This window comes from Talpa occidentalis, unplaced genomic scaffold (genome assembly GCF_014898055.3).
Source record: "Talpa occidentalis isolate TD23 unplaced genomic scaffold, MPIMG_talOcc4v2.1 talOcc4.8, whole genome shotgun sequence".
Classification (NCBI taxonomy): Eukaryota; Metazoa; Chordata; class Mammalia; order Eulipotyphla; family Talpidae; genus Talpa; species Talpa occidentalis.
The window spans coordinates 97,792,054-98,080,411 of NW_023605194.1; the positions used below are offsets into that span (position 1 = coordinate 97,792,054).

Below are 288,358 nucleotides of genomic sequence, written 5' to 3' on the forward strand. Positions count from 1 at the left end.
GGCGTCACAGGGACGCCAGCAGCAGCAGAGGTCGAAGTCGAAGCAGCAGCAGAAGCCGAAGTCAAAAGAGAAGCCGAGAAGCAGCAGAACAAACTCCAGAGAGCTCAGATTTGCTGGGGGCTGGGAGGCCTGCCAGCCTTCCAGCCCCCCCCCCCAGCACCCCTGCCTGCCATACGCCTGGTGAACCCAAATAAAAAACCTGCAAAACCACTGAGGACTCTGACTCCTCCTTTACCCGGTCTGCATGGGATCAGAAAACCTGCACTGTGTCCATTCCTGCCCTTACAGACTCACAGGCAGGAGAGCACGGGGCTGGATCTCAGGCCTAGGGGGCAGTAGAGAGACATGTGGGTAGAGAAAACCGCAGAACCTACTGTGAACCTGGGTTTTACCCTGAAGGCAGGAGAGCTAGCTTAGAGGCAAGCAGGGGATGGTCGCTGTGCACTTTAGAAAATGCTCTGCCTCTTCTCTCCACTGCTCCCAAGGAGCTGGGGAGGAGGGAGAGCGCAGGGGATCCCAGTGTAAAGTAAGAGGGGTGAGGACTGAAGTGGTGGGGAATGGCTGGAATCAAGAGCTGGTGGGATTTGCCTCTTCATCTTTTCAGCACCTGTAGAGGCAGGAATGACACAGGGCAGGTTTTCTAGGATCCCATGCAGATCGGGTGAAGGAAGAGTCCTGGAGCCCTCAGTGGCTTTTGCAGGTTTTTTATTTAGATTTACCAGGCACATGGCAGGCAGGGGTGCTGGGGGGCCGGGAGGCTGGCAGGCCTCCCAGCCCCCAGCAAGTCTTCACTCTATCTGGGTTCTCCGGTGTCCTCTGCTTCTCTCTCAGCTTCTGCTGCTGCTGGCATCCCCGTGATGCCGCCCTTAAAAGTCCAGTCTCTCAGCCCAGGTGTACCCACTCCAGGTGCCCGCCATCAGGCATGCATTCAGGACCACAGCGTTCCCTCATCTATCCTAATGGCGGGAGGGCAGAAAAACCTGATACTTTTACCTTACCCTACACCACCCTAGAGAGTTAGGCAATTTTATCCCAGCTTTATGCAAGAGGAAATGTGAGAGACTCAGAACAGTTAAGCAACTAGCTCATGACCACACAGCTCGCAAGCAGTAGTGACGGGGCTTTTAGTTCACTAGGCCAACAGGACTGTCTCATTTACGTCAAAAGCATCTGGAATCCCCTCACCCTTCAGCTGCCTGATTTTATCACCAGCACTGTGGTTTGTTTTGTGACTGTCTGTCCTTGGACAAGGAGGGATGTGAGTGTGTATTGGGATGGGAATCATCTGGGCTGTTAGGGAACATCCCTTCCCAGAGGAAGAGACATTTCAGCTAAACACTAAAGAATTCAAAGGAGCAAGAAGAACTAGGGAAGGAATAGGAGGAGAAATGGAGGGTCATGAAAAGAGGGAGAAAATGTTCTAGAGGGGTGAGAAGAGCATGTTGCCTGGCTGGGAATAAGCATTTTAAGAACTGGGCCACAGGCTGGCTGGGTGGTGGCGTGAGATGGCAGAGGCACACGATTCAGTGGTGAGTTCTAGCTCTCTGTGTGGCAGCTTAGAGGCAGGAGTGGATAGGAGAGAGACCAGTGGGGGAACCGTATTGATTGGATCGTGAAATCCTGCCCGCCAGGCCTCTGCTTGTTGTTACCATGGCAACATTAGACTGCAGCCCGGAAGCATCTTATTAAAGATGATGATATTAAGGACAAGACCAGGGAAACAATTTGCTGACAACCCACCAGCAGCATGAAAACCTTTGTTTAAAAAAAAAAAATACAGTAATGCTAGAACATTCCTAACATAAACTTTACCATTTTAACTAGTTTGGGAGTAGTGTGGTATTAGCACATTCACACCACCATGTATTCCCAAATTGAATCTGTCCCCATCACAATGTCTCTCGCTGCCACTCCTGCAGCTCCTGGGAGACGCTCTTCCACTTTTTGTCTCTGTGAATTTGACTGTATTTGGTCCCTCCTCTAAGTGGAGTCCTACAGAATTTTATGACTGGCTTATTTCACTTAATATCAAGTCTCCATCACATCTGAGCATGCGTTAGAAGTTTCTCCCTTTTTAAGGAAGAAGACTATTTCATTGTATGTATGAACCACATTTTGCTTAACCACTGGACATCTGGTCTGCTTCCACTTTTCGGCTATTCTGAATACTGCTGCAGTAAACATGGGGGTACCAGAAGTTCTTTGTAGACGTGGGCTATTGGCTATTTGTCAAGGAGACAAACTGTGCTAAGCAAAAGGAAAGGAGAGGAGTGAAAAAAGAATAATACATTGTCCCTAAAAGTCAACCAAAGTATCCTTTGTGCTAATGCTTTAAGGACTCATTCTGAGCAATGCTCCCCTTTGCTGAATGTGGTCCCTTAAGAGTGCGTATGTGTCCAACTTGAACTTGCATGACAGACGAAGCAGAGCATTTCCATCTATGAGGCACAGATTCACTTCAGAACACTTCTGGAGAATTCTCTAGGCTTCTAGGAAAACTGCCCAGAGGCCACCCAGTCTGTTCTATTATCTGCAAGACTGGAGCACCCATGGCGGTGGGATCATAGCTCTTCTATTCATTTAATGAACTAGTGAGTTCCCAGCATCTAGAATGCTGCCTGACACTGAAAAATATTCATTGAATGTGGGCCTCCATGGTGGGCTAGGGGTTAAGTCTCATTACTATCACCTGCCCGAGAGCCCACCGTGACTTGCAGCCTGAGTTTGATCCCCAGCCTGGGAGCTGACCCACATGGCACAGCAGGCGTTTCCTGTCTCTCCCACTGCTCTCCTCAGCAGTGTATTTCAGTCAATCCACCTGCTCTGTTCCCCACTCTGTCTCTGGTGAATCCTCTCACCGCCCCATCCCCCGCACCTCTGGCCTACACCCCATTTCTTCTACACAAAAATAAAGTCTTTTAAAAAAATTTGTTGAATGACTGAATGAATCTTCCACCGACTGGGCTCTTGTGCACTTCTAGACAAGTCTTACCTCAGGATAAAAAAAGGCTGCTGGACAGAAACCATATTTGGGGGTGTAACCGGGGGCAGATTCTGATGTGTAGCCATGGCTTATGATTTGTACCTCCTGTTTCTCATCCCTTAGCTGGAGGAAATGACACCTGCTTGGACTGACCCCATCAGGTGTCAAGAGCATAGAGGAGATCATCTAAATAAAAGTGCTGATAAATGGATGTGATTCTTTTTGGGGTACCAGCCCTGCATCGACAAGGAAGCGTCCACCTACAGCACCTGTCAGGTCTCAGTACCTCCCTTCAGTACCTCCCTCAGTACCTCCCCTTCCTCCAGGCTTCCTATTTTTTGTCATATTTCCATTTTCTCAGTGTTCATGCTTGAAACTTGGGTCATGTCTAACTCATCCCTCTCCCTTGTTTCCCCTTTCTTTTTTAAATATTATTTATTTATTTATTTATTTATATTTATACAAGCACTGGGTACAGTCAGAAGCGCGGGAGGGTGAGAGAATTCACCAGAGCGGGGAGCAGAGCAGGCAGAAGGACCGAGTACACTGCTGAGGGGAGCAGCGGGCGGCAGGAGAGGTCTGCGCGCCATGTGGGACCCTCCTCTGGTGGCCGGGGAGCAGCCGGGGATCGAACCGGCGCTGCAGAGGCTGTGGGCAGCTTCGCAACCCAGCGCTCAACCGCTGCGCGACCGGGGAGGCCCTGTTTCCCCTTTCTTGACTCCCTCCATATCCCCAGTGAGGAGTCCCATCTTTCCCCTCTGACTATTGCCAAAGCTTGACTTTTCTGATTCATCTCACCAGTGCCACCAGAGGTCCCCAGAGCGCAGCTCTGACGTGGCCATATCCTTACTCAAGAATGAACGATGGACACTCACACCCACTAGGACAGCTACTAACAAAACCAGAAAACCACACGAGGATGTGGAGCAATTGGAACGCTTGTTCACTGCTGGTGGGAATGTAAAATGGTGCATCCATTGTGGAAAACAGAAGATGGTGTCCTCAAAAATTAAAAATAGAATTAGCAATTTCACTTTGGGGTTTGTATCCAAAGGCATTGAAAGTAGGGTCTCAATGCAACATTATTCACAAAACTGGAAGCAACCAGTGCTCAGCAGATGAAGAGATAAACCACACGTGTTTTCTGCACACAAGGGTAAATACTACTCAGCCCTAAAAAGGAAGGGAATCCTGTCATATGATACAGCAGGTTATGAAGACCTTCTGCTTAGTAAAATAAGCCAGTCACAGAAAGACAATTACTGTGTGATTTAATGAGGGCCTAGTGTGGTCAAATTCAAAGACAAATAGTAGAATAATCATACTTGAAATTATAGCAAGTGGGAAAAGGGGAGCTATTGTTTAATGGATACAGGTTATCAGTTTTGCAAGATGAAAAGACCCTGGAGATCTGATCACACCAGTGTAAACTGTACACCTAAAAATGATTAAGATGGTAAATTTTGTTACCCACTTTTTTTTTTATATTTTTTTTCTAAAAGATTTATTTATTATTTATACAAGCACTGGGTACAGTCAGAAGCGCAGGAGGGTGAAAGAATTTACCAGAGTCAAAGCAGGGAGCAGAGCAGGCAGAAGGACTGAAGTACACTGCTGAGGGGAGCAGCGGGTGGCAGGAAAGGTCTGCGCGCCATGTGGGACCCTCCTCTGGTGGCCGGGGAGCAGCCGGGGATGGAACCGGCGCTGCAGAGGCTGCAGGCAGCTTTGCAACCCAGCGCTCAATGGCTTGCGCCACCGGGGAGCCCCTTGTTACCCACTTTTTACCGTGATTTACACAAAATGACTGATGGATGAATCAACTTAATCTAACCTTTGCACTCTGCTTTCTAGGCACTACCACACCTGCTTGCTTAACATGGAGAAGCCTTGACTATCCCTGCTTCTTTGCCTTGGCAAACATTGCTCCCTCTGGCTAGAATTCTGACCCTTCTTCCTCTCTGCTCTTTTGAAATCTGCCTGTGCTTGAAAGTCCAGCTCGGCTCACGTGCTCCGCCGTGCTCCTTCTGTGCTCAGTGCACACTCCCGCCACTGTGCACACAGCATCAGCTTCAGGGTGTTTGCATTCCTTTCCCCTCCCCCCACTAGACACAGCTTCCAAGGATGGAGAGATTGTGTTCTTGCTTCCAGCACATTCTGGTCCACCACATTCTGGTCCACCCAGAAGTTGGAGTGCTGGTTTGGGGGGACTGCTTGCTCCCCCAGGAGGCTGTTGTGGACTGTTCCTGTCTGTCTGGGTCTCGTGTGCTGAGCTTAGCTCCTTTCTGGCCCCCTAGCCTGCAGGGCACCATCTCGGTTTAATTCTTGTCACTGACAGCATCTTGCCCCATGCCTGGTTCAGAAGGCTGCACAAATGTCCAGATTAACAAAAGTGGGTGAGAATCTACGCCCCTGGCTTTGTTGCCTCTTCCCCGGATGGGAAGCTGAGAGGCACGACTAGTGCTCTTTTCTCTCCTGTCCACTAGGAATTATAAACCCTGGGTCACAGTGGACCTGCTGCTTCAGCATTTCTGGAACAAGTGTAGCTGCCAGGAATGCAGAGGAAGAGGGTGAGGGGTTACGTCAGTCATCTGAGAGGATTCAACTTGTTGCCATTGGCACCACCAGCCAAAGGCCTTTTCATGCAGCTCATGCCTCTGCCCAGGCTTCCTGTCACCAATGGACTCTGCTTAACAGCCCAGCTGGCTCTAGCTGAGACGGAGTTCCCAGAAAATAAGGCTGGCCCACTGTGTGCATTTGCACATGGCCACATGGGCATCCTGTGTTTGTGCCCATCTGCTGGGCTGGCAGCCTTGTTCCCTTCATGGAAGCTCATAGGCACAGGAAGCTGGATCTGTCCACTCCCAGGGGACACCAGATGTCTGTGCATGTAGTAGAGCAGGCGAACTTAGGCCTGGCTTCTTCTGGAATATTTCATATTATTGTTATTTTATTCTTTGGAATAAAGACGAAGTACTAAATGTCACAGTTAAATGTGATGTAAACTTGAATATTTTGAACATTTTTTGGGTAAATTCACTATTTTAAAAATTCTTGGTAAAACCACTTGTCCTTATTTTTGTGTGACATGAGCTATGAGGAAACTAAGAGGCAGGTGTTCCAGGGGGAAACACAGTTTTTTTGTTTCTGAAACATCGGGCATCTAATGAGCTATGAAGCATAAGGTATTAGGGCTGGAGTTAGCCCACTGGTGGCAGCCTCTTGAAAGCATCCCTAAGGACTTTGGAGAACTAGTAGGTTCTCCAAATAATAGTTTCTTATCTTCTAACTTGCCAGCACCTTGGCCTTGTTCCTTATCTTCAATTCCCATTTTGAGCTGAGACATATATTAATCAGACATTTTCTGATGATTTGACATCTGGGGTCTTACTGATCGGGAGACAGTGATCCTTCTAGAGCTAACCAATTGCTAGAAACAGTAATGACTAGCCTGCAAGTGTGCTTTTCATATGCAAACCAGCCAGTCCCAAATCCATAGGCCCCCAACTCCCCTAGGCCCAGAGCCAGCTACAGTGATCCAAATCAGCCAATCTTAAGCCTGTTTCTCTTGCTTGCCTTGCTTTCCTCCCCACCTCCCCACCGCTCACACACCCTCCCTCAAAGCCACAATAAAGGCCCCCACCACTCCTGTGTTCCCCAGGCTGCTTCTGATTCCTGACTGACCTCGTGCTTCCCCATGTGGCCCTGTGTGGGGTCCGTGGGGTACCATGCCACACATTTTTAGGGATGAATGAGTATAAAAAATTTCATGACAGTCCTTCATGACAGTCGTTTTCATGTCTGTACTTCTTACACCTGATTGAAACTGGTACAGTTTACAACTTCCAGACTCCCTTTGGCTGAAATCTTGGTGATGCTGGTAACATTTGGAATGGAACTTGGATCGTTGCCCAGGGCCTCGATTATTTAGAAACAAATTAGACCTGGCATCCTACTCTTCCAGCTATCTGTTTTTATTTCCCTCAGGCCAAAGTCAAACCAGACACAGTAAGCAGACATGAACTTAGGCTTGGAAGAACTTTACCTTCACAGGGTGATTTGCATTGCCATGGAAAGGCTCTAAGCTCCCCAAAATGGGTTTAAATATTCTAAATTTCTCAGATTGAGTTAAGGAAAAAAAACCACAACCTCAAATCCAGGAACTAGAGTTTATAGGAGACCGTCTGAAAACAAAATGTTTTAAGAGAGTTAAAAATAAAACATGACAAAAAGATATTTTAAACAAATGTTAATAATAAGAATGTATCAGATAAAAATAGAATTCATTGTGAAAATTATTAGAAGTGTTTATTGGCTTATAATCAACATATAACAATTATGTTTGTTTTAGGTGTACAACATGATGATTCAATATTTGCATGTATTGAGACGTGATCACCATAATGAGTCCACTTAACATCTAACCCAGTACATAGTTACAATATAAGAATTTTATTTTATCTATAAAAGTTGGAGTTAACCAGCTAGTTATAATGGCTATAAATGTTTATACACCTAGCAACACAGCTTTCAAACATAAAATAATAGAATGTAAGGAAAAATGGATGAATCCATAATCATAATGTAGGATTTAAAAAACTCATGTCTCTCAGATGTTGAAAATGGAGTACACAAAAATTAAGTGAGGGTAGAGAGGGGTTGGAAAAATAAACATATTTTATTAATAACCTCATATAGGGGCCTCCCTGGTGGCACAATGGGTTAAGATGCAGCACTAAGAAGCTACCTGCAGCCATTGCAACACAAGTTTGATCCCTGGCCAGGGAGGTGACCCACATGGTGCAGCAGACCTCTCCTGACTCGCCCGCTGCTCCCCTCAGCAGTGTATTTCAGTCAATCTGCCTGTTCTGTTCCCCACTCTGTCTCTGGTGAATCTCCTCATCCCCCCAAATCTCTGGCCTGTACTCCAGTTCTTGTATGCATAAATAAATAAATCTTACTAAAAATATAAATAAATAACCGCATATATAAATAATCTCATAAATAACCTCAAAATATAAATATAAACCTCATATATAAAGTATATGAATTATAACCTCATATATATAACCTCATATATATAAAGTATATGAATTTTTTATTAAGTATAATTTGAAGTATATAAAGTAACAAGTATATAAAGTAACATATGAATAATATATATAATAAGCACAATATCACACAAAAGTTTCTCTGCCCTAAAAGTTCCCTGTGTCTCACCTATTCATTACTCTCCTCCCCACCCCAGAAACCACGGATTTATTTATTTATTTTTTACTTTCTTCATAGTTTTTTCTTTTCCAGAATGTTACAGATACTGCAGTATATAACCTGTTCAGCACGCCCTCTTTCAACTAGCTATATGCATTTGTTTCCTCTTTTCATCATTTGACAACTCCTTTATTTTTAATACTGGGTAACATTCCATTGTTAGGATATAGCACAATAATTCAACTACTTGTCTGGGGTGCTTCTAGAAAATGAATAAACAGACACCTCGTTAACTGAAGTCAGGAGACGAGCAGAGGGTTCTCATGCATGCACACTCAGCACACACACACGCATGCACACACACACAGAAGCCAAATGGAAGAGACATGCCTTGCAGCCCAGACAGGAAGTCACGAGGCTCTGCTGCCGCAGAGGGAGGAAGGAGGGCTTCTCCTTGCCCAGTAACAGCTCAGCCAATGGGAGAATCCTTAACCCAGCGAATGAGATGCCACTGTGCTTCCAACTCCCAGTTTCCTCCAACTCACTGTTTATAACAGCCCCTCTTAAGTTTAAAAGAGTGTAAGATTTTTGGGGTGAATACCAAAGCACACTTTTGCTGGTTGGTATGATAAGAGTGTGTTTAGATTTATAAGAAACTATCAAACTGTTTCAAAAGGCTGTACCACTTTGCGTTTCCACCAGCAATGAATAGGAATTCCTGTTGCTCTGTCAACATTAGGTATTGTCAGATTTTTGGATGTTAGCCATTCTAATTGGTGTATAGTGGTATCTTATTGTGGGTTTAATTTGCATTTCTTTAATGATATACCATGCTGTGCATCTGCTCATATATGTATTTGCCATCTGTTGCTCTCACTTCATTAGATATGTAACCCAAGAGCCAGGTCGGGTCTTGAAGTCTGATAATATTTATTAACCTCCTTATTCCAAGCACTGAGGAAGTGCTAATCCTTCTTTGGGACAAATCTTGACTAGATAAGGAAGACAAAGTGGAGGAATTTATAATGGTTACCATTCTTTGTGCATGTACTAGGTGAGTGGTTTACAAATGCTCTTCATGCTATCTTATTTGAGCTTTGCAACAACCCTGACTCAGGAAAGCTGGGCAGGTATCATCTCCATTTATTTATTTATTAAAGATATATTTATTATACATATAAGAACTGGGGTACAGGCCAGAGTTGTGTGTGTGTGTGGTGGGGAATAAGAGGATTCACCAGAGACAGAGTGGGGAACAGAACAGGCAGAGCAACTGAAATACACTGCTGAGGGGAGCAGTGGGCGAGTCAGGAGAGGTTGGCTGTGCCAGGTGGGTAGCTCCCTGGCCGGGGATCAAACTTGTGCTGCAGTGGCTGCAGGGAGCTTCATAGGTTGCATCTTAACCCCTTGCACCACCAAGAAGGCCCCTCATCTCCATTTAAAAAACGAGGGTGGTCGAGTGAATTGTCCCAATTCACCAAACTCTAAGGTGCTACAGGTAGGACCTGAAAGCAGCCTTCCTTTACTTTAAGGCCAGAGCTCTTTCTGACATGGCCTGAGGCTTTAAAGGGGAGGAAATCACCTGTTCTTCCAGTGAGTCAGCAAGGTTGGTGAGTATTATCTCATGCCTCTTTGATATTTCACTAAAATCTCCACTCCCATGGCAGCTGGAAAGTGGTGGAAGCCTGCAGTCTGTGCACATGCACCCAGGATCTTGATTTGAGGTAAAGGTCCTCCTAATCCTTCCTGGACGGGTTCAGATCTCACCCAGCTTCCTATCAGTTCAGGAAGGTAGGGCGTTGGGGATGTAGTGCTGCAGGAAGGACCTTAGCTGGTAAGTGAGTGAATGGGCTAAGCATATTTTTTATTCTGCTTTGTCATCTGAGGCCTTGCTGACACTGGAAGTACCACCTCTCCAAGGCCTGAGTCCTAGAAACTATAGAGGGCGCCCTTACCACCCCCTTTATGGGCCTTGCACTCTGGCCCACTAGAATAAATCTTTTCCCCCTGGAGAAAGGGAGAGGCTTGAAGAAAAGAACTCTAAAAGCTGCCATTGACTGGGTTTCCTGTGTGTCTCAGGAGGTGAAGACCATCAATCAACACGTCTTGTCTACACACCCAGAGCTGTCAGATGGCATTTTTGTGCCTTACTAATAAAGTACAGACAGCCAAGATTTCCAGACATTTGTGGAATGCTACTGGAATAAAAGACAGAGGCCAAGGCAAACATAGAAAAGGAACACAGAGGAAAAAAGAAACAGTATTAGGGGCAAAACACAAACAAAAATGTGACCAAAGTCGTCAGATAAATCAAAGAAATGGTTGACCTCTTGGGACAAAAACAGGATGGCTGAAGTGAATATTTGTAGAATAAGAAAAGGTTTTAGAAATTAGAATGTAATAATAGGAATAAAAATTAAATACAAATGAAACATAAAGTTAAGGAAAATTCTAGAAGGCATAACCAAAGGGCTAGAAAATGGGAGGGAAAGTCTAAGAAAATGAGAGTGCTGGTCTAGGAGAGTAAATTTATGTCTAGTGGGAACTCCAGGAAGAGAGAACAAGGAAAAAAAACAAGAAGAAATTATCAAAAAAACAGCACAAAACAAACAATCTAGAGCTGAAGGTCCTGTGTCCACATAAAAAGGGCCACCCTAAAAACAACAATGAATGAAGAGATCCAAACCAAAGCATATCTTTATGAAACCCCAGAACATTAGGACTATAAATAAAAAGACTCAAAAATTTACTTGAAAAAATACAAGGTCACATAGCAAAATGTTGAATATGTGAACAGTGATAGAGTTTTCAGTTAAACAACAGTAAGCACTGATGCCTTCATATCTCAAGGGAAAACGATCTTACACCCAGAATCCTGTATCATACAAACTATCAATCAAGCGCGAGGGGAAATGAAGGCGCTGTGACACATGCTCAGTAAAAAATAAAATAAAGAACTTCCCATACCCTTATCTCTGGAAGTTATCGAAGGACTTACTCAACTCATATGAGAGTGTCAGAAGGAGAAGAAATTTCCCCTCCCTCCTCTCTGGGCTCTTCTCAGGCTAATAAACATTAGACAGATTAGGACAAGAACAAAATCTGATTACAGACATATGGGGAATCTATTTAGACATGGACTCCAAAGACAGTGAGGCAGAATGGGGGTCCTATCCTGAGCTGAGGAAAGGGATAGGGACCCAGGGCTACAAGGAACCAGGATGGGGAGTCACAGGAGAGGTTGACTCATATGACGAAGACCAGAGAGATATTCAATGATTAGATATTTGTTCTGCCTTGAAGCTAAGTCTCTCTTAGAAAGTTTACTTTTGGGGCCTCCCTGGTGGCTCAGGGGTTAAAGACACAGCACTATCAAGCTATTGCCAACCACTGCAGCATGCGTTCGATCCCCGGCTGGCCAGTGAGTAACCCACATGGCGCAGCAGACCTCTCCTGTCTCTCCTGCTGCTCCCCTCAGCAGTGTATTTCAGTGGATCTGTCTGTTCTGATCCCCACTCTGTCTCTGGTGAATCCTCTCACCCTCCACACCTCTGGTCTATACCCCAGTTCTTGTATGCATAAATAAATAAATCTTAAAAAAAAATCCTTTCTCAGTATCCATAACTCAGGTCAAGCATCACTTGGCCAGGAATCTTGTTCCCTGGCTGGGACTCTAAAACCCGCCTCTCTTGGTACAGGTGCTCCCCCTGAGGAAGGTGAGCCCCACGTCAGTCTTAAGCAGTGTGACATCTGTGCAGTGCCCGTGTCACTGTGGACCCCAGGCTCCATTCTTTCCCCAGTGTCTAACGCACTGTCACTCTCAGAGCAGGTGCTCAATAAATGTTGAATGAGTGAATGACAAGAGGAATCACTTCCCCATAGTCTTCTCAACGCAGGACTTATCCTCTCGGCTGTCTTCTGAGGGTGACCAAATAATACTGACAAAAAATTGCCCCTAAACGTGAGTTTTATTAAACTCAGCTAGGCTGGTTGACTTCTGGCTTTCTGGGAAAAGATTTAGTACAGTGGAATGTTTCTCTCTCCCAGCTTTTCATAATTGGAATCTAGTTCCGATTTCACATCATCCCCATTCCTATAGAACCCTGGGTATTCCAGATGCCAAAATCTACACGCACTTGTAAGAGCTGAATTTCCACACCCGACCATCTGACTCCAGGAAGGAAGTTGCTGAGTTTGGCTCACTCCATCTCCTTTTGCTTATGGATGAAGTCAACGTCTGATGGGCACAGATGGGGACCCGTTTCTCCCGGGAACTCGTCTGTCTTATCAAGGGCAGGGCCCGTGTTCTGAGAAAGTCTGGGCCAGACCTTCTGCTGAGTCTCTTATCCAAAGGCTGAAACAAATCCACTAAAGGGGGCTTGGGGGAGCCAGAGGATGCTTTTGAGTGTCCGTTTATTCCATGCCCCCTTGTCTGAGAATTCTCCTCGAGGAAGGGGCGAGTCTAACGCTTGGCACTGTCTCTGGGCAGAGTTGATTGGATGCAGGGTGGCTCCTGACTGCATGTGGGTGGATGAGAGGATCTTCTTGGAACTGGTGGCTGGCGCAGACCCTCCTCCAGCTCCTACTAAACTGTACGAGTTAGAAGACCACGTGACGCCAAGGTGGGCCTGGCTCTTCCTGCCACTGCAAGGGAGGGTGGGGCTGACATGCTAAGGGACAGAGAGGCTAGTGTACAAGGAGACAGAGGCCATTTCTCCCAGTCCTGGTTCCAGTCCCTGAAGAGGACAGGCTGTGTTTTCCATCCTGATATCCCTCCAGAGACCCCTGTGTTCTTCCAGTAGATTCTGATCTCTGCTGGAGCACATAAACAGATCATAGATGGGTGGGGCAGAGGGGCATGCTGAGAGATATTTCAAAAGAGGAAATGCCAATTCTCTCCACAGCGTGGTGTGTGAAGAGGGAGTGCCTTTTCATGCTGGTGCTGTGCTGGGAGGCTCCCATACAACGCCTCAGCTTTGAACTGCAAGAACCTCATCTGACATAGAAGGTCATACAGACTCAAGGTCACATAGCTAGTGGGTGGCAGATGAAGTTAGCATTAGAAGCAAAGATGGCAACTCCATGGCTCCTACCTAAAAGTCTGACTGGATGACCAGAAGTTGGGGGGGGGGGTTAGCTAGGGTGGCCCTCATTTCCCTGTCCAGGAAAGCAGCAGCCTTTGTCTTTCTTCTCCTGGTTATGCCTGATTGTCATCAGTCTACACTATAGAATGCATCAAAGACATTGTTGAATGCAAAATTCCTTCTCTGCCCCTCAGCCCCAACTCATTTCCTCCTGACACGACAGAGTGCAATTAACATTCTAACCTTCCTAGCAGATGCCTGTCTGATCCATCACTCAGGCCAGGGGAGGTCTGTGCTCCAGGTGATTGGGGGCCTGGCAAATCTCCCACCAGGGTGACTGAGAGGACAGGGGGAGAGCAGGGAGGAGCAAGGTGTATGTCCTGGAAATGGAGAAGCAATTTTTCTGCTTTTCCTTCTGATACCTTATTTGCAGTTTGAGAACTCAGACACTCTATTCTGCAGGAGCCAGGACCGATAGTGCTAGGAGTTGCCCTTCTGTATGCAGAGCACAGCGTGGTTTCCATGGGAACATCTCAGAGCGAGAATGCAAGGCTTCCAGACTCGCTGTGGCCTTGGAGAGAAACAATGTGGTGGATGCTCCTGAGAAGCCCAGAATCTTCCCTCTACCAGCTTTCACGGTTTACAGCCTCTCCCACCATACACACAAAAGGCAGCCGAAATGAAACATGAAATCAGTTCAGTTTTCAGTACTTAGAAACAGAGATGTTGTGTTTTCTTATAAAACCAAGTGTGTGTGGGCTTAAAGCTCATATCCTTCCAACCCACTTAGAATTACAGAGACTCCTGGGAGGAAATTCTAAAAAGGCACCAACGAATGAATATCCACAGGGTTTTGGGAAGTTCCAGCTTTTTTTGAGAACTTCATTTCTTAGTTACTACCTGACTTGCAGTAGTGTCAGCAGTGCTGCGCCTCAGTGAAGGATCCATCCATCCATCCATCCATCCATCCATACATCCATCCATACATACATACATACATACATACATACATCCACACTTCCCACCATCATATATGGGGAGCCTTAGCCAATGCCAGGTATTGTACCGGCAGCTGGAGACACAAGGAATATTTAAGAAACTCACAGCCCAGTAAGGAAGACATATAGTGGGAAAATGATCAATTACAAGTGAGTCAGGCCCTAGGCAGGAGGAAGTCAAGTGGCTCCAGCTGTTATGGTGGAACTCAGCCTTCAAGATGCCGGATTAATGGAAGCCCTTTTCTTCCTCCCTGGTGACTCTTGAGTACGTTGGTCCTATCATTAGAGGACAATACCATTTCTCTTTCTAGCCCACATCCTAAGGATTGGAACTGCAGTTGAGGCCCTATGACCCAGGGTTCTGCTTTGAATTGACATCTCAGATGCCTTAGTATCGTTCCGTTCTGAGTTAAAGATCTAAGGTCAATTTCCATCCCTGTGACTTGTCAGTTGGGTGACTGCTGATCCTTAGTTTCCTCCATGTGAAATAGAACTATCTCTTAGAGATGGTTGTAGGAATAAATGAAATACATCTGTAAAGTTCCTGGCACAGTGTTCTGCATATGGGGAGTTAAGTATTCGTCTCTTCCTTTCTAATTCTTCTCGGATCCTCTTCCCCTTATTGCCACCTGTTTGTCTGGCCTGTGATCCGGAACAGTTGTTATTTAGGACTCAAAAATTGCTTGTCAAATTGTGTCTTCCTTCTATGGTCCCTGAAGCTGAATGACATTCTCAGCACCTGGCTAATCCCTTGGGCATAACAGTTTCTGCATCTTAGAACTCATCCACCTGCATCCTGTTTCCTCTGCTCTGTTTTGCCATAAGAGGATGGACAAAAACATGAAATTCTCTGAGGATCTTGAAGAAAAAGTATATTGAGCGAGGTGTGATGCAAAGACAGAACTAGCCAGCAAAAGTAAATTGAAGGTCCCCTTTGTGCATTTAATTGCATTTATAGTTGATGTTTCTGATATTCCCGGAACAATCTCATCACTCTCCTTTTCTTTGTATATTTAGCTCAACTTTTACAGAGTCATTCATTTTAAGAAAGTGAAGTTGGGCCTCCCTGGTGGTGCAGGGGGTTAAGTCTCCACACAGTGAAGCTATTGGCAGCCACCGCAGCATGAGTTCAATCCCCTGCCAGGGAGCTATCCACATGGCGTAGCAGACCTTTCATGCCTCGCCTGCTGCTCCCCTCAGCAGTGTATTTCAGTGGATCCGCCTGTTCAGCTCCCCACTCTGTCTCTGGTGAATCCTCTTACCCTCACCAACCCCCCAACCTCTGGCCTGTACTCTAGTTCTTGTATGCATAAGTAACTAAATCTATAAAAAAAAAAAAAAAAAAGTGAAGTTGCTCTGCAGATCCCTTCTGGTCTCTGAAAGGGTGTGGTATTCAGATCAGGGCTGATGGCTGATGAAGCAGCACAGGCAGGCTTCTGTGAGGTGCGATTTTAGCGACATCTTCTACCCCCAAATATCTCTCTCACCAGCTGTCATTGTGCCTGGAGTTCCAAAATCAGACGGTTGCTCTTTTGTCCTCCTTATTAAAATATCTCTATTCCTAGCAAATGCAACTGGATGAAGTTGTCATGGGATGACCCACAGCCAGCCCAGGGCCCCTGGGAACACGGAGCTGGCACAGATCTGCTGAGGCTTCTTTCTTTGGTACCATTCTAGGCTGCTGGCCTCAGGCAACCAGTCCGGGGCATGGGCCTGAGGAACCAGAGGATGCAGCAGTGAGGCGGAGGCCTACACAGGACAGGATTGTTTCCTGATGAGGGAAAACTGTCCCAAGTGACTGAGGTCATGTTTGACCATTCAGGGACAGAAGCCAGGGAGTGGCCTGAAACCTGAAGAGGTGGTTTATGGGTGCCTTCAGGACAGGAAGAGTCAGCGGACTGATCACAAGAGTCAGTGTGAGAGCAGTAGTTCTGGATGGACGGGACAAAGGGACATGCTGTACCGAGGGCCCCAAAGCCTAGGTGAGCCCCTGGGTTGGGGCGAGGTGTGTGGCTGAACAAGGCAGGCTGTTGGATGATAAAGAACTGAGATTAGCTTTCGTGTGGGGATGGCAGTAAGCTCTCCTCGTGCTGCTGCATCCTCTGGTTCCCCAGGCCCACGCTCTGAGCTGGCTGCTTGAGGCCAGCTCCACTTTGGGGTGTGGGGCCCTGGTGTATCTGCTGGGGTGGAAATGGCCTCACTGGTGTCCCTAGTTCCTGGTGCAGAGCTGCAAAACCCATGTCATTTCTTGAGCCAAAGGAACACCTTTGGTTACTTACAGTTATTTAAAACCCCTTGTGACCACACCTGAGTTTAGGTTAACACGGTGCCTTATGGAGGTTCCCCTGGATAGCTTCAGGACAGGTCTGGTGTCAGAAAAACCAGCCCCATCTTTGGAGGGTTGGAACTTGTAGTCTTCCTTCCCCTCACTCTTAGGGAAGGAAGAGGGACTGGGAGTTGAACTCAATGATGTGGCCAATGGTTTAACCTATCATGTCTCCGTAATAAAACCTTGCTAACAGCTCTGAACAAGTAGGCTCATGGACCTTCCAGTTGGTAGCTTATCAGTCCGGGATCCAGGTGTCAGCAGGGATGATTTTTTCCAGCGGCTGTCAGCAGTATCGGTTCCCTGCCTCTCCCCTGCTTCTGGTGGTTTGCTGACAAGTTTTGACTTGCAGGTAGGTGCTTCACCCTGCTCTCTGCTTCATTATCGCATAGCATTCTCCCTGTGTGCTTCTCTTTCCAAATTTCCCCTTTTTGTAAGGATGTTACACGGGGGCAGCGACCCATCCTACTCCGATATGACCTCATCTTAACTAATCACATCCCCAATGACCTTATTTCCCAAGAAAGTCACTGCCTGAGATACTGGGGTTGGGACTTTGATATACACGTTTGTGGTGCTTGCAGTGGGGAGACATAATTCAATCCGTAGCTCCCACTTTTCCCTTCCTTGCTCACGGGGATCTCACTAAAGCAAGCAGGTGCCCAGGAGCAGGCAAGCAAGGTGGGCCGGGACTCCGAGGAAGCTGGGTCCATAAGGGCAGAGAGCTGCGTGCGCATCCCTGGTTACCCAGACGCATCCTTCCTCAGAGAAGTTCAGCAGGAATTGGCTTTGAATATTTGAATGATTACAGTTCCTTTTAATTAATATTTATCATTTATATGATTAATATTACATTTTTAACAGTTCTCTTTGGGACTTGCCTCATTTCTATGGTGTTTCAGATTCAAAATTTCCCATCTCCTCATGAATGAAAGTCATGTCCTGTCATCCAGTGTCACCTCATTCCCAAATCTCAACAGGTTCTTTTTTTTTTTTTTTTTTTTTTTTTTATATAGAGGCATGTTTTCTTTCTTTCTTTCTTTATTTGTTTGTTTTTGTTTATACATGCACTGGGTACAGTCAGAAGCGCGGGAGGGTGAGAGAATTCACCAGAGCCAGAGCGGAGAGCAGAGCAGGCAGAAGGACCGAAGTACACTGCTGAGGGGAGCAGCGGGCGGCAGGAGAGATCTGCGCGCCATGTGGGACCCTCCTCCGGTGGCCGGGGAGCAGCCGGGGATCGAACTGGCGCCGCAGAGGCTGCGGGCAGCTTGGCAACCCAGCGCTCAACCGCTGCGCCACCGGGGAGGCCCTCAACAGGTTCTTAATGATGAAAAACAGAAGAAAGGGGCTAGAGAAAGAGATACTGGGCAGCTCTTAGGTTCTCCAGAAAGGATGAGGAGCCAGGCTCGAGGTTTTGTGCCCAGAAACAAATCACACCACGGTCAGAAGGAACCCGGCACTGCCCCTGGGTGCTGGGTGCCACTGGGCTCAGGCGCCCTTGGTGGGTGGCAACGCCTGCACACCAGGCATTGGCTCTGTTGCCTCTGGAAACTGGATCTAGAGGTCACTGATGCTTGCATCCATTGCCAGCATTAAGAATAACAACAAACAAACAGCTTTTATTTTCTAGATTCTGAGGTGTCCTGAAGGTCAAAAAGATAAGCACATCTGCACTAACCTCTCTAAGGCGACTTCACTGCCCTATTTGATAAGCTGTAGACCCCCAATAGTCATAACTGGTAAACAATTAGCTCTGCTAGTTTAGTCCCCAGGGAAACAGACATAGGAAGAAAGGCAGGAAGCTAGATGGAGCAGGCTGGTGCACTCAGAACTCTGTTTGAATCTTGCCAGCCCACTGGGACTTGTGGAGCAAATAACCACTGGAGGGGGGTGGAGAGAATGACCAGGAATTCGTGCTGTGCCATGCTCCGTCTCTGCCCCAACCACTCCAGAAGGAAAGCGACTTTGACTCCAAAACTGAGGTGGACCTGAAGGAATGAATGGCCAGAGGCTGTCACCAACCACGGGCTGGTGGTTGGGCCAGAGCTTGCTTGAAGGACCCTGTGAGCAGTGCCCCACCATGCCTGCCATGGGAGCAGAGATCCCAAACAAAGGGAACAGCTCTTGAAGACTGAAGTCATGCACAGCCACCCAGTGCTCCGAGTAGGCACCCATCTAGGCAGTATTGCCAGCGCAGACAGGGCCATCACTCTAGCAGCAGTGCCTGCCACCAGCATGCATTCGACTGTGTCCCTCCTCTCATTCTGTGGGTCTTGTTTCCCTTTCCCCAATGAGACTGAGCTCTGCAAAGCTACAGGCCGGGTCTGACTTCCTCTGCATCCCGGCCAGCCTCGCAGAGGCTGAGGGCACCGTAGAAGCCCTGGGAACATTTTCTGATCTTTCTGAGGTGGCTTCTCACTGCTTCCTCATCCGTCTCTAGCACGTCCCCTGCCCTCGTCCCATGGGCTGCAATTTGAAGGCTCCATTAGAACAGGCCATACCTTAAGCCCCTGGCTCACGCTTAGGGTACATTCTGACAGATGAGTGCTTTCTCCCCACCCCCACTGCAATCATTCATTGTTCTTGTTGCAAATTAAAGAGAAAGGCAGCCAGTGCTTAGGAAAAGCTGTGGCCCCTCTCTTGACACCTCCCGCGCAGAAAAGCATTTGACAACCAGTTCCCATGGCAACAGGCTTTCTTTGAAATAATTTCTTGTTCGGTGTGCCAGACCCCCGCCTTTCTCTTCTTGGGAGTAATGGCCAGCATTGACAATGAGATCAGAAAAGACAGGCGAGAAGACCCAGACGAGTGAGCCGATAGGCTGGAAGGGGGCTCTCGCTGTCCAGAAGGGCAAAACTCAAAGTCCCTCTACCCAGGCCCTGCTGGTGCGCCCTAAAGGGTTAAAAGATGCCAAGGAAGAGGTCTGAAAAGAGCTGACAGCAGCATCAACAGGCGCTATTTAGAGCAACACAGAAGCTGAGAGTGCTCTAATTTTGGAAAAGGGCCATGTTCGCACATTCTGAGCAACAGTGCCTGCTCGGGAAGCGCTGGCTTCCTTTTTTGTGTCTCTGGCAGCTTTGGCAGCGCTTTTCCCTCGGAGGATCGAGGTTCGCTGACCCTGCCCTTCATTGCTGTCCCCACTGTGCCAAGCAGGGAGAAACCCAGGTTTGACTTCTGCTTTAGGTTGAATCAAATCTCCCTGTATTCACCCATGGAAGCCCTAACCCCAGGAACTCAGAATGTGACTATTTTTTGGAGCTCGAGCATTAAAAGGTGATTGAGTTAAAATGAAGCCATTAGAGGACAATCTGACTGGCGTCCTTCTAAGAAGGGATTTGTGTACTCAGAGACAGCGGATGTGTGCATGCAGAGAAAGGGCCATGTGAGGACATAGTCGTAGACAGTGTGTACAGTTCCAGGAGAAAGGCCTCAAGAGAAACGAGGCCTGATGATACCTTCATCTTCTGGCCTCCAGAACGGTGAGACAATGCATTTCTATTGCTTAAACCCCCCAGTCTGTGCCATTTTGTTTCGGCAGCCCGAGCACACTAATAGGACTTCCATTGGGCTGCAGAGTCTTCACTTGTCAGACTGGAGCTCTGGAAAGTCCATCTCAATTAATTATACTTCACAGTCTGTGCAGAGAAGGACAGGCTTCAGCAAGCAAGTTGGCAAGCTCACTGCCCTCACTGGACAGTGTCAGACACGTGCCTCGGGGAGTTTGAAAGTCTCTTCTCTTCCTGGACACAGTATTCTGTGTCCATCTTCCTGGACACAGTCCCAGCCATCCACTGTTTGCGGCAACAGTTCCCAGAGATAGGTGGGAGAGTTTAGTTTAGGGTGCTTTGGGTCACCCGTGGTTGTGTCCTTGCTTCTTCCTCCCATCTACCTTTTCCACATTTTACTGTATATGAGGCCCCTACCAGGATTCCTTGAGGTTGGGAGACTGTCTTCTTCCACTTTGTGTCCTGGCCATTGGGACTGTACTAAGCATGAAGTCACTTCATAAATGTCTCAATAAATTATTGAATCTTAATTCTGGCCAAGAAAAGGAAACCTCAGGCATCTGGGATGGAGGGTGCATTGCTGGAAAGCTGCAGAGGTGGGCACACAGAGCGAGGCCTCCTGGCTTGAGTCTGAGGCTCATAGAAAAGATGAAGCCAGAATGGGGTCAGAGCCCCAGGAATTCCCTAGAGAAATGTCTACATGCTCCACTCTGCCCCTAGGTGCCAGCAACCCATGCAAGACATCAGGGGGTGGAGCTGCCAGATCCACTGTTTTGCTGAGAGTAGATTGGAATTGTTTCTCTCTCTCTCTCTCTCTCTCTCTCTCTCTCTCTCTCTCTCTCTCACACACACACACACACACACACACACACACACACAAGAAATTCTAACTAGATGAGGTGATAGCTATGTTAACGATTTTGATTGCGGAGCTCATTTCACAATGCACACAAGTATCAAAGCATCATGTTGTCCTTAAATACGTACAACGTTTGTCATTGAGGCTGGGAAAAAAAAAAAGTTGTGATAGTTCTGTGTTGTTTCAATGAAGCTTTATTTAAATAATTGAGCTCATTGGGAAAGCCGTTGGGTGGAACCACTGAAAAGGCCTCCAGTGGGGCTGTCTTGGGAGAGCAGAGCAGGGCCGGTCTGAGACAGTCAGAGTGGGGTGAGCCTCCTTGCCTGCCCTGGGGGCCTCCATGGCACCTCCCTCTGGTAACTTCCCCTCACAGGGGCTTGGAGGAGGGGCACACTGGGGAAAAAGTCTCAGCTGCTGCTTAAGGCAGCCCAGACAATTAAAGGGCGGCTCCAGCTGGTGTCCTAAGAGTTTGAAATCCTATACCTTTTTCTCTTATGCTAGAATTGATTTTGGCACTGCCTTCTGAAATTACTCTAGTTTTTAAGAAAATTTCCTTCTGGGATGTCAGAGGCCACTTGGGCACAACAGTGAATAATAATGCCAGTCTGGACAAGTCATGGTCTGCCACCATGGGAAGGCTAGCTGGGAGGACCCGACTATGGGCACAGAACCCCTCCGAGAGAATCTCTCAGAAAGTGAAGTTCTTTCCCAGTCAAATCCAAAGTGTTCCTGACCCATGTGATAAGACTTGCCTCAGATACTCTGAGGGCCTCCCTGGTGGTGCAAGGTGGTAAGTCCCAGGACTATCAAGCAACCGCCACCTACTGCAGCACGAGTTCAATCCCAGGCCAGGGAGCTGACCCACATGACTCAGTAGACCTCTCCTGTGTTGCCTGCTGCTCCCAGCAGTGTACTTCAGTCAACCTGCCTGTTCTATTCCCCACTCTGTCTCTGGTGAATCCTCTCACCCCCACCCCCCGCACCTCTGGCTTGCACCCCAGCTCTTGTATGCATAAATAAATAAATCTTTTAAAAAAAGATACTCTGACTTCACTGCTGTGTTTAATTTCAGGCTCCACTCCTTCAAAATTCTAGCTTCTAACCTTCTTTGCTTTCCTAGACTTGACTTTTAGGACCTTGGACATGGCTTAGAACAATTAACTTTTTCCTCCTCTTGTTAGCTAAGAGAACACCCAGCCAGATTCAATCTCAAGTGGGCTCCTCTCTACATATGACTGTTTGCCAGTATCCTGTCAAGGCTTGTCAGGACTACTCCACAGTGGGTGTGGGGCATACTGGGTGTGGGGCATAGTGGGTGAGCACATCCCAGGAAGGCGAAAATGCATTTGCAAGTGAAGTGATGATGGTGAGCCCAAAGAAATGCCAACACCAGTCCCCAATCTCCTGAGAGCTCCCACACAAGGGACTCCGAGAGCAGTAGACTGCCAGTGTGCATCTAAGCACAGGGTATCCTGCAAAGATGGATGATGTAGGCCAGACTTTTAAGGCATCATGGAATATTCATTAAGTGTGTTGCAAGGGCTCAAAGACCAGCACAGTGTAGCACGGAAATGAGAGCAAAGAAACAGCTGATGATCAGAGAGTACTGCACTGAGGATGGATGTGGGAGAAGTCATCTTCAGTAAGGGCGTATGTAGCCTTGGAGGCTATAAGGTGAGACTGATCTCCTGGGCTGTTTTTGCTTAAGGGACTGGGAGAGAGTGTTAGGAGTCCCTCAGGACACTATCTTGTGCTGGGTCTATGGGTACTGTGAACAGTCCAGTGAAGAATGCTCCCCACTGCACTGTAGAAAAGAAAAAGAGAAATAATTTTAAGAGGACCAAAGGCAAGAGGAATTTCCCCTCTAGACAGTAAAAAATGACTTCATCCAAGAGATGCAACATTTTACCTTTAGTGCATTTTGCCCTGTTCAGAACACAGGCTGGTGAATTTATCTGTAGTTACTTGCTTAAGTGAGTTGGAGGTCTCTGAGGGAATTGCCTTCCATCTGTCATTTCCATGTATTTTAAAAGGAAATCAATGATGGACGGACTGAGCTCTCTCTCCTCCCCGGAGACAAAGTCTTAGTTCTTTTTCTAGCATTTTGCTCTCAGGTTTTCTTGTCCAGAAGAGTTCGAGATCTTTTGGTTTTCGCTTGATTTTATAAATTTATTTCTCAAAGTTTTTTTTCTTGTTTGTTTTTAGCAATGAGATTCAAGTAGTAGCTGATACAGAACCACAATACATGAAGCAGAAGAAACTCAGAATTTTAATGGCATGTATTTATTTTATAACTTTACATTTACAACATTTTACTTTGCATACTGTTGATAAATGAATATGAGACCATTTCCATGAATTCAAAAATACTTGAAATTAGGGCGTATTGGACAATTGTATCACTTTGGCTGAAGAGTACCGAAAAGATAACTTGAATAACTGATCACAAATGTTACTTTTTGTTACAAAATGCTTTTCTTACAATCTCAGTATATTCTTCAGTTAAAATTTATCTGTGATCAGAAAGAATAACTTATAGTTTCAAATTACTAACAACAGTCAACAGTTGCTGGAATATTTATCACAAAGATAATAGACAATAAGCACTTAGCTTACAATAAGAACTATGAGTTTCTAATGCAATGTTGTCACAACTTGACTAACAGACTACATATTTACTTGTTACTGTACAATTGTAAAAACAATAGAGCACATGCATTGAGCAGAAAATAAGCATCATGTATGAAGGGCTTTCTATGTTCTAGACATCATGCTAAGTGCTTAAAAGGCATTAAGTCATTTAATCCTGCAACAACATTATTCTATTCCTTTCCATTTTTCTGATGAGGAAAGTGACTTTTAGAGAAGTTAAGCAACGTGCTTTTGTAAACACAAAGCTACAAATATATGTCAACTGTGTGAGAGACTTGTCCAACTTTTAATTGAATCAGGCTCATTTATGTTCTACTACCCACTTGACATCACAGGACACACACCGGCCAGACTTAAATGCCCAAGGGTGCTATAGCTTCCTTAATCTATGAACAGTTGAAAGGAGTTCAGATATATGCTCACATATGGCAAGAGAACCTTTCTTCCAAGGTCTGCACAAAACAAATCCATCTGGAAACAAAAGCGAACCTGTTGTGAATGCCAATGTGTTAAAATTTGGACATCAACACATTTGAGTCTACCTGCCATTTTTCAGAGTTTTTAAAAGTTCAAAATTCATTTTAAAGATGGGACTGCTGGAAAATCTCTGCAGAACTGCAGAGCACACTTTGAAAACCAGTTTCGTGGCATGGAGTGGATTAGCTTGAGTCAAAATGATGGTTGGTGTTTTGATACGGAGGAGACAGATCACTGAACTCTTCTGAGCTACAGCTTCTTTCTTTTTCAATAAGAGCAAAGCTGTACTCCTTCCGGGTTGCTGGACATGTTAAATGAGATATACATAGAACACTTGGCACACTGGAATCCCTCAATTAATTGTGGCTTCCTGTCCTCTCCTTTTTGCCTGTTGTCACCACTAAACATCTTTTCTCATCTGTTTACTAAACCTACGAACAGCCTGCACATGCCCACTCTCCACCTTGTCTGCAGACATCTGTCCTTCCTGAGGATGTCCCCCACACCATGCACCTCTTGAAGCAGGGATTAGGTTGAGTCGTCTGTGGTTTGGGGCCAGAACATAGTGCCTGAAACTGTCTATCTGTAAAGGGATGGACAAGTGTTTCCCAAGTAAGGAAAGAAAGAAATCTCCAGGCAGAGATGGTTGGACTCAGCTGGCAATGACATGTCTCCTGGCACTGGGGACGTATTTATACATAAAGTTATTTAGCTTTTCACATGTCAAGGCCAGGTCCTCAATGAGACTCTGAGGCCCCTGAGAGCATGGCTCATGCTTATAGGTTTCCGAATGTTGTACTTGAACAGTCCTCACACTGCTAGAGACTCAAAATTTGCTGATTTGAGTGAGAAAAACACCTGATGAGTCAAACCACTTTAGTTTTAAATAGATACCAAGAGTTTTTTCTTACATCAGTTTTTTTTTTAAAGATTTATTTATTTATGCATACAAGAACTGGGGTACAGGCCAGAGGTACAGGAGGCTGAGAGGATTCACCAGAGGAAGAGCGGGGAGCAGAACAGGCAGACTGACTGAAAACACTGCTGAGGGGAGCAGCGGGCGAGTCAGTTCTAGGTCTGCTGCGCCATGTGGGTAGCTCCCCGGCTGGCCAGGGATCGAACTCGTGCTGCAGAGGCTGCGGACAGCTTCATAGTGTGGTGCTTAACCCCTTGCGCCACCAGGAAGGCCCCTCACATCAGTTCTTTCTTCTACGGTATGGGTAAGCTTTGGTCTATTTGGGGGAGCTTAAGGAACTCTTTAGTATGGGTGGTTTAGATTCCCTTAGACTATTTCATATTTGGAACTTCATCTTTGTTTATGAATAAACTGTGTAGGGTCCAAGATGCTGTTTCTTAGACAGGTGAATCAAGGCCTGGAGTAAATACCTTGGTTTTCATCGTGTACATAAAAGACACAAATACTGACAAAGCCAGAGCCTGGCAAACTGGACATTCCAGGCCCACGGGCTGTGGGTTCTGCCCTGCATTGGGCTTTAGTCATCTGCCTCATTATCCCAGTGGCTGTAGCCTTCTCCCTCATCCGGTTCTTCCAGATTCTCATTTTCAAAAGAGGCCTCTTCCTCCTCCTCTTCCCGGATAACCTTCATTAACTCAAGGAAGGTGGGAGGCGGTCCCTGGTCCTTCAGCTCCCTAAGTCTGCACCAGAGGATTTCGCTAAGGCTAGCCCCAGCCATGACTTGCTCCAGGCGGACCTGATCTGCGATATTCCTAGGGATGGCCCGTTTCTCCACGGCTCTCCGCAGCAGGGTCTCTAACCGTAACACATAGGCTGAGACTTTCTCTCCTTCCTCCTGATAGGTCTTCAAGTATCTCACCTGGGAGGTCCTCCGGCTCTCCAGGCTTCCAAACACTTGCTTAAATGCCTCCAAACACTCCTCCACACTGATGGCTGGATTGTCTGCCTGCACTATATGCATAAGGTCCAGGGCAGGGCCGCGCAGGCTCTCCATCAACCACCTCTTCTTTTCTGCCTCTGCTACTGGCCACTCTTTGACTATCTCAACGGCCTGTTCCAGCCAGATTTCAAAGGGCTCCTCCTCGGGGGCGGGCACAGTGCTCCCTGAGAAAACCCTCAGTTTCCGATATCTCATGGGTAGCAGAGGCTGCGGGGCATGTGCTATTGCCTGTCCCACCAAATGGGCCAATAGCTCTGGTGACATGCAGGGCACAGTGGCTGGAGACACACCCTCATGCCCAAGGGCCCGGAACATGCTTGAAACTGTCTGACCTTCTTTTTCTAGAAAAAGATTGAGTCTTTCCAGAAATTCAGTGTCCTGATTTGGGGTCTTAAAGATCACTTTCCAGATGCCTCCCTTCCCCTGAACCTCACTGGGGATCACTGAGACATCCATTTCCTCCACCAGCTCCAATAAGACAGCATTGGCATTCTCCTGCTTCCTGAATATTTTGCCAAGCAGTCTATACCTGCCCAGAGGCTTTAAAGTCTCCTGGAGGACCTCCTGAATTTCAGCCTCATCACAGTCCACTGGGATCCCCATAACCATCAGGGATTTATGATCATCCACACTCATGACCCTGCACCAGTCCTCCAAGAGTGCCAGTGCCATTGCACGAATATTTTTACTCTTTCTAACTCTACAGGAGCCAACTAGTGTGGTGCAGATAGGCAGAGCCTTGGGGCTTAGAATATCTTGGATGAGCTTCTAATCCTGTAACCCCCCAGTGAACAGCTAGTCTTAGGTCCGGTTACTCCAAAAGCAGTCTTCTGGACCAACAACCCTTTCTTGTCCAAGGGCACAGTCAGGACTTCCTGTGTCCGCTCTAGACCTGACCCAAAGTGGGTGATTAGTGTCTCAGGTGAGGCAGCGTCACTGCCCAAGGCACTGTAGTCCAAAGGCTGCTGTTTCTCCTGCAGATGCCAGCAGCCCCAGGGCGGTGCTGACACTTCTTTCACCACCAGAGCTACTTTCACCACTGTCTGGTCACAGCTGCTTCACCTCTTTCTAGTCAGTGGGGAAACACCTTCTACTCGGGCACCCAGCACTCCTGGAGAGAAGTCTCACAGCAGAGCGGCTTTGACTCCTAGTGAAACAACCGTTAGTTTTGCCACACAGCCCTCTCCTCCCCAGGAAGCATTTGCACTCTTATTTAGGATGGAAGGGGGAGCTGCTGCCTCACATTGTATTTGTATTTGCTTTGTTTACAGTGACTTTAACTTCTCTTGGGAACCCTCCTGCAATCTGGTTCTCCCAGCCCCATATCTCATCATACCTGGTGATTAATGCTGAGCCCCAGTTGTGAGCTAGACTCAACATCTTTCCCACAAGAAGAATGAAATCAGGAGATGTGGCTAGATACCTGTTTATGTGATCCAGAATGACCCTTGAGAGTTAAGGAGTTTACTTATTCAGCTTCTAACAAGGAAGATGTCACCCAACTCCATACAATGGCGTGCCGGGGTCTCAGGTCCAGCCAAGCCAAGTTGCCCTGTTACACATAAATAATGACAGTGTATTCTTATGGCTCGGTAACACCCAAGGATGAAGCTAGTCAATGCACTCACTAAAAATAGTAAGTGCAATCTTTTAAAATTTAATCTATTAAATAATATTATCATTTCATTTCCTTGTTTTAAAAATCCAGTTAGAAATTAATCAAACATGTAGAAATAACATGAGCATAACAATACAATTTTATAAGATACTTTAATGTGACATAATAATAGAGGTACAAATAACAACATAGGTATAAATAGTTTTAAAATTTAAGAGCCAAATAAGTTAAACTTGAAATTATAAATTAATTCTCTTGTGTGACTCTGGTTGGGCTTTGCAAAAGTACAACAGGTGTTTCTTTTGCTATGAATGGTAAGCTACTAACATGAAGCTTCACAGCATTTGAACATGAATGGATCATGTGAGGGGCAAAAAAAGAGAGGAAGACTATCCGTGGAGAGCTTGTGAAAAGCTCCCAAGGTGTCCAGGAACTGTTGAGGATTGTGTGTTAAGGGGCTGTGACCATTATTCCCTAGGCCTGGACATCACTAACCAGAATGGGGTACATATGCTCCAGATGCCACACTGCAGCTGGAGCTGCAGGCGTATTTACCAAGTCTTTCTGGAATGTGCTAACGTCATGGCATGCTCCAAAGGCCCAGGAGGGCAAAATTCTGGATCATACTCTGGCCCAACAGCCCCGGGGTTCCAAGTCCAGTGATTTACTCACACCTCATTTTCCCTTCCTAAGAAATGGTGGTTCCTCCCTCTTTCCCCAATTTAATATTTTGAGGAAAAGTGAGATGTAGAAAGGCATCAACAGTCCAGAAAGAAACATGGTACTTCCTCCAAATGTAATCCCCACCTGCAATGCAGCCTTCAAATAAAAAAGATGGCAAGTGAAATGTGCTTGACACACAGTGGGCCATAATGGAAATATTTGGAATACGGAAAAAAGGTGGAAATCTTACATTTTTTTAAATCAAATAAAGATAGCTAGGTTGGAACGGAACCAGACTTTCAGTGGAAGCCTCACCCTGCCCTCACTGGTTGTTGGATCATTTTACTAGATAGTGACCTTGGGCAAAGGGCCTCCATCTCCCCAATTCTCCTTTCCTACCCTGAAAAGCGCTTCCTTCCCAGGGCTACAGTGAGTAGGATAAAGCAATCCTGGAAGCACATCGTGGGCTAAGTTTGAGTGCCTGCTTGGGTTCTGTCAACGCTTTCACTGGTTTATTTCATTCTTTATCCCTCCCACCCTCCTGTCCTGGTGTCTTCATCTTCAAACTGTGGTTGTCCACCAAATTTAAGTCCACTCATCAAACTATTTATCACAATTGGGTGCATGGGTATCTGGTATCCACATTTAATGCTTCCAGATGCAAGGGGTGACAATGGGATGGAATCCTTGGCCACACTGCACAGCATGACAGTCCTGCAGTAGAGAGCTTTTTAGCCTAAACCCACCCTGGTTACTGAGCATGCCCAGACCTCCTTCTTGAACCATCAAAAGAGGGGCATCATTTCTGCAGGATTTTGTCACTGTAGAGAGGGGCGGGGCTGTAAGCCACCGACGTGGGGATTGATACTTGGAGACTATGTGGGGAATAGGAATGAACAACGAAGGAGTATGAGAGACCATGTTACTGGCACAATAAAAATGCTCCCCTGGATGCCCACCAAGCTGGTGGCCACAACTGGACTACACGTACTTACAAACCGACCCTCACACCCCTTTCCCCTGCTTGGCCTCATACAATTCAAAGCGCTCAAACAAAGCCTCCAACCCCCCCCCCCCCCCCCCCCGCCACTATAGAAACAGCAGCATTTAGGCCACACGCATGCAGCGTCTGGCAACCTGGGAAACCCCGCGACCGTGGCGCACTGCGCCACAGGGGGCGCGGGGGTGGGGTGGGGGAGAGATGAAGCAGGGCGCATGGGGTGCGGGAAAGAGCTGGAGATACGGGGAGTGTGTGTGTGAAAGGTAACAAATCAGGACATTCCCTGGGCCCTTCTCTTTTCGGCACAGTGGCGCAGTTGCGGTGCGCGCTGCCTTCGGGCAATATAGCAGCCCCCACCTTCTCTCACTTTGTAAGTTGCAGCGCCGGGCTGGAATGTGCAGACCGCACACACTGAATGGCTCACACTCTCGCCGACCGTGGCAGACCTGCTGCGCTCTCTACACTTACCCATCCCCATTTGCTCTGCCCCTCTGCATTTCGCCCCACCCTAGTGTGCTTCCCCACAACTGTGCATGAATAAGAGCCTTCTCCTGGGAGCAGAAGGTTCCCAGCAGCCCACCAAAGGCCGTGGGTAGACTGAGGCTTTGGGGTCCCGCGCTTAGTATGGCTCCCACCTGGACTGAGCCACCCCATCCCCATCTTCAATGCCGCCCCTGCCCTCCCTCCTCCCACGAGTGTCCTGGAGCCTTCAGCGAGCTCCCCTCTCCCAATCCAACCACTCAACCTTTGAGCAGGGGGTGGGGGTGGGGAGAGAGAGGGAGCCCAAATCGCCGGAGGCCATGCCCAGGCCCACCTCCGCAATGCGGTGATGGAGCGGCGCGGGGGCCGGGCAGGTGGCGCAGAGGGGCGCCAGGGTCGAGGGCTGAGCTCTCGGCTGTCCGCGACCGCGTGCCCTGGCCCGTACTCACCCCGGCGCCGGGAGCGGTCAGCGGGCCCCGCGCTGCGCATCCATTAGCCGGTGGTCTGGCCGCTTCACTTCCGGAGCGCGCGGCTCTGGGCGGCGCGGCCCCCCCTCGCTCCCCTGCGCGGGGTTCCCCTCCCGCCGCCGCGCCCCGCCCCCGCCCCGCCCGCGCCTCCCTCCCGGCGCGGGGCCTCTGGCAGCCTCTCGCTTTGCGCTGCGGCAGCGGCCGCCCTTCCAGACCCAACTTTGCCGCTCGCCCGGGCTCGCGCGGCGGCGCCGGGGGGCGTGGGCAGGGAGGGGAGAAAGCGGGGTCAGGGGGAGGGACTGGGAGGGTGGGGAGCGCGCTCGCCAGCGCTCCTTCCTTTCTGTACACCTTGCGGTCGGCAGAGAGCGGCAGCTCGCGCTGGGCGCAGAGAGAGGGCTCCTTAGGGACTCGGAGACGGACGGACGGACCGACAGCGAGGACCCTCCCCGAGCCCCCGCGCCATGGCTGAGAGGAAGCAATCCGGGAAGGCTGCAGAGGACGAAGAGGTCCCTGCCTTTTTTAAAAACCTGGGCTCAGGCAGCCCCAAGCCCCGGCAGAAATTCTGTGGCATGTTCTGCCCGGTGGAAGGGTCCTCGGAGAATAAGACCATCGACTTCGACTCGTTGTCGGTGGGCCGGGGCTCCGGGCAGGTGGTGGCTCAGCAGCGGGACGTCGCCCACTTGGGCCCCGACCCGCAGGCGCCGTACTCCCGGCAGGGCCGGCGTGCTGGTGGGGAGCCATCTGTTGAATCGGGCCGAAAGGTGGAGATCCGGCGGGCCTCAGGCAAGGAAGCCCTGCAGAACATCTACGACCAGGTTGGTATGGGGACAGTGGTGGCTGAGACCTAGGACCCGGCTCCGGGGTCGCTCCTCCCCTCGCTGCCTTTCCAGATCGAGGATCCCAGCGTGTCCACCGTCCTGCCCCCCCTCGAATATTGCCTCTCCTCGTCTGCACCCGCACCCCGCCCTACCCACCCCTTCTCCGTGTAGGGTGCGGAGAGGCTCGGGCTGGGCGGTGGGCGGTGGGCGGCTCTGCACCCACAAAGACTGCCCGCGTCTCCTGGGCCTGGGAGGTGGGGGCTGAGGAGAAAGGATGGGCCGATGTCCGGCTGGGGGGCGCACGGTGGGTGGCGGTGGGCCGCAGATCCATTCTTCTCAAAGCCTCCCGGGCGGTTTCCGATTGCAGCTGTGCCTGGTGCCCCACCCTTTTTTGATGCAGCTCGGAGCGCTCGGTGGAGGCTTCGCATGGAAGCCCGCGGGCTCCCCGGGGCTCGGGAGGGGCTGGGGTTCCGACGGCAGCTGCCGGCCGCGCCCTGCGCGCTCGTGGACCTCACCTCTAGCGCGCTTCGCGCTCGGGCCCCAAGCTCAGAGGCCAGCACCATGGTCAGCGCCTCCCGGACTGCCGGGGAGAGTCTTCCCGACCTGGACTCCTGTTCGCAGCTTGAGAAGAACCGGGGAGGCGGTGGAGTCACCGGAGGAACCCAGAAGCTTCTAAATAGCCCATGTGGAGAACAAAGTTCCGCTAAGTATCTCAGCAAGGGCTGCCCAGAGCGCTCCCCCCCGCCGCAATTTGGGAAGTGGATTATATTCAAAGGATTAAAAAATGAAAGAAAAGGGGGAAAACCCTCACGTTTTGAATAGGTTGTCAAAGATAGAGTAGACCTCCTCCTTATACTGCTTTCAGGTGGAAGCAAAAAGGCCAATTTAGTAAACCTTGATTTTAGACAATGTCATCCTTGGCAAATATGAACAGCATGCATTTTCAGTGTAATAGTTTCCTCACACCACGTTTTTTCTTTATCAGGGTGACCTTCATTTCTGGGCAATTCCCCCCCCCCCACAAGCTTAATTTCTCAACTGATAATTACAATGTGAAATGTTTTAAGAAGTGTTTGCTCTTTCTCTCCCAAACCCATTCATGAAGATGGGAAATCAATGACTGATTATTTATTGAATTTCTTTTGTGTGCTTGCCTTGTGAGGGAGAGGGGAGGGGAGCTAGACAAAGTTCAAGGTGATTTCTTTTAAAGAGGCTTCTAGAGTAGTTGACTGTGGTCTGCACATCTCCACTGAGTGATTCCAGTGGCATTTATTTGGCATTCAGGTTGTGTGCATACAGTGAAAGCATCACCCAAACATGTACCTCTTTCCTGACATAGCTTAGTTTCTAGCCTTTGACTTTTATATGACCAGTGCTAGGAAAGATAATCCATGGCCATAAATTCCCAAAGCTGGGGCAACTGATCACTTAATTCACTTCTCTTTCTCCACCCCACTTTTTTTTTTTTTCAATAGGGGAATAGTGTTTAATAACTATATTACACTATGAGTTAACCAGATGTACCTCACCCACACAACTCACTTTTATTCCAGGTGATCAGACAATTGAAGTAAAAATTTCTAATCATCTAATCATGTAATTTATAGTGAAAACTGAGTGAGTGTGAATACTTCCTTATGGCAGCACATTGGGTGGCAACCAAAACCCAATAGCATCTTTGCTGTGTGGATTGTGCAGGTAACCTCATCTTCAGCAAGTTGTGCAGGTAATTCTGCTGTTCTAAAGGGAGCAGAAAAATTCCTCGAGAGTGAGAAAGAGATCATTTTAAGAAATGGCAGGTCAGGGGCCAGAAATTGGAGTGGCCACCCCTAAAATGATAGTAGTGAGTCAAAACTCATGTTTGAAAAACAAAGTTTCACTGGGTTGAACTCTTTTTTTTTTTTTTTGGTCCAATTAGTAACTTAGATGTTTGATCATCATACTTAATTTTTTGAACACTTCCCAAGTTTAATAGAGATTCTAAATTGTAAAACTAAGGCTCATGGAAGGAAAAATTTCACGAGACAATACCCATCAAAGTTCCAGGCAGTTTTTGTTCCTGCTAACCCATATTTACTTCAGTTGTCTGGTTATTAGTAATTAAGAGTGATTCTGGCTTGGCCTTTCTGCAGCCCTTCCTTAATTTTCATTTTAATCTTGCTTTATCACATGAGGGTTGTTCCTCTTGGACTTTTTTTTTTCATTAATAAGAACATTTACCAGGATTAGTGCATATAGTGTTTGAGTATTTCATGTCTCACAGAAGACAGAAAAGGCATTTTGGGTGTGCATGAGTGTTTATGTGTATCAATGGCAATTTCCAAAAGCACAGTTGAGCCCACCATTTTGACTGAATTGAGTAACCATTGCTTAATTTTTAGCTAATGAGTGGAAGATTGCCAGCATCTCAATGCTTCCTGTTGAAAGTCCTGTCACATTGGGTGGTGGGAGAGTAGAAGGGAGTGTGTCTAGGGGCCCTTGACCTATGCCCTGCCTCTTCCCCTGAATCTGTATTTATAGGTATAGCTCTCTCTTGGTATCTGAGAGGGATTGCCTAGAGGACCCTTCAGATACCAAAATACTGAAGAGCGGCACTGGTGGTCTGATTCTTACTAGTACCCAGGGGTGCCTTATCCTCCTCCACTCTTCCTAGGAATTTCTTCCATTGCACCCCAAATGTGGTATAGCCAGAGCCAGCTGTTCCACCAGGGAAACTGGATCATGAGCATCCCTTCCAAAAGGGCTTCCAGGTCCTTCTCCCAGCAGCAAACAACCAGGTGGCAGGAGAGTGCTAGAATAGCAGGGGAGTGACTGTCCACTTCTCCAGGGTAGGTGCCAGTGAATGCTGTTCAACTTGACAAAACCACCATATCTGTAATATGCTTTCTGATAACCTTTTCTGTCCTGTGTCCCCATCCCCTATCCCCATGTTGCTTTTCCCCCAGCCTTGGGTGCCCGCTGCCTCTGCTGTTCGCTTACTGTTGTTCCCTATCCTTACCCCATCCTGATGGTGATGGCCCTTATAGATTTCTCCCTCCAAAGGCAATGGGTTCTGAAGTTAATTTCTTCCCCTTTGTCCTCCCTGTGCCCATTCAAAACCTCTTCCTTGGGTTAATCTCAGATACAGAGGAACCCCCAATGGTTGAAGTCATTTATCCCTTATATGAATGACTGATACACAAATTGTCCCTAGAGATATTTGTTTTATAATAGACTAGACTGTTCAACAAAATGAATGTCCAGTTAGCAGGATATGTGGTAGAGATTTGGCTGGAAGCCTAGAATAAGGGTATTAATTTAACTTTAGAGGCCACATTGTTTCAAAAGAGGAGACTTAGGGCCTCCCTGGTGGTGCAGCGGTTGAGCGCTGGGTTGCGAAGCTGCCTGCAGCCTCTGCAGCACCGGTTCGATCCCCGGCTGCTCCCCGGCCACTGGAGGAGGGTCCCACATGGCGCGCAGACCTCTCCTGCCGCCCGCTGCTCCCCTCAGCAGTGTACTTCGGTCCTTCTGCCTGCTCTGCTCCCCGCTCTGGCTCTGGTGAATTCTCTCACCCTCCCGCGCTTCTGACTGTACCCAGTGCTTGTATAAATAAATAAATAAATCTTAAAAAAAAAAAGGAGACATAAATATGAACACTTGTGTGTTCAGGATTCCAAAGTCCCTATGACCCATCTGAGTTCAAAGGGCAGGGGAGGGAAACTATAGTCATCATAATTATTAGTTGTTATTAATTTCCTAAATGTATATTAAACTAATTATATAATTAGTTAAATTTTAAAAATTTAAATTGTGATAAAATACACATAACATGAAATTAACCACTTCAAACATTTAAAAACATATGGTTTAGTAGTGTAAATGTATTTATGCTGTCATCAACCAATTTCCAGAACGTTTTCTTCTTGCAAAACTGAAACTCTCACTTCACTGAACAATTCTACATCCCTTTTGCCCTCCGGCCTCCGCCCTCCCCTTCCTGGCAACCACCATTCTCCTTTCTATCTCTGACTTTGACTACTTACACGATACCTCTTAAGTAGAATTGTGCATTGTTTGTGTCTTTGTGACTGATTTATTTCATTTGGCATAGATTCATCCACGTCATAACGTGTCAGAAGCTCCTTCCTTTTTAAGGCTGAATATTATTCCTAAAATTAGTTAAATTATTTATTTATTTATTTATTTATCTATTTGTTTGTTTGTTTGTTTGTTTTGTTTATACATGCACTGGGTACAGTCAGAAGCGTGGGAGGGTGAGAGAATTCACCAGAGCCAGAGCGGGGAGCAGAGCAGGCAGAAGGACCGAAGTACACTGCTGAGGGGAGCAGCGGGCGGCAGGAGAGGTCTGCGCGCCATGTGGGACCCTCCTCTGGTGGCCGGGGAGCAGCCGGGGATCGAACCAGTGCTGCAGAGGCTGCGGGCAGCTTCACAACCCAGCGCTCAACCGCTGCGCCACCGGGGAGGCCCTTAACAAATTATTGATGATTGAAAAAATTACTATACAATTTATAGATCTGCAATGAATTAATTGTGGGGGGAAGCAAGAAAGTTTGCATTTGGGATGGAATTGACTCCCTGAGCCTGGGGCTGAAGGCGTGAGGAGAAGAAAACTCCCCACTCGCTACAAAATTTCTACAACATTTTGCCTTGCAGCTCAGGATAGAGAGGATAACTTCTGTCATCGAACCTCCAGTGACATCTGGCCATGACCTCTTGAATGTTGCTTAGTCTACAAAGTGGGCAACTTGGCTCTGCTCTCAGGCCAGGTACTCTTACAGGTCTGGGGCCAGAATCTCTCTCTACTTTCTTGAGAAAGAGATGTGATGTCAGAATTTTCATGGATTCAAATGTATAATACCATGGAATTTCAGAGCTTGATTTCTGATCTAGGCATTATTTCTTTTTTATTCCATAAGGGCACTGAGACTTAATGATATTTACTGACCTATCCCAAGTTCTTGCTATTAAGTATGTAAACTGATTCAGTCCCATATTTTCCAGTACACCATTCTGTTACTCACTTCCACTATCAGAGATATTTAGTGAAATTAAATGCACAATTTAGTTTTTCAGGCAAAAAATTTCACACATCATTAAAAATTAGATACTCTGCAGAATACACCCTGTGCTAAATGCTTTATATATGTGCTCAGGTAACTATTGAGTAGGTACTACTGCTATCCTTATTTTTCAAAAGATATATTGGAAAGTAAAAGAAACTTGCAAAGCAACTTGCTAATTAAAAGTCAGAAGCTGGATTTGAAATCAGGTTTATGAGACCAAATAGTCTGTTAATTGCTATGATGAACTGGATTATTTTCCCTATTTAATTACTCTTTTCTCATTTTAACTCCAAAGAATTTCTGGAATTTAATTCCAAAAAAGTTCTGGGTGCCTACCTTTTTTTTTTTTGTAAACTTCGAACCCCATTTTTAAAAGGGACTCTTGGTCTGTCTTTATCAATGTGCCCAAAACTGTTGATATTCAAATTGTCCATCTTGGGTTTTTTTTTGCAAACACAAGAACTGTCTTCAAATATCACTGGGACAGAGGCCAAATCTGACAATATGAATGACAAGCTTTTCTAAGATTAGAGCAATGTGATGACAATATGATTTTTCCACTTGATGTAAATCATGAACTACAATCAAACTAATGAGGCAGCTGTCAACAAAAGCCTCTGCCTGCGGGCTCCTGAGTTTGCTTAGTGGCAGCTCATGGTCAGAGCTGGGAGCATGGCCCAGGAGCTGCACACAAATATAGCCTTGAAGGGGAAGCATTTGAAGGTGGTTTGGAGTTTGTTTCTGAGATATTGGACAGTGTGTCTGGGCTGGTCCCAGCAGCTCTCTGGTGGAAAGAGCTCTGCGCCAGGAGGCATTGGAAGCCCAGTGGCATCCAGGCTCTGTCCTCTGGCTGTGCTGCCTGCTCAGAACTTACCCTGGGGTTGTCCTCCGGCTGGGCTAGGAATTGCTAAGGCTTTTTCTCCCATTTGCACTAAAGACTCAGAAGGAAAACTCTGCTGCCCCTGAATGTTCTTTTCTTTTTAATTGAGGTAAAAGTCACATAACAGAACATTGCCATTTGAAAGTATACGGTGCAGTGGCTTTTAGTGCACCCACAGTAATCTGCAGCTACCCCAATTGTCTAATTCCAGAACGTTTACATCACTCACAAAAGAAACCTGAATCTATTAAGCAGTCACTTCCCATGAATCTACTTTCTGTCTCCTTGCACTTGCTTATTCTGGACATTTCACATAAAAGGAATCACACAATACGTGGCCTTTGGTGTCTGTCTCCTTTCACTTAGCATGGCACGTGCCACGCCCATCACTTTGTAGCACAAGTCAGTCCTTCATCCTTTTTAGCACTGTAGGTAATTGTCTATTGCTTGTAAACGTATTTTTTTCCCCACTCATCCATCGATGGAAATTTGGGTTGTTTTCACTTTTGGCTACTGTAATAATGCTATTCATATTCTTTTGTAAGGTTTTTTTTTTTAAAAAAATATATGTCCCCGGGCCTCCCTGGTGGCGCAGTGGTTGAGCGCTGGGTTGCGAAGCTGCCCGCGGCCTCTGCAGCGCCGGTTCGATCCCCGGCTGCTCCCCGGCCACCGGAGGAGGGTCCCACATGGCGCGCAGACCTCTCCTGCCGCCCGCTGCTCCCCTCAGCAGTGTACTTTCTCAGCAGTGTACTTTGGTCCTTCTGCCTGCTCTGCTCCCCGCTCTGGCTCTGGTGAATTCTCTCACCCTCCCGCGCTTCTGACTATACCCAGTGCTTATATAAATAAATAAATAAATCTTAAAAAAAAAAAATATATGTCCTGGTACTCTTGAATATATGCTGATGAATGGATTTGCATGGTCATATTGTGATTCTATGGTTGGCTTTTCCAGGAACTGCTAAACTGTTTCCCACAATAACTGCACCTTTATGCGTTCCCTGCCTCCAGCAACATGCAGGCTTCCAGTTCGTGCACATCTCTGCCCCTCCCCTTTTTTGTTATTGCCATTCTAATGTCAAGTGGCATCTCATTGTGATTTTGATTGGCATTTCCCTAATAGCTAGTGATGTTGACCATCTTTTCTTGTGCTTTTTGGTCATTTGTATAGTGAAGAAATGTCTGTTTAAATCCTTTGCCCACTTTAAAAAATTGAGTTTGTCTTTTTGCTGTTAAGTTGTAGGAACTTTTTATATGCTCTGTATACAAGCCCCTTATTGGATATAAGATTTGTATTTCTCCCATTTTGGGGGGTTGTCTTCATTTTCTTGACAGTGTCCTTTGATGCACAAAAGTTTTTCTTTTTGATGAGGTATAATTTATCTAAGTTTTCCTTTGTTGCTTGTAACTTTAATGTTTTATCATCTTTGGATAGTCTCAAAACTGCTGGATCAACTGAAACCTAGCAAGGAAGTTGCAGGGTCTCATTTTCTAGTATCTTATTCATGTAACTGAATTCTGTTTTATGGGAGCTTTGAAATTAATTTAGAATAGCATTTGCAATTGCTTAGTGTCCTTGAGTGTTTTGTGTACACTTGAGATCTTTCTCATGATCCTATTTATATAAAGAAATTGTGTGTGTGTGTGTGTGTGTGTGTGAAGTTGAGAATTTGTCATACAAAACAGTGATTTAGTGATTTGAGAGTGACAGGGAGGGTGTTGGAGAGCACAGTGACTAAAAATTTAGTTCGGAAAAATAAAATTTGAGAAACTAATTTAATTCCATTTTTGTACCATTTTTTAGAACTACCATGACATAAGTACCATGTTTGTTATAGATAACACTGATAAACTAGTATTTTTTTTTTTTTTTTTTTTTTGGGACCCTCGCCAGCGGCCAGGGAACAAGCCGGTGCTGCAGAGACCCGGGGCAGCTTCGCAACGCAGCGCTCAACCGCTGCGCCACCGGGGAGGCCCTAAACTAGTATTTTTAAAGAAAGAAATCACTGATAATGTTATTATCTAGAAATTACCGCTGAAAGCAGTAATTTCTCTGTCTCACCAGAGACAGAGTGGGGAACAGAACAGGCAGATCTACTGAAATACACTGCTGAGCGGAGCAGCAGGTGAGACAGAAGAGGTCTGCTGCGCCATGTGGGTCAACTCCCTGGCTGGGGCACTGAACTCATGTTGCAGTAGCTGCTGATAGCTTTGTAGTGCTAAAGCTTAACCCCTTGCACCACCAGGGAGGCCCTGGTAGATCTATTTTTAATGTTTTGGGAAACCTTCAGACTGTCTGCCATAGAGGCCTGACTAGTCTGCATTTTCACCAACAGTGTAGGAGGGTTCCTTTTTCTCCACACACTCGCCAACACCTGTTGTTTTGGTCTTTTTGATACTTGCCATTGCCACTAGTGGGAGACGGTATCTCATTGTGGTTTTGATTTACATTTCCCTGATAATAAGTGATGAGTATTTTTTTTTACAGTGCCTGCTGGCCATGTGTATGTATTCTTTGGATTAGTCCCCATTTAGCTCTTCTGCCCATTTTTTGATTGGGTTGTTTTCTTGTTGAGTTGTACAAATTCTTTGTAGATTTTGAATATCAGCCCTTTTTCAGGTGTTTAGTATGCAGATATCTTGTCCTTTTTGGTAAGGTGTCATTTTGTTTTAATGGCAGTTTCTTTCACTGTATAGAAGCCTTTTTATACAGTCCCATTTACTTATTTTTGGTTTTGTTTCCCTTCCCTCTGAAGATGTCACTGAAGTCAATGTTGTGGAGAGTTTTGCCTGTGTTTTCATCTATGTAATACATGATTTCAAGCCTTACATCCATGTCTTGGAGCCTTTTTCAATTAATTTTTGTGTACGGTGTGAAATAGTGTCTAGTTTCATTCATTGTTTTGCATATGGCTGTCCAACACCATTTATTGAACAGAATTTCCTTTCTCCATCATACATTTTTTTACTTCTTTGCCATAAATTAACTTTCCTGTGGAGTATTAGTTTATTTCCAGGCTCAAATTTTATTCCATTGATCTGTGTATCTATTATTATTCCTAAACCATATTCTTTTGATTACTGTTGCTTTGGAGGATACTTTGAAGCCTAGGAGACTAATCCTGTTCTTTTTTTAAATCACAATTACTTTGGCTCATAGGGGTCTTTTGTGGCTCAATACAAATTTCAATAATGTTCTATTTCCTTGAGAAAATCTATTGAATCTCTGATAGGGATTGCGTTCAATCTGTATATTGCATTGGGTAAGATGGTCATTGTTAACAATGTTAATTCTTCTAATCCATGAACATGAGCAATGTCTTTTCATTTCCTGTGTCTTAGTTCTTTCAACATTGTCTTATAGTCTTCATTGTATAGTTTTCAGTTCCTTTATTAATTCCCAGATTTTTAATTTTTTTATGCAATTGTAAATGGGATTATTTTAATGATTTTCTTCTCTTCTAGTTCGTTGTTTGCCTATAGAACAACAGACTTTTTTTTTTTAAGATTTATTTATTTATTTATTTATGCAAGCACTGGGTACAGTTAGAAGTGCGGGAAGGTGAGAGAATTCACCAGAGCCAGAGTGGAGAGCAGAGCAGGCAGAAGGACCGAGGTACACTGCTGAGGGGAGCAGTGGGCACTGCAGGAGAGGTCTGCGCGCCATGTGGGACCCTCGTCAGGCAGCCGGGGATCGAACCAGCGCTGCAGAGGCTGCAGGCAGCTTCACAGTCCAGCGCTCAACCACTGCGCCACCGGGGAGGCCCGAACAACAGACCTTTTGTGTATTGATTTTTTAAAGGAATTATTCCTTTCTTGTAAGATTGTTATTTATTTTATTTTGAATAGAAGAACTGAGGTAGAGGCCAGAGGTGCAGGGGGTGAGAAGATTCATCAGAGAGAGAATGGGGAGCACAACAGGCAGACTGACTGAAATACACTGCTGAGGGGAGCAGCGGGAGAGACAGGAGAGGTCTGCTGCACCATGTGTGTTAGCTCCCTGGCCAGGAATTGAACTCAGGCCATTCTGGTGGATGGTAGCTGTAGTAGCGCTGAGACTTAACCCCTAGGCCACCAAGGAGGGCCTGTAAATTGATTTTGTAGCCTGTCACCTCTCTGTACAGAATTACTGTTCCAAATAATTTTTAATGGAATGTTTAGGGTTAATATTATATATAATCATATATATATATTATCATGTTGTCATGTTTACTTCTTCCTTTACCGTTGGCTTCCTTTTATATATTTCTCTTGCTGAATTGCTGTAGCATAGACTTCCAGTACTATGCTGAATAGTTGAATAGTAATAGTGAGCATGGCCGTCCTTGTCTTAAACTTGACCTTGACGAAAAGCTTTCAGTTTTTCTGATACTTTCAACTTGGGTGACAAAGTGGAGTGGGTAGAGCATCTTTTCAAATATTTATATTTATAGTGTTTCTTTTGTGAACTTTCTGTTTATAACCTTTACCCATAGTGGTATTTCTTTTTCTCTTTGGTTTGTAAAAGTTGTTTATGTATTTTGGACTCTACAGCTCACTCATCACCCTACTCCAATGTGGCTTCCATCTCTAAACAAAACTTGTCAAGGTCATGGTACATTCTCTATAGTTGAATTCAATGGGTCCTTTCCGGTCATTACTTTACTCCATAATCCATTAGATTATGACCAGGTGTGCTGTGGTGGATTTTGGGGATCCTGGAACTGATAAAGGAAAAATATGTCCACTAGATGGCAGTAATACACAGTTGGCATTCTTTGGGCAATCCTTTGACAGGTTGTCTGAGAGGGGAAGTCCTCAGCAGGAGACCTTTCCCAGCAGAGGTGTGAGCTTCCACCCCAAGGGCAGGAGGTCAGAGCTGGAGAGTAGAGTCCCCTGGGTGGTGTTTGAAGCTTATTTGTGTAGGTGGTGTTGCACACAGTGGGGTGTCGCCAGGTCAGAAAGCTCCAAAGGGCGGTAGCAGCTTGGCATCTTTTTTAACCACAAGTTTTGTTTTATTTATGGTTAGCAGATGTTGGGAACAGTTTTGTGGAATATGCAAAGCAGGCAGACTCTACTTGGCTAAAAACATGCTTATTTGGACTATATTTAAAACAATAGGATGTGTAAAGTTTGAGTTGGTGCTTAGATGATGTCATCCAATCCATGGTTTTAAATACTTACACTGACTTCAACTATGTATCTCCAACTCAGACTTATCCACTTGCCTACTCTACATTTTCACTTTTATGTGTAGCAGGCACCTTCAAATGAACATATCCAAACACAACTTTTGATTTTCCCTAAATATGTTCATCTCCAGACCTCCCCTGATCATTATCCCACTTATAAGATTGTGTGAGTTAAAAATCACAGGACACATCCATGGTGTCTCCCCGCCCCTCACCCTTTATATCCGCCCGATCAGTAATTCTATAGATTCATCTCTGCAATGCACCTCAAACCCATGGATTCCGCTCCGCTCATTTCTACTCTTACAAGCAGTCCCAGCCATCATCGTTTTCACCTGCATCACAGTCATCACCTCCTAATTGGCACCACTGAACAACTCTTGTACAACTCTAACCCAATTATCCCACATCAACTAAGAGATGCTTTAAACATGCAAATTAGATTGTGTCACTGTTTTACCTAAACCAGGTCAGACTTTGAAGTTTTAGTTTCCCAAAGACTGTCAGTGGTTCAACTCTTGTCAGTCTCTCCAGCTCCATCATGCTCTAGTCACCCAAGGTCTTTTCCTTAAACTTGGCAATCTCTTTCTCATCGTTGAGTCTTTGTAATTTTTTTTAAGATTTCATTTATTTTTTAGTAAACAACTGGGGTGCAGGCCAGAGGTGTGTGTGTGTCGGGGGTGAGAGGATTCACCAGAGACAGAATGGGGAGCAGAACAGGCAGATCTACTGAAATACACTGCTATGGGGAGCAGCAGACAGACAGCTCCCTGGCTGGGCATCAGGGATTGAACTCAGGCCACAGTGGCTGGCGATAGCTTGATAGCGCTGAGACTTTAACTCCTGCGCCACCAGGGATGCCCTCCGTTGCATATTCTTGACTCTCTTGTAAAATATGAGTTGGTCTTGTATTTCTGGGCTCTAGATTTGTTCCATAGGTCAATGTGCTTGCTTTCATGTCCATATCTTACCGTGCCGATTACTATGATTTGAAATGCAGCTTGAAATCAGGAAGTGTAATGGCCCCTGTTTGTTTTCTTTCTCAAAATTGCTTTGACTTTTTGGAGTTCATTGTCTATTCTTACAAAATTTAAGATTGTTTTTCTATTTCTGTGAAAAATGCATTTGAATTTTCGTCAGCTATATTGAATCTGTAGATTGCTTTCTTAGTATGGACATTTTAACAAGATTAAGTCTTCTGATCCATGCGTGAGTTTTCTTCAGTGTCTTTCATTAAAGTCTCAGAGAGTTAAAAAATAATTGAGCTATAATTGACATATAGCATTATATCAGTTTCATGTATACAGAATGATATGATATTTCTATATATTGTGAAATGATCACCACAATAAATCTAGTTAATATCTATCCCTACACACAGATACAGCATTTTTTCCTTGTGATGAGTGAGGACTTTTAAGTTTACTCTCTTAGGTACTTTCAAATACACAATGCAATACTTATCATGCTGTACATTACATCCCACAACTTATTTATTTTATAGCAGGAAGTTGTACTTTTTTTTTAATATATATATATTTATTTATTTATACAAGCACTGGGTACAGTCAGAAGCGCGGGAGGGTGAGAGAATTCACCAGAGCCAGAGCGGGGAGCAGAGCAGGCAGAAGGACCGAAGTACACTGCTGAGGGGAGCAGTGGGCGCCAGGAGAGGTCTGCGCGCCATGTGGGACCCTCCTCTGGTGGCCGGGGAGCGGCCGGGGATCGAACCGGCCCCGCAGAGGCTGCGGGCAGCTTTGCAAGCCAGCGCTCAACCGCTGCGCCACCGGGAGGCCCGGGAAGTTGTATTTTTGATCCCTTTCACCCATTTTGCCCACCTTCCAACCCCCACCTCTAGCAAACAATAGTATGTTCACTTTATCTATGAGTTCAGACTTTTTGTTTTCTCATGTTTTAGATTTCACATATAAGTGACTTATTTCATTTGGTCAAATGCCTTTAATTCATGTTGTCACACATGGCAAGATTTCCTTCTGTTTCACAACTAATATTATGTGTGTGTCTGTGTCACATTTTCTGTAATTGTCTACCCACTGACAAACACTTACATGCCTTCCATGACTTGGCTATTGTAAATAATTTTTGCAGTGAACACAGAGGTGCAAGTATATTTTCAAGTGAGTGTTTTCATTTCCTTTGGATAAATACCCAGGAGCGGAATGACTTGATCACATGATTGATCTATCTTTAATATTCTGAGGAACCTCCATACTGTTTTCCATGTGGCTGCGCCAATTTACATTCTGCCAACAGGGCACAATGTCTTCCTTTCTTCTGCAACATGTGCTATTTCTCGTCGTTTCGGTAGTAGTCATTCTAACAGGTCATAGTCATGGTGAAATCTACAATGTATTTTATTTACACTTATAACACCTCTCAGGTTCACAAGCCACATTTCTAGTGACCAGTATCCACATGAGGTCGGTGGAATCTGCGCTGGAGGACACAGCCTTAGAGTGCCTCCCTCTTGCTTCTGCATCCCCTCTATCACAAGGTGGTGTCAGAGGAGTTAGCTACACCTTCAGAACTAAGCAACATCATTCAAATCCTGGCCCATCCATTTCCCTTTGCATGATTTATGCAGTTACTTAACATTTCCACTTCCTGTCTTAGTTTTCTTATCTACTAACATGTGGATAGTCCCTATCTTAGAGTGTTGAAATGCAGAAGTAGTGCCTCTATAGGATATCTACATCAAGGTTAACTATTAGTCTTTATTTGATGATGTTGGTTTTCTTCCCCTAGATTATAAACCTCTTGGTGGTAAAAGGCCTGTCTCCTTCAATGTGTGCCGGGTGCCTGGGACACAGATGTGCTCGGTATTGTTGGATGAATTGAGTGGATATTTGGGCACTGGGGCCAGGTTCCCCATACAGAAGATGCAATTTTTTAAAAAGATTTATTTATTTATGTACACAAGAACTGGGGTACAGGGCAGAGGTTTGGAGGGGTGAGAGGATTCACCAGAGAGAGAGCGGGAAACAGAACAGGCAGACTGACTGAAACACACTGCTGAGGGAAGCAGTGGGTGAGTCAGGAGACGTTTGCTGCGCCATGTGGGTTGCTCCCTGGTCGGCCAGGGATCGAACTCGTGCTGCAGAGGCTGTGGATTGCTTCATAGTGCGGTGCTTAAACCCTTGCGCCACCAGGGAGGCCCTAGGAGGTGATTTTCAAGGTTAGCCTTCAAGAAGGAGTAAAGCCTTTGCTTATCAAGATAAGGGAATCAGTTTTTGAGCAAGCAGAAAGAAAGGAATAAACAATGGTGTGGAGATGGGGAAACATGTGGTCAGGAATAAGGTGGTAATTTTGAGAGGAGGGAGAAAAAACAGCGCCACTAGGAAACGAAGCTGCAGAGTACACAGGAGTCAGGCTGTGGCGGGCCTGGGGAAGCCTGCTAGATATTTCAGTTTTATTATATAGTTTGTGAGGGGAAGGTGCTAAGGGTACCAATCCCTTCCCCACCTTATACCCTCCCTCCCCATCCTGATTATTTAAATGGCATGGCTTTGGGGGGGGGGGGTTTGTTTTTTTTTTTTTTTTTTCTTATGTGGGCTTTCCCCAACTTTTACTATTAGAATTTTTTGCTGACTTTGTGGAATTTAGAAGCTTTTCTTCTTCTGTTCTGGAATGGTTTAAATAACATTTGGTTTGCCTGTTCTTTGAAGTTATATGGTGGAACTCTCCCGAAGGATTGTCAACAGGAATGTCACAATTAGATGCCTGGTTTTAAAAAGACTATGCTGGCAGCAGGATGAAGCATTTTTTTTTTTAATAGAGGCATGTTTTATTTATTTATTTATTTATTTGTTTTGTTTATACAAGCACTGGGTACAGTCAGAAGCGCAGGAGGGTGAGAGAATTCACCAGAGCCAGAGCGGGGAGCAGAACAGGCAGAAGGACTGAAGTACACTGCTGAGGGGAGCAGTGGGTGGCAGGAGAGGTCTGCGTGCCATGTGGGACCCTCCTCCGGTGGCCGGGGAGCAGCCGGGGATCGAACCGGCGCCGCAGAGGCCGCGGGCAGCCTAGCAACCCAGCGCTCAACCGCTGCGCCACCGGGGAGGCCCAGGATGAAGCATTTTTTACATATAGGTAGAGTCTGGTGGCAAAATGGCCCAAATAGACTCCAAAGCAGTTGCCAGAGGAGCAGGCCCAGTAGCTGTGAGAGTGGTCATGAGGTAGAGAGGCTCTGGGTGTGGGGCTGGCGGAGCTGGGGATGAATTAATTGTTCATTCTGGGCCTCAGTGTAATGAATCTACCAGATCTGGAACGTATAAGAAACACAGAGATAATCTCTATTCCATAGCTTTCCTCAGAGTAACCCGGAGGATGAGTGAACGTACACTGCCTTTCTTTTTAAGCAGTTGCTAATAAATGAATGTTTTATATTAATTCAACTCAAAAAAGTCACCATAGTGGGGAGGGGGCAGAAGGTGCAGGAGGTCAACAGTGGCAAAGGCAGAATGAAAGGAAGCCTGAACAGAGGCCAGTGATCAGCTGTTAGGTGGTGGGTCTCTGTCATCAGTCCTGGTGGAGGGTGGTGGCAGCAGTTATGTGTGGTGGGTGTGGGGAGTTTTGGAGGGGAATGATGGCATGGGGGGGGCCTCATTTTAGGGAAGGTGGGTGGTTTTCTGGGGGAGGCAGACACAGCCAGGCCCCTTGTGCATTGTTAGTTCATTTGTTTTTGGTAAGATGGGAGCCCTGATCACATTTCTAGACAGAGAGGATAGCCCTTGTGGGAGCGAGGGCTGATGGCGAGGGGGACTGTGTTTCCCTCAGCCCCCTTGCTGAGGGAAGGAGGGTTGGCTCCATGCAGAGGGTGTGTGGTTGTTTGAGGGTGAACAGAGCTTTCTCTTGCTGCTAGGAGGAGTGTGAACCCAGCTGGGGTTGAAGGTGAAGAGAGTGTGCTTGAGTGAGTTTCTATTTAGTGAGCTCATTTTTTAAGAGGAAGGGAGGGTGTCTTCCAAGTGGAGCCAGTGTGGGCTTCAGAAGAGGGGCGAGTTTTGGTGAAAGCATTTTCCTATTGAGATATAGAACAGAGACCATAAATTCTACCCCTCTGATGTGTACAACTCAGTGGTTTTATATATTATTTATTTATTTATTTTATTTATTTAATAGAGGCATGCTTTATTATTTATTTATTTATTTGTTTTTTTGTTTATACATGCACTGGGTACAGTCAGAAGCGCGGGAGGGTGAGAGAATTCACCAGAGCCAGAGCGGGGAGCAGAGCAGGCAGAAGGACCGAAGTACACTGCTGAGGGGAGCAGCGGGCGGCAGGAGAGGTCTGCGCGCCATGCGGGACCCTCCTCTGGTGGCCGGGGAGCAGCCGGGGATCGAACCAGTGCTGCAGAGGCTGCGGGCAGCTTCGCAACCCAGCGCTCAACCGCTGCGCCACCGGGGAGGCCCTCAGTGGTTTTATATTGATGGCTGTGCAACCATCACCAATATTGGTAATGACGCCCATGAGCATGGTTGTAAAATGTTTTCAGAATGTGTGGTTAGAAAAAGTCCTAAGTTGCAGATGGAGAAAGGCTGGTACAAGAACAGAGGCTGAAAAAGGGAGGTGCTGCCCCACAGGGCTGGGAGTGACTGAGGGAGGGACTCACAATGGTATGAAAAAACAAGGACTTAATTAAGATGAATGAAAAGCAAGTTCAGCGAGAATGAGTAGGAGAGAGAAATGGAGTTAGAAGAAGTTGGGCGGAAGGGGAAGTCCATGTTTTCCAAATATTCAGGGAATGTAATGGGAATGGGCTGTTAGGGAGATTGGCATTGATCTTAGGACTGGCAGCAACAATACTGATGATTAGTATTAGTAACAACTAGGTGTTGGTTAGCATGCTGTGCCATTTATGTGGACTATTTCATTTAATCTTTACAAAAATCCAAAAATAAAAGGGGACTCTAGAGTCAGCTCCCTGGTGTTGGCGGTTGTCACTGCTTGCTTACCAGCTGCCTGACCTTGGACAAAGGTACCCATTCTGTGTGGGGTGGCCAGTTTTAGCAAATAAAAATATTTTTTTTTATTTTAATTTTTATATCTTTAATCTTGAAGGGAATGTTTTTGTTTGTTTTTTACTTTGTTTAGAGTAAATAAAAATGACCAAAATGGGTCTTTCTCTGGCACCCAGAAAGCCATATTCTGAATCATGAAAATTGTCTTTACCTGAGGAATTTTATTCAAGATGGCCTTCAAGGGAGTCAGAGGTATAGTCAGCTTCCTGAATGGCAGTAGTGCAGGACTTTATAAAGGGCTAAGGATTGAGAGGGAAGTGCAGGGTTTCGAATTTCCAGGTGGGAGGAGGCCTCTGGCGGTATAGGTGACAGGAGTTAAGTTGTGTGACTTTCCCAGCAAGGTGTTTCCTCAGTAATTAGCAGATGTTTGTTTCTGATGCCACTGTGGATTCAGAAAGACACAGAGGAATTTTATTAGGGATGTAACACAATCAAATGTCTAAGTTTCCAGGAATGTAGGTGAAGCCAGATGATGGTTAAATGAGGAAGGAAAGGGGGTGCAATTCAGTGAGGTAACAGTCCTAGAGAGGGAATGCAATTTAGCAAGTAAATGGTTAGTCCTCAAGAGGGAATTCAATTCAGTGGTTAGAGTTTAATCCCACTTATTTCTAATTTTTAGTTTAGGAGTGATTTCTGTTGCAAAATGGAGGTGATCTGGCTGCATAAGTGTATCCCATGCAATATTTAAGGCATACTTATACAAGAAAATAATTATTTATCTGAAATTCAGATTTAACTGGGCATTCCAGTTTTATCTGTCATTTCTGTGACTGTTTCCTCATTGCTTAAACTTCGATAACAATAGTGTCTAAGTCTTTGGGTATCTCAACAAATTACCATAAAATTGGTGGCTTAAACAAGCATTTATTTCTCATAGTTCTAGAAGCTGGAAGTCTAAGATCAGGATGGCAGCAGAGTCAGGTTCTGGCAAGAGCCCTCTTTCAAGTTGCAGACAGCTGACTTTCTATGTATCCTCTCATGCAGAAAGTTTGTAGCCTAGACTTTCCCATTTGGTACAGCCTGGTTTGGGCCTGTTGCCCCAGCTTTGCCAAGTCAAGGCAGATTCGAGAACTGCAGGACATTCAGCCCCGGGTTCCTAACTCTAGTCTTGTTAGTTTTTTCCATATCTGCACAGTCTATGCTATCAAGTATTTAATATTTCATAAAAATAGACTTGTTTTTAAAGCTTATTTTTAACTTTATCTTGAAATAATGGAAAATTTAGAGAAACATTGCAAAAATAATAGAGTTTCTGTACACCTGTTACTCAATTTCTCTAATGATTGACATTTTACTGTGTCTGCCTTATGCTCTTCTCTCTAAATGCACACACACCCATACACACACCCACACACTCACACACACTGCATGTATTCTTTTTGAGTCACTTGAGAGTAAGTTGCTGATTTGATGCTCCATTACCCCTTAATACTTCAGAGTTTATTTCCTAAAAGACAAGGACACTCTTCTTTATAACCAAAGAGTAACAGTCAAAATTGGAAAATTGACATTGATATAATACTATCATCTAACCCTCAGATTCCATGCAGATTTTGCCAGTTCAATAAAGTTCACATGTTCTCTATAGGTAGGTCCAACAAGTAAGTCAGGATTTACATTTAATTTTCTTGTTGCATTACTATCCTTCAATCTGGAACAGTTCATCTTTCCTTGACTTTTATAATCTTAACATTTAATGAATGTTACAGACCGGTAATTTTTTAGAGTGCCTCTCAATTTGGATTTGTCTGGTGTTTCTTCATAATTTATGTATGTTTGCCTTGACTATCGTTCTTAATCATTGGGCATTAGATTTCAGCGTGTGTATCATCTGATAAAGGTAATATCTGCTAGAATTATCCACTGCAATGATATTTAATAGGCATTTTAATTTTTTAGTGATTAATTAATAAGACATCAGTGAGGGGATAATTTGAGATCCATCTTTGATATAACAGCTTCAACATCCATTGATAATGCTTGCCTGGATGAAATGTTACTATGATGGCTGCCTAAAGGTTACACTTAAAAATTCTGTTAATGCGTCTATATTTATTAGTCATACTTTAAGGTAGAGTCTTTCCTTCTTTCCTGCTTATTTATTCGTGTTAGTGGACTTACGGATTTCTGTTCAACTCAATGCATTGTAATTTATTGTGTGCGTTATTTATTTTGATGTTTAAATTGTCCCAGATTTGGCCATTGGGAACCTCTACAGGGTGACTCCTCTGTCTTGTCCTCATGTCTCATCATTTTTGGAGTATTGGCTTACTCTCTAGTGTGTGATGGCCTTACTTTCCAGTGTGTGATAAAATGTTTCAGAATCATCTTGTGCTTTCTCTCTACCAATGTTGGAATCATTCATTTCTCTAAGGAGTCCTATTTCCTTTTAGTAAAGAACAGTAATAAGAAACCCAGATGTGGCCACTCAATGTGCTTCTTACTACTGAGTTGTCATTGCTTCTAGGCCTTTAGTGGACGGAGCTAGGAAACATCTGTATGTATATAAATATCAGCCAACATATAGCTACATACACATCAATAGCTACCTATGTATCTATCTTTCTATGTATTAAAAATTGACTATTCCAATTCCAGTTCAACACTAGAGGATTTACTCTAGTATTTTCTTTTTTCCCTTTTTGACAATAAGAAATGCGACACCCATAATCCTCAGTCTGTTTACTCATTTTGCTCAACACGCTGTATGCAGTTGACATTCTGGGCATGTAAACCATTTCCTCAGCCCTCTAGATATAACATATGGAACATGGCCCTTTATGGAGATAAGCAGTGATGTGACCTCAGCAGTGGATGATACAAGAGCAATTTAGATTTGACTTTGAAATGTTTCCTGTGACTTCCTCCTCCAGCTGCTTTGCATCCTTTCTTGTTATTTTTCAGGGAATATCCCTAACTAATGCATTAAAAAAATAATATATGCTCATTGTGAAAAAATAAGAGAATAAAGACAGGTATGAAGAAGTGACTCTCACCTCTAATCCCAGCCCTTGGAAACCACTGTTACAATTGTATTAAATGTTTGGAAGCTGCAGAGAGATGATACTATCTAGTGATGTTACAAAGATAACATTATATTGCATTATTCTATCTGATGATATAAAAGAAAATTCTGGAAAACAAAAATTTTATAACAGAAATGGAGACTGCCTTTGATGGACTTATCAATAGACCAAACAGACACAGCCAAAAAAAGATTTAGTTAGCAAAAAAAAAAAAAAAAAAAGCCAAAAGAACCTTGTAAAGCTGAAATGGAGAGAGGAAAACGGGAATGAAAATGGTACAACCATATTTAAGAACTGGAAAACGTGCCTATAAATAGGTGTAACTCATGCATGATGGCAATACCAGAAGAAAGAATAACAAAAACAGAAGACGTCTTTGAAGTAATAATGACTGATACTATCTCAGAAGTAATGGTAGACAGCACACCTCAGATCCAGGAAGACTACAGCACAGCAGGCAGGATGAATATCAAAAGTCTAACTCTGTGTCTAACAGCAGAAAATTGAAGAGTAAGAAAAATCTCGAAAGATGTCAAAGGACAACAGCACCTTTTATACAGAGAAAAACAAGAGTAAGGAACATCAGACTTCTCTTCAGACCTGTGCAAACAAGCAGAGAATGGAGAGAAATATCTAAAGTGGTAAAAGACAAAAAAGTAGCCACCCAGAATTCTATATTAGTGAAATAATCTTCCAAAACTGAAGGTGAAAGAAAACAATTTCTTTTTTTTTTTAAGATTTATTTTATTTACTCATACAAGCAGTGGGCATGGGAGGGTGAGAGAATTCACCAGAGCCAGAGCAGGGAGCAGAGCAGGCAGAAGGACTGAAGTACACTGCTGAGGGGAGCAGCGGGCGGCAGGCAAGGTCTGCGCACCATGTGGGACCCTCGCCAGGCGGCAGGGATGGAACCAGTGTTGCAGAGGCTGCGGGCAGCCTTGCAGCCCAGCGCTCAACTGCTGCGCCACTGGGGAGGCCCAGAAACAATTTCTTAATTAAGTCAAATTGAGGGAATTTGTTGCCAATATACCAGCTTTGCAAAACAATGTTAAATTCCTCAGAGAGAAGGAAAATTATATAGTCAGAATATGAATCTGCATAAATAAATAAATGTTAAGAATGGAATAAATGAAAGGGAAATAAAGTCTTTTATTTTCCCTGTTCCTTATTGATTTAACAGGTAACAAAATAATAATAAGGGTTATTGTTGGTGTTATTGGCAACAGATAGTAATTATAATGTATGTATAAGTGAAATGAGTGAAAACAATGATAGAAGAGCCAGGGGGGAGAAATCGAAAATAGTCTATTTTAAGGTACATGTATCACCTCTGAAACAGCATGTTATTTCAAAGTGTACTTGGAATAGTTCTACTTATATATTGCAAATTCTAGGGCAACCATTAAAATAGTTAAAAAGAAGTATAATTGATATGCTAAAAGAAGAGAGAACGTGGAATTCTATGAAATGTTCCTTTCCAACCAGAGGAGGGGGAAAAAAGAGTAGACTGGAAAGAAGAAACAGAACGAGGTCAGTGGCTAGAAAATGGTAACAAATATGAAAGATATTAATCCAGCTATACTAATAATCACTTTAAGCACCAGTGGCCTAAATACACTAAGTAAAAGACAGAAACTATATCGTTCGTTTCCTCCACCAATGGGCTGTGTGCACCTCGCTCTTCCTTGCCATGTCGTCTCACAAAATTTTCAGCATCACACCAAGAAGCAAATCCAGAACTGTCCCATTCCCCATATGTACTTGGATGAAAGCTTGTAATAAAATTAGGTACAATTCCAAGAGGAAACACTGGAAACAAGCTGTGTCTGTAAAGAATCACAAAATTAGGGCTTCCCTCGTGGCGCAGGCGGTTGAGCGCAGCGCTGTGAAGCTGTCCACAGCCTCTGCAGTGCATGTTCGATCCCCTGCAGTGCCTGTTGGATCCCCACCAGCCTTGGAACAACCCACATGGTGAGCAGACCTCTCCTGACTCGCCCGCTGTTTCCCTCAGTGGTGTATTTCAGTCAGTCTGCCTGTTCTGCTCCCCACTCTGTCTCTAGTGAATCCTCTCACCCCCACACCTCTGGCCTGTACCCCAGTTCTTATATGCATAAATAAATAAATCTTTAAAGAAAAAAAAGAATCACAAAATGAGGTGGAACACATGCTATATTAAATCAGTAACATCTTACTATATCACACTGAAACCATCACTGTTTTGTGGACATGCTTTTTCTTGGTACCCTTCTGTGCCTGGCTCAGTAATAAATATGGGAACTCTTTGAAAACAAGTACAGACTATCAAAGTGTGTTAAAAGAAAACCCAGCTATGCATTGTCTACAAGAAAGCCACTTTATTTTTTTTTTAAAGATTTATTTATTCATGCATACAAGAGCTCGGGTACAGGCCAGAGATGTGGGGGGTGAGAGGATTCACTAGAGACAGAATGGGGAACAGAACAGGCAGATTGATATACACTGCTGAGGGGAGCAGTGGGCGCTTCAGGAGAGGTCTGCTGTGCCATGTGGGTTTCTCCTGGAGGGCCGGGGATTGAACTCATGCTGCAGAGGCTGCGGATTGCTTCATAGTGCGGTGTTAACCCCTTGCCCCACCAGCGAGGCCCAAGAAAGCCACTTTAAATATAAAAATATAGTTAGAATAAAAGCAGAAGGATGGAGAAAGATATGCATTTTAATGCTAATCGAAAGAAAGTTGGAGTAGCTATAATAATAATCAAGATAATGCAGTAAGGATGAAAGAATAGTCAAAGAGATTTAGAAACAGAATGAAAAGCCCAGAAGTAGACCTATTTCTATTAACTAATCTTTGACAAAGGTGTACAAGGCAATTCAATGGAGAAAGTACATTCCTTTCAAGAAATGATACCTGAACAACTGATATCCATATGCAAAAAATGAATCTTGACACAAACACTATATATTTCATAAATATTAACTCAAAATTGATTTTACACTTGAATGTAAAATGCAATACTGTTAAGCCTCCTAGAAGAAAACATAGAAGTTCACAGTGACCTTTGGCTTGGAGATGATGTTTTAGATACAGTATCAAAAGCACTATCCATGAAAGAACAGGAAAGAAAAGTACTTCATTACAACTAAAACTTCTGCTCTTTGGGCCTCCCTGGTGGCGCAAGGGGTTAAGTGTCAGCTATGAAGCAATCTGCATCTACTGCAGCAGGAGTTCGATCCCCAGCTGAGGAAGTGACCTACATGGTGCAGCAGACCTCTCCTGTCTTGCCCACTGCTCCCCTCAGCAATGTATTTCAGTCAATCTGCATGTTCTGCTCCCCACTTTGTCTCTGGTGAATCCTTTCACTCTACCCCACCCCCGCCCCGCACCTCTGACCTGTACCCCACTTCTTGTATGCATAAATAAATAAATCTTTAAAATAAAATAAAACTTCTGTTCTTGGGAAGGCGCTGTGTAAGAAAATGAAAAAAAAAAGACACAGACTGGGAGAAAAATATTTGCAAAACACCTACCTGATAAAGGATTGGCATCCAAAATACACACAAAAAAAAAACATTTAAGTTTCAACAGTAAGAGAACAAATAGCACAATTAAAAAATAGGCAAAGTATCTGAAGATACACCTCACAAAGAAGATATATAAGGGAAAAAAAAGACACTGCATCATATATCACTAGGGGATTGCGAATGGAAACAATGAATACCATTATACTGCTATTCTAATAGCAGAATAGCTAAAATCCAAAACACTGACAAAACTATGCTGGTGAGGATGTCAAATAGGCGCTCTCATTCATTGTTGTTGGGAATGCAACACGTACTGCCATTTAAAAAATCTATTTGGCGGGCCTCCCCGGTGGCGCAGCGGTTGAGCGCTGGGTTGCGAAGCTGCCCGCGGCCTCTGCGGTGCCGGTTCGATCCCCGGCTGCTCCCCTGCCACCGGAGGAGGGTCCCACATGGCGCGCAGACCTCTCCTGCCGCCCGCTGCTCCCCTCAGCAGTGTACTTCGGTCCTTCTGCCTGCTCTGCTCCCCGCTCTGGCTCTGGTGAATTCTCTCACCCTCCCACGCTTCTGACTGTACCCAGTGCATGTATAAACAAAACAAACAAACAAACCAGCAAACAAATAAATAAAGCATGCCTCTATCAAAAAAATAATAATAATAAAAAAAAAAATCTATTTGGCATGTTATGCTGGTGAGGATGTCGAACAATAGGCGCTCTCATTTGTTGTTGGTGGCAATGCAACATGTACTGCCATTTTGAAAATCTATTTGGCATGTTGTTTACAAAACTAGACATACTAGTGTCGTAAGAATCAGAAATTGCGCCCTTGGTATGTACCCAAATGATCTGAATATTTATGTCCCTACAAAAACCCGCACAGTATTATTTATAACAGCTTTATTTGTCATTGCTAAAACTTGAAACCTACCTGTGATATCCTTGCATAAGTGAATGAGTAAATAAGCCATGTTACAGCCAAACAATGAAATATTATTCAGTGATAAATGAACTCTCAAGCTATGAAAAGATACGGATGAACCTTTAATGTTACTACTAGGTGAAAGAAGTCAATCTAATAAGGCAGCATACTGTATAATTCCAACTATATGATGTTCTTGGAAGGCAAAACTGTGCACACAGCAAAAAGAACAGTGACTTGCAGGGTAAGGTTTTTGGAAGGATGGAGGGAGTGAGGAATTGGTGGAACACAGGGCATTCTTAGGTCAGTGAAACTATTCTGTATGACACTATAGTGGTGGATGCATGTCATTATACATTGCACAAAATGTGCAACCTAAAGAATAAACCCATATAAACTATGAACTTTAGTTAAAATAGCAATATTGACTCATCAGGTGTAACACATCAAACGTACTAATAATGAAAGATGTTAATTGTTAATAATAGGGGGAAATGTTTATGGGTGGGAGAGGTGTATAAGGGAGCTCTCTGTACTTCCTGCTTATTTTTTCTGTAAATCTAAAGCTACTCTAAAAAATAAAGTATATTAATTAAAAATCAGGATCATGTTATATACAATGTTTTGCTACTACTTTATCCATTTAATAATACTGTATGTACATGAAAAAGATTAATAATTTCATGTGTGAATGTATCATGAATCAAATAATTCTTTGTTTCTAGTTTTTTATTATTTCTAGTAGCACTGTCAAAGTCATCCATAAACATTCATATTTGTCCATTATTTTCTTAGGAAAGATATCTAGGAAGTGAATTGTTGTACCAAGGTGTATGTACATCAAAAATATCAATTGTGTTTCCCTCTACAAAGATCACACTAATTTGAATTCCTGTGTAAGACATGAGAGGGCTCATTTCCTCAAACTTTGGTCAAAACTGGGTAGTCTCAACCTTTTCAAACTCTGTTTATTTGACAGCTAAAATATTGCATGTCACTTTAAAAATTGCCATACATTTTTCAATTTTATGTCCTCATTTATGAAATCCCTATTCATGTCATTGTCTTAGTTCTTTCTTTTAAATATATTAGAGTGTTCATCTTTCTCTTATGGATTTGTAAAGATTTAATTAAGGATATTGCTCTTTACTATCATAGATTCAAAATATTTATTTCCTAGTTTGTTACTTGCCTTTTAATTTTATGTATAATATTAAGCTATTTGAATCGTCTAACTCACCAGCTCTATGAATCTTTTCCTTTATGGTTTCTAGCTTAGTGGTTTGCTTCACAAATTCCCCTTTACCTACCTCAAGTTCTTTTCTACTCACTTCATATTAAATCTAGCACGTCCCAACAGGTCAGAAACTCAGGGCCTCCCTGGTGGCGCAGGGGGTTGAAGGTAGCGCTGTGAAGCTGTCCGCAGCCTCTGCAGCTGGGATTGGATCCCTGCTGGCCTCGGAGCAACCCACATGGCGAGCAGACCTCTCCTGTCCCCTCCGCTGCTCCCCTTAGCAGTGTGTTTCAGTCAGTCTGCCTGTTCTGTTCCCCACTCTGTCTCTAGTGAATCTGCTCCCTACACCTCTGGCCTACATTCCAGTTCTTCTACGCAAAAAAGATTAAAAAAATAATAATTTAGTTATGCCTAACCAGAGTTCACCCAGCTAAGGACAGGGTGTAATTATTCATTAGGAGCAGATGTCACCATGCTTGACACTCTCGGCTGGTAATTCTGACTGATCTGGAGGTATGGTTTAGACCTATCACAAAACTGGGTATATTTCTATTGTCTATGTCGGGCTTCACTGATTAGTTATGAATGAGCAGTAAGGCAAATCTTAGGACATCTAATGGCAGGGCCTGGACAAAGGATTTGGTTGCTTCCCTATATGTGGGATAGCATTCTGATGTTATTCACAGTGATTACAACCTTCTGCTTGTGAGAGGAACTTCTGGCTGGAAGTCTGAGAAGTTCTGGAGAACTATTTTCTTGCTCTTAAAGATGGACATAAATGAGTGTCTAAGCTCTGTGGACTGGACCCAGCAAGAATTCATTAGGGAAAGATATTAATTTAGGAGCTATCAGCTCATGGAGACTATATTCCCCTGATAATGCTCCTTCCTTGGAGCAGAAATAATGGGTCTTGGTGACACCCCATAATGTTGACTGAGGCAGGTGCATCTCTTTTCTTTAATAGAAACATTCAAAAAATAAGCAACCATATTTTGTGGAAGTTCCTATAGGGATTTCCCCAGCATTACATGTTGTTCTGCAATGTGTAATTTATCCTTTCTGTAAAGGCATATGTCAACCTCAGTTTGATCTATGTGAGTATATTGTCAGGAATTACAATCTGTGGAGACCACTTGTTTCCCACCGAAGAAGAAACATCTTTAATTATATGATGATGTTTGTGGGGCCTTCAGATCTAAAGAGGAAGTGGAGTGACAACAGGTCAGCTGTCCACGGGGCCTAATGGCCCCTGGTAGCTGCTGTGCTGAGACACCTGCTGTCTCACCCTCTGCCTGCCCATGGCCACCTTCAAGGAAGCCTCCAGGCAAACAGGATGTGAAAGGTTGTGTTACAAGGTTGCCATTGAGTGGTTCTGGGGTGATGAGCCCGCAGGCCCCCTGAGGCTCTGGCATCCTGAGCCCACCATTCCTGCTTTCTGCAAACACTTTATTTTCTTTGTGTCCATTACCCAACCCCTCCAACCTGCCTCTGTCTCTGGCCACATCTATTTAGTCTTTGGAGGCAGTATTTCTCTAACTGAGTAAGAACTATCTGAAGTAGGGTTCTTGTCTTCACCATCCTTTCCTTCTCCCTAGGTGGTTTATAGGGTTCTTCGGCTTTAATGATTGACTCAGGCAACTTAGACCATAGATAACAGGATATAGATGGGGTAACTGATAAATAACAGAAGGCCAGCCTCAGACCTGGCTGTCATCTTATGGTGTGTTCCCGTCATGGGAGCAGGAAGGAGTCCTCTGAGGTCCCATTTTTTAATTAAAACTTTTTCTTATTGTTGTTGTTCGTTCCAAGAACCTATATTCCTCTTAGTAGTTTTTTCCCAGTTTTTTTTTTTTTTTGAGAAATAATTGACATGCATTACTGTGCTTAGTATGTTCAACATGATGGTTTGACTTACAGGTACTGTGTCTGGGGGTCCTTATTTTTTTTCCTAAAGATTTATTTATTTATTTATACAAGCACTGGGTACAGTCAGAAGCTTGGGAGGGTGAGAGAATTCACCAGAGCCAAAGCGGGGAACAGAACAGGCAGACTGACGAAATACACTGCTGAGGGGAGCAGCGGGCGGCAGGAGAGGTCTACGCACCATGTGGGACCCTTGCTGGTGGCTGGGGACTGAACAGGTGCTGCAGAGGCTGCAGGCAGCTTTGCAGCTCAGCTCTCAACTGTCCTGGGGTCCTTATTTTTAAAGGACTAATCCCTTTCGTGAGAGCTCCACCCGCATGACATAATCATCTGCCCAAGGCTCCACCTTCTACCCATCACAGTGGGAAGATAGGGCATTTGGTCTATAGCAACTATATGAGCTGATGGCTCCTAAATTAATATCCTAAGCCCCAACTTCTCATTTGAATGTCCATTTTTCCCACTTGGATATCTTAAAAGCAAATGGAACTCTTACCTCCCCTGATAATGGAAATCTTTTTCTTTAAAAAAGATTTATTTATTTATGCATACAAGAACAGGGGTATAGGCCAGGGGTGTGTGGGGGAGACAGAGTGGGGAGCAGAACAGGCAGATCAACTGAAATACACTGCTAAGGGGAGCAGCGGGTGAAACGGGGGGGGGGTGTCTGCTGTGCCAGGTGGGTTAGCTCCCTGGCTGGGGATTGAACTCGTGCTGCAGCGGCTGTGATAGCTTTACAGTGCTACATCTTAACCCCTTGTGCCACCAAGGAGGCCCCTGATAATGGAAATATTCACCAGCCCCCATGTCCCTACACCTCATGTCACCCTACTCTGTCCGGGTTGTTCTGTCCTGCTAGCACCACCATTCGCCTAGATTTCACCTAGATCCAGCTCTCAAACCTGGGATTCACACTTGGTATTTTTCTTCACTTACCCATATCCAGTGTGGTTCTTGTCGATAGTAGCAATAAGTGTGGGTAGGAAAAGAGACACAGACACCCATCAGACTGGAGGCCCTTCTTTCCTAGCTCTGCCATTTACTAGTGTCCTGGAGTAAGTTCCTTAACTTCTCCGGTTCTATGCTAACTCTCAGGGCTTTTGTAAGGCTTAAATGTATTTTTTATGAAGATTAACCTGAGTCGATACATATAAAGTATCTACACAATGTCTGGCAGAGTAACCACAGAGGAAGTGTAACTTATTATTACATCCAAGATAAATGAAGTGTGTCTGTTGCTCCCAGCCCCACCTGCCCCCTCACCTTCTTACTGGACAGCCTCCCAGCAAGGCTTTTAGCACACGGAAGCCAGCATGATGTGCAGAGAGTATGAATCAGATTTTGTCGCTCCCTTAAATGGTTTCCTTTTAAGCAGAATAAAGCCTAAATTCACCCTGCTGGCTCACTGCATCCCCGAGGCTGGAGGGAAGGGGGAGAGCTGAGCATGCAGGGTACACTCATTCCACGGCCACATCTGCCTTGCTGGTCAGACCGACTGCTGTGAGGGCAGGGCTGGTCTGCTTAAGGCCTAGATACATTGGCAGCCAGGAGGCACGCGAGGGGCCGGGCAGGTCAAGGGCAAGAGGAAGTGGTAGGCTGTCCTGGGATTATCATCCTCATCTTTAAGGCAGTAGGACTTTCTCTGGTTTTTCTCTCCAGCTCTAGTGAAGGAATATTGACTTTTAGGGTTATTCCACAATTGGAGTAACCTCCTCCTGAACTCTTCTCCTGAGAGTTCAGGTGCTGGACCAGACTCCAGCTGGGAGTGAAGACTGATTCAGCTAGCATTGATACCATGAGGGGTGAGGGCCCCCTTGTAGCCCTGAGATGGAATGGCTGAACATAAGGGCAAGCCAAGGTCACTGGGGCTTAGAAGGAGGGGCCTCCCTGGTGGCACAGGGGTTAAAGTCTCGGTGCTATCAAGCTATCACCAGCCACTGCAACAAGAGTTTGATCCCTGGCCAGGGAGCAACCCACATGGTTCAGCAGACCTCTCCTGTCTCCCCCACTGCTCCCCTCAGCCCCTCAGCAGTGTATTTCAGTCATTCTGCCTGTTCTGCTCCCCACTCTGTCTTTGGTGAATCCTCACCCCTCCCCGCCCCCACCTCTGGCCTGTTCCCTAGTTCTTGTATGCATAAATAAAATAAATGTTAAAAAAAAAGAAAGTGAAGGAAATGAGATGTGTGCACGTGGGTGAGTGTTTTCATCAGTTCTAGATCCTGGAGGGGGAGATGAGGGCACTCCGAGAGGCACTGGCTAGTGGGCAGGCAGCAGGCCACTCCTCAGGAGACCGTACTGTGCATCTTGGATCCCAGTCCTAGGAGTGCACCAGGCTGGGGTCAGGGCAGAATTTCCATCCCCAAGAAGATGATGCAGGAGCAGGCAGGACCCAGGCCTTGCCAGGGGAAGAATGGAGTGGGTATCCCTGGTTGATGGCAGGAGCCTCCCTCCTTCAAGGTCTCTCAGGGAGAAGGGGTGGGGACAACGGAAACTTGGGACAGTGGAACAGGAGCCCACCATTAGCTGTAACGTGCTGAATCCCCTCTCAGAGGAACTACTTCATAGGAAACCTCTGGCTTTGGGGTCCTGTGATACTCACGCCTCTTTTGGGTTTGTCTGCAAAGTATAGTGTTTGAAAGAGTGAAGGTGTCTAAGGACACAAACAATGGCTTTGAGGAAAACCTCTCACAAGCTTGACAAAGAGGAGAAAGGAGTAAAAGACAACATTGGGAATAGAAAGGAAGTCGCCATGATCCATCAGCAAGCTCTTTTGTCCTGTTACCTGAGGGAAATTGAGGCAAGAGGCTAACAACAAGACAGAGGAAACGAAGGCCCAAATCATGTTTTAAAGATGATGCAGAGGCCATTAGGGAAGATTTTTCCATTTGGCCACCCTGTCTCGGTGGCTTCAGCAGTGAGAACATGACGTCCCTAGGGGCTTCTATATTCTTCATGCTTTGACGAGAGTCACAGCATGGAATGTTCCGAATGGCATCGTCTGTCTCAGTGATGTGTGAGCTTTCTGGACTCAGGCTGGGGTAGCGGACACAGTTGCCACAGGAGAGCACACTCAACAGGCCTGGAGGGCACTGCCGGGTGGCCCCTGCCAAGGGCAAGGGTGGGACCATCCACATGGGACTGGGTGTTGCTGCTTGGGTTGTTGACGATCTGAGGCACAGAGGAAAAGCCACTTTCCTGTGGTCCTGGAAAGGTTTATGGTGACTCAGGGGAGCATCTGAGGATCAAGGTGACCTTTAAGCAAGAAGGAGAGACTTCTCGAGTTGTCTGTTAGAACTGCTGCTGAGATCTGACCTAGGTAGGCTGAAACAGCAAGCTGTGCTTCTGGCTGCATGGCTGGGAGGATGGCTAAGCCAGGCATGGCCACGTGTCTCCAGACCGCACGCTGTGTTTTTCAATATTACTTTGTGTCCTGTAACATTTTGCTGCATACTTGCTAGTGGAAATGACAATGGCCTTGATAGACTCTTCCCCACTATTCATATCAATGCCTCAGCAGATGAGGACTCAGGAAATGATTTGCCTGAGGCTCATACTGTCTCTTGGCCCTGACACTGACCTCAAAGCAGGCTCTGAAGTCAGTTGGTGCTCAGTCGCTGTGCTCACTGGGGGCACAGAGCCCCCAGCCCATCCTAGGCACAGCATTCCTGAGTCCAGTGAACCCATCATGCATAAAACACTCTCACTAGCTTGAAAACAAATGGAGGCTGCGGAGGGAGAGGGGAGACACAGACCAATTCCATTAGGGGAAAACCCAGTTTTTCTTTAAGTTTCTGCAATATCCAAACAGATCACTTCCAAGAATTCGTAACTAGACTAATAAATCACCCCAAAGAGGTCTCCAGGGGACCCAACTGAATGAATGGTCAAGAGGCATGGAGTGTTTTTAAGTAAGTGAGTGGTTCTCAGTATTTGAATATGGTTGATTTTTCTAAGAGTCTTAAATTCCTGATATATTATTTGCACTTTCTGGGCACAGAGTTCACACTTTCCCTCCACCCGTTGTGGAACTGTCTCAGCTTCTGAATCCTGGAGTGTCCAGATAGGCTCGGACCTGCTGTATTTCCCAGTTGTGGTGGAGCCCTTAACCTGCAGGGTGGGCCTGGACCGAGGGACCCTTGCAGTTGCCACCACTGGACCTGCAGGCAGAGTTGAACTTGAAGACCAGGCCAGAGCGCTGGTGGGCCATCCCAAGGGGAGGGATCTGTAATACTTCCGTGGAGAACTGGACTTAGGCCAGTGCACAGTCCAGCGAGGCGAATTCTCACTGTCTGGCCTTTCAAAAGCTTGAGCTGAACCAGGACTTGAGAGGTGTTAGGTGCACACCTGGGAGGCAGAGGTGGAAGGCGAGAGGGGTCACCTAGGCTGGCTCAGTGGGCAAAACTGCAGGAAGAAACCCGCAGGGAGAGAAGCTCTATCCTTTGTTAGCCTGAGCTTGCGAAGTCCTTGCTAAGGCCGGAGAACAGGTGTTTTAGGGACTTTGCAGTTGAGAGGCAGAGACTGAAAGTATCCACGTCAGGAAATACACAAAGGCACCCTGAATGTTGGTCACTGCTGTGAGGAGACCGGCAGAGAGAGAGAGAACACAGTGCATAGGTGGGTATGTGGGCTGACTTCAGACAGGGCCATCAGGGAGGCTCTCCTCAGTGAGGGCACAGAAGGGTGGGAAGGAGTCTGGCACTTAGTAACAGGAGGGGGGAGCTGCAGCCGCAGAGAGGAAATGAAGGGAAACCAGGGTCAAGGATGAGGCTAGGAGGAAAGGTGGTCTTGAACAGTTTGCATTTTATTTTTACAAGCAGTTTGCCTGGTCTGAAAATCTGCCAATTAAGATCATTGGCTTTAGTTGAGGGGCAACAGCACGTGAAGGTTTCACTGCTCACCTGTCATGCTCTGACCGACAAGGGAAGCATCTAAGCAACGCAGGTCCCAGGACTGCTGGAACTTCCTGGGACCGTGAGCAGCAGCCAGGGACTGTGAAATGAGCACAGAGGCAGCAGGCCACTGAGGCTCTCTTTTTCACAGGCAGCAGTTTCTGCCCAGAAAGTTCTTTATTATTTAAAGAACTAGCCCCAAGGGCATGGGTCACACACACCTGGATGAGAATCCTGCTCTTCCTTTTGTGTGAACCTGAATCTGGGGCAACAGTTTTACTCTCTTGTCTACAAAATAAGGAAATGGAGACTTGCTTAGTGAGATTGGGGAAGGATTAAGTAAGATGGATTTAAAGCCCAGAGCCGTCTCAGACTATAGTAGGAGCTCAAGGAATGTCATTGCCTGCCTCACTGACTGCATAACAATGTCTTAGTAGCTTGTACTGTTACAAGAAGGCAGACAGTGGAATGATAGGGAAAACTTGGTTACTCTGTGTACCACCCTCATAAGACGTTCCCACTGGGTAAAGAGCAGGGCCATTGATGAATTTGGGGGGAGTCCTGGGAATGGGGTGAGGCCTGTGTTCTAGTGTACTTTCTAGCCTCCTCTTCTGTAAATGCAGGGCCAGTGGGCGCTGTCGGTGGCTAGGTATCCAGAGATAGACTGTAAAAACATTCCTGGGCCTTGTCTCTGGAGATCTAATTAGGAGAAGTGAGTGGGGGCTCCGGGTGATTTTGACAGAGAGGCAAAATCATTGCAAGTGTCTGGGGTCCTGGAACGGGGCCCTTCACAAGCCCCACTGAGTCACCAGGCTGGGCTGGAGCCTGGAGGGCACCAGAATGCACACTCATCATTCACCACCAGAGGGCGGGCCTGAGGCTTGACAGCCCGAGCAAGATTTTCCCTGGCTCAGGTTTTGACAGAAGGACCCCAGGGAAAATCCGTAGTCACACAGAGGGTAGTGTGTAAGGTAGGTAATGCAGGGGTGATCAAGAGCATTGTGTGCTAACTGGAGATAGGAGGAGAGAGCCAAAGCTACTAGATTCTCTCAAGTGTCTGGCAGGATTGGGGCACATAAGCCTTGTGTCTTCACGCACAGCCCCAACTTGCTCAGGCCCAGCTGAGCTGGCCAATAGACTTTCCAGTTGCAGAAAAGACAGCCTTTGGCTCAGGAGACCAGTCACTTGCGACCCTCATGGGTCCCCTGGTAAAGGAAGCTTCCTCTGGGGAAGCAGTGGGCAGACTTGAGCTGTAGGTGCGTGGCTGTCCCTCTGCAGTCTCCGCCTCTTTGGGGTAACATAGACAAAGAAAACATCCTCATGGCAGGGCTCCATCTGCGGCAGCGAAGGCATCACTTCCAGCTCAAGTGTCCTAATCGGTGCCCTTAGGTTTTGGCAAAAAATTCCGGTGCCTTTTCTTCATCACCGCATTAATTTTAGCCTTCTCTGCAGACCGCTGAGGCCACAGCCCTCGACATGAATACTGCGGCAAAGGGGGATTTAGGGTTTTCTCTTCTTTGCCACATCTAGGCTCCGTTCTTCCTGTCAGCAATTGATGTGATGGACTTTCTCTGTGACATCCCGAAGATCACACTTTCGCAGACACCCAGGGAACCACAGAAGCAGAAATGATTACTCCAGCTTCCCAAAAGGGAAGATGAAACCAAGAGCAGTGGTGGGCTTGGCCGGGCAAAGGATGCCTACTCTGCAGGCTGCTGAGGGGAATTGAAAGCAGCACAGTCACCCAGAGTGCCAGAGTAATGAGGGTGGAGAAAAGAGCAATTTCAGAACTGGGTGCTGAGAAAGATGAGATGCCTTGTACAGGAGATGCCTTGTGCAATTCTGGAGTTCACTTTAGGATAGGGTGCTCTGTCCCTCTGGTTTATCAGGCTTGAAGTATGTGGTAATTTTGTGTAGGGGAGGTGTTGCTTAAAATGCAGGTACAATACAAGGTTCTTTTGTAGTTTCAGAGATTTGGAGGAGACAGGCTGGGTTGCCAAGAAGGGGCACGTGGGAAACTTAGGCAGTCGCACTAGGAGGAAGACCTAAAGTGGGGATTTTGTTGACAGCAAAACTCCCATGTGGTGCGGTATGGAAGAACTTCTTTTCTTGCAATGGCTATGGCAGCACTTTTCAAACACCAGATGTTGAGGTGCATGCCATCAAGAGTGCTGGGTGCCAGAGAAAGAGGAAAGTGACATGCTGGGTGCCAGAGAAAGAGGAAAGTGAGGCCCCCAGGTCCAGGAGTCATGCTCTGGTGGACAAACACTACAATATGACACACTGCAGGTTATAGTAGGATTGAATTCAAGGGGTACGCTTAACGCTTTAGAGGGCAGGGTGGACTTCATGGAAGAGGTGACATTTAAATTCATTTTTAGAGGAAATGTTGAGGGAAAACAGAAGGAGGCAGCGGGAACTGCATGGGGCAGAGTACAGATTTGAGAGGGCACACGCCTCAGGGGCTTGTGTGTGTACTGGTGTCCGTGTACACTCATTGATGGGGGTATTTGGAGGTAGGGATGTGGGGGTGTCCAGGGATGGCAGGTGAAGCTGCAGAGGAGGCTGTGGTCAGATTCTGACATAGCTCCTGGGTAGAATTCACTCCTCCTGTTCACAGTTCTGCTAGGGCAGCTTCTCCCTGCCTCTAGGTTACCATAATGGCACAGATACAGATATTTCATGAAAGAACTATCTCATTTACTTACATCTTGCTCTTTCCTTATGCTTGGGGAGGAGTACGGAGTTGAGGAAGAGGTCATGAATCTGGAACGGGCCATTTTATAATTCTTTTTGAGGTCTGATATGCATTCAATTTTTTTAAACAATTCAGAAAAATCACGCCCAAGGATGGGTTCAAATTTTTGGTCAGGGGTAATGATTTGTAGCTTTACAGGAAAATTTCATTGAGTATTTAAAGACAGTGTCAAAAAAAGAGTGTATTAACTTGTCTATCAGTGCAGAATGGGTGAAAAATCTGCCCCCATCCCCTTTACTTTTCTGCACTGCATTGAGCAGTAAGTATGGTAAGAAAGGCAGATTGCAGACAATTCTTTCCTTTAGTCAATTACAAAATATTTGATATTTGTATGTGCCAAATATTCTTAGGCTGTAGTCAGAACAGACCAATCAACTTAAACTTTACATTTTTGGTTGTTTATGTCAATGAACGAATAATCAATGGTTATAGAAACAAGATGGACGCAAAAGCTCTTGGGAGCTTTTAGTACAGGGGAAAGCATTTAATGGCAAATTGGTAAATAGTAAGATATAGTTAAATCCATGAAGATAAAAAAATCTAGAGCAGGAAAATATCACAAGACAAACTATATGGAGGTCACTTTGTTTTAAATAATTTTCATCTCTTCACTTGCTTGCCAAGTGGTATTTTTCTTATGCTTTAATAGGACTGTCTTCTTTAACTGACTTCCAGAGCCAGCCTGCCCCCCACTCTTCGTTGGAACCTACTGTTGGTTTTCACAGGTAGGAGGGCACATTTTATGCATTTTAAGACGTGTGACTTTAACCCTCACAGGCTGACACCAATACTTGCTGACATCAACTCACTTTGCTCTTAGCACATCACATAGTTGGAGGGGCAAGCGCAGAGCTAATTGGAACTTGTATGAATTAACCAGTCACGTAGCTCCCCGCATGCCCACAGCCCCTTTCTTGGGACTTTACAATTTACAGGAATAGGAGTGAGAGTTTACATTTTGTACCCAGATGCAGAGACACTGCTTCAGGGGCGCAAGTAGCCACAGGATGACTTTCTGTTTATCTGGCTCATCTTTTCTGAGCAGGTCTGAGCCAATTAAATAGATTCATTTTTTTTTTTTCATGGCTGCCTGCTGGTCTAGATTATGTGGGGGATCTATCCGTTGCTTGGTCCCAAACAACAGAAATCCTGCTTTAGTCATAGGCTTGTCTGGGCAACCCCCCAAAGAGATGAGCCCTGGTAGACGCCTGTGGTTCAGCTCCTCCAGCTTTTTTCCTCCACCCGGATTCCGAAGTCAGAGCATCCGGGCTGATGTGGGGAGCGCAAAGTCAAGAGGCCCCAGGCCGCTTCCCTTTTTCCGAGACATGCCTAGAATGTCGTTTTACGTGTGCCTTGGACTGGGGATTCCCTTGACTCAGTTTTGCTTCGCTCTTAACTCGGTTTCTCCTCCTTTGGGGGTGAGAAGTCGCCTTTCTCACTACGAGCCTGCTTTTCCACACTTTACCTCGTTTTCCCTCATGAAGTGATGTGGCAGCCGGGCCCCCGCACTGCTAAGTCCTGTGCGGCCCTCGAGTGGCAGTGACCCCAACAGCGTCTGCTCTGCAGACACAGGGGGGGGGAATGCAGCCCCCCAGGCCGCCGAGGGGTCAGGGTGGGCGTGACTGTGACTGTTTATAAGAGAAGTGGCCCCTAGACTGGCCCACTTTTGCCTCCACAGGCGGCGGGCGGGGCGCCCCCCCTCCCCCGACCCCAAGGTCCTTGTAGCCCCAAGGCACAAAAGGACGTTTCAGGGCGCAGTTCCCATCCCCGGGCGCGGACGCCAGCCTCCCCCCGGCTGCCCGCCTTTCCCTTCAGGCGTCCATTTCCAGCCTCCAGCCCCCGGCCGCCGCCGCCCGGCCGGATTCCTCCGCGGCAGCCTCCCCCGCGCCCCTCCCGCCCCGGGGAGCCCCCAGCCCCGCAGGCAGGCGCCCCTGTCCCGGGCCGGGCGTGGCCGGCGCGGCGCCCCGCGCGCCCTCCCCGCGTCCGTCCAGCTCCAGGGGGGCCCTCTGGGCGGAGGCCGGGGCGGCGGGAGGAGGGCTCGGGCGCCCCTCCCGGGCGGCGCGGCGGCGGCCGGCGGTGCGGTCGCGCGCTCGCCGCCAGCGAAGCCATTGGCTCGGCGCAGTCACCCCACGCGGGGCTGCAGCGGCGGCCTCCGCGGATTGGCGCGCGGGCGGCAGCCATCGGGGCGCGCGCGGGAGGGCGATGCCGCACGCCGCACCGAGGCTCCGCCGCGGGGGACGGGGCCGCCCCGAGCGTCAGGACCCCCCCACCCCGGTCCCCTCCTCTCCCCGGGGCGGCGGGGGCGGCCCCGGGGGCTGCGGCCGCCCCCCGCCCGCCGAGGCCGCGGGCCTCAGAAAAGGGCGCGAAAGGCGCGCTCCCCGCTCGGGCGCACGCCCCGACCGCCGCCCTCGACGCACACTGCAGCATTTCGCGCGCTCGCGGCGCGCCCCTCCCCGTCCGCGCTCATTTACATATCCCGCGACGGGGGCCAATCAGGGCTCGTCTCTCTCGAAGCGGATGGCTTTTGCCTGAGAGGAAAGGGCGTGGCTGGCGGCGCATGCGCCGCGCTGGCCGACTTGAACCGAGGCTTTTATTGCTGTAGTTTATTTCCACCCCCTTTTCTCCTGTTCTCTCTTTTTTTTCCGCCCTAGCTGGGGCTGTGTTGGAGGGGAGGAAGAAAGAGAGACTGAGGATTGCATTTATCCTTTACGTTCCTGAAATTTGCTATCTGCAAGAACCAGCTGAGCGGTTGCACCGTTTCTAATCCTGCAAAAAAAAAAAAAAATAATAATACAAAGTCTCTTTCCTGGCAATTTTTGCGTTAAAACTGCCCTCGTGAAATTATCCTCTTCCAGGGAGAGAGATGTCTTATCAGGGGAAGAAAAATATTCCACGCATCACGGTGAGTGTGGCACTTGGGGAATGTCCGGTGGGTCAGCAACCTTTTGTGGCACAGAACATCGAAGAATTTTTAACGAGGAGGGGGCGAAGGAGGGACCCTACTCTCCCCCCACCCCCACCCCAATTGCTGGAGAAGGCGATCGTGGTGGTGGGAGACGCAGTGATAGAGAATTGTGAATCCCATAATTTGCAAGAATTAAAATAACGTGCGTGCATTGAGGTCGGCTTGGGTTGCGCGCCGGATCCGCTGGATCCTTTTATTGTGGCGCGGGGCTGCAGTGCCGGGCTGCCGGTGCGAGCAAATGGATGCCAGATTGAATATGCATGGTCGGAGCTCGGATATTGTTCTCCCGGCTGCGTGCTGCGAGGCTGGGCTCCAGAGCTGCGGCGGGGAGATGGGCACTGGATTCCCCTAAGTCTCCCGCCCCCACTAGAAAGGGCTTTCTGGATCCTTCCTGCAGCCGATTAGAAAAAGGAGCGGATTTCAGCTCGCAGGCGTAATGACAGTCGAGGGATGCTCTAAAGGGCAGAATGGACCGGAATGATGTGGAAGCGGAAAGGAAAAACAGGGACGTGGTGATGAGCAGGGCAGAGGTGGGGGGGCCGAGGCGGGGGCCTTTGTGGACCAGGGCGGGATGTTGGGGAGTTCCTCTCCCCTTGTTCGCTCTCTGGTTTGGGGCTGGGCCCTGGAAGGGCTCGAGGCTCGCTTTCTTGAGTCTGTCTAATAAGCTTTTGCCCCCAAGGAGGTGTCCGTCTCGGCGCGTCCAGAGCGGACCGAGAGGGGTGGGCGCTGGGGACCGCGCGCCCCGGGCGCGGGGAGGTAATGGCGATGCGCGACGCGCGGAGCAGCTGGCCCGGCCCGGCCTGGGCGAGACAATGATCTTAGCGGCCGCCGGCGTCCGCGCAGTTCTGGGGCCCGAGGTGGACAGTTTGTAAATCTCGAGAAAAACATCTATAAGCAGTGAATTAGCGACGCTGCAGCCAGGACCACGGGTTCTGATTCTCCCTGCTTCTCCCCCACTCCCGCCCCCATTCTCGCCCCATCTTTTCCTGGAAAAATCTCTCCAGCCCCGGTTCTTTACATCCCCCGAATGAAATCCTGGGAAGGGAGGCTCGCGAGGGAAATGCGTTGTTATATAATGGTGTGCAGTTGTAATTGGCTGGCTGATTCCTGGGTATACCCTGGGCTGAGGCAGACGGAAAGCTGTTGAGATGGGTTTAGGGCTAGATTTGAGGGCGCTTTTCGCTCTGCTTTTCGCTCTGGGCACCCCGACTTCCTCTGGATGCACAGGGGCACACCCATCCGCTGGAGAGAGATGTAGGAACAAATGCACAGGGGAGGGGGCGTGTGCTCGCAGGATTTTGTTGGACGTCTGGGGCTGTTCCACAGTGAGGGTGGAACAGCTAGGGTACTAGCTTTTCTTAAAGGCCAAACACCCAAGAACCCCAACAGCTGGGCAAAGGAGTCCCAAAATTGTATGTGTTCCCTGCAGGGAAGAAAGTCTGGGGAGTGGGGGTGGGGAGCAGATTCACTGCAAGCCTCAAATAATGTCTTCATGAATGAAAAAGGTAGTTTCGTTTGGACAGAAGGGGAAGAGGAGAAAAAAAATTAAAAAGCAAACAACCAACACTACCAATTTTTAAAAGAGCGCTCCCCTCTACCCTTAAAATATTTTGGTTGCGTCTCTCCCAGGACCTGTGTAATGTGGTTGCGTTGCCTCCTTCATCAGGGCCAGCCTCTTATGTAAGAAGCCTTCTGGAAGGCACTAGAGTGGACCGGTCTGTGATTTTTTTTGTTTGTTTTTTCCTCCTTGGCTTGATGTATGTTTGGGGATTCACAGTGATGCCTGGGGCAGGTACCCAGTGACTGAGGGAGCTGGTGCTGAAGGGCAGGGCTTCTTACCCCTCCAGTCACCTTTGTCCTGTCAAAGCAGGCATCTGGGGAGAGCAGGGAAGTTGGAGGAGGAGGAAAGTATAGCAAATCAGGTTACCTTGGACAAGTGGCTTAAACTCCCTACCCGGCTCTTCTCTTATGAGAATAAGGATCTGGTCCTTCTACCGGGAGGATTTGCTTTGAGTCTTCGGTGGCACTGTGCACAGTAGGATTGCTCAGAGGCTTTACATTTATCTTGTGCAAGTGCTGGTGGTGTGGACTCCAGTCCCATTTGACTTTCCAAAGTCTACATACAGCAGAACTACGGCCGCTACAGTGCACATAATTAAAATGATCTTCCTGTTTTTCATTACAAACAGTCTATAAGCCCAGGCACCTGTGCATTTTTGGGTTTCTCTTTTCCCGGACCTCTAGTAGCTTAGATATTTTTGAAAGGTTTGCTTTAATTTTCTTGCTAAGCACAACATGCAAGTAGCACTTGCTGAGAATGTTGTTTTGTAACTGATTTTTGAGTTGTTCAAATGAATTCCATCTTTGGAAATGTTTTGCATAATAAAAGGGCAACATATGGTTCAACTTGTAACTTTCAAGCAGGCTGGGATAATACAGGTACCTGTACGTGAAACACAGGATTTTGACATTCCATTCCATCAACAGCCTTTGGAATAGAGATGAGTCATAATGTAACATTTCTGTTGCATTCCTGGCATTCATGGGCTACTTGTCTATATACTTTTTTGCACCAAATAAATGTTAAGTGTATCACCAATCCATAGTGGTGTTCGATTTTAAAATTTGCACTCACAAAATTTAACCTTGTTCTTAACAACTTAATAGTTAAAGTGGTACAAATTTGAAGTGTTTCCCTTTCCCTTGCTACACTTGCTGTGGTTTGCATTAAAGATAAATGCACATATAAAGACCATTCTGAATTGGAACCTTGCTACGGTAGAACCGAGTGTGTTTGTGTAGAACACCCCATGACAACCGACTTTTGGCTAAATTTCCCGACACAAACCTTGCCAAGAACTGGCTTCCCTGCAAGTGCGTGTAAGGAAGTTTAGCCTAAAGCAATTGAAAAGTATTGTCTTCTTTATCTGAAATGTTTCCAGTGTGTTTATAGGGAGATGATTAGACATTTGTTTGTTTATTTATTTATTTATTTTTGCTTGCAGGTTTAATGGAAAGATAGTTCTTTCATGTAGCATAAACTTTGAACTTTGCCAGTGTGTTCTGATGCATCAGGTGATGAATAGATGGCCACACGCAGGTTTACCTTTGCCCTTGAACCTTTCCAAAACGGGTTCATTTGGACCATCACTTTTGAACAGTGAAATGTAACCTTAGTTGATTTGTCTTAGTGCCAGTGTTTCTCATAGATCAGGAATGCATGGTGACCTTACTCCTTCTTCGTTTCAGAGTGATCGTCTTCTGATCAAAGGAGGTAAAATTGTTAATGATGACCAGTCATTCTATGCAGACATATACATGGAAGATGGGTTGATCAAGTAAGTATTACTCATTTTGTAGAAGTATTTGTGTACCTTCCATTTTCTTAAACAATTCATAGGCAGTAGTACCAAGCTTTAGAGACTTCAAAGAATAATTCATTATCAGTTTTAGCCCATTTTGATTGGTGGCAGTTAGAAAACTTGGGAGCTCAGATTTAGGAATTCAAGGCCACAATTAAGCACACACCCATTTCCTTATGTGTTATGTAACTTGCTATTTTTAACCGAGGTCATGCAATGTCTTCTTGTTGCCAGCTCAAGTACTTGGTATATGATATATTGACTTAGTAAGGAATTTCCTAGAATGCAGTTGTTTGAGATGGATCATCCCATCTAAGGACACAAGACATCACATCTTCTTTCTTTTTTTTTTTTTTCTTTAAGATTTATTTATTTATTTATTTATACAAGCACTGGGTACAGTCAGAAGTGCGGGAGGGTGAGAGAATTCACCAGAGCCAGAGTGGGGAGCAGAGCAGGCAGAAGGACCGAAGTACACTGCTGAGGGGAGCAGCGGGCGGCAGGAGAGGTCTGCGCGCCATGTGGGACCCTCCTCTGGTGGCCAGGGAGCAGCCAGGGATCGAACCGGCACCGCAGAGGCTGCGGGCAGCTTCGCAACCCAGCGCTCAACCGCTGCGCCACCGGGGAGGCCCACATATCTTCTTTCTTAATCAAGAATTCAAGTTGGGGCCTCCCCATTGGTGCAAGGGGTTGAGCACCACACTATGGAGCAGTCCGCAGCTTCTGAAGCATGAGTTTGATCCCCGGCCGGCCAGGGAGCAACCCACATGGTGAAGCAGACCTCTCCTGTCTCGCCCGCTGCTCCCCTCAGCAGTGTGTTTCCCTCAGTCTGCCTGTTCCTTTTCCCGCTCTGTCTGTGGTGGATCCTCTCACCCCCGGCATCTCTGGCTTGTACCCCAGCTCTTGTATGCATGAATAAATGGATCTTTAAAAAAAAAGAATTCAAGTTGGGGGGGCCGCAGGACGCCAAATGAAAGCCAAATAACACACATTACTGCTTTATTGTGAGGAGACTTTAGGTTTCATTAAGTGACAACTAGCACAAATAAGACTACCCTTGTTTATTGTATATTGTATCACAATGAAGAAGCCATACAGCAGTTACTAAATTACAGTATTTTGGACTTTAGAGGGTTAAGTAAGCTGAGTACATACCAGTGTCCTCGTGCCCTCCCCACTGGGACGACTGACAGGGCTCTGGAGAAACAGCACATCTGTTTAAAGACAAACATGGCAGCCAGTGACATCCTTTAAGTAAGCAGTATTCATCAAGTGCTAGCAGCGAACCTGTCCAGAGGAGTGGAAAACTGGAGTGGATGTGTCTGTTGCCTGGAAACGCACACCCTGATTTATGAACCTAAAATAGGTTTTACCATTTCCACATGTAATGTTTTCTCCATGTGTGCTTGCTTGTGACAGTCTCAGCTCCAAGCTCTCAAATACTGTGACTTCCGTGTTCCAGTTCCCCCAGTTAGAAGGCAGCGTGATGTGGCTTAGCGGAAAGACACTGGCCAAGAAGAAAGCAACCCTGTGTGCTATTTTCAGTCCTTACTAACTTGTTCTAGAACTTTATCGACCCTTCTTTGATTGCTTTTTCTTTTTAAAAAATGGGTTGAAAGATGTAGCAAAGATTTTTTAAACATGGAAATGAACTAATGTCCCACAGTGTAATAAATTTTAATAGCCCAATTTATGATTTGAGTCATTTATCATGCCTCTAAATTTTTAAATAGTTTCAATTATAGTGTTCCTTTTTATATTTTTGGCTGTGTTTTGTTCTCCCTGCCGACTACCCCTATTTCCTCTGTTGAAAAAGCATATGGTGAAAATAAGTGTGAAGTGCAGCCAGGTCTGGGGAAAGTTATAAGAGAATCAGCTCCGCTATATATTATAGAAAAAATTTGGTGGCATTTTATGTAAATACCTTGGGAGCTTGTTATCCTTTCATCTTAGGGGTTTTCTGGTCACTAAATCTCCTTGGTTGGGGATTTTGATGCCTGATTTAACTTTTGTTTTTCAGTTTACTCGGCATTGCCCTTAGCTGGGGGAGGAAATGGGGAGCATACCCATTCATCGAAAATATCAGTAATCCCCAAAATCTGTGGAGCACAGGGGAAGAATTTTTGTGAGTTGGTGGGAATGTCTGTCAGATCCCATTTGACTCAAGGAGGGTTGGTTTATAACTGTGTCACCTCTCCTGTTTGTTTAGGCAAATAGGAGAAAACCTGATTGTGCCAGGAGGGGTGAAGACCATTGAAGCCCATTCCCGGATGGTGATCCCTGGAGGGATCGATGTCCATACCCGCTTCCAGATGCCTGAGCAGGGGATGACCTCTGCTGATGACTTCTTTCAAGGCACCAAGGCAGCCCTGGCTGGGGGAACCACCATGATCAGTAAGACTTTAAAAATAATAATCTTAGTGCTTGGGAACAGGATCACTTGAAGATGAGACTGTCGTTTGATTCTTCTAAATGAGTCTGCTGAACTGAACAGTGGTTTGGTACCACATGCAGGAGTGAGGGTGGGCCAGCCATCTGTCTTGTTACTTTGCTCTCATTTTCTGTCCAGTTCTGAGCTCCCCAATTGAACTTGAGAATATAGTTCTCGAGAATTTTGGTAGGACTAAAGGGATGACTTCTGCCTTCTCTGCTTGAGAACTTTGGTCTTCCTTAACCTGAAAATATGATACGATGTGATTACTATGAATACAGCACTTGGAGTCATTGTCAAAACTATCAGTTTTGAGCATTTAGTTAAAAGCATTTGATTTTGATTTTTAAAAAAATTCCTGAATCTGTATCTTCTCCAAATGAGGGCAGGGTGCAGTGAATGAACCAGGAACAACCTTTATTCCATTGATAAGAAAACCCAGTGAGGGGAATACTTACTGGCCTAGATTTGATACAAATGGAATCATGCAGTCCTGCTTGCAGGAGGAGCCACAGATGTTATAAACTGTCTTAGATATGAGTACTGTCAGTGCCAACAGCCGGGTGCCCTTCATGCATCACTGGAAGGATTTGTGCTTTTCCTTCTGTCAAATCTCAAGTATATTACCTGGAGTCATAGACACCTGCTAAGAGTTTGCTTGAGAACTGTCAGCTTGCAATGTGTCAGCTGATTTTCCCTTGGCAAATGTCGTTTTGTTTTTGAGGAGGTAGGCAAGCTGCCCAGTGGCCCATCAGACACTTATTTAAGAATAAAAAAGATTTTATCCAAGAGTGAAAGTTAACATACAGTCTGCCTTAAAAGCTAGCAGATAGTTCAAAAAGGGTTAAAGTAGAAAGAACTAAACTCTCTATGTTCTGGAAAAATCTACTGTACTGGTTGTTTTTTGGAATGAGGTTCTTTTTACCTGTGACTTCAGGTCAATCTCTCAGCTTCCCCCTTCCTATCTTACCACCTGGAAGAATATTACCTTGACATCCCCTCCTGGTCTGCACTTCCCTACCTTTTAAACATACACTCACCTCCCCGTGTTCTCTCAGTCCTGCTCTGAGGATCAGGGATTGCTTTCCTGTTTAAGCTTTCTTATTCTGGCTCAGTAAAAACCTCCAAGTTCAAGCCTCGCTGCTTTTTTTCTTACTGTGCTTATGTCACCCTCTAACTGTAGTGGGTGCCCTTCTCATGGCTAGTCCCTCCACACACACTGGGGGCTCTCTGCCTCGCGGAGCAGCCTGCCATTTAGTTAGGGGTGTCTGTCACGACTCACTGGGCACCAGTGGGCATTTCCATCCCTCCTTTAGGGCCAACCGTGGAGCAACTCTGGAGGTAGGAAGGCAGAGACTGCTTGGATGTCGGCCCAGAAGGTCAAGTGAAGGTTATAAAATGCTTCACTTTGGAGTCATACGCCTTGGTCAGAGAGTGCCAGTAATCCACAAATGACACTTCTGGAGGGTGTGGCCCATGGCCTTTGAGGGATGGCTGAGTTGGAGATCTGCAGTAGAATTGCCCCCACCAGGACCCTGGAGGACTGCTCTCACTCAGGCACTAACTTGCTGTGTGACCTTGGGCAAGTCATCTCTCTTCTCTGGGCTGCTCGTTTGCACAATGAAGGATTTATACTAGATAACCCTGGATGTTCTTTCCAGCTCCCACTGTTGCTGCGTCACTGAGCTCAGAGATAGTTTGCTTCTAGTCAAAGCACTTTGCTCAGCAGATATATAAAGGCCTATTTTCTCTCAGACGTACTTGACAGACCCCATCAGCCTGTTTTCTTGTCTCCTGCATTCCCGGATGTGTCTCTTCACTCTTCACACAGGACTCATTCTTTGGCCCCTCTCTTGCTTCTTGGTGTTCTTCTGCCCCCTGTCCTCACCCCTTCACCACATGGGCAAGCCCTCCTCTCCCACGCCCTGCCTTTCTCTCTGACTTTCTTCTCCGTGACAGTGGGCTTCTTTCTTTTTACCCCAAGTGGATTCCTTCTGTGCAGGGATGAGGGATGTCCCCACAAGTCCCGACCCTGACCTGGGGAGCCTGGAATAGTCAGCAAGTGGCCTCATGGCAGGTGGTAATGAAGGAGAAGTGCCAAGGCAGAGACCCGCCCGCTTGGTTAGACAGGATATAATTGCATTTTAACGTGGAGTCTGTCTGCTGTCAGCTCCTCTGCTAAAGAGCAGAGAGATTCAGTGAGCAAAACCCAAATAAATGTGATCAGAGATGACTGTGATGTGGTTAAGAGTTGCCACACCCCAAATTCCACTTCTTTTATAGCCTGAGAAAAATATTAACTGCTCTTACGAATGACCACCGTGGTTACTGACCTCTACAGAATCCCCACTAGCCTGCCCTTCCCTTAGGAGATAGGCGGTACTAAAATTGTGAGGAAATCTGCAAGTTCTTTTGTTTCCATGAGAGAGCAGCAGGGCATGCTTTCTGGAGAGGGAGCCTTACAAGAGGCTTAATGTGATTTCCTTGGTACCTACAACCTGACCTGACTCCTTCTTTTTTTTTTTTTTGAATATCCAAAAGGGCAGGGAGATTATAACTTCTTTAATGACTGTTGGGACCAGAGGGCTCTTTAAAGCAATTCAGTCAAAAATTTTCAGAAATGAGTCATTGAAGTAAATTGGGATGAAAGCTCTCGCACCCCCTTCCTCCCATCTTTCTGCCTTTCTCCAAGTCCTGTGACCTGCACCTGCCGCTGAGTTTTCACCTGTCCCTGGCCATGTGTTTCCAAGGTCTCAGCACCCGGGGGGCTTCATTTCAGTCTGAAATGGCATGACCCATGGTGGAAAATGAAGCCAAATGTTTCTTGTTTAAAAATGGAAATGACACGTCAGCAGCAGAAAATAATATTATTGCCGTTGAACAGAGCCTCCTCTTGAGAATTGTACAATGAGATCTTTGTCGGGGAACTCAGCTCAGGGCAGAGGGAATGCCCTTTGCCCTTTCTATCCTGTGGCGGGTGGGTAGAGGCTGCAGGTGTCATCCAGGCTGGCAGAGTGCTCATGGGGGTGATAGGGGTGCTGTTTGGGGAACACACTGCTGGCTTCAGGGTTGGCAAGACCCCAGAGGCTCCAGGAAGCTGCCGGTACTGCCACTGCCATTTTATAGTGGGAAAGACAGAGGCTGGAGAGAAGGGCATCACTGCTACAACTTTACCCTGTGCCTCAGTGGGGTGAGGGGTATATGTGGATCCCCGACATGAAGCTTGGCTCCATCACCCACCAGCTGTGTGACCTTGACTTGAAGCCTCAGTTGCCTCCTCTGAAAAATGGAAATGTTACAGAGATTGGCTGTGGAGACATGGGAATAGAGCCCGGCCTGTAGGAAGTACTCAAACGCTGTAGTTACTATTATTCCACCCCACACTAGGTGCCGGCAACCTCTTGTCTCTGCAGAGATCTCTTTTTTCTCAATGGAGTCAAAGAGGTGCCTGCTGCAGCAGCATCTATCCAGGATATTTGCTCAGAGCAGGGGTTCTCCCAAGTCTGGTCAGCACCCCTTGAAACATTCCACTTTCTAGACCCCACCCAATCCATTTGAGTGGAATCTGGTAGGACCTGTGGGTCTGTATTTGAATTTGGTGATTGGCAAACAAACTTGTAAAGCCCTTTGAAAACGTGGATTGTAGGAAGGGGGCAGCTTGGGGCACCCATGCCAGTTCTATGCACTCTAGGATTCCAAAGTCTGAGAGCTGCAGCTCAGAGAAGGAGACCAACTGTCATTTCTGCTAACCTGAATTTAGGGATTTCCTAGGGGGTGTGGAACCCCAGGCAAACCCAAGGGGGCTTCTCTCATCCCTGAGGCGCTGCCATGCAGCAGAAATTAGGATCTGATCTGAGCACAGAGCTGCTGCTGCGGAGCTGGCCAGGACGGAGCTGCTGCAGCTGCTGCTGCTGCTGCGCTGGCCAGAACCATCCCCCTGCTCACTTACCTTCTAGATGTGGCTCCTTGATGTGCCTCAGATTTGCCTTCCCGCTGTCTCCAGGCACACGACCCGCTTCTCCAGCACTCCTGCTTCTCTGCCGGAACCTGTCACAGAGAGGGTGGCTGCCAGCCCTCACGGTCACACTGCCTCGAACCCACCGTTTCAATCACCAAGTTGATCTTGCCCCTCTGCTTTGTCTCTTGCACCCTTTCTTTACTGCCACTGATTCAGATGCTTGCCGAGGATGCTGCAGGCTTCCTGGAGTCACAGTGCCCCCAGATCTGGCCTCTGTAGCCCACAGGCACTGGCTCTGGCACAGCTTCCATCACTATTTCCTCTGCAGCCCTCAGCGGCTCCTTTGCCCTGGGAATACTGCCCAGTGGCAGAGCCTCCCAGTGGCCTGGCCCAGACGCCCCAGCCCAGACGCAGTGGTCACCTCAGCCTTCTCAGTCCTGCTCTTAGCTGCTAGGCATCTTCATTTTCTTTGAGACCCAGCTCCCTCCATCCCAAGTCCCCTGCTCCACTCTCCACTAAAATCTGTTCCTTCTTTGCACCTTGGCAAACATTGGGTCTCTATCCTACAGCCCTTCTGGCATTCAGCCGCGCTATAGTTTGATCAGGGCCCCTCTGCCTCTTTGCTCCAGTATTCCCTGCGCGCCCGCCCACCCACGCAGCTCACTCCTTGGCTCTCCCGTCGTGCCTGCCATGGCGTGAACGAAGAAACGAACGAACAAATGGACATGACACTGGGACTTGAGTTCCTCTTTGGCTGAGCGATACCATCCTGGCATGGGGAGGAGGGGTCATTTCTGATGTTAACTGTGTTCACTGTCTCTTCAGCAGGGCCCCTGTTTCTGCTGCTTAGACACCCCAGTCTTTGCAGCTTTTCCTTGCAGCAGTTGGGAGAGGGAGAGCAAAGCCCAGAGCCCAAACATCGGCCTGTGGTCATGAGCAAGGACAGCCCCTCTGAGTTGTCCTTTAGGGGTTGTGGAGCAGCTCGTGCTGGTCCTCTGGAAAGACAGCCTCCTCTCAGTGTGCACAGGGGCGGGTGTGTTTGAGAAGTGGCCCTGGGCACCGTGAGACTCAGCATCGTTCCCGAGTCCACGCGAGCTTGTACTAGCTCTAGATAGCCTCAGGGGTGGTGGCTGGAGGCCTGAGATGAAGGCGAGGTGGCTTTCCATGGCCCTGCCGGCCTGGCTTTCCTGAGGAGACCTGGCTCCAGAGGCCGCTACGATCCATCTGCTGCCTGTCATTTTTCATTCATGTGGCGTTTGGATTCGTTCCTTGCTGACACGTATGCGTGTGTGAAAACACACACACATACACACACTATAATATGAATGTGTCTATAATTGATACTCGGATCATACCCTTTGCAGCATGCATTTCACTCGGGTTAGAAAATGTTTACAAGAAAGCCCGACCACATCAGATAACATTTCAAAGTCCAGGACCCAAGTTGTCGCCACAGAATCTGCCTGTGGCCTGGCGATTAGAAAGCCACGTTTTCCGAAGGGCTGTCTGTCGGTGTGAGTGCTTCTGACTGGCCTCCTCGAGTCTCCCAGGCGCCATATGGGTGAGGTCACACATCTCGCCAAAGGGCTTCAAGCTGGCACCGTGGCACGGTGGCCCTGGACATCTGCACTGGGAGAATCCATCCAGTCTGGGGCTGATCTGATACCTGGTGGTGAGCAGAATGGAGGAAGAGGGAGAAACAGATGAAGCATCCCATAAAATAACTGCTTTTCCCAGAGGGCCAGACACTCCTTTTAGTCAGTTCTTCTGTGAAGGAGGCTGTTGGGCTGGACTCCATCAACTGGCGAACTAGCCTAGTGGACTTAGGGTCTGCCAGGCCTTACCAGAAGCAGTGCGTTCTTGTTGGAGTGCCTGGGCCCTATTCCATAGACATTGTGGCAATTTTTCTAGTCCAACCAGGAGTTTTTTGCCTGGCCCTGGCCTTGATTGTTAGCAGTTAAATATGTCACCCCAGCCCATGAAGGAAGTGGGCCTGCACCTCTTACATAGGTGTCTGCATCCTCTCTGATCCAGTTCTGACCCTGCCTGAAGTTCCCAGTGTGCAGTCTCTGGCTGTCCATGGATCTAGGAACTCAGACTCGAGGGGATTTCCTGCCAGTCCCTTTACCCGAATGAGAGTGGAAATGCCTGGCTCCAGCAGGACTTTCTTCACCTTTGGGTGCGAGGACTTCAGGGTTTCCTATGACTCACTGCACACACACTCACATGTCATGAGTGCCCTTATTCAGTGTCCAGGCTGAGTGAGCTGGGCAAAGACTTCTGAGCACACGGGTTGTGCTCTCCACTTTTGATGGTGCCGGCAGAAGTGGAAGCTGCCCAGTAAGCAGCTGAATGTGTCTGGACAAAGGCTTGGTCCTGTTACTTCTTTTTTTTTAAAAAGATTTATTTATGCATACAAGAACTGGGGTGTAAGACAGGTGCAGGGGGTGGGGTGTGTGTGTGAGAGGATTCACCAGAGAGATTGGGAAGCAGAACAGGCAGATCTACTGAAATACACTGCTGAGGGGAGCAGCAGGCGAGGCAGGAGAGGTCTGCTGCGCCATGTGGGTAGCTCCCTGGCTGACGGGGGATCGAACTCGTGCTGCAGTGACTGGTGACAGCTTGATAATTCTGCGTTTAACCCCTGCGCCACCAGGGAGGCCCTGGCCCTGTTACTTTTGCTCTTGAAAGTTTTAACTCTGTTCTCCCCAGCTGCCCTTTTCTGGTGAAATCTTACATGGACACCCCCCCCCTCGACCCCACCCTCCCCCACCCTCCCTGGCCTGGCAGATAGGACCCATGAAAGCAGAGCTGCTTTGACTGGAATGGCGGCATGTGTGGGTGGTGGGAGCGCCCAGACACTTGCCCAATTCTCGCCATCTCCCCCTCTGCCTCTGGGGAATCCTAGGGTTGGGGAAGCACACTTTGGAAACCACCCATTCTGTCACTGCCTTCCCCGTTGCTCATCTTCCCTCCAGTGCATGGCAACATAGCTGCAGCTTCTGTGGCGAGTGTTGGGGAAGGAGAAGGCACACGCAATCATTTAAGAAGACTCCCAACCACAGAGTTTTCAGTGGCTTTGATTAATATATTTCCTCTCTTCAGACAGGAACTAGAATAGAGCTCGTGTTTCATTTCCCTGCTGAAGTTTGGTTGGTTTGCTTTGCTTCCCATACGAGATCCCATAACAGGTGAACACTCTGTCCTCTTTTGAAAAATTAATGGTACTCAGTGCCTTGAGGAGGAAAACAAATGACTTCAGGAGTGGTTGTTTAAGGAGTTTCTATTTTCCCACTTATTGTCCATAATTCTGGCCCCAAATCACTCTAGTTGGGGTCCTTTCTCCTTTTCCTCTTTAAGAAGGCCTTTCTATTTCTTTCTTTTTTTTAAAGATTTATTTATTTACAGGGGCCTCCCTGGTGGTGCAAGGGGTTAAGATGCAACCTATGAAGCTGTCTGTAGCCTCTGCAGCACAAGTTTGATTCCCCGTTCAGGGAGCTACCCACATGGTAGCTCCTCTCCTGACTCACCTGCTGCTCCCCTCAGCAGTGTATTTCAGTCAATCTGCCTGTTCTGCTCCCCACTTTGTCACTGGTGAATCCTCTCACCTCCCGTACCTCTGGCTTATACCCCAATTCTTCACACATAAATAAATAAATCTTTTTTTTTTAAAGATTTATTTATGCATACAAGAGCTGGGGTACAGGCCAGAGGTGTCGGGTGGGGGGATGAGAGTATTCACCAGAGAAAGAGTCCGGGACAGAACAGGCAGACTGACTGAAATACACTGCTGAAGGGAGCAGCGGGCAAGGCAGGAGAGGTCTGCTGCGCCATGTGGGTAGCTCCCTGGCTGGCTGGGGATCGAACTCGTGCTGCAGAGGCTATGGATAGCTTCACAGTGCTGTGCTTAACCCCTTGTGCCACCAGGGAGGCCCAAGACCTTTCTATTTCTTTTTGGGAAGTGATTATTTATTTATTTGGGTTTTGAGGGCTCTGCCTCCAGCTTGCTGCTATTGTTGGGTGAAGCCATTTACCCCCAAATTCCTGGCTTTTACTCCATCTAAACTGCCACGATAATGATAAAGGGGAGTTACACTGAATAGAAATTACAGTTCTTTTTGGTTAACCCATTTGGGAGGCATTTTTCTTTGAATGTGACTAAATGTTCCCCTAATGACAGAGAGGATGCAGCCAGGGGTTGGATGTCTGTGACCGAGGTCGACTGTCCAGTCAAAGGAATTCTGCAGTGAGCCAGGGTAGTACTTGTAAATCTCCATGGCACACTAGAATCCCCTGGGGAGTTTTCACAAAATACAGAGACCAGAACTTCTGACTTAATTATTTTAGATGGGTCTGGGCATTGGTAGTTTTTAAAACTTGAAGATAATGGCCAGGTTTGAGTCTATGACTCTTATGGGTCTAGGAGTTTTTGTCCTAATAGACTTCTTTTGAAATCAAATGATTATCTGCTAAGGTTTTCTAAAACCTTGAAGTGTCTTCTGCCCTCTGTCCCCTGTAGTGCCCTGTCCTGTAGTGCCCTGTCCTGTTTGTCAAGGAAAGGAAATGACTGTCGTGGCCTGGGTTGGGTGAGTTCTGTGGCCAGGTGCCCTCTACAAGCTTATGAAACAAGTGGCTGAGCTAATAATACCAAAAAGGGCTTCCTCCTTCGGTTGCTGTCCTTGGTGGAAGGTTTTACAAAGGTTTGGCAAATTCTGTAATAGGTGGTTAGGACTTGGAGTAAGTGTGATGAGAGGTGATGAATAGGAATAGGTGGTGGGATGGGGGGTTGCTGAGGGCAGAGGGGAGCAGGTGTGTTGACTAAGCCACCTGCTGTGCTGGCTTCCCTGAGAAAAGCCTGCTGTCTTTACGTTGAGTCAGTAGTGGTATGACCTAATCTCCATCTAATGATAGGTCATAACTGGAATCCTTCCTCTGGGCAGCTATGATGAAAAAATCAAACAAGGCTGGTAATAACAGAATTGTAGACTCTTAAGGCAGCCTTCTGATCTTCTGTCCCAACTCTGTTGCAGCTGGGTGAAATTTATTAACCCATTATATGGGCCTCATTCGTAGGATAAGGTTGCAGGTAACACAGCAGGACCCTAATGGGAAAGCTCCAAGAATCAAAAGATCTAATTTTATTTTTCCCTTTCTAGTACTTCGTGTTTGAATGTGATCTTCTAATATATTTCTGGATAGCAATTCCATGTCTATAAAATGAAGACAATTGATAACTCTTTCTCTGGGTGAGTGAAATGTAAGTGAGGTTGCTATAACATAGTATTTAAAACTGTGACATTTTTGTACTTGTGTGAATAGATCTGTCTGCCCATCTGTCCATCTATTCATCCATCTACCCACCGACTCACCTGTTAACTGTGGTGACTCCACATGGCTTATCTCTCTTCTCTGCCCCTTGGTGAGATCAGGAAGAGAGTTCTAGCTCATGTAATGGAGTTTGTGTTTTGAACATAGTGGGAAAAACTGCTATATGGAGGAAATCTTTTAAAATGAATTCTTAAACCAAAAAATAAAAACTTTACATTTCACCTTTTTCCCTCCAAATAATTACTGGAGAAGTCAGGGCCTCAATTTCTTGACAACATACCCGGCCTCACAGATGCAAAGTGATGTCACCAGGAAATAGCTCATCAAGTCAATAATTCTTGCTAGATTTGCATTTTCAGCCAAAAAAGGAATTTAAATGAGGCCAACTTTATAATTGGTTGTTACTGTGCTGTTGAACGCCTCCTTCCTCCATTTCTCAAGATGGATTCATTAATCTCTACAAGGAGGTCTGGTTCCTCACTCGACACTTCTGCACCCCCTTAGCTCTCTGAGCTTCCAGTGTACAGCCAGAGTTGTTCCACCCAATTGGTGACAAAGTCCCCAGGGGGGATGGATGCAGTTAGTCACAGAGGGCTCTCTCTTCTCCGGCAGGCATGGTGAGTGACTTGTTCCTATTTCATGACATCAAATGAAGGGATTTCGTGGAAAACCCCTCAGAGATCAAAGCTCTGGTCTCATTGTCAGCCAATTCAGACAGGCAAACAGCTCCTTTTTCTTCAACATGCAGTCCCATGCTTCTTTCATTTGGCTGGGTGTCTCTATTATTAGTGTTTAATTTTTTGCCTCGTTTATTTATGACACAAATCATAGGAGATTAAAAATAGCAGGGAGAACAGAGCCACCTTTTAGGCAGGAAGAGAGTATAGTTAGAAAAGTATGCCCTGAGGGGTTCACATATTTTGGGGCCACTCTCAGTCCAGTGGAGGAAGGTGGACTTAATATTTTGGAGGAAATAAAGGATTTATTTCATTTTTAAAAGTAAACCCAAGAAATTGTCTCAGGGCTGTGCTGGTGGCATGTTTAAAATATCATTTTATATAATTAAGTGGGGACTTTAGCCCTATAAGGAAGAGAAGTATTTAAGTTATTGTTTGAATGGATGCACTTTAAGGACAAAACGGGGTGTTAGTAGTTACTGCTGCAGACAACAGTGGCAAGCAACCAAGGCCTTCTTAGGTAAAGAGAGCTTGCTCTTTCTGTAAGGGGCTGATATTGAACTCTCCTGTCCTCTGATGAGTCCTGAAAGGCAATGCCCTGGTGGCTGCTGTCTGCAACCCTCCACCAACGCGCAAGGAATCTCAGGGAGTTACTGCGTGACTCCCACCTAAGATGGTTAGAAGAAAGTGAGGCAATTTGGGGGAACAGATAATCAATACTGTTCATTGGGAGCCTATGTGAGCCCTGTATGCACCATTTCTTTTTCTTTTTTTTTTTTTTTTTTTTTGTGGGACCCTCACCGGTGGGTGGGGAATAGCCTCTGCAGCCCAGCACTCAACCGCTGCGCCACCAGGGGAGGCCCTGTATGCACCATTTCTAATCAAAACCACAGGGTAGAGGCTTGTCCTCCTGCCATAAATGAAGACAGGGGAAGCCAGGTGACCTGCCTCAGTGCTGGCAGATGTTAGTGCTGGGTTCTCACCCATGCTCTGGGCTAATGGCACCTGCAGATAACAGAGTCCTGTTTGATTTTAAAAAACTGAAAGGTGCGGGTCCTCCTTGGTGGCACAGGGGTTAAAGTCTCGGGGCTTCAAGCTATCACCAGCCACTGTGGCATGAGTTCAATCCCCAGCCAGGGAGCTACTACCCACATGGCACAGCAGACCTCTTCTGTCTCGTCTGCTGCTCCCCTCAGCAGTGTATTTCAGTCAGTGTGCCTGTTCTGTTCCCCACTCCATCTCTGGTGAATCCTCTCACCCCCCACATCTCTGGCCTATACCCCAATTCTTGTATGCATAAAAAAAAATCTTAAAAAAACAACAACACTAGGGCCTCCCCGGTGGCTCAGCGGTTGAGCGCTGGGTTGCGAAGCTGCCCGCGGCCTCTGCGGCGCCGGTTCAATCCCCGGCTGCTCCCCGGCCACCGGAGGAGGATCCCATATGGCGCGCAGACCTCTCCTGCCGCCCGCTGCTCCCCTCAGCAGTGTACTTCGGTCCTTCTGCCTGCTCTGCTCCCCGCTCTGGCTCTGGTGAATTCTCTCGCCCTCCCGCACTTCTGACTGTACCCAGTGCATGTATAAACAAAAACAAACAAATAAATAAATAAAACATGCCTCTATAAAAAAAAAAAAAAAAAAGAAATATGAAAAAAAAAAAAAAAAAAAAAAAAAAAAACAACAACACTAAAAGTTATGCTCCTGAATGCTGCCTGTGCCCAGCATGGTGCCAGGTGCTCCAGAAACTTCCCGGATGTAGGCCCCACCTGGAGCACGCAGTCAGAGTTTGGCTAATATCCATACCAAGGAGCAGAAAGGTTTTGGTGTTCCATCTTGACCCTGCCCTCCAATCCAACTTTTATTTAAAAGTATATTTTTCCTGTAATAGAAAGGGAGGTAGGGATCAGATAGTGAACATCTCTCAGGAGTAGGAGACTGTGCCCAGGGGAGAGGAAGCGCACAAGGCTGTGGTGAGTTCAGTTCTGGCCTCCCAAAGCATTGAATTTTTGGCCAAGGTGTCCCCCTGCATCCTGGGGTTGGGGGCAGTTTGGAGAGCTTTCTCAAGGAGTATCTGATGGCCTGCATTCATCTGCCAGACTGCGTTTTCTTCTGGGAGGCACGGGAGCCCCTTTTTCCATGCGGGGCGAGACTGTGCCAAGCCCTTCAAGCAAGTGGCTTCACAGGTCTCCGTGCCCTTGCCTGGATCTTGTCTTTCCGTATTTCTATGAATCACTTTGGCACAACCCCTGGGAGCTTTGTCAGGCTCAGCTTTTCCCAAGTCTGCCTGGGAACCACCTCAGGCAGATGGCATTGTTTTCTGAGGAGGAGCAGGGATGGGGAGCAATATCCAACAGTTTCTCCAAGTTGGGATTGCTGTTCTGGGCATTGTTTTTTCCTTGATGGAGATATTCCAAGGGGAAGCATGAGGTGTAATGGAAAGAATTTGAGGCCCAAACTTCTTGACAACAAAAAGTCACAGATCTGGGAATCCAGAGGCCTTCCTTCTGGTTCTGACCCTGCTGCTTGTGAGCGGGTAGTTATTCCCTGTCTGACTCGACTTTGTCCATAGCCAGAAAGGTTGGGATCAGCTCTTGTCTAATAGGGTTTCTGAGAGGGTTCAGTGAGATGGTGGACGTGACAAGTTACCCGTGTGGGACGGACCCTTCAGCTGAGTTTCGCTCTGTTCATCAAATTTTCCATCTTGACACCTGGATACTGGCATTTGAGGGGCCAGGTTTGTTTTGGGGTGACTGACATCAGTCATCACCTCTCATGTCATCACACACTTCTTATTGTTACTGAGAATCAAAGTGGTCAGCATAGCTCTGAAACAGTATTTCTTTTTTATGCTACAGAGGTGCAGTCCTTCTATCATTTGAATTTTTTTCCCTGCCGACACAGTCAGCCACTTATCGGTGTGGGCTCCCTAACACTGCCACAACAATGGTTTTTCCAACCAATGCCCGAAAGGGATTCGCTTTGTTGAATTTTCAGTTCTGCTTAGTGGGAGTCAAGATATCTCATCGCCCCTCCCTCGTCCTTCCCCATGATTTATAGGAAAAGATACTTTTCAGGATGGTTGGTTTGAAAGGCAGGTAAGGCTTCAGCACCATGATCTTGTTCCTGGGGTGGAGAGTAGGCTGGCACCTGATTGCATATTCCAGGAAGGGTTGCATCTGGGACCAGGAGGTTGTTTCTTCTAAGCCCCTCATTTTGGGGGGTGAGGAGGTAACCTGACCTTGGGGCAGGTCTGAGGCTGCTTCTGTGCTTTTTCCCTCTGTGGTGCATGTTTCTGTCCTTGCTGCCTCCTTACCCCCCACAGTGAGTGCCGGTGGGGGTGGGGGTGCGCAGACAAACCTGGCCACAGTGTGAAGCCATCCCCAACATAGAGCTGACTTTCCAGAGAAAAGCTGAAGAAGGTATTATCATCCTTCTTTGTGGTGAAATGTGGGTTTTCATTAAATGGCAAGGACTCTTTTTTTTTTTTTTTTAAAGATTTATTTATTTATTTATACATGCACTGGGTATAGTCAGAAGCAGTGGGAGGGTGAGAGAATTCACCAGAGCCAGAGCGGGGAGCAGAGCAGGCAAGGACCGAAATACACTGCTGAGGGGAGCAGCGGGCGGCAGGAGAGGTCTGCGCGCCATGTGGGACCCTCCTCCGGTGGCCGGGGAGCAGCCGGGGATCGAACTGGCGCTGCAGAGGCTGCGGGCAGCTTCGTAACCCAGCGCTCAACCGTTGTGCCACAGGGGAGGCCCCTATGGCAAGGACTCTTAATGAAAGCCAGACAGGAAAAGCTGATCAGCATAAAATAAATAGATTTTCTTCTATAGGGGGGTGAAGAGTTCTCACCGAGCTGTGTTTTCTGGGTCATTTGCCTGCGTGAATGAGCATGGGAACGTCTGTGTTTCAGTTCTGAGAGTCAGATGATCCAGAAGCCCTGTTCTGCATGACGTTTTTGCTTTCTGACATAAATCCCCTATTTCCATTCTCTCTTTGCCAGTGAGAGGTGACCTCTAGCGACTGATAGATTTTCCACCCATGATTGTGTCAGAAAATAGTTTCCTCGTTTCACATCTGCGTGTGTTATTTAGGCCTTTTCCTCGTTCTCTTGGTCCATCAGGCACTTTGCAAGAGACAGCCTCGTCTATGCGGAGTCACATACTTACCAGCTTAAGTTTGCGTCACTCATTTATTATGTAGGTATGTGTCTAAGTGTAGGCTTATGCAAACTGTAACGACGTTTAAAAATTTTTTGAAAATTAAATGTTATTTATATACCATAAAATTCACTTTTTCAAAGTATACCATTCACTGGTTTTTAGTGTATTCACAGAATTGTGCAATTATCACTAATATTTCATTTCAGAACATTCAAACCCCATACCAGTTAGCACCTACTCCCCACTCTAAGCTCGTGGCAACCACTAAGCTACTTTCTGTCTCTATGAATGTGCCTATTCTGGACTTTTATGTAAATGGACTCCTTCACATGGCCTTATTGTGTCTGGCTTCTTTTTCGAGGATCATGCAAGTTGTAGTGTGAATCAGCACTTCATTCCTTTTTACAGCAAAGTAATTACTGAGTTGTAGGCATCTACTTACATTATGCTTATCCATTCATCAGTGATGGCGTTTGGGTCGCTTCCACTTTGTGGCTATTGTGAATGAATAATTTTCATCCAGGGACAAATTTTTATCTGTCCAGATGTTTTCATTTCTCTTGGGTATATGTCCAGAATAGAATTCTTGGATCATATGGTAATTCTGTCTTTAACTTTTTGAGGAACTGCCAAACTATTTCCCAAAGTGGTTGCACCATTTTACGTTCCCTGCAACCATATAGGAGGGCTCCAGCTTCTCCACATCCATGCCAACACTTGTTATTGTTTGTTGTGCTGATCACAGCCATTCCTGGGAGTGTGAGATGGTAATTCATGGTGGTTTGGACTTTTTATTTTAAGGCAAGTTCACTCCCTTACTGACTTCAGTTATATTCATCTTTTTTTTTTTTTTTTAATAGAGGCATGTTTTATTTATTTATTTATTTGTTTGCTTGTTTGTTTATACATGCACTGGGTACAGTCAGAAGCACGGGAGGGTGAGAGAATTCACCAGAGCCAGAGCAGGGAGCAGAGCAGGCAGAAGGACCGAAGTACACTGCTGAGGGGAGCAGCGGGCGGCAGGAGAGGTCTGCGCGCCATGTGGGACCCTCCTCCGGTGGCCGGGGAACAGCCGGGGATCGAACCGGCGCTGCAGAGGCTGTGGGCAGCTTCGCAACCCAGCGTTCAACTGCTGTGCCACCGGGGAGGCCCATATTCATCTTGATCTATGATGCGAGCACTTGCTTTGGAGTATGTTTCCTAACCAGGTGGGACATCTGACGTGAAAAGTACAAGGGTGTTCACAGATAAGGGACAGAATAACTGAAATCAGGGACACCTGCGCCAAGTGCTCCTGGAGCCCTTCCTCAGGGGCTCTCAATCCTGACTGATTGGAATGGTCACCTCTTTCCCGCCACCTGCCTCTGCCTCCTTTGGATATGCTCCCTGTCACCATGGGACCCCTGGTCAGAGGATTAAGACTAATTACACTCTGTATTTATGTACATGTCCAATTACTCACAGCTGTTCTCTCCAGGGACCCTCCATCTTACTCTGTAAGATAGATGGAGTGAGAGATAACCCCCACTTCCTGGGAGGGGGTTGCAGAATGGAGAGGTTAAGTGACTCTTCCACAGCTCTGCAGCTCAGTCCGAGGAGGACCTGTGTCCTGGTCACTTGGCGGCGTGCCGCTGGCTGTCTTCAGGACATTGGGAGTGAGGTTGGGCTCTATACATGCGCTGGGTTTGGATGACTCCATCCTTGCTTTGTGGCTGCTTCTAGCATGAGGTTGTTTTGCTACACGCCTGAGTCTGCTTTCATGTGGGCTGGTGGAGGGTGATGAGAGGATGCGGTCACTTTCTCAACCATCACGGCTGTTGGTTTTGTTTGAATCAAGTGAATTAGCACCGTGGTGTCTGCTGCTAAGAAAGCCCTGTTTATTCATCTACTCAGCTATTCATGAGGCCACGTGGTAGGTACGTTGACATTAGAACTGCAGCTCTAGTCTGTTTTCTCGAAGAACTTATAGGCTACTGGGAGACCTATGAGTTCAAGATTGCAACAATTCCTATACCAAGATTCAGGAGAAAGAAAGAAGAAATCTTTAAAATCAAGCTTAATACAAGGGACTATGGTGATGATGCATGGGTGAATTGGTGGTGGTAATTTGACAGGGACTACACCTGAGAGGAGAAAGCATACATTGTACAAAATGAACAAAGATGTTAAAAAAAAAATCCAAGGCCTCCCTGGTGGCGCAGCGGTTGAGCGCTGGGCTGTGAAGCTGCCCACAGCCTCTGCAGCACCAGTTCGATCCCCGGCCACCGGGCGAGGGTCCCACATGGCGCGCAGACCTCTCCTGCCGCCCGCTGCTCCCCTCAGCAGTGTACTTCGGTCCTTCTGCCTGCTCTGCTCTCCCCTCTGGCTCTGGTGAATTCTCTCACCCTCCCGCGCTTCTGACTGTACCCAGTGCTTGTATAGATAAATAAATCTTAAAAAAAAAATCCAATAAATAAATAAGTAAATAAATAAAATCAAGCTTAGATACCAATCCTTGAAAACTGACTATAAAACTGAAGCATCCAGGGGTGGGGGGGGATGGCTTAAATTTGATGAACTATAAAAAGTAACTGAGCAGGACCTCCCTGGTGGCAGAAGGGGTTAAGACTCAATGCTATCAAGCTATCGCCAGCTGCATGGCCTGAGTTCGATCCCTGGCCAGGGAGCTAACCCACATGGCACAGCAGACTTCTCCTGTCTTGACTGCTGCTCCCCTCAGCAGTGTATTTCAGTAGATCCGCCTGTTCTGCTCCCCACTCTGTCTTTGGTGAATCCTCTCACCCCCTGCACCTCTGGCCTGGACCCCAGTTCTTGTATGCATAAATAAATAAAATAAATCTTTAAAAAAAAAAAAGCGAGCAATTCCTGCTACGTAATAAATGTTAAGTCTCTTCCTTCCTGAAAGGCCCCTTCCACCCTCTCCTGAAAAGTTTACCCTTTATAACAAAATCACTTTCAATGATTTTGATGAAAAATACCTCCTTATAAGTGAAGGGAATGGGAAAAAATTAAGCTTTTCTTGATAACTCAGCCTCATTATTTCGCATCTGTGTTATAGTGCTAAACTTACCTTTTTGTTTTGCTTGAGCTTTTAACAATTCCCACAAATGGTGTGCAGGTGTTGGGAATATTTGTCTCCATTTCATTATTTTTCTGTCTCCCTCCTCCCTTCCTGTTCTCTCTGTTTTTAGTGACTGTGGTTGCCTCCCAGTGATTTAAGTATACATTTTAGGTCTTACTTTTGCCTGGGGACCAGATGACTGAGATCCTTACATTGCGTGAAAGTAGGAAGATACCAGCTGTGCCTGAGGATGCATCACCACCCTCCCCAAGAGCACTTTGTTTTGACTGAGTGGAAGTCATCTTTTCTGGCATTTTGTGGAGTTGAATGAAGAATCAGATAGTTAAATTTAGATAGTGAGGTGTCATTGGGTCCTGGAAAGTCAAGCGAGGGAGGAGGGGAAAGCCAGATGCTTTCTCAGCCAGCTTCTATTGGGATGGTCTTGGAAGGCTTCCTGGAAGAGGGGGAAATGGTCCCAGATGGGGAAGAGGAGGTAAGGGATTAAGTGAAAGAATCCTGTCTTGAGAGAGTCAGGAGAAGCACAGAGCTGGGAAATCAGCCACTGTCTCCTTTCAGATGCCACAGCTGCCATGCTTGCAATACTCTTTTGCTGCAGGACTAACAGAGCATCGGACACGACCATGTCCACCCCAGTCCTCTTCCTACAAAGTCTTGCATTTACCATAGGAAGTATTAGCATTACCATCACTTGGTCTGGTTTAACATCTAATATCTTCTTTGTTTCAAAAGCATTTTGTTCACTTATGGGAAATGTGTAGAAATAGCTCTCTTTTGATTAAAGTGAGGATCTTATCTGTTAATTTATTGCCACCATCCTTTGTGCCCCTGTTCTTTTCCCTTCCCCCCCTTAACTGCTGTCTTTTTTTTTTTTTTGCCATGAATTTCTGTTTTTCCATTATGTTCCTGGGTCTTGGAACTTCGGCAGGAACACTAGGGCTGGCCCAGCAAATAACTCCTCCCTGATGAGTAAGGGACCAGAATGCCAATTATTGCTGTTATAGGGCAACCTGACATGAAACGGGTTGCCTGACTGCGGGTCCTCACCTGCACGCTTAAAAGGGACTTAAACTGCAGGCACACACACAAAAGGTTAACAAAAGGATTATTTACAAGGGAAGGGGAAATAAGGAAATGTAAAACTCAGGGAGAAAAGAGGGAGATAAATTCTTAAATGTGTCCTACCCATTCCGCTGACCTGGAATCCCAAATGATCCCCCCCCACCCCTCCAGACCAAATGCTGCCTGGCCAAGAGCATGAGCCAAGAGAGGGAGGCCCCACTAACATGGCTGGTTATAAACACAAGCGCCAGAAAATGGCTGCTTAACTCCGCCCTTAGGTCCTCACAACCTCCCTTTGGGGATCATGGTATTTGTAGTTCCCAGTGTCTTGATGGAGTGGGGGTAGCATTCACAAAGCCTGTATGGAGTTTGCTCAGCACATCCTTTCCCCCTAACATTACCACTATTAATTAATTTTGTTCTGGAAACTCTAACCACTGTAATAAGGCAAGAAAAATAAGTAAAACTATTAGAAAGACAGAACAAAGTTATTGCTATTTATTAGATGGTTTATCTTAATCATTCAAAGAAACTGCTGAATATTGGATCTAAGAAGACAATTTGAGATGACCAGTTTAAAAATATATATTCAAAATTAATCATTGTCCTATGTTGCACTTGGAAAATATAATCTAAAATAGCAACACAAAATATAAAATTAGGAATCACAAAAATGCATACTTATATATGGCACCCAAGAGAACATTAATAATCGTTTTTAAAAATGCTGTTTTAATAGGAAGACCTAATACTGCAAAAAAGCAAATTCTTTAGAGATTAACTTAGAGTTAGTGTGATTCCTTCCAAGCCTCCAAAAGTGTTTTATTTATTGATTCTTTTTTTTTTACAATTTATTTATTTATGCATTCAAGAACTGGGGTACAGGCCAGAGGTGCAGGGGGTGAGGGAATTCACCAGAGACAGAGCAGGGAACAGAACAGGCAGACTGACTGAAATAAACTACTGGGAGGAGCAGAGGACGAATTAGGAGAGGTCTGCCACGCCATGTGGGTAGCTCCTTGGCTGGCTGGGGATTGAACTCGTGCTACAGAGGCTACGGACAGCTTCATATTTTGCATCTTAACCCATTGCGCCACCAGGGAGGCCCTATTTATTGATTCTTAACCAAATGACTCAGGTGTTCAGATGGAAGAACCAACAGGTGATAAGAGCCAAGATAATGCTAAAAAAGACCTGTGAAGAGGGGCAGGAAATGACTGATCATTAAAATTATAAACAGAATAGTAAGAGTAGGATGGTACTAATTCCAAGGGAGACATCTGCATGAAAAGGATAAAGTAGAAAATCTGTTGGCGGAACGAAATGTGTTTTTGTGTCTAGTGTTGTTAGAAAAAATTACATTTCAAACTCATGATAAATTGAATAGTCAAAGCATCATGTTGGGATAGTTAACTATCTGAAAAAAAGTGGAAAAATAAACTTCTTACCTCACATTATATGCCAAAATACTTTTCAGACAGGTTTGAGTTAAATTTAAATAAAATGAAAGGTGAACAAGAAGAAAATATAGTCATGTAATTTAGATACTTCTTCAAAGGTAGAAATCAGAATAGGAGACACGTAACGATGGGTGTAAAAACTAAAAACATCATCATAGAAAAATAATTAAAAGAAGAACAAGTAGTAGGAAATTAGATTTGTAATATATGAAAAGGGTTGCTGCATTTAAAATAGGAAATTTGAACATTTATTGAAAGGATGAATGCTTTAATAGAAAAGTCACTTCTATGGACAAGATATTCACAAGAGACGCGATGATTCTGCTATTAAACTTGTGAAGAAATATTTACCCAGATAAGTAATAAAGGGAAATACAAATTAAAATAACATTGAGCTAAGTGTTTAGTTACTGAATTTTTAACTATGGGAAGGGGTTATAACTGTGCTGGCTGGTATTCGGTATTCACATGAGTCTGGCCTTTCTGGATCTTAGTAAGATAATATCTAATGAGTTTTGAAGTTTTATTAATAAAAACTATTTATCCCCCGACCCAGAATAATCCATGAAGAAACATTTAGTTCTAAGAATGTTCATTGTAACATTACTTGTGAGGAGAAAAAAATAGAAACAACCTAAATGACTAAAATAGGTGATAGGTTAAGTAAATTATGGCCATCTTTAGGAAAAAATTGTATGTAGTCATTTAAAATCATTGTGGAAAATATTACTGGAAACATTGTCACAAAATATTGATGGAAAAAAAAACAGGCCATGATCACTATGTCCCATTTGATAGTGCTTTTTTTAAAAGTGATTTAATAAAGAAGCATAATTTCCATACTAAAAAAAAGTATAGTTAATTTTGTAAAGAATACATATGTGAGTATAAAAGAGGGCTAGGAAAAAAGGTTGGATGGGCATATATATCAGCATATTAATAGCGATTTTCTTTGGATGCTGAAATAATTGAAAATTTTATTTTTTCTCATCTCTTTCTGATTTTCCAGATTTGGGGCATGTAAGTATCTTTGTGCTTAAAGGAATTTTATAAAAAGTTCTCTTGGAGTTATCCTTTGCATCTTGGTTATCTTCTCTTGCCCTGTAGTTCCTGGGCAGGAAGGGAACATAATGTGAGGAAGTGTTTGAATGGATGTACAGAGGTGCGGGCTGCTGTTTGTATGGAGCCTGAACTCTCAACTACCCACACAGTTGTCAAGTGTAATTAAAGCTCTTTGAACAAGTAGATCCCTTATCAGACTTAAATTTTATTGTCCAGATACATTGGCTTTATTTCAGCCTTACTAATCTGCTGCAGGGAATGAGACCATTGAACTGAGTCACCCTTCAGCCCGAGATGGGGAGCGCATGAGGGTACAATGGCTGTGCTTCAGCCTCCAGAGATGTTATGCGATGTTTCTGGATTCATTCCAGGTTCCTAGGAGGAAAACACCCTTCAGTTATGTTGGCTCTAGATGGACCCAGTCAACACATGACATCACCAGCTCTTCCTTCCCTGCCCGCCTTTATTTGGAGGGGATGCAAAGAGAATTGTGCAACAACATTGAAATAAACAGAATACAGACCATGCTTTGGTTTCTGGGTTGAGCTCCAGTCCAGTTGCCAAGTGTCTTCATCATACACAGTGACATTGTCACTGCAGCTTTGAATGAATGTGGAAGAGCAGCTCACTTGCTAGTTAGAGCTCTGTGTACATGTCAGTTATTATTTAAACTAGGTGCTCTTCCTTTTATTAGAATCGGTGCATGTCCATAAATGATGGTCCTTTAGTAGGTGTGAACATCACATCTTTTATTTCAGTCCATATAGTCATAGTAAGATGACTGTAATCAGAGTATAGGGTTTGTTTGATTATCTCCTTCGAGAGGAATGTAAACATGGCCTTGTGTCATTAATTTGCTGGTTGTTCTTTCCTGTTATTTTCAATGACCTTGGAGCTTTCTCTGCAGCATTTTGACACAGCCCTACACATTTTGTTTGTAAGTGCTTGTGTTTCGGTGCATCTGGCTAATGGAGGAAGCTGCGAGTCCTTGAGTTTATAGTTGGATTCCCTTCCCAACTAGGAACCAGCAGGAAGGAAAACAGGGACAAACTCAGTCTTAGCACGTGAAGGCACTGTGGCATGACTTGTATTTTTTTGTAATCTACACAGCTCTGTAATCTCTTATTTTTGGCAGGCCAGCACCAAATCTGTGGTTTGGTAGCCCTGGGCAACCAAAAACTGAGACAAACAGAGGAAGCGTCATTACTCACATGCTTCCCCAGCCGCCTCATCTTGGCTCCACACAGCCAGCTGCCGCCCCTCTTTTGAGGTGGAGTGCTCAGAGCTGAGTCTGACCTGGCTCTCCATGGAGTCCTTTAGGTTGTCTACACCCCTGGTCCCTAGGGTCCCTGCCACTCACTGCTTTCCTGCATTCTTCCTGTAATTTGTTTGTAGTCTGGAATTTATTTATGGTGGAGTTTGTGGTGAAAACTGGGAAGTCTCATTTCCGTAAAGCAGGCTGAAGTTCACGGGGAGTAGTATACTGAGCTCGGGCTCTGTTGAGAGGAACACACATGCACACGCACACATTCACATATTGTGCACACACTTACGCACATATGCACATACAGGCACATTTGTAGGGGAGCACCTGCACACACATGTACACCCATGCGTATTTGCATGCATGTAGTCTCCAGTCATTATCCTGGTACCCAGGGCCTCGTCTAGTAAGCTGTGCTCATGGAAGGGGTCTGCTCAGGAAATCTGCACAGGCTGCCAGTGCTAGCAAATCTTTGGAAACTCAGCACTTGCCAATTTGTCTCCTCCCCACATGCACTTGAAAAGGGAAAAAGGAGAACCAGGTCATCGATCCCAGTGTGAGGTTCCTATATCCCTAAGGGTTTTCAAAAAATGGAAATAGTTTCAGTATTGCAAAAGCCTGCTGGACATTTAACTGGAATTCAAGGGTAACTGTGAATCTTCGCTTCTGATTGGATTGAGATGAACTCTGTTAACCGTGTTTAATTTGTGTTATCTGCTCAGATGGGTAGTTTTACTTGTATTTTGAGTCACCACAAAAATGGGGCATGAATTTATTTGTACCTACTACATTGCATTTGCTAGGAAGATTGTATCCATCATGGTGTCCAAGGCCAGGAGGAACTTGAGAAGGGAGGTCCTGGGGGTGGGGGTAGAAAGTCTAAGTTTCTGCCTGTTCACAGAGGGTCTCTGTGATTTGTCTGCTCTAGCATTTGCTATCTTATTTTATGACAGTGTCCACTTGCTGTGTGTACAGGGCAGATTTATTTGCTCAGTTTGGGTCTTACTCAGTTTTATGCAGAAAACTGCTCTGCTAGAGAATAACTTGAAGTTCCATGCCTGTCTTCTGGCACTGGGGGCCTTGGACTGCCTCCTCCACCTCCCAGTACTGCCTGTATCTGCCCCCACACTCCCCACTTGGCCCACAAGTAATGAATGCCCTGACTTCCTGGATTCTGTGCCCCCAAGTTTCCCCAAGCCCTGATCTGTTCCCTTTATACTTCAAAGTAAACTTGAGCACTGGGAGATTTGACTACATGCCAGGAATTGGATCAGGCAACCCAAGCTAAGCTTGTGTTACTTTTTATTTATTGAAGAGGTGATCATTAAGACCTACTGTTGCAGGACTGTTGTAAACTCTTTATAAATGCCATTTCATGGCGACCTGTGGGTAGGTACTATTATCTCAGTGTAACAGATAAGAAAACTGAGATCCAGAGAGGCAGGAACACACTCAGGCTATAGAGCTGATGGGTGATGGAATTGGGGTTCTTACTCAGAGTCTGATGCCAGTGCTTGTGCTTTTAACCCTTAAATTCTGAAGAAGTCATTGTTGCTCTTCTGCCTTTGCAGATGTGGAAACTGAGGCACTGGTGGGTTGAGTACTTTTTCCAAGGTTCTAGAGTGAGTCAGTTCTAGGCAGAGCCAGGGTTCCAGGACAGGCAGCTCTGCCATGCGCTCCCGTGGGCTTTGATCATGCAGACTCTGCTTCTAGCACAATTGGTGGGGACTGTTATAGCACCAGAGGCCATTCTCACAGTTGTTTTTACTGGTTCTCTAACATTTCTTTCATGAATAAGAGTGTATTTAAGCTCAGCCTTTCAGATGGTGGAGCTTAGGCCCAGATGTCTGAGCAGGGCATTTGGGGACCAGCAAGCTGGAGGCCCTGTGAGGTCTCGGTACTTGGAGCAGTCACTCCCCAGGGCTGCAGAGTGCTCAGAGGAATTCCAGGATTGAAAGGCTAACCTGAAGCAACTCCGTGTCTGTCCCAGCTGTGCATGGATATGAAATGCCATAAACTTGGCTCTATTTCCAATTCTGAATGCCTGTCTAATTACAGGAAACAGAACCCTCTCCCACATTAGCCAGCGATTTCAACATCTCTTGGAGAAATTCTTCATGGACCTGAAGTTTGAAGCTTTGCATTCTAATGAGTTTGGCTGGGATTTCTATCTTTGGTTCTCTCTGCCTGTTCCCCCAGCCACAATTGCATCATCCTGCTTTGGGGCTGGCACTTCCTATTAAGTGTCCTGCTGTCTGTGAATGTCCATGGAGCTGAGACAAACCTCAGCTTCTTTCTGGACTCCTGGGCTCTCTCCAGGCCTGCTGCCGCCTTGCCCATCTCTTGTATGCCTGATAGGGTGGCTCTAGTGGGACTTGTCTTAGGGCTGTGGTTGACAAAGCTGGTAGGAGAGGGGTGAGAAGGTTCTGGAATTAAGAAGGTGGACATAGCCATTTTATGGCTGTTAAATTTTCAGTAACTTCTTTGTGTAGCTTGTTGATCTGGTCTCTCATATATTAATCAGTCCCCTCTTTGGGTCTTGGAAGGTGGCCATTTATCTGAAACAGACAGCCTGGTGAAAAGAGCTTTGTTTTTATACCCCCTTAAATAACAAACAGCTAAAATAAAAATACTAACATTGGCGGGGGTGGCTCCTGATGCCGTTGGTTCACAGCGGGATGACACTTTGGGATACATCTGTCCCAAAGTGGTGTAGTCATCTGTCCTGGGCATACCCAGTATTCCCAACTCTCGGCCCTCTCCAGAGAAAGCCTTTAAAATGATGAGGAAAAAAAAAAAGAAAAAAAAAAGAAAAGAAAATGATGATGAAATTTATTGGCATAAATATGTTCATAAGAACATTTTGTGTAATAGGGAAAAGCTGGAAACAATCTATAGGTTCACACAGGGGAATGTAAAGAAAGTTATACTAGATTTCCCCAACAATAACTCTCACTAAAAACTGAATTATGGGGCCTCCCCGGTGGCGCAGCGGTTGAGCGCTGGGTTGCGAAGCTGCCCGTGACCTCTGCGGCGCCGGTTCGATCCCCGGCTGCTCCCCGGCCACCGGAGGAGGGTCCCACATGGCGCGCAGACCTCTCCTGCCGCCCGCTGCTCCCCTCAGCAGTGTACTTCGGTCCTTCTGCCTGCTCTGCACCCCGCTCTGGCTCTGGTGAATTCTCTCACCCTCCCGCACTTCTGACTGTACCCAGTGCATGTATAAACAAAACAAACAAACAAGTAAAATAAATAAATAAAGCATGCCTCTATTAAAAAAAAAAAAAAAAAAAAAAAAAACTGAATTATGGAGGGCCTCCCCTTGTGGCGCAGGCGCTTGAGTGCTGCACTGTGAAGCTGTCTGCGGCCTTTGCAGCGCCAGTTTGATCCTGGCCTGCCGGTGAGGGTCCCACATGGTGAGCAGACCTCTCCTGTCTTGCCTGCTGCTCCCCTCAGCAGTGTATTTCGTCAGTCTGCCTGTTCTGTTCCCTGCTCTGTCTCTGGTGAATCCTCTCACCCTCCCACGCATCTGGCTTGTACCCTGGTTATTGTGTAAATAAATAAATAAATAAATCTTAAAAAACAAACAAACAAACAAACAAAAAAAAAACAAACCAAAACTGAATTATGGAGACTTGAAGACAACAAGGTATTAAGAAAAAAATCACAACTAAACGTGAGCATGCTCTGTGATCACACCCACGTAGAATATATATACATGGGGCCTCGCCTGGTAGCGCAGCGGTTGAGCGCTGGGCTGCGAGGCTGCCCGCAGCCTCTGCAGCGCCGGTCTGTTCCCCGGCAGCTGGTGAAGGTCCCACAAAAAAAAAAAAAAAAAGAATATATATACATGGCAGCTGGAAGATTATATAGAAAAAGATTAATTGCTATTATTAGGATGACAGAACTATAGATATTTTTGCCTATTATAAAAAAATAATGGAAACCATACAGATTTGGATTCAGACTTGGCATTAGTTCTGGGCATCCTTATATCTCATGTGTCGTCAGCAACTCTTGGAACTTCTTGGGACTCATATTTCTTATTGGTAAAATGATAGAAAAATCTCTGATGGTCCTTGGATCTGAACCTGGTTCTAGCCACTAACAGTCTCTTCTAGCAGAGTCAGCCAATCTTGCTTAGATCAGCAAGGAGGACTCGCGCGCAATTAGCAGCCATGTTGTGCACAAGCAATCGAAGGGCTGGTGGCGGTTCAGTAGTGCCCCTACAGATTTGTTCTCACAGTCAGCATTGGGGGAAACCTTCCCTGTGGGCCCGCCAGCCCACGCACAGCCATTCTGCGTGAGTGGAGAGCAGACCACCGAGTCTTGCCATGGACACTTGTCTTCAAGAGCATTCGGATCTGGCAAAGTGGTTGCTTTGAGCCCTCCCTCCCCATACCCACCGGTGACTTGGGGGTGGCCCTCCCTGAGAATGCTGGGCCCATGCTGCCTGCAAATGGGCTTCTGGCTCCCCCATCCTCTCTATTGCTTTTGATGAATCAAGAGGAGGGTTTCTGCTCATTGTTTGGTTGGTCACTCTTAAAGGATTTGCACACTTTATAATGATTTAATTTTATAAATGATCTTTCATCGCCACACACAGATTTCATTAGCCTGGGCTTTGATCTTGCAAACAAGGAGGCCACCTGCAGGCTGCACCAAGCCTCAAAGAAAAGCATTTTATGAGGTGCTGACATTTTGACAAGTGCTTTACCTGACACCCCAAATTGACTTTCACTGTCCCACATTGGCTATTTGCCTCTCCCCTCCACCTACTGGATTAAGGTTATTCTTTGCCCACTTAAATGAACCTGCATGCTTTAGATGACAGAAGAGGGTTTAGGTGGAAAGTTGAGAGGTGAGTGGTATTTGTAGAAATGCCAAAAGCAGTGCTTATTAAAGTCTGTAAAACAAGGAGGCCTTGGATTCCAGCTCTACGAGTTTGGGTGTGCATGACTGCAGGCAGGTCCCGTGACTGCCAGTTTCCTCCTCTGTGACCTCAGCCGCCTAGGCACCCTGCCCTGCCTGCCTATTGTGAACATCAGATGAGATAAGGTTGTGATGGCACTTTGGGGAGCACTTTGGGAACTGCTGAGAACCTATCCCATTGTGAGGTTGGTGTCAAATCAGTGCAATCAGTGGTATAAGAAATTATAACGAGGCTCAATCATCCCATTCCCGTTTAAAAAATTTCTGGAGAGGTGGATCTATTTCCCTAAAGTGGGGAATCTGGCTAGGCTGTGTTCATTTGTGAAAATGGAGAGAAGAGCCAAAGATGACTTTCCGAGATGGTCTTTGAATTGAAAGAACTCCAGATTTGGCATCTGGGCCTGCTCACTGCCCCGTTCCTCACCATTCTGCCTCCACTCTCAGTCTCCAGTTCGACTTCCAGAGTCAAACTCTCAGCACCCTGAGAGGAACAAGCAGCCTCATTCCAGTTGGCCTGCACCTGGGAAGGGCAATCAGGTGGGAGGAGTGTGGGTTGCAGGTGTGGGCAGCCCCAGGGGGCACTCAGGTTGTGGGTGGGCAGCTCCTGTGATGCAGCAGGAGCCAAATCTGACAAGCTCTGGGACCTGGGGCTTCCAGCTGCTTATAACACGTATTTGACTGGTACTGACTCAAGCTCCATAACCAAATCCACCAACTGATGACTGCTGAACCCCAGACGCACTGAGGAAGACTGTGTAAGATAAAGAAATGGGGAGATAGAAAAGAGGGAAAGGGGCTAGGGGCAACAAGAGAGGAAAAGACAGGCAAGAGCAAGAAATAAGGACCCCCACGCAGCCCAGCTGGAGAGGGACCTGCTATTCAACTGTTCAGATCCCCAGCTCAAGGCCTTATGAATAAATGTCAGAAATGTGAGTGGAATCCAATGAAGTAGGACAGAACTCCTGGGGAAACAAGCATTGAAAATGTGGGGGAGTAAGAGGAGCCAGAGGGAAATTATCCAAAGAAGCAGGAGGCAAGCTTGCAGAGTGCGGCCTGGAAGCCGGGGTGCCCTTGGGGTGGGGATGCTGTGAATGGAGGCGAGGCACAGAGGCAGAGGTGGAGGGCAGACAGGGTGGGATGATTCTGGAGTACTCTGGGGTGCCCGCAGGGTGAAGACAAGGCTGCAGTGGGCCAGGAATGAAAGGAGGCAAGCAAGTGTGGCGTCAGCAGCGAGCAACACTCCCAGAGCTAGGGAGGGTGGGGTGGGAATGGCTCTGGGGGCCTCCTTCCTAGGTGTACCTTTTAAAGTGTTGCTTTTTCCCAATTAGATTTTAAACTTCTGAAGGGCACAGTTTCTATCTTCTACCTTTCTGTTTCCTCCAAAACTGGCTGATCATCAGATCTCTTAATGAGGTTGTTTGTTTTATCAGTGCATTTTACTGGATCTTGTCCCAGTCCACATTCCCACTAGATTCTGGCTTAATACTTCTAGCAGTGCTTGCTGAATGCTGAACATTTGCTGACGTCCCCATGAGTTATGTGATTGATTTTAAAAGCAAGATCAGAGAACTTACAGAGAACTTAGGAAATGAGAAATAAGGAAATGAGAAATAAGAGAAATAAGGAAATGCCCCACGTCGTTCAAGGTTTGAGCAGTTAGGAGTGTGTATTCACATGCCTACGACGTAGGCTAATCGCACAGTTTCCTCTCTCTACTGAATTGGGTCGCTTGCTGTAGTTATAAAATATAAAGGGATAGGTCTGCATTTTGCTTCTCAATTAACCACTTCTCCCTGCTCTCTTTTGAGCTGGGGTTAAGAAGTAGAGCTGTGGGGTTACCCGTCCTGGGGTCAGGGGCCAAAACTGACTCCAACTTCAGGGGGCTGTTGGGTTAAAGGAAGTAACCCATGGAAGAGGCACGGATTAGAACCAGACAGAGATGTGGCCAGGAGAGAGGAATTATTTTTTTCATTTCTCCCATCTTCTGAAGTTTACAGGTTACTCTTATGTCAAAGTTAGTCACCCTTTCTTTGGCCAATGGGGACCTAGGGCATCAGGGCCCCAGCATTCAGCACCTGGCAAGCCTGTATGGGGCATGACAGGAGAGTTGGGGACTCCGAGGACTGTGGTGGAGCACACCGTGGGCCCCTGGGAGGAAGATGCCCCCCAGTGCACCGGTACTAGAGCCAGCTGAGGCCTGCTTGACCGAGGCCTGTGTGACGTCGGTCTGTGCTTGTCTCACTGAGTGCCTTCTGAGCGCCAGTCCTTGCCCCGCTTTGGGGGACACAGAGAAGAGAATTTGAATGATGATTGATCATATTTGTACTTTATAAACTCACAAAAATGCTGTGAGGTTTGTTGCCAGTTTCTAGGGGAGAAAATCAGGTACAAGCATTCTAGATAGTTCTAGCTCTTAGAAGATGCTTCTTTGCATTGAGGGAGACTCAGGATGTGTGAGCAGGCAAGTGGTTAGCCCGGTTAGGCAGTAGTGCTTTAGGTTGTGTAGTATGTGATTGTCTAATATGGCTACTTCCTAGAGGGCTCGTGTGCCAGCTTTCCTTATAAAAGAATGCAGCGGCCTTCCTGTGGGTGTTTATTGAGCAGGTCTATGCAGCTGGTACTCTCTGAACTGGTTTCCATAGCAACTCATTTACACCTTTGGGTTAGGTATGAAGATCAGCCCCATTTTACAGGTGAGGAATCAGAGGAGGTTGAATATCTTGCCCAAAGTCTCATGATGAGTGGGTGGTGAGTTGGCCGGGGACTCAGGCGTCTGACCCTGGCCATTGTTCCCCTCTGCTCTCCTGTGGTCTGTCCCTGCTCTTCCCTTGGGACAGGTGCTTTCTCATCCTCAGCTCCTTTTTTTTTTTAATTCAGAACAAAATCATGTTGTCCTAACATGCAGGCTGGGGTCCCAAAGGCTCTTATCTCTCTACCAACAAAGCCATTCCCTGTTGAATAAGTCACCTGGCATGTTGCTGAGTCGATACAGCTCCGGAAGCCACGTGGATAAGCCAGCCCTGGTTTGTGTTCTCATCTCCCTGATGGTTTGCTTTTGATTCCAGTTCATTAATTTGTCTAAGATGAAAAAGGGGGAGGTCAGAGACACAAAGCTAAGTGCAGGAAGTAGAGATTAGGGCAGTGATGACTCTGGAACAGGGTACAGGAGATGGGCAGTTCTGATTGAGTATGAATCCTGGGGGAGTACAGGGGGTGTGTGTGTGTGTGTGTGTGTGTGTTTTGAGTGTAGGAGTTTTAAGAACTGCCCCTATAGGAGACTGTGTGTGAGGCCGTTCTGACTGAGTATGAATCCTGGGGGAGTACAGGGTGTGTGTGTGTGTGTGTGTGTGTGTGTGTGTGTGTGTGTGTGTGTGTGTTTTGAGGGCAGGAGTTTTAAGAACTGCCCCTGTGTGTGAGACAGGAGACTGTGTGTAAGGCTGGGTGACTGGAAGGGGGACCTGCCCACGCTGTCTGCTCCCCTCTTTCTTATTCTCTTTCTGCTAGTCTGCCCAGCAGGCTGGAATGTGGTTCCTCAACCACTTCAGATCTAGAACACGGACTACGTGATGGCTTTATTTGGCATTTCTGTGTTTTGAATATGAAGGGCCCTTGAGAACTGATCAGGAATACCACTCCTGACCTTTTAAAAACTTGGGGTTTTGGATTATGTCAGTATCGACTTCCTGCTTGTGATCTTGTACTAAAGTTACCAGATGTTACCTCTGGGGGACATGGGGTGAAGGGTCTCTCTGTGTCATTTCTTAATAACTGCATGTGAATCTACAATTATCTCAAAGTAAAAAGCTAAGACATATTAAGCCTTTTAAATACTACTAACTCCAAAGGAGTCCTGTTTTTGAATGTTCAAGGAGCTGCTTGCCTGCTGTATCTAATACTTTGCCAATATCCAGTAAACCCAGAAAAGCCTAGCAAAACCTCTCATGGCCACAGAGGAAAGAAGAGCTGATACACGCTTACAACGTGGATGGATCTTGAAACTTGATGCCAAGTGAAGAAGCACAGAAGACCATTCCATTTAATATGAAATGTCCAGAATAGGCACATCTATAGAGACAGAAAGTAAATTAGTGGTTGCCTCGGGCTGGGAGTAGCAGGGCAGGAGGGGCTTGGGGAGGGACCACTAACAGGCATGGGCTTTCTTTTGGGCAATGTTCTAAAATTAGATTGTGGTTGTGGTTTTACAGCTCTGAATAGACTTCAAACCATTGAATTGTCAGTTTAAATGGGTGGATTGTATAGTATGTGAGTTATATTTCAATGAAGCTGTTAAAAAATACAAGATCCTTTGACAGTTTTAAGAGAAATAATAATAGTCCTTTGGAAATGGCTGGTGTCTTCTAGATGGAAACACTTTGGACATTGGTTGTGACTCCTAAATGCAGACACTGTCCTGGGGCATGTTCTTGGCTCTCTTGTGAACCAGATTCCCAGCTTGCCCCTGGAACCACCGTGGTGCTGCTTCCGGTTGCTCATGCTGAGGACTGTGAATTCGGTGTGTGCCAGGTGTCATGCACACCTCGTATTGAAACTCCTTGCAGCCTCGTACAGTAGGTAATTTCAGGCCCATGTTTCTAGAGGAGGAAAAGGACAGTTCAAAGCACATCCCTAGCCAAGGGCAATTTGCTGCAAGAACTAGGAGCACCCGAAACCCATTCCTCTTCTCCCTGCCTGGTAGAAGGCTGGGTTGATGAACATCCTCATGTCTTACATGGATAGAGAAGTGCTGTTGGCGAAAGCCAGCTCCTGCATGGACAGATGACATAGGAACATCAGCAGAGAAAGGCCTGAGTTCAGTGTAAATTGTTTTTAGGCTTGTGTCCTTAATGGGGGCTCTGTGGCCCCCGGAAGCGAGTATGACATTCTGCCCCATTCCTGCAGCAGCTCTTCCCAGGAGAGAGAACTGTGGGAAAACATGTGGAGGCTTTTCAGGGACACGTTTCTCAGTGTCATTAGCTCTTGGGGAAAACATGTTTATTTCGCCAAAACCCTCAGTTTTGTCTGTGTCCTGTGTCAAGAGTTCATAACTCTAGTAGCTGTTTTCGGATATGGCAGGAAACCACTGTGTTGTACATGTCGGGAGCCATGTGTTTCTGTAAGTGATGATGCTGTTGTGTGTTGAATAAGACCCTCTTGTTAAAATGGGCACCAGTGAATGGCACTGGCAGAAGTAGTGGGAAAAGATTTACACCCAATTAATGATGTTCAGACTGGTCCAGGCAGACCCATTAGCTCTCAGGGCGATTATTCAAGATGCAAATCCTCAGATCCCAGCCCAGACCTGCAAGGCCTGCACTCTGGCAGTCATGTGTGGTAGTATGCTCTGGGGACCATTCTTAGGAGCAGAAGGCCAGATGATTTTACATATTCTTGGGGGTAAGCAGGAAAATCTGGTTGCATTCCCAGATCACTGCCTCCTGTCTTGACCTGATCTTGCAGGGTGGAATGTGAACCGGAGGGTACATTGATTCATTGATTGAAAATACTTACTGAGCTCTTCCTAGGTCTGTGTGCTCACTCCCTGCTTCGAGGGAGCATATATCCTCACGAGGGAGGCAGATAACAAACTAGGGAAGTTAATATAGGCCCAGTGAACTTGAGGAGGTGATGCCCAAGCAGAGAGTGAGGCCTGGCGCTGGGGAGGTGTTGGGCAGGTCAAACTGTAAACATCTGCAGTGGCCTGATACTGGGGAGCAGTGGGTAGGAGCAGAGTATGGGGTGGGAGGAGGAGCCAGGGGCAAGGGAAGGAATTTGAGTTAATTTTGCTCTAGAAGTGGTGGACAGCGAAGAGGATTTAATCAGAGAGTGACAGGATCTGATGAAAGGTTTAGGATCCTTTTGATTACTTATGAAAGGTGGCTTGGAGGAGGCAAATGAAGCCTGGGGAGTGGCCAGGGAGATTCTGTCCAAACTGATGCCTACAAAGTAATGTTTTCATTTTTTCCCCTTTTTTGTAGAAGTGGGACACACTTTTAAGAAGGGAAATTGGAATTGTTTTGTCACTGTTTCTGTGTTAACATTTTACAGATGGCATGAGCTTGCATTAGAAGTATACATACTTATTACTTTTCCTTAGGCAACATTATATGTATTACAGGATCATATATGTATATACCCATTTCATTAATATGCTATTACTTATAAAAATTAATTTTTTTCAAGAAAGATTCAGTTTATGTGTTTATATTTTTGAGATCAACAAAGTCAAGTCTTTATAGACAATTTAGCAGAATCTGCAAGAGTTGGTCATTTTCAGAAATTTGAGCCCAATAGCATTGCCTGGGCTACCTCAGTTGAGTACTTCTTGCCTGAGTGTAGACAATTTAATATTTTATTTAGAAAAAAAAGATTCATGGCACGTTAGGTCTCAAGAGTCCTAGATTTTATTTTCTTTGTTTCACAAGTTTGATTTGACCCTGGGCAAGTAATTTCAGTTTGTATTTTAGTGTCTTTGTGCAGAAGATGTGTAATAATACTTCTGGCAAACCTCCTGTCCTGATGGTAACTGTGTGAAGGGTCTTCATAACCAAGGTGGATTGATAGCATATGCAAAGGTCCTGTGGCAGAAGGCTGATATTGTGGGAACTGAAAGGCCTATATGGTTAGAGAGAAGACTATGAGGGAATCGGTTCAAGGGTAATGTGGAAATAGACAAGAGACAAGCTGGGAAGGATCTCGTAGACCTTATCAGGGACTTTAATCTCTATATGAAGACTAAGGAAGCCATTGCAAAATTTAAACAGGGACATGGCATGGGTTGATAGATATGCTGTTTCATTTAGTCCTCATAACAAATGTTTGTGGCAGGTAATTCCTCGTTTTAAGCCAACATGAAAATTTAGGGTAGTAGAAATCAAGGAGCCCACTCAAGGGCACCTTAATGGTAGGTAGCAGAGCTATCCCAGGTCAGTGTGATTCTAGAGTCCTCTGTCCTCCATATCAGTGTCCGGGCTCAATCATAATAAAACAATAGCCACCATTTTAAAACACTTTGAACTCTTAAGATGAAAGATGACCCTTAAATTACCAAGTGGCATTATGCTGCAGAAATCTGAGCAGTGATAAAGTGTGGATATACTGGGGAACTTTAAAAGGCCCAGTCTGCATGGCTCCAGTCCAGCGCCTTCAGGTTCCTTGCCGTCTAGTGGGGGGCGTCTCACAAGCAGCTATCAACAGAAGGAAGGGTTTGGCTGCTCTGGCCAGCCATTTGACACTGCCATTGTCCATAAGGACTCATTGTCCATGAAATGTGCCCGAGGTGTATGCTTTCAGGGGTTTTGAGCTGGGAAATCAGATCTGGGCATTTCATGTGCGGTTTCACCAGAGCACTCATCCATGCCAAGTTTCTGCTTTCTCCCTTTTGGGTGTTCAGCTGGCTTAGGTGGATCTTAAAAGAGGTTGCAGAAATCACCATCTCTTTTGAACCCAAAGAAGCCTTATTCAGGCTTGTAGTGGGAAAAGTAGCCCCTGGTCCACAGCCCTCGACGCCCCTCCTGATGATGATGTCAATGTCTGTTCCCTTCTAGTTGATCATGTCATTCCTGAGCCTGGGACAAGCCTGCTGGCTGCCTTTGACCAGTGGAGGGAATGGGCCGACAGCAAGTCCTGCTGCGACTACTCTCTGCATGTGGACATCACCGAGTGGCATAAAGGCATCCAGGAGGAGATGGAGGCCCTGGTGAAGGACCACGGTAGGTTGCCCTGGACCCACTCCCTCCAGGGACAGTTCCCTCTCAGTGTGTGAGCTGGAACAGCTCTGTAAAGAAAGCTCTATGAATAGTGCTGCTAGGCCCCAATGTCCCTACCTCTGCAATGAGAGGACTTGGGCTATAGCTTATGCCGATTGGAGGTGGCCAGACCCAATAAAAAGCAGCAGAAGCTTTGATTGATAAGAGAACCCGAGTCTTATTACATAATGGGAATATTGTTATGGAACAACTGCTCCCAAAGTAGTTGTTTGAGGAAACTGACTTGCCAGCTTGGGGACTGAGTGCAGGAGTAACTGCTCAGCAGGTAACAGTGCATCTCCCAGTATAAATCCAGGGCAGTCTAAGGAGCCTGGCGTGGAGAACATGTGTGACCTTTACTTGCAAAGTTGGAGGAACCAAGATAAATTGGAGGGTGATGAGACTTTAGGTCAAACTGGAGGGTCTTTTTAGTCCCACAGGACTATTTTTGGTAGACGATATCACATATTGGGTTCTGAAAGATTCCCAAGGAGACTGGAAAAATTTTGACGACTTCAGGTGTCTCTTGGACTCTTGTCCGCAGGACCCCGGGCCATTCAGGCAGTGTCCCTGAAACACACCGTGTCCGGGCTGCCCTTGAGCTTCGCTGTAGACAAGGTTCCTGGGGTCACTCGTTGACCTCATAGATCTTAACTGGGAAATACCTGCTGCCTGCAGGTTCAGGGACTTCTAGACTCATGAGTTGCTAGTAAAATAGCAAGAGGGAAAATTCTTGCCATGGATAAGATAGATATCTATTGATATGGTAGAAAGGCCCAGAGTGAAAATCTGGAGTCTTGTGCTTATTTTTCTGCTTCTCCTCGGAGCAGCTATGTGGACAAATCACTTAAATTTTGAGTCTCAGTTAAAAAACAAATCTCACAGGTAGGCGGTGGACCAGCTGTTCCGAGGCTCATCCTGGCACAAATGTTTTACATAAAAAAACTGTTGACCCAAGCAACTATAAACCAGAGACACACTATGGCGGTGGTGTGGGAGGAGGGGCAGGGAGAGGAAGGATTAGGGTCAAAATAAGGGGGGTGCAATTGTATGGGGAATATAACCAAAATGAAAATATATACATTGTGCAAAAATGAAAAATGATGTAAGAATTATATAAATTAAAATATTAAAAGTAAATAAATAAATAAATGTATCACTATTCAAAGGGAAACTAATGTCCATTAATGCCTGTTTCATCAGGTTATTCCCACTTAAAAAAAAATCATTAACTCTATTTTCCATTTAATCAAATCAAATGTCTCCTATGACTCTCTTTGACCAAATTCTAGCCATGATCCTCCAAGCCCTTTCCTTGTGCTATAAAGATTTGAACAAACACTTACATGGTGTTTAAGAGCTCAAGGCTGCTTCCCTAGGACAACTAACTCCCTTTCAAGTGCCCGCCTGAAAAATATCAAGGCTGCCAAAGGACTTACTATTAAAAAACAAACAAAAAAAAAAACCCTAAAAAACCATTGACCATTCTCACTTTCTAAAATCAAATGGGTTTTACTTCTCATACTTACCGGAGCAACTTTAGCCTGGCTCTGAGTGAGGGAGAGGCCCTCACTCTCTGAGGCCCTGAACGCAGAGAGCCCCTGGCCCCAGGTGGCTTGCATTAGCTCCCAGGCTAGGCGGCTGTCAGTGTGCTTGTTTACTGTGGTGATGGATGTTGGGCAGAGATGTTTGGTGCCTCTGAGGCAAAAACTAAAATGCCACCATGAGAATTGCAACATCTGCTGGCTTCTTAAATGGACCTTTTCTTATTTAAAATTGTTTCTTAAAAATATGCATTGGCGGGCATTGTGTTTATCAAAGAAAATACACTTTATTATAGATCTCATTGGCAGAATTTTCAATTTCATTTTCTTGTTAAGGTCACAGCAGTTGGGGACAACTTTGATTTTTAGTTTTTAACTTACAGTTGGGTAAAATATAACATAACATAAATTTTGCCATTGTAATCATTTTTCAGTGTACAGTTCAGTGACACTAGCCTCATTCACACTGTTGTGTAGCCATCACTGCTGTTCATCTCCAGAATTTCTCATTTTTCTGAACTGAAATGGTGTTCTTTAAACAATAACTTTCCATTCTCCTGGCAACTCTTGGCAATCCTCTTGTCTTCTTTATGTCTCTGTGACCTATAAGTGGGATCCTATAGTATTTGTCATTTTGTGACTGGCATATTTCTTTGAGCATAATATCCTCAGGGTTTGTCCATGTTATAATGTGTTTCCGACTTTCCTTCCATCTTAAAGGCTGCATAATATTCCATTGTCAACATATATCACGTTTTGTTTATCCATTCCTTTGCCAGTGGACACTTGCATTTCTTTTACCCCTTGACATTGTAAATAACACTGTTATATATTCGTATGGGTGTACAGATACATTAAGGCAACTTAATTTTGATATTGTTTTAAACTTAGCAGAAAATTATAAGAGTCCTAAAAAGATTCCTATTGCCAGATTTATATTTTATTCCATTTGCTTTATCATTGTGTCTCCATCTTTGTCTCTTTCACTCTGTGTGTCTCTCTCTGCACACATAGGCATAGTACTTGAACTTTCTTATTCCCTTCCTCATTATTTGATTTTGGCTTATCTGCTAAAGTCACATCTCCATGTCTATTTTATCCATTAGGGGTGAATTCCTTCCTTGTGTACATGGCTTTCAAAGATCGCTTCCAGCTAACAGATTCCCAGGTAAGAACAGGTTCTTTGGTATTTGGTACATTCAGGCCATTGCCTTGAAAGCTGTCTCCAGTGTATGTACATCCTTCGGCTTCATGGGAAGGCGTTGGTGGATGATGTGACTTCATGTTCGGGGATGTATGAACCCTGTACCCTGGTCCCAAGCACGGGGGTTTCCCTAGGAACATGGGACAGCATGACTGAGAGCCCCACTCAACCCCCAGCACCCTCTGCAGATCCAGGTGACACCCTTGCACTTCTTGCTCCCAGTCCACATCCTTGTAGGTTAGACTGTCCCTGTTGATTGCTACATGGTCCTGCTCTGCTAGTGGGGCCAAAATTCTTGCCCTTCGGGCCTGTCAAGACAGTGGAGCTTAATAGAAGCAGGCACAGAACACAGGAGTACTTGTGGACAAGAAGATGGCAGCCCCTGTCTCTGATCTTACCCTCTCTCTCAGATCTATGAAGTACTGAGCGTGATCCGGGATATCGGCGCAATTGCCCAAGTCCATGCAGAAAATGGCGACATCATTGCAGAGGTAGGTGGTTGTCAGGACCTTCGGGCAAGAGGTGGGCTCCAGAAAGGGAAGTAACTGGTAGCTCAGCTGCTTGGTGGAAAGGTGGGGTGACCTGGTGGGCCAGTCCTTGGGCGCTGGGCTCATGGCCTCACCAGCAGCACAAATCTTGGTGGCACACGTGCCACTTACTATGCTCTGCAGACGTGCAGCCCACCCCCTTTCCACAGGGACGTCATTTCTCAGATCTGTGGTGCAGGTGCCTCTAGGGGCTTCCTGGTCACACAGACGTGTTACATTCCCGGGGCTGGAAATGCATTCAGCATCCCGGGGAAGCAGGAACTCTTTGGGAGGCTGTAACTGATCTGCCACCCCTTAGCCAGGAGTGAAAACAGGGCAGCTCATGCTTCTCTGCATGGGGTCTTGTGTTGAGGGCCAAGGGGTCAGCAGTGACATTTTTTAGGTCTTGTCTGTATAAGTTATTACCACCAGGTCTCAGGCAGTCAAAGCCATCTCAAGTCTAGCCCATCTCTGAAAAACTTCACTTTCTTTAAACGTTGCAGGAACAGCAGAGAATTCTGGACCTGGGCATCACGGGCCCCGAGGGACATGTGCTGAGCCGGCCTGAGGAGGTGAACACTCTCTGAATGCAGCGTGTGAATCGGTGTCCCTTGGGGCATTGCCAGACCCTCCTAGAATCCACTTCTGGCCTGTTGAGAATGGGGCTTCTCAGATGCAGATTCTGCTTCTCTGAGAAGTGCCAGGCTTTGGTGTAGCCCACACTGGCTCAGTCCTGGCTGAGACTGAGCCCTGGGGCACGCGGTGTGGCTGGCGCAGCTGAAGTCTGCTCTTCTTGTCTCCAATTCCCCACGGCCCTTTCTGGGGCAACACAAACAGCGTGGTCTCAGCATCCCATAGTCGGGGTTTTGTAGTTCATCACTTGGGAACTCCAAAGTCTTCCCAGTCACCAAAACATAGTCACGGGGATTCAAAAGCTTTTCTAATTATCTGAAAAGCGTAAGTTAAGTGATTGTCCAGTAGCGAAGGTCTAGAAAGTGCAGGGCCTCGCCTGCTTCCCTGACATCCTCCTGTTTTACACACACACACACACACACATACACACACACACACACACACTCTCTCTCTCTCTCTCCCCCCGCCCCCTTCTCTCTGTCTCTCTTTCACACACACAACCCCTCCCCCCACCGTCCCGGTGCACGCTCAGCAGAAAGCCAGTGGGCCTATGTAACCAGGTGCTGACCCGGGCTGGCCTCATCTCTGGCTGGCTGGGGGGGCCGCAGCGCCTCTTCCAGCAGAGAAGGTGTTGCCTCTGGGAGAAGCCAGTGCGGCTTTCCTGGTTATGTGGGGCCACTTCTGGGAGCCACGCTCTTGTTGGATTTCAAGAGCCTTCCTGGGGGTGACTCTTCTTTCTCCTGCTGTCTGCTCTGCACCCCCAGGTCCTGAGACTCTGAAAACAAAGCAGATCTGCCCTGAGTTCACCAAACAGGCAGAAACTACCAGCAGAGTCTTCTGGTTGCTATTTTGACCATGGAAAACAAACCTGTTTTTCATGATTAGACCCAGGAGATGTCTCTGCATCAGAGGTTACACTGAGCACATCTGCCCCCAGCAGTGGGTAATAAAGTCTCCTTTGGGGATTGCAGATCCAGAAATATCCCCAGATTGGGGGCTCTTAGCTCCTTGGAAGGGTCTCATGTCTCATGAGATGCTGCTTTTGGGGCTCTTTTATCCGCTTTCCAATGTCGCCTGCTTCTCAGCCGATTCAGAGGCGTGTACTCTATGCCAACCATGGAACTTGGGCTTCCCCTGAGCAGGGACACCCCAGTGACAGCCCCGTGACACTCCAGGCACCAGCTGGCGCCATCTCCCTCGGCTGCTGGTCGATTCTTTAGTTTGTGGACAGGATCTGTTGTGTATTTAGCCCTGTGTGGGCCATAAAAAGAATACAGCGTGGACGCACTCTGAGGCAACGCGAACATTTTGGTCCAACTGGGGCTCCACATATTGCAAATGGTTGTGCAGTAACAGCAAGGCCTCACTGTGGGAACCGTGCAGGCGATTTCCTGCCCCTGAGCTGTTCTTCCAACCTGCCAGTGAGACGCTCTCGTAGGCTTTTCCTTGGTCTTCCACTGATAAGGTTGAAAGGAGTCTGGAGAATGCAGAAATCTAGAAACCATGTGTCCATTGGGGATGCCCTAGCACCCAGCGGTGCTGGGCCCTTGGGTGGTGAGGTGAGTGACCCTTTGGAAAGGGGCTCTAAGCGAGTTGGGGAGAAAGAGGGTGAAGGAGAGGAAGCAAGTGGGATAGAACTTGAGGGGGTAAAGCGAGTTATAGTCGCAAGACTCTGGTGTCTGGGAAGAGAGTGGTGGCTCGGGGTGAGGGTGGCAAAGCTGTCACAGGGACGTGGTGTGACTGGGAGGTCCAGATGTGGGGGGGGGGACTGGGCCGTAAAGGGTGCATTGAGCAGACACGGTTGCGTGTGTTCACGTCGTGCATGTTGACTCTTGTGTATTCTCAGGCAGGTCATTTCCTGCTGCATCTTGGGTGCTTCCTCTTTAAAACCAGAAAGCAGGGCTAGGCGACCCTCGCCTGCTGCAGTCCTTGATAGCTCTATAATGATTCGTAATTTTTAGACTATAATACTGTTTTCAGAGTGTTTTAAAACATCTTGTTTAAAGGAGGACTCCCTGAGTACAAGCTTGTCCTCTGTGAGAGGCGACGTGCACACCCGCAGAGAAAAATGTGGACCCATCCATGATTCTGGGTAGAATGAAAAAGCAGGCTTAAGGGCGTGTGACCTTTGCTTTAGTTGGGGTGACCTTGTAGCTCCGCCTCTGCCCTCACTCCAGGCCTCTCCCTGGGCCGGTGCAGGGGAGGGGTTAGAAACTACCTCAGAGCAGAGGAGCGACTCCAGACAAGACTCTGCTCCCCAGATTCTTGCCACTAAATCAGTGTTACTGGAAGCCTGGCTGCCAGGATTAGGATCGGCACAGAACTGGCACTTGGCCCCATTTACCCTCTAATTAGTGTGATTATGCTGCGTGGTCACTCGAGGCTGGCCCCACGCCTCGCCTTTGCTCCTGGGCATTTTCAAATGGTGCTTCTGCTCACTTTGAAAAGTCTGGCTTGGGATGTCACCTGCACCTCTGGGGACTGTGAGGTTCTAGCAGATTCCACTTGGCTGTTCACTCTGTGGACTTTTGGGGAGACTGCCGAGACGCAGGGTAGCTCTCCTCTGTTCTGCTGAGGCCAGAGGCGCCTCTGCTGCGATGGGGACAGAGGAGAGAAGGGCCGGCCTTTGAGCTATTCCGGGAATTAAAAACATGTAACTTTCTAATGGGCTTCTTCAAGAGCCATTGGGTTTGCCTTTGGATTTCTAGACATCCCTCTCCACATAGCTGATCCTGCAAGGCCAAATGTGAATGGGGTTGTCTTAGTTTATTTAATTAGATTACCAGTTAATGCAATTATAGAACTTCAGCTCCAGCCAAGCTCCTGCGGAGACTTGCTTAGCTAGGAACTAGTTGTTTCTTGTGAAAAATAACAGCTGTTTATGGAATAGCCTCACTTTAAGCGGTAACATTAAGCGAAATCATTTATTTGTTATGTAAACATTTTTGAGCACCTGTTGGGGAGTGTTTGGGGTGAGACATATACAGGATGCAAAAAACCAAGTAGGCCCAGCCCCTGGCCTCAGGAGTTGAAGCCACAGTCTTTTGCCAGGATTGGAGAGGGAATAGATGTTTTGAGACTGGTTCTTTACAGTTTCACCTTCTGTGGTTGCCTGTTCTAAACGCACAGAGCTGATTCCGCTTAAGGTCTAACTTGATCTCACTTGTCTTTGCTGCCCCTTATCCAGGTACTTAGCAGTAGTGTAAAATGCCATTCAAGCAGCAGGTTTAAAGAATGGGATTATTAGCTAGAACAGCTTTCCCGTCTCCTGCCAGAGGCCGTACCAGTCTGTGGTGGCCATGGTGGTGTTCACACAGAGGGCCTTTGGTCTGCACAGATGTGCCTGCTGCCTACTCTGAGGTCGTATTGTTCCTTGGGCTGTGCTGGCTTCATTGGTGGCATCTGCCAGGAGTCCAGCACAAAACCCGCATCACTCAGTATCTCTGGGCAAGTGGGACAAAGGCCCGGATTGGAGAGCAGTGGTTGTCCTTGTGTGGTGGGTCTCAGCTGTTAGCAGCGCAGACTCTCCTTGCATTGTTAAAACTCCAGTCTCTGGGCCCCACCCCAGAGCGACTGATCAGTCCTGTGCGTCGTGGGCAGGGACCGAGAAGCTGCATTTCTCTTGGACCCCAGGCCGATGCTGATGTTGCAGGCCTGCTGACCGCACACAGAGCACATCCAAGGAGCAGGGATGCACCCCCACCATTGTAGCTAATCAATATTGGGTGACACTGGGCCAGTCACCCGCTCATGCAGGGCTGTGTGGGGTCTGGGTGGAGGCTAAAGACAGGGACAGGTGGGGTGGGCACCAAATGGGCACAGTTCTCACATTCAGTCGCTCTTCTGTAGGTTGAGGCCGAAGCTGTGAATCGTTCTATCACCATTGCCAACCAGACCAACTGTCCCCTGTACATCACCAAGGTGATGAGCAAGAGCGCAGCCGAAGTCATCGCCCAGGCCCGGAAAAAGGGTGAGCACCAGTGGCGGGCAGGTCTGGGGGGTGGGGGGGGTCCTCACCGGGCGGCTCCTTTTCCAGACCCTCATGCCAAGTTGCCGCTTTCATCACCTTCCAGCATTAACCTAATTACAGCTGAGCAAGGAGGGGAGCTCCAGTTTCTCCCTCTGTTCCGCCGCTGCGGGCTGGTTAGTGTCTATTTAAAGGCACACACGGCAGAGAGCCGGTGGGCAGGCACGATTCCCTCCTGCCCCCCCCCCCCATAGAAAAGTTGGGTTTAATTTGATGCAGTCTAAATAAACTGGGCGCATACACAGATGATGTCAGTTCCCATCTGCCACAGGATCCTTCTGGGGAACGTTATATTGCAAAATACATTTCCCCTCCGTGGCTGGTGATCAAATCACCACCAGTTTGACCATGTGAGGGTTTTGCCTGGACCCCTCACCCCCAGTTCTCCTGATGCTCAAGTCACTCCCGAGAAATAAACTATGACTGTGTATTGTGGGCGGAGGCTGGCTCCCTGTTATTACGAGGAAGGCTGTTGAGAAGGTTCTTGGAAACTAATTTACTAAGTGCAGCTTCGAGTGCTTCTTCTTCCAGAACACGCTCCTGGGGCACCTCATGGGTTATGAATGCAGTGCGCCTTCTTGTAAGCTGCTGGGGCTGACTTTGGATCATCACACGCTCCTGGGGAGCACTCAGCCCTGTGCAACTCCAAGTCCAAGGGGGTGTGTGGGCTTTAAGGGTGGGTCTTGGTGTCCCTTCCTCCTGTTTCCCCCCACCCTCTGCCTCCTTATCTCTCTCCGTCTCTGAGTCTCCATTGCTCTTGATTTCTGTCTAGCTCTCTCCTGGCCACTGTATCTCTTTCTTGATCTCTCTTGTTCTTTTTTTATCCCTTTATCTCTGTCTTTCTTGTCGGTAACGTGCTATTTGACCTCCACGGTTGGGTCTAGTTCTCTGTGGGATGTGATCCACGTGGATAAGGACTGTAGGATTTTTTTTACTCCTGAAATTTGGTGCGAGACCTGGAACAAATTGCTCAATGACAAGTGAGTCAGCGTGTCCCGAGAGCTGATGGCTTCCAGACAGACCCGGCGATTCCTTGTCCTTGTTCCCTGGAGCCGCGCTGGGGCCTCAATCCTTGGGCTTTGCCCAGATGGTTGCTGCTTTGCCATCTCCTTGGAAACCTGCCCTCTGCTGGCAGCTGGGAGGAATTGCTTTTTTGAAATAAGGACCAGTCTTCAAAATAACATCATCTATTCAGAATCAGTTTTGCGCTGTGTTTTTAGGAGATACTCTACATGATTCTGTTGGAAGCCCTCCTTCTCCTGGGCCCTCTGTTACCCAGGCACACATTTCATGACGGGGATCAACGTTGGCACCCAACACCAGTCACTGCTGTCATGGAATGTAGCACGGTGTCTGAAAAGGGGAAAATAGGGGTTTGCTTACTTGATTTACTTTACAATTATAGTGTAACTAGATGATAATAAACCAAAAGTTAAGGATGCATTTCTAACAATTTTAATATTATTAAACATTCAGCGTAGCATACTTTAAAAACAGAGGTTTGTTTTCCAAATTCAAGCTTCCTAAGTGGGGGTTGAGGAGAACACTTGGTGCAAAGTCACATGGGAAATCGGCAGTTACCACAGTGCTACAAGCCAACCGCGGCAGAACAGAGGAGAGAGCCCCTGTTCACATATACGCTGCCTGTCTCAGGGCATCAGGCTGTGGAGGAGTCAGCATTCCTCTACCCTTGTGCTGCTAGAAAATCAGCATCTTGTGTCTTCTTCCCTTGTGCATCCCCATATGCTCCCCACCCAGATACCCCTCTTGTGGTCCTGAGTCTAAGACAGCAGGTGCTAGGCAAGTGAGCATGTGAGATAATCACTTTCATTAAATGAGGAAGATTGCACGAGCCCCAGCAGCTGGCCTTCCCCGAGAACATGCTACCGCCCTGTTCTGTGCCTTCAGCGGGACAGCTGCTCGCCAGCCCACCCTGCGGACGAGCAGATGAAAAAACTGCCAGGACCAGAATTCCTTGGATGGTTTTTCTCTTTGAGAGAACTTAGACATTGATCAGTTTAATAGGTTCATATGTTGGAAGAGACTCTGAAACGTGGAAATTGAATAGCTTACCCCAGATAATTCAGCTGTGGGAAAGAGAGCCCTTGGGTCCTGATTCCTGGCCCCTGCTCTGAGCACTTTGGGTCCAATGTGGAGATTTCTGTGGTGTGGAAGCAGGAGGAGGAGGAGAAGGAGGAGGAAACCCACCTCCACCGTAACACAGAGGTGGAAACACTCAGAACAGATGAGGCTGCTGAGAGACATAAAATCCTGGGAACCCAAACTTGAGACAAGACTTCCTGTGCTCTGGCGTTCAATAGAAATGGTTTGGGCATAAAGCAAAGTGCAAGGTCTTGGGCCCTGAAGACCACCCCACCTTGGGGATGAGGGCTTTGCGTTAAGCTAACAAACAGCCGGGTGATCTTGAATCAGAGTGGTATAAGGATTGGCTTATGAGTCATAAGATTTCAACAAAATCTGTGTTAGGGCGCTCCAGAGAAGGAGAAGCAAAAAAGAACCAATATCACATAATTTTCTCACTCGTTACTTGCCTAACTTCTTGCCTACCTTTCTGCCCACCTGTCAGTCAATCAAGATCTTAGGGGATTGGCTCATGCACTATGGCCATTGGAGTCAAATCTGTGGGGAGGCCAGCTGGCTGCAGCCTCTGGGCTGAGTGGATGTTGCTGCTCCGGTCGACAGGGACAGGCTGTCTGGAGGTAGAATTCCTTTCCTGATCGATGCCTGCCCTTGAAGGGCAGGCACTCTCTGAAGTTGGAATTCAGTTTGTGCTGTAATGCAGCCCTTACAGGAAGAGATGCGGCGCTGGGCTTTGCGCCATCTCCACTTGGAGGCTATTGGAGATGAGTATTTCTCTCAGGGAGACAGAAACTTTGGGTCATCGCTGTGATGCCCAAGGTGGTAATTTGAATCTCTGCACTCATTTCCCTTGCCCGGCATCATTGGGAACATCCAGTCAACCTCATTACACTCACTTAAAATAAGAATATTCCAGAGCTGTGCCTCTTAAAAATATTTGAGTAGGGGTGTCCTGGGGTATGTTTAGTGCCTCTCTGGTGGCGTACTGCAAGTGCTTTGTCATTGCTGCTCTTGGAATCATTGGTGCCTCTTAGATTAGAGAATCGATTCTGAAACTGTTCAGATTATGTTTTTGTAGAATCTACAAAATATCAAGATCTGACAGGGCTCTCCATGGACAGGCCCAGGCAGTTATTTCTGGCCTGGGCTCTCTGAGAAAAGGGAGTATGTGTGTGTGTGTGTGTGTGTATGCCTGCGTGCACCCTGATATGTTTTTCACTGTTTTTGTGGTTGTTTCAGAATATACATGTATGATTTTCCATTGTTTCTCCTCAAGATTTGTCCTCCTGCCTCTCATTCATGGTGAATGACTAACTCAGCGCCGGGAGCTGTCAAACATTTCTACACCCCTGCCTTTAATTTATTTGTCCTGAATGTACTTGGGCCCCAGCCCCTTGTGAATAAACACCACCTCAGGCCCCTACACTTCCGGCCTTCCTAGTGAGTCTGCCAAAGGCTGCCTTGGGGTCACCTCCTTCAGTTTAGACTTTCCCTGGAGAAAAAAATCGCAAAGGTCTCACTGCCGCCAAGAAAGCATCAGCAGTGTTTACAGAAGTGCAGAAAGGCTGATTAAGCCTATTCCGTGGTTTATTATTATTAGTGGTAATTATTTCTGGTGCTCAGTTCAGTGGTGTCTGTGGCTGACTGAGCTCCAGAAAGAAGCTGGTCAAGAAAGGTTCCTCAGGTGCAGTGTTGATAAGATGCGGAAAGGTATCCCGGGGAGAGTCCAGGCCGAGGGTGCCAGGAAGCAGTAACCCCCCCTAGCCCCCCGCCCCGTGGACCCACATTCCCTCTTAATGATGGTTCAACTCCATTCAGTCTCTGCCTTTGGGGACTGAAGAAAAAGAAACCAGAAAGACAAGGATGTCTGAATCCCTTGGAGTTTGAACAAAGCAAAGCAGAAACGAGACGCAAGATGCTCCCTGCCTCTCCCAGAGGACCCACCTTTGCTTGATCCTGGCCCAGGAGTCCTGTTCTAAGGTGGGCTTGGTCTGACTTGGGCTAAGGCAGCAGGTCTGCTCAGCAGTGGCCTCAGACACTGATCCGACTCTGGGTTCTCCGGAGGCTGAGGGCCAAGTTCATCCCTGGGGGTGTGATCTGTGGCCCTGTGCAAGGAGAAGACCTTGGCCCCTCTCTGGGGGTCCAGCTCCCCACCCTAGCCTGAGTTGTGTTTCTCAGAGGGAAATGAAAACCAGTCAGTAACATTCAGGACTTGTCCCAAGTTCAGGTTGGTCCCTGCTGAAGTTTCCAAAGGCAGGACTGAAGAACAGATTCAGGGAGAGGGTAGGGGCAACTTATATGAAAGTGAGGAGATTTTCTATTTGTCCAAGAGTTTTCCACACTGGCCAAGCCATTCTTTTTCTCCAAGCAGTCTGCTGCTAGAGCATTTCATGTTGACAAAACCAGGGAATCCTTAGGGCTTACAGATCCTTTGCTTTTGTAATGGTGTGCACAGACCTCATTATTGTGCTTGGATGTAGCCTGCAGGACCCCCAGGCCCCACCCAACCAGAAGAGTTTGCTCTCAGCTCAGCCAGTTCAGGCTGGTGCTGAAACTACGGCTGGGAGCAGAGGTCCCCTGAGAGCCGAGCGCTGCCCAGCCTGGACGTGCCTAGCATTTGTGTTTCATAAACATAGTTGGCAGCACCCAGGCCTTCTCATTATGCAGTATTTTTCCACTTTGGGAAGAGTGGGAGCGGTTAGTGCAGCCTGGAAGCTTTGAATAGGTCTGGGACTCAGGGGACCTTCTAGATGCTTCTAAACACTGGCCCTTCATCCTGGGGGCTTCCTTCTGGGTGTGGCTTCCCCTGGGTCTTGGGATTGTTAGTGATTTCCCCAAGGGAGTGGCCTGCTGTGCTTTAAGCTCCCTTTTGCTGACAGCGACTCCTTTGTGAAATTCCTGAGCTGAGGGGGCAGCTCCTTGGAGCCAGTCCTAGCAGCCGGAGCCAGTCCTCCTAGCAGCCAGAGCCAGTCCTCCTAGCAGCCGCTGCAGCAGAGAGGGTGATGCGGTGTATTATCAACAGATAAGGCCCTGGAGAAGGCAATAGAGAGGAAAGGAGACATTCCTGCCTGGGAAGTGTTTGGCCTTGAGTGCCCTGTATTTGGAGAAATGCAGACTGCTTGGCTGGCCCACTGTGGGGGTGGGCCCCCCTTCTCTGTGATGGGAAGGTGAGCGGAGGTGAGTGCCTGCCGTGGTAAGGCTGCCCTGAGGTCAAACTGCAGCTCCGATGCCCTTAATAAGATACTAGACTCCTCAATTGAACCCATTTATTGAGTCCCTACTATGTGCAGGCAGGGTGTCTTCATCTATGGTGTATCTCCATCTAGTGGGCAATCAAAGATTGCAGAACTGGGTGATGATCTCAGCCCAGGTTGGGATTCTCACATGGATGGTGTGTGTTCTGCCTGGGTTGAGTTTTAACCCATGTTTTTTTTTTAAAGATTTATTTATTTACACAAGAACCGGGGTACAGGCCAGATGCTCAGGAGGGTGAGAGGATTCACCAGAGACAGAGCAGAGAACAGAACAGGCAGGCTGACGAAATACACTGCTGAGTGGAACAGCGGGCGCGACAGGAGAGGTCTGCCGCGCCATGTGGGACCCTCGCTGGCGGCCGGGAATCGAACCGGCGCTGCAGAGGCTGTGGGCGCCTTCACAGCGCTGCGCTCAAATGCCTGTGCCACCAGGGGAGGCCCGAGTTTTAACCCATGTTAAAGAAAGATCAGATTTGAGGGTGAATAGCGAAGGCATTTGATGCTTCAGTGAGGAGTTTGTTTCCATTTCTGAAGATCAGTGAGCTCCTTAGGATTTTAGGCAAGAGGACAGCATGGGATGATTATGTTTTAGGAAGCTCGCTCTGAAAGTCATGGAGGATGAATACAGAGGGAGGGAAGACGTTTGGGAAAGCAGAAAAAAATCTAAACTCTATTTGGGAGGTGCTGTTGGAATGAGCTGGGGAGAAAGGGTGAAGGTTTGATAAAAGGGAAAGGCATATGGAATGGAAAGAAAAGGATGAATTTAAGGCAGCAAATTCAATGCATATCAATGATCCCCAGCTTTCTGGCTTGCACCTGAATAGATAGAAAGGAGGACATGCTTTGAGTATCAGGGAATTGAAATTCTTGGACAAAGTATTAATTGAATTAGACTAAGCCTCTGGGAGCTCTGAAGTCTCAGTGTAACCATTGCAACCCTTTATTTCTTATTCTGACAAAGTCAGCTGCGAATCAGGCTCCTCTCAAGGGCCAGTCCTTTTCCGTGGTGACTGGTGACCCAGGCTATTGTTTGGGCTGCTCTGGAGGGCAGTGAATTAGCTGCAAACACTTTAAGCCACTTATGTAGACACTGGGAGGGGAAAAGTGGTGGTGGTGGTGGGAGAAATGGGGGGCACAAGTTTGAGGCATCATGGGTCACCCCAAAATAAGAGTCTAGACAGCACAGTGACTGGGAGCTTCAAAGTTACCTGAGGTGCAGATTGTTCACATTGTGGAAATCCTTGCAGATTCTTGAAATCACCTTGTGAGAGAGCTTATTGAGCAAGAAGAGCAGGGTCAAAGCTGAGATCCTAGGGCGCATGTGTTGGATGGGTGACTTTGGCTGGCTGAGTTATCGGACCTTCCCAAGTGTGAGTTCCTCACCTGTGACATGACTCTGGCACTTTCTTTGGAGAACCCCGGGTGTGCTGCCTGGCAAGCAGTGACCCCAGTGGATGGTCTTCGTCCTGTGCTTGCACCATGCTCAGCCTTGTTGTCCTGTTTGTCAGGAACTGTGGTGTACGGCGAGCCCATCACCGCCAGCTTGGGAACGGATGGCTCTCACTACTGGAGCAAGAACTGGGCCAAGGCTGCAGCTTTTGTCACCTCCCCACCCCTGAGCCCCGACCCGACTACTCCGGACTTCCTGAACTCCTTGCTGTCCTGGTGAGTCCTGGGGACTGGTTCACGTGTTCTGTTTTTAGCCTTTCCTCAGACCAAGCTGACCTGGCAAATTACAACATGGTAACTGAGCAGGTCTGCAGATAGTTGTTCTCTAAGCTCAGACTGGTGAATAGTCTGGGATTGTCACTCTGGTGCCGGTGTGAGCAGGATTTCCAAATACAAGCCAGCATCCAAATACAAGCCAGCGCCGTCTTGAAAGTTAACCAAAGAGGATGAACGATCAGTAGGATTCTGCTGTGGTGCCCTGCTGTCACCCATAAGACACCTCACCAAATTATAATAATAATAACAGTTATAATGAAACTTCCGTATCTTGCAATACTTTTCCCAATTTTTGCCATCTCCTGTGGGAAAGATGGGCTGCTTCAAAAGCTTCCAATAACTAGGCACATTAAGAGTGTATGTTCAGGGATGACTGACGTCAAAGATGAGTTAAAAGTCAGTTGTGTTTTCCTTCCAGCGGAGATCTCCAGGTCACTGGCAGTGCCCATTGTACTTTCAACACTGCCCAGAAAGCTGTAGGAAAGGACAACTTCACCCTGATCCCTGAAGGCACCAATGGCACCGAGGAGAGGATGTCCATCATCTGGGACAAGGCTGTGGTGAGGAGTCGGGGGCTTACTCATGGGTGGGTCTCAGAGTTCCCATTTCCTCATCTGAGGACCACGAGTCTCATGAAGACCTTGAGATGGCAATTGAGAGCACGCTAGAAACTGGCTCTTGGTTGACCACTCTTATAGATCATTTCCTTTTATTTCCTCCCTAACTATGTAGGTCATATTTCTTCTTATTACCATGTACGGATTAGCAGATCCATAGATAAAACATAGTCTTGGGCTTTTCATTTTTGACATTTTAAAACACAACAGATTTTCTGTTTCTTTTTTTTTTTTTAAAGATTTATTTATATTTATTTATTTATACAAGCACTGGGTACAGTCAGAAGCACGGGAGGGTGAGAGAATGCACCAGAGCCAGAGCGGGGAGCAGAGCAGGCAGAAGGACCGAAGTACACTGCTGAGGGGAGCAGCGGGCGGCAGGAGAGGTCTACGCGCCATGCGGGACCCTCCTCCAGTGGCCGGGGAGTAGCCGGGGATCGAACTGGCGCTGCAGAGGCTGTGGGCAGCTTCGCAACCCAGCGCTCAACCGCTGCGCCACCGGGGAGGCCGATTTTCTGTTTCTTAATGAAATTTTTAGATCATATAAACAATATGTCCTTATTCCAAAAAGAATGAGGAAGTAAACAGTCACTCATAACACCATCTTTTTGATAGAATTACAGTTAACATTTTGGCCACTGCCTTTCCATTTTTTACTAGTGCAAGAGTACCTGTGTGTGCAAATGATGCGTGAGTGTAAATAACATCAGCACTATGCACACTGTTTGAGTTTGTGGCCTGTTTTTTTTTTTTAAACAATGTATCAAAAAAGTCTCTACATCTTTCAATATATTTTAAAAGCATAGTTTTTAATAGCAGACTATTCCATCTTAATGTTGAACCATAATCCATGAGTAATTCTTTGGATGGATATTTGTATTGTTTCTGATTTTTTATATTGGGAGCATCCTTGTAGAGTCTTCCTTGGACCCATCTTTAATTATTGTAGAAAGATATCTCTAAGGTGGCATTACTGGGTCAAATGATATAGGTATCATTAAGACTTTCGACATGTAAGTTCCCCCAGCAAGAGTCTAGCAGTTATCCAGCAGCATAGGGCATTGCCCAGCTTTTCTACCAGGTTCAAATTGATGTGATCAGCACAAAGCAAAAGTCTTGCTCGTTTGTTGAATTCAGTGGCTCATTGTTTTACATTTAATCCCTTCAATTACTCAGATTTAGAGTGAATTTTTTTTTCAGATGCTTTATGCCATTTGCCTGTTCTCATTCTCCATACCATGGCTCATTTTTCTACTGCATTTTGAGTGGGTTTAAGTCATCTATACAGTCATTTCCTCAAATTCTGCATTTAAGGGAAGTGAAACACTAGTGACAGAGATGGAAGCTGCAGGGAAGGGTGCCAGGTGCTGTGATTGGCCCCTGGGGCGTATTGTGGAAAGCCAGGTGCAGGACTGAGCCTTTTCGGTGGGCTCGGGTAGGAGCCTGGATCTGTGCCTGTGATTTTGAAAAGAACAGCCATCAAACCAGATGATGCTTTCTGAAGAGGCATTACATTCTCTTCCACTTTATTTTTTAAATCTTCATTTTGAAATAGAGGTTCCAAGGAAATTTCAATGTAGGATTTAAAGATCCTGTGTGCCCTTCATCCAGTTCTCCCATTGTTACATCTTCCATAATCAAGCATGAGAGCAAAGCTGGGAGGTTGAAGATGGCACATTGTGTATCTCTTATTCTTTGTCACTTTGTTACATGTAGATTCATGTAAATACCACCATAAGCAAGATGCAGATCTCCTTTCTCACCATGAAGGCCCTCCAATGCTTCCTCTTTATAGACACACCTACCTCCTAGCCCCTGGTAGGGTCGCTACCTCGCTGCTAGTCTGTTATCTATCTCTGTCACTGTTATTTTGGAAGCTTATATAAATGAATGCTACACGATGCAAATGAAACTTATACACTGTTCCATAAATGAATCACCCAATATGGGGCCTTTTGAGATTGTTCTTTCTCACTCAGTATAACACCCTCGACACCCGTCTAAGTTATGTGTAGCAAACATTTGTTCCTTTTCATTGCTAAATAGTGTTCTATCCTTCAATCTACTGTTGTGTGTTAACTCCTAGGTCACTGGGAAGATGGATGAGAACCAGTTTGTGGCAGTGACCAGCACCAATGCGGCTAAAGTCTTTAACCTTTACCCCCGGAAAGGCCGCATTGCTGTGGGCTCCGATGCTGACCTGGTCATCTGGGACCCTGACAGTGTTAAAACCATCTCTGCCAAGACCCACAACAGTGTAAGTTCTGGTGACCGTGCAGACCCAATTAAAATGAATTACAGCCACAGAAAGAGATGCAGGTGGGGGAGAATCCCCAGGGTTTATGAAGAGAACTCGGTATGATAGCCATCACCTTTCCTCCAGGATATAACTTGCAATTTACTGAGAAAAATAACTATTTCTTTTTCTTTAGTGAGATCAGTAAGACTGTTGCTTTTATTATCATTATTGGGTGCCATGGCCTCTGTATAAGATCTTAGTCTATAGACCTTCAGAGCCTTCTAGAAGCCAGGCACCATTTCATTTCAGTAGTACAGTACAACACTACTCTTGGCAGTGTTTAGTGTAAGAACATACAGTAGAACCTGCAAATGCCCCCTCCTGTGATGCCTGCTGGGTACTTGAAGCCACTGTTTGTTTTCTCCTGTTCAGTGTGGCTGTGCAGATACCTGCATGACATGGTCCTACTGTCCGAAAGGGATGAATTGACTTTGACTGTTTCCCAAATAGAAATCATATGCCCAGCAGCTGTTCTGTTCATGGCTTTAGGATCTGCAGGTTTGGACTCTCTCTTCCTTCTTGGCCTAGACTCCAGAACTTAGGGGTGCTCTGTCCTGGTAACGGGACCCTGGGCAAGTGACTTTGTGCTGTGTCTCATGAGCTGAGGATCTAGACGAGGTCAGTCTCTGAGTGTCTTGTGATTCTCTGAGGTCAGTAGACATTTTGCAGATGTATTAGACACCATCGATTCATCATAGAAAAAGTGGTCTGTGTATTTATAGATAGGAAATATTGAAAGAACATGGACAAAGGGAGAGCTTTGAAAAGGAAATGGTAAGTTTAGGACAGATGAATTTTATGTCAGAAACTCAGGAATCTTGAAATGCAATTTTGAGGATTTTTCAATGAAGTTCTACATGGAAGCCTGGCTTAGTATGGTCTCTGATTCCAGGCTACCCACCCTGATAGCCAGGGCCCCAAGTACTGATGTCTCCCCCATGAATGGTGTCAGGGCAGGACTTCTGGCATTTCTCAAGGATCGCCCTGGACCTTTTGCTGCTTCCCAGTCTTTCTCCTATTTGGGCTCACCTCTAGCTTGGCCGGTGCCTACGTGTGCTGGGAGGACGAGTATCTTCTGCGAAGGCTGCTCAAATCTCAGTACTTGTAGCTGGCTTCTTCCCTCCTTCCTCCCTGGCTGGCTTAGCCATCTGTCACACTGACTTGTAACTTGGAACGCAACCTCCAGGGGTTCAGAACGGCTTCTGTCCAGGCAGGAGTCCTAGGGTCCTGCTCAGTGAACCTACCTAGTCATATGCATGTACATCACATTTCCATTTACTCTTTCATTTGGTCTTCTCAATAAAGGAATGGTATCATTATATCCCTCTTGGGAAGATAAATAAATGGAGGCTTAGCGAGCTTAAGTGACCAGTCTAACGTTACATAGCTATTTTGCGGCAGAGCCAGAATTAGAATCCAAAATTGTCTGGGGTTCTTCCCTGCCAGGCTGCGTATGCATCCTCTTGGTCAGAGTCAGATGGGGAGTGTGCTCCCCTCCCGTGCAGAGTCCCTTCCCCAGATAATATAAAGGAGGAACTGGGCTCATTACTTAAGCTGCTTATGACCTAGCTGGGGAAGTTGGTTTGGGAGCTCTGAAAGAAGAGAAGATGAGGAGTGAAGATTTGAGAAGACAAAGCCTGCCCTCCAGAGCCTGTCCTACCGCCCAAATCTTTCCAGAACAGTAGCCTGCCCAACCTTTGCCTCTAGACAGCCCTGTGTGTGTGAGAGGAATGCTGACCCCCAAAGTGACTCTTTTCTGTCCTTATCCGTTTTAAGAAGCACACCTATGCCGCATTAATCATCCAAGAGGATACAAATAAGAGGCTTTCCCACATAATACAGTGTTTCCTGCCATGGGCTAATTAGCTTTAATTTGGAACATTTAGCTAACTATTACTGACAACCCTGTCGCTCGGCCTCTGCTTGGATTTTCCAGGCATCCAGCCAGACGAGTAATTTTAGGGAGCGCATGTGGAAGTAGGTGAACAGCGTCTACACCTGGTGGGTGACGGGGGCTCCCTTCCTCAAGGGAGGCTTGCAGGGAGGCACTGAACACCCTGACCTCCTATCTGACCACTGGACTTGTTCATTTTAAGTCACATGGAGTCATGGCCCAGCTTCCTTCATCTTTTAAAAATAGGACCTGCCCAAAGCTCTTCTTGGCACGTAGGGCCAGTCATTTGTAGGAGCGAACGTTGCGTAGTATCTTCAGTTCATATGTTTCTTACGATGTCTTTGATACTAAAGGACTTGCCGTCCTATTGGGGCAAATGCCATGGGAAACCAGATGGTGAATAAATGAATGTTTCCTCAGTGTCTGTCCTGTGCTGAGTAGTTCGTCCAGGCCCTTTCGTTTTGTTTCCTTTGATCCTGGCTTGACTTCCGCAGCCTGGGCTGTTCCCCCTGAAAGATGGACGAAGCTGAGATTCAGAGGCATGTAAGGGGCATCTCTCTGTCACACAGCTGATGGGTGGCGGGCCTGGTTCGTGACCTGTACAGGCCTGTCCCCATTATTCCAATAGGACACACGAGGACTTGGTCAGAGGAGTCACATGGAAGAGGTGGAGCTTGATCCAGCCCTTAAGGGATGAGACAGGCCCTTTCATAGGTTGTTTCAGAGCTGACAGATCAATTCTCTTTCCTGGTAATCTATACACAGATGATGTTTTTTGTGTTGGCCTCTTAAGCATTGAGAGGGAGGCAGATGGAGACAGGATTTAAGTTCTGAGACAGGATTAAAGTGATCTGTTGAGATACACACACACATAAGCCAACTAGAGTTTGTCATAGCTCATTGTCATCCATATTAAGACCTTCCTTTAGTCTGTGTACCACTATGATAGAAAACACATCCAAGATGGCATCTACTAGGAGACTCTATAAAAACATTATGTGCCGCCAGAGCTCGTGCTTGGTATGGGATAAATCAGGTGTGTATCTGCCATGTAGGCAGGTCTCTGCCTCAACTTTGAGTGCAGAGAGGACAAAAGCATCTGCTTTGGTAAGAACTCACACAAGTTTGTAGTCTGGATTCCTCCTCCAGTGTGGTCCAGAAATCCACAGGCTGAGAACTGAATGTATGATGATTTTGTGTGATAATCCTTCAGGCCACAGGGGATAGCAAGCCCAGATCCCCCGGAAGATGTGGGTTCACAGCGCCACCTGCTCTGAGACACACTGTGTTTTCAGGGATGTGTCTTGACTGGATGAATGATGTGGGAACACCATGTGAGCCCCAGAAACCCATGTGTGGAGTCCCCTTCCCTCTCGAGGTGCCTCTCTAGCCCATTCCTATAGTAGCTTCCACGTTACTCCTTTGAGTCTCAGAGCCACGCTGACAGCCCCTCATTGCTGTTTTCAGTCAACAGCGGCTGCATTTTGACACCAACTGAGCTGATGAGCCAGCCAGGGCTTTTCTGTACTTAGCAGTTAATGTCAGATGTTATCCTGAGCTGTAGTGCGCTATTAACAGCTCTCTGCTCACAGACTCGCTCTATTAGTGCTGATCACCTGGTGTGAAGTTCCCCAGAAGCCGAGATGCTTTCTATGCTTTGAGCCACTTCTTCACACCCAGCCCCCCTATCTTGGCTCTAGTCATTTGTGCCTGTGCAGGGGTTGACAGGAGGAGGCTCTTTGAGTGTGTTGCGGGGGTGGAGGGGGCACGCAGGGTGTAGAACATTCTGGAATCTGGAGAAGTGGTCCTGGGTGAGCCAAAGCTATGGAATGGGAATGGGTCCCGTGGCATTTTTATTGCCGACTGCAGCACTCTTCCTTTTAGCCTTGATCTTCAACAGCAAACTCTCATGCATAGAGAGACCCACCCATATTTTGCAAGAGGGCACACAGATATGTCACTCTCACCCGAAAATCTTGAAACCAAAAAAGATAGCTGTGTTGTTTGGGAAATTAAACCTCAAGCATTTTATCGAGGGCACGTCTCTTAAGTTACCGCAGTCCTTTCATTTGGGGACTGCACTTAACCACATCACTCACAGATTGGAAAACTAATCTCGAGCCACTGGGCACTGCTCATGGAAGGCCCATTTCAAGACTAAATTTAGAACTTGGTCAGAGAAGGTCTTTGAATTTTAACCTGATTAGAGCTTGGGTTATTGAGAATAAAGTCACTGTTAATACAGCAGAATCATTTTCCTTGTGTAGCAGCTACAAACCCAGAAGAACTTTAACATACCATTTTTTTGTTTAATGTTCTTTTTTTTCCCTCCAAATTTTGAAAGGTAAGAAATGATTATTCTGTATTCTTGACAGGGACATGAAGCAGGTTGAGTGTCTGCTGGGTGGCCAGTGGGCACAGGGATTTCTCCTGCCCCCCCTTTTCCATCCACATGCTGTCAGGCCACGGGCACTGCCAGGTAGACAGGGTCTCGCCTGGGTGGCAGGGCTTGGCCTCAACTGTGCTCCCTCCTCCAGGCACTCGAGTACAACATCTTCGAAGGCATGGAGTGCCGTGGCTCTCCACTGGTGGTCATCAGCCAGGGGAAGATTGTCCTGGAGGATGGCACTCTTCATGTCACCGAGGGCTCGGGGCGCTACATCCCTCGGAAGCCTTTCCCTGATTTCGTTTACAAGCGTATCAAAGCAAGGAGCAGGGTGAGTAGGTCTGACTTTACCACAATCTGAATTGTTTGTAAGTTTGCTTCTGTAAACACTTATTAAGTACTTTGGGTCAGAATATTGAGATGAATATGGGGGATTCGGAGATAAAGGAAACATGGTCTTTTCATTCCCAGGTTTCAGAATTCTAGCAAAGGAGTTGGGTGTGTGTCCACAGCCACCCAGAATGAAGCAAGGTCCTAGTATGTGCTGTGAAGCATGTGGTGTGGTCTAAAGGATGGAACCACTGCTTCAGAGTGATGGGGAAGAGTGTTATGGTGAGAGGGCATTTTGAGTAGTGTTTTGAAGTTTAAGTAGGAGTTTGATAAGTTGAAGGGAGGCAAAGGAATTAGGTAGAGAGAATGTCATGAGTGTGAAAGTGTAGAGTGTATGCAGGGCATGGTAAACAGTCCACAGCACTGGTGCTTGGGGACTGTGAGGTAGGGAAGGATGGAGCTGGGAGGGAATTAAAGGGAGAGGGGAATTAGAAATAAAGTTTGGGGGCAAATTTTGAACGTGATACCCGTTCTTCCTCACAACGCCTTTGGAGATTCCTACAGGTTGAAGTGCCTTGAGGGAAAAATCAGTGAGAAATGTTAGTTTTTACAGAGTGACCAGTTACCCATGGCTTACCTGGGAGGCGCTTTGGCCTGGCCTCCTGGGAACTGGCCCTGTGCCGTTGTCTGTCCTTATGAAGAGCTCTCCATCTCCAGATCTCCTTGGCCTGTCCCGGCTTCTGTTCCTTCCCCTTCGAAGGGTTACCAGGGTCTCCTGTCAAGAGGGGCTGAGTCAAGGGACTTTTGTGTTTTGCAGCTGGCGGAGCTGAGAGGGGTTCCTCGAGGCCTGTACGATGGACCTGTGTGTGAGGTGTCTGTGACACCCAAGACAGTCACTCCAGCATCCTCGGCTAAGACATCTCCTGCCAAGCAGCAGGCCCCACCTGTCCGGAACCTGCACCAATCTGGATTCAGCTTGTCTGGTACGGTTTGGTGAGGGTCCATTTCTGCAGGACCATACTCAGCAGAGCTGGCAAGTCTGGAACAGCTTTTGCTAAAAGGGCAGAAACAGAAAGGAATGATATTCCTCTTCTTCCCCAAGTGGGAAATATTAATATCACCAAAGATCTGTTTCTCAGCAAATGGCCAGTTGGGTTTAGAATCTCGACATCAGTTTCTGTCATATATAAAGCTGTGATGCATATGTTACGTGTCACACTCAGCTTATCCAGAAGATATTTTTTCAGAGCATTATGTCCCTCAGAAGGAAGACTGTTGTATTATATCAGGACTTTTCTCCCTGCATATACAGTCTGGACTGTAGTAGTTCAGCTTGTGGGGCCTGGATATTCAACAGTTAAACTTTGTGGCCTGGAGATTAGTGCTACCTCAGTTTCTTCATCTATAAAATGGGCTTAAAGATCTTATCCACACATGGGGTCCTTGTGGGGGTTAAACGAGTTAATATGCATGTAAAGTGCTTAGAACAGAGCTATCTGATAATTGCTAGTTAATTTACTTGCTTGGATAAAATAGGTAGATGGGGAGGGTGAGAGGAAAGAGTCCAGATTTTAGAGCTTTCTTTACTTAAATTTTTCAGTCTTTCCTTTGGGCCATAACTAGAAGTCTTTTTTCCTTGGGCTATAGATAGGTTTCCAAATTTCTGGGACATGTTAAGGGAAGTTATCAGGTAGATTTTGTCCTCTTGTCTGGTGTACTAGCTTTTAGAAAGTAACCATATGTTCCATATACAGATGACCAGTTTTCAGAAAGCTTAGAAGCTATGAACCTTGAAATGAAGTGGGCATAGCAGTTTCTTTGCTGTCTGATATCATCAGGCCGATCGCGTCAGAGGGACAGTCCCTACTCATACTGTTGGTTATCCGGGGATGTGAAGGGTTAGAAGGGAAGCCAGAGAGAGGCGGCTATGTCTTCAGCGAAGCTCCCCCTAGCTTAACTGAATAGGGCAGGGTACGGTCTTAAGTCAGAGGCCTAACCAGTGGCCTTATTTTACGTATAGTTTGACTTTGTCAAGAAATGTATCCAACTAGTGTCTGCGAGGACTGTTTTATACTGTCTGTGATTCTTTGACTGTCGGAGGCCCTTCCCTTTTGTGTCACTTAACCTTTCATGGAGGGTGTGTGGGAGGACAAAGCATGGGCCTGGCCTGGCGCTCTGAGCTGTGTTATTTCAGTTTCAACAGGAGCTCTTGTCCACACTCATGACTGATGTTTACCCTCCTACTCTGCCCTCTGCAGGTGCCCAGATAGACGACAACATTCCCCGCCGCACCACCCAGCGCATCGTGGCGCCCCCTGGTGGCCGTGCCAACATCACCAGCCTGGGCTAGAGCTCTGGGGTGCAGTCCGTTGGGAATGGGGAACGGGACACCTGAGGACATTCTGAGACTTTCTTCCTTCCTTTTTTTTTTTTTTTTAAAGAGCCTGTGATAGTTACTGTGGGGCAGCCAGTTCATGGGGCTCCCTCTTGGGTCCCCATACTCCATCCCTCACCTGGAGTCACTGATTTTGCTCACCCACTTCCCTATACATTTAGGAATATCACACCCAAGTCTATCCACCAACCCCATACATGGAACCGCATCCAACACTCAGACATGTGAAACAAAGCAAATCACAAGGAAGGTGTTTCTCATCTCCAGCCTCTGTTGTGCTTACCATCTTCCTTTTCATGGGGGAGGGGGAGATAAAGTGAATTGTCCGGAGCTGCCTTTTTTTTTTTTTTTTTTTTTTTTTTTAATTTTTAAAAAAATTTTCTTTGTGGGATTGGGAGGGGTGGGTGGGAGGGGAGAGTTTTTTTTTCCTAATACTAAATTGGAAAGCCTAATTCAATATTAATACAAGGGTTTGAACTGGACATCCTAATGATGCAATTACGTCACCATCAAGCTGATTCAGGGTGGTTGGCAAACTTACCATAGCCCTCCCGAGAGGCTCCAAAATGTCCACATGCCATTCCACTGTCTTCTGGGCCAACTGTTGAGAAAGGGCAGTTTTCTTTTTGGCCTAGATTTTGCTACAGATTACATCTTCGGAGGAGTCTCTTTTTCTCTCTCTGCCTCTGTTCTGCTCTCTTGCTCTTGCTTTCTCATTCATGAATATTTTCACGACTTTTTCTCTGTGGCATCCACCCCTTGTCTCCAAGATGCTGTTTTCCTCTCCTTCCCTGTCTTTTTTTTTTCAAACCATCAGGTCTACCATTTTACTGTGGTCATAGGAACCTGCCTGGAAGGATTCGAGTTTGTCACGGCAACCATGGTAATACTCTGTCCTAGTCCCTGCAGGACTGGTGCTACTTGCATTATGAAGATAGGCGTTTGAGTTGGTGACGCCTCCCGAGTACCAGGAAGGGCCGAGTCCCCTACCACATGTGGGCCCAGATTTGGACCTCCAGTAGTGCTGAGAAATTGGGAGCCTGAGGCGACAGCATGTGAAGGTTTTTTCTCCGTGCAGTGCTAACTGGCTAAAAACCCTGTCACTCCTCAGGGAGCCAGTCAGCCTTAGCCAGCCACAGCTCAGAAGCATTGAGCTAGTGGGAGTCTGTCCCCCAAGGCCTGTTGTTTTCTGCTAAGTACCTTTGGGATTCCAGATCACACAGGGGCTTCTCACCTTGAGGGAAAATCCACTTTTTTCTGGTCCACATATTTCAGAAGACATAATGCAATATATGGGGAGCCCTTCTCAACTCCGAAAATCCTTTGGAAGTGAAAGTCCATTTTACTCTGCCAGAGGAAAAACCCTTTCTATGAGTGATCCATCACGTCGGGGCTGTTGTGGGGAGAAAAGCTTACAAAGGAAATGTGTGGTCCTTGGCGACCACAGCCGATCTGTCTGCTTCCCTCCCCTCTCTCGGCGACCCTTTCCACGAGCTGCCTCTGTGCTTGTGCCTCTGCTTGCTAGTCTGTGTTGCATTTCCTTCCAAACGTGTTTACAGGTTCTGCTAAGCAACGTTATGTTTGCAGGCTTTTAAAAACCAAATCTGCTTTTGTAAAGCATAACACACAAAAGATCATTATTCATCACACTTGTCTCTCCACACGTTTTGCCTTTGGGGTTATGATCGGGGTGTATTTTTTGTTGTTGTTGTTGTTTATTTGTTATTTTAAAAGTAAATTGCACTTTTAAAGAATAATTGGTTAACTTAATATATTTGCTTTTTTCTCACCTGCACTTAGAGGAAATTTGAACAAGTTGGAAAAAAAACCTTTTTGTTTCAATTCTAAGAAACACTTGCAGCTCTTCAGTATTCACTTGAGTCTTCCTGTTTTTCCTGTACCAGGTCATGGTGATTTTGGTTATTTTGATTGTTTTCTCAAAACAACTTCAAACCTGAAGGTTACCGCAGGCTGTGTCAGCATGTTTACCTGTTGGCTTGCTTTGTGTGTCTGTTAAATGAATGTCATATGTAAATGCTAAAATAAATGGGCAGCGTCTCAGAACTGAATAACTGCAGTGACTTGATGCTCTAAAACAGCGTAGGATTTAACAATAGATGGTTTTTAATCCTTGGAATTGTGATTGTGACCCATGAGTGGAGGAACTTTCAGTGCTAAAGCTGATAATGTGTGTAGCCAGAAGAGTACCTTTTTTTTCTGTAACCACTGTCTTAATGGCAAAATAATTATGGTTAAAAAAAAAATAAGTCTCGTGTTTATTATTCCTTCAGAACTCTGTGTTATATTACCATGGAACACCTAATAAAGCAAAATGTGGTTGTTTCAGGGGTGTGTCTGTGTTGAGTTGTTCAAGGAACAACTGATTGGGCCGGCTCTCCAGCTAAGCTCAAGTGTTGGTGGCGCCGGGCCTCGTTTTGCTGACTGTACCTATTCAGGAGCTTTCATCGCGTGTCACAGGTTTTGTTCAGGCCACTGAGGCCTAACTCTAAGCAGAGCTCTGCGTGGCAGAGTTACGTGTCAGAAATTTGTAGACTCCATCCACAGTCGAGTTGTAAATTTCAGCTTGCACCTGGGAACAGGTGGGACCCTTAGGCTGTGTGGTGTCCACCCTGCACGCCGTGTCCTTACAGTTCTCCCTGGAAGCTCCTCAGGCAACTTGAGGGCACAGGAGGTAGAGACTAAGGTGCTCTGAGCTGCATCCAGAGCCCAGGTAGGAGCTTCCAGAAACCTAGGACCTAACACTTGTGCTTCCACCCACAACCAGGTGCCAAGAATGCACATCAGGGAGAGCCAGCCCCAGCGGACTGACGCCAGGCTCCCACGTCATCCTGCGAATGGTCCCTGGCATTAGTGCTCTGAAAACGATGACGGGAGAGTGTGTGCTGGGCGCCTGGGTCCTGTCACGTGGGAAGTGTGGCCCTTTTCTTTCCCTGTCTCTTGTTTTCTGTCCCATCTTGTCCAAACAGGATATGAGGTGGTTTAAAAAAATATACTGTACCAATATGCTCTGTTTCATAAACAGAGTGTTTGAGTGGAGGGAAAATAAAAGTAGGAAAAATAAGATAAGGCCTGAGTGGGGCTGGTACAACATGCCCGCCTTGGGCTTGTCAGCTTGTGAGCCTCAACTAATGGTTCCGGCAAGAAATACAAAAAAGGAAATGTGGCGGCTTAAAACATTTAGAGTGACCAGAAGTTAAGCAAGTTAGTTGGTTCCTCAGAAAGAACAGAGATTTCCTGGTCCCCCCGTAGCAGGAACATTGAATTTCTAGAACTGGCCGGTATCCAGCCCTTATCTGTATGGGCACTGGATCCAGGGACGTGCAGTCTGACCAAAGAGGGTGCAAATTGTTGCAGCCTGACATTGGGGGGACTTATGAATTAAAACAACACCCTAGGCCACAGCCCGTCCTGCTCTTACCCTGGCTTCATCCCACACCAAGTTGGCCCTGATGCCCCCGCTGTGGATATTGCAGTCCGTTGTACAAGTTCCGCCCAGCCCCTAGCTGGCAGCCAACGGGTGTCCACATCGGCTATGAGTCTGCACAGAGCTGGGTCTGGGAGGAAGCTCAGGTCCATTTAAGTAGGGAATTGCAGGGACCCGGGTTCCTAAGGTGGCCTGGAAGGGGCAGCGCAGGTTCGGGTTGGGGACAGGTCATCTAATAAACGTGCTGTGGAGGGGCATGGCTGGAAGATGGCCAGAGAGTGGCCTCTAAAGAGGGTCCCCATGGGAGCCATGTGGCTCAACAATGAGCCAGATACATAGATGAGTTACAAGTCACATTTCCTGGCCACTTTCTGATGCACTCATTCCATTTCCCATCAGCTGAGTTGGGGCTAAGCGTTGACAGTGCTGCTGGTGAAGTACATAACATTGGGAATGTACTGTTTCATTCCTGTGGACTTTCATGACCCCCCGTGCAAGATAAAGATGATGTCATCTACTTGACGTCTGTGGCAGCTTATGACCAAATCGGAAAGGACAAGCCATCAGTCAGTCTGATGGGGGGCAGAGTTGAGGACCCAAAGGGAGTCTAGGAAGCTGTTGAAAACAGTGTTCTCAGTGTTTCTCCTAAAATAGAAATAAATCATCAGATGAAGACAGAGGCTGAGAAGGTCTTTAGTTGACTACAGAGACCCCAGCTCTCGCCACCAGCAATGGCATCCATTGTTTTAATCACACTGTTGAGAAGGTCACGATGATGGTAGGATGATAGTAGTGTTTATGAAGAGCCAGGCCTTACGCCGAGGCATTACACGGATTAACTCAGTTCATCTTTGTTTTTTTTATTTAAAGATTTATTTATGCATGCAAGAGCTGGGGTACAGGCCAAAGATGCAGGGGTTGAGAGGATTCACCAGAGAGAGTGGGGAACAGAAAAGGCAGACTGACTGAAATACACTGCTGAGCAGAGCAGTGGGCGAGACAGGAGAGGTCTGCTGCACCATGTGGGTTGTTCCCTAGCCCACTGGTAATCGAACTCATGCTGCAGTGGCTGTCCATAGATTGATAGTGCTGTCTTTAACCCCTGTGCCACTACTGAGTCCCCTCAATTATTTTTTTTTAAGATTTATTTATTTATGCATACAAGAGCTGGGGTACAGGCCAGAGATGCAGGGGGTGAGAGGATTCACCAGAGACAGTGGGGAACAGAACAGGCAGACTGACGAAATACACTGCTGAGGGGAGCAGCAGGCGAGACAGGAGAGGTCTGCTTTGCCATGTGGGTTGCTCCCTGGCTGGCCGGGGATCGAACTCATACTACAGAGGCTGTGGATTGCTTCATAGTGCGGTGCTTAACCCCTTGTGCCACCAGGGAGGCCCATCTTCGTAGCAACCCAGAAGAAGGCACTGTAATGTCTGCTCTCTGGGTGAGAGAAAAGCACAGTTAAGCAACGTGCTTGGGACCAGGACCAGTCCGGGCCCAGGGGCCATGTTTTTAATCACTATTATTCTGCTGTCTCTTGTAAGAAAGCTTACAAAAGTGTCGGGGGAAAGAGAGATGGTAGATCTGTGGAGGAAAATAAGAATTTTGCAGAAAAGTGTACAAAGGCCTCATGGAACCAACATGTGCCTGGAGATGTCAGGGCTCCAGGTAAGAATGAGAGGTCTAGAATTTGCTGAGAGCCAGGGGAAAAGTTGTTTAGGAAGACAATAAAAAAGTTGTCTAGGAAGACAGTAACTATTTGAAAATGACAAGTGTGTGTTTACAGACAAAATGTACACATGTATGTAATTAATTTTCATGAGGCTATTAAAAGAGTGAATAAAGTGATGTTGTGGAAAATACTCTGAAAAGAAGCAAAGGACCTAGACACGGAGTGAATGGTCACTTGGAGGTTTATGCAGGGGGGCTGGTGCCGCCAGGCAGGGGTGAGGCAGGGGCTGCTCCGAGCAGTGAGGAATGTGGCCCGCACTCAAGCCAGGACATGTGGAACATGAGGGGCTCTCAGAAGGAACACTCTTTGAAAACCTAACACTATGGTATATAAAGTTTTATGGTCCAATTAGTTTGTTCTGCTGAGATTGCTCTTGGGATTAGATTTGGCAGCTGAGCCTCATCGCTGCTCTAGTCGCACACACTGTCCTCGCGCTGACTTCACCCACGGCAGCACCCAGTCACGTGTGTGCTGGAACGGAGTGAAGGTCAGAGAGGTGGACTGGACTCCTCCGGCGATGACCTCGTCCAGGGCCACTGTTCTCAGTATTATCTCCAGCTCTGGGGACATCGGGGACCGTTGATAGGGCACTAGTGTGGGCCTTTTAAGGGAGAAGGGGCAGGTGGGGAGAGCTTATTGCTTTGCTGTCCAGAGTCCTGCAGAATCAGCTCCTCCAGAGAGGAGACTGGAGGCAGTGGACTATAGATTGAGGCTTTCCATTTCTGATGGTTATTTCACTTGATTTTTGCTCTCACTCTGATGTTTGCCACCTTAACCCTGGGGCTCATTAAGAGGACGGAGTACGCAGGGAAGCCAGTTCTAAGAGGGGAACTTAATTTTGGGGTTGTGCTCCCTCTGCTGGAGACATGTCCTCTTTCTCTTTCTTACTCGTCAAGAAAGCCCAAAACGTAGGCAGGGAGTGCGTTGTCTTAAGAGAACCAGGAAGGGGACTAGCCCACTGCTCTGTCGGGAAGATTGTGCCCAGATGCAGAGAGAGGAGGTCCCAGCTCTATTTCCCACTCTGTGCCTTATGCACCCACATCCATGACACCCACATTTTGAAGCCCACACCTTCAGTCTCATGACTTCATTGTCATCTATTAGAATTGCCTTAGTTCCCCACTAGGACTCCACAGCAGATACTTTAACTTTCCAGTTCCCTCAATTTCCTTGCACCTATGTCCTCAGCTGTTTTGATCTCGGGCCCAGTTTTTCTCCAAGGGCATTAGCTGATACTTCAACTTAAAACTTTTATGTAAACTGTTTTAGGACCAAGGTGACCAGATAGCCTTTATAGCTATCTCTCTCTCTCTCTATATATATATATCTATATATATATACACACATAATATAGCAATATTAATACAATATTATTAATAACATGTATAATATATACAACATATATTTTATTATTAATATATATTAATATATCACTAAATATATATACAATAATATAATAATATATTATAATATACAATATATTATTTATATATAAATATATTTAATATATTAGTATTTATATATAATTATATAATATAATATATTATAAATATAATATATAATATATCAATATATAATAATATATTATAATATATATATTTAATTTTGGTTCTGCTATTCATTTCCCAAGAAGTTTATATCAGTTCCTTGTGACTCATTTGCAAATTTGATACGGGGCCACTTGATGAAATGCTATAATGTTCACAGGGGAGACTCCACTGGAATGATCACTGCTTTTCCTCTCTCATTTACAGTCTCCATTTTCTTCTCCACTCAGCTTCCTCCCATTACAGAGTGGACATCCTGTCTTTCAGGTTCCTAGAAGAACGATCCTTCACTTGCTTGCTTCTCAGAGTTTAATTCCACTTTAAAAGAGCCTCCTGTTTGCTCTAGCCATGCCCTTATCTGCCCGAATGTCAAACCAGGTAGTTCTGGTCGACACAGTTGTTGAGCGATTTGGAATCATGCCTATAAAAATGTAGCTCTAAATAAAATTGCAGCTCGAGCAGGTTGCACAGCATTTCCACTAGGTGGCAGCAGTGTACGAACTGTGCAAGAAGACGTTCCGGAGTATTTGAAAAGGCTGGAAAAATGAGCAGAACGCAGTGCTCAAGTCTGTGTGCTCACCCAGTCCTGAGCAGCCGCGAGCCAGCTTTGTGTGGATATGGGTCTGTACCTGTCTGTGTGGAGACCAGTGGGTGACTCCTGGTTTAAAGAGTTACTTATTTACACAAAGGGGGAGCTGGGTCTAGCCACTAAAAAATTTGATTAGTAGGGGTCAGTCTCAGGTCCTTCCATCAAGTAAGGCTTCTTCCTGCTACAGTCGACCTGTTTTCTAAGAGTTTACAGCTGTGTGGTCAATTCGCCAACCAAACAATAGGATTTAGGCTTTTCATTTCCTCTGGTAGCTCTTTTGAGTTAGAGTCTTTCTCCTCCACTTCTCTTCTTCCTTTCCCCTGTCCTGCTCTCTTTCTGCATGGGCACACCTGACTGGCCAAACTGGTTCTCAAACTGCATCTCATTCCCGCATGTACTTTCATAAAAATAACATTTTTATACTTTATAATAGCTTTAGAGTTACATAAAAATTGTGGTGATAGTATAGAGATTTCCCATACACCCCAAACCAGTTTTCCCTGTCTTGACCATCTTATATAAGTACGGCACATTTGTCATTTAATGAACTGGTATCGACCCATTATTCATAGCTAAAGTCCATACTTCACTCCTATTTCTCTAGTTTTTAACCTAGAGCCCTTCTGATAGAGGATCCCAATTAGGATGCCAATTTACATTTAGTTGTCATGTCTCCTTCGGCTCTGCTTGGATGTAACTTGGATTTCTCAATTTTCCCTCGTTTTTGATGCTCTGAAGGCTCTGAGAGGTATTGGTCAGGTGTTTTGAAGAGCAACCCCACATAGGGATTTGTTTGTGTTTTTCTCTTGATTAGACTGGGATTACTGGTTCAGGGAAGAAGGCCTCAGAGGTCAAGGGTGATTCTCATTGTATCACATCTATCACATCACCTCAAGGGGATGTCCTGTCAGCATGAGTTATTACTGTTGATGCGAATCTTGATTGCCTTCTTGAGGCAGAGATTTTTAGGCGTCTCCTTGAGCTACTTTTTTGTCCCTTCTTACATACTGTGTGCTCTGTGGAAGGAAGTCTCTCTATATATTTTCACAGTTAAGTCGTGGGGAGTTCTGTTCCACCTCTTTGAGGGCAGAGCATGTAGGTTTTTGGAGTACAGATCTTTCACTTTTGTCTCTTTTATCCCTAAGCACTTCACATTTTTAATGTTATTTTCAATGATATTTTTAATGTTATTTTCAATGCTATAGCTTTATACATTTTAACTTCCAAACACTTGATCTTTGTATATTGATCTCGCAATCCTTCCTCCTCCTGTCTTTTTCTTTGTCCTTTGTTTCATCTTACAATTTTTCCCATTTTAAGCACACAGTTTAGTGGCATTAAGTACATTTGCCCTGATGCGCAACCATCATACCCACATCTCCAAAACTTTTTTCATCTTCCACAACTGAAAATCTGTACCCATTAAACAGTAACTGCCAATCCCTTCCTTCTTCCTGCCCTTTTTATTTCCTGTGTCTATTCATCTCCTTCCAGTAGACGCCTCCTAGAAGGGAAATTCTGCTTATTTCACTTAACACAATATTTTCAAGCTTCCTCAGAATTCCCTTCCTTTTTAAGACTAACACTCACTGTAGGTATCTGAACAGGGTCTGTTCATGTGATCCGAGCTGAGTCACACGCACCCAAGGGAACGATCAGGTCACTCTTGCTCTGTGTGCTCCCAAGTTTACATTCCCTAAGCTTTGGCTCCTTAGTTTTAATTTTTATTCTAGAAATATTTAATGTTTCCAATAAAAATCCCCACCTCCCCGCCCCCTTAAAAAGTGAACTGGGGGCTTCCCTTGGTGGTGCAGGCGGTTGAGCGCAGTGCTGTGAGAGTGTCTGCAGCCTCTGCAGCGTGGGTTCAATTCCCTGCCGGCCAGGGAGAAACCCACATTGCACGGCAGACCTCTCCTGTCTCACCTGCTGCTCCCCTCAGCAGTGTTTTCAGTCATCTGCCTGTTCTGCTCCCCGCTCTGTCTCTGGTGAATCCTCTCACCCTCCCACACATCTGGCCTGTACCCCAGGTCTTGTATGCATAAATAAAAAAATCTAAAAAAAAATCTAAAAAAAAGTAAACTGGAATATGTTGATTGAAATAGAAGAGCCTGAACTGATGTAGCCTGGAGTATATTTCATCCAGGGACCATCACTGAGATGGATCACCTGTGAGCCATGAGTTTTCACAGCTGAGAATACTGCTTCCAGACTCCTACAGATGATTCATACCTGAAGTGGCTCTGTAAATTGAATTCATGGTTCAATAAACCAGGACCGTGAAGAACATGTTAAAGTTGCTCCAATAAGAAGTTACTCATGAAAAATATGTTGAGATGTGAAGTTCCTTTTACTCCATGATGGGCGAACACTAAAAATTCAGAAAGGACATAAAAACACTCATCTCTTAGGAGCTGTGATTTTTTTTTTCAGATTTATTTTATCTATGCATACAAGAACTGGGGTACAGGCCAGAGATACAGGGGGAGGTGAGAGGATGCACCAGAGACAGAGTGGGGAACAGAACAGGCGGACTGACTGAAATACACTGCTGAGGGGAGCAGCAGGTGAGTCAAGAGAGGTCTGCTGCACCATGTGGATTAGCTCCCTGGCTGGGGATCTAACTTGTGCTGCAGTGGCTGTGGATAGCTTCATAAGTGGCATCGTAACCCCTTGTGCCACCAGGGAGGCCCAGGAGTTGTGATCTTTTAACGAAATTTTTCTCCTTTAAAAAATTCTGAAAATCAGAAAAATTAAGCAAAAAGATTTTTGAAAAACGTGATTATGGAAGAAAGACTCAGAAGAGAGAAGGGGTCGGAAAGACAGTGACTTGCGCTATGTGTGATGATCTAGGAGCAGACTGAGCTCTGGGGGGCACCTGTATGCACTGCATTGAACACGCCTCTAAAAGTCCAATTCTCTCCTTTACCATGTACCTGACTCTTTACCCGATTTACCCATCCTGCTGCCCTTTGGAAACCACTATTTTTTTTATAGTTTAAAAATTTATTGTTTCACTTAGTCCATCTGTTTGTCTTAGCATCCCTTACCATGAACACTTAGCATTTATGTAGTGTTAGGCACTGTTCTAAGCACTTTGCATATATTTCACCCACTTAATTATCATAACAATGTATGAGATACTTTACAGTGCAGGAAATGGATGCATAAAGACTTTAAATATTTGCCTAAGTATATACAGCTATAAAGTAGCTTTACTGGGAGTCAAGCCCAGGCTGTCTTTAAATCCCGCACTCCTAGGCACTATGCTACTTCAGTAACATTAAGTACAGTTACCAATAACTATTAGAAAATACACTTGCCTTTATTCAAGTTATCAAATAGATTTGATTATAGTTCAATAGAATTTCGTTCTTTTTTATTTTTTAATATTCTATTTTATCTAATTCTTACATCATTTTTCATTTTTGCACAATGTATGCATTTTCATTTTGGTTATATTCCCCATACAATTGCACCCCCTTATTTTGACCCTAATCCTTCCTTTCCCCGCCCCTCCCTTCCCCCCTACCTCGTGTGTCTCTGGTTTATAGTTGCTTGTTGATTTTGAGTTTTACTTTGTATTAATTAGCCTTTTTCCTGGTCCCTTATTTAGGTTTTCTAATTTCCTGCTATGAGTGAGATCATCCGGTATTTTTCTTTTTCTGTCTGACTTATTTCGCTGAGCATGATCCTTGCTAGCTCAATAGAATTTCTTAAGCAGTTTTGCAGAGGCCAAGAGGCAGAATACTCTTTATCCACCAGAGGGCGCCCGCAGCACAGTCCCAAGTTCTGGTTCTCAGCCCCTTGGTTCTGACTCGTTGGGTCCATGCAAATACCTACTGATGTCATCGCCGGGCTCACACAGTGGTCCACCTTTGACAAAGGTCGAAGATGCAAAAGGCACACAAAAGAATATTACTTCTAGATGAGTTACGGATAGACAGGAGAGGCAATGAAGCCAAAGGAGTTCTGCGCACTCTGGCGTTCTTTCTGTGGGTTTTCACAAGAAGAGGAAACTGGGTGGAGACGGACAGGTAAGTCTGACCCATGGTGATAATGGGGGATCCTAGAGTGAGAGCTTAAGTCAGATGTTTTACAGGCACACAGGGGCTGGGATAATGGGTCCCCAAAACAGTTTCCTGTGATAAGCCAAAAGGGAGGATTTTGTTAGTGTTGTCTTGATGTGCTGGAGGTGGATCAGGAACCAGCAATTAGTCTATAACACTGGAGTAAATACTGATATCCTCACTTTATAGAGAAGGAATCATGAAGGAATTGGCTTCCTTTCTCAGGCAGTGAGTGCTGAAATTGGGACTGAAATAAGATCAGCCTCCAAAGCTGGTGTCAATCCATTGCTCCATAGCCTCACGGTCCTTGTGCTTGGACTTGAGGCCACCTGATGCCAGGCCCCTGCATTTCATTGTCCACCTCAGTTCTCCACAACAGGAGCCTCCATGCTTGAGGCCATAGTCCTGTCTAGTCACAGAACAGGCATTTTCCTGGAGTGGGCCCAGAGCAGGAGGGGCTGTGGCCAAGGAGATGGGGGGCTTGGTATATAAGTTTATTGTGTTGGTAAACTTGCTGGGGTTGCCTTTAAAAACAGCACAGGCTGGAGGCTTAACAACAGACATATACCCCCCCCACTCACACACACACCCCTCTCCCCAGCCTCCCAACACACATGCGCGCGCGCACACACACACACACACACACACACACACACAAACACAGAGTTCTGGAGGCGAGGAGTCTGATATTAAAGTATCGAAATTTTTTCTGGGGCCTGGCCCCCTGGCTTGCTGTTGGCTCTCTCCTCTCTCCAAATGCCAGCCTGCCCACCTGTGTCCTCACGTGACTTGCCCTCTGTGAGTGTGTCCTAATTTCTTCTTATAAAGACACATGGTATATTGAGTTAGGGTCTGCCTTAATGACCTCATTTTTACCCTAAAGTGTTCTATGACAAATCCAGTCATATTCTGAAGTACTAGGGTTTAAACTTCAACGTATGACTTTGGGAGAAGGAGGGACAATTCAGCCCAGACTCGGGGTGCTGTTCATTTCATTCTGACCGACAGAGGGTGCTAGTGCCTGCAGAAACGACCCATCTGACCACCCTTCTTCCCTAAAGAAGTTCCTGAAACACAGCTGGGAGTACCCCACTTTACTTGTGAACCTCAACCATTTCCAAATGGCAGGGAAAGAAAGTCAGAACTTTTAATGTAATAAACGCGGTGCTCTTTTTGAACTCTGAGATTGTTTTTCAGTTACCAGAAAATATTTTTTTTCTCCATTAGATCGTATCTCTTTGAGTATTTTATTTACTTTTTCTCCTAGCATTTGCCTCTATTCCCTCCCATCTGGCAGTTACCAATGAGTTACATAAATTGGTCACCTATCATTACACACAGGAGTAGCTTGCCTTGGTACACAGGGTACATGCTGTTCTTCGAAAAGGGCATGGAATTATGAAATCAAATCATACCAGGACTTTAGAAATATTTGCAGAAAGATCTGGAAGCACCCATGGGCACACCACACCACAACAACAGTTTTCACCTTGTGTGTTGCCTGTGGTTTTTTAGATGCATGCTTATATATTCTATTCTGGAAGTTTGGAAAGGAGCAGGATGCTAAGCAATGGCCGCCTTTGCTGTCTCTCCACTGTCCCCTATTGGTAAAACCTCACAGAAAGCCATTTTGTAGAACTCCAAGGCTAACCTCACAGAGCAGAGCATGGAAGTGTGGATTTGGAGCCGATGTATAAGAGCATAACAGTACAGTCCACCTCGTTGGATACTCAGCAGCCAAATACATAGCTTTCTACACATACTTGAACTTCCAACTGACAACAATAACAACTTTATGCTTCTGCCTACTCTGATACAACTTTCATATAAATGTTGACACTGTGGCTTTCTTCTCTGAGAGGGGGAGGAGTAGCTGTCTGTGTGTCAGTCATGGCATCCATCTCTGGGTGATCTTTATTACTCCCCATCTTTATTACTCCAGGTAAGTGTCCTCATGGAATATTCCTAAATAATAAATTGACAATTAACCACTACCAACAATCCTTATATTAAATAAAAGGGGAAAATAAGAGAGAGGGGAAAAATTAGTCCCTATGTAACAAGCTCTCCAGTAATGTTGTTTAAGTCAAGGTCATTCTTATTAAGTTGATGAGAAAAAACCCAGCTGCTGTTGAAGGAAAGGACATTGCGGAAGGAGGACCTGAATCTGTTATATGTGGTTTTATTTAGAGTAGCAGTTTCCAAGTGCCTGTCAGTTTTGTTAAGTGAGAACTTACTGTACTATAAACAGTGCAAGAAAGGGGAAAATGAGCATAATCTGTTAGAGTGCTTGTTTTTTAATTTATTTATAAAGTTATGGTTAATATTCAGAACTTCCTTTTTGCAAAGTTGCAGATAAGCAAGCGGGGAAGGACAGGGTGAATTCTGTGATATGGGGTTAGGTCAGAGTCAGAGGCATTGGCAGGAACTCATATTAACTTAAATTTGTGTACAGATGGATAAATACAGAAAGCTTTGTAGATCACACACCTGTAATATACACAGCTGATGGATATTTCTAAACATTATTCTTCTGTAATAAGAATCAGAGTTCTTGGAGAAAGCTGATTGTAGGACTGGGACAGAACAATACAAGATGAGCCTGGAGCATTGTGTTGTGCAAGAAAGCAAGAAAATACTTGAAAAACAAAAAGGTATGTCAAGGGGACATAAGAGTCAACCCAAAGGGACACTCTAAGGCCAAAATGAAGTTCCAAAGTACAAAACAGTATTGGGTTATAACCCAAAGTGTACATGAGTCCATCCTCAGAGAATTAAATGATTGAATAAACAAATGGGGGAGAGGAGACAACTCTTCTTTAGAGATGCCTTCCTTTTTGCAGGAAGGGGTGCTTAATTCTCCCCCAGCTTGGGGTGGCACCTAAAGTCTCATATTTAGTGCATCGAGTATGGAAAGGGGAAATAGCAACTTGACCATGATGAAACCTGCCAAGCACAACTCTAAGGAAGACATGACGTCAAGTAGCCATCATGTACCCTCTGATATGATGTGACAAGAAGACACTTCATCTCACTGATAGTCCCTCATCCTATGACCCCATCTTATAATGACAGAAATGTCAGACAAACTGAAATTGGTGGGAATTTTTCAAAACATATGAGCAGTGCTCCTCAAAATTGTCAAGGTCATGAAAACAAGGAAACCGCCTCACTATTTCACATGTTGATCTCCTATACAATCCAGTTCATTTCTCTTTAGGCAATGTATATATATGTGTGTGTGTGTATATATATATATATATATATATATATTATGGTGTATACACACACACACACATATATAAATAATTCTGTTTGTACATAGTGGAAACTAGTAGAGATTCATGGAACTTTTGAGACTACTGGGGTAGCAGAAACAACTGAGGTTATAACCTGTTTCTTGATGGAGACAGCAATACCGAGGTGACCTAGTTAATGTCCATTAGATTGATGACTAATCAAGTAGCTTCTTTAAGATTATTGTCACAAACATATAGTGTTTCTACTCATACAATTTCCACAAGTAGCCCTTTAGGGGTGGCTTGAGTCAATTTCTTGGTGATTCTCCATGAATCCCTTGCACCCATGTCTTCCACCTGGCCAGTGAGAACAACGTCTAGAAGCTTTCTTTAAAGATCACCATATTTAGGACCATTTGCCAAGGCAAATATGCCATTGCCTTTATTTGAGAAGCTACAAAGTGTTGAAAACTATTTTTTTGAAAGAGGCTTGAATGAGGCAGCAGGTGTATGGTTTTCAAAGCTTGGGAGACACTCCAGAGCTTTGAAGTTGGTTCCAAATAATCCAAGACCAACATGTGGAAACTTTTTTTCAATATTGGTATCCAGGGTTGTTAATGTCTTCCTTGTACCTTCCATGAGGCTCAAAAAAATAATATCCTTTTGCTTATGGGAAGCAAAATAGTGGTCAACTGGTGTAGATCTTTCAAAGATTAATAAAAAATTTAATTTTTTGGCATGTGATATAGACTTTGCTTTTAATTTTTTAAAAATAATCTGAAAGACCCACACAGATACATGTACTAGGCATTTACATAGTTGTAAAAAGCAATGTAAACTTTCATCATCATTTATTTAAAAAGATTTTTTTACAACTTAAGGAAGATCTGATAAATCAGTGTTTTCCATTCTTGGTGAGTCTAGTTATAACTGACATGCAATGGAATAGTTTATTAACTGCTCATTGACTTTTATACCTCCAATAGCACTTATTTTGTAATAATTGGACCTGAAGGGTCATTTAGAAATGTTATCTGTGAAGCAAGAAGCTCTGGTTTCCCTCTGTGCCCTCTCCAACTTCTTAAGAGTTGATCAGAGTCAAGGAGGCAGATTGGGCCACTCTGGTTCTTGGACAGGATTCCTTAGACATCCCTGTGTGTTAAAGGATGTCTGGCATGAATCACATGAGTTTTCAGTGAGAACTAGTTGAAAGCACATGAGATTCTGGTTCCAGATATTGATAACAAGGTCAATTGCATCCTCTGTCAATACCGTAAGGCTGGAACTGAAATTCAGCCAAGTTTTCGACTCACTATTCATGCCCCTCACCTCTCACTACACTTTATTTCCTAAAAACATGATAACCATACTCCTGTAGTCTTTGAGCAGTTGCAAGGAAGGCGTTACTAATGAACGGCATTAATACCTGGCCTCAGATTGCATGAAGCCTGCAAATGGTGCTTTTGCTTTCTAAGATTAGAATCGAGACACTGGAGACTGTCATTTTTTTTCTGAGAACTCATTCAAATTGCTACAATTTCGCTTCTTGTAAACAAATTAGTATTCTGAGTGAAGTTTTCACTAATCGAAATATTCATCTTTCCATTAAAAGAATTTGAAACAGCTGTATTGAGCACTGACAAAACGTCCACTAAGGACTCACAAACACAAAGTCTATGACAGTTCTTTATATTATGTCAAGAAGCACCTGACTTACTTGCTTCAAATTCTATTTTTGAAAGCAAAATAGAGTCACACCATCCATCCCTGAATTGGAGAAAGGAAAAGGATTAGAAAGAGTCAATAGAATTATTTCCTGACTTCTCTCAAAAATAATGGACTTTGTAGGCATGTCCAAACATCAGTTTCAATGCCTACGACAAAAATTTAATCTCAGGAGTGTGATGGCTTAGTTCTCTGAAATTTGAAGGAACTCTCACCAGTGTCTCCATCCAAGCTTGTTTCCTGTGATTACGATGGTAGCTGCACGCCGGTCTTCAGGCGAGGGAATGGAGGGCCTACCACATGGCAGCTTCAGTCCCAATGACAGCAAGTATTGACACAGGCAGATCTACTGAAATACACTGCTAAGGGGAGCGGCGGGCAAGACAGGAGACAAACCTGGGACTTTACCCTGCACCCAGGGACGTGTGAGCACAAGACTTTTGACTGACAGTGTAGAACATGGTTTTCCAGAACAAATGTTAATTCCATTAAAGTCTATCAGAAAATTGCTCAAGTATTTGATTGCAAACACCAGTTTCTTTTCAGAATGAGCTGTGTGTCACATGCTAAATGGTACTGTCCCTGACTGGGCTTAGGATAATTTTTCTTTCACATTGCTTTTCCTTGTGGAGTCAGTACCCTTCTCTCTGATTTCTCTTTCTCGTCTCTCCTCTTTGTCCCCAAATTTTCCTCTGTCTCTCTTACCTCCTCCCCAAGTGCCAGCTCCAGGACAGGGTGCTTCAACTGAAAAGTACACAGTAGTACCAAGAACAACAGCTGTGAGTTCTTGTTAAGTGGTTACCATGTAGCAGATATTGTTCTAAATACTACACTTACACATTTACTAGTTTAATCCCTAAAGAATCCCTTTGAAGTAGGTACTGAAGTAGGTGAAGTGTCCTGTTTCAGTAGAGGAAACTGGGGCACTAAGAGCTTAATTAACTTGCCTAATGCCATACATAGCTGATAAGTGGTATTTAATATCTTACAACTCTAGGGAGGGGCAGTGTCAGACAAACCTGTCTCACTCTCTAGCGCATTTCTCACATGGGCAAAGTGAAAAAAATAAAGTATATAAGTAAAAAAGGAAGACGGGAGTGAGAGAGAGAGAGAGAAAATTACACCTATCTTAGTCAATTTGGGCTCTAAGAACATCCCATAAATTGAGTGACTTAAATAACAGAAACTTATTTCTCATAATTCTGGCAGCTGGAAGTAAAAGATTAAGGTTTTGATTGATTCAGTTCCCAGGGAGACCTGTTTTTGGGCTTGTAGATAGCTGCCTTCTTGCTGTGTTCTCATATGACCTTGTCTTTGTACACATATACACACACACACACATACAGAAAGAGAGAAAGAGAAATCTAGTCTTATGTGGGTACTAATCCCACCAGGGGGTACCATCTTCATGACTGCATCTAATCTCAATTACTGCCCAATGGTCTTATTTCCTAATATGTTGAGGATTAGGGCTTCAACATATTCATCTGAGGAGATACAAACATTCAATGCATAATAGCACCCCCATCTATAATGTATTGGAAAAATATATATGAAGGGAACAGAGGTTTATCTGTATAGGAGGATGAAAGGTAATATAAAAGACATTTTACTTTAATACAAGGGAATACATAGTATTAACAATAACTTACTGTTGAATAATGACCTCTGAATGTATTTCTCCCTCAGTTTCACATTGAAGTATGACCTATGAATTCCAGCACAAAGAATTAACAATAAACACCATTCTTTAAAATAGGTGAAGTTGACACTGTGGCAATTAATCCTCAGAGGTTGTTGGCTCCGGCCTTTATGGGAATAACAGACCAACGGAGCTAAGCTTTCAGCCTGTCAGGGGAAGCTTCCTTGACATGCACAGGGGTTATTGGGAATGCCCATGTCATCGATCATTTCAGGTTCACTCTGGGTCAAAACATAGATCATCCTCTTTCCTATTAAAGAACAAATGGAAGAGGCTCTTGGGAACTGGCAATTAAGAGCGGCATAAATCAAGCTGAAAATGGCCCACAATTTTAAGTATTTGAATTCAGACACTTCTATTTTCCATTTCCTCTGCTTTTTCTTAATTTCATTTTTTGTTAAAGTAGGAGTCAATTATGGAGGGCTGATTTATATTTCTTTTATGAATTTAACAAGCAATAAGAAAAAAGTGCTAGAGTTAAAGTTGCATTAGAAGTCCACGTACGTCTCAAGAAAAAGAAAAGCAATGAGGAAGATTTCATAGAGAATAATGGCCAGAGGTGGCTGAAATTATGGGTTAACGTGTTCTCTAAATGATGGCGATCTCTCCATAGTGTTATTAGCATGATCAGAAAGGCTATCAGTTTTTCTAGACACTAAACACATGACCTCAAAACACAAAAATTGGAAGTCTAATTTGTTAGTGTTTAAGTCTACTTGATGTCCAATAACCATTTAAATAATTGAAAAATATAACTCAGCTCTATGGACAAAACTCAATCTAACCAATTTTGAGATCTTAACCTTTTGTATCCTGTATCCAATAATTCAATGTAAGAACTTAGGCCCATGCTTGAAGAAGGAAACAAAATGCCATTACTCCAAGAGGATCATTTCTGTTTCAAAGTACTCTGTTTATAATTACATTTCTCCTGAGATGAAAACCAAACCAAACAAGGAAACCTAAGTGTTTTAGCAGCTTTGGTCAGTAGCTTAGACCTGCATTGACATAGAATTCAGATTTTTTAGTAATGACCATCCACATGGATGACTAGTTTGCAGGTTTCTTTTTCCCCCGAGAGGTCTTCCTGTAATGTGAACAGGAAAAGAAAATAGTAATTGGCTTCTGTTTCCTAGATACCAGACTTGGTTTCTCCAGTCGGCTTCATGTATTTGACTGGCTTTGCCTTACTCAGTTTCCACACCCTGCCCCATTCTGCATGTTTCCCAGGTTCATCTCTGTCTTTACAAATCCTCTAAGCTCTGAGAAGAATGCCTTTTCTCTAGGTTTTCCTACTTAAATTCTATACTGCAGAATCTAGCATCAGATCAATGTTGTCCATGATTTTTGGGGGTCACTTTATTCAGCAAATCATATGTAGGAGTTCATTATTCAGATTTTAGGGTCTGTTATCTATTAATTAACCAAATTGTTCATTAATTCATCTGGGAGATCTTATTATATGCTGAGCTGCAAACTGCAAAAATTGAAGATATAGAAATCTTTCCCTTATGGGGTATTATTGAGGAGAACTGAAAAGATAGGAAGAGGTAGAGTTAAATATTGTGGAGTTCATGTGGAGGAGAACGGAGTTTTTATTTTTATTTTATTTTTTTAAAGATTTATTTATTTATTTATACAAGCACTGGGTACAGTCAGAAGCGCGGGAGGGTGAGAGAATTCACCAGAGCCAGAGCGGGGAGCAGAGCAGGCAGAAGGACCGAAGTACACTGCTGAGGGGAGCAGCGGGCGGCAGGAGAGGTGTGCGTGCCATGTGGGACCCTTGCCCGGTGGCCGGGGATCGAACCGGCACTGCAGAGGCTGTGGGCAGCTTCGCAGCCCAGCGCTCAACCACTGCGCCATGAAGGGAGGCCCGAGAACTGAGTTTTTAGAGAATGAGAAGAGTCAAAGATAAATTATTAGAAGAAAATATGACATAGTGACGTTTGGATATATTCGTAGCATCAGTTTTTGATGCTACACAGAGTAGCTTGTTTTCTTCGGGAACTTCTCAATGCTACCTAGAAATTAGTACATTTATAATATTTTTTAGTATTTTCTATGAATTTCAGATATAATATAATACATATACAGTGCCTGTAACACATACGAATGTTTATATATCTTAACAAACATCCCAAACACACTTCCTCAAACAAAAGCTAGGATTTTGAAAATAACTACATCCAGATGTGAGGCTTCTACTTCTGTCTTGCTGATTCCTCTCAACTACGGGTAATCATCATGCTGCAGCCTGGGGTCATTATTTTGTTATGTTCCTTTTAATATCATTTTATTGCATCTGTAAATATCTCCATACTCATTTTAACTTTATAAAAAGTTTGCAAAGTGGCTTGTATCTTTCAAAACCTACCTAACTTGCTAAGATTTATCAATATTTGAATCAATATTTATCAATACATTTCATTACTTTATTTGCTGTATTCTATTTCACTGTGTGAAAACACCCCAGTTTGCCCACGCTCCAGCTGATGGGCACTTACATTGTTTTCAGGATTTCACTTTTGTGACTGGTATTGCCATGAGCATTCTTAACTCTGCCTTCCCTTCTGTGGTCTATGGGTCGACTTTTCTCTTGTATATATTTCTCGAAGAAGAACTGCTGAGTCATGGAGTATATAATTTTCAGCTCTAGCAGTTCACACTAAACTGTTTTTCAATAGAGTTGCACTAACTTTTAACATTTACCTTTTAAATTGAGATAATCTTGGCTTATATTATGGTTAGAATTTGGGAGGATAGGAGTCCCAGCCCTCAGTTCTCACCACCAAATCACTTTTTATGCCTATGAGTAATTTATAAGAAATTTGGTGGTTCCACAAGCTTCCTAGCACTGCATGTGTATGTTGTCAGATTTTTATATTTTCTCACAAAATTGGTATAAAGTGGCATCTCATTGGAAGCTCGATGTACATTTCTGTAACATGGTGATGTTGAACTTTACTGGCCGTGTTTATTTTCTTTTACGTGAAGTGATTCTTTACTCCCATTTTACAGGTGAGAAAACTTGTGTTCAAAGAGGTTAAGTATCTTGCCTCGGGTTACATAAGTATCATGTGGTAGGTCTGGGCTGCAAACTATTCTGTCTGAATCGAAAACATTTGTTTTTCACACCATCTGATGCTGTTTCCTGAAGCAATGAGACTAGTTTTTTAATAAATTTGGCAGAAATCATTCATTCAAAAAGAACTTTCTTTTACAGGACTCGCTTGAGAGTCTATGTCGTTATTCCAATAATGATGCCATTGTTTGAACAATTTGTAGATCATTTGCATAATTGCTATTTTTTGAAACTCAGTTTATATGTCTTGTAAAAAATAAACTTAATTCAATTTTACTCATTTTTTTGGAGACCCAAGTTATAGACTCTAGAATTTTCATTCATTTTAGGAACCACATCCACTCTGAATGACTCAGTTGTTTCAAAAATCAAAAATACTGTATCACTAAAAATACTGAAAAAAAGTGCTTTTTGGATTGATTTCAGTGATTTTCCAGCTGTGTCCCTTGAAACTCCTGGGTCTGTCCCTGAGAGATTTGGTATAATCTATTTTGGAGGGAAAATGAACTATGGAAATCAGATTATGAGATGCTGTAGGGTAAGGAAAAATGTCAGGCTTTTCTGCCCTCCCGCCATCAGGATAGATGATGGATCCTTGCGGTCCTGAATGCATGCCTGATGGCGGGCACCTGGAGTAGGGTGTGGGCATAGGTAGATGGGATTCACCTGGGCTGAGACTGGGCTTTTAAGGGCGGCATCAAGGGGACACCAACAGAAGATGAGAGAGAAGCAAGAGAAGCTGAAGCTGATAGAAGGCCGGAGAGCCCAGATAGAATGAAGGCTTGCTGGGGGCTGGGAGGGCTGCCAGCCTCCTGGCCCCCCAGCACACTTACCTGCTGTGTACCGGGTAAATCCCAACAAAAAGACCTGCAAAAAGCCACTAAGGACTCTGATTCCTCCTTTACCCGGTCTGCTGGATCAGAAAACCTGCACTGTGACGATGTCCTGTCCTTACAGATGCCTTTCCTAAATCCGTAAGCCCCTCCACTGTTTTCTACCCCTTGCTCTGCTTAATGCTCTTCACAGCTTTTCCACTGTAGGTTTCTTTGGCCAGACATCTACCTTAGATCTATTAGACTGTGATTTCCACGAGGGGGCCACCTTATTTGGGTAGTGCACCCTTACCACCTGTGAGAGTGCCAGGGCACAGAGAGTATATTTAATAACTATCCAATGAGAAAATGAAAAATGTTAGACAGAGTGGTTATTGGTTTTTGAGGCACCCACATCCATTTTCAGCTGTTGTTCTCCTTCTACTCACGATTGCCTAAAGAAGGGAGGGATGGCACATGTACACTAAGTCTAGCCCTCACCCCCATATTAAGCATTCTGTGGGAGTCAGAGACTAAAAGAATTTGATCACAGTTTTATATGTGCTTCATCTTTTCATAGTATCAGCGTGTCAGGTACTGGACATAAAATTTGATGACATTCAACACTAACAGATTCACATCAGATCAAAGTTTTCTAGACATGAAAATTGATCCAGAGGTTGTATCAACTCCTCTCCAGCTGCATATTTGAGAATAAAATTCATCCAGGACCTTAGTGGAGAGGGTCAAGGGCAGTTATATACCTTGAATTTTAGTAAACATTGAGGCAGATGGATATCTTTTCTTTATTGAATAAGTCAATAGAAGATATTTAATCTAATTCATGGGGTTTATGAAATCCTCCTTCAAAAGAAAGGAGGGGGAACATCTTGACTATTCAGATGGAGCATAAAGCCTGAAATAATGTATTGCAGAATTAGAATAATTTAGGGAGTCTTTTGCATAACAGGATGTAGAAAGACATGAGGTCAATGACAAAGGGGCAGAAATTTATAATGGGAGAGTGTGTTGCAAAAAAATATAAGAAGACGAGGCAGAAAGGGAGATAGGTAAAATAAAGGACCACTGCAAAGCAATAAAAATGCAACAGCTGAATTGCTATCCTCACTGAAGGCAGCTAGCTGCAGGGTGGACGTGAAAACAATAGAACCACTGAAGTGGAGTACATCGGTTATAATCCCTTCTGGAATGCAGAGGAAAAGTACAAGGACTTGTAACCAAGATGATGTGGGAGTGGATAATAGCTTTTAAGGACAGCAAAGAAAGAGCCAACTTCAGAATTTCAGATATTTGCAAGTAGGAAGCAAAATAGCTGAAATGGATGCAATAATTCATGGTCTGCTTGAATCAACCTTTCCTGGTTTGTTCCAAAGAGGACATACTCACCATGTGCTAGGATAAAGCAATGAAATATCTCCCTCTCTTTCTTTCCTGCTCTTTAATTTGGAGTAAGGGACATGTGAGGCAGTTCTAGGAAGGGAGGTGCCTGTTCTGGGGATGTGACATGCCTGAAGTGCATAATTGACAAGGGCTGATAAATCTTCAGTAGTTTTTCTAGTGACTTCTTACCTTTAAACCGGCACCTCTTAGATCTGCCCAATCAGTGGCTGTGAATTTTAAGAAATCTATGTAGTCAGGGTTCTCTAGAGAAAAAGAAACCATAGGATAGGATGTACACATATGTCTACCTACACACGCACACACACATAGACACATATATGCATATGCATATATATATAGCCACATAAGAGTGTACATTATTTAGCTAATTAATCGATTAATTAACTGTAAGGGATTGGCTCACATGATAATGAGGTTCACAATCCCAAGATCTGCAGAGTGAGTTGGCAAGATGGATCCCTAGGATCACTGATGTGTAATTCCAGTCCAAGTCAGAAACCTGCAAATCCAGAGAACTAGTGGTGTAGTTTTAGTCTGACAGGCCAACAGACTTCAGTTCCAGCAAGAGCTGATGTTTGTGTCTGAAGGCAGGAAAAAGCTGACGTTTCACTTTGAAGACACAGTTAGGTATGACAAATTCTCTCTCTTTCTGGATACAAAACAATCTCAGTAACTGCTAAATTTCTCTGGCATGTCACTTGAGGTCAGGCTTCTATCTCTACTCCTAACCTTGAGTTGGTCTTTTTATTTAAAGCAGGCCTTCAACTGATTGGGTGAGGCCCACCTTCATTAGGAAAGAAATATGTTTTACTCAATCTACTGATTTAAATGTTAATCTCATCCAAAAGCACCCTCGAAGAAACAACCGGAATAGTGTTTGGGCACCCCATAGCCCACAAATTGGCACATGCAATTAACCATCACAGAACCCTTTCCTGTCTGATCATACATGCCATTTCTAATATTTTACTTTCTATGGTTGGGGGAGGGGGAACCAGAGGGAATTTGGAACGCAGACACAAAGGACCCCTGTCTCATGGGATTACTTCTGAGCGTTGGGCAGGGGGCTTCAGAGAGGCAGAAATCTGCATTATCCATAAGGAAAGGCTTATTTTTGAAAATCAAATCCCCAAAACCTACCTCTTACTTAAACCTGTGGCAGGTGGGTCCTGACTGACAGTTTACTTCTGGGAAGTAGGGAATGAACTTTGGACAATACAGTAATTGCTTATGTCAGACAAACACTTCCCACATAGATCAGTGTTTCTTAACCTGGAAGGCACACAGGTAGCCCCCAAGGAAATTTAAAAAACATAAATGCTCAGATTCCACCAGAAATTCTAAATTAATTAGTCTGGCTATAGCCTGAGAATTAAGATTTAAAATAAAATATACACAGTACTACTCACTTATTTTGTGATATACATTTCTATGTGTTGTAATACATGCTTAGAGTCTTTAAACATCCATAACATTCAGGGTACATTGTATAGAGTAATTCCAAGATACTGAAATTTCCCTGATACATCTTTTGAAATCAGACCTCCCACCTCTTCCACCAGTCCCCAAACCTGGAAAATAGCAATCTGGTCTGGGTCCTGAAAGTATAAGAATGTCATGTAAATGGAATCATATGTATGTCATCTTTGGGGCATTGGGATTTAAAAAACTTTTCCAGTTATTCTAATTTGCTGCCAGTTGAGAATCATTGACTTTGTAGCTTGTTCCTTTGTTAAGTGTGAGGGCTCCTTTCTTCTTAACTGAATGAGCAGGAACATTGGATAGTGACCCAAGAACATTCCAACAGAAGATCCAGAAAGGCAACCCAATGTGGAAGGAAGATAAATCATGTTTAAAGGAAAACAGGTGATGCCAATTATTGAAAAGCTAGTCCAGATAAAAAATATCCTAAAATGGGATTGTTCTAAGAACTTAAAAATAGGGAACAAGATTTTCTTGGCAACGAGCAGCATCAGATGACACGAGGCGAGAGCTCTGCCTCCTCTAATGGCCATACTTGAAGGTTTGCAGAGAGAGAAGGAAATAAGACACCATTCATTCAGTCCAAATGAGTAAATGATTGCTGCCAGATGTCCCAGGGCGAAAACTGGATTTCAAGCAAGTGATAAAGCCTGTTTCTCTTTGTGGCACTTCTTTGTAAAACTGTCACTGGACTAGGACTAGCAAGATTCTCGTCCAGTTGTGGTCTACAATGAGCCAAGTCCCATGGGGGAATGCTCAGTGCTCGGTGAGGATTAAAGTCAGGGTCTTTATGTGCTCTTCTGTTTCAGAGGCTCAGTGAGGGAGGCGTTCCCCTGGGGAAATGGCAGCCTTGTTTATGAGCTTGCTGTGAAGGTAGGACTGCCTTCCTCCTTGACCACGTCCCCTTCCTACCATCCCTAGTGGACATTCCCCTCTCGCTCTCAAGCCCCATCTTTAAGCAGCACTAGGAAGAGCATTGAAATCCAGATATGAGTGGAGGGTAAATTTCAAGAAGCCCTGGGCTCTGTCAGTGTCCACAGAGCAGCTTGCAAATGTGTTTTAGGGTGAGATTTACAGTTGTTTATTTCCTTTTTTTAAAGATTTATTTTAGTTATTTACGCATCGAAGACCTGGGGTATAGGCCAGAGGTACAGGGGATGAGAGGACCACCACAGACCGAGTGGGGAGCAGAACACACTGCTGAGGGGAGCAATGGACAAGACAGGAGAGGTCTGCTGCACCATGTGGGTATCTCCCTGCCCGTGGATCAAACTCCTGCTGCAGTGGCTGGCTTGATAGTGCTGAGGCTTGAACCCCTGTGCCACCAGGGAGGCCCTATAGTTGTGTATTTTTTAATGGAAGTAGAGGGCCTTCTGGGTAATGGTAGGACAGGACTAAGAAAATTAAGTTTCAGAATTTAATAACTGCCTCTTTTGGTGTTGTGGCATGCATCAGGGGAGTCATTGATAATATAGTTTTGGGTTCGCTTGAAAACTGCCAGACAGCAAAGCTGACAAGACTGTGGAAGATGTCCTGCTGGCCACAGGAATAGTCTGTTGATAGACTGTGTCCACATGTAGTTTATATTGAAAACTTGGGATACTGGTTGTGGTTTTCACAAAGAAGTTTTAGGGTTGGGAGCTTATTCCCTCTCTTTAGATCTTGACTTCCTTTCCTGAGACTATATTTGAAGTCAAAAGACTCTTTTAATTTTTACTCCATTAAGAAATATGTGAAATTTCTTCTTTTCTTGGTGTAACTCCTTCACTGGACTGAAGTCCGTTAAAGTTTCTTTTATTCATTAACTTTTCACTCATACATGTCCTGATTCACACAGAGATAGTATTCATCCCAGATATATTACTAAATTTTAAAAAATGTAGATAATTTTGAATAGCAGGATTCCTTTTTCTCTTAAAAATTTTTGTAGATGTGTGTGTGTGTGTGTGTATTGGTATATACTTTGGATTCAGGAAAGGGATCTAGTAAATGTGAATTTTGGGGGGTTGGGGTTGGGTGGGAAAAGGAAGTAGAGGCAGAAAGATTTCTGTTCTGATATAATTTTTTAAAGTGGTAGAATTATTGATGACTTAGTTTTTATTTAAAGTATTTTTTCTGTTAAATTAATTTGATCCTTTCAAATTATATAATAGCCCAAGAAGATGAATTTGTTACAAAATTGAATGTCAGTAATTAACATAGTAGATAGTGACATTTAGCAAGTAAACTGGAAACAGCAAAAATCAAGCTGCATTTTACCCAGGGTTCTTAAAAAAGCAATTAAAAAAAAATGAACTGTTTATTTTGAGTTAATTGCAGATTCACAGTCAGAAAACAGCCCAAGTATTCTTCATCCCATTTCCCCTGATGGTAACATCTTGCGAGACTAGCAGGGTAATATCACACTTATCTTTTCAGAATTTTCCACTTTTACTTGAACTCATTTATATGCATATTTATTTAATGTATGCATAGATTCCTGCTTCCATTATTAAGGTCAAGAGGCTGAGAAGTTCCATGACCACAAGATTCCCTTGTTGTCCTTTTATAGCCACAGAGATGTTCACAGCCGGCTTATTCATAGTAGTGCTAAACTGGGAAGAACCCAGAGGTGGTAACTTCAGGCAGTGGAATATTAGTCAGCAATAAAAATGGGGAACTGTTGATACATGCAACAGCTTGATGAGACTCAAGGGGATTATCCTGAGTAAATAAAAGTCAATTCAAAAAATTATATGCTGTGTGGTTCCATTTATATAACTTTTTTTTGAAGTGATGAAATGATCTGTTGTCAAGAGTTGAGGATGAGAAGGACAAAATGAGGGGTTGTTGAGATATGGAACTCTTAAATATTCTTAAAACAAGAATTTATAATATATCCTTTGTTATATAAATTGGATCATATTACCTGTACTCTCATATAGTTTATTTTTTCCACTAAATATGTTTGGTTATCCTTTCACCATTTAAGGATATCTCATTTAAAGAAAGAGTTACATATCATCTTATAAAATGGGTGCATCATAGTCATTTAATTACCCCCCTGCTGATGGCTTAGGAGGCTGTTCCTGTCTCAAGTAGTCATGCCTCTGGCAGGCGCCGCTGTGACTAGAGCAAATCAGCACCTTGTGTGGAGTGGAGATTTTCAGGCCTGTTCTCTGATAGGTTAAAATTCTCTTTTTCCTTTTTCCTATCCTCATTCGCATCTTATTCTTTTTGTTCTTCCAGTCATTATGACACACTGAAAACAAATTACTTGCATTATATTCCTCTTTGGATTATTTAGAATGATGCCTATTTTCCTAGCTGGACATTGGCAGATGAAGTTTGCGTGGCATATTTTTTACGTACAAGACTTTGAGCATAACTAGTATTGAGCATACATTGAATAAGAAATGCCTATGTAAAATGAATTAAATTACTGATGGAGATTCATAGGTGCAGATATGGGATAATATTATCCTAAAATAAATGGGAATCAAAGACACTGGGGGAGGTCACAGGGATGTCACAGGAAAACTTTTCAAGCCAAGTGCTGCTAAACCATGATGTACACTTCAGAAGTGTGGACAGTGGAAGGTAGATTACTGAACTGAAAGATAGATTTAATGGACTGAAAATAAAATTTATTTTATTTTCACTACACTTTCATAGTATTAATCACAGCATCAAAGTATTATTCTCTTCCATAAATCTCCACAAATGTAGAAATGAAATATAATATCACTTTCATAGGAGAAAGGTATTTTAGCAGTGTGAGCATAAAAGTACAATTGGATATTTTGCAGTCATTGATTTCTCATTTTCTTATCTGTTATGTGCAAAGCACAGGGTTTTGGGTATGTACTACTAGTGTTTAAGTGACCTTTAAGTTATATTACATCAACATAAATACAATTATCAAGGGAATCTTAAAATATTCCTCTTGGAACCTGTGAGCTTGAGTCTTCATTTTCTCTCAAGCATAAATTGTCAGAATTGATGGAATGTGGGACATGGGTTGGGAAGATAAGAGGCCCACTGATATTTATATCGTTATTTGGTTTGCTAATAAATATTCCTTTATTTTATTGCTCTTATTTCAGAAGTCACTAGAGGGAGAACAATCACCTATTGCCTCTATTACAAAAGGAAGATACTAAAAAAACTTATCACTCAAATTATAGCTAGAGAAACCCTGAAGGAAGAGTTATTAGTTTCAAGTTGCCAAGTAACTGATTTGAGGGGTCTGGGGTGCATTACTCAGAGTTGGGGCCAGTTGCTCCTGCTGTATCTTTCTCTATGATGCTTAATTTTATGTGTCAACTTGACAGGTGCCCAGACAGTAAGTCAAATATTACTGTTGGTGGGCCTAGGAGGGTATTTCTGGATGAAAGTAATGTTTGAATTAGTAGACTGAGTAAAAGCAGATTGCCTTTCCTAATGGGGGTGAGCCTTATACAATCAGTTGAAGAACTGAGTGGAACAAAATGCTAACTAAGTGAGAACACCTCCTGCCTGAGTGCTTGAGCTGGGACTTGGTTCTTTTCCAGCCTTTGGCATCAGCCTGAAACAATAACTCTCCTGCGTCTCTAGCTTGCCTGCTTCAGATCGTAGGACTTCTCAGCTTCTATAATCATATGAGCTACTTCCTTGTAATAAATTCTTTGCTTTCTCTTGTCTGTCTCTGAACACACACACACACACACACACACACACACACACACACACACACCCTATTGATTCTGTTTCCTAGGAGAACTCTAGCTAACACGTTCTCTAAAACCAAGAACAAAGGTCCTTGGGGACTAGAAACTGTTCTAAACATGCATGGGCACCATTTCACCAATGACTTGGGAGGTATGTTACTATTTTCCTATTATGGATGAAGACACCTAAGTGTTGAGATCAGGTAAGTGGTCAAGGTTACACAGCTGATGAAGGACTACAGAATTAGAAGGTAAATTTTACAACCCTAAGGCTTGTAACTCTTAACCATTTCCCCTATGAGTAATCAAATAATCATGAAATTGCAGAGCATTTAATGTTGGATATGCTGTCAGAGTTCATTCAGTTTGCAGGGGAGGTTTGCTTATATACACAGTGTGGTTTTACCCTATTCAAGACTGATTCAGGACTTATCCAAATGAAGACCTCTTCTCCAGTGTTTTAGTTTTGCAATGGCAAAGATGGTATGGCATGCAAAGGATTTAATGGCATTCATTTTTCTTTTAAGAGCTTTCTAGGAAAAACAGCAATAATTCAAAGGTCAAAGCTGATGCCTTGTGGGAAGAGCAGCAGGACAGATTGATTTATGGGGATTGGAACAGAAGACATGGTTTAAGAATGGTAATGAGGAATAAAATAACATGACTTTGCTGACTGTGTTCTAATACATATTTGTGTGAGCCTGGGTTAGGAAGAACTTAAGAGAATGCTCATCATTTAGGGGGACTGAGAAAGTCATTTACAAGAAGGATGGAACATTTTAAATCCAGAATGGCAAAGAGATTAGGAACTCTTTTGCTAGTATCACAACTGGAACCTACTGATTTACTCACGGAGACAATCCATATATTTAAGTTCTATCTACGAGGCAGGCCTTGTATTAAACACAAAGATACAAGCGGAATTCTGGCGCCATGGTCTCCACCTGCATGGGTCTCGCAGTCTAGTTAGGGACACAGATGATGGCTGAATAATTACAAATTAATTACATTACTATAATAAGTGCTACCAAGAAGTTTAGGATGACATAAGAATGTTCACCAAGAGGATGTGACCTAGTCTTGGGCTCAGGTTAGGAGCTTGTGATGCTTAATGAGATGGGAAGGATGGACTGAAAGAGGCTGAATGGAGAGGATGGGAATTTTCCAGATGAAAGTGGGGTGGGCAGGTGATCAGGACCTGTAAGGCAAAGTGAAGAGAGAGCAGAGAGAAAGGGCGAGCGAAGCCTATTAACCGGACTTGTTAAAGATTTTGGATCATATCCTAAGACTAATGAGAAGTCATTGGAAGCTTTTAAGCAAGAGTGACATGATTGATTTGGCAGGACATCAGGGAGGGATTTGGGCCAAATCCTCATTAGTAATGATTAGTTGTCGCTTGCCTGGCCTTGTCCTTTTTACCTAAATGACTTGGAAACCCAGCACTATAGCTGTGTACAAAATAGGACACAAGGTTTCTAGATCCTCAATACCCCTTCATCAGAACCATAAACCAGCCCAACACTGCTGGGTGACTGGAGGCCTGCCTAGAGACCTGTGATTTGCTTAGCATTGTTCCTCCATATCCTGCCAGTGTGTGATCAGCAGCTCTTGTCTTTGATGAATTCCATTAGAAGACAGCAGGCACTTGTGATAGGACATGTTCTCTAAGGAAGAATGGGTATTGCTGGAGATGAGCAATCAATTCTGGGCAATCACTTTTTGTAGGCAACTTTGCCAGTGAAGCAAGTGAGATCTGGCTCTGGTGAAAACAGAGATCCAATTCAAAGACTACCATGGTCTCAGCTCAAATAGACCTTCAGGGTACAGACTTCAAAGTTTGGAGATGACTTGGTATTTATCACTCTCTTACTTTATTCCTTTTTCATGTTGCTCCTTAACCCAGCTGATAGTTCCTTGATTTGGCACTCCAAAAGAAAGAGATTTGGTGGAAAACTATTGCAGCATAGAAATTAAAAAAGAATAGATGTTTAGGCTTTCTTTAAGCTAGCAATGTCAACCTCTCTCCTACTCAGGGTGTGGCATAGCTTCCGGAGAGGCATGATGCAGTGGATGCCCAGAACCATAACAGCAGGGACAGCTGACATTCACATGGTGCTTCTGAGGTGTCGGGCCTCTGATGTGTGTAAATTCTTCACTTATATTAATTCATTTAATTCCCACAACAACTTTCTAAGTAGATACTATTTTTATCATACTCGTTCTACAGATGAGGAAGTGAAGGCACAGAGTGGATACTTGAGAGCTAGGAAGAGGCAAAGTTGGGATTTGAACCCAAGCAGTCTGTTATCCAAGACCATGAAATCAAACAACTTACTACATGTCTCTCTACAATGAAGAACAGGGAACCGGACTGTGCCTGTCCATTTTAGACAGCGCAGACGCCTTTAAATGGTGATGTCCTGTGTCTTCATCTGTTTGTGCCGTTGTGACAAAATACCAGACTGGGTAGCTTGTAAACAGAAGAAATATATTCCTTACAGTTCTGGAGGCTGGAAGTCTGAGATCAGGGTGCCAGAGGGGCTGGGTTCCAGTGAAGATGCCCTCTTCTGTGTTGTGAGACCGTCAGTGTTGCCTTCTCGCATGGTGAAAGGATGGAGCACTGCAGTCGCCTTTATAAGGGCACTAACTCTACCCCTGAAAACACCAGCCCCATCCACAAGGGGTGACTCTCAAAGGCCCTTACCTCTTCATAGCATGACCTTGGCGTTAGGTTTTTCAATTGATGGCTTTTGAGGGGGCATAAGCATTCACACCACAGCACCCTGTTTGTCAGAGTGGAGCTTGTCATTGGACAGAACATACATGGAACTTAGCTTTGAGGTTACAGAGGAAGGTGGTAAGAATTTGGAAATATTGGAAATGGAATTTAAAAGTTGTTTTCATGTTTGGAAGTGGCATTAAAATGAATAAGGGGTTCTAAGAAATGTCTGGGTATCTAGAAGAGTCACAATACACATTACAAAAAATGTTTAAATAATCAGAACTGTTTTAAATTTCCCCTTTGTGAGGTAAGAGTTAGTTTCTCTAGTTAATGGATTCCCCCCTTCCTGCCCCAAAAAATGTTTCTACATCTTCTGTTTACTTCTTCCTCTGAGAAACACCAAGAGTCAATTATGATCTATAGCTGTTCTTAGAAATGTGTAGCCTGTAACCTCAGTTAAGTGTGGGATATCCAAGCAAACAGAACGAGTGCTTGTTTTGGAAGCTGCTGCAAGAAGACATATCTAGTTCTGAAATTGCTTCTGTTTTCCAGATTCCAAGACTGGCAGAAAGTGCAGAACATTGGAAAAGTGTGACTTGTGGGTAGTTAGGGTGGTCTACTCCGATTTTGGAGGTACTGATGGGGCATGGCCACAAGGCTCTGGCTGTTGAGGGGCAGACTCAAGACCCTGACACTTGGATAACATCCTTCTGTAGGGGCCAGGGAGCAGAAGTTGTAGCTGGAAGCTGTTCTGACTCAGATTTTTCAACATATGCAAGAAACATAGAGGGAGTTGCTGCATGGGGCCATGTCTTCTCTCTGGGAATTGGATATTGAATTAATAGAAAAAGTATTGTGAAAATGTGAAATTTTTATATGGTGATGAGGTATTTTAAACATCTGGAGCACATTGACTGATCTATTGAGTTTGGATGGATAAAACAACTGTGCATAATTGGAAATGGAAAATAAAAGAAGTGGTTTCTTGAGTCCGTGTTTATTGTGATAAATTGAGTTAGAAGATTTCTGTGCATAATAGAAAAAGACTCATCTGTCAAGGTAAGGGATTGAATAGCTACCATGTGAGTTTATAGAAGCAGTTGCAAAACTGAAAGTCTGTCACTGGAATTTGCTGGAATAATTAGAAAACTATTTATAAAAAACTAAATTTGGGGCCTGACCTTATATCAAAATAAATTCCATATTGAAGGAAAGAATTAAATATAACTCATAAATACTTAGAGAAAGAGGAGAAAATGCACTTGAAAATCATGTAGTGGTAAAAGCCTCTAAACATAACCAAAATCATAAATAATAGAGGAAAATATTAACAGACTTGACTCATTTTTTTTTTTAATGGAAGCAAAATTAAAGCACATTCTGTGCAAAGATTTAGACTTGAGATAGTTTATGGAAGACAAACATTGGAAATAACTTAAACATCCAGCAGTGGCCAATGAGTGGGGAGTTCATGTTATGAATGTAGAGCAGGAAACTGGCGTTCTAAGAGCATGAAGACTGGGAGGCTTACAGAGAAAACTACCTGTTAGATAAACTCCCTTCAGGCATGAGTTAATGTGCATTTGACCATGAGTTCAATGTTCATGAATCAGCATTTTATGTTAAGTAAGATGGCTTCAAACAGAAACACACCTAGAACAAGACAATGTATCCATCAATTGATGAAAAGTTGTTACTAGCAGCTTGCAGGAACCTAGCCTTGTATTTCTCTTAGGGACTGTGGTTCAGGATTCTCTAATTTGGTGTTTGTGGCCACTGTATGAAACATCGCTACCGTGGATAACAACTGTGTGCCTCTCTTAGCCTGACGACTGACATTCAGAAGGAATGTCATTCTGACCACTGAACAGAGGTTCAAATTACAAGGCCTGGGTCTGCAGCCCTTCCTCCCACTCCTGCACAAGCTTTATGGTGTCCTTTGCCTGCACTTCCTGGGCCACAGGTTTGCCCTCAGCCCTGTAAATTGCCCCAGGCCACTGCCTGGGCCTCTGTGGGCACATAGTGTCAGTGATCAAACTGGGATAGGGTAGCTCAGGTGTGGATTCAACTTTGGGTGGGGGCTCACCCCAGCTGCATGTCGTCGTATTTCTTGGTGTATGCAAAGTGAGGCCTGTGAAGGTCAGGCCCCCCCGAGAAGTGTGTCCTCTTGCCCAGGCTGAGGACTCTATTCCTGCCTGGGCAGCTTTTAACCCAAAGCAAGCCGGAAAGGGACATTTGCCTATAAGTGTATTTTTTTTTTTCATTTTCTACTGGTTATTTCTTTTTTTTTTTTAATTAATTTTTTTTATTTGCTTCCCTCCACCCCCTCAGGTGTAGTCCCCATAGGGTTTCCTTCACCAATGCACCCGTGCACCATCAGCACAGTCCCCTGTGCTCCTCCCTCCCTCCCTCTGATCCCTCTCCCTCCTCCTCCACTGCACGATGTCTGATTTATAATTGTCTGTTTTTGCTATTATTATTTTTTTTACACGGATACACAATGGAATATTATTCAGCAATCAAAAAGATAAACTCATGCCATTTTCAGCAATGTGGATGGAGCTAGAAGGAATTATGCTCAGTGAAATAAGCCAGAAGGAAAAAGAAAAATATCAGATGGCTTCACTTATAGCAGGAATATAGGGGAACCAAATAAGACATCTACTGGTTATTTCTCACATCACTCTCTGCACAGGGACCTTGTGCCTGAGACATGTGATTCTTGTGTCTCCTGCTTTGTTATTGTATATTCTTCTTTAGGTTTATACCTGCAGGCACAACTTGAAGATGTCTCTTCTAAATGTGGACGTGAGTCTTTGTCACACCTTGATTTTCCCAACTATCTACTGAGCCCAGAGCCTGGAGAGGCTTCTCCATGTTTCCCTACCAGATACTTACCACACTGTGAGGGACCTCCCTACGCTCCATGGGTAGCAAGCAGTGAGCAAATCTGCGACCTTCCACTACCAGTTAACTGCGGGCAAGGGTAGTCACTCTGGTGTTGTTTTGTGTGATTAAAAAAGTGTTACAAAGATGAATTCTGGGAGGATATTTTTCTGGAAGCAATATTTACTATCTGGAGAATTTCAAAATCTAAGTCTGAAAGGAAGCTTCCAGATGAGAGGCTGCTGGTAGTAGCTGCAAAAGAAATGATAATTTTTAGTGCCTCCATGCTGGGGTCAAATTTTATTGGTGTGGGGTCTCTCACTGGCTTCTTCATCAGAAAGTTAGGAAATCTCACTGTGTTATCTCACTCCTGGGATCTGAAATTAAGTTAGGGCCTGCTTAGTGTAACTGAGCACAAGAAAGTGTTAAAATGACCATGTCTTTTTGGGAACTAGGAGCTAGTGTAGTTAAGCAGTTGTGTGTCCAGGGAAGAGCCATGTCTAAATATTCTGTTTTGTTTTGAAAATCGCAGGTCTTAATTTTGCAATGAGAGAATATTGTGAGCTGTGGGTCATGAATATGCTCTTGTAGAGAGGCCACATGAAACATTTTATTAAATGGATTTTTGTACGCCCTAGAGAATTTTAAAAACAAATGTTCTAATTTAGGGTAGTGTTGGAATATCTTGCTTTGCAGCAAGTTTCTCTTTCTTCTTTGCCAGAGTGAGGTGATTAGAAGCAAGAGGAGCATGACTTTGGCACTGGGCACCTGGGAATGGTGAGCAGGTGCTTCATTACACATGCCTCAGTTTCCTCATCTGTTAAGGGAACTTATTACGTGTTTTAAAAGCTAGTTGTGAAGAGCGGGCTGTACGGTGTGTGTGAGGTGCCTGTCCCAAAGTTGTCTGAAGCCACACAGTGAATGTGCTGCTGACTCACTGCCTGGCCTTCAGGCTGATTTCTGGGAGTTTCTTTAGTGCTGAGGTAGCTCTGGGTCTTCGACCCTTTGTAGGTGCTCAGTCCCTCCACTTGATTTATCACGGGGTCTTTGGACTGGCTTGAATTTTGCTTCTTACTTTGGGGCCCACTGCTGCCCCCACCTCTCTGAGCTGCCTTGTGCTTCATGTCAGTGTGTGACTCTCTCCCACTCTTTGTCTCTCCTTCTGTCTGTCTCATGGAGAAGTGTAGGGTAAGGTAAAAGTATCAGGCTTTTCTGCCCTCCCGCCATCAGGATAGATGACGGAACCCTGTGGTCCCGAATGCATGCCTGATGGCGGGCACCTGGAGTAGGGTGTGGGCATAGGTAGATGGGATTCACCTGGGCTAAGTAAGACTGTGCTATTAAGGGCGGTGTCTTCCGCCAGTAGAAGCGGAAGCTGAGAGAGAAGCAGAGAAGCAGAAGCAGAACTACGAGACATGTAAGTTTTGTTACAGTACGTTATAATTGTGCTATATTATCATTAGTATTGTTGTTAATATCTTACTGTGCCTAATTTATAAATTTAACTTATAAGTGTGTATATTTAGGAAACAACACAGTTTGTGGAGGTCAGAACTGTCCTCATTCCAGGCATGCACTGGGACTGTAATGATCCCCAGTGACTAAAGAGTAGGGTGCTATTGAATGCCCTCTGTTTTCATAAACTGCTTGTCTGGATTTCAACCTTCAAGGATAATGTTCTTGCAGATACAAGCCTCTTGCTGGTAATTCTCCTTGGTTACCAGCCCTCCTTCAATCTTCAGCTGGCTTCTTTAGCATCTCAGATACTCCCAAAGGTCTTTTACTGACTCCCCGCTCCTTTGGGAAACCTGACTACAACAAGCCAGGTCTGTGAAGGCAGGATCCCACTGCCTGGGGAAAGAAGTACATATTCTGTGTTAAGTGCTGAAACTTTGCTCCAGGAAGCTCTAAGTGTCCTTTGGTGTCACCAGGGAGAGGGTGTGTGCGTGTAGGAGGGGCTGTAGGTATATGAGTGACTGGGACTTTCTGATTCCCTGCTCCATTCCACAATGCTCTCATTATTTTTTTTTTTTTTGGATGTTGGGATTCTTCATAAGACTATTCAAAGAAAGGATTGAACTATTGAAGAAAAGGTTGAATACCATTGACCTAATTTTTTCCACTGAATTATTCAGAATGGCTTTTTATAGTGGGTTGGCCCTTCCAGATAGTGTTTGGGCAACAGGGTGACAGAGCAATCTGGCCAAGACATTGGCACTAGTTGTCCCCTCCATTGAAAGTCTTACCTCTGTGTTCAAGAAAGGCCTTTCTTGGTTGAGACTAGTGCTATTTTTGGTAATAAGTAAACAACACAGGGCTTTTGGTGGTGGTGGGGGGGAGGCACCACACATAAAATGACTCCAAAGGAGTTCCAAAAATATTTTAAGCCACAACAACACTGTTGAAATAAGTTTATGGTCTCTACACCTACTAAAAAATCTAAAATAAGCTCTTAAAGCTTTGTTGTAGGATGCATAATAGCAAAAAAACTTTCCAAGGGGTGGTTTTACTAACTTTGTGTGTGTTCATTAAAGCAAACTCTCAGCGATCTAAGATAATAAGTGTTTAACCAATAATTGTTCAACCACTAACCTATAAAAGTGCATCTAATATTATCAATCAGAATTTCTGTTTTGATTTGTAGATATTGAAAAGATCCATGTATTTAAATGAATTTAGAACATTCTGAAAGATACTCTAGAATAGAAGCTTCATGGGGCAAGCTTCCCCCCCTTTTCTGTTAATTAATGTATCCCAAGATGCTGCCTGTCATATAATAGATGTTCAATAGACATCTCAGGAATAAATGAATTCACAAGAAAATTGTAATGGGGCCTCCCAAGTGGCACAGGGAGTTGAGCACAGTGCTGTGAAGCTGTCTGCAGCCTCTGCAGTGCTGGTTCGATACCTGCTGGCCTTGGAGCAACCCACATGGTGCGGCAGACCTCTCCTGTCTAGCCTGCTGCTCCCCTCAGCAGTGTACTTCAGTCGATCTGCCTGTTCTGTTCCCCACTCTGGCTCTGGTGAATCCTCTCACCCCCTACACCTCTGACCTGTACCCCAGTTCTTGTATGCATAAATAAATACATCTTTAAAAAAAAAAAAAACGAAAGAAAATTGTAATGGTGGTTACCTCAAAGTATTAGAACTCCAGGTTGGTAGAACTATTATTTTCAACTTATACTTACATATGGTATTTGGAGGGGGCAGGCAAAAAGACATCATCTTCTCTCCTTGTACCTCTACCAGCCAACTTGAGGAGAAATGTTTATTCTGGTTAGTTGTTCTTGGAGTTTATAATCTCAGTAAGCAGGATTCTGCTCATGCATTTTCCATCCCCATTGCTTTATGGCTGGACTTTTATCTAAAAGTAATTCTGGTCATGGTTATGCTGTTAACTTCAGCAAACCTGTGCTTTGCTCATTGGGCTGGACAGAAGTAGACATTGACCTTTTTCACTGTAATCTGGACATTTTAGATTCAAGCGTGTCAGAGTAGGAAACCTTGAAGTGAACAGAGCTCTTGTGAGGGTTAATGGCTCTTGTCCCTGTACATATTGGTTCTAAAGAAGAGAGAAGGAGGGCAGTGTGATTGCATTCAATATTCCATAACTCATTCCAATACCATGATACTGTAGTGCTTTTATTTATTTAACTTATTATATGCATATATTATCTTTGAAAAGAGGGTATGGATCAGAACATCAAATGAGGAGTGAGCAGGGGATAGTGGTTTTCTGCCTACCTACAACCACAGAAAAATCATTTTTCATAAACTGTATTGGAGGCAATTTGTTCTTATAAATAGGAGGGATAATAATTGACTAGCAGAATGATTTGGCATTAAGAAGCTCTTTGAGAATAGAATCAATAGTCTCATAGAATTATTAAAGATTTTGGTTAAATTTAAAATACAAAGGAGCAGAATTATTACCAAAAAACTCTGGAATCTGAAACAGAGTTACAGACTCAGTGTGGATAGCGGTGCATAGTCAGTGCTATAGAATATCTGGGGAAGGACTGAAATGTTGGCACACATATTTGAGAAGAGGTGCACCACCAGGACTGAGTAACGATGAACACTTCTTATTCTGAAATGGTTTCTGCTTCCTGCCTATATGAAGTTGTGCTGTATTAGCAAGAAAAATGATAGCTGACATCCACTGAATACCTACTATGAATTAAGCCCTGAAATTCTTTACCTTCATGAATCCAATTAAGAGGGTATTATTAATACACAGTTAGGGAGCAGGGGTGGGATTCATGGGATGCTGAAGTTGGTTTATACAGTCTCCATAGAGATGGTTGTGGGCCTCTCTTCCCAACAGCATGCTCAATGATGTCACCTTGGCACTTTAATATGGATCTCTGTCAGAGAATTCTCCCCACAGAAATTGGCAAATGCTGCAAATTCTGTTTTTCTCTTGTTAATTCCCTCCTCCCACCCCAATCCTGAGTGCTGTTTGCTAAATATTTACTGATACAATACTGGATAAGATTCAAACCCTGGCAGTTTAACCCCAGAGCATTTTTGCAAAGGTGAATGTTTTCATGCCAAAGGACTGATGATAATTTTATATATTTACTTATGGCGTGAGCCTCTTTTATTAGGGTATTCTGTTACTTGTAGGTAAATGCACCCTAATTGATTCCTAGCACTTACTTAAAGGGTTGTTATGAGGAATAAATGAGATAATGTATTTAAATCAGAAACAGACCAGAGCTAACATAGTAAATGTTAGCAATTATTATTGCCATGGAAGAATGAACTGCAGAGATATGGCTCTCGTGGTACCACGGCCATCTGTTTCAACTGATTTCTCTACTTTCATAGGAACTAATAAGTGGCAGAACTGACCACATCTCCACTTTCTGCTCTCTTATAGTCTATGTCCTGGGGCAAAATGTGAAATGAGTTAAAAAGAGAAGTCATCCAAATAATCTAGTAATGTTAGTCTACCAACCAGTCATGCTACTTTCAAGTTCCATGAAAACAAGGTCTCAACAATTGCAAACATTTGTGTCCTCTAGGATGCCCTCCAACCGCATCTGCCCTGACTCTCCACTCTCTGTGGGGTTCCAGGGAGAGAGGCCATGGCCAAGGCTGGGTCCTGAGGAGCAGAGCATCTATCTATGTGACATGACACCATTTGGCTAAACTCAGACTCTCTGGGACATGTAGGACTGGCACTTGATTTCACTAAGGGCTTTGGGTAAAAAAAGAAAGATGATTCCTCATTGTCCAAAAGGCAACGCTCATTTCTGTGGGTAGCCAAAATGACAGCCACACGAAAACAGCCAGATCAGTAACAAAAACAACAACCTGTAAATACTCAATGCAAACTAGATGTTGGGCACGTTTCTAAGCATTCAACATCTGTTGTTTTATTCTATGATCCCAAAAGTCTTCTGATATACAACAACTGTCCCCATTTTTTGAGAAGCAGCAGCTAAGATTTAGAGATGTTAGAAAATTGGCTTGAGGTCATATAGGTGGCCAGTGGTGGGAGGAATTTGGAGCAGGGGACAATTTGACTCCATTGATTTTTCCCAGTGATGACATCACACTGCCCAGGATCCCCATTGAAGAAATGGGACCTACAAGGTATCCTGGTGCTCCCAGGTTAGAAGAGCATTTTCAGATCAGAATCTTCACTGAAGAATTCTCTTTGAACCGTGTTACCCATGACCTTCTCCAACCGCCAACCTATAACCTTGTTTTGGATAATAGATCCAGCCTTGAACACATTCAGCTCACGTGTCTGACTTCCACCACTATTTTATCCAACTCTAAAACTGATGATGCTACCATATATGGCTCTTACCTGCTCCTTGAGTCCTGACAGCCAGCATATATTATATACGCTACCTTATTTAGGGGTCAAAGACACCAGCTCTCCTTCACTGAGCTACACACTCTGCTTCTCCACAGACATATTACCAACACACCATGACTGAAGAATGAGAAAATTATGTGTCTAAAGAAAGAGGCTTAAAATATTTTATTAGAGAACATACAGCAGTATTGAACAACACTTAAATATTATGGCATCCAGATTTAGAAGGACAATATAAATGCTTATCATTTGAACAATCACTTTATTAGACAAATAAAACAAATTCATTTTTAATAGGGGTTGCATGATCCATCAAGTATATTTTTTCAATAATTTATCTGCTTAATAATATGTACATGTTTTCCTAAAAAAAAAACACCATGATTATTCACCATCACATCACATCATAAACAAATGGGACTGTAAAAATGGTGTAGAAAATCCAGAAATACTTAAACAGCACATTCCAAGAGAGTCCACTGAAAAGGAAATAATGCTTTAGAAGCCATTGCAGTTAGATTGAATGTCATACATATGCAACCAAGGAAAATGCTACAGCAAGTTCAAGTATAACAATTCACACACATAAGCATATTTATCTGCCTTAGGTGGGAATTCCCCTTCACATAGCATAGAGCACATACCAGATTCTCAGTATGATTTGGATTGTTTCTGTTTGTTTCTTTGTAATGTGGTGGGATGATGTAAAATCAATGCAACGGACCAAATACCCAAACCTGAAGAAGGTGGGTGTGGTTCACAAATACTGCAGAGTTAGAAACTGTACCTTACAGGTTGCATTTGCCACAACCATCTAAGGCTTCCAGGAAAAACGAACCCTCTGGAATGAGCCAATTCACTGGCATTTGCTTCTCTGGCAATGTGGAAATGCTGTGTTTGTATCTTGAGCAGATATAATGAGGAGACAAGCAGGGAATCTGCAGTAGCCAAGAAATGTCACGGGTTTTGTGTTTAAATGCTATCAGCTTTATTTGCTAAAATACAGTTTTAATTTCATAGACAAAAGGAATCTCCAAATTTGTTTTCTTTGGGCCCCAAACGCAAATCCTTCCTAATGGCAAGTGATGGTAAATGCAAATGCAAAAGTGCAGCTTGTGTTTCAGCTGCCTGCCCCCACCTCTGCTGCATTTGGTCTGTAATAAACTGCCAGGCCCTCCTTGATAAGAATGTGCCCTGATACAGCACGAGACACCCAGCCCTCGGTGATGGATAATGTGAAGCCAGCCTCGGGGGCACTGATCCAATTATTTCTTGCATTTATATTGTTGGAAAAATGCTTTCTCTTAAAACTTACTGTGCATTTTCTTACTAAAGATAATTCCTCAATTTTACAAAGCATTCAATTGCTTCAGATAGGATTTGCTTGTTAAGACTTCCTCCAAAGCATTCACTTATTCTTATGGATTAGCTGCTTCATGTTTGAGCAAATGTTTATTTGCACAATGGGAAAAAAAATTGGCATTTCTTCCCTGTTTAGCCATCCTGCTCGAAAGCAGTGCTAAGCCCTGAGCACAAAGAGAAGCAGGCAACTGAAACCAAGGCCTGTCAGTCTTCAGCCAAGCCAAACACAGCAGTGCTGTCAGGGAAGCCCCCGATTGATCATTTGCTGAATGCCTTGGTTCTTCCATGTTTTAAAAAAAGTGGAAAAAAAACAAAAGCAGGGGACTTGAGGGTGGGGATTTGCAGAGCCACACGGTCACCATGACAAGCAAGACCGACTTCCATGCACCCTGGCAGGCATTGACTCACCCAGTGCACACCCGGGCTCACAACCTCTGGGCCTTTGCACAGACTCATTCAGTCTTGCTTGGAACAACTCCCTCTGTCCTCCATGTCATTTGTCCTTCAGGATCCAACTTAGAAGTCACCAGTTTCAGGAAGCTTAACTCTGAGGCTGACTCGGGTACTTTCCAACAGAGTCCCAGGGACTGCAGGGAAACTTGTGCCAAGGTGCTTACCGAGCTCTACTACTGCACTTACTAGCCTGGACTCTGCACAGACCTTAGGTGCCTGGAGGGAAAGACCCTGAGTCCTTGAGGGTTTTTCTCCAACCTCTGAATCTGTGCCCGGAGGCTTGCTCAATGTTAGGGAATGGATGCAGGAGTGAAAGCTGTTGTTTTGCAGGGCAGCTTCCCTTGGAAGAAGGTGCTTTTGTTCAGTGTGGCTCTTCTGCTTCTATGGATGTGAGGGACATGAGGTGGGTTCAGAAGACAGTGGGTAGCTGCACGCCCCTTCATTGGCTGGTAAGGACAGCATTCGTGGGTATGAAGCTGGCTCCATGTCGTTGGTCTGTGTCCTCTTAAGAAATCAGGCAGATTGACCTGTATGAATTACGTTATGCTTTCCATATACATGTCTCAACATGATCAAAATTTTATCTTTCGGTAAACTAAGAATTCTTACTCCAAATATAGTGCATCGATTTGAACAAGTTCAGACTTTGATGGCGCTGGTTCTTTGTAAGCTGAGGCCAGTGCTTACTTCCCTTCATCCACTCATGTCACATTCTACTTCCTACCCGGTGATGTTCTCCACTTTCCTTCTCCCAGCACTGAAAGAATGGAAGCTCTTCTTTTGGGGACAACACCAACTCTTCGCTCTTGCCACAACTCAGCAATCGCTTCTCAAAAACCAGAAGCCCGAAATAGCCAGAGCCTGTGTTTACACAAAGCAGAGCTGGGCCAAGAACCTCATCCCTGAAAGTGACTTTTCCCTCCATTTAAAACAAGTATGAGACTCCGAGTCACGAGAGACTGTTTGGCAGGACGAGGATGGCAGGTCCCTGCCAAGCACTGCCTTGGAGTAGGGATGCCTGCCCTGGGCAGATGGAATTGTGGGGAGCTGTGCCTGCAGTGCAGTGCTCCTGTCAAGCCCGGGGGGTCCTGGGATCACTTAAAGAGGGGTCACAGAAACACAAGCTTTCTAGGTGTGTAGATTCTCCACACATAATTTTTACTATTTAATCGTTATCTCTGCCTATTTTATCACTAATGCATTTTACGGGGCAAACTCACTTTGTTGTCCGTAGTGCTGGGTTGAATACATGTGGTGGCACTGAAGGTGGGCTGCTTAGGACTTGCCATAGCCAGAGCCAAACTTAGCTGCTTTGCACCCCTAACGTCTGATGAGGTAAGCATGTGTTTTCATTCAGGCTTTAAAAGCTGAAGCAAAATTTCTGCTGTAGAATGTCAGTGCTCACTTGCTGAGGTTCAGGTGTCAGGGTTGTTTGATGTTTGGAATAGGAAGGCAGCGTCAGATGAGATGGTGAAAGTAGAGACAGAAGCAGCTAAGGAGCCCCATTTTTAAATTTCCTGATTCCCTAACACATGTTTGTTTCAATTAAGTATATGGGAAACAAGAAATAAATTATAATTTAAATATCTATAACTCTCTTAAAAATACTTCATAGGTATACTTTTTAAAAGTCTCCCTCTTGTCAGAATTTGGGCTCCTTATTTTAGGTTAAAGCTGCTCATCGGCCCACCCATCCATCCCGGCCCACCTCTCGCCTGCTCTTTACAACCTCTGTCACCTCTGGCTGAGGAGGGTCGGCCTGGGGACCGAGAGATATTCATCTTGATGCTTTGCTTTTGATTAATGGACCAAAGACCTGCCAAGCCTTGAGACTTCAATTAATCAAGCAGCAAGGCTGAAATCTCATTATGGAAGATAATATTGGGCTTAGCAAAAGAAATGAAGACCAGAGGGAGGAAGACAAGTTTTTATAGTGGATAGATCAAAAAGTCATTCTATACCCATTCACCCCTATTTTTGGATGGTTTGGGCTTAAATAATGTACTGAGTGCTTTTGGAGTCCCTGCCTTTTTATGGGATTTTTTTCTTTTCCTCCTCTAATCTCTACATTGGACCGAAGCTGGCAAACCACATTACTCTAGACAGCAAGGGCATTCCATCATGACTGATACAGTAGAACCAGAAACACTTCCAATCCCCAGGGAGGGGTAGGGGAATGGCAAACCAAAGCAGCAGTCGTCCCTTGCCCAGAAAGCACAATAGCAGATGCTACATAATTAGAGCAGTCCTGATTCTTCCAAATGAGGATAAATGTTCTTCACTTCTCAGCAGGGACCAGGCAAAAGGGAAGATATAACTGGGTGTCAGGAAAGCATCACATGGATAATAAATTTGTCTATACTGAGGAGCTCAGATGGGTTGATGAAATAGAAGTGGGATTGACCTTCTCAAGAGAAGCCCGGTGACCAGGTCAGGATTTTCTAGGGCCATGCAGGATGGGCAGGAGGGCCATGCAGGATGGGCAGGCAACCCATGCAAAATGGGCAGGAGCCCAGTGACTCAGGCAGTACCATTCTAGTCCCGAGGGTAGAGGACAAGTGGTCTGTGGAATGCCCACATGGAAATGCCTTTTGGCAGAGAATATTTGTCTATGTCCTCATACCCAATCAAGTCAGCGTAGCTTCTTTTTTTTACTTTTCTTAGGCTGGGAGATGGAGTACAGGAACAGCTACCTGAGGACGCTCTGCACCTGTTTGCTAAGCTAATCTTGATGTAGGACAGGTGTGACTAGAACAGCCATAACTCACCCATTGCTGAATTTGGGGCTCATACTGATCAGAGCTTCTCATGTGGTCCTTAGTCCTGAGGATTGGGTCCTGCTGTTGGATGTCTGTTTCACCTTGCTCTCAGGGTCTTGGGTCTGGTGCATTCAGTGATGGTGCTCTGCTTTCCTTGGTGTAGATAGCACCAGGGGATCTCATGCCAACTTGACATTACTGTGCTGTGCACCCCTGATTAGAATCTTACTGTAACTTCCCAGAAGCCTATTGTTGTCTACTATAACTCGAGCCTTCTTGATGGATCATCTGTTATTTCCAAGTCCTATGAGCCTGGTCTCTAAGCCCTGCCTGTAACTAGTATTTGGACCTTGTTCCTTTTTGTTCCCCCTCAGTTAACCTGCTCAGGTGTGGTCCCATTCCTCAAATATAGCCTCAGTATTCAGGGGCTGAATACTGCTAAGGGCATATGAAATAACATGATAGTTCATACCTTTCGGGAGTTTCAATCTAGTTAAGAAGACAGAAGCTATATAGATTTAGAGTAAAGTATATGTAGAGTGAGAAAAATAGGTAAAGATTTTAAAAAGCAAGAGAATGATCACAATAAAAATGGTAACAAGTTGCTCCCAAAAATATTTTATAGACAATTGCTGTAGGAATTTGGACAGAAAGAATGATCAGGAAGGACTGAATTTGAACTTCTAATCTGGGAAAAAAAATTGTGGATAGATTTTTATAGGTAGAAATGAGAAAAGAGGTGTAATATGGGCTGATTTTTGTGCCCCCCAATTTCATAAGTGGAAATCCTAACTTCTAGTATATTAGAACATGACTTATTTGGAGATAAAGCTTTTACAGAGGTGATGAAGGTTAAATGAAGGGATTGGGTTGGGCCCAACCAGACTGTCCTTACAATAGGAGGATGTGGGGGCCCAGACACAGAGGGAAGGTGATGGGCAGACACAGGGACATGCTGGCCATCTGCAAACCAAGAAGAGAAGCCACAGGAGAAATGAACCGCTGACATCTTGACCTTGGACTTCCAGTCTCCAGAACTGTGAGAGGATAAATTTCTGTTCTTGAACCCCACCCCCACTCCACCGGGTCTCTGAGACTTTGTTACAATGGCACTGGGAAATGAAGACAGAAGGATTCTAAATGCATGGACCTAGGTCAGCAAGAGCAGGAGCAGGATGGGTAGGAGAGGGGCCACTCCCTTTGGAGTAGCAAGGCCTTAGTGCAAGAATGTGACAAGCAATTTAATGAACAGCCCCAAGAAGAGATGAGCTGGTGGAGACAGGGCTGCACAGCAGAAGCACCTGAAAACAAGGACCATCTTTCATCCAGGTGAGCTTAGCTTAGGGTATATCTTCTGAAGGATGAATCATTGCTTAATGCTAACATGAAACCCAAGTTAACTTACAGAATTAAGGCCTTGAGGTCTAAGACATAGTAAGAGGGATGGGAAGGAAATAAAGCAAGAGACAAAGATGAAAAAGAGAAAGAGAACGTGACTTTGAAGAGCTAGTCAAAGACTTCACCTGTCAAAGAGGGTGAAGGAAGAGCTGTACCTCCTGGGGGAGGAATAGGAAGCCACTCCTGACTACCAGCTGTGTCCTAGATGTGGCCGTGATGGTGCTGTGCCCTTCATATGCAACAAATAGAATAACAGAAGACAACAATATGAGCAGAGAGTCAAAGTCCTGGGGAACAGGGCCTTGAGCCTGTCTTTACCCCAGGGCCCACGTCTTGCCCTGGGTTCACAGGAGGCTCCAGGTCTGATGTGGCGAGGGTTTGGAGGAGTTAAGGGGAGCTCTCCTCTCACAGAGCTACGCACAGGAGCATTGTATCCCACGGGGCCTGGTGGCATCTGGAACAAGAGCCCCATATGTTTCTTCACTGGTTGCTGAGCAGGCCCCACCCTGAATGTGAACTTGTTCCTTCGCCTGATGCCTCATGCAGTTGGGAGAGTTAATGTAATCAAGAGGAGATGGGTCAATGGCATATTAAAAGAAAGGTGCTTGTATTCACTGCTCAGAGCATTTGCTTTATACCCTAAGCTACTATGTGTCCAGATCACAGACAGCAAATTATGGACATGGGCTAAATTCGATCCATGGCCTTTTCGTTTCTTGGTGCAGCTTGTGAACTAAGATTGGTTTCCACATTTTTAAAGGACTGTGGGAAAAAATGAAATGTAAAGAAGATGTGACAGAGGACCTCTGTGGTGGTGCGAGGGGTTATGATGCAACCTATGGAGCTGTCCGTAGCCTCTGTAGGACGAGTTGGATCCCTGGCAGGGGAGCTACCCACATGGTGCAGCAGACCTCTCCTGACTCGCCCGCTGCTCCCCTCAACAGTGTATTTCAGTCAGTCTGCCTGTTCTGTTCCCCACTCTGTTTCTGGTGAATCGTCTTACACCCATACCTCTGGCTTGTACCCCATAAATAAATAAATCTTTGAAAAAAGAATATGTGACAGAGATCCTATGGCCCACAATGCCTAAAATATTTACTATCTATCCATTTATAGAAGAACTTTGCCAGTCTCTGCTGTGTATTACATAGATTTTTATTTTTATTTTTGTTTACCTGGGAACATTGTTCCCTCCCCCATTTATAACAATGCTCTTGGAAAAATGTGTTCTTGACTTGCAACAGATGAGCGTGGCATGGACCCAGCACTTGAACCAGGTACTCTCTGTGTCTCTTTGCAATTTTTTGTGCCAACGGCAGCACCTGGTGCAAGAGAAGTGAACAGTTTGCTGCTGATGATGATCAGGTTGGATACAACACTCAAGCTCACAGGAAAAGGAGCGTTCCCAAAACTCCCACTGGGACCTTTGCATTCCCCAAATCCTTAAGGTATCAATCACTGCTTGCTTTGCCTTACATGTCACCCTGCTGAGCAAGCCAAGAGCCCTCTGTCCTGCTTATTTCCTTAGTTCGGCTCCTGCCTATCTAGGGAGAAAGAGCAGAATTACATTTGCTTATCTCTTAGCCAATGAGAGAAACATAGACAAATATGCACTCAGCCCCTAGAAAAATCTTGTATTGCAGAAATATAGCAGGAGAGAAGGTGCAAACAGAACTGGAAGCAGATGGGAGATGAATGAGGGTAAGAGGAAATTCGGGGTCTCAAGAAACACAGTCGATCTTGGGGACACTTAGGGAATTGTGGAAAAAAGTCTTTCCTCGTGTCTCTTTGTTTTTTCATGTGCAAAAGTATAGGTGATAGTCCCTTCTCTTTTTGCTTTGAGGGATGATTTGAAATAGGCCAAATAACACTGACAACTATTACGTAGTATATCAATGGAAGGAATACTAAACTCAGGTTGGGGTTTCTGTTTTAGCTCCCATGTATTTGAATGCACCTATTGTATTCAGACTTTTAAGTAATAGGTCAGCACCTTTATTGTTTTTTTCTCCAAAGACAGCATAAATTTGCCCTAAGATTTTTTTCTAAAGTCTGTATTTCCCATATTTTAGCAATAATCATTTCCAGTTTATAATGTGGCTATGTCAACTATGAAGTGGAAGGGAACTAATGGATGACTCCTGAGAGTCGCATGAAAAGGAAAGACAAATATTTCGTCCTTGGAAATGAGCAAGCAGTCAGCTTTAGCACGGTTCCTTGTTTATCAGTTGCAGCAAAATATTACTAAACCATTGATCTTGTTTTGAGCAAAGTCTATGATAAGTCTCCCTCCTTTTTCTTAACATCACCCCTCTGGAGATAGCCTTTCTTTTGGTGAGAACTCAGTAATTAATCCATGTTGTAATAGCAAAGAAGAAACACTTTCTTGCACAGCACAGCACAGCACAGCACAGCTAAGATCCATCCTCAGCCCCCATGACATTTGGGCCTGGGGAAGCCAGAACCACCTGGCGCTCGTGGCACCATGAGCAAGGAATCAGGTGTCCTCTGCTGAGACCCAACTTGCTTTTTGCCAGACCAGCCCTATGATGTCATCTCCACTCACTCATCTTGCAGGGATTTTGGAGGCTGGGAGGCCACCGCTGTCATTGCTTTTAGTGGATGGTAGGGGACACAGCAGTTTGTAGACAAGGCATCCCCCCAAGTTTTCCAACTTGGCTTGTGCAGGTGGTTTCATGGTCAAAAATCCTAGTAGTGTAAAAAGAAATCAGAGTAACAAGTGAGCATCACAGGAACTTCCGAGGCTACTGTATTCGCCACCTCTGCCTTCTTTTTAGCTGCCCTGGTTTTTGTTGTAGAGTTTACCTTGGGCTCCCTTCTCCCTTTGCTAATGAGGAGAACTTTAAGTTCACAAGTGCTCACATGCAAGCATAGGCAGCTTCCCTGTTGGTAAAAGCACCTGAGTAGAAGCAGTCCAGGAAGCAAGTAAGAATGCTTGTCATGCTGTGATTAAGTAGCTGTGATTACAGAGTGAGCGATTACCAGCCCAAGCATATGGTTCCTAAAATGTTCTCACTCCCAGACCATAACTACGAAACCCACTGGGCCAGAGGTCATGTGATTGTTCATTTGAAGGAGGAAGGAGAAGACGCACAGATGCTTGGACATAGAGCTTTCATTGGCAAAAAGGAAATCCAGGAACAAATAGATGCCATCTAATAAGTAGCCACAGCTGCCTGTCAATTCTTCATTTTCAGATTGTCTAGGTCTCCGGCTACTTGAAGGTCAGCATTCTGGACTGTTTCTCCATGGTGACAGGCTTGAGGATCATACACTTAGCATATGTAATTCCTGGTGAAAGACCTATGATTCTTTCTCCAACTCAAAAAAAAAGGAATATAGGTGATAGTGCTGTTGCTTTGTTTTTATTTATCTTAAATAGGGTTGTCCTTCCTGGAGGTGTGTTGGTTAACTGGCTGGCAGCCAATACCTTCAACACACTGCACGTGTCTCTTATCTGCAACTGTGTTTGCCTGTTGCATGTCAATGTAGTCTCTTCTGCATTCTTTTATATGTCCATCTTCTCCCAATTTGATATAATTTGTCCTTCTTGCAAGGCCTGAATAATGAAAGATGGTTGTCACCAAACTCTTCTAATTATGACTTGCTCTTGGGTTTGGCTGGGAGGGAGATTTGACAGCATATTACTATTTACTGGGATTAGTTGGAAGACAAATTCCAAGGAAATAAACAGAAGCTTGGGTATTGTTTTGTATCCTCAGCATTCTCAATTTCAAGCAGGAGATTTTTACCCCAGTATTTTGAAGAGGGGGTGCTCTGGAAAGCATGCAGACTTTAGAGCTATGAATGCCCAGGTTTGAATCCTGGTTCCTCCTTGGCTCTCAGTGAGTCCTTAATCACTCAGCTACAGATATTTATCTCTAAAAATAGGAGCGGTGGGATTGCTCTGCCCTTTTAGTCAGGGGTGCAGAATGCACACAGCAGGACTGAAGAGAAAAGCCTTAAGAAAATACACGTTTTCCTAAATATCACACTCTCTCATGGATGAACCAACCTAAGTGGTGAGTTAGAAGCCTTAATACTGTGGAGAGTGTTAGCAACAATAAGTGAGGACAGGCAGAAGCCGTGATATGGATGAGAAATAAGTGAGGCTGAGGAAGAAAACTGACAAGTCGAATGCGCCTCTGAAATCTCTGCAATCATTAGGGCATATTTTTGAACAAAGAGTCAAGGTCTCAGTGCTTATAATTTGAATTTGAATCGCAAAATAAGCCCAAATTTTCCTTATTCCATAATGTCAAGTAGATTTTTTTTTTGGTGATGTTTAAACAATCCCAAAGCAACTGCTTTTTACAACACATTATACATGATTTTTAACCACTGTTACTCTGAGTAAATTCTCCAAAATTTCAAATAGAAACAGTAAATGTGATTATAAATATAATAATCATTTTTTTTAATTGTGGCCATTTTAGATAGTTTTTTGAACTCACAAAAGTACAGAGATTTTTGTGGATGAATAAAAAACCACATTTATTCCAATTTAAATCTTGGGCAATATTATCAATTTCTTATAAATTGATGTTAGACCTAATATTACATTATAGGAAAGGAAAGCCATGTTAAAGTGCTGAAGATACTATTTATGCATAGTTTTACATGAATTGTCATGATTGCTATCTGAGGATCAAAAGATTTTCTAGTTGTTTATTTTGATTAGATGTGGCATGAATGCTAACTTTCTGGTGATCTTAAATATCCTAATATATAAGTTTTAAATCAGCCTGTAAAGATGTTTAAAGATCATCTCTAATATGGAACCATGTTTTGCTGGAGAAAGACTTTTCTTCTCATGGAAGTGCTCTTTCTGCAAGGGGGGTGGGGTCAGGCAGAGTGGATTTTAAATTCAGATTCTGAAATATTCTCAATTAAATTAAGATGCTCAGAATGAAATTTTCTTATCAAGAAAGCAGAGGAGAGAGGTTTGCATGTTTAAGTATTCTTTAGATGCCCACCTCCACATTCAGACACCACTTTGAGACATTGGGGAGAGCCATATGGGACATGCAACCTGAGGAGTCTAAAATTCCAGCCAACATGTAAGTGCCAGAATAAAAATTATGAACACAAGGCAGCTTATCTAGCTGGCCAACAGAAGGTAGAGTATTTGCCAGAAGGGCTGAGAAAGCAGTAGTATTCTATCTCCAAACATACACCAACAAAACTCAAATATACATGCAAACATGCCTTCCCTGGCAAGGCACAACAGATACTAGCATTTAAGAAGGACTTAGGGAAATTATCATTTTGTTGCAAAGGAAGAAGGAAAAGACGTTGGGGCTACTACTTTTGTCATAAAAGTTAAATAATGCTACCTAAAATCTGCTTTAAAATTTTTACAGAAATATCCCAAGTTGGGCAGAGTTCAAAAAAATGGTCCATAGTTTTTGAACAGTAATTCTAGTTAAGAATTATTCTAAAACATAAATTCTATTTAAAGTTCTTAACATGGAATGTGAAAATGCTTTAAGTTTTCCATAGTTACCATATTAATTTTTAGTAATATACTGAGCTAATAATTTCCCCCAAATTTGGTATACATAATAAAATTAACAAGTTCTTCAAGTTCTGGCAGAAAATCAAAATAGATAAATTACTGGATTACTGGATCTTTTACTGGAATAAATGGGCTTCTGTCAGAACTGTTTACAAACTTCTATTTTAGATGGTTCTTTGGTGATCAGTGAGTATCCTCCCAAACTAAGCATTTGTGTCTTTGAAAGTTCAGGAAGACAGATCACAAGGCCGATTCCAACACACTGCATGTGTATTGGGGACCTTGACAAACATTCTGTATGCAATAGTGAAGCAGAGGAGAAAACAATGTAGATGAAGATAATACCTTTCAAAATATTATAAGTTCTGAATTTCAGAATGGATTTCTGGCACAGGTCTTATTAGACCACATCAAAGAAGATGTGAAATATTTTCTATCTTAGTGCCTAGTCTACCCTAAACTCTTGATATTTAAATATGTTACATAAGAAACCTTTCTCCATCTGATCATGGAACTGCTTAATGGAATTTTGTCCCTGGTAGTTAAGTTGAAAAAAATGACCCTCATCTCTACTGTCTTCCATTAGGAAAAGCCATCCTTTCCCCAACGGGTTCTGTCAAAACATTCTAGACCCAGGCTTAGAGAAAGTGCCTCCATTACGCTGGAAACATAATGGATGCCCCTCAGTTACCCTTACAGAACAGAAGCTCTGTCTGGACAAATTGCAGCCACAAGTAAGTCTCACTGTCAGGTTTTACCCAAGCTAAGAAAGTGGATATATCAGAAATGGTGCTTGCTCTAAATGCTTAAAGCTTGCTCTAAAAATAATATGCTTGGATACTGGCCACCATCTTGAGGCTCTTCCTCTCCCGGCCCTTTCCCCATAAATATCCAATGTGGCTGTCAGTAAGTTTAGCCTGAAAATAAAATCCCCTCACTCCATCAAGAAATAGCTCCAAACTTAGAGTGTGTGCTCAAAATATTCATGATGAAATCATATTCCTATATTTATAGTCTTTTGGATGGTGTGTGATACTATTTCCCATGGTATTTTTCATTGAAAGGCCCAGACCTGGAAAGTGGGCTCAGAGGATGACCGAGAGAGCATGAGTCTCAAGGAAATGCTGTTCACTGTTATTTTGAATTGGACAGTGTGTGATACACTCCCTTGTCCCTGAGCCCTACCCGCCCCCACCACCTCCCACCCATCAGTTGGGTCTCCTGCCCGACCCCATTCCCAGAGGGTCCTCTTGTTTAATGGTTTTCTCTCATCACGTAGGAAGGGAAAAGTGGCCTGTGTAGGAAGCAGAGTGAGTGCCTGGGATCATGACCTCTCCCTTCTGACCTTTCCTGTCCTCTAGACTTCCTCCCCATTTTCACTGAGGGAGATGGTATGGATTTTAATGGTTGGAACTTGATGGTTCTCTTCCAGGCGGGGGGTCGAGGGCCCCATGCAGCAGCACACCTGCAAAAAGCTTTTACTTCTCACCCGGGCGGTGCTGCAGGCTGACTGGTCTTTGGGCACTGTAATCCTGGCGGATCCGCGAGGCAGAGAAGAGAAAAACTTCCATTCACAGACGCCTTCGGTCTTGGAGATCTTATAGAAGGTCTCGCCTGACCCCACCGGGATGCGCACCAAGTCCTTGTGCTGAGCCTCCAGGGCGTGGCTGGGCGGGTGCAGGGTGTAGCCCAGGGTGTGCTTGGAAGACTGCTTCCTGCGGAGACACTGGATTCGCAGGACATTCTGGAAGGCCTTTTTAAACTCTTGACTGGAGCATGGGTAGATGATGGGGTTGATGCAGCTGTTCAGGTATCCAAGCCAAAATGCTATTTTAAAAACTGTTTCTGAGGGTTTGGATTCAGGGAAGAAAGAGCCTGAAAGAAAACACACAGATTCATATACGTTATTTATAATCCAACAGGTAAATTAGTTCAGAAACCAAAGCAACAGACCACTAAGTATGTTTTTATGTCTTTAAAAATTTCTAATGATTCTAAGTAAACATGAGTTTCTCACATTGGACTGACAAGCTCCTGAGACTGTAAACTCCTGTAATATTCTCAAAGGCCATACTCACCTGGCCCACAGGTACATCAATTATGGAAGCAGATCCATTGGGTAGATTTGCACCAGTTCTGAATGATAACATATCACTTGATGTCTGTGATGAAGCTTTAACTAATGAAGACATGAAATTGAAGCTGAGTCTACATATGTACATTGTTATGCCTGAACTTACAATAAATTGGAATCCATTCAAATAATCCACATTAAAATTGGGGCACCTCAATATTCCCTTTTTCTTTGATGTAGTATTAGATAAGACACATACTGAAGCCTGGATTTTTTTTCTCAAGTACACTGGTAATTATTACAGGCAATGTGATTACAGAAGTTTAAAACATTCACATATTAAGACACAGAAAGAATTTAAAGTGCAGAACCACCACCAAAAAATGCACTGTTGGTTTTTTTCATTCATTGTCTATTATCCTGTATTTCTGGAATTGTATGGGGAATATAACCAAAATGAAAATGCAGGCCTCCCCTAGTGGCGCAGGCGGTTGAGCACTGCTCTGTGAAGCTGTGCGTAGCCTCTGCAGCGTGGGTTCAATCCCAGCCAGCAGGGAGAAACCCACATGGCGCGGCAGACCTCTCCTGTCTCGCCTGCCGGTTCCCTCAGCGGTGTATTTCAGTCAGTCTGCCTGTTCCGCTCCCTGTTCTGTCTCTGGTGGATCCTCTCACTCTCCCGCACATCTGGCCTGTACCCCAGTTCTTGTATACATGAATAAATAAATCTTTAAAAAAAAAAAAGAAAATGCATACATAGTGCAAAAATGAAAAATTATTTAAGAATTATGTAAAATAAATGAATCCTGGATTTTTATGCGAATTCCCTGCATGTTTACAAAATATTGGCTGTGCCAGCTTTTGGTCAGTGATTTTCAATTACTTTGAGGATGACTTTTGATATTACAGTATACTCTCCTACTTAAGGTATTTCAGTGGCTGCCAGATGTTGTTAAATTCTTGTCAGTTGCTTGATGTTCAAGGTCCTCCACTCTACTCAGCCTAATCTAGCTTTCTACCATTAATACTTATACTCTAGTCAGACTCATTACAAACTTCTCTCTGAGTCATTACTCATATGTATATATATATATATATATATATATATATATATATATATGTATATATTTTGTCCTAAAATGAGTGATTATATCTAAAATGCCCTTTCTCATGTCCTTTACCTACTTGTATCTTATTTGCTAATTTACAAGCTGGGAATCCCTTTTTAGAGATCTTAACCTCTTCTACTGTAATTATCACTTTGGCAACAAAATAGCAAAATCACAGAAAATTAAAGCAGAAACAAACAGGGATTATCTTATTTGATAAGTCAAGTTTCCAAATTAAATGATGGTTACAGAGAGGTCACCACAAAACAGTGACATTCCAATAGGGTACCAATATGATGATGGAAAAGGTGTCTAGGACTCACAGTTCTTTATTCTCTGCTCTGCAGAGTTCCAGTAGTTCTCAGTATAAAAGCTTAGAAATTACAAAATCCCAACCTTCTCTCTTCATTCCTTACAGATAGGTTGTAAAACAGCATCTGGACTTTCCTTCCACCTTCCTGCTTATCTTTCTTCCCCCAGTTTTCAGTCATAGCTTCTGAACAACATGGTAGTCCTCTCTTACTGTGGTTTTGCTTTCTGCAATTTCAGTTACCCGTGGTCAACCGAAGTCCAAAAATATTGTGTACAATAAAATATTTTGAGAGAAAGCACATTCACTTAACAGTTGTTATAGTACATTATTGTAATTCATCTATTTTATTGTTAGCTGTACTGTTAATGTGCCTAATTTATAAATAAAACTTTATCACAGGTATGCATGTATAGATAGGAAAAAAACAGTATACACAGGGTTTGACACGATCTGTGGTTTCAGGCATCCACTGAGGTTCTTGGAAGTTCTCTTCCTTGAATAAGGGGAATGACTAGACTTCCTGAGGGCTTTGGAGCAGCCCTGGCATCCCTTTTTGGTCTCAGGTTATGGATAATTTCTTTTTTTCTTTTTTGTTTTATATATTTTTTAATTTATTTAATTATTTTAAAAAGATTTATTTATTTTTAATTTTCAATATTTTATTTTATATAATTCTTACATTTTTTTCATCTTTGCACTTTGTATGCATTTTCATTTTGGTTATATTCCCCATACAATTGCCCCCCCCCCCAATTTTGACCCTAGTCTTTCCTTTCCCTGCCCCTCCCTCTCCCACCCCGTAGTGTGTCTCTGGTTTATAGTTGCTTGTTGATTTTGATTTTTACTTAGTATTTATTAGCCTTTTTCCTGGTCTCTTATTTACGTTTTCTAAATTCCTGCTATGAGTGAGACCATCCGGTATTTTTCTTTTCTTTCTGACTTATTTCGCTGAGCATGAGCCCTTCTAGCTCCATCCATGTTGCTGCAAGCTGCATGTGTTTATCTTTTTTGATTGCTGAGATAATTTCTTTTTTAAAAAGGTTTATTTTATACACACAAGAGCTGGGGTGTAGGCCAGATGTGTGGGGGGTGGGGAGAAGGGGGTGAGAGGATTCACCAGAGACAGAGTGGGGAACAGAACAGGTATATCCACTGAAATATATTGCTGAGGGGAGCAGGGGTGAGTCAGGATGGTCTGCTGTGCCATGTGGGTCAGCTCCCTGGCTCAGAATCAAACTGGTGCTGCAGGGGCTGCAGACAGCTTCACAGTGCAGTGACTTAACCCCTTGTGCCACCAGGGAGGCCCTGATGGGTAATTTCTAATGTAACTTTTTTCTTTTACTTCAGTATAATTTCTTGATTAAGTCTTTCTTTTTCTGTTTTATAATCCCATCAGAATCATGATAAACTGCTGGTGTGTTTAAAATCCAATCTAGCAAACAATGCCCTAAAATTTAGGAGCAAACCTCATAGTAATTATTATTTTTGATTTATTGCTATTGAAGAATCGTTATTTTACATTCTTGCTAGTGTTTTGACAGCATAGGATTTTCCGCCCCCTCAGGTATAGTCACTATAGCTTTCCCACTGCTGGAAACACAGAGTTCACATAGTTTACTGTTCTCCCCTAACCCCCTTCTCTTATCCCTCTCACTCCCCCCACCCTTTTGAAAACCAAAGATCTATGGTCAGTTTCCAAAGGTTGTTTTTAAAATCTGTTGACCCTTTGTTTGGTTATTCTATATTCCACATGTAAGTGACACCATCCGGTATTTATCTTTTTCCTTCTGGCTTATTTCACTTAGTATAAGCCCTTCTAGATCCTTCCAAGTTGCTGCAGGACTTCATAAATATAAACAAAAAATAAAACTAAATATTGCAAAACCAAAGAAGACTAGATGGCATGGTGGGTGGGTGAGCACTTATGTCTAAGTTCAATATATTGAAGAAATTCACACACACACACACACAATGGTTGCTAAGTAAGAAAGTATTATTCTTGACCCTCAAGGCTTAAAACGTTGTCCTGTAATTAGAATAAAATTAATTCCTATTGAGTGCTTGGTTTGAACCAGGGTCTGTGCTATACACACTACATATAAATTAATCACTGTTAAATGTAACTTGAAGTGTTAATATCTCCACTCAATAGCCTGTTTTACAAATGAAAAGACTGGTTTATTGAGGTTAATAGTTACTCATAGAGCTGGGGTTTGAAATTGGGCAGCCTTATTTTAGGGGCTATGTTCCTTTTTGGAATCTGAAAATAAGATTACAGATTTCTTGGGGAGGAGGCTGGGGCATGGGGAGTGATAGTGCACAGCTGGGGGAAGCTAATTTGGAAAGATGTCTTTCCAAACTTTGCAGAGAAGATGACCAATGCCAATATGACTGTGGTTTTGTGTGAGTCAGTTCCAGAAAAAAAAATCATCTTAGATTATGATGCCTATATATTGTTCAATGTTTCCTTCGAACAGTGACAGTGACATGATGAGGGGAACCAGCTTCATTAAGGCAGGCGATGGCCTGGACTTAATGAGGGTATATGATTAGGGCACACCAAAAACTACCTTGTCTGGGGATTTCACTAGTTGTAAATCAGCTAGAGAGGTGGTAGTTGCATCTTTGAAGAATTTCAATTAAAAAAAAAAGACAACAAAATAGTGGTTATCAGAGGGCAAGTGGGATGGGGTGGGTAAAGTGAGCAAAAGGGGTCAACTGTATGTTGGGGGAACTAGATTTTTGGTGGTGTCACAATTCAATATACATGGATGCTGACGTATAAAGCCACACCCCTGAAACTTACACAATGTTATAAACCAATATTACCACAACAGTAAGTAAAAGACAATGATTTTTGAATTTTTGTAAGGCAAACATTATGGTGATAATAAATTTTTAATGAAAAAAAAATGTATGATTTGGGAGCCTTGGAATTTCCCATGATTCCTTCAAGGACACTCTGCTAACAAAGTCCAGTTTTGCATTAAAAAAAAAAATAGTCCCTTCATTAGTCCTTCTTCCTCTCTGACCCTGCACTCCCCTGGAATCCAGGTTTGGTTAACCCAGAGCTGAGCTGTTGGGCTTTCTAACTCTGTGTGTCCACAATCTCGGAGGTATATGCTATTTTGAAGCATCTCCTCACTGCAGCCGAGCGTATGTGAGAAGGGAGAGTCTTGAAATGAATATATACCCTTGGAGTGTCAGATGTCTCCAGTTTTAACCCTCCAAGGATACTGGCTTGTTAATCCAGGCAGATTTCTAGATGGTAGCTTTTTGGACAGTGAAGTGGGAGATTCTTCTGGGCCTTCCCAGAAACGACACCATGTGGTTTATCCCATTAAATGTGGGGCTAGGCCTGCATGTGGACCTGCCTGACACCCCCAAGGCTGGCTCATGACATCATTCCTCCTGCCCGTGGTGTTTGTCCTCCTGTAGGGATGATTCTCTTTTGGTAGGTTCCGATCGGCTGGGGTGGGAGAGGTACTCACAGCTGCATTTCCTTCAGGAATTACAGGTGAGAAAAGACCATGGCTATTTTCTTCATGGTTTGCATTATTCACATCCTCAGATCTCATCCTTCCCTTATTTTTCTTCTCTGGGAAGACTGGGGGCCAGTCTTGGGAAAGACCTGTATTTGCTGGTCCTGGGGAGGGTCTCCTCATTTGCTGTCTCTTTCTCTGCCCCAAACTTCCAGTGCAGGCACCGTCTTTCTCTGAACTCCCCACTGTTTCTATCTCCAACCTCCATTTCTCCTTAGGTCCTTTCTGTCTTGATGACAGCGATACTCTGTGGAATGGAAGGCCATGGAATGCTTCTCCTCGTCCTCCACCCTCCTGGCATGGAGCCGCAGGTCCCTCCCACTGGTTCAGGGACGGACACCTCTGGCCCAGTCACTAGGTGGTAAACTCCTTCTGAATAGGTAGAGTGTCAATTTTGCTCTCTCCTGGAGCCTCAGACCTAATCCTGGCATGAAGGAGGCATCACCCCAATTTCTGCAGAATGAACGAGGCTCCATTACTTTGCTGCATCCTGTCACTCTGACCTCTCCTCTGCCTGACTCTCTGGCCCTGTACTTCTCATCCTGCCCCTGCCTTTATTCTGTTGTGTCCTTCCTTTTGTGTGTGTGTATGGGGGGGGGGCTCATCTCTGTTCATTCTTATGGGTTTCTGTGAAGGTATTTTGCTATCTTTTATTCCTTGCTGCATCATTTATTATCTAACACTATTTTTTGGATGATGTATCATAAGAGATCCTGACTTCTGAATATTCACATGAACTCTTGTTTCTCCTGCCACTGCACGTTTGTTGCCAACAACCTCTGTCCAGACTCTGCTTAAAGAGTACCAAACAGCTCCTGGAGTAATTTCTGGAACCCTGTGCCTTTCAGGTCGGGTCATCTTTTGCATGGGAACTGGCTTGGTTGAATTCTGGGGCTTTGGAAAATCCTCAAGCCTCTAGGGACTCCTCCCTTCATAGTGTTTCCTCCCACTATTTGATTGCTGCAGAATATCTGACACTGACCAACCAAAGCTTGATCAGACTGAGATGCACAGTGCAGGTCTTATCTCTGGGCTCATCAGTGTCCTCACCCTCAGATGCTGATCAGTGCTTCACTCGGAATCCTCATGTCCACAGCCTGGCCACTAGGTTTCAAGGGGAAATTGAAGCTGATGATTTTATTTAACGATTTATTTGTTTATGCATGCAAGAGCTGGGGTACAGGCCAGAGATGCAGGAGGGTGAGAGGATTCACCAGAGACAGAGTGGGGAACAGAACAGGCAGACTGACTGAAACACACTGCTGAGGGGAGCAGCAGGTGAGTTAGGAGAGGTCTGCTGTACCACGTGGGTTGCTCCCTGGCCAGCTGGGGATCGAACTCGTGCTGCAGAGGCTGTGGATTGCTTCACAGTGTGGTACTTAACCCCTTGTATCACCAGGGAAGCCCTGAGGCTGATGATTTTAAATGATGTCACTGAAGTCTCTTTAGGGGGACCATATCATTCATTTTTTTTTAATAATAAATTTTATTTTTATATTCCCCCATACAACTGCACATACCCCATTCTGACCCCAATCCCTCCCCTCCCGGTCCCCACCCCCCAAAAAGTGTCTCTGGTTCATAGTTTTTTGTTGATTTTGATTTTCACTTTCTTATAGTTATTCATTTTCCTGATCCCTTATTTAAGTTTTCTAGATTCCTGCTATGAGTGAGACCATCCGGTATTTTTCTTTTTCTTTTTGGCTTATTTTGCTGAGCATGGATATCATTCATTTCTGATCTGAGGCTCACTTGTAGACTGAAGGGAGACACTGGGAGCTCTACCAGCAAAGGCTTGGCCACTGTAGTTATGTTAGGTAGGAAGTTCCAGCTACGTTTGCCCTCAGTGCCTCCAATACAAGAGGAAACCACTTGTTTGGTTGTCTCATATGGGTTTACCACTTCACTGCTTCAGTTCACTCTAAAACTCAATGAAAGTGAGTTCTCAAATTTCAACCCAGTGCTGGTAATTAGAGAGCTCCTCGTAGTTCTACTCTTTCCTCCGGAATCGGGGTGACTCAGTGTGGAACAGCAAGCTATGAGTCACCTGCTTGGCTTTAGCCTCCCAGTTTCTACGCTTCTTTTTATCTACCTGAAAACTTGACATCTTAATGACAACTTTGAAAGACATTGGGTTGTGATAAATCTTAATTAGCTGGAGTCACAGAATGCCAAGAATGTGAAGACTGGCAGAAATTTAGAGGCGAGCAAACACTGTCACCCTCCCCTCTACAGATAAAGATAATAAGGGTGAGGAGGGAATGTGGTTTCCACTAAATCACCTGCTCATTTGTGGCTCAATTAGGGCTGGACTTAGACTCTGTCTATGTCACCCCTTTCCATTTCTGATCCTCTGTGCCATTCAGCAATCCCACAAGGGCAGGGGAAATGTTAATGGCAGCACGCCTAGCTGTTGTCATTGGATGACAACCGTTTTGTGCAGATAATGAGAAATGAGGGGGTGGACAGTAGCATCATCAATAACTACATCATTTAAAACGTCAAATGTACTGTTCAGACACTGGAAAAAGAACTTGTGGGTGATGATCTTGGAAGGGCTAATCTGAAGGCTATCACATTCTGAAAATTGGAGTTTAAATGATTCCATTGGAAAAAAAAATGAGTCCTCTAAATGAGAAACGAATGCTATGTGATCCTGGGAGAACATAATTCTTAATTGTTTCTCCTTGTCCAACTAGTGGCCTCTTCTGGGCATGTGATACAAGTCCGATGTGACTGGGACACATTCAATGGACAAAGGACAGACACAAGTTGTCACACAAAGAGCCATCCAGCTCCCCAGGCCAAGAAACTCCAGTGCCAAGTAACATTCAGACCAGTTGATATCTTTTCCTGAAAGAAAACTCTGCCCCACTGAATAAAACCCCAGAGATACACTGTAGGAATCATATGTAAAGGGCAGACTCAAGTCTACTGTCATCCTGGAGTCTTCCAGATGGCTCCGTGCTGGGCTGCTGATGGACTGTGTCACTGGGACTTGCTTGAGAGGCCACCTTTGGGCAGTTCTCAGCCACACTGGAGTCCTTAGGTGATCTGTCTGGAATGGTGGCCAGGAATCTCTAAGGATGCTGGATTAACTGCAGATTGCACACCCAGGCTCTTGGCTCAAGGTTAATGGCTAGACATCCCATGAACTTGAATTCAAGTCTGTTTGTATTCAGAGATTCACATTCCTGGGAAGAGATCTTCAGCTTCTCCCTACTTCTCACAGGAGTCTTGATGACACAGAAGATGGTCACCCCTGGCTCCTAGCTGCCAAGAACAAGCTTGGCCTCTGGCTGTTGACCCTCTCTTAGCCCAGAGACATGATGACAGGGTCAAATTCATGGACAGGATGAGCAGCTGTTAGTTCAATACACTTTAGAAGGCTCTCACCTGTTCTCTCTTCTCCTCTTTAAGTGGGGCTTGAACTTGTAAAGTTCTCATTTTGTGTCTCGGAGGGAAGTAATGTAATTGCTCTCTTGAGAGAGTTAATATGTTGAGTCTTTTGAGCTTTCCAGCAGGAAGCCTAAGTAGCAGTCAAGATGAGGAGGGACAGAGGTCTAGGAGGGTGCAGTGAGCGGGGGAAGGAGGCACACCAGGTGGAACAGGGTGCTGGCTACCCTGGGAGCTGCCTAGTGTGGAATGGGAGCACTGCCGCTTTTCCAGGCACAAGGAGGTGAGGCCTATGGCTACTGTTTTCAAGGACCCTGCTTTTCCTAAGTTGACAAGGAAAGGGGTCATTTTGGGGAGAAGTTCTATCCTAGTTATACTCCTGCAATGTATAATGACAAACGAGAGGACATAGATGTGGTGAATACACACAGTGGGATACTACTCAGTCATGAAGAAGATGAAATCTTGCCATGTGCAACAACATGGGTGACTGGAGGGAATTATGTTAATCAAGTAAATGGGAAGGGGAAAGATAAATGCCATATGATTTCACACATTTGTGGAATAGAAAATGAAAAAGCAAACAAACAAAAATAAGCCCTTACACTCTAACAACAGAATGGTGGTTACAAAGGGGGGAGGAAGTGAGATGGGTCGAGGGCTGATTGGGGTAATGGGTGGTCATGGGACATTTGGTGGTGGGTGTGGTGAGATGCACTCCGTTGCTGAGGGGAGAGTATTCCTGAAATACTCACAGTGTTGTCAATAATGTCACTTTAATTAAAAAAAGTGCTTAGCAGCCTCTAGAAGGCATGGCTGTAGACACTGGAGATGGACTCAGGAAAATGGAAATGGTTCTTGTCATTGGAGTCTGCAAATTATGTGTATTTCCGATAAATACCTGTTAAATTGAAATGTGAATTTCCAACACCCGCCTCCAGTACAGGATTTCCCCCCACTATAGCCACCCCACCCAAAGCTCTCACAGTCCTCCACCATAGTCCATTGTGTTCTCCCAGGCCCAATTCCCTTATTTCCATTCCCTCTGATCCTTTGTTTGGCTTTTCTATATTTCACCTATAAGCGATACCATTGGGTATTTTATCTATCTCCTTCTGGCTTATTTTGCTTAGTATAATCCCTTCCAGTTCTGTCCATGTTGCTGCAAATGGCATGAGTTTTATTCATTTATTTATTTGATTGCTGAGTAGTATTCCATTACGATATTCTGTATACACATCTTGATCTACTTGTGTTTTTTTGGGGGAGGGGGCAGTTAGGTTGTTCCTGTAGCTTGGCTATTGTAAATAATGCTCCTATAAACACGGAGTGCCGGTTTCCTTTCAAATTAGTGAAAAACACATACCACTTCTTATCCTCCATTTTTATCCCTCTCAACGATCAACACCATTCTCAATACACATTTATTGAATCAAAGGATGACATTTGCTGATGGGAAACAAATGATATTTTAAACAAACCCCTTGCTTCAATTACTTACAGCTGGATATACACTCTTAAATGGAGAGTCTGTCTTAACTCACATTCCAACACTTTTATCTTCCTGATCTTTAAGACGTTCATATTTACATAAAAGCAAAACCATTCTACAGATAATTTTTTATCACTAAGTGGCAGGCACTTCATAAAATTATTACTTCCAGTACTTATAAAGACTTTTTATAGGGTATTATAGGACAGGTTGAAGACTGTAATGAAAATGCAGCAATCAGCAGCAGCTCTCAGATCTGTGGGGTGGGATTCCAAGGTCAAACACCACAAATCCGAAGCAGGGACATAAACAGAAAAATCAGTTACCCCGGGAGGAAGCTTGGGGGTTTTTCAGGACTGTGTCCTTTCAACATGTAATGGAAAGTTTCAGGCATATTCCATTTGAGTCTTTCAGGATTGACACAGGTGAATTGTCTGGCCTGTATGTCTTAAGACTGACTGTAATAAGCCTAATCTGAGTACCCTGGACAATTTTCTATGTGGAAATGACACACCAGGTACCCTCACTAGCTACTGGGTCACCTGGAGGGAAGTGCTCCATGCTGTCACCATTCTCAAGGGGCATTGTTGAGCTGTTTAAGAGGCACGAAGAATAACACTCCTCTCTACTTTCAGCTCCTGGCCTGGGTGGAGCCACAGCTAGAGATGCCTCTGGTGCCCTGCTGCCCTGCCCAGCCTAGCAGAGGGCCTGAACTCTACCAGGGCTATACTCAAACTGTCAAAATGGGCACGCAACATTTTTAATGGCTTATTTTAAAAGATGCCTTTTTGGAAGCTGTAACACGGTTTCTAAATAGAACTCGGGCAGACTACTTTTAAAATGCAGGAAATTGCTATAGCATATGGCACGTTTTGATTACAGACACCTTTAATAAAAAGAATTGACCTCGCCTCCAACTCTCATAGTGAATGCAACATTGAGGTGTCTCAGTGTTGGGCATCTTCAGTCTTTTCAAAGTTTAATGCGGTCTCCTGCAGTCTCCACTGAGAACTGTCTGGTACATTAAGGAGGAACGGTGAGGTCATGGAAGCTCATCCATTTCCATGACCTCAATTTTCTTCTTGCCTTGATGGCTTTCAATCTCTATCCTTGACCTTGTCTGGCTCCTGCGCCTCAGTTCTGCAACCATAACTATCACCAGACATCTCTCCTGATGTCCCAAACCAACTTACATTTAACATAAGAAAAGAGAAATCATCTTTCACAAAACCTACTCTCTCTTTTCTGTTCCATTCTGAGTACATGACACACCTTCCCTTGTTACCCAGTGTCATCCTCAAACCTTCACTCTCCAGCCTCTTCCGCTGTATTCAGCCATCCAGTCTACACACCACTTAAATTCGTTCTCCTTGTCACCATTCACCCTCATTCAGACCACTGCCCTCTCTTGCTAAGGCCCTGGATCAGCTTATTAACCAGGCTTCCTGCTTATTAATTGAACTTCTTGCTTAGTTTTACCTCCTTCCAACCTACTTTTTACTCTAGCCAGAGACACTCTGAGAAAACATAGCTGATCATATTGTACTTGATTAAATCATTTCAATGACTCTGCTGAATTCAAGATCAAGCACATATTCTTTATGGGACTTATTAGGTCCATGGACCTAGGATCTGGGAGAACAAAACTCCACTTTGCTTTAAACTGGTTAGTAGTATAGCAATTCAGTTGCCCATTCAAGTCTTCAGTTAGTATCACAGAAGATTATAACCAAGAGCATGTGAACACTTGTGTAACTATTAACTGAGTGATACAACTAGTCACTAGGATGTGGCTTAGGGTTATAGTAGATCATATATTACAGTTTTATCCTAAGGAATAAATGTATGGCATGTACCTTAAAAGTCTTCCCAAAGCTAAATAATAGGAACCACTCATGAATTTCCAACTGTACCAGTGGTACTGATGACAAAGTTTTCAGAAAGTTTTACAAAACCTGGAAGGCCCAAGGCAGGCATAAAGATGTCAATTGCACATAAACATGGAAAGTGATGAAGAAAAAAACAAATACAGAGACAAGTGCATTCGAGGCATACCCAAAAGAATGATCCCTAGTGCACAAAGTGAATTCTTGTACAAAAAAGATGTGTTTCTGAGGAAAAGATTAGACTTTATTCCATGCTGCCAAGATTCATTATGAACCAGTAATCCAGAGAGCCCCAGTAATTCACAACATATAATGCTTGGAGGAGACAGCCAGCGAGATATTCATGAGGCAGGGAAGTATCAGCGAGGAAAGATTTGATAATAACCATGCAAGTGGCTTTAAAGAATGGATACTCTCTGGACCTCAGAGACAGGGAGGAGAAGGCTTTACAAGTGAAGGGATCATGTAAAGGAGGATCACAAAAACTTGGGTGGAAACATGATGAAATTAGAAAGGGGGCTGAGATAAAAGGACACTGCAGAAATCAGGCAGAAGCATCTAGATTCAACACAATGGTAACCCAGGAGCCTCTGCAGTGTGTGGTCACAGAACAGTCAGTGGTACAGTCTTGCTTTTCAAGGCAGTTATGAGTTATATTCAGGATATGTTAAAGGGCTTTATTCACTCAGTGAATATTTATAGAAATGAGACTAGCATCGAGTGTGGAATGAAGGAAGTTGCATTAGAGAATCAGTCCTCAGAGCTCTCTTTCTTTTTTTTTTTTTTTTTTTTTTTTTTATAGAGGCATGCTTTATTTATTTGTTTGCTGGTTTGTTTGTTTGTTTTGTTTATACATGCACTGGGTACAGTCAGAAGCGCGGGAGGGCGAGAGAATTCACCAGAGCCAGAGCGGGGAGCAGAGCAGGCAGAAGGACCGAAGCACACTGCTGAGGGGAGCAGCGGGCGGCAGGAGAGGTCTGCGCGCCATGTGGGACCCTCCTCTGGTGGCCGGGGAGCAGCCGGGGATCGAACCGGCGCCGCAGAGGCCGCGCGCAGCTTCGCAACCCAGCGCTCAACCGCTGCGCCACCGGGGAGGCCCAGAGCTCTCTTTCAAAGGGGTTCCAAGGTGAAAAATATATTCATAACGATATGGGGCTATTATTTGCCTTTTCATGCTCATCCTTTCTCAAATGTACACTGGAACATTCCAGGGATGACATGAAGTATGTTATTGGGGTAGACTGAATACAGAAACAGATATGAAGATCCAGCTGTCTTATGCAGCTTAAAGAGATTTACCAAAATATGAAGCAATATTACTCTTTCCACTGTTTGTTAATTTGTAAGATATAGTTTCTTTACACACAAAATGTTACTATATTAATATGTAGTGCTTTGCTAGTGTTATTTGACAATAATTAATAAATATTTTAAAAATTCTTCTGTTACCACAATAAAAAATTGTATAATAAAAAACCCCCAAAAAGTCAATGCCTACAGTATTGTATAGCAACGTTGACTCAGTAAAAATTAACATAGCTAAACAAATTTCTTAGCTTTAATTTCTAATATATTAACAACAACAGAGAAGACGCACATAAACAAAACATTTTTGGGAATGTTTTAGGAGTGCAAAACATTTTAGGAGTGCAAAGAAGACCTAAGACCAAGAGTTTTGAGAACTGCTACATTCAAGTGTTTATTAGGGATTTGGAGAAAAAAATGGGATTCAAGGAGAATTTGAAGGGAAAAGTGGTCCCAACATATGGCAATTGCTTAAAAAAAATAACCACTAACACTTGTCATGTCTATGGTACTGAAATAAAGCAAGAGGGATAAGAGATACCTGTCAAGTTAAGTGCATGACTCAAAGTCAGATACAAATTATCTGCACTGACATGCAATTTAGTTTTGAATAACTTCTAGAGATGCTCCAAACTATCTGCTCTTTTAGCTGATAGTGGACAAAGTAAATGGGCAAAGTTTTGAGTCGTTTTCATTCAGGAAAACACAGTGTGATAAGCCGAGATTAAAAAAAATATGTTCTTATGAGGATTTCTAATGTATTAACCAGATTAAATCCCATTGCTTACACAAGTCATAAACATTGTTAGTTCTCACCCACCTCCTACCCCTCCTGCTTATTTACATTTAAGGATATTTTTCATTCCCCAATTATATTGCCAGATAGAGAAAATAGTCCAATTGCTTGACATTTCATTTAATCCACTTGCAGGAAAAGTCAATTCATTTGACTATCTGCAGTCTAATGATAGAATAAGGTTAGTATCTGCTTGCAAAAAAGACACAGAGCCTATAAAATATTTTTAAAGTTTACAAAAAGAGGATATTTGGGGGGTTATGTAGGCTACCATTCTTTAATACCAAGATGAAAGATTACTTCTTTAAGAAACTTTCCAAAGTACTACTCACCCACTATCATTCTCATGTCAAAATTAAGCATCCTCCTTGTGTTCTGTGAACTCATTGGCCTTTTGAAACATTTATTAACCACTGACATGTGACTGTATGTTACCTCCCTGACCAGGGAGATTTTTCAGAGCAGGTATTTTACTTTACTCATATTTGATTCCTAACAATGTTTTCCATAGTGCCAAGTTTCAATAATGGATGTTGAATTTAATAGGCTAAAAAAGTATGAGAATGTCTACACTGTATTTAATAAATATCTTTGTTCAAAAGTGTAAACTGAATTCCAGTTATGACACAGTAGACATACTCTCCTGCCATAAAAATGATAAATTAGACATCATGTATGAAGCACCTGTTTTTAGGCATTTGGTGATTTGATTGTTGAGAGAAGGATATGAGTAGTCTTTCTCCCTGAGGACACTTTCTCAACAGTGGCAAGGGAAGTGAAGCTCAGTGAGCTTGTCTCTGGGTGAAGGAAACAGAAGTTGTTGCTCAGGGAGTTCATCTGAAATCTGCAAGGCAGAGTCCAGAGAAAAGAACTCTGTGCAGGGATGTATAAATGCGTCCCCTTCAAAACCTATGGCCAAGTATTTGTCTGTGCCAGTATTATGCAGTGTCTGCAGAGGACCTGGCAGGCATATCAGTTTAATTCTGCTGGGGTTTGGCTTTAGGTTTTATCATTGCTTTTAGAACTAGAGTAGATCTTCTTCTAAAGTATGCTTTTCTGGGGACTCAGCTGAGCCCAGAATATGGATCCAAGCCTCCCCTTTATCAATGTGTCCACACATGTGTAACCCCTGGAATCTCTGTGTGCTCCAGGATAGTAAGTTAACATTATGGATTTTTGGCTAATAAATTCAACAACCTCAATGAAATAGATAACTTCTTTGAAATGCAGAAATTATCAAACCTGGTGTATGAAGAAATAGGATATTTGAATACATCAGTTTATGCGGAAATATCAATCATCTAAAATTACTGATACAATTTGGGAATGAAAAACATAGTTGGAGGAGTTATGCTTCCTGACTCAATGACTTATTGCAAAGTTATAGTATCAGAACAGTATTGTGGGAGCATAATAATAGAATTAAATAGGAGAGAATGAAGACTCTAGAATAGACAATTATCATATAGTCAACACTGAATTTCAGCAATGAGACAAAACAATTCAATGTGATAGAGCAGTCTTTTCAACAAATGGATGGCAGGAAGAATTGTATATTCATATGGAAAAAGATGAACCTTTAATTGTACTTACATCACATACATAAAATAATTTGATATGGAATAGGAAGCTAAACATAAAAGCTAACACTGCAAAGCTTTTAGAGAAATCTAGCATAATACCCACCTTAGTAGGGAAACATCTCATAGACTGGATTTAGAAAGCAAAAACCTTACAAGGGAACAATGATTCAAATTCTTGCAAGTTTATTATTTGGTGTATTTATTAGTTCTAACCATTTTTCAACTGTCCTCTGTATATAAGATCACATCTTTAAACATAGAAAATTTTACTTCTTTTTAATGATTTAGATGTCTTTTTTTTATCTTGCTAACTGTTCTGGCTAAGATTTTCACTATAGACTGAATAGTGAACAAGACATCCTGGTCTTGTTCCAATCTTAGAGTAAAAGATTTCAACTTCACTGGATATAATGTAATCTGTGAACATATCATATGTGATGTTTATTATTTAGGTATACATCCCTTCCATTCCTAATTTGTTGGGAGACTATCATGAATGGGTATTGAATTTTTCAAAACCTTTTATGCATTTATTGAGATAATAATAACTTTAATCTTTTATTCTGTTAATGTGATGTCTCAATTACATTTATTGATTTGCATTTACTGAGCCATCCATGTATCTCAGGATAAATCCCACTTGTTCATGATGCATGATATTTTTAGAGTCATTGAATTCAGTTTTCTTGTACTTTCTTGAGGATTTTTGCATCTATGTTCACCAAGGATATTGACCTGTAATTTTATTTTCTTTTAATGATTTTGAGATTTTAATGATCTTATCTACTTTTATATGATGGTAATGCCTCGAGAAGAAATGGTAAAATTTCCAGAAACAAACAGTTTGATGAAGCATCAAGAAACAGGAAATGCATAGTGACAGAAAATAGACCAATGTTTGCCAGGGGTGCCAGAATTATTCTAACATTGATCTCTGTTTGTTTAATGAATAGATTATCTTATGAAGTAGAAAATCTCTAAAAGTTTGAACTCTATTTCCAGAATGACCTCTGACAAGCCAGGTAACTTCCATATGTCTTGTTGGAAGAATATCTGATGCTCTAGAGGTTGGTTATATCAAAGAACAAATAAGAGGACATGTGGGGAAAATTATAGCAATTATAAGGTCAAGTAGAAATTAAATTTATTCTTATTGTTTGATATTAACAGAGAGAAGCCATGAAATTGGGATTTCAAAGCTCATCAAACCATGGGTGTGCATTAAAATTAGCTTTGGAATCACACACACACACACACACACACACACACACACACACTCATTCACAATCCACCCTGAGTTCCACAGATATCTGGATCATGGCTCCGAAATATTTTCTAGTGCCACTGGTGATACAGATGCTCATTTTATTTTTTAAAGATTTATTTATTTATGCATACAAGAGCTGGGGTACAGGCCAGAGGTGTGGGGGGTGAGAGGATTCACCAGAGACAGAGTGCGGAGCAGAACAGGAAGACTGATTGAAACACACTGTTTAGGGGTGCAGCAGGTGAGACAGGAGAGGTCTGCTGTGCCATGTGGGTATCTCCCTGGCGGGGAGTGTAGTGGTGCTGCAGTGGCTGCTGATAGCTTCATAGTGCTGAGACTTAAACCCTCGCACTGGATGCTCATTTTAATTTATGAATCAAATCTTAGGAAATCAGTCACCAGTGCAAATAGGGGCCACCTGTCCTACCTATCTCTTTTTCTTAAAACCACCTTCCCAGTTTTCTCAGGGGAGTCTAAGTTCAGGCATGTAGTCTCAGCATCATTGTTCAGACGCTTGCTTTCATTCCCTGGAGTCTTCTGGACTGACAGCATATTAACATTGAGTTAATATTTACTAGTTAGGATCTTACAAGTGGGTATAATTTTCATTTTAAAGATGAGGCAAATCATTTGACCAAGACTCTAGGTCAGCCAAGACATAACAATGGTTCATTATGTGCCCCATACTTTCTCAGAGCTTTTATTTTTTTTTTAAAGATTTATTTTTTATACAAGAGCTGGGGTACAGGCCAGAGGCACGGGAGGGTGAGAGGATTCACCAGAGACAGAGTGGGGAGCAGAACAGGCAGATCTACTGAAATACACTGCTGGGGGAGCAGTGGATGCGACAGGAGAGGTCTGCCGCGCCATGTGGGATTCTTGCTGGCTGGCTGGGATCGAACCCGCACTGCAGAGGCTGCGGACAGCTCCACAGCGCTGCGCTCAACCCACTGCACCACTGGGGAGGCTCCTCAGAGCTTTTGACATATTATCTCATTTAATTTTCAAAAATCCTATGAGGTGAAATATTATTATTTTAGGAAGCAGACATGGGATGCTAAGCATCTTGTCCAAAGCCATGAAAGAAGTAAATGAAGAGATGGATTTGAATTTCATTATCCCAGTTCCAGAGCCTAAGCTTGTTGCTTCCATACCTTGGCCTAACTAAGGTGGCCACATCCTCTTAGGTGAGATAAGTTGGCATGTCAATCTAAAGATTTTCTTCTTCTGAAAGAAGAAAATGCTCTTCCTTTCTCGTCCACCTCTGCTCTCCTCCACTCAAAGTATGACCCACTGTGGGGAAGCAATGCCTTTTATTTTTAACTAGGCTGCCACTCAGTCAGCCTTCTGTGTTTGTATCAAAATAATTCCCCCTATAGCCTTCCTTCAGACATGAGACCCTGGCCCCGGAAGCTCAAGAATTATTTTTTCCTTGAAAACTGGCTCCTGTCTTGTTCTTCCGTTGTGGCAAAATAGATACGAGGATGTAAAAGCTCTTTATCAAGTTAATGTAGTAGCTATAGGTAAAAAAAAAAAAAGAGCGCAATTCAAATTTTCTGTGACTTCTGGCTCAGTTTTAGTGGAATGTCAATGCAATGCCAGAACCTAATAAAAATAGAAACTCTCCGGCATCCAGACACTTCTCCAGATGGTGCATGGGAATCGTGTAGTAGCTGGGCACTAAGGAAGGTCTCTATTAATTAGTGGGAAGATACCATGCCTCACACTGGCAGTAATGGAAAATGGCTAAGAATTTAGAGTGGTAGCCCTGAAAATGTGAGCGAATCCCAGTTGCTCCCTCAGTTGCTTTGCTCAGGATTAATTGAGAGTTCAGTCATTAGGCAAAGCTGCCACATGCCTTGAGGGAAGAGTAAGAAGAGCAAGTGCAATTGGCCCTGGTTTGAAACCGCCTGAGTGAAAGCCCTGGAAAAGGAGATCCAGCCACATACCTACAGCAAGGATAAATGATATCCTAGACTCCACTTAAGAAACATAAACTTTCGTTGGAGACTATGGAGGATTCCCTGGAATGATAGATAGTAGTCATTTGTAAAAACACAAAACCTTGTATTCTTTAGTGAAGTGTATAGTACACTTACAGTCAACAGATACGCATGAAGCTTTTGTCTATTAAACTCTGAGCACTGTGCTATCCACAGAATGCAAGGATGATGTTTTTCTTCAAGAGTCAGTTATTTAGCCTCAAAAAGTGAAAAATGATGTCATCTGTTTACACAAAAATGAAAAACAATGACAATCCTGGACATGGCTTACCTCGCCAAATGGTGTGCTACAGAATTTTGGCAGTCTTTCAAGCTATTTGGTCCTAAGTTTTCCTAGACAGCTAATGGAACTTCTTTCTTAGATGATTACACTTTTTGTGTCTTAGTTTTCCAATTTTTACCATAGCTATGGAATTCTGATTTTAGGAGAGAGACCTTTCCTTGAACACCAGCTGTCTTCCTTCCCTTAACTGAGCTCCACTGACTTCTGTGTGTTGTTTTTTGTTAACTATTAAAAATAACATCTATCCACACACAGAGTATATAAGATATACCATATAATATTATAATAATATATCATTATATAATATGTAATAATATATAATATTATATATAGACTCAGAGGTCAAATAAATCCAAGATCTTGACCAACTTGTGGTCATTTCAACTACACAAAGCAATTTTTACAACAGAATAGTAAGCAAGTACTAGCAATTCTGGCAATTTTCAGGTTGAGTTTATTTCATGCTGCGTTTCTGAATTCCCAGAGTAATTTCTACTAAACAAAATCATGATTGTGTGTTTTTTCCTTGATCCATCCTAAGAGCTGGTGACAGGCAACAAGCTTAAAACAGTCACCCTGTCTCATTAAGGAGACAGGCTGCATGTGTGCACTGAATGGAGCCATCTGTTGGAATCTTCCAGCAGTGTGCTAAGGAAGGAAATGGTGGAGAATCTTTCAAGAAGCTCAACTAAAGGTAACAAGAATTATGAGATGTTTGGAAGCATTCCAAATTAGAAGGCAAGCCCTTTGTGACTTCCCAATCCTATATCACACTGGCATGAGAGACCTGGCATGTTCTAACCTTCAAAAATTTCCTTTCAGTCAATCAATTGGTTCATAGACGTTAGTGGAGACAGAGCCCATATTTCAGGTCCACCCTCCAACCCTAGCAGACACTCTCCTGTGAATCATCATATTTATCCAACAGAGCTTTGCTTCTCCAATGTCAGGTTTAGAAATTATTTTAACTAGTAAGTTTCCTATTTAACAAATCCCAAATGGTTTGAAGGGGGAAAAAAAGGAGTTATCTTAATTTAAACTGTGATTAAACAATTACTTGAAAAAATACTTTGGAAAAAATTCACGATCCACCTGGAAAAGACATTTTATTCTTTCATCATTTCCTCCAAATGTGCATCTGGGCTCAACCCATTTTGTGGAGTTAACATGAAAACATGATTTTATTTTATTTATTTTTGTGTGTTTTGAATTGTCTTTTTAAAATTTTTTTCTTTTTAAAATTTTTTAAAAATTTATTTTTTACATCATTGTTCATTTTTAAACACTATTTGCACCCCCCTCCCCACCCCCCAATCTGCCCTGGCTCAGGTGTAGTCCACATAGAATTTCCTTCACCAATGCACCCGTGCACCATCACCACAGTCCCCTGTGCTCCTCCCTCCTTCCCTCTCTCTGATCGCTCTCCCTCCTCTTTGACCCAGCAACTAATACTTAGGTTTAAATAATAATGATGCCACTTTCCTGATAATACGTTCATATTAACAGGAAACAAAGGGATCTATTTTTGATGGAGAATTTTTAGAAATCAATAAGGTCTATGAGATACAGTAAAATGGGGAAGAGACCGTTTTAGTACCAGAAAATCATAAAATAAACATAACTTATTTTTTATGAGGTTAGCTCTTAATGTATCCAAAAGGAGATTGCTTTTTTATAGTAGAGCTGACTTAAAAAATTGCTTCTAAGACCATTAGTTCTATCTGGAATTCTCAGGTCACTGCAATAGTCCAACTACAATTGGCATTAGCGACAGCCATATCCTTTCTTCAAGTTGTCAAGTCAAAGGACAAGCAATGAGAGATTGATTATACTTGCTTTAATAGTAAAAGATACTAGAGGAAGTTTTTTCAATCAGAGTTTCAGAGTGATGGAAATTGTTCTGAAAGTGCAAAAATTTAGGCGTATTTACTCTCTCCTACTATATCCATGGTAGGCAATCTAGACCAAGCCACCAAAGGAGCAGGTAAAATGACTTTTGGTGACATAACTAGGGTCAACTTTTTTGAGGCACGATTATAAAAAAGGTAATCATATGCAAATCAATAAAGGTGAGAGACCCTGCTCCTCCTGCCTTGGCCCTTACATCTGTTAACACCAGCCTTAGTTTGGATGTGTGGGAAAGAGAAGAAAAGCAGAACAAAAGAGCTAGCGAGCAAAAGAAAGAAATTGGTGAAAAGGATGCTTAATAGTTCCAGTTTGTTCAGAATGAAAGGCAGAGCTTCCAGAAATGCCAAATCTTACAGAACCATGAAGAGTTAACAAAGTGATGACAGACCTGAAGTGACTTGTTCCAGGTGGCACAGGGCTATTTAGTACCAGGACACTAAGAACAGGCAGTGGAGGCTGGAAACTAAGGCCAATGAGAGTTGCAGCCCCTATTCTGGAACCCTCTGGCTGGAAACCTTGGTCAGGGCAGCCTTTCTGAACTTTTCTCATTTCTATAAAGGGCATCATGATCCACATCAAAGGCTATTGTGAGGATTAAATGAGACAATATATGCAACACAGCAGTCCGAGGTAAGGAAATAAAAGAAATCATAATAGATAATTTATTAGTTTGGACCAAACCCAGATGTTTCAATCAAGTGATCTTCCTGTTATAATATCCTGCCCCTCCTTTTCCCTCCCTCTTATCCCAATGCCAGCTCATTCCCTTAAGCCCTCTAATTAGCTAAATAAAGAGTGCAGACAGGGCCTATGTAAAAATATGCTCTCTGAGCCAAGTGAAATCCCCAGGGAAGCAAAGAAACCCCCATAGCCAATTACCATAGCATCGCTTTGTTTCCACAGAGTGACTAATATCCAGAGACAGTCACTTAAACACTAATTGCAGGAGAACAGGTAGACATCATGTCAAATGAGTCCATCTTTATTTCTGGATGAAAGAAAGCAAGGCTCTCTGATCCATGAGCACGCTTACTTCTTAATCTTCTACAGAAAGACAGGGTGGCTTCCACTCCATTTGGACATTGGATTTCTGTGGTTGTTGAACAAGCCAGTGACTTACAGCGTGTTGGTGAATTACTGTAGTCACAAAGCACCAGTTCCGTTCCGTCAGCATTTGATTTTTTCTGAATTCCAGGCTGTATAAAACAGCATCCTGCAGGGACGCTGTCAAGACCACATGCCTTCCCCCAAAACTGCTAGACTTTCCTCAGTCCCCAATCTGTGTTGGGGTGTGGGGGAAGAAGGGTCCTTCTTGAGGAGGGTTTTTGTGATCTTTACTGAGTTACTATTACTTGGTACCCCCCATGCCCTGGGGCTTGTTTCCTGCTTTCTAACTCTACCTTCTTTTTCTTCCTTCCTGTCTGTAAAGATCTTTCATCCAACACCTAAGTGAGAGAGTTTAGTTATTTTGCAAAAGGTGAGCAGGCAAGGAAGGAGGAAACTGGTTTACCTGCCAACTTCCTAATTCTGTCCTACTTTCCTACTTACAAAGTGACCATGGGCACTTTGGTCATCCTAGGGTCCCTCAGCCTCCAAAGGCCATATTTATCCCAATTGTAAGTCATCAGCCATTCTTGTCAGGATTTCCTAATCCCTCTGACTTAAGTCCTACTCATTTCTGGAGTCCAGGGAAAGTGCCACCTTCTCCAAAGTTCTTCTCAACTACTTCACCCCATATAGCTCCTGTTGCTTCTTTAGAAAAAATAAAGTTTAATTTATAAGTCTGTACAAATTGTATTGTGCATATAATTTCAAATCCCAATCCAAACTGGAGTTAATTCTAAAGGGGGTAAACCAACTCTCCCATCTTTCTTGTATCCTCCATGGATTTCCTGGTGTGACACTAAGCACAGGGTTGGTTGCCTATTACATGCCTGCTTAAAACAGAAAATCTACTTTTGAGCATCACACAAAGATGTTTGCATGAGGGCATGAGCTTGGAAAGACACAGAAACAGCTTTCCGCGGTGCAATGGTTCAATTCAACACAAAACCATTGGAGTACTTCCAATGTTCCAGGTACTGAGGTGGCCCTGGCCATGTCAGAAACACATTTTGTCCAGAACAATCTCTTTCCTAAGGAGATGACCAACCCACCTGCAAGTTGTCCTTACTCTTATCATACAGATAATGAAACTGGTGCATGACAGCTGAACCAGTACTTTGTGCCTGCCAGGGTTCAGCTCAAGTCCGATTTCCTTCTGTGAACTTCTTTGACTGTGTAACCATAAGTTCTTCATTTTTCCAAAGACAATGAAATGAGGAATGCTAAAGTAATTGACTTAGATGATCACCTTGTAGAATGATCTCTTGAATATATTTCCAATAGGTAGCCTGGTGTTTCTGATTGGCAGGCAGCTCAGCTGAATGCCATAGGCAGGGAGCCTAGCATCTTCTACCTGGGGCTCTGCCACCCTCTTTAGGGTCACCTCCAACCAGGAGGCAGCAACAGGGGCACATGATAACTTTTATAGCTCATGTAACTTCACCATCATGGGCTCCTTGTTTCAGACAAAATATTAAAAATTACATCTTATAATTGTGGATACAAAAATGAATATATTACGTATTTGTACATTTTATTTAGCATAAAATTTTGTTTTTAAATACTGATTTTAAAGAAATGAAAACACTTCCATGAATTGTTAAAAGTGTCCTGGTCCTTGGGCTTATGCTCATTGGGTCTGTGTTCATCTCTTCCTGGTCTGAACCTGTCCTCATGGAGTGTCTGTTCATGCCCTTGGCACCAGCTCAGGCCATCTTGATATGTACAACTCACTCACTAGACAGTGGGGTTGTGTTTTTGCTAGCTCTCTAGCACAGGCCACAAGGATTTGCCCAGAGCCAGCACTCTAAGTGTACTAAAGATAGAGCTGGGCATGATCGAGCAAGCTCATTAACTCAGTTCTTTCAAGTCTTTGAGATCAGCGACCTCACAGTCAATGGACAAGACACTGAAAACAGCAGTCATGCCTGTTGTCTAGTGAGTATTTACCGTGTGCAGAGATGCATCAGGACCGTTGTATGACATCCTAGGTTAAAAACCCAGGACCTGTTTGCAGCCCTGCTTTTGCCATAGATCTATGAGTTGCATTCCTTGATCATGCGGTTCTTGCATTTCTGCATCTTCCTTTAAATTTGAATCACAATAATTAGAGGGAGGGAGGGAGGAGCCCAGGCAACTGAAATGATGGTGCACAGGTGCATTGGTGAAGGAAACTCTATGGGGACTACACCTGAGGGGGGTGTGGGGGGAGAAGCAAATATTGTTTAATAATGAACAATGATGTAAAAAACAAAAAAAATTAAAAAATAAAAAAAAATTGAATCACAATAGTACCTACCTCATAGGCGATGTGCATGAGGTGGTGGTGTCTGGCACATAATAATTTTGCAGCAGCATCCCCTGTCAGTACCACATAGCTACACTATAGGAGCGATTTCTAGGAGCTGGAAAACACTCCAGAAATGGTGGTGACTTTCAATAGTCACTAGAGTCGGTGGACTTGATCATGCCCCACATTGACTTGCAATCATGGGCATCCTGCCTGTTTTACTCACTGGCAAAGTCAGAGCCTGCTGGGTTCTAAGCTATGTGAGGAAAAGAGGAAATACAGAGTTGACCAAAAAACTGTCCACAGTTCCAGGTAAACTCAAATGGCTCCTAGTAGGATCCATGGAACAGAGCTGTCTGGGGAAGGAGCAGCAGAAAGACAAGACAGTTTCTGGAGACAATTTGAAAAAAATGAGAAAATGAAGAGCTATGCAGTTCCCTTAATGCAAAGAACAACATCGCCAAGATTCTAATTCATCACTTATTTTTAAATAAATATAACTCTAATGATATTTTCCATGGCACTTAGAATTATGTTATGAATTTTGCCCATAAGAAAAAATGTTAAGGAGAAGATGGATGATTCCAAAATGGAGAAAGTAAACAACAGATGAGCAGCAAGCAATATGGTACAATGGTAAATCACCTATCAAGGAAATCCAGATAGAAATTACACATCCTTGATTCCACCTCCGAACACATAGCTCCTGCTTTTGGAGTTTATTATGAGCATGGGAAAGAGGCAGCAATGAGACTTAAAAGAATATCCCAATAGAAAATTAAGTCCTGGAAGAACATAAGTAACCCCATAACCCATCATTCCACTTGGAGACAAGCCCACACGCTCCATGGTAGAGCCAAGCCGAGCAGAGGTGCCTCATTAGGGAAGTAGCGGCTCCTCATTTACGATGCTGAGGGTGCAGAGGGAGGGCTGGACTGGGGTGTTGCAAGGAGAAGGAATGTCAAGTGCATGGAAAGAACCTCAGGTCTGTGTGTGTCATACTCTAACAGACTCAACTCAACTGTCTGTGTCAGAACCACAAGGACTCTCCACGATTCACATGATTCAGGACTTCTGCGGATGGGACTGGGGTCGATCTATCAAATAAGCTTTCAAGGTCATTTTCATATTCATCAAAGTATGAGAAACACCAAGTTAGTATTTTCCAACCAGCCTCATCCCAGCCAGACACCAAGGAGTACCCCTTGGGCTGTGTCCACTGGGTCCCTTTGGGGAGGCAGAAGCCAAAACCACTATTAGCAAAAAAGGCTTCATGGCTTATTCTCTCTGCACCTGCCCCTGAGCCTCAGAGGCAGCTCTGGATATGCTTGTTTCAAAGAAAGGGTCAGACCTGGAGGAACTTGGCTGTGAAATTATGCTTCTCCCTAAGATCTCACTCATGTCAAGCTGGTGCTGCGCGTTACCCTCCCCGGCCATATCCAGAACCTCACACTTGGTCATCAGGATTTTAGCCTGAGGGTGACATATTTCTGGACCAAAAGGAAATGACCATGAAAAGATGAAGTTCTTTTAACGGTGCCCTTTTAACACAAAAGGGGGAAGAGTTCATAGAAGATGAAAGCAAATACAGGTTGACTGGAGGCCAGAAGCAATGTGACTTCACCGGTGTGGCAAGCCGAAGCTTACAGAGAGGATGTGAGGATGTGTTACCTAAGAAATTAACTGAGAAGTAAGCTGTTTTACATACAGTCATCTCAGTGACTAAATCCCAAATTATTCCCTACTTGGAGACCATCTTAGGAAAAGAATTGCCCAAGTTCTACTGCAGTGTCAGCTACTCCCTCTGGATTTTATGTGAACTGCTTCAGAATATTGAGATACGATTCTGCAGCCTTTCAGAACTGACCTAGGTTGCTGCAGTAGAATCCCAGATGGGCCAGAGTTTGGGGTCTCTCTTTCGTACACACACAAAGGCCTTTTATCAAGAAGTCTTTCATAAAGAAATATGTTTGGCAGATGAGTCTAGGGGGCTCTGGATCTATGACCTAATCATGTGTCCCTGGCAGCTAAAGCAAGATTCCCTGCTGACTTATCAAACTCTCACGTGGGCGTTAAGAAGATTAAGATAATAGCATGCTTAACACAGCTAATAAGAAAGATTTAAACAATTGGCAAAAATAGATTGAGTTATGAAATGCTTATTAGGGATAATGATTGTGTGACACTATAATAGCAAAAAGGGTCAATTTAATTTCACACATGAAAAAGGAGAGGCCAGTGGTGCCAGGCAGGGAGAGAGAGAATCTGCAACATTTTTATGCCCAATGCCCAGCCAGGAGACAGGGACTTGTCCGCCTGGCACAGAGTGCCCACCACCCTCCAACTCTGGTCACGGAAGTGTGCAGAGCCATGGAGGTGCCAGGCTAATCACATCTAACACCTTGGATTTTGGAGGGGGTGCATCAAATATCTGAGATAGATTCTTATAAATTTAGGAATAGTCCCCTCAGCCGTCCCCTTTCCATTCTGGACAAATCACTAACATGCATTAGTTCTCTTCCTATTTGTTTTCAGGGATAAGAAGATCATAATTCCACACAGAGAGTTTGCTAAGGACTCTTGGGGGCCCTGCAGGGAGCATGCAGGATGTAGCTTCTTCCTGTGCCCACCCTGGCCCCACCTTGCCCTGATCCTTCAACTGTTGTGCCCTGTCCAGATGACCAGTCATTGACAGCAGGCTGCTCCCAGAAAGAAGACAGTTCCCACGGGCAGACGGTGAACCCCAGGAACTAAGACACCTGCCAGTCGGTCCTGGGGTGATTTGACAGAAAGGCCCAGCCTCGAGCCCTCAGCACAGGAGCAGGGCCACATTTGTATATGTTTGTGAAATGGCAGCAGATGTTAAAAGAAAAAGGAAGCAGGCTAAAAGGAAGGCCTCCGTAATTCTCAGATTCTCTATGTCTAACACTGACAATTCTGAAGCCCAAATGGACTCCACACCTTATGGAAACAGATGCAACTCCTGGCCTGGCAGCTCTGGGGGTGGCGCTCGCTGACCTCGTCACCGCGGGCACCAGGCGCCCAGCCTCCCTGCTGAGCTCAACCCGCTCCTGAGAACTCAGCTGCCTTCTATTTTTGAATGGGTTGGAAATAGAACCAAGGGATAAATTTTGTCTCCTTTTGGCTTGTTGGGGGTGAGTACCTTGACCATGGGCTTGAATTGAAATCAAGCATAGAATACAAAGTAAAGACTCAGACCCGCTGCTGTCTCCCTGGGAGGCACAGCTCTGTGCAATGCTGAAAATTCCAGGCAGTGGCTCTGACCCAAACCCAACCAGGAGGCCCAGCAGTCACGCATCAGGCACCCTCTGGAGACCAATTAAGGGTCTAAAAAAATGCAGGAAATTCATAATTAGAAATATAATCAGTCTCTAAAGCCCACTTTCTCCTTCTTACCCCATATTCCTAATGCAAAATGGAGACAGCGCATTCAATGTGCATATCTCTCCCAAGCCTGCCATTCACAGCCACCTGAATGAGATTTTACTTCTATCAGCCAGACTTTGAGGAACAATAGAGAGGAAGGGAGGCTTGCACAGTATTTAGAAATTTCTTGTTTCTGCTGATACGAAAGAACAATCCAGAAATCTATCATGTTCCAGGAGGGGATCTGTATTTATGTAACACTATTTTGGAAATTATAGGTATCATAAGTAGCATAGGAGAGGGTGAGTTAAATGTTTTGGAAGGAAGCACCAGCATTAATAAATGTAAATGATTTTGTGTACCTGGATTATCCAAAAGAATAACAACTGTTATAAATAGCTCAGGTAGGTGACTGGTTAAACATTAAATATATTAAAATCTATGGCTTTCTTAGGTGCCAGCAATAATGAGAACTAGAATGTAATACGGAACAAGATTCACAGTAACAATAAAAGTATAAATTGTCTAGGGTTACATTTAACAATAAATAAATAGCAAAAGCTACAAAAATTTACTGACTTGAAGGACGACATATATTCTTGGGTGGGAAGTCTTCATATTGTGAAGATATAAATTTTATTTATTTTACTATAGAAGTTAGCGGAATTCTAATTATGTATTTATTTAGAACTAGACAATTCCAAATTTCATCTAGGGGAATAACTACGGATGAAAAGACCAAATGAGATGAGGTTGTCCTATTTGATATTAAGATAAATTTTAAAATTGCATTAATTTGTAAGTACTCATATCAAAATAGAAATCAGGCTGCTGATAACCATTCAGCCACTTCTGATGTGTCTGGAGGTGGGGATTCTCATTTTTTTTCCTCAGTTGACGAGCTGTAAATGTTATTTAGTCTAGTGGTTGTCTCCACCCAAGTCCCATTAGCCCAGACAAAGCGCCATCTCATATGGGAGATGTGAACATGTGAACGTATTGCTCTGGGTCATTATACACTGATGTAAACCAATGTGAGTTTCCTCAATACCATCGAGAAAATGCAGGTTTCCCTGTCTGATGCTATGTGTCTTCAGACCTTTCAATATTACTGATCGTGTCTCCAGGTGATGTCACAGTGTGTATCCGTGGGCTGTGCTGACAGGCCACCAAACATCTGGTAGAGAAGTGACCCAACCAGTTGGAACTAACTCTTATGTTTTCTACATCCTGTTGGCCTTTTGCTGAATAGGGAAAACACGCACTTTTATTTTAATATTTGACTTGTCTCTGGACTTTTGATGACTCACCAGAGATTCTCAAATCCTCTGTGTGACAGGCCAATTTTTTCTACAAATTCATCATGCACTAGTACTTTTTTTAAATGGAAGAAAAATAAATTACAAAAATAAGTCAAAAAGAAAAACCAATGCCAAGCAAATATAAACCCCAATTTTTATCAGGATGTCCTATGGACATAAAATTGCTGTCCTATTGCTATAGCTACCTCTAAATACTTTCTTTGCTGACCACTGGCTACAGAGTGGCCTGACATCTGGCTGCCAGTCTACTCTACTGTCTGTACCCGGTCACTGATTGACTGGCTATTACTTTAGCTAAGGCCTCTTCACACCTGTGGTCAATGCAGCAAGACACACTGACATTTCTCTAACACTTGATTCTCTGTTAATATCACTCAAATCTCACCTTGCATGACTCTCCAATAATACTGTGCTGAGGTCATCGGGGCAGCTTTTTAACAAACCTCATTTGTCAGTCAAGGACACAGGTCCTGGCAGAGATGATCAGTGCTGTGCCCAAGTGGCTAGTGACAAGGCTGGAAGTCACCTGAAGTGTTGGAATCAAGGTTTCTGGTTCATTCTGCTCTTTCATGGAGCCACTTGCACAGTGGTGAATTGGACAGCAAACTACCCAATGAGTCTAATTCTATGGTCAATAGAGCATTTTAAGTGCAAAAGTCCCTTTCTACCTTTTTTTTTTAATTTTTTAAAATAAATTTTATTTTTATATTCCCCATACAATTGCAACCCCCTTATTTTGACCCCAATCCCACCCCTCCCCGCCCCTCACCCCCCATAGAGTGTCTCTGGTTCATAGTTTTTTGTTGATTTTGATTTTCACTTTCTTATAGTTATTCATTTTCCTGGTCCCTTATTTAAGTTTTCTAGATTCCTGCTATGAGTGAGACCATCCAGTATTTTTTTTTTTTTTCTTTCTGGCTTTTTTCGCTGAGCATGATCCCTTCCAGCGCCATCCATGTTGCTGCAAATTGCATGTGTTTATCTTTTTTGAATGCTGAGTAATATTCCATGGTGTATATGTACCACATCTTCTTGATCCAGTCATCTATTTTTGGGCATTTGGGTTGTTTCCAAAGCTTAGCTATTGTAAATAGTGCTGCTATAAACATAGGGGTGCAGGTACTCTTTGGAACTGATGTTTCTGTGTCCTTTGGGTAAATACCTAGCAGTAGAATTGCTGGATTATATGGAAGCTCTATGTTTAGTAGGTCAAGAAATCTCCACACAGCTCTCCATAGTGGTTGGACCAGTTTGCACTCCCACCAACAGTGCAGGAGAGTTCCTTTTTCTCCACACCCTCGCCAACATTTGTTGTTGCTAGTTTTTTTAATATGTGCCATTCTCACTGGTGTAAGATGGTATCTCATGGTAGTTTTGATTTGCATTTCCCTGATTACAAGTGATGTTGAACATTTTTTCATATGCCTGTTGGCCAGATCAACATGGCGGCGAGGAAACACAGCGAGTAAGATCTCCCATTAAAAAAAAGTTAATAGGGAGGAAAAGCGGCAGGTCCCAGCGAGAACTGGGACACAGAAGATAAACGGACAACTCCAGCAAACTACCCGAAGAAGAAAGTTGCCACACTATTTACAATAGCTAAGCTTTGGAAACAACCCAAATGCCCAAAAATAGATGACTGGATCAAGAAGATGTGGTACATATACACCATGGAGTATTACTCAGCATTCAAAAAAGATAAACACATGCAATTTGCAGCAACATGGATGGCGCTGGAAGGGATCATGCTCAGTGAAATAAGCCAAAAAGAAAAAGAAAAATACCGGATGGTCTCACTCATAGCAGGAATCTAGAAAACTTAAATAAGGGACCAGGAAAAAGAATAACTATAAGAAAGTGAAAATCAAAATCAACAAAAAACTATGAACCAGAGACACTTTTTGGGGGGTGGGGGGCGGGAGGGGAGGGATTGGGGTCAGAATGGGGGGATTGCAATTGTATGAGGAATATAAAAATAAAATTTATTATTTAAAAACAAAAAAGACTAGAAGGGAGGAAAGCGCAGAACCCTGCTTCCCTCCCCCACCCACAAAGTCGGCACTCTCCGACCAACAGAGAGGAGGAAAAAACTAAAACAACCAACAAGAACAAACTACGCAGCAAGTGGGACTGTGAGTGGAAAGGAACTATTGCAGCCACCACACCCCGTGAACTGGAGCTGTGGAGAACCCTGCAGGATTTGCCACAGAGGTGAGCGAATGGCTCCAGGCGCCATTAGAGAAAAACAAAGACTCCTGGAGACCTTTACACAGCCCCTTTCTACCTTTCTTGACCTCAGGTCCTTAAAGACAAAACGACCAAATTGTCCAGGGTGCTCAGGCTAATGATATTGTTCTTGCATTGCATCACTATGTTAGGAGGAAAATTCCAAATGATGGGCACTTTTCAAAAACAATAGCAAATACCAAAGGGCAGAAAAGCCACTGAAAACTTTCATTAAGCTCTGTAGAGTAAATGGTTTTCAGGCTTTTCTGCCCTCCCACCATTAGGATTGCCCTGCCTCATAGGGCACCTGCAGTTGTTACATTGTTGTTCCTGCCTGCATGTACCTGTTTGCCACACATGTAAAGCTCAATAAAAGCCTGAGAAAGCCACTGAGGGCTCCAGGACTCTCCTTTACCCTGCCTGCCAAATCATAAAGAACCTGCCCTGTGCCCATTCTGTCCCTACAAGCTCTTTAAAAAATACAGCAAATCATTTAAGCTACAAGATTATAATCAAAGTGGTTTTGCTCACCTCCTCTTTCCCAGATAGCAGATACTTTATGGAAGAGCAAGTTAGTAGCTTCTTTTATGCCAAGTTTGCAAATATAAACTAAAGGGGATCCCAGAAACCCGAAATAACATCTCAGCTCATTATGCAGAAAGGAGGCTTTTCTCTGTCATCTGTGGGAAGGGCCAGCAGTAGGGTCCAGGGTGGGTGATGTCCAAGATGAACATTCAGGTCATATCAGGCTTCCTGAAGTTAAATCAGTTCCAGAAAGCTGGAGGAAAGCAAATGACCAGCTCAGGAAGGTAGTGTGGCGCAGAGAAGAGGCCTTGGTTCCAGCGTCAGAGGATCCTGGTTTGAATCCCAGCCCTGCCACTCCCAAATTGGGTAATAGGCCTTGCTCTTGCTCTCTTTAATGTTTAAGAGAACTGTGATCATTAAACAAAGCTATAGCTAAAATGGCTTAGCCCATAAGTCCTGGAAAGTACTTGCCTTGTGAGCAGAAAATAGGCAAATAGAGTCACCTCCCCCAGTCTGCGTATTTTCAGCATCTTCTAAAAAGATTTTTGATTGATTTATTTTTGTCCCACATTGAATATATAAAATTAAAGTAGGGCCTTTCTGGTGGCACAAGGTGTTAGGCACTGCACTATGAAGCAATCTGCGGCCTCTGCAGCATGAGTTTGATCCCCAGCTGGCCAGGGAGAAACACACACGGCGCAGCAGGCCTCTCCTGTCTCACCACTGCTCCCCTCAGCAGTGTACTTCAGTCAGTCTGCCTGTTCTGCTCCCCACTCTGTCGCTGGTGGATCCTCTCACCCCCTTCCACATCTTTGGCCTGTGCCCCAGCTCTTGTATGCATAAATAAATAAATCTTTTTTTTTTTAAATTAAAGTAGATTCAGGTCGGGTGTGTACTTAAATGAAAAAAACGCAGTTAAAAGGAAAAGTAGAGAGAGGCCCAATTCAGTGCTCACTAGCCATTGGGTACCCAGCTAGAAAGCCTGAGGGGGGCCCACATCTACAATGGGGTGTTTTATTATACAGGGGAAAATCTACCTTGTGAGACCATCTTACAAAGCCCATCCCATAGAGTTCAGATTTCTGGAGAAGATGAATCTACGGCTCAGAGTGTATCCACCTTGCCTGGCTTGATCCCTAGTCTCATATTTTGTCTCCATCAGTGCAACTCAGAGGTCAGGGAAGTGGAATCATCTTTAAATTATTGGAAGTGCTACAACAATCAGGACAATTTAGTTTTTTTCTTTCTGTTGGCTGAGGTTGCAGTTGGCTGTGGATACTGATCACAAGGCTTCTCAGGCTGTAAAGTTAAGCCAAGAAACAGAACAAACCAGGACAGGCACTCAGTCATAGAGATGTTTCACACCGTGTTTTTATTTATTATTTTTTCTGTCACCAAAAGCAACTTGGAGACTTTCTTTATAAGACCACATTTTTAAGTACTTTGGATAATTAATTTTCTTCTTGTATATTGAAATATTTTAACAGTGCGAAGCCAGGGCCAGTGTTTGCCTGAATCTACATCTGCAGCAGCAAAGCTGGACCAGTTTAAAGATCTGAGTCACCAACACCACCTTCTGAGTGTCTGTCAAGGGTAGGAAAACTGAGCCCGCGGTTCTGGAGCCATGCAGCATATGGCACAGCTCGCCAGGATCTCCAAACTCTTTTGTTACGACCAGTTTTATTATCTTACACAAAAAACTAGACATCAGTCTCTAATTTAATTCAACAAATATTTACTAGTAGTTATAACTGTGCTTTGGCACCGTGGATTCAAAGCTACTTAAGACTGATTCTAGTGATGCTGGAGAATACGATACAGAGTTTAAGGGGTGACCACTTCACCAACCCTGTCTGTCATTGTGCTGAGGAAGATTTGAGGCCTGGTGAGAAGTGACCTTCCCAATGAATCTTCAAGAGTCCTACTTCTGAACCAGAGTAAGTCAAAGGTTTGTAATGGTTAAAATGTAGGTGTCATCACTGTCAGAGAAATAGTAGAAAAGAAGAGAAACTGCATAAAAGTATTTTATGCAAGCTCCCTATTAAGCAGATTTTGGGCTCAACTTCATTCATTTCCCCACTTGGACACTCCAAGCTCTCCTCCCTTCCCAGGGCCACCCCTCACAGACATTGCCTGTGGATCCCCTGATTTGTCCCCTCAGTTCTAAAGGTCGTGTCAAGGCCACGGTGGCCTTTGCTAAGTTCGCAGCTCTCTTCCAGTGAAGTCAGATTTTTAACCCTCTATACGAAAGAACAGGTTTTCACACTCAAGATTTTTGTAGTTTAAGGAGATATAAAGATGGACTTGTGCACAGATGTGTTTTTAAAACTGTAATAATGAAGGAATGTGCTTGCTAATTATGTTAGAAGGTATCATCCTGGTTAAGTCACTCCTTAGGTTCACAAGTTTTCACTTGTGAAAACTTTTTTTGATGCCCGCCTGTTAAGTTGGAAAAGCAATCTCGTGCTTTTGAGCCCATGAGATTAGCATGTCCTTTATTGGACTCAGTGATGGACTGCCACCCAGTAGGCCCTCAACTTGGTTCTTGCATTAAGTAAATAAAAGATATGAGAACCCTAGTTCTCTCTGTGGTGACTTCCCAAAAGAGGAAAGCTGGGATCTGTTTTAAGAAGTGGAAATGACTTGGTGGAAAGAGATGTATTTCTGCATTAATTCCTTTTCTAGAAAAAAAGGGAAAACAACTAGGGTTTGGGGGAGGGCATGAAGGGTGTGAGAAGAGAAAAGGCACACACTCTTCCTATGATTCTACTGTGCTGGGAGAGAAGTTCTCTGAGGCAGCTAACTCTGTCAAGGGTGAGAATAGGGAAGGAAATCCTGATGCTTTACATAACTTCCTTTGGGCTGTGGCGCCATATGTTCTTCATATTAGACACCTTTATACCGAGCTTTGCAGTGACCTTGGGAAATTATTTCCATCTGGAAGCCTGGGTGAGTCTTAGGAAGGCAATATGTACTTTCTCCAGTGTGTATTTAGTTTGGATTGTCAAATCTACATTCTGACCCTTAGGAAACACTATTACTCAAGGACACTTGGATGGATGCAGCATTAGTAGTTCAAAAGCCTGTGGCTCTAATTCCCTTCTAATGCACACAGTTGGAAGAAGAGAAAAGTCACAGTTGGATGCAGCTGCTGGTTTGATTTTGAAAGGATGCTGACTCTGGAAAGCTCTGGGCACTTGGTCAGCACAGTAGCAAAGGTTTGCGAAGGGAGTGGTTGGGTGGGAGAGGGAGTTGCATGCAATATTTTTCTTTCTGGTATTTGTCCCAGGAGATTCATTTGCTATTGACACCTGAACTGTGGGATGGCCAGGTCCTGCTCTGCCTGTTTTTATACCAGACCATGATGCGAATCAGCTGGGGCAAAAGCAGTTACCATGGAAACCCAGACTTTAGTTTGGAAAGTAAAAGTGATACTTATGATTACCACAGCTACACTTTGTACCAGTACACTTTCTGGAAAGTTTCTTTTTATCCTGAACTTTAGCATTTGGCTTTTTTTTCTTGCCCTGCAGAATTTGGTAAAAAAAAAGTTGTTTTTTTTTTTTTTTTTTTTAAATCAGATTGAAAATATTACCTTCCCAGTTAAATAGCTAAAACAGGAGGTCTTGGTTTATTCAGACCATATTTGTTGAAGACAAATTTAACTCTAAATACTTAAAGGTCAAGTTTTGTCTTGGATACTTTGAAGGAGTTGCTAAGCATTTTGTCCCCCAAGGAGGCTGAGTTGACACCGGGAGGTGTTATTTGTGTTATTTCCTCATAAACATTTTTCCACCTCTCAGTGACAAGAGGAGAATTATGGTTAGAGAGAGCAAACCCTTCCTTTTGTGGGCATGACCAGTCGTGGCCAACCCAGTCACGATAGCAGAACAGACTGGGTCACCTTAACATGGTGGCCTGAGAACACAAACGACATTAAGGGCACGAGATTGGGGACCAGACAGAACCAGGCTCCAGTTCCTCCTGACCACTTGTCCTTGTTGCTTGACCCTGGACAAGTTCCTTAACCAGCCTCTACTATAATTTCCTCATATCCCAAATGAGAATCGGAATACTTACTGTTCCAAATGCTAGCAAGGATGAAATAATGCATACAAGGCATGTAGTATCAGCCCACAATGAGCTAAAATCAAAACTAATGCAACCTCCAACAATTCTTTACCCTCATGATAAGTAGGATAAATCATCCTTAGTGGAGTTGATGGCACACACATACATGCACACACAATCAATTGCATACATCTATTTTTCAGTGTAGTTACTGATTTTTACAATGAAATAGTATTAGATCAATTGCTATATGCTCATAGTCATCCGATGGGCCCTGGACAGCACAAGTTAAACAGACACTGTCTTTGTTCTTTCCATTTAAGGCAGATGACACTGACATGGACAAATAACAGTGCACATAGGCAGCTGCAATGGTTTTAGAGAAATCTAGAAAGCTAGTTAATTACACTATGCAGTTATGAAGGGCTGATGCATTAGGAAAACACACAATGAAATCAATCAAATGGAAGAATTCAGTGGAAGGAAAGTGGGAAAGGCAGGAGAGCAAAAGTAAGCAGATCAACTAGACACAATCTCTGGCTTCAAGGTAACTGTTCCAATGTCAGAAGACAATGCTACCCTTACCCTCAACCCCTGAGCCCCCCAAAGCCTAACGCGCTCTTCAAACCTCCTTTTTCTTTCCATCCCAACCACTGAGACATCTGTTTACAGAGGTATTCTCTTCTAATCCTCTTATCCAACCCCTAGAGAGCCCTTCTTCTCAACCCCTAGGGTGTCCATCTTCCTTGTCTTGGGGAAAAAACATTGACCATGAGATACTTGGTGGTGACAATAGAGTTTCCTTCAGTCCTTTTCCTCCTCAAATGCTTCTCCCAGCAGTTTTCTCTGCTCCCCACTTCCATCCTCTTCCCCCATATCCTTCTTAACAAGCCTCCTGTCACTGAGACTGTCCTTAGCTTGTCTCAGAGAAACCAGGTGGCATTCCTGTTTAATCACCTCCCTCCCTCAGTCCTTCACAGAGTTTGATAAGTCACCAATGATCTCAGATTACAAAACACATACTCCCTCTCTCTGAACCCTCCCTCACCATTCTCTCTTCCTTGACTTCTCCGTAGCATTTGACATTGGCAACACTCCTTCCTCACTGAAATTTTCTCCTATTTTTGTTGCCAGGGCTTTATATTATGCTGAGTCTCCCACTTTTCAAAAATCTTGGGTAATTTTTGTTCTATTTCTATTTGGTCTATTTGGTCTATTTATCTCAATCTCCCACTTGTCCTACTACTCAACCTTAGGCCCTCTTTCTTGATAGCATCACTATCTCCCCACTCTCATCTCAAAAGAGTTCTCTCCTTACCAGAATGCTGCTATTCACCAGTGATATCTGCATCAATCCTGTAGACTGATGCAGAATGTAGAAGATTCTGAAATGATGGAATCATTCTGCCCCTGTACTGTCTCACATGGCAGTTATTAACACATGTACCTACTGAGCACCTGAAATTGAGTAAGTCTGAATGAGCTGATTTTTTAATTCTAGCTAGTTCAGCAAATTTTCATTTAATTTGCTACATATGGCAAGAGAAGACTGAACAGCACAGCTCTAGTTGGTTTCATTTAAGTGGCATGATTTCAGGATGAATATGGTCAGAACTAAGGGTGATCCAGAACGTACTGCTTTCTCCCAGTGTTTCTGTCCTTGGCATGACACGCCAGCCCACACTCAAAGCTCAAATGCTACCTCTTGTTTATCCTATTCTGACTCCTTATAAGCAACCTGAATTCCATTGTCTCTTATTTTAAAAATCCCCACTCTCTGCACTACCTTCTGTGTCTCATGACCACACCCCAGTTCATATCCTCATTCACACCTAAACGGTCTGAATTCTCACTTCATATTTTGCCACCACGGATATCTAATCCTACTCTAACACTTTTCCTCTGTCACTTTTTTGTATCAAACCAGTGATGGTTTCCCATGTCCTCTTATTTCTAGGCCTAAATCCTCACCTGATTTTCAAAAGACATCCAGGAGGATACTCTTCCACCAAGCCTGGTGAGTGCTGTCTTCTATGGCTTGCTATGATGCACTTGCACATGCATGTATACACAAGAACACACACACAGCTACCCTCTGCAGGGTTATCATCTTATTTGCCCATTGTGGAGCTCCTATTGGCTTTCAGATTCTACCTTTCAAGACATAGTTGAAGATTCCCTTCCTTCATGAAGATTTCCGTGGCTATCTAAGTCCTGCATGACGTGTCTCATCACTGTATTCTTAGAACATTTATAAGGAATGCTAACTTGCCTTTGACTATTGTTTCATCGGTGCTATTCTTTTCTCCCCAATTAGACCAGATCCTCCATGAGACTCATTACTGAGCACACAGAAGATGCTGAGTGCTTCAGAAACACTTCTTGATTAATCAGCAAGTTCAAGGTAAGAATTGGATATGAAAACATTTGAGAACTCAGTGGACATTGGACTCATGTTGTTAATAGTTTACTCCTCCTTCCTCCCCCTCATTTTATGGTCATCGTGCTATTTGTTTTCTCTCTTTCTACCTTTAATTCCTCTCATTTATCCATCTCTCCCCTTCATCCAGGAAATTATATGAGCTAATCATGGCAGGATCACGGTAGAAAATGTAGGGTTTTCTGTTCTCTTCTGGATATGGTGGCTTTGACTAATGCCCTGTTTGCCATGTAATCAGTTTGGGTCTATTCAGGAAGTTAACATAGTCTAGAGCAAAATCATGACAAACCTGTTACTCACTAGCTTGGTGTCACTGGATAAACTATTTAGCCTCTATGAAATCATCTCTTGGGTAGGTAAAATAAGAGTAAAAATAGCTTCTCATAACTTTATAGGGGAACTCTAGATTTAATAAAATAACATTTGAATAATGTGCTAAGAATTTAGGAGTAGATGTACCAGGGACCAAATGCATGAATTTCATGGATTGCCTGGGGAGTTTTGTATTAGAGAAGAATCTAGAAGGGCAATGATTAAACCAAAGTTGCTGATGAAAGTACAAAATTCCAGACCATGTAAACTAATCTGAAGCAGGAGACTCATCTGGAAATCACAATCCTTGATGACTGCAGAAAGCCCCACAGAAGTGAGAAGAATCTGGGCACGTCTGCTGTTTCTCAGAACTATGAGACAGACCATAACTGTGAAAGGGAAGGTGTCGCCCCCCCCACAGAGGCCAGCCCACCTGCAGCTGCCCACCAGCAGGAGGTAAACTTTGCTGTCCCACCTGCAGGAGCTAGGCAGGATCCTGAATTCAGGACAGAACTTGCCACTTTAGTTTCTCCAGATTTATAAGAAAGGCTTAGACCAAACACTCCCATCTTTTCACTGCCAAGGATGAAAATTGTTTATTTTCATTGTTTTCCCCTATTGCATTTGCATTTTGAAAGATTTAAAATTAGATCAGATGAAGTGTCTAACAGGTTGACTGACACAGATCATTTGTGCCATAAACATTAATTACATACAACACAATGCAGTTACTCCTTTCTTCTTGTGTTATTTTCTAGTTAATGAGAGAAAATCATCAGAGGTTTGAGCTTCATGAAATAATTAGTGTTTCCTTAATAATATGGTACAGGCCTATTGTTATTTTTCTGAAACCCTTGGAATTAGGTGTGTTTTGGATTTCATGCTTTTTCAGAATTTATATAGGTAATATGGGCCACATACAGTTCATTGTTTAACAGTGGGGCATGGGGCAGCATCCTACCATTCAATACATAAATCTTTCTTCAACTCAATGTGTGAACATAAAACTTCTAAAGAGACACATGTGAGTTGAGATTAGGCTCACCATCAAATGATTTTTGATCAGGTCAGATTTTGGCCCCACATTAGAAATAGAGAACTTTCTATCTTCAGAGCCTGTGAACTTAGCAGTTCTAAAGGAATTGTGTAACTGCATGTCTATGTACGTTTCTAAAAGGGAGGTAGTCCTTTTGAAAGTTCCCATTCAGCTTTTGGAAATGTATGAAATAGTGGGTAGCAATCTCAAAACTTATTACAAAGTTGTGGTAATCAAAACAGTGTGGTACTGGCATAAGAATAATAGGCATATAATATATGGAAGAGAATTGACAGTGTAGAAATGACCTACATATCTATAGGCAATTAAATTTTGACAAGAGTACCAAGATCATTCAGTGGAGGAAAGAAGGGTGTGTCAACCAAATGGTACTTGGACAACTAGATTTCCACATGTGTAAAATGAAGTTGGACTGTTCCCTCACACTACATTTAAAATTTAACTCAAAATGTTTTGGTCATAACTAATAAGAGCAAAAAACTTATTATACCTAACTCTCTTAGAAGAAGAAAGTATATGGATAAGATCCTGAACCAGACTATAATTTCTTAGATATGACATCTAAAACACAACAACAAAAGAAAAATATAGAGAATTTCAATTTCATAGATATTAAAAACACTCATACATCAAAGGACACACAAATCTGTGTAAGGACAACTCACAGAATGGGAAAAATATTTGAAAATCATTTAACTGATAAAGATCTAGTATTCCAAATATATACAGCACTCACAACAACTCAATAACATAAAGATAAACAACCTAATTTAAAAATGGGCAAAAGACTTCAACAAACATCATTCCAAAATAGGTCTACAAATGGGCAAAGAGCACATAAAAAGATGCCAACATCATGAGTCATTAAAAAAATGAAGAACAAAACCACTTGGACAGCTATCATTAAAAGAAGAAAAGAACAGAAGTATTGCTGAGGATGTGAAGACCCTAGAACCTCATGGGTACAAAAGTGGCAGGTATATAAACTGCAGCAGTTTGTTGTTTCCTCTATAAGTTAATCATAGATGTTCTTATCACCTAGCAATTTCACTGCCAGGTAAATAACAAAAGGAATCGAAAGCAAAAATTTTACATGAATATTCATATTAGCACTAGTCACAATAGGCAAGAAGGAGAAACAACTCAATGTCCATCCACCGTTGAATGGGTAAATGCACTATCATGTGTCTATACAAAAAATATAAGTCACATAAAGGAATGAAGAATTGACACATAGCACACATGAGTGGGGCTGGAAAACATTATGCTGAATGAAGGAAGTCAGACATGAAGTCCACCTGTTATTGTCTGATGTAGCCCTTTCTACGTGATATTAAGAACAGGCAGATCCTGTTCTTAATCCTATGGAAGAAAGTGGACTCATGGTTCCCAGGGGTTTGGGATGGGAAGATGGAGAGGAACTGCTAATGGAATGGGTCTTCATTTTGGGGTGATGAAAATGCTTTAGAAGCAGACACTGATGATGGCTGCACAGCATTGTCAGTGAACTTAAGACTACTAAGTCATATACTTTACAATGGTTAGAGAGGTGAACCTCACGTTATGTAAATTTTATCAAAATAAAGTACTGAGCAGACAGCTATTCCTTTTTATGAGACCTTGAGGTATCTGGAAACCTCAGGTTTTTTTAAATTTTGTTTCTGTTTTTGTTTTGGAATCGTGATTTTGGAAATGCAGTGAAAATTATCTGCATAACAATCAGAATTGGTGTTCTATTTCAGATGCGGTATTTCTAAGAATTTTCATAAATTTAAGAATGGCTATAATGTAAACCAGAGTGTGTCAGGCCAGGCACTGTGGTCACTGTGGGCTGGACAATTTGAGGGGCTGTCTTGTGCATGGTATGCTGTTTAGTGGCACACCCAGCCCATTCCCATTAAAGATCAGAGCTCTTTCTGCCCCAACTGTGAAATGCGCAACCAAAAATGTCTCTACACGTGTCAAAGATCCCTCAAGGGGCAAAAATCACCCATGGTTGAGAACAGCTATTATGACTTCTTTAGGAATGGTGTGTTATTCTAGCATTTCATCTTTTCCTAGCATTTCCTTTCAAAAAAGGATTGTCTACTTCTGAGCTTTTCTGTTAGGTATTTCCTAAGGACAGTCAAAAAAAATTAAAACAGATTCCATGGCTGCTAACTACAGGTAAACGTCCAAAGCATTTTTCATCATAAAATATCAAACTACATGATCAACTTGTAAACAGCAAGCTTCTCACTGGCAATAAGCTTAATGTACAGAGCTTGTAAAAAAGGAGAAAGTTAGTGTTCAATGTTTCCTTTTCAAACCCTTTTTGGGCAAAGACTTCTGCTCTGCCAGCATTCCAGAATAACAACAGCTGACATACCCTTTGTCAATTTTCTCTCCTTTGAAAATGAGAACCAAACTCATTGCAGAGCTTTTCTAATATAATTTCCTGATTCTGGAATCAGATACTGTTAGTGCAGAGAGCAGCCCACACTCCAGACCCCCTGTGACACTGCCATTGGCTAAGACCTGGGTGTCTAGGACTCGGGATTCTCTGGTCGATTCAGCCCGCACGTTGCTACTTTCATCCTGGGCTTCTAAATGGGATTTTATTTGAACGAGTTGTTCTACACACAAGGAGACAGAATTGAGGGCTTTGAACTCATGTCTAGATCCATTTCCTATTCCAGGGAAGGCAGCCAACAGCTAGAGAAAGATGTCACTTCATCTCTGTTGTGTCTGTTTCCTCATCTCTACATGAGCTGACCAACTTTTGTTATACAGGCTTGTTGTGGCAAGCACCATTACTACAACCAATATTTCTGATCTTTCCCACCCTTCCCTGTTCTCATGCTGAAGCCCTAAGCCCATGCAATGGTATTCGGAGGCAGGGCCTTGGGGTTGCAATTAGACTTAGATGAGGTCAGGAGGGTGGGGCTTTCCCGGATGGGATTAGTGTCCTTATAAGTAGAGGAAGGTGACCAGGGTTCTCTGTCTTCCCACCTTTTGAAGACATAGGTCCTGATGAACTGGAAGGAGGGGCCTCAGGAACAACCCCACCATGCTGGCACCCTGATCTTGGACTTCCAGCCTCCAGAATTGTGAGAGATAAATGCCTTCTCTTTCAGCCGCCCAGTGTGTGGCGTTGATATAGCAGCTTGAACTAAGACAACCCCCTAGCACATCACACATCTCCCCAGATAAGTGAAACTCTTAATTTCTCTTTCCTAGGAAGAGACTTTTAAGTTCCTCACATGATTTCACCTAATCCTCTGTGATCAGGGTCATAAGAGAAAGTGCAGCTAACCAAGCTCTACTGATTCTGCCACTGTCTGAGCCCTGAGATGTCTTTCTTTAATTTGATCCACAATCTTCCAAAGTAGGGAAGGAGGTGATCACATGTCGGGTTACTCTCAGTTTAGCTTCACACTGGGTTACAGATGTGAAAAACTTGCCAGAGCTGAGTCTTGGCTTCCAGGTCAAGCTGAACTTTCTCATTCTCTTTGTAAATTCATGATAAAGCTATGGAAATATACCTAAGGGTAAGATTTTATATCAGTGCTAATACTAGGGAAGGACAATGTCCAAAAACCAGAAACTTCTGGCAACTATAGGTTGGTCACTACCAGCCTGAATGAAGGACTGTGAGTCCTCCGTTCACCTCATGAAAAGGGGGGCAGAATCAGATAAGCCTGGGTGCTGCTCGGTGATGCCCCAAGGGCTCAGGACAAAAGCTACCGGAGATACAGGCAGACTCAGCAGTGCCTTTCCAGAGACAAATCTCATCTATGCTGGAGTTTCTGAGGAGAGAAGTCTAGACAGGCTGAGAAACCCCTGTTTCCACCAGCAAGGTCAGCAGACAAGTAAAGGGAGACTCCTGGAATGTGGATCCCGGGGTGCCAGTCATGCCATCCAGAGGAGAGGTCACTGCATGCACCTTGCCAAGTAAACAGGACAAAGAACATTTACAGTGCACAAGGAAATTCTTTTGCTTCTATCTCTTCTTTACTGCCTTTGGATAAAGATGTCTGTACTCCAGCAAACCTAAACTGCAGTAAAGATGACCCTCTTCTTTCTCCGCTAAATCTGTATCTGAAAGATTTACATGGGAATTGAGCCAGTTTCAAACAGCCCATCTTAAATTCACTAGGTCATCCTCCAAGGAGGCAAGAAAGAGAGAAGAGTTACTGTCTGCATGGGAGAGTCAGTTGCTAAGGAGAGGCCAAGGATCGGCGGACTTGGCACAGAAACCTACCTTTACAACAATCACATAGAAGCAGCTCTATAATGTGTTGAAAGGAGACTCCAGAAGCCACTGATTTTATAATGTGGGTGGAGGCAGGAAAGAAGACCGACCAGGTGCCAACGGATGAAAAGAATGAGAAGCAGACTGTATATTACCAAAGCTGACTTGATGAGACAGAAGAAAAACTCAAGACATCCTTTGAATGGAAATCAGAAGAAAATGTTAAAAAGATGACTGACATGAGAAGAGAAGCAAAATAAAATGGGGTTGGGGATAGATAGCGGAGATCCAAAATACTGAAGACAGAAAAAGCGATCTGGGTCCAAGGCAAAAGCAATAAAAACCAAACCAGAAATCCCCAGGAGAAAGCTTTTAATTTGACTGGGAAAAAAAATTCTATTAGCATTTTGGCTAAAAAAATAAATATATAAAAAGAGTACTTGACCAAAAAAAAAAAAAAAATCCAGTTGACCTCAGTTATTTATAAAGCACTATATGCCAAGAAACAAAGAGGCACCAACAGTATTTTATAATTTAAAAGCAGCCATCAGTAGAGTTTTATACTCAGAGAACAGGTCTTTCAAGTATTTAAGCTGAGGCATGTAAAGGTTTAGCAAAATGTGTGCTGTTTTTGTTTTTATTGGCAAATTTTATTTGATGTTTCATGTTCTTTTGGTATAATAGCAACACCTATCCCTTGTGAACTATGCCGCCACTGAAGCAACTGCTCAACTCTGCCACTGTAGTGTGGAAGCAGTCATGGATGATTTGTAAGTAAATGGGTATAGCTGTGTTCCAATAAAACTTTATTTACAAAAATAGGCCATAGTTTGTTAGTCTGGTTCCATGTAGTAGATGAAGCAAAATTCAGAGCTTACAAGTGGGTGAAACACAGTATATATAAAACACAGGGGAATTACTATTACTAAACTATATTTATAGAGCTACAAAAGACAGGTAATACAAACATTTAATAACAATAATCTAAATTTAAAATGCAAACTTTATTAACCAAAAGGTGTGGTCTTCAGGCAGAAGAGAAAGTAGAGTTGTGCTAAGCTTCTTCCCACACATACACAAAGCTGGGTACTGGGCTGATGGCAAAAGGGAAATGAAGTTTGAAAGAATGCTTTTGAAAAGCTCAAAGGTAAACCCTAGTGCAATTAAAAATAAGAGATAATCTTTCCAAAGCATTGCAGAAGTAAAAGTAGTCCAATAAATGGTCCAATTTATAAGAGACAGAAAAGAAAAATGACATAAAACCAGAAAGCATGAAACATGGAAGACAAAAATCAAACCAATGAAATTTATTAAATTCTTATTAAGAGACAAATATCTAGATTAAACACAGTCTGTGAAAAATTTACTTGATGCAAGATACACAAGCTGATATATAAATGATGGAGCAAGGCATGTTGGCAAATGCAAAAAAGATGCATTAGAGATTATAATATTAATAATTAAAAATATATATCAAGGAAACATAAATAGGACAAAATCTAACTTTAAATGAAGATATATTGGCTCAATCTCTGAAGTATCAAGCAATGATGTCGACATATATAAAGCAGAATCTGTTAAGAATATAAGAAATATTGGTAATTCCAGGAAGAATTATTGCCAATGACACTGGAAGATTTATCAATACTTGGCAAAAAAAAAAAAAGAGAGTGAGAAGACAGATAAAGATAAAGAGATGGAATGATGGATTTAAAAAAGTGCATAAAGAAAACATCTCAAACATTAATAATGTTTAATATAATGTTTAATATATATCTATTAAACATTAGATCCATTAAATATGCTAATTATTGATGACATATTCATAAAGAAAACCTTAATAATTCCCTAAGTTAGAAATTATTTGTTCTCATTCTCTGACTACAATGCAGAAAATCAGAAATTAATTTTTTTAAAGATTTATTTATTCATGAATACAAGAATTGGGGCACAGGCCATCTGTGCAGGAGGCTGAGAAGATTCACCAGAGACAGAGTGAGAAACAGAACAGGCAGACTGACTGAAATAGATTGCTGAGGGGAGCAGTGGGCGAGACAGGAGAGGTCTGCTGTGCCATGTGGGTATTTCCCCAGCTGGCCGGGATCGAACCAGCATTGCAAAGCCTGCAGACAGCTTCACAACGCTGCGCTCAACCCCCTGCGTCACCAGGGAGGCCCAGAAATTAATTTTTTAAGTGGGGGGGTACAAACGCCAAACATTTGCAAATTTAAAAACAATAACACAATGAATTCTCTCCTGTCTGTACAGGACAAAGGAGATGTTTAAAGTGGAAAAACAGGACAAAGGAGATGTTTAAAGTGGAAAAACAGGTCAAAGGGAATGAGAGCACTGCCTAGCAAGGCATATGGAAAGGAATGTAAGTTTGTTTAGAGGACAGCTTTTTAATCTTAGATAAGAAAGATTAAAGCACATAATCAAGCATTCTCTTCACACTACTATATATAAAAGAACAAAATATAACCAAAACCATAAATGTATAGAGATTAAATTAGTGTATTGGAAAACAAACTGAAATGATTGCTAAATCCAGGTCACGAGTTATTCAAAAAAAGTAATGAAACAATCTTCCAGGACATCTCACTGGAACATGTAAGTGTATGATGTAAAAAATGAGAAAGACAGAAAAGAAATGAAAAATTGCAGATTTTCATGCAGAATAATTCTATGTTAAAATGTTGAATCTCAGTGAGAGGAAAATAAGAAAACAAAGATTATCAAATCTGACAATCATAATAGACCACTATCCACGGAAGAAATAGAAACCAGTCTTGAAGAATTGCATCCATAAAAGGAGCTGTGCCCAAATGTTTTATGGGCAAGTTCTTTAAACCTTCAAGGCACACATAATTCTTAGGCTATTTAAACTGTTACAGAGTGCAGAAAAGACATGAGAAGGGCCATAATTTGTTTTATGATGTTAACATAAACTTGATAACAAAATATGACAAAGACAGCACAATAAAATAATATACTCATTTCACAGAGAAATATATACACAAACGAGCAGTAAAATATTAGTAAATGCAAGTAAAATATTAATATATGTAAAATATTAATATATATAAAATATTAGTAAATGCAAAATATTAGTAAGAGCAAGATCATCTGACCAAGTAGAATTGAATGCAAGCATACATGGACTGGCTAATATTATGAAATAAAATTGATCAGATCAATTGCTAATGAATAAAGATTATATTGATGTGTATCAAAAAAGCAGCATTTGATCAACATAAAAATTCATTTTTGATAAGTGTTCTGCAAACCACAGAAAGATAATTCCTTAGTATGAAGTATATTGATCTAAAATCAACAGTCAGTAACTTATCTAATGTCAAAACACTAAAGCACCAACTTCATTGTAATATCAGTTTTCCAGGAAATGTGAGTAAGTGTGATTGAAAGCAAAACATAAACAACAGTTCAAAAGTAATTTGGAAAGTAAATGGAACATGACACATTTCTCACTTTTCTATCCACTCTAAAAAATTATGATTAACACATGACAGTGTGTGTGTGTGTGTGTTTGTACACACGTGTATGTTGTATGTTGTTGGTTTTTGTGAGGAAGATAGTATAATTTGATGAAATAAGTCTGCAGTTTTTCTGGAAGAGAAAATGTGCAAGAAAAGACAAGATAATTTTGAAAAAGAATATTCACAATGGGAGCAATGACTTAGAGAAGGAGAGAAATAGGCATTTCCAGGTGAACCTAATGCAATACACACACATGTTGATTCTGAATGATGCACACTTGAAATTTAATATATGCCATAATGCAATGTTACTGCCACAAAAAAAATTAAGAAGTTATTTACCAGGGGTACTTAAAAAGCCAGAAAACATTAAAATGTATTATGAAATCAGGGTAATTATAAAAATGTAGCCCCATTGCTGGAACAGAAAGACAGATAAAAGGGATAGACTTGGAAGTTCCAAAATAGATTTAAGATTCTTTCTAATATCATAGTGGTCTTCCAAGAAAGACAAGAAAGGATGAACACTTTCATAAATCTTTTAAGAATATCTTGTTCACGATTTCAAAATAAATGCATTTAGATATCACCTACAAAAGTACAAAAAGAAATTTCCGATAGATTACAAATGATGCTGTAAAAGAACTGAAGAAAATAGAAGGTACCTGACTTACAGAGTTAGGGTCACTGCCAGCACCCCTGAGAAGGCACATTTCCTGAAGAAACAGATTATAATATTTACAAAGAAATTTTAAATGTATATATATATATATATATATATATATATATATATATATATAAAACCACAAAAAACAGTAGTATGCAAATAACCCAAATGGGGAAAACAGTTCTAAATGTGTAGACGGATTATATTTTTAAATACTCCTCATCTTTATTCCCTTTTTAGTAAACCGATCTCTCTCTGCTACAGTCCATTTGCCGCTACTATTCCATAGAAAGAGACACCACCCTGGGAAGGAGAAGGACTTGATTCCCAGGAGGGTCTCATTGAGCCCGAAAAAGGAAGGAAAAAACCTCGCGAGCAGAACTAGACTACACCAGCCACTGAGAACCAGGAAGGACTGGCCAGGGTCCTCATTTCTTACCGATTCCTGAAATATCATGAAGTTATGTGAACCCCTGATTCTGGTCAACAACTTAGTAGGCAAACCTGAAGGGCTGAGGTACCCTAAAGAGGCAGAGTCTCTAAAGATGCTGCCTACGTGACTGGATCTGAGTGAGCTACTGGATTTACCTACAAGCATGTGTGTGTGTGTGTGTGTTTGTGCATTTCCATGGAAATTCATGACAAGATCGCATTGGTTTTTGGAACATAAATAGGCTATATTTTCTCAGCATGTCTGAATATAGCATGAAATATCTGGCAACCAGTATAGATGATAAATAAGTGATTAATCTCTTCAATATATAAAGTGAGCTTAGAAGTAAAAATAGAAGTAAATGGCTTTATAAAAAGGGGCCAAAGAGCACAGACAAGCAATTTACAAAAGTCAAAATATAAATGACTGATGAAGCCATGGAGGAGGGGGAGAAATTTCAAATAGGAAAGACATACCCAATTTAAAAATGAGACGCCACTAAAGTGTCCAGCTCACACACCAAATAGCAGAGCTAAACCACAGTGAAACCACTAGACAAGGAAATGCCCGAGCTGAGAAAAAGTCCTCCCATCTGAACCTGAAACTATGAAGTAATAAAACACAACCATGCCTCGTGCTGAGTTGTCTCCTTCAAAGTCATCCCTTGCCCGAGGATAGCCTGGCCTGAGTCAGCTATTGGTGAAAGCATTGTTAGAACTCAAGGCAGATATCTTCAGAACTCTGGAATATTCTTTGGAATAAATTTCATCGACAGAGTCATCTTGTGGAAAAAGCCAAGATTAATTGAAAGCCAAGTCTGATTAGTCTATTTATGATCAGAGAAAAGTTTTGTGCTCTGAAGGGAATGACAAACGAGGTATTCTGGAGCTAGCTGGCAGCTCGTGGAAAAGAGTATCTCCATCCACATGTCAGAAGAATCACTGTCACCTCTCCTGTGTAAAGCTCCCAAGTGATCTATTCACAGTGTCTTATCACTGAGCCTTTGACACTTTGCAATATGGACTTGGTCACCCTTGTTCCTGGTCATCTTCAGATAAAAACAACTCTGGCCACACTGGCCTTCTGGAAAGTCCTCATAGACATCAGGCCCTGTCAGGGTGTTTCCCTGTTATCTTCCTTTCTTTCCCTTTGAACACCTTCTCTTTCTGCATATCTCAGCTCAAAGGTCCAGCCCTCTTCCCTGCCCAGGGTCACCCAGTCTATAGTGTATGTTTTCAAAGCTGCCCCATATCTCCATTGTAAAGAGTTTGGGAATTTTTTATGTGGTTATCTGGTCAAGATCTATGTCCTCACGGGGATTAGAAGCCTATAGAAGGCAAAGGCCCTGATTGTTTTCACTCAATGCATTGCACAAAGCCAGCATATGGGAAATTCTTGACAAAACTGGTACATGGGAGCAAGGTTAATTGATGTGCTTGTGAGAGAGCTGTGCTGCGAGGCAGCCACAGTAATCCCTACCCCTGATGCACAACCCCTCGCCTGTCAGGAGAAGAATCTGCTCCATCCCCATGAACCTAAACCTGTGCAGGCCTCTCAGAGCTTTCACCTCAGAATGAGGCAGCAGGGACTCTGGGTCCACTCTGGGCCTATCTCTTCAAAGCTCTGGCCACTTCTGCCCTGGATCTCTTGGAGAGAAGCTGCAAGAGGGCCATCTTGACACTGGAACACTGCATCTTGGGATGAGTTGGGGTGTAGCAAGAGTCACTGAAAAACTGATCCCCCATCTTGAAATCACAATAATTCTTAGATTCTCTCATATCAATAGCTCAAAGAAGTTAAGCTTCTCCATAGAATCAGGGGTCTACTCCCTTTGTACCTGCAGGGAAGCAGCACTTCAGCTCTATTTGCTGGGGCATCCACAACCACCAGTCCTTTTCACGTATACATCATGGTACGGATCTGCCTTTTTCCTTGCTGGGTTTATCATATCACCATCGGCAACTTTCTGATGCTCTCTCTTTCTCAAACCTCCAAAGGGCATCCTCCTCATGGCCAGATCCCATACTGACACTTGTCAGTAATGACCTGGAAGTCCCATGAATTCCATTAAGATGAAGATTTACTGCCATTTGTTCTACCTAACACTGTGCTAGGCAGCTGGCTCACTTTATGAAAACAGATGCCTCAGCTGAAATCTCAGGCAACACCTCCTCTACCCAGTAGCTATCTATGTGACTAGTGGACTCTGGACAAAGGGGTGAAACAGGCAATGATGGTGCAAACATTCTAGGTGCTGGAACTTCATATGAGGCACGTTTTTCACTTTCCTGTCCTGAATGCTGACATAGTCCTATTCTCTCTATCCAACTGCAACAATCAAAAACTCTTCTTTTAAAACATTCACTGCAAGGTATACATGGCTGACAGCAACCTCAGACATGGCCTCCTCCTCAAGGGGTTCTGAATTTCAACCAAATGTTTAGGGTAACAAAGTCTTAGCAAGACTTAGACTTGAGAGCAGGCAATTCAGGTTCCAACCTTAATCACACTATTCACTCCAGCAGCCAACCCAACCTTGGTGGGGAGGAGAAGGGAAATTGAAGGCAGTGAGGAGACAGATTCCTCTCACAATACGGAAGGATACTCAGAGATGAAATAGAGGGTACTCACCCAACTCGTTATCCTGGGCTGGCTCCTAACAAATGTGGGGTTTCACTTCTCAGGTTTATATACCACACTCTTTTCTGCCCTGGTTTGTTTTAAATCCCACCGTGCTTGGGCAGCCTACTGCAGACTTCTTCTTGCCAGGAGTACTTCTCATACTTAAGAGCTCATGTCCCTTGAATATGATAATATAATGTCATATCTATTCTTCTGCTCCCATTTTGCATGAAAATGTATTTAAGATAGTTAATAAAAAGAAAATAACATCTCATTGATGGTCCAGCAATGGTGCTGTCTTCTTTAAGTCCCAATGATATTTCTAGAAACTTCCATAATGGCCTGGAGACATAGTTATCTGTTATATTCTTCAGTGTTTGTAGTATCACTCTGAGGCCCAATCTCACATACTTGTGATAATTGCTCCTAATTTGTCCTCTTAACTAGTTTGTGAGAACTTGAGGGTGCAGAATATGATTTACTCATCATTTTATTCCATCTAACTTAATGCCTGGTACTTATACAGTCAATGAATCCTAGACCATTCAGTCTCTTAACAAGTTTGGTGGGTTTAGGGATCGCTTGCCCTATTGAACAGTTTGGTTGAATTCTGTTAACTCTTAAGCTTTCAGTTTTCTCCTTTTCTTTCCACCATATTTTAGGATTTAAAGGAAGCCAGATGACTCGAAGTGTTCCTTTTAATCACAGTTCCCATCCACCATAACATTTTAACTTCCCAAGACAGTGGAACCAAGAGGGAGGCTATAATTAGACCAGCATCCACCTTCCCCAGTGTACCCCAGGACTAAGCTGAATAACCACCACAAACCCCAAACTCTCAGTCCATCTATCATGCACACTCTGAGATTTTTCACTATCCAGTTCTATATGAACCCTGAACTGATCCAGTGCACGTCCCCTCACAAACACCCTCCCTTCACTGTGGTCACTAGAAATAGTCATCGCAACATTCTCTAAAATCCTCTTCTTGACTGGTCTTCTTTTAAATATATCACCTATCTCAAACAGGTCCTTGCATTTCCTGGTAACTCAACTAAATTTCCATAATCTACTTACTATCTCATCTCAAAGATGAATGTTTCACACCTTCTCTTTGCTCCTCAAACTCTCATCATTTCTTATTCCTTCCTTATTTTCTTATCTCATTGAAGACAAAAATACACCCCAAAGAGATCTCTCTTTCTCCCTATCCATCCCAACCTGCCTCTGCTCATCAACCTTGCTTCCCTGTCATTTCCCAACCCTCCACTTGGAATCCCACTTCCGCCTTGTCTATACCATCAATATCTCTAATTTGTCATTCCCATCAGAATATAAATATGAAGTTCTACCTCCCACTTTTGAAAATTCTTTCTAAATTCTTCTATTCTTCCAGATACATTTTGTTTCTCTGTCCAGTAAAACCTTTTCACTTGCTTCATTGTGTAAAACCTTTTCACACTTGCCTATTTTCACAATCTCCACCTTTCCATTTTTTGGTCTCTTGAAAAGCAATCAGACTATGGCTATATCCTGAATGTGCCCTGTCTCGTCTAAAAATAATCAGGCATTTGTCTTCACTTCTCCACTGGTACTACTATCATTGCCAAGTATAATGTTGATACCTAGGCCTCCTGCTGAATATTCTTGTCTTCTTGCAACATTTCCATTCAGCTTCATAGATGTCACCCTCTCCTGGATTTTCTCCTACATTCCTGGCCACTCCTTCTCAATTTCTTTTATTGGTTGTTTTGCCTCCTTTTCTTGACCCCCAGGTATCAGAATGCTCCAATGTTCAGTCTTTATCTCTTTTTTCTCCCCTCTGTCTTATAGATCACTCCATTACTGTGGTAAAAGTATGTTGCTGTGTCTCAAGTTTATATCTGTGTTCCAGCTTGCCTTCTTAGTTCCAAATTCATTTCTCTAACTGCCTACTTGGCATCTCTCCTTAGATATCTAAAATATATTTCTCAACATAGGCCATATAAATAAACACTTTCATTTTCCTCTCCCACTGGCCCCCAACTACCCAATCATCCTCTAGTTTTCCTAATTACAGTAAAATACACTACTACCTACCTAGTTGTTTAGGCCCCTAACCTGGAAGTTATCTTAAAGCCTCTCTTTTTCTTAAACCTTTTGTCCAAACTTGCCACATTCAACTTTGAAATAAGTTCTGAATGTGATCATTTCTCATCTTTTCTAGCTGCCCTACCCGAGTGCAAGGCACCATGATCTGTCTCCCCTCTAATTCCTAGTGGGTCTCCCTGTTGTGGCACACTCTCAACCCAGCTATCAGAATGGCCCTTTAAAAATACAAACCAGATTAACCTCACTCATGCTAGAAACACTTTGGTAGGATGGCTTCCCATCACAATCTGAAAATAGGTCTCTCCAGCTTTTCAAAAGTTTGGGGACTTTGCCACTTTGCTTTTATAAAAGACCTAGTACCTGTCTTAGTAACTGAAAGAAATCCCCAGAGGAATTTCACAAAAACAGTGGTTGGCATTGGTTTGGCAGCAGCCATTCGAGAGTCAGTACCTGCCCCAAGATACAAAAGTGGCACCCAAAACTCCTCTGAAACTGAGATACACACACATACACACACACACACACACACATACACACATACACACACACACACCCTTTATGTTAATGCTATTTTAGGTTTTATGTTATTAGTTCTGATTTGGTAGGTTACTGGAGATAGGAGAATGCTCAAAGATTTTTCCATATAAATTAATGGTACTTTCTTCTTTACACCATTTGGTTTGTGGAAGGTTTCACAGGAGCAATCTACTTTCAGATAGTAGAGGTAATCTAGATTATGCAAATTTAGTCTTAGAGATCCTTATTACTTAGAACTTGTCTGTCTCCCAGTCTCTCTTTGGGCTTATCTTTCTTTTCACTCGCTCTAGTTCAGCCACGCTGGCCTCCTTGCCCTGAGTCAAATAGGTCAGCTTCTTTCCCATCTTTGTATTCACTGTTCCTTCTGCATAGAAAGTTCTTCCTCCCAGACTTTGTGAGTCTTGCTCCTCCCTTCAGACACATTTTCAGAAGGGACTTTCCTGACCACTCATTCCATCATTCTGTCACTCTAACCTCTTATTCTGCTTACCTGAAAAATCCCTTTCCCTACCCCACACTTGCCATTTAAGAGTACAAATGCATATCTCATGGAGTTGCTGAGAGGACTAATAAGATTAAAAGTCTCGTCATGTGTCTGGAACATAGTGGGCCCTCAAAACAGAAAATCTATTGCATAGATTTGCAAATTAGGGTACTTTAAGTACATGTCATTTAAATTTGGCTCTAAAGCAACAGAAATGGACTTTCATTAATTTTATGAGGATTTCTTATTTGCTAGTAAGTCTATATTTGAGCTCACAAACCCAAAATAGCAAACAACCATTTTGGGATCTCAGGAAGGCCTTTCAGAGATAGCGGACTAGCCCAAGTCTGCTGATATTTATAATGAGCTAATTAGTTTTGACAACAGCTAATTTGGCATTTGCAAAAATTAGATTTGTAACATTACTGTATTATTTTCAAACAGTGTCATCTGCATCTGCCTACATGATTTTGGATCAGAGTAATATTTGCTTTAATACATACTATTTTTAAAAAAGGAATACGTATGTGCTTATTGGAAACATGAATTCTTTCAGACTTGGTTTGGACATAAAACCATTTGCTTTTTCTTGTCAGAGGCTCACTTCCAAACTGAATCCAGAAACAAAGTTAACACAGATATAGGACATAAGCAGCATATTATAACTAACCTTTAGGCATAATCTAACCCAATAATAAAGGTACACAGATTTGTCCAGAATATTCATAGCGCTTATTTTCTGATCAAGAACACTGGCAATGCACAGCAGAGATGAAGTGGCATGCCCCAGCCCCAGCCCAAGTGTTTGCTGGAACCTCTGACTTGAAAGAGGAAGGATCTATTTAAATTAAACACAGGCTCAAAGGTATTGAGAAAAGCTCATCTTCTTATTAAGGAGCCCAATTAATTTGCATCAGTTGGAAGTCACTTTACTGTAGCGGAAAAAGAGCCCTAAGACATTACATAAAAGACAATGGAGTAGAAAGGGGATGGAAATGCCCTTCTGCAGGGGAGGGTCCCCTACCTGCCCTCTCAGCTTTGCTGTTTGAAATGCAGATCCTTTTCTTCCAACCCAGGCCGTGAGTGTGGGGTGGCGAAGGGGAAGCGGGTGGAGCCCCTAAAAGTTTAGATGAGGTGTTGTAAAGACTTACCAATGGGCATCACTAAGAAAAAAGGCAGCCAGCAGAGGACGAAGCAGCCCACCACGATGCCCAGAGTTTTGGCTGCTTTCTTCTCCCGGGAAAACTTGAGAAGTCTCACTGAGAAGTGGGTCTTGTTCTTGGAGCTGGCCACCCCGCTGCCTACTGCAGGGACATTTTTCCGATGGATCCGGAGCGTCACTTGCTCCGAGTCTGACTTGTCGGTCTTGAGGCCGTACTTGAGGCCCCGGCTCTCCCTCTTGGCCACCACGTAGACCCGGCAGTACATGACCAGGATGATGGTCAGGGGCACATAGAAGGAACCCAGTGCCGAGAAAAGCACGTAGCCGGGCTCCTCGTTGATCTGGCAGATGGTCTCGTCCTCGGGGGCCGGCTGCCTCCAGCCAAACAGAGGCCCGATGGAGATGACCAGGGAGAGCGCCCAGACGCAGAGCAAAGCCATGAGCCCTCTCTTCTGGGTGACGATGGTGGGGTAGCGCAGGGGGTAGCTCACGCCGATGTAGCGGTCGATGGAGATGATGCAGAGTCCCATGATGGACGCGGTGCAGCACAGGACGTCCACCGCCGCCCAGATGTTACAGAAAACCCTGCCAAAGGCCCAGTAGCCCAGGATCTCGAAGATAGCCGAGAAGGGCAGCACGGTGGAGGTGAGCATCAGGTCGGCCACGGCCAGGTTGACGATGTAGTAGTGAGTGACCGAGTGCAGATGCCGGTGACACACCACGGACAGGATCACCAAGATGTTCCCCAGCACTCCGAAAATGATGAGTCCCCCCAAGATCACCCCAAGCAGAATGGCCTTGGAAATGTTCACCGGTGTCGGCGGGTGGGTGCAGTTGGAGCTGTCGGAGGCATTGCCCGAGAGAAGCACCATGGTCCCGGCCCTGGCCGGGCGAGGTCCGGCTCTCAAGGGCCACCCCCCGGGCGGGGGCGGAGGCGGGAGCTACCCGGCTAGGAGTCAAAAGGTCTCAGCTCCGAGGAACCTCGCCCGCTGGGTAGGCTGGGGGGTGAGAGAGAGCGCGCGGGTGGGAAGCAACCCCAGCCTGCCCTGGAAACCCTCAGAAGGCCACGTAAAGGGGCAGGATATTAAATGCGACATGGCCAGAGCCGCGCGGGGCTGCCTGCGGACCCTCTCCACCCGCTGCGCAGGGCCCGGAGGGGTAGGGTGGGGTCGGGGAAGAGGAGGGGACTCCTGGGGCGGGGGAACTCCCTCCCTGCCCGAGGCTTGGTGCTAAACTGGAGAAGACACGTTGCAAAATGCAATCCCAGAATTACCGGGGTCTGCGGATCTGCACTGTTTGATCAGTCCTGGCTAGAATATGCAAAATCCTGCACATAATTTGGAGTTCTAAACTCCAGCGCTAGTCTTCCCCGACACCGAAAGCAAGTACCAGCCTGCGGTCGATGCTCAAAGGCTGGGGCAGTTGGCATCTGGGCACTCTCCCGGCCGGCTTTTTCCCACAGTGTGACCGCCAGCGGTTAACTCCAGCGAGATTCAGCTTCAAGGCGCGCAAGCCAGGGGACGCGGGTATGAAAACGTTTGCCGACGCCGAGGCGGCTGCGGAGGGTGGTTTGCGTGCGTCCTCCTGAAAAAGCGCAAAGAGAAAGGCGAGGCGTGAGCTGGAGCTCTGGGGAGCTAGGCCGTGCCCGGCTCGACGGGCCGTGGGACCTGCATGGGAGCCCCCGCGCCTCTGCGGTCCTGGAGCGCTTTGGCAGCGCCGCAGCAGAGGCAGCGCGGGAGGGGACCGCGCACCGCGCCGGGGTCGCTCAGAACCTGGCCCGGCGCGCTCTGCCGCGCGCCCTCGGCACTGGTTCGATAGCCAAAACAGACATCCCCACTGCAGCTCCGGGCGATCCGATTGCAAGCGGCTGTGCAGCGAAATTAAAATCCCCGAAGTCAGCGAGGCGCGACTGCGGCTGACGTGGGTGTCACACGGAGTCGAGCCGGTGGAAACCGGAGGATCTTCCAGGTGGCCCTTGGAACAGGTTGTTTCGCAGTTACCTGGAGGGGCGGCCTGGGAGAGGGAACCGCTGCGATCCTGGGGCCGCAGGACCGGTCAGCCCCACGCGCTCGCTCACGCGGGAGGAATCCACGCTCGGGTATGCGGAGCGCGCCGGGCTGTCCCCCAGCCAAGCGGGCCTGAAAGCCGGGTCCCGAGCGGTGCCCGGCGAGTCCCCAGGGCTGACTATGACCTAAGTGGATCAGGGTTCCTTTCCAAGGCAGACTGTGGTCCCGAGGACTCGAGTCTCGAGGCGCACCAGGCTGGTGGGGACGGGGGTGGGGGGTGGGGCATCGCTCTGCAGAAGGGGCTTTGCGACTGGCGGTCACTGCGGATTTTGTAGGCGCACAAATCAAACCCCCCCCAGCCAGCGGGCCGGGGACGCCTCGCATTTTCTGGACTGGGGGCCACAGCCTGCGTGTGAAATCTGGGTCTTCACAGGGCAAGCCAAGCCCAGGGCCTCCAGCAGGAGCACGGGGAGCACCCACCTCACTTTCTAAGGACCCTCGGCTGGAGCGCAGAGTGGAGATGCGCCCAGCACCCAGCAGAGGCGAAGATCACAAGTTGAAGAGCTCACAGGTGGCACCACAAGTAAGTGCGGAAACCCACTTCCCCCTGCCTCTGGGTAGTAAACACCGTGTTAAAGCACACTTCTTCACGCAGAGGGATCAGAACGGGGGGGAAAAGGCACAGGCCTTCTCCCGTGGGGAAAGTGCGGTCCCGTCGCACCCCGAGACCAGGGCAGACTCGCCCCCATCCACCTGGCCCTTTGGAGCCGGCGCTGGCGCGCACTCACCTGGTTGGCAGATCCCGAGCCACACCCCCGCGATTCCGTTTCGGAGAATAGCCCGGCCGCTAGTCGCTGGGAGACCCAGGGACCATCTCTCTGAGGAACCAATTTCTGGTCCTTTTACACCCCCGACTCACCCCTTGCCTACCGTTCACTGCCGTTGTCTTTACGCTTCTGGCTGGCTATCACTTTACCTGGAGTTTTAAATATAGAGTGAAAATAGGGGGAGAGTGTAGCCAGCTAATAACTCCACGTTCACCCTTTTAATATTCAGCTCCCGACATCAGCCAGAATGGCAAGGAACTTTGCTGTCCTCGGTGACGTAACACGAGTAGCCCCAGCGAGTACCGTATTCTCTTGCGGATACCGTATTACTCCGGGGTGAGCACAGTGCGTATCGTCTCATTTTTTTCCCCCAGTTACCTCGAGTGGATAGGGTTCTCGCTTTACTTAAAAAAGTGTGTGTGTGCTTTTTTTTTTTTATAGTAAATAAGCTTCAAAAGAGCTTATTTATTTATTTTTTTATGTATACAAGAGCTGTGCTACAGGCCAGAGATGCGGGGCGGGGGGGAGGGGGTAATGAGAGGATTCACCAGAGACAGAGTGGGGAGCAGAACAGGCAGACTGAAGAAATACACTGCTGAGGGGAGCAGCGAGCGAGACAACAGAGGTCTGCTTCACCATGTGGGTTGCTCCCTGGCCAGCCAGGAATCGAACTCGTGTTGTAAAGGCTGCGGATGGCTTCATAGTGCGGTGCTTAACCGTTTGCGCCACCAGGGAGGCCCCCTCCCCTCGAGCGAGCTCATTTAAACAACAAAAATTGACACTGTTCAGGAGATACTAGTGTATGATGTGCTTGAAGAACTGCCCAAGAAGTTACTTTTGAGCAGTTTGATTGGATTAATACTTGGACTAGTTTTTGTTAAAATTAAATATATTGTTATGCCATATACTCAAGTAAATTATGTTATTTGCAGGTATCTTAATAATGAAGTAAAGTCAGATAAAATTAAATAAATATGATTGTAATAAAACTTACTTCCAGGAAGATCACGTAAACATATTTTAACCTTATTAAATATCATCCACCTTTCATTTCTTTAGACAAATAGATTTAAGAAACATTATAATTCCATTTAAATAGTTTACATGTTTTTAAAGTGCCACACACTCCTTTGCAGTTTTCATAAGAAAATGCATCATTTAAAGGAGAGTTATGTCTCTTTCATTATTAGTTAAAACATGAAAAGCTGAGACACCAGTCCTATTACTTTTTATTTCTGGTAAATCTCATGTTCTGTTTACCTTACACTTGAATAAAAGCATGTATTTGGAATATTGTGAAAATATTAGAATTATCTCTGTTCTTGTTCCCACTCCTTTATCATATTCTTGCATCTTTATTGATTCAAGAAAGCACACTTTTCTTATTTACTAGGTTTCCTTAAACTTAGTAATAAGAGATGGTGATATGTACTTGAGATAAATTGTAATAAATCAATAAGTTTATTAATATTGTTACCTTTTCCAAGGGAGAAAATGTTTGAGAGATTCTTTTATAGGAACAATTCTCAAATGTCTTGAAGGAATGACTGCAGGAGGCTCAGAAGTCCTGCTTCATTAAAGTTCTAATATTTAGATTTCCTTCTCTCTTATGGCTGGCTAGTACCCATACCTGTCACCTTTGATTAGATCTTATTAGTTGATTTGACTTTAATAGTATTTAAAATATATAAACCATGGTATGCTCTTCCATAAGCTGAATTTGATGTTGTAGGAGAAGTATAACGGGTGAGGGGGCAGGAAAGCAGAGGATCCTGTCTGAGTTCACTCTAATAACTAAGTTACTTGCTCTCTCTGGGATTCCCTCCCACCCAATTCCCTGTGACTCTTGTGTATATAATGTCTGTCCTTCAGAAATCCCAACTGCCAGAGGGATAGCTAGTGTTTAGTTTCATATTCGTTAACTTTGTACCATTAATGAGGGTTTTCCACTAAATTCTGTTCTGATAGATAAGGAAAGTAGTATTATCAGGAAGAAAAGCAACTGAAAATTGCTCAGTTCTGTAAAATCAAAATGTTCTAAGGTCTTTGGAATGCCTAGTTCCTCACCTGAGAGCAAACAACAATCCACTCCTGCCCCCAACTAGCTTGTGCCAAGATTGGGATACTTTATATCTAGCCAGGTGCCTGTACTCTACCAGGTAGGTCTTTCAAATCTGCTTCTCAGTCTTTGACATCAATTTTTGCAATTTTGCAAAATTAACTCTCAATAGTCATAGATGCACAGACAGTAAACCATCCATTTGTGGTTTTGCCTTAAAGAATGCTGTGGAGTGCATGTACCAGAGAGTGCCTGAATTGGACCCAGGGGGAGATGGTAAGAACAGGATATCTGTGGGGTCACGAAGATGCTGTCCCTGCTCTATTGTAGGAACAGGGCAAAACTTAGCTTTCATCAGCCTGTGTTTCCTAATTATTAAAGGAAGACAATAAGGTCTTTCCGAGTCATTATTAAGATTGAGTGAGATTATATCTCATGAAGCATATTCACCCTCTTGTTGTAAATCTTATTATTACCCCTTTCTGCTCATTTTGTGTATTACTTTAAAGTGAAACATACCTCTAATTCAGAGTGGTCCAAATCCCACATCTAACATGAGTGTGATACATTAAACTGGAGAAATGTACTAAATGCCCACTGATGGATCAGAGCGACACACTATGGTGGCCTGGGAGAGCTGGCCCTGGCCACTGACTGCTCCTCCCTCCCCTCCCCTTCCCCCCCCCCCCCCCCCCCCCCCCCCCCCGGTTCCACATCTTGCAGGACCATGTAAATACATGTGAACACTTCATTCAAAGTGCTATTCTTTGGTCTTGGGCCTTGGGGTACACAGTCCTGTGACATGGTTTGCCCTTGAGAGGATCACCTCAGGAAGCAGAACTCAAGATCATGAGAGTGGTTGTGAAGCCATTTGGGGCAGGTGATTCTGGGTTCCAGAGTATGATCTGGAAGGGAGGACGCAGACTCCAGGCAAAGGCATACCTTAGTCCTGTGACCTCTTTGTCCCATCATAGCCAGAGGGCATCAGAGGTGGGCTCTCTAAAGTCTGAAACCCAAGGCAGAGGCCCTATTTCCTGGACCAAAGGCATAGAAATGGGCTTCAGATACAGGGGATGTTGACAAATGCACTGAAGGGGAAGGCCCGTAGATGGTATTGCTTGGTTTAGGGCTTGCAGTCTTAGCACGATTCAGATTGGTGGACAAAAATAGGGTGTGTGTGTGTGTGTGTGTGTTTAGACTCTGGAGGAAGGAGGGCTTGCAATCAACATGTACCCAGAGCCTTTGATTGGCAGCACTCTATTAATGACTACTGAGAAAGTGTGGTTTTAAGGAAAACAAAGAGAATCTGTCAATCATTATCTTAGAAAACAATACACGGCAGAGTTGTTTTCTGGGTTTTATGATTCCAAGAGACAGAGTAGAGGTCTTAATGTCAGTATCCACCAAAAAGACCTGGCTTTTCAACTAATTCTCCTAAGGCTTAAAAAGTTTAAGTGGGAGGAAAATGAAAAACATTTCTCAGAAAGATATTGATGCAGTATCAAGACACAATTCTCTAAACAAGCATTGTGTTCTAATCCTTTATCGAACTGAGAAAAGTGCACATACACCCCTAAAGGAAGTCTTGGATGGGGTAATAATTCTGTCTTAGGCATCATTTGTCCTGTGCAGCCTCATCACCCTGAGAAAATAACTTGTTCGGAGTATTATGAATCATGGCATTCATTCCATCCCTACATTGTATGTCATGGCGGAAATATGGGGTGAAGTCAGCCATTAGCTAGATCAGGTACATCATTCCTTTAAAATAATAAAATTTTGCTCTTGCATAGTAAATGTGAGTTAAAGCATATGAATCAAATTCTTTCAATATGTTCATTGAATATCATCTGAAAGGGAAATAAAACACCTCAATCAGTATCTGTACCAAATGGAGAAATACTTTGCCTTTCTTCTCCACATACTGACGGACTGCTAGAGACACACTGAAATACATATTGATTTGTATTTCTTATAAAATGCATGCTCATAACACACTTTGAAAAGTTAGATATGTATTAAAAATAGAGCTTCTCTGTAATTCTACCATTGGGGAAATACTGTTAAATATTTGTTGCATTTTCTTTTTTGTCCCATGTATGTATGTATATATTTGCTTGTATGTTTTTAATCTTTCAATGATCTAGTCAGAAAACTGCTGGAGGCATTTCAAGCAGGAAGTGATTTAATACAGAGAATTAGAGGCTTATAAATAGTTAGGACAGATTGGGCAGCAGATCAGGGAAAGTTATCTATTTGCTTTTGGGAAATCTGGAAGTGCAGGAATATCAGGGAACCACAGCGATGAGTTCAACTGTTGGCTGGGTCTTCACCCCTGCATGCCACTGTTGCAGAATGACAATGGCTTTTGCTTCTCCCTCATTTTCAGAAATTTCCCAGGAATTCCTCTCATCACTGATGTGACCAAGAATCCTCCCAGTAGAGTGTCTTCCAGCCATTGCAATGCAGAGAAGAGCACTGAAGGGGAAGTAACTCTGAGTAGCCATTTGGTATAATGTCTGTTGCCCATTTCACAATGGAGTTTCCCCTGTTCATCTGCTTGACTTGTAAGAACTGGTTGGTTATGTGCTATGGCAGCCATGAAAATGTGTCGCTCAGATAGCCTGCTGCAAAATTGAGTAAATCTGTCTGACAGTCCTAGATCTGATCCTTCTGGGGCCGTGCCTGTGCTTAGGCCTCCCTTGCTACAGGCTGCTCCCAACTGGGGGGCTGAGCAATGCAGGCCCATTACTACCAGGCACAGAGACATTGTCTCAAGGACGCCCCATGGGGCAGCCAAAACTTTCTAATACCTGCGCAGTGTTCTGACACTTCATTTCCAATCCTCATCCCTTTCCTTCTCCTTCACAGGATTCTGATTTGGATGATAATCTGAATGCACTCCTTGCCTTCTCCAGTTCCTCCTTTCATCCTTACAGGAATTTTCCCAATGACTATTTTGTGTGATTAATCATGTCTTGGTCTGCTTCTTGGAATACTGAAAAGAATGCATATATTTAGGAGGTTAGCCCTTTATGATATTTGTTGCTATATTTTCCCATTACAGATATCTATAGACAAGCACTTCATGAAATTACATAAACAGAGAACTCTTCCTATTGTGAGACTTAGCCACTGTTCCTCCATCTTGTGTATAACCACCATTTTAGTATTTCAAGTTTTGCTTACTCAAGAATAAATAGCCTGCATTCCAGAGAAGGTTTCAACCCTCACCCCACTCTGGTCTTATCTCGGACAGCCAGCCACAGTGGAGCCGAGCAATTCGGACCACTAATGGGGTCAAGACAGCCATATAATAGAGCTGCATCTCGGTGTGACCAATCAGCTCAAAAACTGAAACCGTGTGCCCACCGTTGTTAGGAAATGCACCCGTATAACCAATGAATGGTTGCCAACATGATTTAATTTTTTAATTTGCTTGTAACCCTATAAAAGATCCCTGTTCCCTTTGTTCAGGGCTCTCGATCTCTGCTGCTGTGTCGGTGTGTGTCATGAGCCTGGACTCGAGCCCGAAATAAACTCCTTTGTATTCTTGCATCGGCTGACTGTGTGTCCTTGGGGGCTGCATTTGTTGATGCTGGGTACAACACCTATAAGTTCTTCCATAATTAACAGGAAGTAACATGTTTATTTATACTCTAGCAACCTATGGACCTAATCTGTCCATATTTTGTAGATATTTTACAGAAGTTTACTGGTCTGTGATTTTTCTCCATGGTCAGTCTTTGGCCTCTAATAGCTTCCTTATTTCTCTCTACTCAGGGAATTTTCCTTGCACACTTAGGATTTCTGATAGGATTCAATTCAACCCATAAAAAGCCAAGGAGAATCTGCACTCATCATAAAATCCTTCTAAAATGAAAACCCTATAGAATAAATATTGAGAAAGAAAAGTCCCTTAATTTTCTTTGGCTACTGTTCAGCAGAAAATGTATGATTATTTTAAAGGCTTAAAAATAGTGTTCCTTCTTTTTTATTGAAGGATAAGCTAAAGTTCTGGATCAATATCCAGAGTTTTTATCCAGTCTCGCTAATTTAACCATCGTTAATGCAGTTTCTTTATTTCTATAAGATGTGGTCCATAAATTGATAAAATTGTCTTGTTATTCTGTACAGTATAAGAAAAAACAAAACAAAAACAATTTTTACTGTTTTTTCCCCACTTTTTGAAAATACTTTCATCATTTTGGTATATCCCGGTATAGTAATCAAATGAATTCAGTTAAGAAAGTTATAATAAGCCCATAAGGAAAAAAACACCCAGAAGTCAGCCCATCTGATTATATCAGAAGCACCATTATTTTTGGAAAATTTTGGGAAAGAATTAAATTACCAACAGAGAAAAATTTGGAAAAAACCTGACAAGCTGAAGATTTTGAGTAGTGGCTTAATATTTTTAGTGATAAGTGAGTTTCCAAATATGAGAGAGAAAATAATTTTTTACCCAGTTCTTGTATGTATAAATAAATCTTTAAAAAAAATGAAGCTATCTAAATACCAATTTAGATTAGTTGAAAGAGTTTGATCTTCATTAGTCTTTTTTCCATGGCTTCCCAAAAACATCAAATCTAAATTAAAAATTACTTGCTTTGCAAATTGAAATTCAAGGCACAACCTTAGCTTTCCAATCAGATTCACACTGGATCAAAGATCTAGTGTTTTGTTTCAAATTTTGTACTTTATTTGGAAATTTTTCTTAGTGATTGAAAAATGTCCTTGTCATATATTCTTTTTATTCTTCTTTGAATTTATAATTGTGCTAGTTAAGGAAATAATATCTATAATCTCTCTTTTTTCTGTCTACTGGGTAGTTTAAAGAATTGAAACTTTATTATTTGAAAGTTGTACAAATGCAAAGATAAAATGTTTAAACTAATGTCTTTTTTTAGAAGGGAAAGTTTTGTCTGTTGATTCTATTCGTTAATAGTTTCTATTTACTGATTTAAATATTTTTATCACCTTATAGTTATTGGCCTTTATATTTTCATAATATTGTCATACAGCTTTTAAAATTTTTACTCTATTTTTGTGTCTGTGTCATTTTTCATTTCTAATATTGTTTTAATATTCTTTCTCTCCTATCGATATTTCTATTCAGCCCTTCAATAGGGCTATATATTTTTTTGAAACACTGGTTATGATTTTGTCTTCTCTTGTTTCTGCTTATTTACTTCTACTCTATCTCTCACATTATCTTTATTCCTCCTTCTTTCTGCTACATTTGTGTTAACCCTGAAATTTCTATCTTATTTTATGGGGGTGGTGAATAATTTCAGTCTTTACATTTTAAAATGCATTTGTTAATTTAAATTCATTGTATGTATCACTTAGTCATATACAGGAAGTTCTGATGTCATTTCTTTTAAAAGTTTTTTCCAAAGCTTTTAAAAAGAAGATTATTGTCAAATACTAAGAATTAAAACAAATGACTGAAGAACTAGAGGTAGTTTGTTATTCACATTTTGGAAATGGCACATTATTGGTTATCACTACCACAATTTGTTGATGTCCTTAAGTAATGTTTTCTTTTTTTGAGAAATACCTTAAAAGTATCTTGGGAAGAACGAAATTTCTTTCTTTTCTTTTTTTTTGTTTTGCTTGTTGCCCTTTGCGTCATTTAATAACCTAAAAGTAATAGACAAGGTCACAACAAGAGATAGCATGTCACTGGTTGTGCCTCACACCTTACCAATTATATCATAATTATTATATTAATTGTCACCAAAATTTCAACTTCTCTTTTTCTAAACCAATGAGTCTTCACTCTTTAATTTTACGAGGATAAAATCTTTGGTGTTTGAAAATAGAGCTACACAAATTCTTTTTACAAAATTTTCTTTTCTGTTGTGGTTTTTCTTCTTTCAATGTGGAAATCTGGGAAACCACAATTTCTTTTCCGTCAAGTAATTTCCAACACAAACAAAATAATAGTTTCTAAGAAAAGTTCAAAACTTCCTATAATTTATGATTCAAACCAAATATATCTTTGGGATTTTCCCACACTCTATCATTGGAACCCCATATGTACAAACCAAGTCACATCAGTATAGGAGTAATTATATTTCCTAAGAGTTCAATGGCATTATGAGTAATGATAGCTACACTTTAAATGGAGTTTATAGTTTTACAAGGAACTTTCACATTTGTCATCTCATTGGAGTTTCTAAATAACCCATGGGATACTCCTTTAATGCCTGCGTTTTAAAGATGAAGTAAAAAAAAAATAAAAATAAAAATAAAGATGAAGTAACTGAAGTTTTGTTGGCCTAAAGCATCCAGTGACTGAGAGATAGAAACCGAGGCTTTCTCAATCTAAATCCCTAATTATTCTTTTCAATATGAAACTGTAAAATAAAATGAAATTATTGTAAGACTGGAGTATCATCAAATTGAATAATGCTAATGTTCAGCACAGCAATTGGCAGTCAGCTGGGATTAGAAAAATACACTTTTGGGGCCTGTAGGGTAAAGAAAATGTCAGGCTTTTCTGCCCTCCCGCCATCAGGATAGATGATGGATCCTTGTCCTGAATGCATGCCTGATGGCGGGCACCTGGAATAGGGTGTGGGCATAGGTAGATGGGATTCAGCTGAGCTAACACTGTGCTTTTAAGGGCGGCGTCACGGGGACACCAGTAGCAGCAGTAGAAGCCGAAGACAAAGCCGAAAGAGAAGCCGAGAAGCAGCAGAACGAACTCCAGAGAGCTCAGATAGAGTGAAGACTTGCTGGGGGCACCCCTGCCTGCCATATGTCTGGTGAACCCCAATAAAAAACCTGCAAAACTACTGAGGACTCTGACTCCTCCTTTACCCGGTCTGCATGGGATCAGAGAACCTGCACTGTGGCCAGTCCTGGCCCTTACAGGGCCATATCCAACCCTTCATTCTAACTTTTTGTCCTCCAGTTAAGAGTTTTAAAAATATTTTTGTTTGTAAAAACAAAAAAAAAACAAAAAAAAAAGAAAAAGTAGATTTCTGAAAGTGATATGCATATGACCTACAAAGCCTAAAGTACTTCCCACTTGGTCCTTTACAGACAAATTTTGCTCATCTATGTTTTATCTGCTGTTTGCCTTAGGCACGGCTTAAGGTGCCTGCTTTGCTGGCTAAAGCTCCCCGCAAAAGAAGAATGTGGGTTGAGGTTCATTTAAGCTGTTTTCTGGGCACCTCTGGTCTAAACCTCCCACAACCTCTCTAGGACCCCACCCAGCATTTTCTCAAGCTGAGGAACTGGACCCCTGTAGAAAAGGGTGATTCCTTGGAGCTGGTTTGCCCCAGGCGTTGGCCTCTGGGCAGGCTGGCTGTGCACCTTTGGTGCAGTGTGAATGGAAACAGTTTCAGAATCATTTTATAATTCAAGCATCCTCAAAAATGTTCTGGAATTTCAGACTTAGATCTCTGTTATAGTAGGGTCATTTTTCAACACTGAGCCCCCAAAATGGGGTTGTTTTCTCTACTTTTGTATTCTCAATCTGAGCAACTGTTTGAAGACAGTTGAAAATGTTGCCTTCTATTTGAAATATTAAGTTAACTGATTCTATCTTTTATAAATTTTAAATGTGATTCATAATTGAAAATGTAGTTATTAAAGATGGTCTTTCCACAGACCACTGTTGAATGAATAACTGCTATGCCAAAGTCATGCTAAAAGCTAGCAATACAATGATAACACATCAACCTGCCCTCAAGGATTTCTGCCCTCAAGGATTTCTGGGATTGGAGAGGAAGGTAGACTTGCAAACAATTGCATTAACACAAGTAACTTAGTGGAAAACTATGAACGCATTTTTGGCATTGAATATGACTGGATCTTGACAACCCTTCTGGCTTTTTTTACTGTTAAAATGAATTTTAGAGGTAGCTATTTATCAATGACTAGTCTACAAATTCTACAGATATTTACTGGCAATGCACTATATATCCGCAAGCCTTTTCCCTCCCACTTAAAAAAGTTCTATAAATAAGAGGGCAAGTGTAGGGTAAGTGAAAATGATATCAGGATTTTCTGCCCTCCCACCATTAGGATAGATGACGGAACCCTGTGATTCCGAATGCATGCCTGATGGCGGGCACCTGGAGCAGGGTGTGAGCATATGTAGATGGGATTCATCTGGGCTAAGACTGAGCTTGTAAGGATGGCATCACGGAGACGCCAGCAGAGAGCAGAACCATGAGAGAGCAGAACCACGAGAGTAGCAGAGATGACCAGAGAAGGCCGGAGAGCCCAGAAAGAGTGAAGACTTGCTGGGGGCTGGGAGGCCTGCAAGCCCCCGGCACCCCTGCCTGCAGTGTACCCAGTAAAATCCCAATAAAAGCCTGAAAAGCCACGGAGGGCTCCAGGACTCCTCCTTCGCCTGTCTGCTCGAATCATAGAGAACCTGCACTGTGCCCATTGCTGCCACTACAGCAAGTGTACCCAATACTGAAAATAACTTAGAGCTCCAAATAAATGTTGAACCAGGAATCCTATCAGCACCTTATGACAACACAGACAGGCACTGACCACCATCAAAACTGCTCACTGTTTCAGCCTGAGAAAGTTACAAGTCGCCCAGGAACAAACAACATCTAACAATCAAAGTGAGCCTGAGAAAGTGGGAGGGCTGTCCGAGGGAAGTGGTTGGGGCCCTGGAACATGGTTATATTTGCTAAATGACAGCTACGTGGGGTAGCTCCATCCTTCGTGTTTGGAATCACATGCAAATGTGACCTTTACCTTCTACCATCGCGGCCAGTTCTGCTTTTTCACTTGTCTACTCAATTTCAGATGTCACAGCTCCTAATTTATCTTGGAACAAAATAATGATTGATATCAAAACTTAATCTACCCATTGCACTTTATTTCTCTTTAAACATAGGGCTCCCAAAAGGAGCGGTTGCTTCAATGTAAACTCCCAGTTTCTGAATGTTGCATACTGGGGTCACAGAATTACTCTCTCAGACTTTGGAGTTGCTTTGGTATTTCGAGTTGTCCCAAGCTTACAGAAGAATTAGGAAAAATCAGCAGAAGGAGCAATGATAATTAAACCAGGGAAATAAAAGATGTTGATGACAGACAAAGTTCAAATGGAAATAGGTATACAGGCCAATGAAAATTTCAGTTTATGCCAAGTACTCAGAGGAGGCTTTCCTTCTTTGTGTTATTTAACAAGTACGTACTGGTGCTTATGTTAGGTACAACATGTATCTGTCATTGTAGGAAAGATTCCTGGAATTAAGTTAGTTGGAGAAGTAAGCAGACACTATTTCAAAGTGTAAAAGCAAAACTAACTTAAGATATTTTGGAATTTTCATGTTTGGTAGAAAGAAATGAAAATAGATTCCCACTCCAGTTTGTGAGAGAGCTTTCCCAGGCTGAGCTGTGAGCAGTTTGTGCCTTGGGGAGACACAGTGCTGGCCACTGCTGGTGGGCAATGACTTCAGGTGCGGAGGTATCTGGAAGAGAACGTTCTTTGAAGAAAATTTGCAGGTACTAAATGAAAAACCTCCTTTGCTTTTAAGATTTTATGTAACTCAAGTCAATTTGTTCCAACTCATTTTATGGCAAGTTGGTAATATAAGGCAGAGCTTGTCTGTTACATACTTTCAAGATGAGTAGGGGAAAGGAACTGATTACCAAAAGTCATTGGAGAAAGTGGACTGCCTTCTATGGACTTTTTTTTAGGAAAATCTCTGTGGAGTTTGGTCAGACCCATGGATACCTTTTCCGGTAGCAAAGGGGTCTGAAGGTCAATCCAAAGAATATAAACACCAGCATCATCTTGTGAACTTGAGCTTTCACAGGCAGAGCTGCAGTTGTAGCTCTTTATTTTTCAGGTCAATACTTGCTCAAACTCCAACCTGCCAAATTAGAAGGAAGTCAGGTAACTCTGTTTTCTTTCTCCACTTCAAATTTTCCAAAACCTCACAGGCTTACACAGCCTTAAGAGAGGATATTGGTGTGCAGTCATTGTGCTCACACTCATGGAGTGCAGTGGATAAAAACATGGGCTCTGGGAGCAGATTTCTCCTGGGCTGTAATGTCAACTCCACCATTTACTAGCTGCATCATTTTGGACATCTTAACTGTTTCAATCCAGTTAATCAGTCTTTTTTTTTTTTTTAAGATTTATTTATTTTCATACAAGATCCGAGTACAGGCCAGATGTGCGGGAGGGTGAGAGGATTCACCAGAGACAGAGCAGGGAATAGAACCCATTATGGGAGCTCTGTCCTCAAGATTTTATCTAAATTTAATTCTATCCCAAATACCCCATGTCCTAGTACTATCACATTAGAGTTTAAGCCTAAAGCATATGAATTTCACATGGCATGGGGGAGAACATACGCATTTTCAGTTCATAATGACTTGCAAATTGGTGATATTAGTATTTGCAGAGAGTAAAAGCACCTCATGTATATTCAATAACTAATAACATTTTGCCACATTTGCTTGATCTATTTTTGCTTAACTAAAATAATGACTGTCGTGACATTCATCCCTAACTAATAAATAACAAGGGCATTTGCCTACATAACCATAATAACATCATTATAACTAATAAAATTAATAACAATTCCTCAACATTGCTAACACTGTCTTTAATCAAACTTCTCCAATTGTGTCTAGATATTTTTTCATTTTGGTTTGTTTGAATTAGTTAAGATCTACACATTTCATTGGTTGCTATGGTTTAAGTTTCTCTATTTATAAAATCTGTCTCTCCACCTTTATTATCCTGATAATAATTTGTTGAGAAAAATAAAATTTGTGATAACATGTAAGCCTACATCTTCCTTAGTAGAGTTGCCATGTCATGCTGCCTTAGATTGGTTTATAAGCACCATTTAAGTCAAAGTCCCTTCTCCAATAACCCTGTACTCAGAAAGAAACAAAACAGAATAAAATTGACATCTTTGGCTCAGACAACTGTGACTCAAAGCAACCAGCTCCTGTCCCCACACTCTGGGGTCACAATTCTTCAGGGAATCTGACTGGGGTACAAGGTCAGTGGCTGATAACTGTACAAGGAGACAGAAAGAAAATGTTATCCTTGCTGAATGTGAAGAAATTTAATGGGGCACATTAAATCTGCAATATCATTGAAAAGAATTTCAATTTTACTAGATACCAGCTTAGAGTTTCTTTAGCCCCAGGGGAATTCTTAAAAACATTCAGCTACCTTTTTCCATTACAAAAGCTATAATTTTTAATATGCTTCTTAAGGATATTTTAAGCAGAGAATATAATGTTTTTGATTTTATTGAACAAGAGTAAGATGAGATTTGGGGGGACTTTGTTTAAGCTTTGATTAAGCAATTTGGAACGAGGCTGTCATTACACAGGATTCTCTTTAGTGGTATCTCATGACAATGCTATTTGCAGTACACTTCGTAAATTCTATCTTTTGTTAACAATTGAATGTTTGAATCTTTAATGCTAGTACATAGTCTGCTTAAGTCCTTCTTTGTTCTTCTGCTTACATTTTGTGTATCTTTTTTTCTAAATAGTAATAGTGCCCTACTTAAGACTTTTGTCATTGAACTGCTCACCCTGGGAATTGTGGCTAACAGAAAGAGAAGGAAAGGTGATTTTTAAATTCAGCAATGCTTTAAAAAACATTGGTGAAAATAGCTAAGCATGCACACTAACAACTATTTTTTTTAAAGTTACAAAATTTATTTCAATATCACTACTAAATAGCAGTTGGTTCCCTAGCATATTCTAATGATATTAATCTACTTCATTTATCTTCATTAAAAAGTAATATAGACATATAAAATTAATAATTGTGGAGGAAATGTAGGAGTAGAAAAGGGTGTCAATAATCTGATCTAAAATCATTACTGTGAAAATGCTAACTTTTTCTCATTTTAAAATGTTTGCATGTAAAAATGTATATGGTTTCATGTACATACATTTACTGTACATGTACTAGCACCTCTGGGTGCTAGCACTGTAATAGGTATTTGTGAGAGTCACTTTTGCTACTTATCTGTATTTCTGGTTCTCCTTTCATACAGGAGGTAGAAGGGCAATTCTCTGTCTCTTAGAGTTAGACATAACCATGGGACATTTCATGTAGAAACATAAAATCAGATATGGAATTCGCTAAGTCCCTTTCCTCCACCATGGAGATAGGTGATGTTCCAGACAGCAGAGGTTGTATCAGCCTGACTGACTGACTGTCAGTTCCAGGGTCCTCTGGAGCATAGCTCCCAGTCAACCTTTGATGGACTTCAAGTGTGGACAAGAAATAAACTTTTGCTGTTTTAAGTCACTGGAAATTTGGTGGTGTTTCTCTCTGGAATATCTTGATTGGTAAGGTTTTCTCCTATATTATTTAATTTAAAGATCAGGTTTACCTAAGACATAGCGAATAACATCCCCATTTAATAGTCAAAAAAAGGTCAAGCAAACTTGCCTTGTGGCCATTTAACAGATGAGGAAACTGAGGTTCAAAGAGGCTAATTAACCTGCTTTACATCATGGAGTAAATAAATGGTGGAGTCAGAATTAGACAAATATTTTTGTGACCCTCCTAATCTTATCTTGGTATAGCAATTAATATTTCTATATAATATGAATATTAATATATTGATATTAATAGACTACAGAAAATTTTTTTTTATGTTTTTAAAACTCAAGTATTAAACAAAAATTTTTTAATAAAAATATATACATAGGCAGCATGATAACTGCCATGCACAAGCTCCATGATCTGCTTATGCATTTCACAATGTTGAACAATTAATTACATTTCTCTAATGTTTTGCTTTTAAAAGAATGTTGTAACAAGCAGTTTGCACAAATGCTTTTGCTCTGAACACCCTCCTGGGAGGTAGGGACTGACTAAGGCTTAGGTTTCTGGTGCCAGGGACTGAAAGTTGGAATAGTGTAGAGCTAGTTTGCAGCCTCTGGCCAGAGAGTCAGGAGATGTTGCCAGAGGTAGTCAAGAAGCAAGAACAAAATTGGCTGTGATCTGAAGCATCAGTCCAAACAAGATTGAGTAAACTTGACTGGGTTAAGTGGCCTGGGGTGCCGAGATTAAAGATTATTTCCAGGTGTGTCTGTGAGGGTATTTCTGGATGAGATTAGCATTTAAGTCAAGGGGATTCAGCAAAGTAGATTGTGCTCCCCAATCTGGGTATGCATCAGCCATTGCTGAGAGCCTGACTAGAGCAAAATGTGGAGGAAGGACTTGTCCCCTTCCTTCCTACCTGCAAGCTTACTTAATTTGGGACATAGGTATTCTCCTGCCCTTACAATAGAATTTACAGTCACTTTCCCTGGTTCTCAGATCTTCGGACTTAGTCTGAGATTATTTCATTGCCTTGCCTCGATCATCAGCCAGTAGGTGGCAGATCATGGGACTTGGAAGTCTCCAGAATTTGTGAACCAATTCATGTATATGTTATCGGTTCTTTTTCTCTGGAGAACTCTAGTATTGATGCTCAAATTAGTCGAGAAGTTTACTTCAAGTTGCAGAATAAGATAACATGAGATTTGAATCCCAGATCTGCCCATTCAAAATACACATGCCTGTCACTATGTGATACTGCTCATGTCTTCACCCATGGGTGGGGAGGAAGCTGTTAAGGGCGCTGAGGCATTATGAGCACTTCCATAATTTTCTAAGAATAGAGTAAAAGTGGAACAATGGGCTCATTAATAAAAAATATTTTAAAATGTAATCCAAATAAGAAAGTTAAATAAGACAGACATATCAGCACAAAAGAGGCATTACTGAATATTCTTAAGTTGTTCACTCCTTTGAAAGAGAAAAAATGGACATTCAGAGGTACATGTTTGTAATGTTCTACTTTGATGAAAAGTTTTGGTTATAGGTTCGTAGGGTAAGGTGAAAAAGTATCAGTCTTTTCTGCCCTCCAGCCATTAGGATTGATGATGGATCCCTGTGGTCTTGAATGCTTGCCTGATGGCGGGCACCTGGAGTAGGGTGTGGGCATGTGTAAGTGGATACACCTGGGCTGAGAGACTGGGCTTATAAGGGCAGCACTATGGGGCGCCAGCAGAAGCCGAACCATGAGAGAAGCAGAGAGAATGCAAGAGAAGGCCAGAGAGCCCAGAAAGAGTGAAGACTTGCTGGGGGCTGGAAGGCCTGCCAGCCTCCCGGGCCCCCAGCACCTCTGCCTGCCGTGTACCTGGTAAGTCCCATAAAAGCCTGAAAAGCCACCGAGGGCTCCAGGACTCCTCCTTTACCCCGTCTGCTTGGATCATAGAGATCCTGCTCCGTCTCTTCCTGTCCCTACAGGTTCTATTGTGTTAGATGTGAATAGAAAGGCTTACTACTACTGCAGTAAACCGTGATACTGTGGAAAGATTCCTGGGAAATCAGTGAAAGTTGAGGATTACTGAGGAAGCAAAAAAGTAAAAGAATCACCCCTGATGAGGGTGGGAGCATCATTAAGTGTTAAAGTTGGATACTTGGAACAAATTCCTTAAAACTGAAAATTTCTTAAAATCCCACAAATAAGTTTGTATAGTTGTGACTTTTAATCCAGGACAGTAATACATAGTACATATAAATACATTAAATGTAATGTTACGGTATTATAATGTATTGTATCATAAACAAATATTATAAATATTATGGTATTATAGTTGTATTATTTAATTTGTTAGTTTTTTTCTTTTTAAAAATGACAAGTATATTTCAACAAATTTATGTAAGTATGATATCGGTGGTTGGTTTGAGATAGTCTTTCTTACATTAATAAAGAATATATGTACACTTCTTTAATGTTTATATCAAGATAGATGTTGAATATTATCTAATTTTTTTACCTCTAATGAGGCCAATATGTGGGTTGTCCCTTTTTTTATTGATGTGATTTATGTAAATAATTTTCATGATATTAAGTTAAACTTATTTCCTCTAGTTGAGTTTTTCTTGACTATAATTATTTCAAAAAATCATTGGATTTTATTTGCTGGTATTTACTGTTATTTTTTTTGTAATATAATGTTTAGAATTGGTTATCAGAGTATGTAAGCTTCATAAAAAAATAGGGACACATCCCATTCTTCGCTTGTTCTACAGCTGTTTTTATCACATGAGAATAATTTGTTCTTTGAAATTTTGGAAGAACACATTTGAGTGTAATTTTAACAGCATCCCATAAATGTTGATATTTATAGTGCTTTCTTTGTCATTATAATCTAAAGTACTCTGCACTGATTGTTTTGATGCTTTTGACCAACCTCAGAATTATTTCAAACATACCCAGGGGTTTGAGAATATTTTTGTGGGATTCTTTTTCTGAATAAATTTAATTTTGATGCAAGCCCATTTTTTTTTTTTAATTTTTGCATTCATTTCCTTTGCCATTGGAGTTAAATCCCCAAAGATATCTCTGTGTTGGATGTCCATGATTGTATTGCCTACGTGTTCTTTGTTTTAAGGTTTCAGGTCTTATATCCAAGTCTTTACTACATTTTGAGTTAATTTTATTTTTGTGTATGGTGCTAAGTAATGATCACTTTACATTTTTTTTTTCAAGTGTTCTGCCTTCCTTCCTTCACATGTGACTGTCCCAGTTTCTCTACATCATTTGTTAAAAGAGGCTTTCTTTTCTCCTTTGTATGGTCTTTGCTCCTTAGTCATAAGTTAGATCTATATTTCAGAGCTCTCTAGTCTAGTCCATTAGTCTGTGTCTATTTTTATTCCAATATCATACAGCTTTGATTATTATTGCTTTACAGTGCAGTTTGAAGTCAGCATGAGATACCTCCATTTCCCCCCATTTTTCAGGATTGCTTTGGTTATTCAGGGTGTTGTTCTATATAAATTTTTTAATTGCTCTAATTCTTTGAAATTACCATTGGGATTTAAAAAGGGTTTTTTTTTTCATTTTTAGCTTTTTCTATGTGATTTTGAGTTATTTTTGTCTTTCATTTGTTCTACAATAATCTAGAAATTATATATATTTTATCCTGCCGTTAGCTTTTAAGAAAATCATACTTAAATCTACTTTTGCTAAGCTTGAAGGACATTTGAAACAGTATTGTATTGACTTCCAGACACAAACTATAAGATAAGAAATTTTCATAATTTATTTTTCTCACCATCATGCAATCATGTAATGTACATGATTACAAAGGGTCTGAATTCTGAAGTCACATATTTTACTTAAAAATTCTGCAAATGTTCATCCATTTTAAGGTTTAATGTTGCGAGGAAGTTTGGTGTCAGCCTGGTTTTTACTCCTTTGTAGGTGGTTGTTTTTTTTCCATCTGTATACCTTTTGATTATTTTATTTGACCTCAAAGAAAATTCTAGAATGTCTTTTATCTTAACCCTACATATAGGCCCTTTTACTTGCAAACTCAGGTCTTGCTTTGGTAAATATTATTGTAAATATTGTAAATATTATTAACAATATTATTACTGTAAATATCATTGTTCTGTTCTGTCCTTTATTTCTGGACCCTATACAATACAATTTGTGTAACCTTGTTTTCCATGCCACATAGAGAATTTCTCAAGCTCATCTTCTGTGTCACTTATTAGCTCTCTGTAGCACCTATTCAACAACTCAACATTATATTCAATCTATGAATTCAGAAATTGTCATTGTCATCATCGTACTCTCAGGTCTAATATCTTATTTGCATTCCCCTTTTGAAACTAAGAACAAAGATTACACAATTTCTTTAAAATACCCATTTCTGATGTATATCTAAATATGGCGTTTTCTTTTGTTGTGAAATAGGATAGTCTCAATGGCTTTCTGTTTATTCTCCCTTCAGGAGGAAAGTCCTGCTTGACACCTGGAGTGAGGCTTTCATGGTTTTGTGTGTGTGTGCTTTGTCTGAGAGTGGATGGTGCTGTCTTTCTTGGTCTTTCAGGGCAATAGAAAGGAGACAGGGCAGCTGAGCTTTTCTCTGGTTTACTTCACTGCAGTTACCTGCTGCCACAACCTGAGCCCTGCTTCAGCGCCATCATTGCAACCCATCTGGAAGACTGAGCCAGGGCTGGAGGACATTTCAGTCTGGAGCCTCCCTGTGCCGAGTCCCCACTGGGGCAGTCCCCGTGACACTTGTCTCTGATGTGCACTGTATAGCGCCAGCTTGAGCAAACAGCTCACAGGTGCTGGCAGAGTAAAAATGTTTCGTCCAACTATTCAATAATACTGAATAATGATATTGGAGGTAATATGTGCCCAGCTCCCATCATAGTACCCATGGCCCTTCTCCCCAAACCTCACTCTTTTGCATCCCAGGATTCTAATGCAGTTTTGTTGAATCCCTTTTCATTTACCTTCCGAGAAAACAGAACAGTAGAGATATTTCCTTTCACCCAACCCAACTTTCTAGTGTCCCTTCTTATAAAAGCAGCAATCTTTCTAGAATAGACCCCTACCCTTACAATCTCAGCCTTAATCATCTCCTTATAAACCTTGTCTTCAAATATATGTGGTCACATTAGGGTTTAGGGCTTCTACGTCTGAATGGGGTGAGAGGCACAAGGGGTAACAATCCATAGCAGGGAGGCTGGTGGAAATGATTCATTAGAAATGATTGTTTTTCCATGCTTCTGGTGTATGCATAAATCTTTCCTGAAACGCTGGGCATCATTTTATAATCTATATAGGAATTGGGAAGGAGAAATTTGATGTTTGTACACATGACATCATCTTGCCTGATCTCCACATTGCTTCTGAATGCTTTCTGTTGATGCTTCCTCTTATCTCTAACTAGATGGCAGCCAGCCAGCCTTAGGTTTTTTTACATTTTCCACAGCATAAGCAAGTCCTTTGCATATCATTTACATTTTATAAAAACTGCATGAATTTAATTGAATTCTAATGCAATCTTCCCCACCTCTCTACCCCCCGATCCAGGCCATAATGATTAATATTTTTGCTGGCTAGAATTCTCCTAAAATAAGAATTGAGCCTCCAGTTTTCTTTTTTCAGTTTTAGGAATAAAAAGGCAATATTACAGCTCCAAATAAGAGAAAATTTCTGTAAGTCATTTAATAAAATAATTGGGTTAATATGCTAGGGTCTGAGTCATTACAAGTGAAATTCATGCTTTGTGGCTTTTCTCCCCAGTGACGTACCCGGGGAGGCCAGTAGACTGAAAATGAAAACAGCAGCCTGTCTCTCCGACTGCTCCTTCCCCCACCTTCATATTCTGCTTATGCCCAAAGAACAAGACAAGAGGAGAGCACTGTTTAAATCTCTCCTGGAATTTCACATAGATATAGTCCTGATCACTGTTATAAATGTCAAGAGTAAGCCACTGAATTTGTCAAGCAATTCACAGTTCACAAGACAGAGCCTTGTGAAGGCTCTGTCTGTAATGGTAGCCAGCTAAAGGTGGTTAGCCACAGGAGGATGCCATGTCTAGTCCTTATTCCACTGTTAGCAGTGGACACAACTACCTAGCCCTGCAGATTCGTAGTTTGACTTCTGTTCTATTAAAAGACATTCTTTGAGTAGGAGGGGTGGTGTCAGCTAAGACTGCCATAATAAAATGCCCTGATCTAGGTGGCTTAAGTGACAGAAATGCATTTTTCACAGGTCTGGAGGCTGAGCATTCCAAGATCAAGGTGCTGGCAACATTCAGTTCTTGAAGAAAGCCCTTTTCCTGGTTTGTAGGTGTTACCTTCTCAGTGAGTCCTCACACGCCCTTGTCAATGTGTGTGTGTGTGTGTGTGTGTGTTTGGAGGGGGGGAGCGTAGATTGTACATCTGTTGAGTGGTGTGGGCGGGTTGGCTGTGTGTGTGTGGTGTATGTGTGTGGTGTGTGGAAAGAACTAGAGGGCAAGTTTTCTAGTGTCCCTTCTACAACAGCACCAATCTTTCTGGAATAGAGCCCTACCCTTACAATCTCAGCCTTAATCATCTCCTCATAAATCTTGTCTTTAAATATGGCCACATTAGAGTTTAGGGCTTTTACATCTGAATGGGGTAGGGGGCACAAGGGGTAATAATTAATCCATAGCAGGGAGTCTGGTGAATGTTATATGTTCAGAGATTTGAGTAAGGAACCAGAAAGCCTCTTTGCTCCCTTAGTTGCTATGTGAATTCAGCAACTCACCCTGCATTTTAAGTCTTAACCATCTCATTTGAGGGACTTGCAAGGTAAAATCATAAGGCTCCTGCCAACTTGGCCCTCCAGGGTTTAGTGGTTGACAGTGACATCACAGGCATCCCAGCCGGTATAAGCAGGTCAGGAGCTGTCATACCAGGTATGTGCTGCTTCCCCCCTGCTCCACCCCCGCCAGACATCACTGTGCAGAAGGACCTTCTGTTACCATGCTATCAAAGCACTCCCTTCAGAATGCTGCACATTCATCCATCCATTCAATTATTCTTTACTGTTTAAAGATTTATTTATACATATAAGAGCTGGGTTGTAGGCCAGATGTGGGTGAGAGGGGTGAGAGGATTCACCAGAGACAGAGTGGGGAACACAACAGGCAGACTGACTGAAATACACTGCTGAGGGGAGCAGCGGGTGAGTCAGGAGAGGTCTGCTCTGCCACGTAGGTATCTCCCTGGCCAGGGATCAAACTCGTGCTGCAGTGTCAGCCAAAGCCTCATAGTGCTGATACCTAACCCCCTGCACCACCAGGGAGCCATTGCTATACTTTTTTTTTTTTTTTTTTTTTTTTACTACTTTGTCCAGGTACTGCTCTAGGTACTGGAATGTCCCTGCAAAGCTCAAATTCTAGGGCAGTGCAAGCATAAAAGGAATAATAAAGAAGAAAACAGATGTATGGCATTCAGGTAATTATAGGTTCTGTGGAGAAGAATAAAGCAGAGTAAAGGGTAAGATGTCCTGGCAGGGTAAAGGGTTAGAGCATTATTTTAGGTGAGACAGTCAGGGCTGTGTGCAGGTCAGCTAGTCAAGCATGTGGGGAGAGGGCTCCCTGTGGCAGGGGGCGGGGGTTGGGCAGCTAGCGCCTAGAGTGTGTTTATTGTGAATGTTGGAGAACCAGAAATGGGCACAGGGAACAGAAATGAGAGCAGAAAGGGGTGGAGACCAAGTCACAAGGAATCCTGCCTATGCCTGCCTTTGTTACATATCCTAGACCTCAAGTCACACATAGCCTTTCTCTTGACCCAAATTGATACTACTGTTCACGGACAATTGCTGCTTAGGTGATGACTCCTCTATACCCAAATCAGAACTCTCTGGATTTTTATTTTTAAGTGTAAATTTAATCACATTGGTCATTTGTTTAAAATATTTTACTATTAATTGTTTTATTAAAGATCAAATCCTCTCACGATGGTCCCCACAGGCCCACCCTCACCTCATATAGACTTCAGCTCTGTCCCACGGTTAACTTGCTCCAGTCACCCCTGCTTCTTTTCAACTCCAGGTAACTTTCCTCAGGGCTCCAAAATGCAAAAGGTTCCTTTGTGCTGGCTTCTTATTCCCAGGTTTCATTTCAAATGTCCTCTTTTCAGGAAGGTGGAGGGCTGGGGGTGCCCTGGGGAGCGGAGGCTGTGTGGTCTCCTACATCTGAAGAGGGGTGAACTTGTACCTCTGAGTCTTACTAGTGTTGTAAATCAACATTATCTCAATTAAGAAGTTTAAAAACAAACAAAATGTCCTCTTCTCACAGCCAAAAGTAACACTTTCCTTGCACTTTTAACAATCTGTAATTATCTACCTTGTTTTTCTACTCAGTATTTATTTTTTTAAATTTTAAACTCTACACTTCATGAGGGCAGAGATACTTGCTAGTGCTATATCTAAGGGTCTGGAATGTGATAAGTACTACAAAATATTTGCTAAATGAATAATCAAGGACTAGATGAACTCAGTGGTTGATAGCACTGCCTAAAGTAAGCTGGCATTTGTTGTGGGTTTTCAGAAATACAAGAGGAGTGGATGGGTTCTCAGCCTCCAGCTGCCTGCACCTGTCAGTACCATGCAACTCAGTTGAGCTTTGACTCAGGAAATTTGTAAAACCATTTTAAAATGTAATTTTCACAATAGTTCTATTACAAACAAATTCTGTCCCCCCCCCATTATTGATAACTTGCACAATTTGTTTTACTTTGTATTTATTGTGTAAGGAAAGTATAATTTGTTGACATATAAACTGGAAATAATTAAGCTGTTGGGGCTTGGGAATGAAATGTGTGTGAACATGCAGATTTAATGTAAAATTGTTTATTACAGCATCAAAATGGACAAAAACTCTTTTCTTGACCAAACAATAGTTGTTAGCCTCTAATCATGAGACAAGAGAAGATTTTAGGTGGCTGTGTTCAACTTATTTTCTTTAATAACATAATGAGCTATTATACCCAATAAATGAATAGTCTATTTAAATATATTCATTACTGTGTTTCCTTTTTCTCTATAAAATAAGTAGTTCATATATATTGCCCTACTGCTTAAGATCAATATAGATTGAGATCTGCTGTCAAAGATGTAATTTATACTAGTCTCAAAAAATGTGGGGAAGACCAATTTAAAATAGTATTTCAGAATTGTGATATTTAGTCTTGTCATAACTTGAATTCTGGCATTATGTTCTTTAAGCTTTCTTTAACAAAGGGTCCAATTACGGATAGAAAGGAAAAACTCAGATAACAAAAAGCAATTCAAAACCATCATGACTATTGGATTCAGATGAGTAAAAAACTGGGTGAGACATGAGTTTGCACACTTTAAATTCACTGGCTAAGGCACTCCTGTTAACTAGCAATGCAGGGAGACGTTAGCAAAGTTTTCCTTTTTAAAAGTGTATTATTTTTTGATGCGGTAACAATGGTATACAAGACTATGTGTGAGTCAGAGGTATAAGTTCACATCTCTACAGTGTATGTGACCACACCACGCACATAAACAAGACACCCATAGTCTTCCACCATAGCCCACTGTGCCCTTCCATACTTTGATCTCTTCCCTCAGGCATTAGAATGGAAGAAAATATTTGCAGTCATATCTGATTAGGAGCCTATACCCAGAATATGTAAAGATTTTTGCAATTTTATACGTTTTACAATTCATTATTAAAAAGTCAGATAAATGAGTTGAAAATGGGCAAAAGACCTGAAGAGCTATTTCTCTAAAGAAGAAAAGTGAATAAGAAGATAAGCAACAAGTACATAAAACCATTAGCCATTAAGTGGCAAATCAAAATCTAATGAAAAATTTCACACATTAGGAAGATTTAAATTAAAAAGTCACATAATAACAAGTGTTTGTGAGAATATAGAGAAATCAGAGCTCATATTTTTCTGGTAAGAATGTAAAATTGTGCAGCCATTTTGAAAAACATTCTAAAATTCCTTAAAAAGTTAGACATAGTGATTCCATTTGACTTAGCCTTAGGTATATAGGCAAGAGAACTGAAAACTTATGTTCACTTAAAAACTTGTTCACAAGTGTTCACAGCAATATTCATAAGAGCTAACAGGAGAAAAAACTCAAATGTCCATTAACTGATGGGTGAATAAACAAAATATGCTATATCCATATAATGGAATATTATTTGGTCATAAAAAGGAATGAAGTATTAATATATGCTACAGCATACATATAGCTTAAAAACTTCATGCAAAGTGAAAGAAGACAGTCACAAAGACCACATATTATATTATCCTATATACATAAGTGTCCAGAAGAAGCAAGTCTATAGAAAGAAAGTGCATTTGTGGTTGCTTAGAGTTGGGAGGTTGGGTGGTTTGTGAGAATTGGAGGGGTGATAAAAAGGGTACAGCATTTATTTTTGAGATTGTAAAGTGTTCTAAATTGACTGTGGTGATGGTTACACATCTGGTTACGTACCTCTGAGAATATATTAAAAACCATTGAATTCTAATCCTTAAATTCGCCAATTATATTCTATGATTTATATCTCAATAAAGCTGCTACCAAAAATAAAACAAAACCAAAAATATCTCCCAAAGAGCTCTAATGTTCAGTTAGAGTTAAGAACCTCTGTCCTAATGTATTCTAACCTATTCCTGGAAGAAAGAGGGTAAGGTGAGGTAGACTGGAACATTAGTTTTGATGTGTTTGTGAGCTATAATTTTGAGAAACCAGATCAGCGTGGGGTATGGAATTTCCTGAATTTCACAGTGGAGGTGGAGGCTGTGGTCCTTCTTCTTTTATAGACTCCGGTTGGCTTTGACAGGTTGCTGTACCAGCAGGAGCAGAGGCTCAATCTGCTCAGTGTCACCTTAGATTTGGGCAGAAAACAGGGTCACGCAGTACTGGTTCCTCATACACTGGTGGATATTGAATCACATAAAAAAATATGGATTCAGATAAGAATAGCCTGGACCACTTGCTAGTAGTGCACAATAAGCCCCAATTCACACCTCAGTTGAAATGCTGACATGCCATGTACCTGTGCGCAATGTTACTCTGGGAAGTGCAGAACGAGGAGAAATGAGTCAACATGTTTGCTTCTTTGAATCTAATTCAACATGGTACTAAGTCAACACGCAAAACGAAAGTCAGAGTCACAGAATATTAAGGATGGATTATTCTTCAAAAAATCATTTAATCTGACATTTTCTGATGATTAAGCAGAGGCACTAAAGGGTCAGCTACTATCCTGGCACATGACAAATATTTAAAAATCTGCTCACAGGACTCCTCCTTCCTTGAGATGGAAGGAATGTCTGCTTGGCCTGGACATGGGCTGTCTACTTTTCTTGGACCTTGCCCTTACACAGCAGAATGGGGTCAGTTGCATGGATTTGATTTGGTCTCTCAATGCTGGACAGATGTATGTGTTCTTCTTGGTACTCCAGGGCAAAGGCTTGTGTTGACCAGAGGTTTCTAAAGGTACAAGGACCAAGAGAACAAGCTGTCATTGTTGGACTTTGAGTGTATGATGGAGACTTAGAGAATGGCAAGGGCAGTGTGTTTCAGTACAGCTGGGAGTGGCATGAAGTGAGCAAAGCCTTGAGGAGATACTGTATTTTTTCTGGGTGGACAGGAGGGAACAGGCAATCCAGTCAAGAAAGCAATATGAAAAAGATATGCATCTGGGAACTAGTATTAGGATGTGGCTAGCGTGACTGAAAGACAATAGTCTGACTAGAACAAAATGCGTCTTGGAAAATGGGAAGAAACAAGATGGACAGATATGGTACCTTAGGAATTAGTGAGTAGCGAAGAATTTAGACTTCATGCAATAACAACAGGAAGCCACTTTCTTGAGGTAGGCATTTATCTGTTGAAAAAGCATTCTAAAAGATCTATTCATTCAATGTAATATACAGTGATAAATGATCGAAGCCCTATATGCAATAGTTGCCTTATAATCAGATACCTTAACACTCATAACTAAGTGCAATTCATGTAAAATAAAGTTATGGAAACTAAATCAGTAATAGAAAAAAATTGGTTTTATTTTGCTCATTATTCGCTAAAAAAGCGACAAACTCTCTAGGCTCTGTGTGAATGTCAGCAACATAGCCCCGTTTTCACATATGGCAAATCGAAGCAATGGTTTCAGGATATAATGTAGCAATGGGACCTTATATTCTTTTTTTTTTAAAGATTTATTTATTTATGCAAGAACTGGGGTACAGTCAGAGGTGCGGGAGGGTGAGAGAATTCACCAGAGACAGAGAGGGGAGCAGAAGAGGCAGATGGACCAAAGACACTGCTGAGGGGAGCAGCGGGCGAGGCAGGAGAGGTCTGCCAAGCCATGTGGGTTTCTCCCTGGCTGGCTGGGAATCGAACCAGCGCTACAGAGGCTGCAGACAGCTTTGCAGCGTGGTGCTCAACCCGCTGCGCCACCGGGGTGGCCCTGGGACCTTATATTCTTAAGAATCAATGGCAAGATCATCATTTTAAATTCAGTTTGTATATTCTTTTAATAATATTGCTATTAGTCTTAGAATATACTTTGCACAGAAAGCAGAGATATTCTGGGCATATCTCCCTTTAATTTACTTTTTTATTCATTGCCCCCAACTTTGCAAAGAAAACGTTCTCTTAATACTTGAAAAACTTAGCATGTTGCTGGTTTACATTTTACAAACATCGCCTCTCCCCAGTGCATACTTCAGGGCACAGCCATTTCGTGGTCACGGGAGAACAATTACCATTTTTGAATTCAGCCTCAGAGCCAAGTGGAAAAATGTAAAATTATTTTATATCCAACAATTCTCAGAACTTAAAAATGTAGAGAAGATTGCTAGGACAAGAGTTCAGATAATTAAGCTGCTACTCAAACCAAGCTACGTTATCCTCAGCTAGCAAAAGAAAGAGGACAACTGTGTTATCAGTCCTATTTATAACCCCTTTAGGAGAATGAAAAGATGATACCCACAAGGTATTTTAATGCAAATTTCAATACAAATATCCATAAGAAATGTGAAAATCCCTCAGTTAGATTCAAATACTTGGACTTTCTCACAAATCACATCAATAGCCTTTGGTCATCTTTTATTTTCCAGTCAATACAATTGTGGAAACATACATCAGAGACTTGGGAGAAAAATGATATATTAGACCTAAATATTATTCCTTTGTTCTTTTTTCCTTGTAAAAGGCTGATATCTACGTTGCAAGAAACTTAGTCCTGACAGGGTCATCGTCTATTCTAAACTGCAGTAAAAATCCCATTTCGAAGAGAGAGTAGACGGGGTTGAGTAGCAGAGACAGCAATGTTCCAGAAAGGATGGGTAATGTGCTGGTTCCCAAACTTAGCTGCGAACTAAAATTAACTGGAGAATTAAAAAAAAAATAATGTTGTCTTAGACTCATTGTCCCTCCCCAGAGATTCTGATTTAATTGGTGCAGGGGCATTGTGGATATCAGGATTTTTCAAAGCTCCCAGGTGATTCTAATGTGCGCCCGAGTTTGAGACACCTGGGGTTCTGGTGATGGGTTCATGTTCAGTGCTGCCTGGAGAGGGATGGTGAGTCATCCAGACACTATGAGCCTCATTCTTCCTGTGAAAATTAGATAAATACCAGCATCTTTGACAGTCAAATAAAATAAGGGATATATTTAGACCCTTTTGCTCAAAAAAAAAAGTTTTTGTCATCTAATTTGCACCAAAAAGTGCCACTTTGGTCACCTCAATAGGAAACAAAGGTTTTGTCAGTTTTAATGAAAATGATTCATCACTCTGGTGGATTTTAGAAACCAGTGACCATTTGGTATGATATATAGATTTTATACTACACAGGAATATTTTAATGCTATTGCTAAAACAGACATCCATGTAATTTATCAGTCCTCCAGGATTTTTAAAATCAATTCCTCAAGTGGAAAACTAAGGTAGGTAGACTGGCTGTAGGATTTTATCACTGCATAAATTGGATGTGGCCAAAAATAATAATAATTTTAAAAAAAACCCAGAAATCAAACCCAAGAAAAGAAAAACAAAAAAGGAAGTCACTGGCATAACAAAAACAACACTCTTAATGGATGTGCAGAAATCTGCAAAAGACAGGAAGATGCTCAAAGTTAAGAAAACTAATTGATGTCAGTGAAAGTTTTGAGATTTAAACCTGGGTAGTATCCACAGAATAATGGGAAATGAAATCCAAGGAAACTGAGTTGAAAATTAACAGTAACTGCTGAAAAGGGAAGTAGAAAAAAGGCAGCAAACAGAGGGGGTTGGGGGGAGACAAGGAGAATTTATTTGTAAAGTACTAGAGTAGGAATGATGCATGGAAGGGTAGCTGATGATGGAGGGAGGATTAAATGTGGAGTGAGGACCTTCAGGAGGAGTTACAAGAAGCCATCTAAAAGGATTGGTGTCTGGTAGGAAAGAGGAGAGCACATTTGTAACTAGAAGGGAGAGTATTTATACTGCTTCCATGTCATCAATGGAGAAGCAAGATGGTCATCTAGGGTGTTGGGGGAACTCTGAGGACAGAGGCAAAGATATATAATAGCTGTCCTAGAAAGTGCAAAGCAGACTTATTGGGAAAACAAGGTAAGACTGCTGATCGGTGTTTAAAATGAACTTAATGTTGGTGATTGTGAATTTATATGAGATAAGTCAGTACTTTGGTCAATTCTGGGAATAGGTGAAGAAAAGTTAGATGTTATATTTAAACAGGATGGTGGCTTTGCCTGGGGAGAAAATGACTCTATTTGTATACAGAGTTCCATGAAAGATTTCAAGAACACTCAATAGAGGGATTTTGGTGAAGGAATGTACAGAACACCATTACAAGACCTCTTCTGTCCCATGGCTCTTTTTCAAATCAATGCACAGCCCCTGCCTTCTTCTCCAAAGCCAAGAGCCAGAATTGAGACAGAACCAGCTAGGAAGCTGACATGGGGTCCCAAAAGAGCTCACAATCTTCAAAATACGTCAGAAAGGGGCCTCCCTGGTGGCACAAGGGGTTAAGCACTGAACTATGAAGCAATCCTCAGCCTCTGCAGCACAAGTTTGATCCCCAACAGGCCAGAGGGCAACCCACATGGTGAAGCAGACCTCTCCTGTTTCGCCTGCTGCTCCCCTCAGCAGTGTATTTCAGTCAGTCTGCCTGTTCTGCTCCCCACCCTGTCTCTGGTGAATCCTCTCACCCTCCAGCATTTCTGGCCTGTACCCCAGCTCTTGTATGCATAAATAAATCTTCAAAAAAAATCAGAAATACAGGACAAGCTAACTCAGGTTTCCACATTCTGTACTTACACCTATGTGTGGTGCGTTGTGTGACAGAAAAAGGTAATCCATTGGGAACCTGTGAATATGATCTTAATAGAAAAAAGAGTCTTTTGCAGATAAAATTAAGGATCTCAAGCTGAGATGGTTCTGGATGAAGGTGGGCCCTAATCCAATGACAAGTGACCTTATAAGACAAGAGAGAGGAACAACACACACAGGAGAAACCCAGGTGAAGACCCACTCAGAGACTGGAGGTATGCAACAATAAGCATGGAGCTTAAACTCACCAGAAACTGGCAGAGGCCAGCGAGGATTTCCCCTCCTGGCGCCACTGAAGAGACCATGGCCCTGCCGACATCTTGATTTTGGCAGTCTGGCCCTGGGAACTGAGAGAGAGCACATTTCAGTTGTTTTCAACTACCAGTTAGTGGCCATCTGTTATCCCAGACATAAGAAACTAGTAGAACTAATTCCTGCCCCCAATGAAATGAACAGTGTTGCAAGTAGATAGTAAAAATAATAAAAGTAATAAATCTTGCCAGGGCTGACTGAGGTACGATGAGTGCATTGGTGACACCTCCGTGGTATCAGGCGGGGTTGTCACTGGGCAGGCGCCAGGGCGTGACCGTCGGGTTGAAGCTGCCCGAAGACTGGCACAGCCTCCTGAAACTCTGACATGGCCAGCGCGTGCCTGGCGCTGTTCTCCAAACGCGAGTGACTCATTTTCTTAGTTAAAATGAAAAACACTGAAAAAGAAAACTCAAGATAGAACAATTATGAAAGAGAAAGGACTAGTTTGTTGATATTTCTCCCCCAGTGGAAGCAAGCAAGGGATTTTGTTTTTATTCCTCCTGTTCTGGGTAAACAATTTACACAGGATCTGGTTCCTAGTTCAGCTTTAAGTACAAGTTAAAATAGAATAATATTTGGCTTTCTGCTGTTTCAGACAACTAATTTCGATATACGATAATTGAAAATTGATTGCATTAGAGGGGTGCTCTTTCTCAGGGGAAACAAACTCCAGCTCACCGGCGAACTGGCACTGCCGGCGGTGGCTGCTGCCGTGAATCACCAGGATCTTGCCTTGTGCCCGGGACTGAGAAAACTGTGTCATGTTAGGCCTTGAAAGCAGGAGTCCCAGCTAACCATGGCTTTCTCTCTGGCTTCCAATGGTGGAAGAGAAACGCATAATGGCGAGTGCTGGGAGGGGCAGCAAAGTAACAGTGCTGCTGATCCTGCCATGGCTGGAGAATATGTTTTGAGCCTGGGTGCCAACGGGGCATCCTGCCTCTGAATTTAAGAGAAATGACTCCCTCTGAAGAGCAGGGAGCTGACTGGAATTATCCACCAAGAACTGGAACAGTAAGGTCAGATTCCTGGCTGGGAAGGCTGAGCAGATTGATAGCTGCTATGCTAACCACAAACACAAACTCAGAGGAAGGGAGCCTTATAAAACATGCCTTATGGGCCCTTGGTAGAACACGGTGCTAGAGAATACACCTGGCTTTTTCCTGTCCCCAACTCCCACCTCTAATCCCACTTACTGATGGAGGACACAGGGACTGGGGGTAAATGTTCCCCCAACATCTAGTATGGGAGGGGGGCGAAAGTCAATTTATTTTCGGGCTTCCAATAACTGCTGCTTCCCTTGATTCAATACATAAACAGGGAAATTGCAAATGGGAATTCTGTTTATAAACTTGTCTTGTAGCTTAATAAACTTAAAATTACTAAATTGTATTTACAATCATCGATGTCAAATGAGCATCTGAATTCTCTGTGGAAACTTGTCAGTTGAAAATATTTCTGCCATAAAAGTGAATATGTCAGAAAATAAAGACATTTTTTTTTCCAGTGTGAAAGCAAAACAAAGCACAACTAATAAAATGGATTTATTTTGTTCTCAGTTGACTGACTGATGCTATCTAGTTATGTGACAAACTGGAAAATGATAAGCAATTCCAAATATGTTAGTATTCAGTTCAGTGCAAACATAAATCCCTTATTTTTAACTTAATGAAAGAGATATGAATTCCATTCATCATTGCACTCAGTTTTTGGACACCGCATATCTTGGCCTGCCCTTGTTTGTTTTCAGTGTGAGATTAGACCATGTCAAGGTCAGCCACCTTGGAAAACATTCAGAAAGAAAAGGAGAGGTAAAGATGGTGGCTTAGTGCATGTTATTCTTTTTTTTTTTTTTTTAAAAGATTTATTTATTTATTTATATATGCACTGGGTGCAGTCAGAAGTGCGGGAGGGTGAGAGGATTCACCAGAGCCAGAGTGGGGAACAGAACAGGCAGACTGACGAAGTACACTGCTGAGGGGAGCAGTGGGCACTGCAGGAGAGGTCTGCGTGCCATGTGGGACCCTCGCCAGAGGCCGGGGATCGAACCAGCGCTGCAGAAGCTGCGGGCAGCTTCACAGCCTAGTGCTCAATCGCTGCGCCACCGGGGAGGCCCTTAGTGCATGTTATTCTGTGATGCTCAGTAGTTAAATCATACCACCTCCTGCATTTTAGGGGATCAAATAGTAATGGAAAGATTCACTGTAATTGGGGATATAAGGAAACTCTTTATTCCACCTCAATTGTTGACTTCCACTCCATGACACATTTATCTGTACGTTTTGTGAGATAGACAAATCCAGTTAGATATCAAAATCTGTCCATATCACAGGAAATGGCTTTTATAATCTTAGAGATTTATACTAATTTACTGAATTTAGTAAGTCTACTGTCTTAATACTGTAAAACATTAGAAGTTACCTGCTCATGTTAAGAAATCACCACGGGAAACAGATTTGCAAGAATAAAAGAAAATTAGAAGTGGGAGAGAGTCACTTTGCGCCTATCGCTTGTAAACTGATATTTTGATTTCCTTTTCTTTACTGTTCCCAGTAGGTATTTTTGGAATATGCTTTCACAACAGGCATTCCTAGCTTCTTCAGGAGAATGTGACTGAGGGCTACTCTGCATTATTCACTGAAACAATGTCATCCCTCTCTGTGAAAACAATTGCTTATTACTTATCACCACCATGATCCAAGCACCAATCTAAGTGCTTTACCTTCATTCATTTATTTACTGCCACAATAAACCACACAGAGAAAGTTAGTTATTCCATTTCACAGATGCTAAGATGAAGGGCACAGTGACCGATGTCTACATAGCCTGATTGAACTTACATGGCTAATTTAGTCTACCCTTTCTCTCCTGCCTCTCCAGTGGCCATTTTGTTCATGAGAATTTCTGGAGTAACACTCCTTGAGACCTCTACTCATAAAGATTGCTGATAATGCTCAGAGAGATTAAATGACTTGCTAAAATTTGCAAGTGGTAGAGCTGAACTTAAGTCCAAGCCTTCTGATTCCAAATCCTATTATCTATAATGACATCATCCTACTGGATATAGCTGAAGTTTTCAATTTAGGAGAAATTGGCTCTGAAACAAAATAGCTGGCACTATTTCATTTCTTTCAGAAATAAATTCCAGATGGATTTAAGAATTAAATCTTGCAAATGAAACCATAAAAGTACTGGAAGAAAATTTTGGCGAATATTTATGTAATCTTGGGGTGGCAAAGGCCATTCTAAAAATGGTCTTAAAGTAGGAAAGATGGATGCATTAGATTTCATAAAAATAAAAAAGTCAGTATTTCAAAACACTATAAATAAAAAGGAAAACAACTCAGTTGGGGAAGCAATTCTCTCTTTTTACAGATTCATCCATTTATTCATTTCCAAAATATTGGGTAAAAACGGAGATTTAAATGGGTACTAAAAACAGCATCCTCTTTTCATGAAGTTTGTAACCTAGAGAAGGAGGTAGATGTTGGTGAAAGTACAATTACATGAAGCAAATGTGCCCAGGTTCTAGGAAATCTGACACAGATACTGGGATGCAGGAAAAACTTCTTGCAGAGAAAAGTTGAGTGGAGGCCAGAAAGGTGAGTCCAGATTTAGGGGAAGTCAGCAAGGGGAGCATTTCAGACAGAAAGAACAGGGTTATTTTGGGGAAGGGAGCACAGACCATTGGAAGAACAAAAAGAAGGCCAATATATCCCCAAGTCAGAAAGTAAGGTGGCACAGGATGAGGCAGAGAGCTATGTCTGTTCAACAAAATAAGGACCCTGGAAAACGAGCAGGTTTGGTTAGGAAGGAGTATCAAGAGTTTGATCTTGGATGTGTTAAGTTTGGGATATCCTTGTATGGTCCAAATGGAGATTTCAAGTAATTAGATGTAAGGGTCCAGTGTATAAAGGATAGGTCGAAAGATGGAAATTGAGTCATTGATGTGTGATGTGTGTGTGGATAATTACCTAACTTTCTAAAACTTGCATGCTTCCTCCCCCCAGGGGCATCTTTCCCTAGTCTATGGTGAGGGGAGTGAGAGGAAAATTTCTGTCTCCCCTGCTTCTCTCACACCCCTTTTTGTTTCATTATGATCTGATGGATCTCACATTAGGGAAACTTAAAGACATTCTGTTTTCTGTCCTGCCTTATCCCTTCACTGCAACTAAATTTTATCCAAATGATAATTCTGTTCTGTTTAGCAAGACTGCTTAGAAACCCCTGAAAGTCAGAGATAGACTGTGTGTGTCCAGTTAGTTCTCTAATGCCTAGAACAGTGCCTGGCCCAAAACAAACAAAACCCAAAAACACCAAAAAAAAAAAAAACCAAAACAAAAAACCAAGTTCTCAATGACAGTATCTGTTAAAATTAAGAAAAGAAAAGAAAAGAAAAGAAAGGATAAAAATAAGTAAAGAAAGGAAGAAAGGAAAGAAAAAGGGAAGGAGAGGGAGGAAGAGAGGATTGATCAATGAAAGCAGTGTGTCTACTTTCCTTAGCAAATGTAAATCGGGAACTAGCCTCTCAGCAAAACCTCCACTCTGTAGTTAACTAATGCATTACCTAAAGATAGAATTTCCCTACAGTCCCAGGAGACCCTTCCTAGCCTCTCCAGGTGGGTTTTTTGTTTGTTTGTTTGTTTGCTTTGTTTTTTTGCTGTATTTGGTGATTCTCAGGTGATTTAGTTGCTCCTTCAATGCAACCTCTGATTTTTTTTTGCAGAAATCTGTTAGCATTTCTGGAATTTGGATATACTTCTCTAGCTTCCTGTGAAAATATGGATTTTTACCCTGCTGCATTCTTAAGCCATTCCAATTGCAGATCTAGAAGAGTAAGTGTATTGAATTTCTATATTGAATCCATGTCTATATAATTTTGGCAAATATTCTTTCTGCAGCAGCTCTGGAAGGAAAGCTGCTTACTTTTCAGCATGGCCTATGGACTCTTGGAGTCCATTGCTCTGGAGACCCCCATGCTCTAACTTCAAGTTACCTCAGTAGCACCAGAGACAATTTTATCTGGAGAGACTGACCAGCAGTATTTCCACTACCAGATATTTCAGCCAAATTTCCTGCCAGAAAGTGTCCTCGAGATAGAAGAGAAGGAAACAAGAGGCCGTGGGGAGAGAGCAATAACTGGCGAGAAGAGGGTCCCCTTTCTCTAACCGTGCTCAGGACAACCTGCATTGTCAGGGCCTGAGCAGAGAAGCAAGGGCCTTGTGTGACTGGCCAGTCTCTGCACACTATCTCTGCTCCCCTACTTCTCTATGTCTCTAAGGCATCACAAGACTGGCAAAAGAAGCTTCTCATTCTTTACTTGCCTCTAACTTCTTTAGCATCAAGCAAGCTCTTTAACTTTTAATAGAGGTAAAATACAGCTTAAACAGTGATCCTCAGTGGAAGTAGGCCCTGCCGTGAGACATCAGCTTCTGTGGAGGTATTTTTGATAATCATGACCTTTGGGGAATGTGGCAGCTAGTGACAGAGACTATGGCTGCTGCTAAACATTCCATAATGCACAGAACCGTCACTCCACTAGAAGGCATTATCTGGTTAAATGTCAATAGTGCCAAGGATGAGAAATCTTGATCTAGAGATATAAATATTCCTTCAAACACTTTCTCAGGACAAAAGCAATACAACGCAAAAAGGCATGAACAGGATTGACTATTTTTTGGTGCAATGTAGGGAAGGAGAGCTTTGATTTATTTCTTCGACATGCAAGCAATGCAATTCTTTATTTCTTCAATGCAATTCTTTATTTATTTCTTCGACATGCAAGCAATGCAATTTATTTCTTCGACATGCAATGCATGCAATTCTCATACATTTCACAGTAATCATTAGCATTATAGACTTCACCTGGTGTGAAGTCAAGGCAACAATTTTCACCATGACACGTGGGCAGGTATATTCATTAGACTCTCATTTTCTTCAGAACTAACTTCAAAACCAAATTCAAAATTCCTTTAAAGTTCTATGATTAAAAAAAAAAAAAACAGAAACAAAACAAACAAATAACCGAATCCACGGTAATGTGTTTTGATACAGTCCCTTTTAACTCCAAGGACATTATGTATTTTCTGCTGCTCTTTAACTTTACAACTAATTTCATGGGCAGTTTATATTCATTCCTTCTAAAGTTTTTGTAAAACAGTATCTGAGAATAAAAATATATTGTTCTAATAAAATAGTACTTTTTATTATCATCTCTAAATTATATCAATTTGTTTTTTAAATTTTCATGACCCACTGATTTTACTAGCTTCTGAATATAAGTTTATGAAGGTTGATTTAATTTCATAGAATGACTTATAAAAATTCCCTGTTCTTGCTGTAAAATCCACCTTGATTTATGAGCACGTTTTAGAACAAGTTCACAACTTCTCCATTAAACACGTACATGGCTGGGAAGTTACTCCTCCTGGGATTCCAAAAGAAGAGTAGATACATGTTTAACTTCTTTGGAATTGACTGCTCAAAGGAAACTTTGGGGAACATTGATTCTTTATCTGTTAAATTTGGCTTATCATTAGGAATTGTATTTGGTTATGACAGAAATGAATATTGACTTTAGCAGGATAGAATTTTTTTTTTCCACTCTTAAAATAGGTCTGGATGCAGACCTTCTGGACTGAAAGAGTAGGGCAGCTGCATGCTGCCTTCCCCAACAGAAGCTCCTTGCATTTCGAATGGATTCACCCTCATGCATGGTTTCTATCTTTGAGGTCTCCCAAGGTTCAAGTTGAAGGCTGAACCACCAGTCACTACCATCCGCACATTCCAGCCAGAGCAGAGGAAATGAGGGACAAAAGTTGGCCCTGCCTTGTAAAGAATCTTCCCAGAAGACATCTCACTGGACAGAACTTTGTCTCTGTGAGGAAAGCTGGGAAATGTAATCTTTGGAGGTGGGTGCTTTGAGATCTCAAAGAATATTAGAATTTTACTCGAGTGAGGAAAGACATTTTTAAACCTAACCAACATTTTTTTTGAAAAAAAAAAAAATTTTAGGGAACTCGCTCATTTTCGCTGATTTCCTATGACACTACTTGCCTGCTCAGCCCTCCCAAAATTCAGGATGATCTCCATAGGGTTTTCTAAGGGTTCTGTTAGTTGGAAAATTATTGCTAAGATAATTGAGATTGTAATTAAATAAATTATAATATTAAAAAATCTGATTCTTTGATTTTATTGATTTGCAAGCTGCATAATAGTCTAAAGAGTCACATTTATTAGTGATTTTGATACACATATTTTTTAAAATTATGCTTGCTAAAATATCGATGTCAAGAAGCAATGTTTTAAGTAATTTTCCTCAATCTGAGCTTTCCATTTTCATGTTACTCTCTGTCCCTCTAGCTCCTGCCAAGTTCTAAAAATGGATAAAGATGAATTAGATTTGGGTTGAATACATTGTTGAAAAATATTTTTATTTATTTTTTTTCTTTTCTGCTTTTCCTCTTAGCATGTACAAGCAAAGTGGTGCTGGAGAAAGCTAATTGTTATGAATTTGTTAAGTTGTGTTTGATTGACTCGAGTTTCCCGGTTATTTATAAGGCACATGTTGTTCCACTCGCAGCTCAAAAATAATTCTAATTTTAGCACTAATGTAAGAAGTTGAAGGAAGAATATGAGTGTGGAGAACACATACCTTCATCCTAAAAAAATTATCTCTGCAACCTTTTATAGCAAGCAAATTAATTATTCTAATTTTCCCCATTTATCAAATTAGCAATAATATTTATCTTGTTGATTTCTAGTATTAGATGAAACAATTCTTGCAGATGCTCTACAGGTGTTAGTTTCCTTTAAGAGAGTGAATGCTATTTCCATCACCAATAAGCATTAGGTCCCTTCTTTGAAAATGAAGAATGGAGGGGAATAGGAGTCTAGAAGAAATCAAAACTATTAAGATGGTTTGATCTGGGAATTCAAGTCAAAGAATCATGAGGCTACCACTTCAGACACAGATTTGTGTATTTAGTCTCAATTTTATATATATAGTGTCAACTAGTGTGTGTGCACACACACACACACAGAGAGACACAATGTGAATATGAAACACGAAGCATCAAGAGAAAAAGGGACAACAACAGCAAAAGAGAACTTGGGTTTTCTAGAATTGTACTCTAGTCATGATTCTAATCTTTTGGGGTATAAAAAAGTGGTTTTATTTTTTTTAGGTTTATTTTTGGCTCTGACAGGAAAACAGCAGGTTAACCAAAAACTAAATGACAGATCTTTCAAGTTTCACTTTGGCAAGCTTCTTCCTTTCCACACCTCCCTGACCTCCAGATTTGGGTAAAGGCAAAGAACGGGGAGGTGGTGACAAAAAAATAGGAGGCTACCTGTGAGCATAGTTACCAGCTTCAGGGATCTGAGAAAATGGCCATGGACACAGCACCAGGGTACAGAGATCTGGCTTTGAGAATGATTGTCCTGATAGAAAGTTCCTGAACACACTCACTTTGTTTATGAAACTCACTGATCAAAGTATTTCACCCAACATAGCTCAATTAGAGTGAGTTATAAAATAGCAAAGGTGTATTACAACAAACACATCTGTTAAAATCACAAGGTATACTCTGCAGTAGCATTTTCTCTCTCCTCATGAATCCCTTCCTTCATTTATCAACCTTCCTTTATGCAGCCTATTTCTAAGCTAACTTTTTCACAACACCTGCAATCTCCAACCTCAGAGACCCATATTTTTGCTCCTGCATTCTTGAGAGTGCCGGCATTGATTTGCCTTCTATTCTGGGGTGTCTGCATTGGCATCCTGGTCTATAATTCGTTTCTTCTTAGATCTGGGACCTGGTCTTGGATTTAAGTAAGTTGTGCTGGAAGCTCTGTCAGTTGCTGCTCGTTAACATTAGATTTCTCTTGCCAGGGACAATCCCACCATCCTTTCCCCCTGAATCCCCACTTCCCAGGTTTTCGAGTTGAAGTTTATCTCAAATGCATCCTGTCGCTGGAAGCTTGTGAATTTCTATTGTCTGAACCATTGGTTGCACCAAGTTCTCTTTCCTATCACTGTTGCTCTAGCCAGAAACAGAGTTGCTGAATCTCTTTGGGCACAGTGATATAGTTGATTGGTCACCCCCTTTGGGGACCAATTATACAGAGGAATTAGATATCCTAACATCAGCCAAACCAGTCTGGATGGCCACAGCCAACATATCTCGCACTGAGCACTTGAACAACAGTGCTCATTACAATACAATTGTGTGATCAAAGATTGGCATGGGAAATTAGTTTGAAAACAATGTAAAAGGGGGATGATTTCAAATGTCACTTTCATAATCTGTTCAATTCTGATATATTTTTAGGTTGGTTACTGGAGTCTAATTTTTTTTTTTGGAGTGATTTAAGTATATTTTTACTTAGTCACTGCTAATACTTCTGTAACATATCAAATTCAACTGAGATTAAATACATGGAAAAATATTGGAAATTAATTTTGTCCTGGTTAAAAAATGAGAAATTTTGGAATCTCAATGACAAATAACAACCACAAACTGCCAGTTAGGTACAATATTTTCATATATGAACACACCCAATAGGATCAGCAGAATATTTATATATTTTTGTATAATAAAATCAAGATTCAGGGCCTCCCCGGTGGCGCAGCGGTTGAGCGCTGGGTTTCAAAGCTGCCCGCAGCCTCTGCAGCGCTGGTTCAATCCCCGGCTTCTCCCCGGCCATCGAGGAGGGTCCCACATGGCGCGCAGACCTCTCCTGCCGCCCGCTGCTCCCCTCAGCAGTGTACTTCGGTCTTTCTGCCTGCTCTGCTCCCCGCTCTGCCTCTGGTGAATTCTCTCACCCTCCTGCACTTCTGACTGTACCCAGTGCTTGTATAAATAAATAAATAAATAAATAAATAAATCTTAAAAAAAAAATCAAGATTCAACACAGGGTAGAATCTTTTCTCACTTCTTTGTAAGAATCCTCTGGTTTTTTATTTGTAGTTGATTTATGATGAAATACAATGGACAAAATACACAGATATTATTTTTTAAAACATTATCATAGAATATTAAACTTTAAAATTGATAAAGTAGGATAGTGGCTGATTTTTAATCAGAAAAACACATGAATTTCTAACTTTTCTGCATGTCTATAAAAGCATGACTTAGACCATATTTATGAATTAGAAATTTTAATATTGTTTAGGTGTCCGTCTCCTCAAGTTGATCTCTAGATTCAACACTATGTCAGTTAAAATCCTGGAAAGCATTCTTTTTGAAACTAGAGTTGTTTTTAAAGTGTTTGTGGAAATACACAGTGGAACAATCAGACCAAAAGAAAAATATATTTGAAGGACTTTCAACTGGAGTCTATTTTTAATTCTATTGAACTTTCAGGCAAATTATTTGAAAGTGAATCATATTGAAGTGGAATTTTTTTTTGTTTACAAATAATGCTGAAGGTGTGGGTCTCATATCCATTAATTGCACTCCTTGTTAATCATAGATATTTGGGGGATGCTGTGTGGAGAGATTTCAGTGTGGTGGCTACCTTTATTCCCGAGTCAAACAGCGCTCACCTGCTACAGGTTCTTTTGATCTGTGCTGGAAAAGCAAGTTCCTGGTGGTCTAATTCCTTTCTCTTAAGGCTTGTTCACGTTTTCTCTTGTTCCTTGAGGCTGGCAGCTTTAAGGGGGCTTCTATTAGGATCTGCTTTCATTTTCTGGCACCTCAAACCCCTCTTTTAAGAAAAGGATCTGCAAATCAGTATCAGTTCCATA

At 43.5% G+C, this 288,358-nt stretch overlaps 4 protein-coding genes and 1 long non-coding RNA gene across 6 annotated transcripts; 3 read left to right on the plus strand and 2 right to left on the minus strand.

The window, feature by feature from the left end:
* Positions 1-23,242: 23,242 nt before the first annotated feature.
* Positions 23,243-30,294, minus strand: PNMA2 (PNMA family member 2). Its single transcript, XM_037497030.2, has 3 exons — positions 30,220-30,294; positions 27,433-27,561; positions 23,243-27,156 (listed from the first exon to the last, which is right to left on the minus strand). Exon 3 carries the CDS (start codon positions 26,679-26,681, stop codon positions 25,587-25,589), a length of 1,095 nt encoding a protein of 364 aa, XP_037352927.1. The 5' UTR covers positions 26,682-27,156; positions 27,433-27,561; positions 30,220-30,294; the 3' UTR covers positions 23,243-25,586.
* A 389-nt stretch (positions 30,295-30,683) lies between these two features.
* DPYSL2 (dihydropyrimidinase like 2) lies at positions 30,684-135,264 on the plus strand. Of its 2 annotated transcripts, none has more exons than XM_037497372.2 (14): positions 30,684-31,052; positions 72,669-72,757; positions 74,991-75,175; positions 109,736-109,900; positions 112,587-112,648; positions 113,095-113,175; positions 113,715-113,783; positions 117,694-117,814; positions 124,734-124,890; positions 125,369-125,510; positions 127,654-127,824; positions 132,298-132,477; positions 133,294-133,459; positions 134,735-135,264. In XM_037497372.2, exons 1-14 carry the CDS (start codon positions 30,699-30,701, stop codon positions 134,824-134,826), a joined length of 2,034 nt encoding a protein of 677 aa, XP_037353269.1. In that variant the 5' UTR covers positions 30,684-30,698; the 3' UTR covers positions 134,827-135,264. The 2 variants fall into 2 exon arrangements, with proteins under 2 accessions (XP_037353269.1, XP_037353270.1); XM_037497373.2 differs by lacking the exon at positions 30,684-31,052 and adding an exon at positions 69,001-69,356.
* Positions 135,265-171,397: 36,133 nt separating this feature from the next.
* Positions 171,398-189,739, plus strand: LOC129144967 (uncharacterized). Its single transcript, XR_008549866.1, has 3 exons — positions 171,398-171,429; positions 187,946-188,093; positions 188,792-189,739. It is a non-coding gene; the product is annotated as an uncharacterized LOC129144967 (long non-coding RNA).
* Positions 181,032-247,872, minus strand: ADRA1A (adrenoceptor alpha 1A). The gene is made up of 3 exons (XM_037496595.2): positions 247,569-247,872; positions 244,764-246,358; positions 181,032-189,234 (listed from the first exon to the last, which is right to left on the minus strand). Exons 2-3 carry the CDS (start codon positions 245,644-245,646, stop codon positions 188,717-188,719), a joined length of 1,401 nt encoding a protein of 466 aa, XP_037352492.1. The 5' UTR covers positions 245,647-246,358; positions 247,569-247,872; the 3' UTR covers positions 181,032-188,716.
* LOC119234741 (uncharacterized) lies at positions 245,645-253,214 on the plus strand. Its single transcript, XM_054690690.1, has 6 exons — positions 245,645-245,669; positions 246,249-246,300; positions 246,617-246,872; positions 247,214-247,363; positions 247,837-247,943; positions 252,056-253,214. The coding sequence occupies exons 1-6, from the start codon at positions 245,645-245,647 to the stop codon at positions 252,180-252,182; spliced, it is 717 nt and encodes a 238-aa protein (XP_054546665.1). The 3' UTR covers positions 252,183-253,214.
* Positions 253,215-288,358: the final 35,144 nt, after the last annotated feature.

Excerpts from the sequence above, each read along its gene's own strand:
- PNMA2 (XM_037497030.2), bottom strand. The coding sequence starts at position 26,681 with ATGGCACTGGCACTCTTGGAGGACTGGTGCAGGGTCATGAGTGTGGAT.
- DPYSL2 (XM_037497372.2), top strand. The coding sequence starts at position 30,699 with ATGGCTGAGAGGAAGCAATCCGGGAAGGCTGCAGAGGACGAAGAGGTC. Across the intron at positions 109,901-112,586 it reads GGCCCTGGTGAAGGACCACG|GGGTGAATTCCTTCCTTGTG; the intron begins GTAGGTTGCCCT and ends TTTATCCATTAG. Across the intron at positions 133,460-134,734 it reads ATCTGGATTCAGCTTGTCTG|GTGCCCAGATAGACGACAAC; the intron begins GTACGGTTTGGT and ends TGCCCTCTGCAG.
- LOC119234741 (XM_054690690.1), top strand. The coding sequence starts at position 245,645 with ATGGTCCCGGCCCTGGCCGGGCGAG. Across the intron at positions 246,301-246,616 it reads GCGCAAGCCAGGGGACGCGG|CTCCGGGCGATCCGATTGCA; the intron begins GTATGAAAACGT and ends TCCCCACTGCAG. Across the intron at positions 246,873-247,213 it reads CGGGAGGAATCCACGCTCGG|GGCAAGCCAAGCCCAGGGCC; the intron begins GTATGCGGAGCG and ends GGGTCTTCACAG.
- ADRA1A (XM_037496595.2), bottom strand. The coding sequence starts at position 245,646 with ATGGTGCTTCTCTCGGGCAATGCCTCCGACAGCTCCAACTGCACCCAC. Across the intron at positions 189,235-244,763 it reads TTTCTTAGTGATGCCCATTG|GCTCTTTCTTCCCTGAATCC; the intron begins GTAAGTCTTTAC and ends GTTTTCTTTCAG.